Source organism: Papio anubis, chromosome 18, assembly GCF_008728515.1.
Source record: "Papio anubis isolate 15944 chromosome 18, Panubis1.0, whole genome shotgun sequence".
NCBI classification, from domain to species: Eukaryota; Metazoa; Chordata; class Mammalia; order Primates; family Cercopithecidae; genus Papio; species Papio anubis.
The window spans coordinates 20357506-20567536 of record NC_044993.1 but is presented as its reverse complement, the minus strand read 5'-3'; the positions used below and the strand labels follow the sequence as shown (position 1 = coordinate 20567536).

At 44.5% G+C, this 210031-nt stretch overlaps 7 protein-coding genes across 10 annotated transcripts; 3 read left to right on the top strand and 4 right to left on the bottom strand.

Annotated features, from left to right (window-relative positions):
- The first annotated feature begins 1368 nt into the window (after positions 1-1368).
- On the top strand, positions 1369-112740 carry SNTB2 (syntrophin beta 2). Of its 2 annotated transcripts, XM_021932105.2 has the most exons (9): positions 1369-2740; positions 62754-62967; positions 68777-68817; positions 71950-72008; positions 75577-75666; positions 81193-81335; positions 94200-94396; positions 109548-109732; positions 110795-112740. In XM_021932105.2, the coding sequence occupies exons 1-9, from the start codon at positions 2170-2172 to the stop codon at positions 110885-110887; spliced, it is 1593 nt and encodes a 530-aa protein (XP_021787797.1). In that variant the 5' UTR covers positions 1369-2169; the 3' UTR covers positions 110888-112740. The 2 variants fall into 2 exon arrangements, with proteins under 2 accessions (XP_021787797.1, XP_003917151.1); XM_003917102.5 differs by lacking the exons at positions 68777-68817; positions 71950-72008 and having other exon boundaries at positions 75456-75666.
- An 8768-nt stretch (positions 112741-121508) lies between these two features.
- VPS4A (vacuolar protein sorting 4 homolog A) lies at positions 121509-134778 on the top strand. The gene is made up of 11 exons (XM_003917100.3): positions 121509-121707; positions 126146-126257; positions 126361-126508; positions 128501-128562; positions 128668-128787; positions 129196-129352; positions 129945-130093; positions 130482-130563; positions 130846-131065; positions 132333-132473; positions 133953-134778. The coding sequence occupies exons 1-11, from the start codon at positions 121687-121689 to the stop codon at positions 134052-134054; spliced, it is 1314 nt and encodes a 437-aa protein (XP_003917149.1). The 5' UTR covers positions 121509-121686; the 3' UTR covers positions 134055-134778.
- Positions 134779-138271: 3493 nt separating this feature from the next.
- On the bottom strand, positions 138272-140422 carry PDF (peptide deformylase, mitochondrial). The gene is made up of 2 exons (XM_009196760.4): positions 139628-140422; positions 138272-138830 (listed from the first exon to the last, which is right to left on the bottom strand). The coding sequence occupies exons 1-2, from the start codon at positions 140199-140201 to the stop codon at positions 138673-138675; spliced, it is 732 nt and encodes a 243-aa protein (XP_009195024.1). The 5' UTR covers positions 140202-140422; the 3' UTR covers positions 138272-138672.
- Positions 138272-149301, bottom strand: COG8 (component of oligomeric golgi complex 8). The gene is made up of 6 exons (XM_003917101.4): positions 148792-149301; positions 146119-146326; positions 143837-144664; positions 142030-142198; positions 140448-140730; positions 138272-138830 (listed from the first exon to the last, which is right to left on the bottom strand). Exons 1-5 carry the CDS (start codon positions 149265-149267, stop codon positions 140474-140476), a joined length of 1938 nt encoding a protein of 645 aa, XP_003917150.2. The 5' UTR covers positions 149268-149301; the 3' UTR covers positions 138272-138830; positions 140448-140473.
- NIP7 (nucleolar pre-rRNA processing protein NIP7) lies at positions 149052-152796 on the top strand. The gene is made up of 5 exons (XM_003917103.5): positions 149052-149518; positions 149638-149724; positions 149826-149964; positions 150836-150976; positions 151191-152796. Exons 1-5 carry the CDS (start codon positions 149463-149465, stop codon positions 151308-151310), a joined length of 543 nt encoding a protein of 180 aa, XP_003917152.1. The 5' UTR covers positions 149052-149462; the 3' UTR covers positions 151311-152796.
- A 125-nt stretch (positions 152797-152921) lies between these two features.
- On the bottom strand, positions 152922-161766 carry TMED6 (transmembrane p24 trafficking protein 6). The gene is made up of 4 exons (XM_003917104.5): positions 160843-161766; positions 158205-158331; positions 156517-156665; positions 152922-153311 (listed from the first exon to the last, which is right to left on the bottom strand). Exons 1-4 carry the CDS (start codon positions 161053-161055, stop codon positions 153078-153080), a joined length of 723 nt encoding a protein of 240 aa, XP_003917153.3. The 5' UTR covers positions 161056-161766; the 3' UTR covers positions 152922-153077.
- Positions 161767-164781: 3015 nt separating this feature from the next.
- TERF2 (telomeric repeat binding factor 2) lies at positions 164782-197555 on the bottom strand. Of its 3 annotated transcripts, none has more exons than XM_031658139.1 (10): positions 197162-197555; positions 196959-197054; positions 196163-196293; positions 183658-183744; positions 181878-182024; positions 179651-179757; positions 177978-178370; positions 172569-172654; positions 166425-166468; positions 164782-165959 (listed from the first exon to the last, which is right to left on the bottom strand). In XM_031658139.1, exons 1-10 carry the CDS (start codon positions 197538-197540, stop codon positions 165801-165803), a joined length of 1629 nt encoding a protein of 542 aa, XP_031513999.1. In that variant the 5' UTR covers positions 197541-197555; the 3' UTR covers positions 164782-165800. The 3 variants fall into 3 exon arrangements, with proteins under 3 accessions (XP_031513999.1, XP_031514000.1, XP_031514001.1); XM_031658140.1 differs by having other exon boundaries at positions 166425-166465; XM_031658141.1 differs by lacking the exons at positions 181878-182024; positions 183658-183744 and having other exon boundaries at positions 165725-165959.
- Between the last annotated feature and the right edge of the window lie 12476 nt (positions 197556-210031).

The window sequence follows — 210031 nt, the reverse complement described above, 5'->3', positions numbered from 1 at the left end:
CCTTTCTCAGACTTTGAGACAGGGTCTCGCTTTGTTGCCCAGGCTGGAGTACACTGGCGTGATCTCAGCTCATGGCAACCTCCACCTCCTGGGTTCAAGCAATTCTCCTGCCTCCGCCTCCCGAGTAGATGGAATTATAAGGGCCCACAACCATATCCGGCTAATGTTTGTATTTTTAGTAGAGACGGGGGTTTCACCACATTGGCCAGCCTGGTCTTGAACTCCTGACCTCAAGTGATCTGACTGCCTCAGTCTCCCAAAGTGCTGGGATTACAGGCATGAGCCACTGCGTGCGGCCCCCTTCTCGGACTTTCTTTTTTTTCTGGAGATGGAATTTTGCTCTTGTTGCCCAGGCTGGAGTGCAGTGGCACAATCTTGGCTCACTGCAACCTCTGCCTTCCAGATTCAAGTGATTCTCCTGCCTCAGCCTCTTGAGTAGCTGGGACTACAGGTGCCTGCCACCACGCCCGGCTAATTTTTTGTATTTTTAGTAGAGACGGGGTTTCACCATGTTGGCCAGACTGGTCTAGAACTCTTGACCCCAGGTGATCCACTGCCTCGGCATCCCAAAGTGCTGGGATCACAGGTGTAAGCCACCGCACCCAGCCCAGACATTTTTTTGAGACTGAGTCTCGCTCTCTCGCCCAGGCTGGAGTGCAGTGGCACGATCTCGGCTCATTGCAAGGTCCACCTCCTGGGTTCACTCCTGGGTTCACGCCATTCTCCTGCCTCAACCTCCCTAGTAGCTGAGACGACCACGCCCGGCTATTTTTTTGTATTTTTAGTAAAGATGGTGTTTCACTGTGTCAGCCAGGATGGTCTCGATCTCCTGACCTCGTGATCCGCCCGCCTCGGCCTCCCAAAGTGCTGGGATTACAGGCGTGAGTCTTTTTTTGTTGTTGTTTTTTTTTGAGGCAGAGTTTTGTTCTTGTTGCCCAGGCTGGAGTGCAATGGCGCCATCTCAGCTCACTGCAACCTCCGCTCCTGGGTTCAAGCAATTCTCCTGCCTCAGCCTCCCGAGTAGCTGGGATTGTGCCACCATGCCCGGCTAATTTTTTGTATTTTTAGTAGAGATGGTGTTTCTCCATGTTGGTCAGGCTTGTCTCGAACTCATGACTTCATGACCTCAGGTGATCCACCCACCTCGGCCTCTCAAAGTGCTGGGATTAAAGGTTTGAGCCACCGCGCCCGGCCTTGAGCCACCGCGCCGGGCCCAGGTTTACACCACTGGTTCCCCTGCGTCTCAGGCCTTTGGGCTTGGATTGGAAGTGCACCACCAACTTTCCTGGGTCTCCAGTTTGCAGATGGCAGATCGTGGAACTTCTCAGCATCCATAATCTCGTGGCCAGTCCCTTATAAAAATAATAATAATAAATTTATGTATCTCTATATATCCTATTGATTGGTTTCTCTGAAGAACCATAAGACACCATCATTCTGCAAATATCCTTGAGGCCTGCCAATTGTGGCTTCAGAGTTTAAGAAAACATGGTTCCCTCTTGAATTACAGGCAAGTAAACGAGATTACAAAACATTGACAAAGGCTTGGATCATGCTGTTGGACCTTTGCTTGAGCCGTTCACCCTCCGTTGTCACCTCTGTGAAGCTGACCCCAGGCCTAACCAAATGTTCCTTTTATGCTGTTCTGGGGACGTTTTCTGCATGTCACTTAACCACATAGTATCACACCTAGTTGGTTGGTTCTGCATTTTCCTTCCCCACTAGACCGCAAACTCTCAGCTGTTGTTGGTACTACTGAGCTTATCTACAGGGCCTCAAAAGGAGCCGGAGTACAGGGCTAAGCGCTCAATATACAGGGTACGAACCAATCAATGCAAGAATGAACGTGCCACCGGGTCTTGCAGGCTTGCAAAGTGCTTCTCCAAGCTGATTTTACTTTCCGTGCCCGGGCAGCTCCCGTGAATTTCCGGGGGGAGCCGTGGGGAGCCAATGGAAGGAGAATGAGAAATGCAGTCCCACTGCACTCGGGCTGCCCACGTCCGGCGAGAGGCAAGGGATCAGACAACTTCTGCACCTCCCGGAAGCGGCTGCGCCGGCCCCGCCCCTCCGGAGGCAGGCGTGGCTTCATGAATAATAAATCATGCGGGGGAGGGGCCGGGCCCGCCCCTCCGGGCGGGAAGGGGGAAGCGCCGAGGCTGCCTGACTGGAATGAGGGTAGCTGCGGCGGCTGGAGCGGGGCCGGCCATGGCGGTGTGGACGCGGGCCACCAAAGCGGGGCTGGTGGAGCTGCTCCTGAGGGAGCGCTGGGTCCGAGTGGTGGCCGAGCTGAGCGGGGAGAGCCTGAGCCTGACGGGCGACGCCGCCGCGGCCGAGCTGGAGCCCGCTCTGGGACCCGCGGCAGCCGCCTTCAACGGCCTCCCGAACGGCGGCGGCGCGGGCGACTCGCTGCCCGGGAGCCCAAGCCGCGGCCTGGGGCCCCCAAGCCCGCCGGCGCCACTTCGGAGCCCCGCGGGTGAGGCGGGCGCGTCGCCTCCCGTGCGCCGGGTGCGGGTGGTGAAGCAGGAGGCGGGCGGCCTGGGCATCAGCATCAAGGGCGGCCGCGAGAACCGGATGCCGATCCTCATCTCCAAGATCTTCCCGGGGCTGGCCGCCGACCAGAGCCGGGCGCTGCGGCTGGGCGACGCCATCCTGTCGGTGAATGGCACCGACCTGCGCCAGGCCACCCACGACCAGGCCGTGCAGGCGTTGAAGCGCGCGGGCAAGGAGGTGCTGCTGGAGGGTGAGCGGGGCCGGCCGGGCGGGCGGGAGGGTGGGCGGGCCGCGGCGGCCTGGGCTCGCGGGAGCTCACTTTGTTCCTGCCCCGCCGGCGGGGCGAGCCGGTTCTCTCCCCCTCTCACCCCAAACCCGGGTTTCTGGAGCTTTCAGTGTGGAAAAACGGATGCTTCTTGCAGGAAAAGTTGGGCAGCCGCCGAAGTGTTACTTGCAGCCCCTAAGGAAGACTCGGCTGAGACTGAGTAAAAAGCAGCTGCCTATGAAGCCTCCTCTCGGCCCGATAAGCTGACACTAAGAACTTGAGGCAGAGCGAACGGCTCGAGTGGGTCTGTCTCCGTTTGCCCGCTGGGAAGTGCCGGGTTGGCGCTTAACTCACTCACCTCTGGCTCCTCGGGGCGGGTGGGTCTATTAAAAAAAAAAAAAAGTCCGTCCACACCGATGCCAGCTGTATGCTTGGGCAACCCACCAAAGAGCTGGTTAATTTATGGGAATTTAACCCATCATTGGCTCTCAACAATAACCAAAGGAGATCATAGCACTTCATTGAAGCCAGAAAGCTGAAACAGCAAGTCTGTGTGGTTAATGAACCTTGTTTAACAGTGGAGGCTCACGTGTTTGAACATTTACTGCCAACTAGAGTTTTGCCCCTTTTGCAAGTCTGCTGCCAGCTTCCTACCACTCACAGGCGCGCTATTAGGGTTTTTGTAAGAAATTTGAAATGGCAAATCACAAAATAGGTTTGAGTAACCAGGATTATTCTTTACAGTAAGTTATATGTATGTGATCTGTAAGTTGGATCTTTCGTGATGAATTTGAACTAGGGCAAAAATAAAATTCCTCTCCTCTAAGAACTCATGCATGTTGGAGGTGATATTGTAAATTATAAACGAAGAGTCAGTTGCTTTCTTCATAAATTTTTGAGCGGTCAGCTTTCTTTCGCTGGTGATTATTGCTAGCTGTGTTGAAAAGAATATAAAAGAAGATGCTGTCCCTACTTGGTCTCTAGTTGGAGAAATGATAGAAAAATGCAAAACAACTTATAGGGAGGAAAGGAATGACGCTGGCGATTACGTCGTGCAAACTATATTTAAATACCAAAGGAATGCAAAGTTAGAAAGTAGTGGAGATGGAATTAGCCAGGGAGGACTTTTTCCCGGAGCTGAATCTTGAGCCGGGTCTCCAAGGAAGTGATGGACATAGGCAGGCAGGGATGAGTCAGGAGGGTATTCCTGGCAGAGGAAGGACAGAAGGGAAGGGCTGGGGGCTGCTGGTGAAGAAGGACCAATCAAACCGAGGGGCCAGAAGTCCGACTTGGCACAATGGATTTTCACTTTCTTATAAATCAGCTTGTGAATATTTGGAAAAATACTGGTTTACCAGAAATGATTTCATGTACACCAGTTGTGAAATTCCAGTGTCCCACCTTTATAATGTCCTATTTATAAACCTTATTTATATTGCACGTCTAGGTGGGGCTAGACACTGCTCGGAAATTAGTGTTAATAGAAGGAGTAAAATTAAGATTGTGGTTTGGGTGTGTGTATAAAAAAATTGTTACTCTAAACGTGTACCTTGAAATTGGTCTAGCTAAGCATTTGGTTATAAATTCTTACATCCAGAATGTACTATTTATGTAGTCCTCACTTGTGATGGGCAGACAATTGAACCTTTTACACCATGTTTAAAAAAACAAACAAACAAACAAAAAACCACTTTTTGGCCAGGCATGGTGGCTCATGCCTATAATCCCAGCACTTTGGAGGCCAAGGTGGGTGGATCACCTGAGGTCAGGAGAACGTGGCGAAACCTCGTCTCTACTAAAAATACAAAAATTAGCCGGGTATGGTGGCAGATGTCTGTAATCCCAGTTACTAGGGAGGCTGAGGCAGGAGAATCGTTTGAACCTCGGAGGTGGAGATTGCAGTGAGCCAAGATGGCACCACTGCACTCCAGCCTGGATGCCTAGCCTGGATGACAGAGCAAGACTCCGTTTCAAAAACAAACAACCCACTTTTTGTGTAGGTATAGTTTGAACCTAGTATTCAGACTAGTAAAATGAAAACCTTGTAGCAAATGCTTCCCAGTCTTTATTGGACTAAAATAGGCCACGTGTGCTTTTAGAAAGATGGCAGCATAATAACATGTTTATTGAATGCCTTTTTGCCTAACACACAGGTTCTACTTTATTTTCCCACTTTGTATAAGACAAGCAGTTTTTGTTCTTATAAGTTGTGAGGAAGTCAATATAGTAGATTTATGACGTTGCATTTTGAAGCCACTGGGTGTAGAAATAAAATTACTCAAAATATGTAAAACCACTGAAAACAATGATTTAATTGAACCAGTCAAACATTATTTAAAATTGAGAGCTGGTGTCCCATCCAGGTAGACCACTTTTAGAAGATAGATTTTAAGTTTAGTCTTTAAAGTTTTCAAGCTGTACCATATTGTCCTTCCATTAGATGTCTCAAAACTTGAAAAACTGCCGTATCATCGCACAGGGATGCTTTTCTGTGGTGTGGGCAGGGAATTTCAGGCACTCTTGCCAACCCCACACCAGGGAAAGCTATAGTCTTTGGTTGCCTGTGGTTAGGGAATTGAATGAAAAGTTTCCTTTTTATCTCAGGGATTTGCAGGAATTATTTATTCATTCATCAGATATTTACTTAACACTTAACTCATGCCAGAGACACTTGAAGATACCTGATTCCTGCCCTCAGGAAGTGTAGAGTTGAGATGTGGGGAAAAGGAGGAGAAGTAAATAAGTACAGCAGAGGGCTAAAAGTGCTATTTTAATAGAAGTTTGGAGAGGGCACAACCCAAAGATAGAGGTCTATATAGGTCCATCATGGGAATCAGAGGTTGAGGATGCCCAGGTTGATGAAGCTTAAATTGAGCTTCCCCTTAAGAAGAGAGAGCTGCCACCAGTAAAGACACAGAAGTGCAAGACATTAAAAAGTTACTCTAGCCAGTAGGGTAGAGTAGAAGCAAGGATTTTGTGGTCAGATGTGGGTTTGTTTCTGGCTAGTGGTTTGTAACCCCTAGGCAAGTTACTTAATCTTGCTAAACCTTAGTTTCCTCATCTGTAAAGCCAGGATGATAATAACACCTCCCTCAAAGTTGTTAATTCATTTTGCAATTCATGTGTTGAGTACTTTTTAAGGGACCGGGAATACAGCAATGAACAACACAAGTCTGAATGAGGAAGGTAGGACCTGATCATGAAGGTATGCTACGAGTTAACAAAGACACTCTCGAAATAGCCAGGATGGCAAGTTGTTAAAATAAAACCCAGGGCTCCATTTTTACCTGAAGAAGAATACATCATAAGAATTATTTTAGGTGAATAGGTTAAGAATTAGTTTGTGCTGGTCCAAGTGCAGTGGTGTTTACAACTAATTGATCACAACTAGTTACAGATTATTTGTTCCTTCTCCACTCTCACTGCTTCACTTGACTAGCTTTAAAAAAAAAAAAAAAAAAAAGCCAAGTGTGGTAGCTAATGCCTGTAATCCAGCACTTTGGGAGACCAGAGCAGGAAGATCATTTGAGGCTAAGAGTTTGACACAAGCCGGGGCGGCATAACGAGACCCTGTCTGTACAAAAAATTGAAAAACAAACAAACAAACAAACAACTAGCTGGGTGTAGTGGCGCAATTGTAGTCCCAGCTACTTGAGAGTCTGAGGTGGGAGGATCGCATGACCCCAGAGGTTGAGGTTGCAGGGAGCCATGATTGCACCACTGCACTCCAGCCTGGGTGAACAGAAACGCTGCCAATAAATAAATGAATAAGTAAATGAAATATTTTGAGATGGAGTCTCGCTCTGTTGCTTAGCTGGAGTACAGTAGAACAGTGTTTTGCTGTTCTCAGCTGACTATTCGAGGATCCAATCAGTGTTCCTGGCTAGGTTAGTACACTGGTAACTAACTGGACAACAAATAATGCTGCTTGCTTGCATCTTCCACTAAATAGTATAATAATGCCTTACATTTTAATCAGGATTTTAAAATTATGCATTTTATTTATTTTGAGACAAGTCCTCTCTCTGTTGCCCAGACTGGAGTGTAGTGGTACGATCACAGTTCACTGCAGCCTCAACCTCTTGGGCTCAAGCAATCCTCCCACCTCAGCCTCCTAAGTAGTGGGACTACAGATGTGCACCGCAATGCTAGCTAATGTTTGTTTGTTTGTTTGTTTGTTTTTCTGCGGAAGTTGCAGATTGCACCACTGCGCTCTGGCTTAGGTGACAGAGCGAGACCCTGTCTTCAAAAAAAGGGAAAAGGAAAAACTACCCCATAGAAAATAGTTGCTAAAGTGTGTAAAACTCACTCTTCAAGAGTTCACTAAAGGGAATGATTAATTGGGTGATGAAAGAATTGAGTATGACTTCCTAGGGAAAGGAGATTTGATCTTAGGCTTGAAGGACAGGCTACTTCTCTGTAGACTGAAGTCAGTTCAAGTTGAGGGGATGGCCTGAGCAAAAGCCAAAATGAGCATGACATATGATACAAAGTGAGGGGAATGGCTAATTGGTATGGACTTGAGGGAAGAAAATAAAGTTGGATAGATAGATTGAAGCCAGATTATGCAAGTTATTGAAAGCCAACCAGAATAATTTAGACCATTATCATTCTGTCAACATTTATTTATTTATTTCATTTTATTTATTTATTTTTGAGATGAAGTCTTGCTCTGTCACCCAGGCTGGAGTGCAGTGGCCCAATCTCGGCTCACTGTATCCTCTGCCTTCCGGGTTCAAGTGCTTCTCCTGCCTCAGCCTCCCGAGTAGCTGGGATCACAGGCACCTGCCACCATGCCCAGTTAATTTTTGTATTTTTAGTAGAGATGGAGTTTCACCATCTTGGCCAGGCTGGTCTCGAACTCCTGACCTCGTGATCCACCCACCTTGGCCTCCCAAAGTGCTGGAATTACAGGCCTGAGTCACCACGCCCAGCCCCAACATTTATTAAGTACCTACTGCAAACAAAGTGTTGTGGTGGATGCTGGGAATTCCAAATTGGGAGTAATCCCTGCCCTTTTAGGCTAGTAAGGAAACAGTTATTGCAGGTTGTGATAGACGCTTTAATAGAGGTGAGAACACAGGGCGCTGGAGGTAGGAGTGCAAAGGAGACAGCATGTCAAAGGTAAGAAAGTGATAAGTAGATTTGTTGAGAGAAGTAAAGTGTGGTAAGGTACAGGAAGTGTGTGCTAGGAGAGCAGTCTGGAAAGGTGGGCAAAGGCCAGGTTATCGAGAGCCTTGTACGTAGTGCTAAGCAATTGTCTCTAAATGAGGTTTATATTTACTTTTTCAACTTGAAAAAAAGAAATTGAGCTTTATTAATATTTAATATATAGATAACACTGGTTCTCTTAGTCTTATAAGATGGTGCCATTACACACTCGATATACAAGCTGATGCCTTATGATTGTTAGAGTCTTCATAAGAGCAATTTCAGCAAAGTGACAGGAACAAGCTTCACAAAGCTGAGGAACTGACAGTGGTGTCCTTACTAGTTTGGCTACTGTTATCAGAATGCAACTTATTGCAGTTTACTTGAGCCTGGTTGAGTGGATTTATATTATCTGCTTTTAATTACATTAATCTTCACAAAATGAACAAGTGGCTTAGAGATTTGCACAAAGAAATAGTAGATTAGAGATAATTTTAACACTAAAAACAATAACAAAAAGGTAGAACCAACGTTTCTCCTCCTGGTGGGAGCTCTTTGTCACATTTCAAGGTAATTATATCTGTCAAGGAGTCAGCCTAAAAAATGAAATTGTCAAGAAGACTTTGAAGTATGGATATATATACACGTTATCGTCGATAATGAACTTCACCTTAAGAATGTTGTGTACTTTGAGTCATATAGTAGCTAATGATAGCATGACTTCATCTGGGTTATGTTTATATCTTTATTTTTCTGTATCTCAGTCTTTCTTGGTTTATATATTTTATTTATGGTTTATAGTATATATTCATTAATAAATGTTCATAGATTGAGGGCATATACTCAAATTTTTACTGATATACATGTGCTTTGAGAAAGTTTTAGGCCACAGGGTGCTGCCAAAGTGCTTTAAATGAGGGAAAATGTTTTAGAAAGTTGAGAGTGGCAGATGGAGTATAGGAGCTGTAGACACGAGGTAAGGGAAAGCAGTTAGGAGGCTATTGTGACACCATAAGGATAGCGAGACTGGATAGGACAGTATGTAGTGGAGAAATGGTGAGATGGAAACAACAGGCCTAAATGTTTAAGGTCTTAAGAGAAAGAACTGGAGGCTAACTCCTGGATATTTGGCTTCAGAAGCTAGATAACTGTGAAACTAAAATGAACAGAGGACAAACTAGTTTTCTGAGTGAAGATAAGTTTAGTTTGGGGCATGTTGAATTTGAATTACCTGTGTGACATCTTGGTGGAAAAGGTCAGTAGCTGGCTGGGCATTCAGGACTGTAATCAAGAGAAATGTCAACTGAGATCAAGATTTATGAGATGTCAGGATAGAAGTGATATTTGATGCGTGAGTGTGGATGAAGTCATTGAGAGAGTAGGCCAGGTGTGGTGGCTCACGCCTGTAATCCTAGCACTTTGGGAGGCTGAGGTGGGTGGATCACGAGGTCAGGAGATCGAGACCATCCTGGCTAACACGGTGAAATGCCGTCTCTACTAAAAATGCAAAAAAATTAGCTGGCGTGGTGGCGGGTGCCTGTAGTCCCAGCTACTCGGGAGGCTGAGGCAGGAGAATGGCGTGAACCCGGGAGGCAGAGATTGCAGTGAGCCGAGATTGCACCACTGCACTCCAGCCTGGGCAACAGAGCGAGACTCTGTCTCAAAAAAAAAAAAAAAAAAAAAAAAGAGTAGTGCAAATTGAGACGTAGAATCAGGATGGAATCCTGCAGAACCCCTACATTTAGAGCCAGGGCGAAGGAGGAAGAATCTGGAAAGGAATTGTCTGGGAGGTAAGAGAACAATCTGGAGAAAAGTGTGCAGTGGTGGTCAGACAGACAAGAATTTCGAGGAGGTGGAGGTGATTGGCATCTTCAGATATTACAGATGCCAAGAAAGTTGAGAGCTAAAAAGTCCATTGGGTTTGATCATTAGCGTGCAAGACCACTGGAGTTCTCATAAGAGCAGTTTCAGCAAAGTGACAGGAGCAGAAGGCAGTGAGTAGACTATGCTTTCTATTTATTCCTTTTTTTGAGATGGAGTCTCGCTCTGTTGCCCAGGCTGGAGTGCAGTGGTGTGATCTGGGCTCACTGCAAGTTCCGCCTCCCAGGTTCACGCCATTCTCCTGCCTCAGCCTCCCGAGTAGCTGGCACTACAGGCACCCGCCACCACGCCTGGCTAAGTTTTTGTATTTTTTAGTAGAGATGGGGTTTCACCGTGTTAGCCAGGATGGTCTCGATCTCCTGACGTCGTGATCCGCCCACCTTGGCCTCTCAAAGTGCTGGGATTACAGGCGTGAGCCACCACACCCGGCCTTGTTTTGTTTTAAATGGGAAAATAATTGGGACAGATTTGTATAGCAAGAGAAAAGGCCAACCAACAGAAAGAGTGAAAGGTTGAAGAGATAGAAGAGGTGGGAAATTGATGCAATTCATTTTTGATCCAGGAAGTGATATGATGGGAACAGAATTTTGGGTTGGCAGCAGTGGAAGCACTGGATGCAGTGCAAAGAGGAAAGGCCAAAGGTGGGAAAAACAGCAGCTGTTGTAGTGAAAAGTAATCCAAGCCAGAGGTGATCTCCTTTGGAGCTGGTTGTGGTAGTGGCAGTGGGAATAGAGAGGAGGATTCAATTCAAGAAATACTTTAAAGCAGTTGATGCTTGTCAGGGGACATTGTAGAGTCCACTAAGAAGTTTTTCTTACCGAGATAGTCTCCTTCCAACTGCCCGAGCACCCAAAAATTTGATACTTACAGAGACTCTCCTGCAGTGAGTTTTTGTTACTGGCACAGGTGTTTGATCCTTTAGAAACACTGGGGTGAAAAAATTGAGAGACACTGTTTCAAAGAAAGAAATGATAGGATACAGTGGTTGATTTGGATATAGTCAATTAGCCCTGAGATTTCTATCCAGGGGCAGTAGAAGAATGGTTATCAGTGGAAAAGTGGAATAATTTGGAGAGTGTTACCTTCATACTATTCAGCTTTGTTGTAAAGCACTTAAGCCATGTAACTCTGTCTGTTGTCTCTGGGGTTTGAGAAGAAACATTTTAGTTTATAAACAGTATACTATATCTGGTCACATGGAATGAGAGCATATTCTTCCTTTAAAGGGTCTTTTTTCTAGATTAGAGAAAAGAGCTTTTGAATTCCTTTGGAGAGATGATGGTATGGTCAGTTATGTTTAATATTTTGTGCCTGGAGAAATAAAATTGATTTGGTTACTTTATTTCAGTATCTTTCTGAGGAAAGTACACTGATTCCTTAATAAAATTTGTGTTTGATTTTAGTGTAAAAACAAAACTCATGAAATAATTTTATATATGAACAAAGTGCTAGTGATTATGGTATCATAGATTTGCCTTTCAAAATAATAAAAGAATTATAAAATTCAAACTTGGCTTTATTTCTGGCCCCCAAGACATTGCTAGAATGCTACAATTAGTTGAGAATATGTGAAATACAATTTTTTTTTCTTTGGTTTTTCTACAACATTTTTCTTTTTGCTGTCTTCTGACCCTCTTGCTTTAAAATGTGTAAATTATCTTGAATGTGTCATGGAAAGTAAACTTAATGAAATAGATGAGAAAGTTGAGCAGTGTATTTTTGAATTTAATCTCTCATGCATGTAAAATGTTACACCTAGGTAGCCGGGCGCGGTGGCTCACGCCTGTAATCCCAGCACTTTGGGAGGCCGAGGCGGGCGGATCACAAGGTCAGGAGATCGAGACCACAGTGAAACCCCGTCTCTACTAAAAATACAAAAAATTAGCCGGGCGCGGTGGTGGGCGCCTGTAGTCCCAGCTACTCAGGAGGCTGAGGCAGGAGAATGGCGTGAACCTGGGAGGCGGAGCTTGCAGTGAGCCGAGATCGCGCCACTGCACTCCAGCCTGGGCCACAGCGCGAGACTCCGTCTCAAAAAAAAAAAAAAAAAAATGTTACACCTAGGCATGTGTGGTGGGTCATTCCTTTAATCTCAGCACTCTGGAAGGCAGAGGTGGTAGGATCACTTGAGGCCAAGAGTTCGAGATCATCCTGGTCAGTCTAGTGAGACCCAACCTGTATTTTAAAAATGACTGGCCGGGCGCGGTGGCTCAAGCTGGCCGGGCGTGGTGGCTCAAGCCTGTAATCCCAGCACTTTGGGAGGCCGAGACGGGCGGATCACAAGGTCAGGAGATCGAGACCATCCTGGCGAACCCGGTGAAACCCCGTCTTTACTAAAAAATACAAAAAACTAGCCGGGCGAGGTGGCGGGCGCCTGTAGTCCCAGCTACTCGGGAGGCTGAGGCAGGAGAATGGCGTGAACCCGGGAGGCGGAGCTTGCAGTGAGCTGAGATCTGGCCACTGTACTCCAGCCCGGGTGACAGAGCGAGACCCCGTCTCAAAAAAAAAAAAATAAAATAAAAAAAATAAAAATAAAAATGAAAAAAAAAATTACACCTCACACTTAGAAAAATTGGAAGCTTTAATGTTCCATTGAAAGAGACTCAGATGGTATAGACTTTTTTTTTTTTTTTTTGAGACAGAGTCTCGCCCTGTTGCTTAGGACGTAGTGCAGAGGCACCATCTTGGCTCACTGCAACCTCTACCTCCTGGGTTCAAGAAATTCTCCTGTCTCAGCCTCCAAAGTGGCTGGGATTACTGGTATGTGCCACCATGCCTGGCTAATCTTTGTAGTTTTAGTAGAGACAGGGTTTCTCCATGTTGGCCAGGCTGGTCTCGAACTCTTGACCTCAGGTGATCTGCCTGCCTCAGCCTCCTAAAGTGCTGGGATTACAGGTGTGAGCCACCATGTCCAGCCTAAACTTACTTATTTATAATAAAATGAATTGATCAACTAACAAAAGTTTTAAAAAAGAAAGAAAATGCACGTGCCTTATTCAAGGCTCCTTGGGTTTCAAAACACAGAAACCTATTTAAACGAGTTCAAATAAAAGGATGGAGATATTATAAAGAACCAGACAGGTCTTAGGACTTCAGGAAGAGCTGGGCCTCAGATATCAGGAACCCAAGGCAGTGCTGAGGACAGTTGCTCTTACTCTCTCCCATTTCTTCTCATTGCAGAGCTTCTCTGTTTCTCTCAGGATGTCTTTTGCAACAGCTTTGTTCTAGTCCTTTTATGGTTTCAATTCTTACATTTAACTTCTTAATCTATGTAGAATTTATTTTGGCATATGGTATGCACTAGAGGTTTAACTTTATTTATTTTTCCAAATAGTTAACTGATTACCTCAGCATTATTTGTCAAATAATTCTCTTGCATGCTTAGTCTGATAGCTTGGTGGTGGCTGCCTAGAGTGCCATATGGGGAAAGATCCAAGGCCATATCTGGGTTCAGCAGGAACAAGTGCTATGCTTAATTAGTGATGTCTGCAGTGAGTGTGCCTGAGGATGGGGTGCAATTTGCATGCTATACATCTGCCCCTCTTGGGATGAGATGACCTGTCCTTTCCTCATTGATTTTAAATATACCTTTTTAAATAGCACTTTTTATATTCTTTGCTCTGATTCCGGAGTTTCTAGTATATTCCATTTTAGTGTTTTGTAACATACCACACTGTATTTTTTGTTTGTTTTTTGTTTTGTTTTTTTTTTTTGGAGACGGTGTCTCGCTCTGTTGCCCAGGTTGGAGTGCAGTGGCGTGATCCTGCTCACTGGTAAGCTCTGCCTCCTGCTCCATGCCATTCTCCTGCCTCAGCTCTCCTGCAAGCGCCTGCCACCACACCTGGTTGATTTTTTTGAGACGGAGTCTCGCTTCTGTCAGCCCCAGGCTGGAGTGCAGTGGCCGGATCTCTCAGCTCACTGCAAGCTCGCTCTCCCTCGGCTCCCACTTTCATTTCTCCTGCCTCAGCCTCCCGAGTAGCTGACTATGGCGCCTCACCTCGGGCCTGCTAGTTTTTGTATTTTAGTAGAGACGGGGTTTCACCGAGCAGCCAGATGTCTCGATCTCCTGACCTGTGATCCTCCAGCCTGCCTGGCCTCCCAGTGCTGGGATTACAGGCTGAGCCATCACCGCCTCTGGCTGATTTTTTTGTATTTTTAGTAGAGACGGGTTTCACCGCATAGCTAGGATGGTCTCTGGGATTCCTGACCTCGCGGATCCCTCCCACCCCGCCTCCCAAAGTGCTGGGACAGTGAGCCACCGTGTCTCGCCCCACATTGCATTTTGTGGTGTCATAACATTTAACATTCAGTAATTCCAAGTGGACTGTACCACGGCAGTACCTGAAAAGTAACATAATTGCTGATGGTATAGTATAGTTACTTATTTCTCTAGATAAATTTTGGAATGATTTTATCATTCTTAAATCCTCTGGATTAAGAATGATTAAAATTATATTAAATCCATAAATTAATTTGGAGAGAACTGATGTCTTTGTAATATCTGTTTCCCAGTCATTCCAGCCAAAAATACTGGGACTTACTCATCCATGTTCCAATCATGGCCAAGGGGAACCAGATGTTCTGATTGGCCAGGCCTATATCAGGTCACCTCAGACCTGTACCCAGGGAATGGGGCAATTTTCCTAGAACCACATGGACTGAAAGTGGCGGTTTCTCAAAGGAGAATTAAGGTGATGTTAACAGAAGAAGGGGGAATGGATGCTAGGCAGGCATAAATAGCAGACATTCATTACATTATTCTAAAACCATCAGAAGATGATAATATAGATTAAATGAGAAACCACCATATTAAGAGATTTAGAAACATTATAGACAGCTATAAAATGAAAGTCAGAATAATAAATTTGCTTAGATACAGGTGAACTTGTTGGAGCTTTTAAAAAATGCTTGACATGTCAAGTGAGTAAGAAATTATTTTCAGCACTTGTTTTATTGGTATTTTGAACATCACATTTCTATGAATTTCAAGCAACTTTGTAAGTGTGCATTAAGATCATATTTTTATAGGTAGAACAACAAAAGTATATAGAGCTCAACAAAAATATATAGAGCTCAGGGACAGCTTTTGAAGTCAGAGATGGAGAAAAATCTTTGTCTATCAAAATAGACAGATATAATTTATTTTTAGTTTTTAAAAAGTATTTGTTGTTGTTTTTTTTTTTTTTAGAGACAGAGTTTCACTCAGTTTCCCAGGTTGGAGTACAATGGCATGATTGTTGCTTACTGCAGCCCTGAACTCTTGGGCTCAGGTGATCCTCTTGCCTTAACCTCTGGAGTAGTTGGGATTACAGGCATGAACTACTGTTCCTGGCTTGCAATTTTTTTTTTTTTTTTTAGTAAGAATTATTTTGGTTGCAGAAACCCAAAACCAATGAATTTAAGCAGAAGTGGAATGTGTTGCCTTATGTAACTCCTGAGACTGGGGGTGGATCTAGGTTTAGGTTCAGTGGGATCCAAAGGCTCAAATTATCTTGGCTGCAACATCTCCGCTGTGGAGGGTCTAATTCTGTATAGTCAGCTAAGATGGTGCCTGGAGCTCTAGGAATATATTGCCTTAACTTAATAACTAACCCCTGTAAGAAAAACTGGAGTGTTCTTTTACCACTCACATTATCAGTTTGGAGATAGGAAGGACTCCAATAGTTCTGCTTTGCCAGTTCCTTGGACCTATCACTATTACCAAAATGATGGAGACTGCAGTCTAGACCTCTGTCACGTGCTCATCCCTTGTGTATTGAGGTTGGCAGCCTCACCAGACTATGAAATCTGGAGTGGGGTGGTTGCTAGGTTAACTTATGTTCACTATAACAGGCTGTAGAGCTTAAAATATTTTTGGCTGGGCATGTTGGCTCACACCTGTAATCCCAGCACTTTGGGAGGTCCAGGTGGAATCACTTGAGCCCAGTCGTTCAAGACTAGCCTGCACAACATGGCGAGACCCTGTCTCTACAAAACATGTAAAAAATTAGCCAGGTGTAGTGGCAAGTGCCTGTGGTCCCACCTACTTGGGAGGCTGAGGTGGGAGGATCACTTGAGCTCGGGAGATTGAGGCTTCAGTGAGCCGTGTTTGAGCCACTATACTCCAGCCGGGGCAATGGAGCAAGACCCTGTCTCAAAAAAAGAAAAAGTAGCTAAATTGTAAATTTTTAAAAACAAAAGGAATCGAAATTGATAATAATGACACTTACTGAGAGCTTACTCTGCTAAGCTCTTTATTATCACAACTTTTTTTTTTTTTTTTTGAGATGGAGTCTGGCTCTGTCACCCAGGCTGGAGTGCGGTGGCATGATCTCGGCTCACTGCAACCTCTGCCTCCTGGGTTCAAGCTATTCTCCTGCCTCAGCCTCATGAGTAGTTGAGATTACAGGCACATGCTACCATGCCTGGCTAATTTTTGTATTTTTAGTAGAGATGGGGGTCTTACCATATTGGTCAGGCTGGTCTCGAACTCCTGACCTTGTGATCTGCCCGCCTGGGCCTCCCAAAGTCCTGGGATTACAGGCGTGAGCCACTGCGCCCGGCCACAACTTATTCTTTTAACAGCCCTGTGAGTCAGGTGGCATCATCCCCATATGAAATATAAAGAAATTGAGTCCTGGAAGATTAAACAATCGTGCAAGGTTATAGAATTTGTAGGTGGATAGAGGCAAGATTACTCAGATTTATCAAACTACACAGCCTTTGATATTAAGTATTATAATAGACTGCCTCTCTGGTGGATCAGTTTGGGTTAAGAAGCTAGCAAGTCTAAAGACTAATAGGATTTATTGTTATGATTGGCTTAATTTTCAGGAAAATTGTGCTTTGGATTCTGTGTTGTTGCATCTATCTGGAGGTTATCCAGTTAATGTCTCTCAGTCTTTTCCTCATTTTTTTTTTTCATACTGGACCTAAAGCTGTATGTAATTAATCAACTCATATTGAATAACTACACTCTGTTAGACACTCTGAGAGAAATAGAATATATAAGCCCCAAAGATTTTACTTTTATGAAGTACCCAAAATGGGTTTATAAATACTAATAAACTACACATAAGTGAATTCAAAGTATTTCATACATTATAAGTGGTAGACAAATGCTGAGAGAACTTGGAATAAGTGAGCAAGTAGTAGGAATGTATTTTGGGTCAGATGAGAGAAGGGCGGGACATGGAATAGGTGTGGGAAGTGGGAAGGATGGAGGGCATGTTTAGAGGGGAAGGGCATGTCTAGAGAGCAAAGACTGGAACAAGTAGTGATGTTCAAACTTCAGCAAACAGATTTGATGAAATAGCCCATTTTCAAGGCTCTGTACCCCTTTTTAAAAATAATTTAGCCGGGCGCGGTGGCTCAAGCCTGTAATCCCAGCACTTTGGGAGGCCGAGACGGGCGGATCACGAGGTCAGGAGATCGAGACCATCCTGGCTAACACAGTGAAACCCCGTCTCTACTAAAAATACAAAAACTTAGGCGGGCGAGGTGGCGGGTGCCTGTAGTCCCAGCTACTCGGGAGGCTGAGGCAGGAGAATGGCGTAAACCCGGGAGGCGGAGCTTGCAGTGAGCTGAGATCCGGCCACTGCACTCCAGCCTGGGTGACAGAGCGAGACTCCGTCTCAAAAAAAAAAATAATAATAATAATTTAAATATTAGTAATAACAATATAACTGATTTCTGAAATATTCTTGTAATAATTGTATTCATTATCTGCAAACTGTTTTGTAATATAAAAATTATTTTTTCTTTTGTAATTATTCTAGCCAAACATTTTTTTGTTACTGCTTATACTTTTGATATATTACTATGTTATTTTACTTTTGGAAAACACAAATTTTAACAAAGTAGCATTCTCCAAAGTATATTCATCTTTACAAGTAAATGTTTGCCCAAATGAAACAAAATCTGTTTTACTTAACACTAAATGTCTTGGATTTGCCTCCTTATTTTGCTGTAATTGTTGGCCAGTAAAAGTATTTACATTGTTAGCTCTGTTTTCATTGCAATAAGGGATGGCAACATTTTAGAAAACCACTAGTAGTATATATAATGTTTTTGAGTACTATGGATGAATATTCTGTATTTTTCTCTTCAAAGATTATTAATTACATTTTAGGATAAAAATACATATTTTTTACAATGAACATAAAGTAAAAGTAATTGAAAAAAATTAAACTGGCTCTGGGCAAGTATCAACTCTGCTAAAAACAACAATAAAACACTAAAGTGAATTTCTGAAAACCATTCTTCACCAGAGATGTTTTAATATTAATCTGTGTTGTCCTTTACAGTGTAACAGTTGATTTTTTTTTTTTTTGGTAGTGGGACAGAGTCTCACTGTGTCGCCCAGGTTGGAGTGTAGTGGCAATCTCGGCTCACTGCAACCTCCACTTCCCGGGTTCAGGCAATTCTCCTGCCTCAGACTCCTGAGTAGCTGGGACTACAGTCCTACACCACCACGCCCAGCTAGTTTTTTGTATTTTAGGTAAGACAGAGTTTCGCCATGTTGTGCAGGCTGGTCTCGAACTCCTGAGCTCAGGCGATCCACCAGCCTCAGCCTCCCAAAGTGCTGGGATTACAGATGTGAGCCCTCATGCCTGGCCTATTTTTCACATGTGTATTTTTGACAAGAGAAATGTCTTCATTGCACGCTCTTCCTCTGCTTCTCTTTAAGGAGTTTGTGTGTGGTTGATAGGAAGATGTAGTTCGTTCTTATTCCTCTACCACTTACATGTTTCCTCCCATTATTCTCTTTATTTCTCATATACCCTCCTACTTCCTCTGTGCTCGGGTCTGAAAAGAAATCTTTGAGATTGTTAAGACATCTCCAAACATCTGGATTTAGTTTAAAGAATTACCTGATTTTTCATGGGCAAAAATACAGCAAAACATTTTGGATGGCTGTTAACTTTGTGTGACCTTGGCAAAAAATAATTTCAGCATTATAAGCAGTATGTTTCTTATCTATTAAAAATAAGATCCCTTCCAGCTCATATTTTACAATTCTAGATATGAGATAGAGAATGAAGAGTTAATATGAACTGACTGTACACAAATGCATGGATTGTCAGAGATTTAGACAACCTCTAAAGAGGGGGACATTTTTAACACAAATATTATACTATTATACTTATTTGTGTTGGCCATTGTTGTCAAGCACATTTGCTCACAGTGAGTTTAGGAATTTAGATATTAGGCGTATTTTGACAAAGTGGGGAATCCATTTCTTTTACCGAAATTTAATACTTATTTCTTAGCATCAGTGTGCTAGTATGAAATTATTTTTCGGCTGGGCGCGGTGGCTCACAGCACTTTGGGCCTGTAATCCCAGCACTTTGGGAGGCCAAGGTGGGCGGATCACGAGGTCAGGAGGTCGAGACCATCCTGGCTAACACAGTGAAACCCCGTCTCTACTAAAAAATACAAAAAAATTAGCCAGGCGGCCGGGCGCGGTGGCTCAAGCCTGTAATCCCAGCACTTTGGGAGGCCGAGGCGGGTGGATCACGAGGTCAGGAGATCGAGACTATCCTGGCTAACATGGTGAAACCCCGTCTCTACTAAAAATACAAAAAACTAGCCGGGCGTGGTGGCAGGCGCCTGTAGTCTCAGCTACTTGGGAGGCTGAGGCGGGAGAATGGCGTGAACCCGGGAGGCGGAGCTTGCAGTGAGGAGATCACGCCACTGCACTCCAGCCTGGGAGACACAGCGAGACTCTGTCTCAAAAAAAAAAAAAAAAAAAAAAAATTAGCCAGGCATGGTGGCGGGCACCTGTAGTCCCAGCTACTCGGGAGGCTGAAGCAGGAGAATGGTGTGAACCCGGAAGGCGGAGCTTACAGTGAGCCAAGATTGCACCACTGCACTCTAGCCTGGGCAACAGAGCGAGACTCCGTCTCAAAAAATATATATATATTTTTCTGTCAGGCATTCTGCTCCTCAAGACTGTACCATCCTTCCACTAGAAGGGTGGAATATACATCAGATTACACGTATGAAAAGATCATTAAAAATATAAATAACCTAAAAATGCTTTTGGAATATGCTTTATTTTTCAGGCCCATGGGTTGAAATGCAGGAAAAACAACACATTTGTGATACACCAAATTTAGGATATAACTGCTAAAGCAGGAGGAAGATAAATGGAGTCAAGGAGAGGTTCATGGGGATTTTTTGTTAGGAAGTAAAACTGAGAATGTTAACACTGATAAAATTGAGTATGTGAGTTTTCATTATATTGTACCCTTTTGTTTTGTTTATTTATTTTATTTTTGGTTTGTTTTTAAATAGAGACGGGGGTCTTGCTACAATGTCCAGGCTGGTCTTGAACTCCTAGGCTCAAGTCATCCTCCAGCCTTGGCCTCCCAAATTGCTGGGATTACAGGTACCAGCCACCGAGCCTGGCCCTGTGATCCATCTTGAAGTAATTTTTGTATATTGACTCTATTTTTGTTTCCTTTTACTTTACCCTCACCTGACTGATAAAGTTGAGAGATCTGCATTATTTTCTTGTGGGGTAATGGCAGAAGACTGCTCTGTAACTTTTACCAAACACTTCACCGAGTTGCTGCAGCCAATTCGTTTATGTGTCGCAGAAATCTCAGACAAATCGAGTCATTTCTCTGCTTTTTAAAATAATTACTCCTCATCACACTTTCAGGGCCTCCAGAGGTCTGGTTTGAAAGCAGAACATTCAGGAAAGCCATAGGAAAACAGCATCCTGGCCTAAAAGTTCCACCTGAAATAATAAATCTTACATGTGAACGGATGCTTATTTAATGGATTTTTGAGGCCTTCTTTACCTTTTATTTAAGCATCTTCTATATTGTTAGCATTTAAATAGTATTAATGTCACCGAACTAGGAGGACTCCTCATTAACACCAATAAATGGGAGAGAATGTACTAAGCCAAAAAGTTGCCGTCTTATAACTTGTAAAACTCTCTGAAATGTCCATCTGTATTTAAAGCAGCAGGCTAACTTATTTATGTGATGTTGATGTGGTGCTGAATAGTAAAAAAACAGCAAAATAGAAAGGATTAGGGAAATGGGGACATAAAATCCTTTAATACTGCTTAGTAAGGTATTTTATCCATTTGAAGAAATCTAAAATTCTTTCTGAAAGGGATGTATGTTTAAAATTGAGGGTAACTGTTGCTAAATCATTGGGTGTTAGCCAGGTTTGGATACAGTATATAGCTAAAAGGAATGTTAATTTTGTTATATTATACTTATTGTCAACAACACTTCTCAGAAAACAAAACAAAAAGCCCGGAGCAAACCAAAAAAACAAAAATATTTGAGGAATTATTCTCAGATTGTCAGAAAAAAGAGTTTGAATAGTTATTTTAGATTTCTTATTTGGAGGGTAATAATTTTGAGTTTGTTTAAAACATGAGAATTCAGGCTGGGCGCGGTGGCTCAAGCCTGTAATCCCAGCACTTTGGGAGGCCGAGACGGGCGGATCACGAGGTCAGAAGATCGAGACCATCCTGGCTAACACGGTGAAACCCCGTCTCTACTAAAAAATACAAAAAACTAGCCGGGCGCGGTGGTGGGCGCCTGTAGTCCCAACTACTCGGGAGGCTGAGGCAGGAGAATGGCGTGAACCCGGGAGGCGGAGCTTGCAGTGAGCTGAGATCCGGCCACTGCACTCCAGCCTGGGCAGCAGAGCGAGACTCCGTCTCAAAAAAAAAAAACAAAACAAAACAAAACAAAAAACATGAGAATTCAATAGTATTATTATTATTATTTTTTGAGTGTCTCTAAAATTGTTAATTCTCTTCTTCTTCCATGCTTCATACCTGGATGGAAAATTGCTTCAGGATATCAGTCTGCATGTCTAGAGAAACTAATGCTGCTTAGTTTAGAAGCAGTCCAGTGAAGCAACACAAGCGGATGGGGCTGTGACTCTTTCCCCTTGTTTACACCTGATGTTTAGGTCGTGTATCATTTCAGGTATTACCTGAGTGTCTGTGATGTTTAGCTATACCTTTTGTCCCCAGCCTTTCAGTGATCCCTTAAAATTTAACCATGATTGAGGCAAACTTCTTTGCAGTCACTTACTGTTTAATGAAGGGGCTGGAGTCTCTGGCACTGTCTCCTCTGTTTTCTGACTTGGAGGCTTTCTCATTGTTCATGTGCTTCCTAACTTTCATCTCAAGGCTTATAAAGAAAGCAAGGAGTAACTCCTCACATGTCCCTGGTTTGTAGGCATTACTTTGAACAAACATACATTTCTAGTTTATAATGGAAAACAGTATGGTAGTTACTATTCATACTAAATGTAAGCTGTGAACTTTATGAACCGTTAGAATTTTTTTTTTCTTTTTTGAGCCAGGGTTTCGCTGTTACCCAGGCTGGCATGCAGTGGCTTGAGCATCAGTCTCGCTCTGTCGCCCAGGCTGGAGTTTGTGGTGCGATCTCAGCTCATTGCAACCTCTGCCTCCCGGGTTCAAGCAATTCTTGTGCTTCAGCCCCCCAAGTAGCTGAGACTACAGGCATGTGCCACCACGCCTGGCTAATTTTTGTATTTTTAGTAGAGATGGGGTTTCGCCATGTTGGCCAGGCTGGTCTCGAACTCCTCGACTCAAGTGATCTGCCCACCTCAGCCTCCCAAAGTACTGGGATTACAGGTGTGACCCAACACGCCCAGCCACATCTGATAATTTTGCCATGTTTCCCAGGCTCATCTGGAACTCCTGCCCCTAATTGATCCTCCTACCTTGGCCTCCCAAAGTTCTAGGATTAAAGGTGTGAGCCACTGTGCACTGCCTATTTTTGGGCTTTTTTTTTTTTTTTTTTTTTTGAGACAGAGTCTTGCTCTTGTCACCCAGGCTGGAGCGCAGTGTCATGATCTCAGCTCACTGCAACCTCCACCTTCCAGGTTCAAGCCATTCTCCTGCCTCAGCCTCCTGAGTAGCTGAGATTACAGGTGCCCACCACCACACCTGGCTAATTTTTGTACTTTTAGTAGAGATGGGGTTTCGCCATGTTGGCCAGGCTGGTCTCGAACTCCTGACCTCAGGTGATCTGCCCGCCTTGGCCTCCCAAAGTGCTGGGATTACCTGAGTGAGCCACTGTGCCCAGTGTGTTTTTTGTTGTTGTTGTTTTGTTTTGTTTTTTTTAAGAGACAGGGTCTCACTCTGTCTCCTGGGCAGGAGTGCACTGGCATGATTATAGCTCGCTATAGCTAGCTTTGACCTCCTGGCCTTAAGCAATCCTCCTGCTTAGCCTCTTGAGTAGCTGGAACTAGTGGTACATGTCACCATGCCTGGCTAATTAAAAATTTTTTTTTGTAGAGACAGGATCTTGCTGTGTTGCCCAGGCTTGCCTTGAATTTCTGGCCTCAAGCGATCCTCCTACCTAAGTCTCCCAAAGTGCTGGGATTACAGACTGAGCCACTGTACTGTTCTGGAATTTTTATAGATAGTATTAACCTTTGGATTTTTGCCTTTCTTTTCCATTTAAAACAGTTTCCATAAACTCTCCCTTTCCCTTTTTTGTTACAGTGGGAATCCGTTGCTTATTAATAATAATAATAATTATTTTTTTTTTTTGAGACAGAGTTCCACTCTTGTTGCCCAGGCTGGAGTGCAATGGCGTGATCTCAGCTCACTGCAACCTCCGTCTCCCAGGTTCAAGCGATTCTCCTGCCTCAGCCTCCCAATTATTATTATTATTTTTGAGATGGAGTGTTGCTCTGTCACTCAGGCTGGAGTGTAGTGGCGTGATCCCGGCTTACTGCAACCTCCACCTCCCAGGTTCAAGCAATTCTCCTGCCTCAGCCTCCCAAGGAGCTGGGATTTCAGGCACGTGCCACCACGCCTGGCTAATTTTTATATTTTTAGTGGAGTCGGGGTTTCGCCATGTTGGCCAGGCTGATCTCGAGTGATCCACCTGCCTCAGCTTCCCAAAGTGCTGGGATTACAGGTGTGAGTCACTGTGCCTGGCCAGAATCTATTATTTATTGAGAACTTCCTCTTAATATTGTCTGATCAGCTAGAGACTGGTGAGTACTCTTCTTCTTCACTTGGAGTATGAGGAAGCAGAAGTGAACAGCATTGCTGCTCAGCTGCAGTTGCTTCCATAGGCTTGCTAGAAGTGCCAGAAATCTCCCATTGGGCACCAGAATCTTTGGGTTGTGTGCCATCAGGTCCTATTCCATATATGGAATATTATTGCTCCTCAAAAGAAAAGCATGTTGAGACAGTAGTTATTAAGAAGTCAGGCTTTGCCACAATCCTTTTTAAATGTAGTACCTCAGGCCTTTCTCAACATGAATTTTAAATTCTTTCAGAATCACAAATTTTTCACAAGGACAGATGATTCATTAGTTTTGCTCTGTGGAAAGAAAAGACCTCAAGTTAATTTCCACAACCTAAATGAATTGACTGTGGAATTTAAGCTCTGGGAAAACTAAAACATACTAAGAACATTCAGTTTTAAATGGAAGCAAGATATTTTCAGTTGATCTGCCAGTGTATGGAAATCTGCAGCATTGGCCCCTTCAGTAATCCATCCCAATTGCATAGTCTGTGGCCTACACGAGTATTTTTCCACTCTCCAGTTTACCACATCTTTCTTGGCATCAAATTACTTTTCTACTTAAATGAAATTGCTAGTTTAACCACTGGTGAATGCACTCATGGAAGTGAAAATGAAAACTATTTATTCAAGAGTTTCAGTGATGTTACTGCTGTGTGCATTACATACAACCATAGTATTTTTATACTGATGATCTTTGTTTCCCTAATGTTATATTTTAAGTTGGCTATGTATACAGAGTAGAACTCCTTAGCAAACGAGTCCTCATACACACGACCCAATTTAATTCCCTAGACTTTAAGGGAGGAAAGGTTGTGTACTCTCTGTACAGTTGCCCTTAATTTCATTCTGGGAAAGACTTTGTTAACAGATGTTAACAGAATTCTTTTTTTTTTTTTTTTTTTTTGAGACTTGCTCTGTCACCCAGGCTGGAGTGCCGTGGCGCGATCTCAGCTCACTGCAACCACCGCCTCCTGGGTTCAAGCAATTCTCCTGCCTCAGCCTTCCAAGTAGCTGGCACGCACCACTATGCCTGGCAAATTTTTGTATTTTTAGTAGAGATAGGGTTTCACCACGTTGGCCAGGCTAGTCTCAAACTCTTGACCTTGTGATTCGCCCACCTCAGCCTCCCAAAATGCTGGGATTACAGGTGTGAGCTACCTTGCCCAGCCCAACAGAATTCATATTTAACAGATACCTCTTGTGGCCCCTTGTAAGGCAAGAATAAAGGTCTTCAGTTTTAGCTTCTTTCCTTCCCTCTGTTGTCCATTGATCCTTGGATCTGTGTTCTGGCATCTTGTTTGGTGGATGTGACATAATGGCTTTTTCTTCTATTTGGGTGATATTTTCTTTCCCATTTCCTCTTTCCTACATTAGGCATTTCCAACCTGCTTCTTTCATATTTCATATTTCTCACATATGGCCCCCTAGTTATCCCAAAGAATTCTAAGTTTCTGGTAACTTTAGATGGATTTGAAAGAGGAAAAGGTGGGATAAATAACTTTTCCTCAAATAAAACATAAGTTTCTAATAATGCTTCTTAAAAATACTTAAATGCAACCAATGTATTATCAAAAATAACCCATTGTATGTTCATGAAATCCTTTCCATTGATGTCCTATACTCAGCTATGTGCTTGTTAGGAAGTGATGGGAATGTAGGAACTCTTTGCTCCCACTTTTGTTATTGTTGTTGTTGTTGTTGTTGTTTTGAGACGGAGTCTCGCTCTGTCGCCCAGGCTGGAGTGCAGTGGCGCAATCTTGGCTCACTGCAACTTCCGCCTCCCAGGTTCATGCCATTCTCCTGCCTCAGCCTCCCGAATAGCTGAGACTACAGGCACCTGCCACCACACCCGGCTAATTTTTTTGTATTTTTAGTAGAGATGGGGTTTCACCGTGTTAGCTAGGATGGTCTCGATCTCCTGACCTCATGATCCACCCGCCTCGGCCTCCCAAAGTGCTAGGATTACAGGTGTGAGCCACCGTGCCCAGCCTGTTGTTGTTGTTAAAGGCAAGGCCAGGCCTTGCTCTGTCACCCAGGCTGGAGTGCAGTGGTGCGATCATAGCTCACAGCATCCTGTAACTCTTGGGCTCAGGAGATCTTCCTGCCTTAACCTCCCAAGAAACGAGGATTACAGGTGCATGCCACCACTTGGCTAATTAAAAAAATTTTTTTAGTAGAGACAGGGTTCTCACTATGTTGCCCAGGGTGGTCTCAAACTCCTGGGCTCAAGTGAGCCTTCCACCTCAGCCTCCCAAGGAGCTGGAATTACAGGCGTGAGCCACTGTTCCCTGCCTGCTTCTACCTTTTAGCTTTTTGTTTAGCGATCATTACTCTTCTCTCCAGTAGATATACTATTTGATCAAGATGTGGGTAATTAGTCTCTAATTTCCCCACAAGAAAGTATCTTCTGGGCTGGGTGCGGTGGCTCACGCCTGTAATCCCAGCACTTTGGGAGGCGGAGGCAGGCAGATCATCTGAGGTCAGGAGTTCGAGACCAGCCTGACCAACATGGAGAAACCCCTTCTCTATTAAAAATACAAAATTTGGCCGGGCGCGGTGGCGCATGCCTGTAATCCCAGCTGCTCAGGAAGCTGAGGCAGGAGAATCGCTTGTACCTGGAAGGCGGAGGTTATAGTGAGCCAAGATCACTCCATCGCACTCTAGCCTGGGCAATAAGAGCAAAACTCCATCTCAGAAGAAAAAAAAAAAATCTTCTGTCTAAGCCTTTGTTAATAAGGAATTGGCTGCATTTTTATTTTTATTTACTTACTGTTTTTGAGACAGAGTTTTGCCCTTGTTGCCCAGGCTGGAGTGCAGTGGCGCAATCTTGGCTCACTGCAACCTCCACCTCCCAGGTTCAAGTGATTCTCCTGCCTCAGCCTCCCGAGTAGCTGAGACTACAGGTGCCCGCCCCCATGCCCAACTAATTTTTTGTATTTTTAGTAGAGATGGGGTTTCACCATGTTGGCCAGGCTGGGCTTGAACTCCTGATCTCAGGTGATCCACCCATCTTGGCCTCCCAAAGTGTTGGGATTACAGGCGTGAGCCACACAGCATCCAGCCTTGCATTTTTATTCTTTCAAAATATGAAAGGAATTCTTAGAGGCTTTAAAGTATAGATTTTCCTTTTATTTATTTACTTATTTAATTAATTAATTTATTTATTTTGAGAGACGGTGTCTTGCTCTGTCGTTCAGGCTGGAGTGCAGTGGCGCAATATCAGCTCACTGCAACTTCCACCTCACAGGTTCAAGTGATTCTCCTGCCTCAGCTTCCTGAGTAGCTTGGACTACAGGCGTGCGCCACCACACCCAGCTAATTTTTGTATTTTTTCAGTAGAGATGGGGTTTTACTATATGTTGGCCAGGCTGGTTTCAAACTCCTGACCTCAGGTGATCCGCCTGCCTTGGCCTTCCAAAGTGCTGGGATTACAGGCATGAGCCACCACGCCTGGTCAAAGTGTAGATTTTTCAAAATCAAAATTTGATTTCGTCTTACGTTTTATGTTGACCAATTATAAAGTAGATAAGAAAACAGCCATTGTTGAGATTCAGTTTGAATGTGTATTTTAAAAATAATTTTTGATATATTACATACCTTCAGAAAAGTGCACAAATCATAAAAATGTACAGCTGGATGAATTTTCACAGGCTGAGCATACTTTTGTTAGCAGTGCCCAGATGAGGAAACATTAAAACCTAAAATCCTACCCATGCACCTTTTCAGGCGCTTCACCTCCCATCCAAGGGTAGCCTCTAATACTGTAGCTTAGTTTTCCCTGTTTTTGAACTTCATGTAAAAATGAAAAAAATAGGCCAGATGGGCCAGATGTGGTAATCCCAGCACTTTGGGAGGCTGAAGCAGGCGGATCACCTGAGGTTAGGAGTTCGAGACCAGCCTGGCCAACATGGTGAAACCCATTCTCAACTAAAAATACAATAATTAGGCGTGGTGGCGCATGCCGGTAATCCCAGCTACTCAGGAGGCTGAGATGGGAGCACTGCTTGAACCCTGGAGGTAGAGGTTGCAGTGAGCCGAGATTGTGCCATTGCACTCCAGTCTGGGTGACACAGTGAGACTCCGTCTCATAAAAGATAAAAGAAGATGGGCACAGTGGCTCACGCGTGTAATCCCAGTACTTTGGGAGGCCGAGGTGGGCAGATCACCTTTTGTTTTTTGTATCAAAATATTTTGTTTTTTGTTTTTTGTTTCAAAATATTTGTTTTATTCTTCACTGGTTTTTTTTATTTTGTTTTGTTTTTTTGAGATGGAGTCTCGCTCTGTCGCCCAGGCTGGATTGCAGTGGCCTGATCTCAGCTCACTGCATGCTCTGCCTCCCAGGTTCAGGCCATTCTCCTCCCTCAGCCTCCTGAGTAGCCGGGACTACAAGTGCCTGCCACCACACCTGGCTAATTTTTTTGTATTTTTAGTAGAGACGGGGTTTCACTGTGTTAGCCAGTATGGTCTCGATCTCCTGACCTTGTGATCTGTCCACCTCAGCCTCCCAAAGTGCTGGGATTACAGGCGTGAGCCACTGCGCCTGGCCAAATTTTTGAATGTTTTAAATCAGCTTTTAGGTTCTCTTTCCCATGCTGTTTGGGAAGATATTATTGAAATTAGCCTGAACTATCATTGCTGTATTGCTCCTTCTACCAATTCCATTATTGTCTGTGTGTATACATGCCTTTTACTATAAGCTTGGTATGTTTAATTCTGTCCAGAAGTGTTATATCATTGCTTCTCTCTGTATTTTAAAAGGCTGACATCAGATTAAATTTGTTATCTTGAAATACTCTGCTTTATGGTAATCCAACCAGTATTTAATTCAGCAGACATTGAATGAATGTCCCCTACGTATTAGTGTTACAGAGGTGCTTGTTTGAAATCTGGCCATTGGTGGAAATATTTTAAACAGTTTTTGTAGCTTCACAGTAGCTTATATTTTAGTAGCTATATTTAAGATGTTTTTAGTCTATTTTAATGCATATGATTTTGCTCAAGATGTGTTTTTGTCGAATGACTTAGGAAATTTGCCCCTTAATTCTTCATGCTGAGTTTAAACATATATCTAATTTAGAAGGGGAGACATAGTACAAAGTTATCTTTTTCTTACATAACAGAATGAGTCCCCCACACCGAGATGCTTAAACTATGTAGATCTGGTAGTATATGCTCAAAGTTCCCATTCAAAATGCTAAAAGTTGAGCAAGATAGTGTGGACATGGCACAATCTTAGAAATCCCCATTCTTGTAATTTCTTCCTTTTGGTAAGTTTGACATTCTGATTTTTGTTATTTAATTTTTTATTTTTATTTTTTAGACAAAATTTTGCTTTTGTTGCCCAGGCTGGAGTGCAATGGCGCAATCTCGGCTCACTGCCACCTCTGCCTCCTGGGTTCAAGCAATTCTCCTGCCTCAGCCTCCCAAGTAGTTGGATTACAGGTGCACACCACCATGCCTGGCTAACTTCATATTTTTAGCAGAGAAGTGTAAAAACATGTATTATGGTTTTTTGTTTGGTTTGGTTTGGGTTTTGGTTTTTTGAGATGGAGTATCGCTCTGTTTCCCAGGCTGGCGTACAGTTGTGCAATCTTGGCTCACTGCAAACTGTGCCTCACATGTTCAAGTGATTCTCCTATCTCAGGCTCCCGAGTAGCTGGGATTACAGGCGCACGCCGCCATGCCCTGCTAATTTTTTGTGTTTTAGTAGAGACAGAGTTTCACCATGTTGCCCAGGCTGGTCTCGAACCCCTGATATCAGGCGATCCACCTGCCTCGGCCTCCCAAAGTGCTAGGATTACAGGCGTGAGCCACCGCATCCGACTGTATTATGTTTTTGGAGACAGGCTCTTGCTCTGTTGCCCGTGCTGGAGTGCAGTGGTGTGGTCATAACTCACTGCAGCTTGGAACTCCTGGGCTCTAGGGATCCTCCCACCTCAGCCTCCCAAGTAGCTGGAACTACAGGCATGTGCCACTATACCTGGCTAATTTTTAAGAAATATGTTTTGTAGGCCGGGCACAGCCCACCGTAATCCCAGCACTTTGGGAGACTGACATGGGCGGATCACCTGAGGTCAGGAGTTCCAGACTAGCCTGGCCAACATGGTGAAACCTCATCCCTACTAAAAATACAAAAATTAGTCGGGCGTGATGGTGTGCTTGTAATCCCAGCTCCTAGGGAGACTGAGGCAGGTGAATCGCTTGAACCTGGGAGGCGGAGGTTGCAGTGAGCCTAGATTGCACCACTGCACTCCACCCTGGGCCACAGAGTGAGGCTCCGTCTCAAAAAAATAAAAAAAAAGAAATATAAAAAATATAGAGACAGGTTCTTACTGTGTTGCCCAAGGTGGTTTTGAACTCCTGGCCTCAAGCATTCCTTCCACCTTGGCCTCCCAAAAGTGTCCAATTTCTGTTAATTAAAAAAAGTTAAATTTTAAAAATTCAATGGGCTAATTAAAAAAAAACCCAATAAATATAAAATTGCTTTAAAGCAATGAAAAAAATCTATTAATTGGACAAAGCTTAGGGTAATATTCTGGGACACTTTGGAGAGAAACAACTTCTATAATTTTAATTTCATCCCCAGTACTTTTGAGTGTATGTATTTAAGATGTAAATATCCTGACCATTTGTTAACCATTTCAGATGTAAATGGTTAACCATTTCAGATGTAAATATCCTAATACCATTTAATCATTCTTTAGTTACTCTTCAACATAAACTTGAATTTAAAAAAGGAAACAAAGCCAGGCTTGGTAGCATATACCTGTAGACCCAGCTACTTGGCTCAGGAGGCTGAGGTGGGAAGATCATTTGAACCCAGGAGTTTGAGGTTTGAATCCAGCTTGGGCAACGTAATGAGACCCCATCTCAAGGAAAATAAAAAAGAAAAAAAATAAGAAAAGAAAAGAAAAACAGGCAGAAGTGAAAAAGATTTCCTGTGCATCTTCTGTTGTTAGTTGGTTTGTTTGTTTGACGTGGATTTATAGATTAAGGCTAGGGCCAAATTTGGGATAACCTGAGCAGCTGTCTTTGGAATACACAGAAAATGCTTTTACTAGAGTATGTGTTATTACTTCAGGGTGGGACCCCCTTAGCAAACAACTTATACTAATGTTCTGGTCACAAGTTTGTGATGTGTTTGATACATGAGTGAGATACACATTGTGTCCTTAATCTTTAAGTTATTCAAAAATAGACATTTATTCATTATCCTCTGAAGTTTGCAATCTGTATTTTGGTGGTGATCTTAAGCTCTGCTCTGAGGGAAAAAGTCTTTTATAGTTTTTAGGGTACTTCTTTCCTTTATGTACTTATCTTGGTAGCTCTTTAAGGAGGAATAATCCATAACAACCAAGATTACCTTTCGTGATATCTTACAACCCTTAACTGACTATCAACAACCTTTCAACAGTGACTCCCTGATTATCTATCACCTTGAACCCTACATTGTAGCCTTTCCTAGCTACTTTCATTTCTCTGAATGTTTCTTTTTCCCCTTGCCTCTAAGTCTTTGCCTCTGTGCTGTAACACCAGCCAGGCAGGCTTATTTCTAGGTTATCTGCCTGGGACTCTCTTACTTGTCTTTTAATGATCGAGGTGTCCTATGTGAAACCTTTCCTGACTGACTCCACCCTACCGTCCCCACTTCAAAGTTGAGCACTCCTTCGTGTTATTTATTTATTTATTTATTTTTGAGACAGAGTCTTACTCTGTCGCCAGGCTGGAGTGCAGTGGTGTGATCTTGGCTCACTGCAGCCTCTGCCTCCCAGGTTCAAGTGATTCTCCTGCCTCAGCCTTCCAAGTAGCTGGGAGTATAGGCGCGTGCCACCACGCCCAGCTAATTTTTGTATTTTTAGTGGAGATGGGGTTTCACCATGCTGGCCAGACTGATCTGGAACTCCTGACCTGTGTTCCATCCGCCTTGGCATCCCAAAGTACTGGGATTACAGGCGTGAGCTACTGTGCCCAGCCTATAAATACTATTATTTTAGAGTTTTTTTTTTTTTTTTTTGGGACAGAGTCTCACTCTGTCGCCCATGCTGGAGTGCAGTGGCACGATCTCAACTCACTGCAACCTCTGCCCCCAGGTTCAAGTGATTCTCCTGCCTCAGCCTCCCAAGTAGCTGGGATTACAGGCGCCTGCCACTGCGCCTAGCTAATTTTTTTGTAGTTTTTAGTAGAAACGGAGTTTCACCATCTTGACCAAGCTGGTCTTGAACTCCTGACCGCGTGATCCACCTGCCTCAGCCTCCCAAAGTGCTGGGATTGTTAGTGAGATAATGTTTGTTGACCATTCTTCTGCTTCCAGGATTTCCACCAACAGAAAATAAAAACTTAATTAAATTAGAGCACTAGGGCGTTTTAAAGATTTGTGGATGTGTGTGTGCTACCAAAGCTATTACAGCTTGAATTTTCAGCTTTTTTCTGGCCTTTGTGATGTTAGTGTGACACGCTCATATATTTAAGAAGGTGCTGAGAGGAGTATGTTTCTTTAGAGTCCTGGCTTGCTTTATGAGCTTTATCTCATTAACCCTCACAGAAGTTCTATTGCATGCACAGATTCAAAAAGGCTCAGAGGTTTTTCTTTTGTTTTTGATACAGGGTCCTGATCTGTCGCCCAGGCAGGAGTGCAGTGGCGTGATCACAGCTCACTGCAGCCTCAAACTCTCAGGCTCAAGTGATCCTTGCGCCTCAGCCTCCTGAGTAGCTAGGACCACAGGTATGCACCACTGCGCCTGGCTAATTAAAAAGAAAAAAATTTGTAGAGATGAGGGTGAGGAGGTCTTACTATGTTACCCAGGCTGGTCCCGAACTTCTGGGCTCAAGCCATCCTCTGGCCTTGGCCTCACAAAGTGCGGGGATTACAGACAGGAGCCACTGCACCCAGCCCATTATGTATATAAGATAATACTTATTGGAAGGAGGTTCTAATTATTTTGTTAATTCATTCAATAAACACTTACTGAGCTCCTGCTCTTTACCATGTACCCTGTCAATTTCTGAAATCCATGAAAATGTTTGTCAAGTTCTGCTGAATTAGGTAATAATGGTAATACCTCAAATTTGTATGACTTTCACAGTTTTTAAAATTATTTTTCACAAGTTAATTCACTTAATCTTCATAATAATTCCCTAAGGATAGGTATTATGATTTTACATATAAAGAAATTAAAATCAGGCTGGGCATGGTGGCTCATGCCTATAATCCCAGTACTTTGGGAGGCCAAGGTGGGAGGATTGCATGAGATCAGGAGTTCAAGACAAGTCTGGGCAACATGATGAAATCCCACCTCTACAATTAAAAAAAAAAAAATTAGCTGAGCATGGTGTGCACCTATAGTTTCAGCTACTCAGGAGGCTGAGATGGGAGGATTGCTTACGCACCGGAAGTCACAGCTGCACTGAGCCGTGATTGCACCATTGTTCTACAGCCCCATGGGTGACAGAGCGAGACCCTGTCAAAAAAAAAAAAAAAAAAAAAAAGAAGTAATGGAATTAAACCACTTACATGGATTTAAGGTCTGAAGGGATGGACATATGGGAAGCACAATCTCTTCTAAAAAGTAATAACCTTTGGGAGGTTGAGGCGGGTGAATCACGAGGTCAGGAGATCAAGATCCTGGCTAACACAGTGAAACCCCGTCTCTATTAAAATACAAAAAAATTAGCCAGGCCTGGTGGTGGGCACCTATAGTCCCAGCTAGTTGGGAGGCTGAGGCAGGAGAATGGCGTGAACCCGGGAGGCGGAGCTTGCAGTGAGCCGAGATCGCGCCACTGCACTCCAGCCTGGGCGACAAAGCGAGACTCCGTCTCAACAACAACAACAAAAAAGTAATAACCTTCTTTTGAAAAATAGTATTCTTCTCTGGTGCCATTTATCTACTTTTAGTTTGACTGGGGCTGCTGTGCCACTTTTGTAACCATGCTCTTCCCCTATCATTGCTGCAAAGCTACGAGTGGGAAGGAGAGTGTGTCTCTGACTGTCCAGGCTCCTTGGTACTTCCAATGGCTCAAAAACCACCGTTTGCTTTCAGAGTAGGAAGCCTACTGACTTAAATATTGATCTCTGATTATTATTTTTTTAAAGTCTGGATATCTGACATAGAAAAAGTGAATTACTTCTGAGTGAAAGGACTGTGGCCTGAATTTTTACAATATGTTAATAGTAACGTAATAAAATGTAGCCTTCTGTTAGATTATTAGCCAAGGCCTATGTGTGGCCCTTCTTTTTCCTTTTTTCCCGTTTTTAAAACATGAATTAAAATGTTCACTCCCTGGGGAGGCCAAGGTGGGCAGATTGCTTGAGCCCAGGAATTTGAGACCAGCCTGGGCAACATGGTGAAACCCTGTCTCTAAAAAAAAACACAAAAAATACAAAAATTAGCTGAACATGGTGGTATGTACTTGTAATCCCAGGTACTTGGGAGGCTGAGGTGGGAGAATTGCTTGAACCCAGGACATGGAGGCTGCAGTGAGCCACGACTGAGCCACTGCACTCCAGCCTGGGTGATAGATCAAGACCCTGTCTCAAAAAAATAAAATTAAAAATTTTAAAATGCTCACTTACTCCCATAACTGGTGAGACTTTTGTGTTAATCTTAGATAAAAGCTGACTACTTCAGTTTTTAACTGTAAAGATCCAGTGAGCAAGCTTGAGTTCTGACTCATTTGTACTGGCTGCTGAATAATATACACAAATAGTGCTTTATGATTTTATGCTATCTTAAAAAAACAAATTGAAGGTTGGAGATAAATTCAGGAGCAGATGACAAGGGTTTTTAGCCATGGCTTTGCCGTAGACTGACTGTGACTTAGAAGAAGTTTTCTGATTTCTTTAGGCCTCAGATTTCTTAGGTTTCAGTTTAAACATCTTTATAAATAAGCATGTTGTAGGAGTCTCTCAACTTATCCTGGTTCAGAGAGCTGCCTGAAAAAAAATTTTTTTAAGGTAAAAATGAACATGTTGGACTGAATTATTACTAAGGTCTCCTGTAGCTCTGAAATTCTGTTTTCTATTGTCTTTGTGCACAGGACACTTTGTGTGTGGGGGGGCAGGTGGTAAACAATACACTTGGAATTAATAGTTATTTCATTAATCTTCTCTAAGTATGGTAATTTAACTAGGCTATATTTGGGTATAGCTCTATAATTCATGTATATGTATTATAGTGGTGAATCTTTCTTCTTTCCTAGAATAATCTCCAGGAGAGAGAGGAGGATTTAGCATGCATAAAGATAAATATAATCACAGGATAAGCATGCTTACTGATTATAGGAAGCTAATATTAACACATATTGGCTGTCAGTTGCAAGGGCAAACTTCCACATATCCAAAGCTGCTCTATAGTATTAATTTAATATTACTTGACGAGAATATTTGTCATGGAATTTTGGAATTAAATATAGATAGTTCTAAAATTACAATATTGTTTGATGTTTTCAAAGCGTTGATGGTTCAATTTTCTTTTCTTTTTTTTTGGGGGGGGGTGGATAGAGTTTTGCTCTTGTCACCCAGGCTGGAGTGCAGTGGTGCCATCTTGGCTCACTGCAACCTCCACCTCACAGTTCAAGCAATTCTCCTGCCTCAGCCTCCCAAGTAGCTGGGATTACAGGTGCCTGCCACCATGCCCATCTAATTTTTGTATTTTTAGTAGAGATGGGGTTTTGCTGTGTTGGCCTGTCTGGTTTTGAACTCTTGACCTCAGGTGATCAACCCACCACAGCCTCCCAAAGTACTGGGATTTTAGGCATGAGCCACTGTGCCCAGCCTGCTACAAATAATTTTTTTAAATCTCAAATCATAAGAGGTCTGAAGGTAGACTCTTAGGACTGGTGCAGCACTCTGTGATATCATCTTTGTTCTGTTATTCATAATAAGGTTGTTTATCTCATGGTTGCAACTCCAAATATCATATCCAAAGCTGCCTTGAGACATAAATTCAAAGCAGGAAGAAGGGGAAAGGGAAAGATACTGGTTGGGTCTGTTCTCTTTATCAAGAAAAGCTTTCCCAGATGCCCCTTACAGATTTTAGCTTACATCTTGTTGGCCGTAACTAGTTGAATGGTTACCAGTAACTGCAAGGGGCATTGGAGAAGTGAGTATTTAACTTTATGGTGAAGATAGATAGGAGAGAGAGGAGGATTGGGAGTGGGTATTGGATTAGCCATCCAAGTGTCTAATACAGACTTATTGAGTTTGCGGTACCTGTAAGACATCAGATCTGATTCAGGAACTTTTCATTATTTAGCCATAAATACCATATTATGAATCATGGAACTATAGTTGGTTGATATTAGCAAAGATTAAATAACCTGAGGAGAATTAGATCAGGACCATCAAAGGCCATCATGGAAGAGCTGGGGAATAGGGAGATGTTAATTTAATGGCTGGATTACTGGAGATGTCAACTCAAAGAATATTCTAGTATATCTCTGAAATTATGAGACAGTCCCTCCAAAGGCAGAACAAATAGTATTGCAGCATGTGATGATTTATGTTTAGCTGAGAATCTTAAGTGCATGTAATGGCAGTTAACAGTCATTACTACACATATGATCAGAATATAAACCTAGAGACTAAATGATTTGCTTAAGTCCATGTTGTGAGTCAGTAATAGTGCAAGAGGGGAAAAGAAAAGAACTCAGTTCTCTGAGGCAGTGAACGTGATTCTAGGATATTTAAAAAGCCCCTCTCATTTGGTTGTAAATTTCTTCAGTTATTTAGTAGTTTGCACCCAATAGTCATAGAAACCAGATTTTATTTTATTTATTTATTTATTTTTTGGAGATGGAGTCTCACTCTGTCACCAGGCTGGAGTGCAATGGTGCAATCTTGGCTCACTGCAACCTCCGACTCCCTGGTTTTAAGTGATTCTCCTCCCTCAGCCTGTCGAGTACCTGGGATTATAGACACGTGCCACCTGCCCAGCTAATTTTTGTATTTTTTGTAGAGATGGCGGTTTCACCACGTTGGCCAGGATGGTCTTGATCTCCTGACCTCATGATCTGCCTGCCTCGGCCTCCCAAAGTGCTGGGATTACAGGCATGAGCCACTGCGCCCAGCCCCAGATTTTGTATTTGTAAGCAAAGGTACCCATAACTTATTTAAGCTTCTTGATGATTTTGTGTAAGTATTTAGAAAATGTATGTTCCAATGCAAGAAGGTCAGATTTTTTAATGTCAGATTTATTGAGATATAATTTACATATAGTAACATCTACTCTTTAGGTGTACAGTTCCATTTTTTTTTTTTTGAGACGGGGTCTTACTCTGTCACTCAAGCTGGGGTACAGTGGCACAATCATAGGTCATTGCAGCCTTGAACTCCTGGGGCTCAAGCAATCCTCCTGCCTCAGCCTTCCTAGTAGCTGGGACTAGAGATGCATACCACTACATGCTTGGCTAATTTAAAAAAATTTTTTTTTAGAGACAAGGTCTCCCTGTATTGCCCACGCTAGTCTCAAACTCCTGACCTCAAGTGATCCACTTGCCTCAGCCTTCCAAAGCCCTAGGATTACAGGAATGAACCACTGTGCCCGGCCCAGTTCTATGGATTTTGATGGGTGTATATGATCTATAACTGTCACCACAATTAAGATACATAATATTTCTATCACCCCCAAAAGTTCCCCTGTTCCTCACTTGTAGTTAGTCCTTTTCTCCAACAAGAGCTAGTCTCTTGCAGCCACTACTTTGTTTTCTGTCTTTATAGTTTTGCCTTTTCCAGATTGTCATGTATGTGGACTCTCACAGTATATATAGCCTTTTGATTCTGGTAAGAAAGTCAGATTTGAAGAACGTTTACAAATACAATATAGTAACACTTATTGTGGCCATTTCATGCTTTTAAAAAATGAATACAAAGGTTTAAAACATTCGAAACTAAAAGTAAACTTTGTAGTAACAAATACTGATAGTTCACACTTATATACTCCATTGCATTTAGTGTTTACATGTCCCACTTCCTTCTAAACCTAAATTCCTGAACACCTAGCACATTGCTTCTACAATGTAATAAATGCTTTATACATGATTTTCTAGTGATGGATGATGTGTTTCTTTCGAAAAATTCTCTAAAATTTTTATCTCATTTTGAGTTTTATAGGTATTGTTTTCTCTGTTTTACTTATAAGAAACTAACAGAATGTCTGGAAATTTTCTACCAAAAATCTTGAAACTTCTGTATAAGAAATTTGTTGTGTGAGACAGGGCACGGTGGCTCACGCCTGTAATTCCAGCACTTTGGGAGGCTGACGTGGGCAGATCAGTTGAAGCCGGGAGTTTGAGACTAACTTGATCAACATGGCAAAATCCCCTCTCTCCTAAAAATACAAAAATTAGCCAAGCATGGTGGTGCATGCCTGTAATCCCAGCTCCTCGGGAGGCTGAGACATGAGAATTGCTTGAATCAAGAAGGTGGAGGTTGCAGTGAGCCCAGATTATGCCACTGTACTCCAGCCTGGGTGACAGAATAAGACTCTATCTCAAAAAAAAGAAATTTGTTATGTCAGTGTAGAACAATTCTCATTGCTAATAAGTGGTGTATCCAGGGCTTGAATTCAGATCTTGGTTTATACCTATAATACCTGACTCTACTAGAAGACTCATGGAACTCAGGTATGAGATGATAGATGTAAAACAAAGCAAAACAAAACCTACTGAAGCCTCTGGTGGCAAAATAGCACAAAGCTTGAGTCTTTGTTGACATTGCATACTCAACATTTAAACTCAAATGTTTAGGTATTATTTGCCATGAACAACATTGTTTTAAAACTTCCAAAAGTTCTTTTCCTAGATAGTCCAGAAAAGCAAACTGATTTTAAATCACAGTTATTTATGGCATCGTTTTATATTAATTATCTTATACTGCAAGTTCTTTGCAATAGTTGTTTTCTATTATTTCTGCTTTTCCTTGACATACATAAAAAATATCAACTGTAAATTTTTTAATGTTTATCTTTTAAATGATAAATATAGCTTTTACAAAGCACAATCAAGTAGTATTTAAAAGGCTGTCAGCCAGGTGTGGTGGCTTACACCTGTAATTCCACCATTTAGAGAGGCTGAGGTTGGTAGATCACCTGAGGTCAGGCATTCGAGACCAGCCTGGCCAACATGGTGAAACCCCATCTCTACTAAAAATACAAAGATTGGGTGGGCGTGGTGGTGTGCACCTGTAATCCCAGCTACTCAGGAAGCAGAGGTAGGAGAATCGCTTGAACCTGAGAGGTGGAGGTTGCAGTAAGCTGAGATCATGCCACTGCACTCCAGCTCGGGCCACAGAGTGAGACTCTGTCTCAAAAAAAAAAAAAAAAAATAAAAAAATTTTTATAGGATTTGTTTAAAAGCTTGTTAAAAAGCAAGATAAAAATTCTATGTGTGATTATAGCTATTAAATTACCTAGACAAAAAATACATAGACAAAAAGACTAGAAAGAAAGATACATTTTATTGGTAATAAAGGTGATTATTTTCTCTTTTCCAGATTTTCTGTGATTTGCTCTTTCTTTTCTGAGATGGAGTTTTCGCTCTTGTTGCCCAGGCTGGAGCGCAGTGGTGTGATCTCGGCTCACTGCAACCTCTGCGTCCCAGGTTCAAGCAAGACTCCTGCCTCAGCCTCCTGAGTAGCTGGGATTACTGGCACATGTCACCATGCCCAGCTAATTTTTCAAATTTTTAGTAGAGATGGGGTTTCACCATGTTGGCCAGGCTGGTCTCAAACTCCTGACCTCAGGTGATCCATCCGCCTCGGCCTCCTAAAGTGCTTGTGAGCCACTGGGCCCAGCTGTTTTGTTCTTATTACTTACAGTTCCTTTGTTTTGAGACAATTTTAGACTTAAAAGTTATAGAAATAATACAGAGTTTCCAGTTTCCCCTAATGTTAACATCTTGCATAACCATTATCAAATCTAAGAAGTTTTTTTGTTTTCTTCTTGATACAGAGTTTTTCTCTTGTTGCCCAGGCTGGAGTACAATCCTGTGATCTTGGCTCACTGCAACCTCTGCCTCCTGGGTTCAAACATTCCCCTGCCTCAGCCTCCCGAGTAGCTGAGATTACAGGCGCCCAAGCCACCATGCCTGGCTGAGTTTTGTATTTTTAGTGGAGTCAGGGTTTCGCTCTGTTGGCCAGGCTGGTCTCAAATTCCTGACTTCAGGTGATCAACCTACCTCAGCCTCTCAAAGCGCTGGGATTTCAGGTGTGAGCCACCACGCCCAGCCAACATTAGTATGATGTTGTTAAACTACAGTCTCTTTATGGTTTTCACCCATTTTTCACTAATATCCTTTTTCTCTTCCAGGATCCCACATTACACTTTGTTGTCACGTTTCCTTTGTTTCCTCCAATCTGTGACAGTTCTTCAGTCTTGTCTTTTCTTTCATGACCTTGACACTTTAGAAGAATACTGGTCAGTGGTTTTGTAGAATGTCCCTCAATTGGGTTTGTCTTTTGTTTCATCATGAATATATGGAGGTTACACATTCTTAGGAAGGATACTAGAGAAGTGATGTATCATTCTCAGTGTATCATATTGGGCAGGGGTGGGGTATGACATCAATATTTCTTAATCTAGTCATGTAAACCTTGATTATGATTACTGTCATGTTTCTCCACATAAAGTTACTATTTTTCCCTTGTAATTTTTTCTTTTTTTTGAGACAGTCTTGCCCTGTTGCCCAGACTGGAGTTGCCCAGGCTGGAGCGTGATCTTGGCTCACTGCCACCTCCGCCTTCCAGGTTCAAGTGATTCTCCTGCCTCAGCCTCCCTAGTAGCTGGAATTACAGGCTTGTGCCACCACCCCTAGATGAGTTTTTGTATCTCTAGTAAAGACGGGGTTTCACCATGTTGGCCAGGCTGGTCTCAAACTCCTGACCTCATGATCCGCCTGCCTTGGCCTCCCAAAGTGCTGGGATTACAGGCGTGAGCCACCATTTCCTTTGTAATTAATAAATATCTTGGAAAATATGTTGAGATTATGCAAACACACAGTTGTTCTTTAAACTTTTATCCAGTAATTTTAGCATAAATCAATGGATCTTGCCTGCAACAATTATTACTATCGTGTTTTAATGATGATTTTCTATTTATCTCATGCTTGCTACACTTACTAATGAGAATTCTTCTGTAAGAAAGAGCTGACCCTTCTCCTCCATTATGTATTTATTAAATTATTTACATTATTGTGGACTCATGGATATTTATTTTATTCTGTGAGTTATACTCCCGTATTACTGTTATTTATTTTGATGCTCAAATTATTCCAGCTTTTGTTTTTATTACTTTTTCATTAAGAAAATTAATAAAACAAATTATCAGTGGATACAGTTATAGTATGTAGGTTGACCAATGTCACACAATATTACTTAACATGCAGTAGTTGATGTCTATTAACTCTGACAGTTCTCAGTTTACTACAGTGGAATTCATTAGTATGTGTTATGTAAGAATGAAGAGGGAAAGAACATGAAGACATCTTTGTCTTTTCTCTTTTCCTGAACTCAGTTAATTCTGCCTATTTGGTCTGAAAAGCTCTAATAATAATGAAGGCCTGGTAGTTACTTTTAGCATTTCTTTTATATAAAAAAGAGAAAAGAAAATTACCAAGTGTTTAAAGACATGGAAACTTGGAGGACTTTCTTGTTCCTAAGTTGTGACTCTGACTGGATGTTCAGGATGGAGTGGTTGCTGACCCTTTGAACACAGCTATTGTGCTGGGTTAATATTATATTTCCGTCTATAGTTTATCATTCAGGGTGCTGATCTAAAACAAAGCATCCGGTTTATCCAGCTAGTCCAGAACACATCCACTTAGCAACAAAAGTACAGATAAGGATTTCCTTGCACTTGAACTGCTACGGTTTTTTTTTGTTGTTGTCTAGTGGGAATTTCGTTGTCTAGTGGAAGTTTTGTTGTCTAGTGGAAAAACATTAGTAAGTATTTTTATATAAGTATTTTCCAGTTATTTCATTTTATTTGCTGCTGTTACATCCAATTATGTGTAACATTGTATTTACACCTCTGTAGCATTTATCATGTTTGGCCTTATTATAATTTCTACTTTATTAGTTGGCCTATTTTAGGGGACATGTGTCTTTTCTTCCTCAACTAAACAACTTGAGGACAAAATTTGTGTGTCAGACATTTTAAAGATCCACGTGCTTTGCACATAGGAGACAGTTGTTGAAAAGGGGGGAACATTGTAGCTCTTTTTGGTTTTGGAGAGGGAGTCTCACTCTGTCACCCAGGCTGGAGTGCAGTGGTGTGATCTTGGCTCACTGCAGCCTCCACTTCCACCTCCTGGGTTCAAGTGATTCTCCTGCCTTGGCCTCCCGAGTAGCTGGGATTACAGGCGCCCACCTCCACACCTGGCTAATTTTTGTAGTTTTAGTGGAGATGGGGTTTCACCATGTTGGCTAGGCTGGTCTCAAACTCCTGACCTCAAGTGATCTGCTGGCCTCAGCCTCCCAAAGTGCTAGGATTAAAGACATGAGATGCCTGGCCTATGGTTCTTTTGTTTTTTGTTTTTTTGGGACAGAGTCTCACTCTGTCGCCCAGGCTGGAGTGCTATGGCGCGATCTCGGCTCACTGCAGCCTCCACTTCCTGAGTTCAAGCAATTCTCCCACCTCAGCCTCCCGAGTAGCTGGGAATACAGGCACCCGCCATCATGACCGGCTAATTTTTGTATTTTTGTAGAGATGGGGTTTCACTATGTTGACCAGACTCATCTTGAACTCCTTACCTCAGGTGATCTGTCTACCTCAGCCTCCCCAAGTGCTGGGTAACAGGTGTGAGCCACCACACCCACCCTATGGTTCTTAAGAGTAAAACAAAAACTTTGTTTCCTATCATTTGTGCTAGGGATAGATAAAAGCCTGTATGTTGTGTTTGTGAGGCAAGGACTGACTTTCTAATAAGAATATTTTAATCCATTATTGACTCCTTACGATAAGATTTCATTTATCTTTCTTGCTTTTTTCTGAGACAAGATCTCCCACTGTTGCGCTGGAGTGTGGTGGTGGGATTGTGACTCACTGCAGCCTTGACCTCTCAAGCTCAAGCAATCCTCCCACATCAGTGTCCTGAGTTGCTGGGGCTACAAGCATATGCCACCACACCAGGCTAATTTTTAAACTGTTTTGTAAAGACGGGGTCTTGTGATGTTGCCCAAGCTGGTCTTGAACTTCTGGGCTCAAGCAATCCTTCTGCCTTGGCCTCCCAAAATGTTGGGATTACACGTGTGAGCCATGGTGCCTGGCCCTAAGGTTATGTTTTTATGTAACTGCAGGAGCAAACTGCTCATTCAGAAGCCATTTGTTTAAACTTATAATTGTTTACTAAGGAGAATTTTGCTCTTAATGGCAGATTTGTTTTAATAAGAAATTTAGCTGAATTAACCCCTCAGCAGATAAGTTTATACATATAGAGTCTATGTGACAACCTTCAGTATATGGAGAGAGTGACCGTGTCCCAAATAGTCATAAGCACTTAGTGGGGCTGACCAAGGGCCTTTTATTCAAATGGTTGCAAGAATCCTTAATCTAGAGCAATTAGCAACAACATTTAACTGAATTGTGTTACTCATGCCAGAAATACTTCTGAGAATTTCACTAGGACAGACAAAATTAGGACTATAAAAGTATATCTATATTTGTGCAGAATCTCTCATAATTCATCTAATCAATATTGACTGTACATCTGTGCATTAGTGATTCCTGCTACGAACTGTTTCTCAATGCACTGCCAATTTTTGACCAATGTATAAAATTTATTTGTGCTACATCTCTGTATGCACATTGTTGCAGTGATGCCATATAGAGTGGGGTTCACCTTACTTTAAGAGGTTAGAAGCAACCATAATTAATTTCAAGCCACTGTCACAGAAATATTGGGTGTGGACTGGAAAAAGACATGAATTTTGCTTTATGAATGCGCAAAAGAATGTATTCGGGACCTAATAGCTCTACACAAACTGCAATACAGTTCTGAAGGGTGACTAAGAAAAAAGTTTAAAAACTATGAATAAACTCTGTAGAAGTGATGTATTGTAATTATTGTTGACTCTGTCTTGAGTTTTAATCCCTTCAGTGTCCCGTTGGTCAATTGGAAAAGACAGACAAAACAAAAACTGTGACATATGGCAGATGCCATGTCAGTGATATGTAGAGTGTTAGAGGAATATAGGTGAGGAAGGTTATATTTTGTTAAAATTGGTCTTTTCCTGAAGGGGAGACAAAGAATGGTTAGCTTGCTGTTTTTCTGGATTTTTTTTTTTTTCTAGATAAGTAAGATGAGGTTTCACTGTGTCACCCAGGCTGGAGTTCAGTGGCATGATCATAGCTCACTGTAGCTTCAAATTCCTGGGCTTGAGCAATTCTCCCCTCTCAGCCTCCTGAGTAGCTTGGACTACAGGTGTGCGCCCCTATGCTTGAGCTTTTCTGGAGATACCTTAATTACCACGTGCAGATATTCTTTAATGATATAGTACATAATAACCTCACTCTGTAGGTTATATTCAGTGCCTAATGTCTTTCAGACACTATTAAACAGTTTACTTTTATTAGTTAAGCTTCTTTAACGTCTCAGTTACTTGGTAAAATTAGTATTAGGGTTAGTATTAGAATTTCATAGATTATGACCGGGCGTGGTGGCTCATGCCTGTAATCCCAGCACTTTGGGAGGCTGACAAGTGTGGGTCACCTGAGGTCAGGAGTTCGAGACCAGCCTGGCCACCATGGTGAAACTCCATCTCTACTAAACATATAAAAATTAGCCAGGCATAGTGGTGCACACCTGTAATCTCAGCTACTTGGGAGGTTGAGGTGGGAGTATCGCTTGAACCTGGGAGGCAAAGGTTGCAGGGAGCTGAGATCACGCCACTGCACTCCAACCTGGGCAACACGGTGAGACTCCATCTCAAATAAAAAAAAAAAAAAAAAGAGAGAGAAAGAATTTCGTAGATTATAAACTGAATTTTTTTTTTTTTTTTGAGACAGAATCTTGCTCTGTCACCCAGGCTAGAGTGCAGCGGCTCAATCTTGGCCCACTGCAGGTGCTGCCTCCCAGGGTTCACACCATTCTCCTGCCTCAGCCTCCCAAGTAGCTGGGACTACAGTCGCCCGCCACCACGCCCAGCTAATTTTTTTGTATTTTTAGTAGAGACAGGGTTTCACCACGTTAGCCAGGATGGTCTCGATCTCCTGACCTCATGATCTGCCCGCCTCGGCCTCCTAAAAGTGCTGGGATTACAGGCGTGAGCCACCGTGCCCGGTCAATATAAACTGAGATTTTTAGTGAAATTATTTGTCCAAAATCTCAAAGTTTATAATTGGAAGAACTGTAATTAAAATCTGGATCTGTTCAGTTTCACATCTTTGACTCTGTCCACTATGCTATACTCTCTCTGAAGCATATTCTGTTAATTATGTACATACACACTAAGTATATGTATACATACACACTAACTAAGTATACACATACTAAGTACCTACAACCCTCAAACACAGGCCTATGTACCTTTTACACATTATCTCATTTAATCCCCCACAATAGCAGTTTAAGGGTGGTATGTTATGTTTTGCAAATGAGAAAACTGAGGCTCAGAGGTAATCTTCAAACCTCCCAACAGATAAACGGTAATATCAAGACTTGAGCTGAGGTTCATTTGAGTTTAAAGCTTGTTGCTGTGCATTAATGATTTTACAAAAAATATCCAGAGAGCATCAATTGTAGATTAATGCAAATTCATTGTAGGGTATAAGATATAGAAGTAAGACAATTCCATACTGATACCCCCTTATTTCTTCAGTATTTATTGAAGAGTGACTCCCCCAACATTGTTGTATTGTTTTGCTATTGAGTCTATTTCTGAAATTACTTTTCTGATAATTTTTTTCATTATTATTTGACGGCACTTTATTATTTATTTAGTGACAGGATCTCACTCTGTCATTCAAGCTGGAGTGCAGTGGCATGAACAAGACCCTGTAGCCTACTCCACCCAGGCTCAGGTGATCCTCCCACCTCAGCCTCCTGGGTAGCTGGAACTATAGGCACGTGCCACCACACCTGGCTTTTTTTTTTTTTTTTTTTTGTAGAGATAGGATTTTGCCATGTTGCCCAGGCTCGTCTTGAACTCCTGGGCTCAAGTGATCCACCCTCCTTGGCCTCCCAAAGTGCTGGGATTACAAGTGTGAGCCACTGTGTCCTGCCCAAATTTTTTTGTGTGTGTGTGTGACGGAGTCCCGCTTTGTCACCCAGGCTAGAGTGCAGTGGTGCAAATCTAGGCTCACTGCAAGGTCTGCCTCCTGGGTTCACGCCATTCTCCTCCCTCAACCTCCCGAGTAGCTGAGACTACAGGCACCCGCCACCACGCCCAGCTAATTTTTTGGAATTTTTTTAGTAGAGATGGGGATTCACCGTGTTAGCCAGGATGGTCTCGATCTCCTGACCCGTGATCCGCCCACCTCAGCCTCCCAAAGTGCTGGGATTACAGGTGTGAGCCACTGTGCCCAGCCGAATTTTTTTTTTTTTTTTTTTTAAGAGACATGGTCTTACTCTGTCACCCAGGCTGAAGTACAGTGGTGCAGTAATAGCTCACTTCAGGCTGGGCGCGGTGGCTCACACCTGTGATCCCAGCACTTTAGGAGGCCGAGGTGGGCGGATCACGAGGTCAAGAGATCGAGACCATCCTGGCCAATCAGCATGGTGAAACCCCGTCTCTGCTAAAAATACAAAAATTAGCTGGGCGTAGTGGTACACACCTGTAGTCTCAGCTACTTGGGAGAGTGAGGCAGGAGAATCACTTGAACTTGGGAGGCAGAGGTTGCAGTGAGCTAAGATCGTGCCACTGCACGCCAGCCCAGGTGACAGAGCAAAACCCTTCTCAAAAAAAAAAAATAATAATAATAGGTCACTTCAGCCTTTAACTCCTGGCTCAAGGGATTCTCCTGCCTAAGCCTCCCGAGTAGCTGGGACTACAGGCATGTGCTACCATGCCTGGCTAATTTTAAATTTTTTTGTAGATACATGACCCTACTATGTTGCTCAGACTGGTCTCGGACTCTTGGCCTCAAGCAGTCCTCCCTTCTTGGCCTCCCAAACTGCTGGGATTACAGGCCTGAGCCACTGCATCTGGCGTGATGGCATGTATTTAAAAGTTAACTTTATAATAATTTATTACAGAGCACATGTTTATTATAGAAAGTCCAAATATTATAGAAATGCTTAATTTCTAAAATGGAAGTTCCTGTAATTGCATTCACAAATATGACCACTGTTAGCAAATTGGCATATTGTCTTGAGCACTTTATTAACATACTGATCTGTATATACTTTTTTAAAATATATAAAACTTAGAACTTGCTTTAATCACTTACCAATAACTCTGATACCCTTAATTTTATAGTATATGTCTTTTTTTTTTTTGAGATGGAGTCTCACTTTGTCTCCCAGGCTGGAGTGCAATGGCGCGATCTCAGCTCACGGCAACCTCCGCCTCCTAGGTTCAAGTGAGTCTCCTGCCTCAGCCTTCTGAGTAGCTGGGATTACAAACAGCTACTACCAAGCCTGGCTAATTTTTTGTATTTTTAGTAGAGATGGGGTTTCACCATGTTGGCCAAGCTGGTCTCAAACTCCTGACCTTGTGATCTGCCCGCCTCAGCCTCCCAAAGTGCTGGGATTACAGGCATGAGCCACTGCGCCCGGCTGGGTTCAGGTTTTCAAAAAGTAGCCTCTACTTTAATATTTGAGCTGGAGACTAAGAGGAATATAAATTATTCCTAACCAACCTGTTTCTTATGCAAACTGCCTTTCTCATTGCCTCTGCCTTAGTGAAAATGAAATTAAATAAAGTCTTATCTTTTCTAATTCTATACAGGGTCTAAACTTTTTTACTGTCACTGTCAACAATCTTCTCATTTGCTCTGTGTTTTGAAGTAAGCAGAAGGATATAAAACAAGTTGTAACACTGTTTCACATAAAGCAGTGCTGCTTTTTAGGGGAGAGAAGTATAAAGAATAGAATTGACTTTTAAAAAGATGTGGCCCGCCAGAGGAGGTGGCTCACACCTGTAATCCCAGCACTTTGGGAGGCTGAGGCAGGCAGATCATTTGAGGTCGGGAGTTGGAGACCAGCTTGGCCAACATACAGAAACCCCGTCTCAACTAAAACATATAAAATTAGCTGGGCGTGGTGGCGCATGCCTGTAATCCCAGGTATTCAGGAGGCTGAGGCAGGAGAATTGCTTAAACCCAGGAGGCGGAGGTTGCAGTGAGCCGAGATAATGTCATTGCACTCCAGCCTGGGCAACAGGAGTGAAACTCCATCTCAAAACAAACAAACAAACAAGCAAACAAACAGACAAAACAGATGTGGCCTAGTAAATAAATATAAATCTTAACACTAAAAACCAAAAAAAATATGTAATTTGAAGTGATTGTTCAGATGCAGTGTCTCCCAGATTTTCAATTAATTATATAAAGAATTTTAAACAAACATACTTACCATATGGCAGTTTCCACAGGGAAATTTGCTGGTAGCTGTCTTCCTTACAAAAACATTTAAAAATGCAAACTGAAGATATTTAAAATTTTTTTTTTTTTTTTTTTGAGACAGAGTCTTACTGTGTCGCCCAGGCTGGAGTGCAGTGGCCGGATCTCAGCTCACTGCAAGCTCCGCCTCCCGGGTTTACGCCATTCTCCTGCCTCAGCCTCCCGAGTAGCTGGGACTACAGGCGCTCACCACCTCGCCCGGCTAGTTTTTTGTACTTTTTAGTAGAGACGGGGTTTCACCGTTGGCAAGGCTGGTCTCGAACTCCTGACCTCAGGTGATCTGTCTGCCTAGGTCTCCTAAAGTGCTGGAATTACAGGCACCAGCCACCCCACCCAGCTGAGTTGATGTTCTTATATTCCTAGTTTGTTGAATGCTTTTATCATGAATACTTTAAATGCATTATTTTCTTAAATTATATAGAAAATGAAGTGTGAAATTGCAAACCAAAGTTACAGTAATACTAGCTTTTGAACTAATAATATTTTTTTCAAAAAAAAATATATATATATATGTATTTTTTTTTTTTTTGAGACGGAGTCTCGCTCTGTCACCCAGGCTGGAGTGCAGTGGCCGGATCTCTGCTCACTGCAAGCTCCGCCTCCCGGGTTTACGCCATTCTCCTGCCTCAGCCTCCCGAGTAGCTGGGACTACAGACGCCCGCCACCTCGCCCGGCTAGTTTTTTTTTTTTTGTATTTTTTTAGTAGAGACGGGGTTTCACCTTGTTGGCCAGGATGGTCTCGATCTCCTGACCTCGTGATCCGCCCGTCTCGGCCTCCCAAAGTGCTGGGATTACAGGCTTGAGCCACCGCGCCCGGCCTAAAACATTTTTTATAAAAAATTGAGAAGCTTGCATATTCTTTTGTAGTTTGAGGAAACATTCCAAAGAAAAACACTTTTTAAATTCAGTTAAGAAATATTTACTTTATAAATGACCAAGAACGAGTTCACTATATTAGATCAGTAGTTAAAGAAGTTTACCAAGGAGAATTTATACAGTAGATAGTCAAAACCCCATATTATTTATCTTGCTTGTTATTCTACATTTGCATATATAAAAGCATGAATGCTAATACTTTTGTATAAAAGTAATAGATATTCAAATTAGACTTTGATGAGGCCTAAAAAATACTGGGGCTTTTTTTTTTTGCCAATTTGTATAAATTCATTCTAAAAGGTCTTTTTTCCTTTTTTTTTTTTTTTTTTTTTTTTTTTTGAGACGGAGTCTCACTCTGTCGCCAGGCTAGAGTGCAGTGGCGCAATCTTGGCTCATTGCAACCTATGCCTACTGGGTTCAAGTGATTCTCGTGCCTCAGCCTCCCGAGTAGCCACTACACCCAGCTAATGTTTGTATTTTTAGTAGAGACGGGGTTTCACCACGTTGGCCACGATGGTCTCGTTCTCTTGACCTCGTGATCCGCCTACCTCAGCCTCTCAAAATGCTGGGATTACAGGCGTGAGCCACCGCCCCCGGCCAAAAGGCCTTAATTTTTAAATCCTGAAATTTTAATTTCTGGGGACAAATTTCAGAGCTACCTTATTTCACTATAGCTCAGAGGTTTAAAATTATACTTGAATTTTTTTTGTTATCCCAGTAGTAATTTGAGATCTTCAGAAAAGGATATTTCTCCTACTTTTATTGATTTGGACCAGAGCTTAGATTGGAACAGAGAAGGAAAGATGGATAATGAACTGAACTGAAAATTCCAAGATCACCATAAACCTAAACCACATCTTATAAATCTGGGAGACACTGCTGCTTCTTAGGGCATTTTTGGTTTTCTTGTTGACAACTTTTCCCACCCTCATGCCTAGCAAGAGGAAAGGAACTAACTTCACAGAGTTAAATGACAAGGCAATAATGGAAAATTAAGTATGACTTTAGACATGCTGGTACATCAAGAACTCAAATTCTATTTGTGTGAGATACGAGGTTCTGGTGACTGTCCTGTAACTCTCCACTGTTATCACAAATCACCCCTCCCAGTTCTTCAGACAAAATAAAAGCATAAAGAGACATGGATTTCCTGCTTTTAAGTAGAAGAAAATAATAATATCCTGCGTTTGTTGAGACAGGAGATCAAGATTGGGTGGGCATATATACCATTTTTCACCTATTAAAATAGCAAGGGTTATTTTAAGTGGGATTACTTCATGTTGGCAAGTGTACTGACATGGACATGCTTATTTATTGCTGGTGGGGGTATAAAAATGGTACAGATTTTTGGAGGGAGCAATTTGGCAGTACTTACCATGATCCTTAAATATTACTTTGACCCACTAATTTCTCCACTGAAAAAGATGTTCAGTGTAGTGTTAACTAAGTTCCCTGGCCAGGCATGGTGCCTCAATACTTGTAATCCCTGCACTTTGGGAGGCTAAGGCAGGAGGATCACTTGAGGCCAGAAGTTCAAGACCAGCCTTGGCAACATAGCGAGACCCCACTGTTTCTGCAAAAAATAAAAAAACTTAGCCAGGGACAGTTGTGCATATCTGTAGTCCTAATTACTCAAGGGGCTGAGTCAAGAAGATCCCTTCAGCCTAGGAGTTTGAGGCTGCAGTGAGCTATGATTGTGCCACTACACTCTGACCTGGACAGCTTGTTTTTTTTTTTAAGACAGAGTCTCTCCCAGGCTGGAGTGTGTGGCACAATTTTGGCTCACTGCAGCCTCCGTCTCCTGGTTTCAAGCAATTCTCTTGCCTCAGCCTCCTGAGTAGCTGGGTTTACAGGCACACGCCACCATGCCTGGCTAATTTTTTTTTTCCCCAAAGTGGTAGGATTACAGCAGGAGCCACCATGCCCGGCCTTCAGCTTGGTTCTGATGAGTGGTTTGGAACATCCTAGCCAGTTTTAATTTTATGTAGAATAGATGAGTGGGTGTCTTCCCTTCTTGTTCACTTCCTGGGTCTAGAACTATCCTAAGCATAAATGTTAAGTGGTATCTCAAAACCCCTGTAATGTGTATCCATATTATAGAAACAATATTCAGTAACATCTTGTTCAAGCATTAGCCAGTGTGATTGCCTTTCAGAACACTGGGCTTTTCTCTGTAGTTTCTTTTCTTTTTTCTTTTTTTTTTTTTGAGACGGAGTCTCGCTCTGCCGCCCAGGCTGGAGTGCAGTGGCGGGATCTCAGCTCACTGCAAGCTCCGCCTCCCGGGTTCACGCCATTCTCCGGCCTCAGCCTCCCGAGTAGCTGGGACTACAGGCGCCCGCCACCTCGCCCGGCTAGTTTTTTGTATTTCTTAATAGAGACGGGGTTTCACTGTGTTAGCCAGGATGGTCTCGATCTCCTGACCTCGTGATCCGCCCGTCTCGGCCTCCCAAAGTGCTGGGATTACAGGCTTGAGCCACCGCGCCCGGCCTGTAGTTTCTATATAGGTGGAGAAAGGAGTTTTTTAGAGACTTTAATCACTGTAAATGTCCTTCAGAATACCTGTGAGAGTCCTAGAAATGAGACCAAAGTGGGGGAGGGGGGAACTAAAAGGAAGGGAAAGGAAGAAAGGCGGGAAGTGGGGAACAGAAAGAAAACAAACAAAACGAAAAACCCTGGCACCAATATGACAGCTTCAAACTGCTGTATCCCCAGGGCTAACAACATAGTACCAGGAATTTTTTTCTCTGCTTTCAGGCCTATAATGAGGAAATTTCTGTCTGACCAATATCAGGGGCACATCAGCTGCTGTACTAAGTTTCTTCACATATCCTGGAATTGTGGTGAGTTTGAACCCATTAGCTACCACTTCTACAACTGTTCTTGGAGTTGTGTGGATGCAGTCCAATTAGATATACAGAATTACTGGTTTATCTGTGCTAGATCTTAGTAAGCTCCCATTACTTTTGCATTAGGATTAATAGAGGTGGAATTTGAGATGTGCTTTGGGAATGGGTATGATTTGGACACATGGAAGTGAAGAAATGAGCGAATCAATATAAATAAGGATACAGGAAAAGTCAGAATATACCTTTCTGCAAGTAGTTTACTGGGTTGTGGTGGCCTGTGCTTCTGCTTGGAATCTTTTGGTGGGTTTTCTTGTGCAAGCATTTTAAGTAGTAAGATGTTTGAGGGGACAGAAGAGAAGAGATGGTTGGAAAGATGAATTTATACACGAGGCTTTGGACTACATTCTTTAGACAATAGGAAACCATAGAGACTCTGAAATCAGGAGTGGTCTGGTATGAGTTGGGTTCTAGGACAATCAACCTGGCAACCTTGTGTAAAGGAATGAGAGAAGGGAAGAGGGTCTGGGCGAGGAGATCAGTTAAGAGGCCAGTGCAGACACAAAGGGACAAGTATTGTATGAGTCCACCTATGTGAGGTACCTAGAGTGTCAAACTCATAAGGACAGAAAGTAGAATGGTGGTTGCCAGAGGAGAAGGGAACAGGGAGTAATTGTTTAGTGGGTATAGAGTTTTCGTTGGGGAAAATGAGAAAGTTCTGGAGATGGCTGGTGGTGGTGGTTTCACAACAATGTGAATACTTAATGCACTGAACTGTACATGTAAAAAAAAAATGGTTAAAATAGTAAACTTTATGTTGTGTATATTTTACAATTACCAAAAAAAAAAAAAAAAAAAAAAAAGCAACAGCACCATTACAGTGGCTGTTCTGGGTTAACCAAGGAATGTTGGCAGTGGAAACTGAGGGGAGTAGGTAGGCTAGAGAACAATTTCAGATGTGATTTGGCACCTGATTAGATGTAGTGGATAGGGATGCAAAGGTTTAGAGAAGCATTTTCCAAACCTTGATTGAGCATGAGAATTAACCACCTGGGCAACCCTTAATAAAATACAGAAGAGTGTGCTTCACACCAGACTAACTATAGTACTGGTTTAGATCCTGGGTAGCGAGAAAGATGATGCTAATCCTAATAACTACAAGAGTGAGCACAGGAGCAGGGGATAAAGGATGATGATTAGTTCTTGTTTGGATATGTTGAACCTGAAGGATGGGGCAGTACCCAGGTGGTGGGATTGGGGCCAACAGGAGATACTGGTTCTAGAGAGCTGTGTCAAACTAGAGATCCAGCAGAAAGCTGACAGGGATGAGAGGATAAAGTGAGAAGTGCTAACATCAGAGCCTTAGGGAACACCTAGATTATAGGGCTAGGAGGAGAAAAAAGGCACTTAAAAAATAAATGGCCAGAAAGAAGGAATACAAAACAGTTGGTACAGTGCATTGCCATACATATTGGAACGGTCGAGCATAAGGATTGAGAAAGGGCCTTTGGATTGGGTGAGAAAACATTAATGACCCTTTAGAATGCTGTTTTAATTCAGAAGAGATTAAGGAGTGAAAGGAGAGAATAGAAACAATAAGCAGAAATTGTTTTGTTTTGATTTTCAAGGAATGGTGAAGGGAGGGAAGAGCCAAGTCTGGATTCGTCAGGTCAAGGGAGTGCTTTTTCAGTTGGGGTAAACTTGGTACTTTTTTTTTTTTTTTTTTTCGTGGCAGAGTTTTGCTCTGACACCCAGGCTGGAGTGAAATGGCGTGATCTCAGCTCACTGCAACCTCCGCCTCCTGGGTTCAAGTGATTCTCCTGCCTCAGCCTCCCAAGTAGCTGGGATTAGAGGCGTGTGCCACCATGCCCGGCTAATTTTGTATTTTTTTAGTAGAGACGGAGTTTCTCCATGTGGTCAGGCTGGTCTTGCACTCCCGACCTCAGGTGATCCGCCCGCCTTGGCCTCTCAAAGTGCTGGGATTACCGGCGTAAGCCACCATGCCCGTTAAGCCAGTATTTCTATGGAGCACTTGTGTTTCGTGGATCTTCTGCCTACCTCCTACCTCCTTTTCTCTCTCGTCCTTTGATGGTGGAGTGTCTGCTTTCTCTTCCATACTTACTTCCTTGCTTGTGCTGAAAGTCTTCCATTGACCCTTCTAGGTCCGCTCCTTCTCTACATGCCATCTGTCCCAGGATACTGACCTGCATGGACAACATCAGCAGACTTCCTTGGCCTTTGGTTTTTGTTGGGTTTGGCCAATGTAGAGCCCCAGTAGGACATTGGAGGAAAGAAGGAGGAGGGTGAGATTGGAGCATTTATCCCCTTGGCACCCAATTTGAATCTGGCTGAATTGACTGAAAGTCCTGCTCCTCTCATGACTGTCTCTGTAGGGCTCTTTTCTTCTGGGTTTGATACCCACTTTCTTTCCTAGTTCCTTCAGGCCTAGGGGTGGAAACAGCCACTCTGTTAATAGCCCTGGGATACTACACTCTATTTTCCCATGTGGTTTCCCTGAACTCTGCCCATACCTTCATAAGTTGTCCCTCTATTAAATCCTTTACTATGGTTTCCTGCTGGGATCCTGACTGATACAGTGATCTTATCCAGTTTCATGGCATTAAATAGCAACCATATGCTCATAGTTCCCAAATTCATGTTTCTAGCCTACACCCATTTCCTGAACTGCAGGCTTATATATCTAGCCGCCTGTTAGACTTGATTGTGTAATGTATGTCTCAAGTTCCTGATCTTTCTTCTAAACCTGTCAAGGGGAACTCTATCCTTCTGGTTGTTCAGGACAAAAATCTTGACATTATCCTTGACTCTTCTTTTTGTCACCCCCTTATGTAATCTGATGTAGAATCTGGCCACTTCTCACCACCTCCACTACTATTCCCCTGGTCCAACTCCCATCATCTCTCATCCCTGATAACCCGCTAGCTGGTCTTCCTGCTTCTGCTTTGGCCTTCTTTCATTCTATTTTCAACATAGTGGTCACTTGCTCCTGAAAATCTCCCAATAGCTTCCCATTTCAGAATAAAAGCCAAAGTCCTTGCCATGACCTAAAAGGCCGTACATGGTCTGCTTCCCAGCCCCGTTGCCTTTGTGACCCTATTTTTTACTCTGTCCCCCTCACTTATCCAGCTCCAGTTACTCTGGGCCTCCTTACTGCTTTAACATTGTCTCCCTGGCTAAAATGCTTCTCCCAGATATTTACATGGCCAACTCCTCTATCTCCTAAAGTCTTTGTTCAAATATCTTCTTAATGGCTTACCCTAACTACCATATTTAAAATTACAAACTGACACCCCAGAGGCAGCATTTCTTTCCCTTGCTGTGTTTCCTTTTCCCATCACACTTAACATCTTCTAATATACTGTATAATTTACTTATTTTATTTTGTAATTATCATACTGTAAAATTGAATTTTTTCCCTTAAGGTATACAGTTCTATGAATTCGGACACATATATAAATTGTAACACCTACATAAATTCTTGTAACTGTCACCACAATCAGGATACAGGACCGTTCCATGGTTTCAAAAAACTCTGTTGTGCTACCCCTTTATAATCATATCCTTTCTTACCCCTAACCCTTAGAAACCACAGAATTTATTTTTTTATTCTTATTTATTTATTTATTTTTGGTCAAGACAGGGTCTTGCTCTGTCGCCCAGGCTGGAGTGCAGTGGCACATTCTCAGCTCACTGCAACCTCCGCCTCCCAGGTTCAAGCCTCCTGCCTCAGCCTCCTGAGTAGCTGGGGTTACAGGCGTGCGCCACTATGCCTGGTTAATTTTTGTATTTTTAGTAGAGGTGGGGTTTCACCATGTTGGCCAGGCTGGTCTTGAACTCCGAACCTCAAGTGATCTACTCACTTTAGCCTCTCAAAATGCTGGGATTACAGGCATGAGCCATGGTGCCTGGCCAGAAACCACTGAATTTTTCATCATATAGTTTTTTCTTTTCAATAATGGGATCATATAACTTTTGAGACTGGTGTAATGCCTTTCAGATTCATCCAAGTTACTGAGTTATAGTTCATTCCTTTTTATTTCTGAATAGTGTTCTATTCTATAGCTGTATCACAGTTTATCCATTCACCATTGAAGGAAATTTGGGTTGTTTCCAGTTGTGGTACTTACGAATAGAGCTGCTAAGAACATTAGTGTACAGGCTTTTGTGTGAATGTAAGTTTTTATTTCTCTAGAATTTCATTAAATTTTTAATTACATCTTTTTTGCATACTTTATTCACTGACTAATAATTCTACGTCCCTAAAACTATTCCTGGTATATAGTAGGATCTCAATAAATTAATGAATATGCTATGTTATTTTAGAATGAAGAGGGAGAGTGAAAGAGTCACTCTGAACTCATTTAAGGTTCATGTCACCAGACTCTAGACTGCAGTCTACTCAAACCCCAAATGGCCAGGAGACTTGAGCTGAAAGACACCTGCAAGTTGAGAATGTAAAAGACTTTTTACTCAAAGTAAAGCAATTCCTTCCTCATGTTTTTGGTGGTCATTTATCAGGCTCCTGACTTGAGAGAGGAGCTTGGGATGAGGTTGGAGAGAATCCTCCTGAGAAAATACTTTAGCAGTGACTGTCAGCATAACTCATTCCTGTGCAGAATACACAGCCAGATCTTCCACTCTGAGAATAATCCAGGAACAAACTTGCTTGCAAAAGCAGGGGAAATAATGTTGTGTGACTAACTTAGTTTCACTTAAACTGATAGTAAAGAACACCAGTTGGGACATGAAAAAGGTAAGAGTTAGAGATAAAGAGGAACATAACGATTATATGAGAAGTTGATGTTTATAAAATAGGTTGATCCATTTATCCAAATATGTGTGTTTGCAGCCATAGGCTGTGTCTGTGCTATTTTGTATCTTTTTGGATAAGGTTTTTTTTTTGTTTCATTTTGTTCGTTTTTTTTTTGAGACAGAGTTTTGCTCTTGTTGTCCAGGCTGGAGTGCAATGGCATGACCTTGGCTCACTGTAACCTCTGTCTCCTGGGTTCAAGCAGTTCTGCCTTAGCCTCCCAAGTAGCTGGGATTACAGGCACCCACCACCACACCCAGCTAATTTTGTATTTTTATTAAAGATGGGTTTTCGCCATGTTGGCCAGGCTGGTCTCGAACTCCTGACCTCAAGTGATCCACCCACCTCGGCCTCCCAAAGTGCTGGGATTACAGGTGTGAGCCACTGTGCCCAGCCTGGATAAGCTGCTTCTTCTTTTTTTTTTTTTTTGATGGAGTCTCACTTTGTAGCCCAGGCTGGAGTGCAGTGGCACAATCTCAGCTCACTGCAACCTCTGCCACCTGGGTTCAAGCAATTCTCCTGCCTCAGCCTCCCCAGTAGCTGGGATCACAGGTGCCTGTCACCGCACCCGGTGAATTTTTATGTTTTTAGTAGAGATGGGGTTTCACCATCTTGCCCAGGCTGGTCTTGAACTCCTGACCTCGTGATCCACCTACCTCAGCCTCCCAAAGTGCTGGGATTACAGGCGTGAGCCACCATGCTCAGCCCCGGCCTAGATAAGCTTTAAAAAGCCAGGGTGGGCATGGTGGCTTAGGCCTGTAATCCCAGCACTTTGGGAAAGGCCGAGGTGGGCGGATCACTTGAGTTCAGGAGTTGGCGAGCAGTCTGGCCAACATGGTGAAACCCCATCTCTACTTTAAAAAAAAAAAAGCCACTTAACAGGTGGGTTCAGTGGCTCATACCTATAATCTCAGCACTTTGGGAGGCCAAGGCGGGTGGATTGTTTGAGCTCACCAATTAAACACCAGCCTGGGCAACATGGCGAAATCCTGTCTCTACTAAAAATACAAAAATTAGCTGGGTATGGTGGTATGCGCCTGTAGTCCCAGCCACTCAGGAGGCTAGGAAGGGAGGATGGTTTGAGCCCAGGAGGAAGAGGTTGCAGTCAACTGAGATCATGCCACTGCACTTCAGCCTGGGTGATAGAGCCAGACCTTCTCTCAAAAAAAAAAAAAAAAAAAAAAAAGCCACTTAACTAGTGTTCAGTTTAAAATCAGATGCTGCCTCATGCCCCAAAAATGGAACTCTTCATAACCTTATTCATTAGAGCTTAAAATTCAGTAAGAATCAGCTGGATTCTGGATCCCATCCAGTGCATTATAGTATTTGAAGCCTCAACAAGATTTCAGTTTACCGGTCTTTCATGTTTAAAGTTTGAGCAAGAGGCTGGTTGGTGGCTCATGCTTGTAATCCCAACGCTTTGAGAGGCTCAGGTGGGAGGCTTGCTTAAAGCCAGGAGTTTGAGACCAGCCTGGGCAAAATAGCAAGACCTTGTCTCTACAAAAAATTTAAAAATTAGCCAGATGTGTTGGTGTGTGCCTGTAGTTGCATTTAATCAGGAGGCTGAGGCAGGATCACTCGAGGCCAAAAATTTGACATTACAGTGAGCTATGATTGTGCCACTGCACTCCAACATGAGGGACAGAGTGAGACCCTGTCTCAAAAATAAAATTAAGATAGAGTTTGAACAAGGTTACAAAATAAGTTTTCTTCATTTCTTAAATAACTTTTTAAAATAAATGCTATGGACTTAAACAAAAATTTTAAATACACACAATGACATAAAGAAAAAAATGCAATCCTACACCTGTATATAAGCACTATTGATATTTTGATTAAGATGTCTTCCAGACATCTTTACAAGTACATGTGTACAGTACATGTATGTGTTTTTGTCACTCTAAAGAAGAGAAGGGATCACAGTAATGCTTTTGGGGTGGGAGGAAGCCCCCTTCACATTCAGTAAAAGGGATACATGAGACCAGACGTGGTGACTCACGCCTGTAATCCCAGCACTTTGGGAGGCTGAGGTGGGCAGATCACGAGGTCAGGAGATTGAGACCATCCTGGCTAGCACAGTGAAGCCCCATCTCTACTAAAAATACAAAAAATTAGCCAGGCGTGGTGGCGGACGCCTGTAGTCCCAACTACTCGGGAGGCTGAGGCAGGAGAATGGCGTGAACTCAGGAGGCGGCGCTTGCACTGAGCCGAGATCACACCACTGCACTCCAGCCTGGGCAACAGAGTGAGACTCTGTCTAAAAAAAAAAAAAAAAGAGGGGGATACATGAATGGAAGAAAGAAAATTAGCTTCAGCATCTGAACACTCAAAACAGTTTGTAAACATCGGTGTTTGATTAAATATTTTGAGGATTATCTTCAACTATCAGGAAAAATGAAATGATTCTGAAATATGTTGTGGGTTCTGAGTTGAACTGAAAGCTCCATGTGGGGGTGTAAAGGCTCTGCTTATCTAGCCACATGTCCAGCTTAAGGCCTTAACATAGGACTTAACCTGGTTAAGTTAACCTGTTAACTTTTCGCCATTCCCAAACTTCAGGTACATTAGAAACAGATGTCCATCCACAGCTCTTCTGCCATTATGGATGGCTAATTAGATGGGGGTATGGAGTGCATTGCCATCACCTCAGATAAAATTCATTGCTCTGTTAATAAGGCAATACATAAATTGTATGCATATGTCTGTTTTTGTTTTAGGACGTGTATAGTAATCAGTTCAGTGATGCTACTGTGTGATTGAATGAACTTCTGAGTAGATCATTGAGGGTTCTTTTCTAACCACTATATTATTCAGTGATTCATTTAGAATGTCTTTAATTTCCTCCAGTTGGTAGCCCAGTAGTGTACTGCCTTAAATGTTCAAAAAGCATGCCTCTGCCATTTGCAGTACCTGGAAACCTTAGGAATTTCTGCCAAAGTTCTTCAAAGCATAAAGCTAAAAAGTATGTGTTGAAATGCCTGAGTCAGCTGCTCGAGGGATATACTGACTGCACTCCTGCTGATTTTTCTAGGGTAAAAAAATCTCCTTGGTGACCTGAGGCAGCTAGCTTTTACTCTACCCAGAAGCACATGTATTATAACTATGCACAAAAAGCACAGAGATATACTACATCTAAATGCTAGCATTGGAATTGTTATATTTTCTATTATTATACTTAATTTCAGTAAATCTTTGTGTGTGTGTGTGTGTGTTTTTGAGATGGAGTCTCTGTTGCCCAGGCCTGGAGTGCAGTGGTGCGTTCTCGGCTCACTGCAAGCTCTGCCTCCCGGGTTCACGCCATTCTCCTGCCTCAGCCTCTGGAGTAGCCGGGACTGCAGGTGTCCACCACTACACCTGGATAATTTTTTGTATTTTTTGTTTTTTTTTTAGTAGAAACAGGGTTTCACCATGTTGGCCAGGATGGTCTCAATCTCCTGACCTTGTGATCCGCCCGCCTCGGCCTCCCAAAGTGCTGGGATTACAGGCGTGAGCCACCGCGCCCGGCCTAGTAAATATTTTTAAATAATGTTTAAGAAAATAACTTTAACTCTTCTACTGATTCCCATTAACATTTTTAAACTCTTCTCTAACTTTCTAATTTAGGGAAGGAAAAAGAAAGGTAGCTACTGTATTTATTGAATGTTTAGTATGTGCCTGAAATTTTTATTTGCTTAGTGTTACTCTCATTTTGTAGATGAGGACCTCAGAACAGTTAAGGGTGGTCACATAGCTTTGAGTAGCAAGCACAGTTAGGTTTTGAACCAGGTCTTCTTGATTCCAAAGGCATCTCTATGACCACATCATGCTGTAGAATTAGCTATCAACTATTAGGCCAATAAAAGACTATCATCAACCTTATTAAATAAAGAAAACCAAGGCACAGCACAGTAAGCATAATATACTACCATATGTATGATCAGATATACATGCATGTGTATGTGTTTACTTTCATACATGCTTGGCATACCAGGCATCTCTTTGAATGGTTGCCTCCAGGAATGGAGACAGGGTAGCTAGAAATCTGGACTTTTATTATAAAACCTTTTATACCTCTTGAGTTTTGTTTTATGTGCATATTTTACCTATTCACAGGAGAAACTCTGTGTACCACTGTGCCCAGCCAGTTTGTCTAGTTTTTTTTTTTTTTTTTTTTTTTGAGACGGAGTCTCGCGCTGTGTCACCCAGGCTGGAGTGCAGTGGCGCGTTCTCGGCTCACTGCAAGCTCCGCCTCCCAGGTTCAGGCCATTCTCCTGCCTCAGCCTCCGAGTAGCTGGGACTACAGGCGCCCGCCACCACGCCCGGCTAGTTTTTTTGTATTTTTAGTAGAGACGGGGTTTCACCGTGTTAGCCAGGATGGTCTCGATCTCCTGACCTCGTGATCCGCCCGCCTCGGCCTCCCAAAGTGCTGGGATTACAGGCTTGAGCCACCGCGCCCGGCCTCAGTTTGTCTAGTTTTTGAAACAAGAACACCATGCCTCAAGTGATAGTAATTGTAGTCATGACTGAAGTAAAAGAAGAGTTTCATGAGTTTTACAATTGAACTTAAAAAAGCTTTCTATTTACTAAAAGCTTGATTTTCATTTGAGGCTACATTAATGGAAACAGAGTATTTTTTTTTTTTTTTTTTTTTTTTGAGACGGAGTCTCGCGCTGTGTCACCCAGGCTGGAGTGCAGTGGCGCGATCTCGGCTCACTGCAAGCTCCGCCTCCCAGGTTCAGGCCATTCTCCTGCCTCAGCCTCCGAGTAGCTGGGACTACAGGCGCCCGCCACCGCTAGCTATTTTTAGAGACGGGTTTCACCATGTTAGCCAGGATGGTCTCGATCTCCTGACCTCGTGATCCGCCCGCCTCGGCCTCCCAAAGTGCTGGGATTACAGGCTTGAGCCACCGCGCCCGGCCGGAAACAGAGTATTTTGAACAAGCAAGCGGGATCAGTTGAGTTGGCTTTGTGCTTATTAGATCATACCTTATCTTGAATATGCTTTATTTTTGCACTTTTAAGAACTGTAATGATTTTAAGAACTGTAATGACCTGTTTACATAGCTGTCTCCCCTGCAAGGCTGGGCATTCCTTGAGGGATAGAATCCATGGCTCATTTGCCCGCGTGTCCTTACTAGCTAGCCTAATTCCCAACACTTGATAGGTAGCTAATAAAAGTTGATTGAATTGAATGGAAATAGAAATACTTGGCTTATTATGGGGAGGAGAGAGAAGAGAAAAATCTGTCTTCAGATAATTATAGAGTTCTCATGTAAAAGAGAGATTAAGTTTGTTTTATATGACTTGAGAAGACAGGGAACCAATGGGTAGAAGTATGGAGAAGTTTCTAAAGGTTGAGTCATCTAAAGCCTAGATGGGTCTGACTTTGAATCTATCTCCAGCGGATTCATGGCTCTTTAACTTACTTTTTTTCCCCCACTTTTTCTTTGTTTGTTTGTTTTTGAGGCAGAGTCTTGCTCTGTCGCCCAGACTGGAGTACAATGGCACAATCTCGGCTCACTGCAACCACTGCCTCCTGGGTTCAAGTGATTCTTCTGCCTCAGCTTCCTGAGTAGTTGGGACTACAGGCGTGTGCCACCATGCCCACCTAATTTTTTGTATTTTTGGTAGAGATGGGGTTTCACCATGTTGACCAGGCTGGCCTCGAACTCCTGACCTCAAGTGATCCACCTGTCTTGGCCTCCCAAAGTGCTGGGATTACAGGTGTGAGCTACTGCGCCCAGCCATTTCCCCAACTTTGTTATAGATATAGCATGTATGTGAATACTTTAGTTATCATTTATTATAGGAAGCAAAATTACTAACCACCTTCTTTGATTTTTTTGTTCATAGTCAAGTTCATCCGAGAAGTAACACCATATATCAAGAAGCCATCATTAGTATCAGATCTGCCGTGGGAAGGTGCAGCCCCCCAGTCACCAAGCTTTAGTGGCAGTGAGGACTCTGGTTCGCCAAAACACCAAAACAGCACCAAAGACAGGAAGATCATCCCTCTCAAAATGTGCTTTGCTGCTAGAAACCTAAGCATGCCGGATCTGGAAAACAGGTGAGGTGTACCTAACAAGATCATCATACCTACAGCTTTACAAACTTAAGGACTTGTTGCAGTATTATATGACTCTGTTAACTTAATTATACAGAGGAAAACATCAGTCTAAGGTGAGAGATGCATTTTTGGGGTTCCACATTTTAAGTTATTCTACACATATACATGTATATGTGTAGAAAAAATTTTGGACAGGCACACAAGAAACAGTTAATGGCTTTACCCCTAAGGTGTCAAATAAGATTAAAGGAGAGAAAGAAAGAGGGGACATCTTCTCTTCCTTTTATATCTTTCCGTAATGTTGTTATTACTTTTTTCACTATGAATATGTATTACTTTATAATTGAAAGAATTCTTGTTAAAGAGAAATTTTTAAGTATCTCCTTAGATGGAAATTCCTTAGACTGTAGGTAGTATAGAGTTAGAGATCTGCATTATGGTTTTGGCTGAATCAACCAGCAGTGTGACTCTGGCAAGTTAGTTCCCCTTGACCTCAGTTTCCTCATTTGCAAAATGAGAAAATTAGATTGGATGATTTCTGATGTCCCTCCTAGTTCTATAATCATATGTGTTCTGTAACTTTGTCTTCATTAACTCCATGAAGTGGCACTGGTAGACCGAATGTTAAGTTAGAGATTAGGGGAAAAAATAAGATGAAAATAACTTGCCCAAAGACATAGTTAAGGACAGACTTTTTATAATGTGTTTTCACTATTATGGTCTCCTCTGATCTTAATGCACAGCCAGGTGCCTGATCAGGATGGAATGGAGCACAGAAGACACCAAGAAACTGAATTGCCTCCTTGGGTTTTTAAGGCCTCCTTGGGTATTTAAGGCTTCAAAGCTTCTGCTCTGTAGTATTTTACAAGGTTTGCTGGAATGAACTGAGCTCTGCAGTCGGATAGATCTTGGTTTGAATCCCAACTAGGTCACCTGCTCAAAGTAAGGTTCTGAGCAAGTCCCTTCACTTCTATACAACACCATATCATCATCTGTAAAAAAAGGATAATGATACTTAGTGTGCTGATTAAATGAGATGGTACCTGTAAAGGCCCTTACACAGAGCCAAGCACATACAGTAGGTTCTCAAGAAATAGTATTTTTAAAAAGTCTTAACTCTGCTGGGCACAATGGCTCACACCTGTAATCCCAGCACTTTGGGAGGCCAGGGTTAGAGAATTGCTTAAAGCTAGAATTTAAGACCAGCTTGGGCAACATAGTGAGACGCTGCCTCTACGGCATTTTTTTAAAAAATTAGCCAGACTTACTGGCGTGCACCTGTAGTCCTAGCTACTTGGGAGGCTAAGGTGGGAGGATCACTTGAAGCCAAGAGTTCAAGGCTACAGTGAGCTAGGATTGTGTCACTGCACTGTAGCCTGGGTGACAGAACAATATCCTGTCTCTTAAGAAAAGTCTTTTTTTAATTTTTATTTTTTTTTGAGACGGAGTCTCGCTCTGTCGCCCAGGCTGGAGTGCAGTGGCGCGATCTCAGCTCACTGCAAGCTCCGCCTTCTGGGTTTACACCATTCTCCTGCCTCAGCCTCCTGGGACTACAGGCGCCTGCTACCTCGCCCGGCTAGTTTTTTGTATTTTTTAGTAGAGACGGGGTTTCACCGTGTTAGCCAGGATGGTCTCGATCTTCTGACCTCGTGATCCGCCCGTCTGGGCCTCCCAAAGTGCTGGGATTACAGGCTTGAGCCACCGTGCCTGGCCTGAAAATTATATTCTGATATATTTAAATTTTTGGCTTTGTTTTAAAAGTGCAAGACATTGTAGAAATTACTTTGTGCTACGTGTAGGTTTATTCCTGGAAGGTTGTATGTATGTTGAATCATCTAAGTGCAACACAGCTTGATCTTTAAAGAAATTTTGTATTGTTTTCATAAAGTAAGAATTTAATTTGGGCTGGGAGAGGTGGCTCACGCCTGGAATCCCAGCACTTTGGGAGGCCGAGGCAGGTGGATCACTTGAGGTCAGGAGTTTAAGACCAGCCTGGCAAACGTGGTGAAACCCTGTCTCCACTAAAAATACAAAACTTAGCCAGGCGTGGTGGCAGGCACCTGTAATCCCAGCTACTTGGAAGGCCGAGGCAGAAGAATTGCTTGAACCTGGGAGGCAGAAGTTGCAGTGAGCCGAGATTGCACCACTGCACTCCAGCCTGGGTGGCAGAGCAAGACTCTGTCTCAAGAAAAAAAAAATAAATAAATAAATAAAATAAATGAGATACATTTGAGCCAGACATGGTGGCGGCTCACACTTATCTCAGTACTTTGGGAGGCTGAGGCAGGAGAATTGCTTGAGGCCAGGAGTTTAAGACTAGCTTGGGCAATATAACAAGACCCTATATCTACCAAAAAAAAAAAGAGAGAGAGAGAGAGAAAAGAGATACATTTATATAGAGCAGTTGGTCTGTTAATTATGGGCTTTTTTTTTTTTTAAGTTAGGGACCATAGAGAATTAAATAGAATAGAGAAACAATGTGATAAAGAAAAACAAATTACAACTACATTTGTCAACTAGCTGTCAGGCTGAGAAAAGTACAGAGTCAATTTTGTTATAAATCATTTCTTTTTTTTTTTTTTTTTTTTTTTTTTTTTTTTTTTTGAGACAGGCTTCACTCCCATCGCCCAGGCTGGAGTACAATGGCATGGTCTCAGCTCACTGCAACCTCTGCTTCCTGGGCTCAAGTAATTCCCCTGCCTCAGCCTCCCAAGTAGCTGGGACTACAGGTACATGCCACTATGCCCAGCTAATATTTGTATTTTTTGTAGAGAAAGGGTTTTGCTACATTGCCCAGAGTGGTCCCCAACTCCTAGATTCCAGCAATCCACTCACTTTGGTTTTCCAAAGTGCTGGGATTACAGGCATGAGCCACCACGCCCAGCAATAAATTATTTCTGAGAATAGGTACCTATAGTGCTGCTGATGTAGCTGGGTATTGAAGAAAAAGGCAAAACGTTATAAAATTTCTATAGAAACCCAGGGTTGTGGGAGTGGGCAAAGAAAGAAGGAAGAAGATGATATGACTTGGCTGTATTGCTAAACGTTGTGCTACTTCATCATTCACTAAGGATTGAAGTCCAGTAACCTTGGTCTTTGTTAAAACTTGGGGGCTGAATTCTCTGACATATTTATACGCTAAAGACATTTGGTGATGGTCACATGTGAAGTAGGTCTTCAGAACCAAATGGAGAGGGCAGTTTGGGGCTACCAGAGTTGTGCTATTATACCTTCCTTTTCAGTAAATGATCAGTCTACTTGACCATGGCGTACTATATAAGGAAAGGTCTTAGAAGATCCACGCTAGTTTTGAGATTCTCAGTCTTAATGCTTCAAAGCAACTTGTTCTAATTTTACTTAAGATATCAAAATTTGGCCGGGTGCAGTGGCTCCCACCTGTAATCCCAGCACTTTGAGAGGCCAAGGCAGGTGGATCACTTGACATCAGGAGTTTGAGACCGGCCTGGCCAACACAGTGAAACACCGTTTCTACTAAAAATACAAAAATTAGCCAGGTGTGGTGGTGCACGCCTGTAATCCCAGCTATTTGGGAGGCTGCGATAGGAGAATTGATTGAACTCGGGAGGCAGAGGTTACAGTGAGCCAAGATTATGGCACTCTGCAAGACTGTGTCTCAAAAAAAAAATTTAAAAAAAATAAAAAATTTTGCACATTATTTGCTTTTTGTAAAATATAAATTGGAAGAGATTCAAAGTTATTCCTATGATGATACCACTTATACTTGCATTTCCATGTGCTTTTTAGACATAAGAGCATTAGGATTACAAGGAGTTTGCAAAAAATATGCATAATTTCGGCTATACTTATGGGAATATGAACATCTGTGTGTCTTGGCAGAAAAAATGTACAGAACCATTAACTAATTAGACCTCAGTTATGAGAGAAGATAGAAGTTAGGAAGATAGGCTTTGTAATGTTGGTCAGGCTACTTGTTTTCCACAAGCCTTGCATTTCCCCTGTATAAAATAAGATCATAGGAGGATTAAATAAGACAGTAATTATAGAATCAGTAAGTTCTCAAGTTATTATTATAGGCATTGTTAGTGTCCTTGTGACCTTAAATAAGTTCCTTAATTTCTCTGGCCACCTGTTTTCTCTGTCTGTAGAATGGTCGTAATATCTGCTCAACTATATACTTTAGAATGAGAATAAATAATAATCTATAAAATAACTTGGGGCAGGGGGCTCGTGACTGTAATCTCAGCACTTTGGGAGACCAAGGCGGGCAGATCACTTGAGGCCAGGAGTTTGTGACCCTGTCTCTACTAAAAATAACAAAAAATTGCCCAGGCATGGTGGCACACACCTGTAATCCCAGCTACTCAAGATGCTGAGGCATAAGAATCACTTGAACCTGGGAGGCGGAGGTTGCAGTGAGCCGAGATTGTGCCACTGCACTCCAGCCTGGACACTCCAGGTGACAGAGTAAGATTCTGTCTCAAAAAGAAATAAAAATAAAAATAAAATAATAAAATAACTTGGAGCTCATTGGTCCTTAAATTTATCTCAGCTCTGTTAAAGGAAATATCCATTTGTTTATCTGTTTTTTATTGATGGTCACCTGAGCAATTTCCAGTATAGAGTTAGTATTAATAAAGTCACTGAATATTTTTGTACTTTCCTTTTTTTTCTTCTTCTTCTTCTTCTGGTTTAAAGGCCTCAGAAACTTTTTCATTTCTGTGGGGTAAATTTGTAGGAGTGGAATTGCTGGGTCAAAGGATAGGTGCATATTTAGCTTAAAAAAAAAAAAAAACTAGTCCAGGCGTGGTGGCTCATGCCTGTAATCCCAGCACTTTGGGAGGCTGAGGCAGGCAGATCACCTGAGGTCAGGAGTTCGAGACCAGCCTGACCAACATGGAGAAACCCCATCTCTACTAAAAATACAAAATTAGCTGGACGTGGTGGCTCATGCCTGTAATCCCAGCTACTCGGGAGGCTGAGGGAGGAGAATCGCTTGAACCCGGTAGGCGGAGGTTACGGTGAGCTGAGATCGCACCATTACTTACACTCCAGCCTGGGCAACAAGAGTGAAACTCCGTCTCAAAAACAACAATAACAACAGCAACAAACTGCCAGGCTGGGCACAGTGGCTCATGCCTGTAATCCCAGTACTTTGGGAGGTCGAGAGTGGTAGATCACCTGAGGTCAGGCGTTTGAGACCAGCCTGGCCAACATGGTGAAACCCCATCTCTACTAAAAATAAAAAAATAAAATAAGCTAAACTGCCAGACTTCCTTCCAAAGTAATTGTGCCATTTTGTGCCATTTTATGTTCCTGCCATTATATGAGAGTTTTCCTTGTTTCACATCCTCACCAAAATTGATGTTATCAGTCTTTTTAATATTTACCTTTCTGGTGGGTGCATAGTGGAATCTTTTTGTGGCTCATCCTTCATTCGTATCTAAAGCCTTCACTTTCTAAACCAAAAATGTGTTTGATATTAGAGGGAAATGCCTTTTTTTTCTGCTTTACTACTTTGATTTGGTTCCATAGAGCTGAGAAAAAGTAAAAAGTGCTAATGATCAGAATGAGTAAGTACAGGGGAAGAAGAATTTTACTCCCTTCCTCTACCTTGAGTTTTCAAGACCTCATTTGATGCATCTGGTAATTATAAGTATTTCATTTTGGAAAGCAAACACTTAATAAATAATGATGAAGTCCAAGGAGAGAACATGAGCCCCTTCCTTAGCAATCAGTATTGTAGGCAGTATGAAGTTTAGGAAGAACAAGGTGTTCTCAAATACTCCTTTTGGAAATGTAAATCCATGTTCTTTGCATTGGTTCACAGTGCCTCAGTCATCTTCACATTGACTATTTTCCACGTAAAAGGTAAATTTTGCCTTTATAATGTATAAAATTATATGATTATTACTAAGTTGAACACTTAAGTTATATTAAAGACTTTGCTAAACAGGAGAAGTAAGCTAGACTTACAGAATCCTGTGTACCTAAACATTGATTTGATTCATCTGATCAAAATCTTAATTGCATTTCTCAGAAAATCCTCAGTGGTTTGACAAGAGGCCAAAACTTCAGACATTATAGCTGTCTCCTCTTCTCCCTTGTGGACCCAAATGATTACTGGCAGACTGCCTCCATATTTTTATTAGCAAAGTTTTCATTGGAATTTTCTTTTAAATTAGCAGTAGCCTTTACAAATTACTTTGTCCCCTTTGTCAGTTTTAATGGTTTCTTCAAAGGTGGACTCTTTTGGATCCTAGACTCATCAGTCCTATTTTGGAACTTCTTTTCTGTTCTAATTTAATTTTCTATTTCACAATCCCTTTTCAAGAAAAATTGCAAAATTTTTCTTTTCATAAAAAACGGGTTAACTGACTGAGCACGGTGGCTCAAGCCTGTAATCCCAGCACTTTGGGAGGTCGAGGCGGGCGGATCACGAGGTCAGGAGATCGGGACCATCCTGACTAACACAGTGAAACCCCGTCTCTACTAAAAATACAAAAAATAAGCTGGGCATAGTGGTGGGCGCCTGTTGTCCCAGCTACTAGGGAGTCTGAGGCGGCAGAATGGCGTGAACCCGGGAGGCGGAGCTTGCAGTGAGCTGAGATGGTGCTATTGCACTCCAGCCTGGGCGACAGAGTAAGACTCCGTCTCAAAAAAAAAAAACAAAAAAACAAAAAAAACTGGTTAACTGTCAGTGGGAAATAACTTACTGTCTATTCTCATATTTTTTCAGCCCAGTGGTCCCGGTATCTGCTTGTGTTTAATCAGGCTTAGTTTTATTTTATAACAGATTTATTTTCCATTCTTCCAGTTTTTAATAACTAGGATCTGAGACATCAGGATTTTCAGAAGTTAGACTGTGTCAAAGGAGAAATGTCTGAGAGATTGTCCTAGGAACTGTATGATGTGTAAAGACTTTCAGAAGGTGAACATTCTGTGCCTCAAGAAGGATGAACTGATTCCTGTCTGTAGTGCTAAGTAGGTCAGTAGGAGGAGTGAAGGAAATTTCTGGTCAAGGTTTTGGGGCTGAACTTTTAGCATATGCTTAAAAGATGTTACACTGGTTACAGTGCCAAAGCAACTCGATGGAAATAAATAGTCCCTCTAGAAAATAGCCTGATATACGATCTGAAATAAGAACATCATTGCGTCCCCCACCCAGTTTCGTGGGATGAGGGTAATTCTGAATCTTTTGCTAGAATGAGGGTGGGGCAGTCACTGGCCACTGGGTGTGGGGAATGCTGACAGGCTTTCAACCATACCACGCAGAGTAGAGCTGCATGCTTTACTCCCACTTCCAGAGGTAACTGGTACCACCGCTTCCCCAGCCTCTTAGGGATTCTCCAACACGGATTGGCTGGGATTTCGCTCTTTCCAGTTTTCTTAAGTCAGCTAAGTCATTTAACTCCTCTGTTTACTAGCCTCCAAAATTTTGTTGTAGTGACTCCTCTCCTGTTCTCCTTGGATTTGTAAGATTATGCTTTTAAAAAAAATACCCCGGCCTGGCACGGTGGCTCACGCCAGTAATCTCAGCACTTTGGGAGGTCGAGGCAGGCGGATCACGAGGTCAGGGAGATCGAGACCATCCTGGCCAGCATGGTGAAACCCCGTCTCTACTAAATATTAGCGAGGCCTGCTGGCAGGCAACTCGGGAGCCTGAGGCAGAATGGCGTGAACCCGGGAGGCCTGCTGGCAGGCGACTCCAGCCTGGGTGAAAGAGCGAGGCTCCATCTCAAAAAAAAAATAAAAAAAATAAAAAACATGTGGGGGCCAGGCACAATGGTTCATGGCTATAATCCCAGCAGTTTGGGAGGCTGAGGCGTGTGGATCACCTGAGGTCAGGAATTTCAGACCAGCCTGACCAACATGGTGAATCCCCGTCTCTACTAAAGATACAAAAACTAGCCGGGCGTGGTGGCACATGCCTGTAATCCCAGCTGCTTGGGAGGCTGAGGCAGGAGAATCGCTTGAACCCAGGAGGTGGAGGTTGCAGTGAGCTGAGACTGCGCCATTGCACTCCAGCCCGGGCAACAAAAGGTAAAGTCTGTCTCAAAAAAAAAAAAAAAAAAAAATTGAGTGGGGGCCGGGCGCAGTGGCTCATGCCTGTAATCCCAGCACTTTGGGAGGCCGAGGCGGTCGGATCATGAGGTCAGGAGTTCAAGACCAGGCTGGCCAACATAGTGAAACCTCGTCTCTACTAAAAATACAAAAATTAGCTGGGCATGGTGGCGGGCGCCTGTAGTCCCAGCTACTGGAGAGGCTGAGGCAGGAGAATTGCTTGAAACCGGAAGGCGGAGGTTGCAGTGAGCTGAGATCAGCCACTGCCCTCCAGCCTGGGCGAAAGAGCGAAACTCCGTCTCAAAAAAAAAAAAAATTTTTTTTTTTGTAGAGATGGGGTCTCACTTTGTTGCCCAGGCTGGTCTCAAACTCCTGGCCTCAAGTGATTTCCCCGCCTCAGCCTCCCAAAGTGTTGGGATTACAGGCGTGAGTCACTGTACTTGACCTAATTTTTTTAAATTGTGGTAAAATACACATAACATAAAATTTCTTTTTTTTTTTTTTTGAGACGGAGTCTTGCTCTGTCACCCAGGCTGGAGTGCTGTGGCCGGATCTCAGCTCACTGCAAGCTCCGCCTCCCGGGTTCCCGCCATTCTCCTGCCTCAGCCTCCGGAGTAGCTGGGACTACAGGCGCCCGCCACCTCGCCCGGCTAGTTTTTTTGTATTTTTAAGTAGAGACGGGGTTTCACCGTGTTCGCCAGGATGGTCTCGATCTCCTGACCTCGTGATCCGCCCGTCTCGGCCTCCCAAAGTGCTGGGATTACAGGCTTGAGCCACCGCGCCCGGCCAACATAAAATTTCTTAATCATTTTTAAGTGTACAGGTCAGAAGTGTTAAGTATATTCATATTTTTGTACAACCAATGTCCAGAAATTTTTCTTCTTGCAAAACTAAAATTCTCTACTCATTAAAAACCTCCCCATTTCACCCTTCCTTCAGCTCCTGGCACCTACCATTCCACTTTCTGTGAGTTTGACTGCTGTAGATACTTCATAAAAGTGGGTTCATACATTATTTCTTTTTTCGTGACTGGCTTATTTTACTTAGTATAATATCCTTAATGATGTGTGTTGTAACATGTGTTAGGATTTCTTCCTTATTAAGGGGTGAATAATGCCATTATATGTATATACTACATTTTGTTTATCCATTCATCCATTGATGGACATTTGGGTTGCTTCCACCTTTTGGCTATTGTGAATGATGCTGCTATAAACATGGGTGTACAAATGTCTCATAAAATTATTTTTAAGTTGATTGTTTTGATCATGTTGCCCTCCTATTGAGAATCCTAAGTGATTCTATGTTATTAATAGTTACCAATTAAGGCCAGGCGCAGTGGCTCACGCCTGTAATCCCAGCACTTTGGGAGACCTAGGTGGGCGGATCACTTGAGGTCAGGAGTTCAAGACCAGCCTGGCCAACATGGTGAAACCCTGTCTCTACTAAAAATACAAAAATTAGCCAGGCTTGGTGGTGTGTGCCTGTAATCCCAGCTACTTGGGAGGCTGAAGCAGGAGAATTGCTTGAACCCGGGAGGCAGAGGTTTCAGTGAGCCGAGATTGTGCCACTGCACTTCAGCCTGGGCAAAGAGCAAGACTCCATCTCAAAAAAAAAAAAAAAGTTACCAATTAATATTCAGACTTAACCTGCTGTTCAAGACCCTCTAAATTCTGGAACCACGCTACCTCTTAATATACGTAGGTATATAATAGGAAATCAAATAAAGAGCTCATCAGAACTGTGTCTAAATAAAAAGCAAATAGCTTAAAACTTGATATCTAAAGGTTTTCCTCTGAGTAATATGAACTTTCAAATATAGACTTTTCTTAAGCCTTTTGGCTGTTCACAACTCTTATTTTATGTCTTCTATTTTCTAGAACTTTTGTCCTATTTTGCTGTTACCATAAAACTTTGACAGCATATAAAAGATGGATAGACTAGTAGGTAGGTCTGGAAGTAGCTAGATGATACACTTTTTTCATCACTGTATCTCCAATACCAGTGCCTAGCACAATATTTGGCATATAGTAGGTGCTCAATAAATGTTTATTTAAGAAAGTATAGACCAACCAGAATTCAAATGAAAATGAATATTTGTAATACAAAATATGACAACTTAAAGTATTTGGAATTATAAAGGGTTTAGAAACTGTGACAAAAGAGCTTCAAAGCAGAAATGCTAGTGTACTTGTAAATTGCTTATTTTTTTGACAAGTGGCATAGAATCTGATGATAGTGCCTTTAGGCAGCAAAAACTGTCTTCAGAAAATAATGTAAAGAAAACTCACTCCCTGGTCATTGGCGGTTTGTGAATTTGTAGCCTACCATGAAAAACACTCCTAATTGCTTTTTTTTTTTTTTCCATTTTAAAAGATATGTGTTCACAGCAGAGTATATATGTTATTTATTTATTTATTTGACTTTTAAAATTCATCTTTGCAAGAACTTCGATTAAAACACAAAACAATATTCAATAGATTGCTTTATAAAGAATTTGTTCAATGTATATTTAAAATATTTTAGCAGTTTTCTAAAGGTTACTTTTGAAATATAGATTGTTCTTGGTGAGCATTAACTAATACAGAACAGTCATAGTGTTGATCCCTTAACTATTTTTCTACCATAACTCACTGGATGAGTTATCACATAAAAGTACCCAAACACAGTTCTAAATTTTCATAAAGAGTAATAATCTGCTAATTTTCTTTTTTCTTTTTTTTTTTAAGAGGAAGTCTCACTTTGTCACCCAGGCTGGAGTGCAGTGGCGCGATCTTGGCTTACTGCAATCTCTGACTCCTGGGTTCAAGCGATTCTCCTGCCTCAGCCTCCTGAGTAGCTGACATTACAGGCATGTGCCACCATGCGTGGCTAATTTTTGTATATTTTAGTAGAGATGGGGTTTCACCATATTGGCCAGGCTGGTCTCAAACTCCTGACCTCAGGTGATCTGCCCATCTCAGCCTCCCAAAGTGCTGGGATTACAGGCGTGAGCCACCATGCCCGGCTGCTAATTTTCTATTTATTTCACATAATGTAAATTTCAGTTCATTATTTGGCAGTACACATTTTTAAGCTGGCACTACTTTATACCAGAATTTCCTAAATGTTTAAAAGAGTATCAGTTCCTTCTTTTCAATGTGCCTAATATGGTTCAGCAAGCATGCTTTTCATTTCTTAGACATAGAAATTAAGGCAAAGTTATCTACTGTAGACTACAGTAAGTTCCCTCAGCTTATTACTTTAACACTGAAACGACAGATCCAGCAGTTGGTGTTTCTTTAATTTTTTCTCAGGTTCAGTAACTAGCCCAAGTTGGTCTTTCTGATTTTTTAATATATTTTATTTATTTATTTATTTATTTGAGACAGAGTCTTGCTCTGTCACCCAGGCTGGATCTTGGCTCACTGCAACCTCCACCTCCCTAGTTCAAGCAGTTCCCCTGCCTCAGCGTCCCGAGTAGCTGGGATTACAGGCGCCTGCCCCCACGCCCGGCTAAATTTTTTGTATTTTTGGTAGAGTCGGGATGTCACTATGTTGGCCAGGCTGGCCTCAAACTCCTGATCTCAGACAGTCCACCTGCCTTGGCCTCCCAAAGTGCTGGGATTACAGGAGTGAGCCACCGCGCCCGGCCTCTGATTTTTATCTTTCCATATGTTGTTTTCTTTGGAATTGAGCTCTAGGGAATTAAGAGAAAGTATCTTTTTTTTTCTTTTTTTTTTTTTAGACGGAGTCTCGCTCTGTCACCCAGGCTGGAGTGCAGTGGTGTGATCTTGGCTCATTGCAACCTCCACCTCCCGGGTTCAAGCTATTCTCCTGCCTCAGCCTCCTGAGTAGCTGGGATTACAGGCACCCACTACCATGCCCAGCTAATTTTTTGTATTTTAGCAGAGATGGGGTTTCACTGTGTTGCCCAGGCTGGTCTCGAACTCCTGAGCTCAGGCAATCTGCCTGCCTTGGCCTCCCAAAGTGCTGGTATTACAGTCGTGAGCCACTGTGCCTGGCCGAGAAAGTATCTTTTTTTTGAGACAGAGTCTCGCTCTGTCGCCCAGGCTGGAGTGCAGTGGCCGGATCTCAGCTCACTGCAAGCTCCACCTCCCGGGTTCACGCCATTCTCCCGCCTCAGCCTTCCCGAGTAACTGGGACTACAGGCGCCCGCCACCTCGCCCGGCTAGTTTTTTGTATTTTTTAGTAGAGACAGGGTTTCACCATGTTAGCCAGGATGGTCTCGATCTCCTGACCTCGTGATCCACCCGTCTCGGCCTCCCAAAGTGCTGGGATTACAGGCTTGAGCCACCGCGCCCGGCCTGAAAGTATCTTTATTTGAGTATACAGATGTGTTTGAAAATGCTAAGTTAAAATAGATTTGCAGTTATGTATTTTAAACCTGGCAGGTTTGGTGACTTCTGTCCTAGCTCATTTTTTTTTTTTCTTTTTCCACACAGATTGATAGAGCTACATTCTCCTGATAGCAGGAACACGTTGATCCTACGCTGCAAAGATACAGCCACAGCACACTCCTGGTTCGTAGCTATCCACACCAACATAATGGCTCTCCTCCCACAGGTGTTGGCTGAACTCAACGCCATGCTTGGGGCAACCAGTACAGCAGGAGGCAGTAAAGAGGTCAAGCATATTGCCTGGCTGGCAGAACAGGTAGGCTGGGAGGCAGGTATCACATGGTTCCCATTCAGAGCCAGGATGGATCCTCATTTTAGATATCTGTAATACTTAACATGCAGTTAGGTCCTGGATATCTAACTTGCAGATCTTTTGTTTTTCGGTCTTTTGTTTCACCTCCCTTTTTCTCCTTCTACCTTTGGCTATTTGTTGCTGATTATCCACTCAACCAGAAGTAACTGACATAGTAATCACTATCATACTGTTACTAAAAAGAAGTGCTTATTACCATCTCTATCCTTAATGACAGAGGATAATTTTCATGATTTTAGATCAGGTTCAGCTAACTTTTTCTGTAAAGGGCAAGATAGCATCACAACTACTTGATTCTTCTGTTGTAGCAAGACAACTGTAATAGGCAATAGGAAAATGAATGGGTGTGACTGCGTTTCAGTAAAACTTTATTTACAAAAACAAGTAAACTGGTGGTTGGCTGGATCTGGCCCAGGGGTCATAGTTTCCCAACCCTTGTTCCTGACTAGAAGAGCTTCTAGGGGCAGCAGGCTGTAGTTGATTCCCCTGCTCTGGAAAAAGTATAAAATATACAAACGATTTTACAATTAGACAGAGGTACAATTGTCTTCCATAACTGAAAAGTGAAAAAAAAAGAAACAAGAAAGCCTGAGTAGATGTTGAGTGAAAGGAAAAGAAGAACTTGAAAGCCCAAGTTATTTTAGATCCCAGGTTTGACAAAAGGAGAGTAAAAGTTCTATGTGACATTATGTTACATCTTTTTTCTTCACCATCAGCTAGGCTAGAGGGGCTTGAAAAAAAAGGACTGGACTAGGGGGTTCAGAGATGAGTGTTTAAGTGCTAGCTCTGTTTTTCACTGCTTTTGAGTCTTTTTGAAACTTAGGTTTTGAATCCTAGTTGTGTGTGCAAAGGGCCAGGGAGTGGACTAAATAACTGGTTCCCAAATACAGCAGAATCAGCACAGGAAGGATTCTGTTCTTTCAGTTTTGATTTTTTTTTTTTTTTTTAAGTACAGTTTCCCACTGGTTCCCACCTTCCACCCCAACATAGTTCTAACTTTTTTTTTTTAAGTCCAGGTTGATTTTATTTATTTGAGGAGGATATTGTCCTCAAAGCAGTTCTGATGTGGTAGATCTGTGGTGGTGCCTGGTGATCTTGGTGGTACCAAGTAATTGTGGTAATTCAGGGGCCAAGTTTGGTCACCAGCAAGAGTAATTTTTTTATTTTATTTTTTGCCACTTCTCAACTTTTTATGAATATTTCAAATAAAATTATAATGAGAATGTAATATTAGTACAGTGATCATTTCTATAAAGCATAATTAGAATAACTAATAAATGAGTGAAAGTCATGGTATAAGTACTTATGACTTTGAAAATTTTAACATTTTAGTTGTGTTTATCATTGTTTCTATATTTTATATGCTAGTTGAAAACTTGAATTGAATGGTAATTGTTCTGTGCTTCTGGCATTGTTCAAAATCCTCATGATTTTAAAAAGGTAACACATTCACATGGTTGAAAAATCAAACAAAAAATTAATAGGTGAAAAGTCTTGCCCTCATTCCTGTTACCTATCCACCTGTTATGCCCTTTGCCCTGGGAAGGTAACAACTCTTATTCCTTTCTATTGAATCTTTTGAGAGTTTCTTTATGCAAATAAAAAGAAAATATGAGGCAGGATGTGGTAGCTCATACCTGTAAAACCAACACTTTGGGAGGCTGAGGTGGGAGGATCGCTTAAGACCAGGAGTTTGAGACCAACCAGGGCAATATGGCAAAACCCCATCTCTACAAAAAATTAACAACTAAAAAAAAATTAGCTGGGTCCTTTCACACATGCACTGTCCAGATCCTTTGGCTCCTATGTCCAGGTAGATCAGATAAGGATATCAACATTATCTGCATATATTCAGTTCTTAAGTTTCTGACAGTAAATAGTAAAACTTTGGTTAGTAAGGGATTTATCCAAAGGTTCACATCAGTTCCTAAGTTTAGATAGTGAGAGTTCAGAGGGTAGGGGATATTTCTCTTTTTGTTTTTTTGGAGATGGAGTCTTGCTCTGTCGCCCAGGCTGAAGTGCGGTGGCGCGATCTCGGCTCACTGCAAGCTCCGCCTCCTAGGTTATTGATACTAATTTTTATGTGACTGATTTTACCCTTTAACTGGTTATATTGGTTTTTGTTTTGTTTGTTTGTTTGTTTTGTTTAATTTCCATGTTCACAGTGGTTTTTTTTAATTGGCAAATAATTATGTATATTTATGGGATACAATATAATGTTTTGATACATGTATACATTGTGGAATGCTCAAATCAGGCTAATCAACATATCCATCACCTCAAATATTTATCGTTTCTTTGTGGTAAAAACATTTAAAATTTTTTCTTTTAACGTATTTTGAAATACGCAATTTATTTTTTTGAAATGAGGTCTTACTCTGTCGCCCAGGCTGGAGTGCAGTGGTGCGATCTTGGCTCACTGCAACCTCTGCCTCCCAAGTTCAAGCTATTCTCCTGCGTCAGCCTCCTGAGTAACTGGGATTACAGGCACATGCCACCACACCCAGCTAATTTTTGTATTTTTAGTAGAGATGGGATTTCACCATGATGGCCAGACTGGTGTCAAACTCCTGACTTCAGGTCATCCACCCGCCTCACCCTCCCAAAGTTCTGGGATTACAGGTGTGAGCTACTATGCCCGGTCAATATATTATTATTAACTATAGTCACCATACTATGCAAAAGATTATCAGAATTTATTCATCCTGTTTAATTGAAACTTTGTACCATTTGACCAACATCTTCACTTTCCCCATTTACGCCTCACTCCAGCCACTGGGAACCACCATTCCACTCTACTTTTTTTTTTTGAGGCAGGGTCTCATTCTTTCACGCGGGCTGAAGTGCAGTGGTGTAATCATGGCTCACTGCAGCCTCAACCTCCTGGGCCCAAGCAATCCTCCCACTTCAGTCTTCTGAGTAGCTAGGACTACAAGCACGTACCACCACACCAGGCTAATTTTAAAATTATTTTTTGTAGAGATAGGATCTCACTGTGTTGCCCAGGCTGGTCTCAAACTCCTAGGAGAAGAGAGTCCCAGTGATAGATATTATAGCACAGAACCAAACCACTCAGGCCACTTTCAGATTATAGATGTAAGGTTCTCATGTCCAGATTACCTTCAGAAGTCCTTAAGGAAAGCACGTGAAAAGGGCTCTGAAGGCAACACTTTCAGAGATAAGTGATTCGTCAATTTGAATTCTCCTTGAAGCTGTCAGTGGTGCTGAGCTGAAGGATCAGTGTTAAAATACAGTGTTGTTAAACAGTCCTTGCTCAGAGGTCTCCTGAGGAGGGAAAAGTTTTGATCATGACAGGGCTTTTCTTGAATATAGTCTTTGGCTTTTTGGCCTTGGATCCTTGACAGTATGGATAAATAGTAGTTGTTTTCCTGAAGTTTAAAACATTTTTAGAGATAACTGAGCATTATACAAGTAAATTCAATGCAACCTTCTAAGCTGAAACATAAATTTCTAAAATACAATGGGCCAGGCACGGTGGCTCATGCTTGTAATCCCAGCACTTTGGGAGGCTGAGGTAGGTGGATCACCTGAGGTCAGGAGTTCGAGACTAGTATGGCCAACATGGTGAAACCCTGGCTGTACTAAAAATACAAAAAATTAGGTGGGCGTGGTGGCGGGTGCCTGTAATCTCAGGTTAGTCAGGAGGCTGAGGCAGGAGAATTGCTTGAACCCGGGAGGTGGAGGTTGCAGTGAACCAAGATCTTGCCATTGCACTCCAGCCTGGGTGACAGAACAAGACTCTGTCTAAAAACATAATAATAATAATAATAATAATAATAATAAATAAAATACAATGGAGAACTCTTGGAACATAGTTTAAGTGTTTTCTTAAGCTGTTAAGTTCTGGGCTAATAATAATTTTTTAAAAATACAACACAGTGAGGCTGGGCACATTGGCTTACGCCTGTAATCCTAGCACTCTAGGAGGCCGAGGCAGGCAGATTGCCTGAGCCCAGGAGTTCGAGGCCAGCCTGGGCAATACAGTGAAACCCCATCTCTTCTAAAATACAAAAAAATTAGCTGGGCGTGGCAGCATGCACCTGTAGTCCCAGCTACTCAGGAGGCTGAGGCAGGAGAATTGCTTGAACCCAGGAGGCAGAGGTTGCGGTAAGCCGAGATTGCACCACTGCACTCCAACCTGGGCAACAGAGTGATACTGCGTCTCAAAAAACAAAACAAAACAAACACACACACACAGTGGGTCTGGCGCTGTGGCTCACTCCAGTCATCCCAGCACTTCGGGAGGCTGAGGCGGGCAGATGACCTGAAATCAGGAGTTCGAGACCAGCCTGACCAACATGGAGAAACCTTGTTTCTACTAAAAATACAAGGTTAGCTGGGTGTGGTGGCATATGCCTATAATCCCAGCCACTCAGTAGGCTGAAGCAGGAGAATCACTTGAACCCAGGAGGCTGAGACTGCAGTAAGCTGAGATTGTACCATTGCACTCCGGCCTGGGCAACAAGAGCGAAACTCCGTCTCAGAAAGAAAAAAAAAAAAACGACATAGTGAATCATGATCTGCGTTTTAAAAAAATACAATAGACGGGCCGGGCAAGGTGTCCCATACCTGTAATCCCAGCACTTTGGGAGGCCAAGGCGGGTGGATCATGAGATCAGGAGATCAAGACCACCCTGGCCAACATGGTGAAACCCATCTCTACTAAAAATACAAAAATTAGCTGGGTGTGGTGGCACACACCTGTAGTCCTAACTACTCAGGAGGCTGAGGCAGGAGGTAAAGGTTGCAGTGAGCCGCGATTGTGCCACTGCACTCCAGCCTGGCGACAGACCGAGACTGTCTCAAAAAAAAAAAAAAAAAAAAAAAAAATAGACATTAACAGATTACATTGCACAAAATAAGAGAGTTATGTTATTTGGAAAATATTTTATTCAACTATCTATGTATGCGTATATTGGGTTGCAATGTAAACTATATTTCTTATTGTAAGTCTTGATCAAAAACTTTGATGTTTACATTATACAGACTTACTTGGTAGTAGGAGTTTCTGTCCTATGTTTAGAAGATATTACACATCAGACATTGAAACTTATAATTTTGAACATATTACTATATATTTAATTAGAATTGACAATATTGGCCAGATGTGTGGCTCATGCCTGTAATCCCAGCTCTTTGGGAAGCTGAGTGAGACCCTATCTCAATAAAAGAAAAAACAGAATTGGCAATGTTCAGTTATTATGGAATGGGGAAAAACTGTGTTGTATCACTAGATAATGTTTATAACTCTAATACACACACCACTTCACACCTCCCAGTGGAGAGTCCCTACCAGTGTAAACTTGGTGAGATGTTTCCTGTATGTCAAGTCCATCAGGTTGGGAAAACAACATGGAGACCCATTGTGTTAGGCCATCACTGAAGGAACTTTTACAAAGACATATCATTATAGTTAGCCCTGATTTCTGAATTTTTCCATTGTAACAGGCAAAACTAGATGGTGGAAGACAGCAATGGAGACCTGTCCTCATGGCTGTGACTGAGAAGGATTTGCTGCTCTATGACTGTATGCCATGGACAAGAGATGCCTGGGCATCACCATGCCACAGCTACCCACTTGTTGCCACAAGGTAAGTAAGACTAAAGATAAGGAAATAAAATATTTATCCTACTCTAAATCTACAAAGGAATTTTAAAGTGAATTCTGTTATCTTAGGTGCCTAAAAGAGCATTTAAGTAGCGGATGCAGACAAAAATTTTTTGTTTTACAACCTTATTGATCATTTTGCAGCTGCTAGCTCAGAATAAATTGTTTTTTTCGTGAGCATTTTTGTGTGTACCTTTTAAGTTGTCAAAGAAACTTCCTAACTGTTCCCTTTTAAGACTTGCTTAGTCATGAAGATTATAGGGTTTTTTTTTTCTTTATTTTATTGACTGTGACTAGAAAACCACTGAAAATTGTGGCAGCCTTTTGACTGAGTGATGAAATCATTTAAACCAGAATGTGGTACTGTGGATAAACCACACAACTCAGCCAAAATATTGTTCAACTTCTCTTTCTAATGTAAGAACACATCATTTTGATTCTATGAAATAACCATTGATTTGACCTGAAGCCACAGGGTGTTTCTAGCATTCCACATATGGAGGGCTGAAAGGGAAAAGAATAGAGAAATTTAGACTTGGGAGCCAAGATATCTTAAGGGATCATAACTGAGAAACTAGAAAACATACCCAAATTCAAATTTTTTTGGACTTATAAAATAATCAGGTGTTGATATAACTCAAAAACTACACATTAAAGAAGAGTGTCATGGGAAAGTATTTGGTAGTCAAAAGAGCTAAATGATGAAACTATCTGGAATATCCCAGTGGGAATAGTGGGGTTTTCCTGCTTTGAGGAGACAAAGATTCATGTAAGGCAGAGTATTCTTTGCATTACAGGAAAAGTTTCACTTTAAAAGATTTCCTTAACTTACCACATATATTATTCTTCCCTTACATATATTATTCTTTTTATTAAAAAAAATCGTTTTCACATAGGCTTCCAGTAGTATCTCCGTAATTTAGAGCTGGAGCTCCTAGATCACAAAATGAAATAAAGGATTTGCTGAGCCTCAGTATTAGGGAGGTATGCCCTCATTAATTCCTTCAGGACAGAATAGTCCTGCAGAAAGACTGAATTTAATTATCAGTTTCTCTTTTAAAAAAATAAAATAAAATATACAGTATTGTTTATTGTAAATTTCTTAATATTTGGTTTTTTTAATCCCCACTAAATTATAACCTCCTTGAAGTCAAGAACTCTGATTTAGTCATCTCAGCACTTCCCACAATGCTTTGCATGTAGGAGGCTATCAATAAATCTTAGTTGAATTAAATTCTTTACTTAAGTTATAGTTTCTCTGTCATGATTACATTAGGAACTTGATGGTAATCCTATAAAAATATGTGACCATGTCTTAGTAATTATAATTAGAGCAAATAAATTTATATTTTCCAAAGATTTAGAGTTTAGGAATATGGCTCTGGAGATCTCTTAAGTTTAAATTTTGTAGAATCAGCTTACACTTTGGTTCTGATCATAGAATGCAAGGAAGGTAGCTTTATTCTTTTTTAAATGTGTGCACCTGGAAGCATGAAGCAGAAATTTATCACATTCCATAGATGAGCTTTTATTTAATACTGGAAATTATAATGCCATAAGCAAATAATTTCTTGGCTATCAAGTAGATTAGGCATGGACCACCAAAGCACTTTGGTACTAAAGAATGAGATGGGGTGGTGTGTGTACTATCACTGGTATTAATTTGCAAGTAGGGAAAAGATATAGACAAGATTTAAGAGCTAAAATTATAAAACTCGTAGAATAAAATATAGTAAATCTTCATGACTTTGGGTTAGGCAGAGTCTTCTCAGATATGATACCAAAAGCACAGTTAACAAGAGAAAAAATAGATAAATTTGACTTTAAGAAACTTAAAAGCTCTTGTGCTTCAAATGTCACCATCAAGAAAGTGAAAAAATAACTCACAGAATGGGAGAAAATATTTCAAAATCATATTTCTGACGAGACTTGTGTCTAGAATATATAAAGAATTCTTGTCCAGGCATGGTGGCTCACATCTGTAATCCTAGCACTTTGGGAGACTGAGGCAGGCCTATCATCTGAGGTCAGGAGTTCAAGACCAGCCTGACCAACATGGTGAAACCCCATCTCTACTAAAAATATAAAAATTAGCCAGTGTGGTGTTGCATACTTGTAATCCCAGCTACTCAGGAGGCTGAGGCAGGAGGATCGCCTGGATATGGGAGGCAGAGGTTGCTGTGAGCTGAGATTGCACCACTGCACTCCAGCTTAGGTGACAGAGTGAGACTCTTGTCTCAAGAAAAAAAAGAATTATCCAAGTCAGTAATGAAAAGATAAATTACACAATTAAGAAACAGGGCTGGGCGCAGTGTCTTATGCCTGAATCTCAGCACTTTGGGAGGCCAAGGTGGGTGGATCACCTGAGGTCAGGAGTTAAAAGACCAGCCTGACAAACATGGTGAAACCCCATCCCTACTAAAAATACAAAAATTAGCCAGGCATGGTGGCGTGGACTGTAATCCCAGCTACTTGGGAGGCTGAGGCAGGAGAATTGCTTGAACCCAGAGGTGGAGGTTGCAGTGAACTGAAATCTCACCACTGCACTCCAGCCTGGGTGACAGCGAGACTCCCTCTCAAAAAAGAAAAAAGAAAAAAGAAAAAAGAAATGGGAAAGTGATATGAATAGATATTTGTCCAAAGAAGATATACAAATGGCCAATAAGAACATGAAAAGATGTTCAGCATCCTTAACCATCAGGGAAATGCAAATCAAAACCACAGTGAGATATCATTTCCCACCCACTGGGATGGCTATAATTAAAAAGACAGATAAAATAAAAAGTGTGAACAACGATGTGGAGAAAATGGAATCTTTATACACTGCTGGTGAGAATGTAAAATGTATACTTGCTGTGCAAGGCAGTCTGGCAGTTTCTCAAAAGCTAAACGTAGAGTTACGCTGTGACCCATAATTCCATTCCTAAGTTATGCCCAAGAGTAATGAAAACTTATGTCCACATGAAAACTTACATATGACCATTCATAACAGCATTATTCACAATAGCCTAAGAGTGGAAACAACCTAAGTGTCCCTCAACTGATGAATGGATAAATAAAATGTGACATATCCACACAGTGGAATACTATTTTGCAGTTAAAAACAATAATGTTCTGATACACACTACAATGTAAATGAATCTTGAAAACATTATGCTAAGTGAAAGAAGCCAGACACGAACAACCACATACTGTATTGTTGCATTTATATGAAAAGTTCAGGATAGGCAAACCCAGGATAGACAGAAGGTAGATTAACCGTTGACAGGGGGAGGTAGCTAATGGGTACAGGATTTCTTTTTGAGATGATGACAATTTGCTAACATTGAATGTGGTGATGGTTCCTAAATTCTGAATATACGAAAGACCGTTGTACTTCAAGAGATAAATTGTATGGTATGTGAATTATATTTTAATAATTCAGTTATTTCAATAAAATAATTAAACCCAACAAGATTGAAAAGAGAGACTGTTTCATAATAAACTGAATGTTATACTAAGTGGTAGCATGCTACTGAACCTTTCTGTGACACATATTTTTCATTTGTTAAGTGTACCCTAATGAGGTAGGGTGGGTGTGAGTATTAAATGAGTTAATACTAATAAACTGCCTAGAATGGTGCCTGACACATTGTAACTGCTCAGTGTTAGCTGCTTTAATTATAATATTTATTATTAAATGAAAATTATGCCCAAGAAGAATTCTTTGTAAAAAGCATAATAATTAGGCCAGGTGCGGTGGCTCATGCCTATAATCCCAGCACTTTGGGAGGCTGAGGCAGGCAGATCATGAGGTCAGGAGTTCGAAACCAGTCTGACCAACCTGGAGAAACCTTGTCTCTACTAAAAATACAAAAATTAGCCCAGCGTGGTGGCACACGCCTGTAACCCCAGCTACTTGGGAAGCTAAGGCAGAAGAATCACTTGAACCCTGGAGGCAGAGGTTGCATTGAGCTGAGGTCATGCCACTGCACTCCAGCCTGGGCAACAGAGTGAGACTCCATCTCAAAAAAAAAAAAAAGTATAATAATTAGTTTAATTTGGTCATTGTTAAAGGAGGAGCTCTGGCCAGGCGCAGTGGCTCACGCCTGTAATCCCAACACTTTGGGAGGCCGAGGCGGGCGGATCACGAGGTCAGGAGATCGAGACCATCCTGGCTAACACAGTGAAACCCCGTCTCTACTAAAACTGCAAAAAATTAGCTGGGTGTGGTGGCGGGCGCCTGTAGTCCCAGCTACTAGGGAGGCTGAGGCAGGAGAATGGCATGAACCTGGGAGGCAGAGCTTGCAGTGAGCCGAGATCGCGCCACTGCACTCCCGCCTGGGCGACAGAGTGAGACTCCGTCTCAAAAAAAAAAAAAAAAAAAAAAAGGAAAAAAGAAGAGCTCTTAGCTGGGTGCCATGGCACATGCCTGTAATCCCAGCTTCTTGGGAGGCTGGAAGGGTCACTTGAGCCCAGTAGTTCAAGACCAGCCTGGGCAACATAGTGAGACCTCTCATCTCTAAAAAATTAAAAGAAAGGAAAAGGAGCAGTTTTTTTATCTGCCACCAATTTTTACAGATAGTCAAAGTTTCATATTAAAGGTGAGGAATTCAAACATGCTCATTCATGCAAATTGAACTCACCATTAATTAAATGGGTGGGTCATATAGAGCTTCCTAGACTGCCTTCCTTTCTCTATTCCTTTCCTTATTCTTCCCCTTCCCCTTCCCTGCCTTCCCTTTCCTTTCCTTTTCCTTTCTTTTCTCCTCTCTCTTCCTCTCTCCCTCCTTCCTTCTCTTTTTTTCTTTCTGATGAACTCTCACTCTATTGTCCAGTCTAGAGTGTGCAGTGGCAGGATCATAGCTCACTGTAACCTCAAACTCCTGGGCTCAAGCCATCCTCCCACCTCAGCTTCCCAAGTAGCTAGGACTATAGGCATAAGCCACTATGCCAGGCTAATTTTTTTAGCCTGTGTTGCTGTGTTGCCCAGTCTGGTCTCAAACTCCTGGGCTCAAACAATTCTCATGCCCCCGCCTCCCAAAGTTCTGGGATTACAGGTGTGAGCCACCATACCAATTCATGTTGTTTCTTAATAAGTTTAATTAATTCATGTTGTTTCTTAATAAGTTTAATTAATGTAACAACAGGGCTTCTTTACTCCTTGTTCAGGAAGTACTGGTGGATTAGAATAAACAAGACAGATGAAAGGTTTAGTTTTTCCATGTGGCCATGTTGGCAAGGTAGAATTGGTTGAAGTCACTGCACAATAGAATTAAGTGGGGCTTAATCATCCTCTACCAACCAGAGAGGGGTAAAGGGTAACCCTGAGAGAGACCAGAAGATGAAACCAGACCAGGAGGTATCCTGCAGAGGGAGGCAAGGCCAGAAAGTGTTTTTAATGTAGGGGAAAGAGAACATTTGAGATTTAAACGAATAATGAGAAAGGGCTGAATGTTTAATTTCCCTAATTCTATTGTTAATACTTTGGACCATGTTCTTACATGTGTATGAGACAGAATAAAAAAGGATTACATAAACACACAGGTAAGGAAAAGAAATTAAGGATCTTTATTATGTTAAACAAAGTAGATAACCCTGAAAAATTAAGAGTTGATTGTACTTCAAAATCAAATAACATCCTTAGAGTAACGTAAATTAACCATGAGCTGCCATTTATATTTTTGCACATTTACAGATTCTTCGAAACCAAAGCTCTGTATGTGCATGGATTTTAATAGCTGGTAGTTCAGGCCAATGAGGAATAAGTGAAGGCATGAAAGTGATAAATGAAGAGGCTTTTTATTTTACACATTTCTTGAGATTAAAGCCAGATACACGACACAGGTAGAAAGACACTGGTTTTATAGGAGCTCTGGATTTTTCAGGATATGGATTTTGTTGTCTTTTCCTATAAGCTTTCTTTGGAAGAGAAAAAATATCTCAAAAAAAAGTGTGGTGACTTTAGAATGTGGAATATTGAGTAGTGCTGTGCTTATGGGACTTGTGGGGCAAAAGCTGCCAAAATGCCTTTGCATGAACTCATCTGGCCTCTCCACAAAAGGGGGGCCTTTTAGCAGTGTTCCCAACCAACCGCTGCTCAGCAAGAGTCCAGCATCTGGTTTGAATTAGATTCCCTTTGCCAAATATTTCATAATGAAATCTGTAGGAAAAAATTCTCTTAGACTTTATATTTTTTAATGTCTGTTTTGGGATTAGCATTGAAACTGAATATGATAAAGTATCTATTGCTTTCCCCAACACTTTGTCTTACTTGGATCATATGTAGAGTAATTTTGAAATTTATTTAACTCTTTCTAAGGTAGCTGATGTTTAATTGGCATGTTGGTTTTTTGGGAATCAGCTCAGTAAAGCAGTTCTCAAAGTATACTTCGTGGACCTCTGCAAGATTCCCTTTACAGAGGCCTTGTGAGTTCAAAGCTGTTTTCATAGTAATACTAAAATGTCATTTGCTTTTTTTTCATGTTGTTGGCATTTGCACTGAGGGTGGGTAAAATTGCTGGCACCTTAGCATGAATCAAGGCAGTTGGCACCAAACTGTATTGGGAGTCATTGTATCTGTCCCCACGTGGACTTGCAGAGGGAAAAAAATGCCAGTTTAACTTCAAAATGTCTCTACTGAAATAGTAAAAAATATTAATTTTATTTAATCTTGACCCTTGAGTATTCATCTTTGTAACATTCTTTTTTTTTTTTTTTTTTGAGACGGAGTCTCGCTCTGTCGCCCAGGCTGGAGTGCAGTGGCCGGATCTCAGCTCACTGCAAGCTCCGCCTCCCGGGTTCACGCCATTCTCCGGCCTCAGCCTCCCGAGTAGCTGGGACTACAGGCGCCCGCCACCTCGCCCGGCTAGTTTTTTGTATTTCTTAATAGAGACGGGGTTTCACCGTGTTAGCCAGGATGGTCTTGATCTCCTGACCTCGTGATCTGCCCGTCTCGGCGTCCCAAAGTGCTGGGATTACAGGCTTGAGCCACCGCGCCCGGCCCATCTTTGTAACATTCTGTGTGATGAAATGGGAAGTACTCATGGAGCACTTCTGCTACATACTGAAGAATGACTGTTGTCTCAAGGAAAAGCACATGTGTGATTGAATTCTCAGCTGAACTCCATGCTTTTTCATGGAAACATCATTTTTTCTTGAAAGAATGACCGATTGACAAACACGTTTAGTCAGACTTGGGTATTTGTCAGATCACCAAAATGAGTCTGTAACTTAAGGAAAACACTGACAGTATTAGTTGCCAATGATAAAATTGTAGCTTTCAAGCAAAAATTAGAATGCTGGAAAACTCATATCTGCTACTGTGAGCTTGTAGTGGTAATATCAAATGAGATTTTTTTTCATCTTTTATAATGAACCATTTTTAACATGGAAAATCTGTGTAACTCAGTGAACAAATACTTTTCCAAATGAATAATAAATGATGTTGCAAAATTATGCACGCATAAAAAAGATCCATTGAAATTTCAAGGGAAACCAGTTGATTTTTAATGTAAACATGATACAGAAACTGTTGATAAGGTTTCAGATTCCACGTTGCAATTAATCTTTATGAAACCACTTGCTGAGTTTTGGTTCTGTGGACAGAAGGCTATCCACATCATCTGAATGGGCTATTAAAATACTCTTCCCTTTTCCAACTACATATCTAGGTGAGGCTATGACTGCATACTACAATAGAATGCTGAAGCAGATGTTAAAATTCAGCTATTTTTAAGCTAGATATTAAAGAGATTTTATTTATTTCTCTTTGATGTACATTCCTCACCAAATTTTTAAAAATCCTTTATAGAAAACATTGTCAGGTGAGTGAATCCTTATAAATGAGGTAGTATTTTGTTCTGTTACACAGATCTACTTAATACTTCTTTAAAATAGGCAAAATATAAAAAGTGAGGCCAGGAGTGGTAGCTTATGCCTGTAATTCCTGTACTTTGGGAGGCCGAGGCAGGTGGATCGCTTGAGCCCAGGAGTTCAAGATCAGCCTAGGCTACATAATGAGACCTTGTCTCTACACAAAATACAAAAATGAGCCAGGCACGGCGGCACATGCCTATTGTCCCAACTACTTGGGAGGCTGAGGTGGGAGGATTGCTTGAGCCCAGGAGTTCAAGATCAGCCAGGGCAACATAATGAGACCACATCTCTACACAGAATGTAAAAACGAGCTGCGCGTGGTGGCGCACGCCTATAGTCCCAGCTACTCAGGAAGCTGAGATGGGAGGATTGTTTGAGCCGGGTAGATGGAGGTTGCAGTGAGCCAACACCGTGCCACTGTACTCCAGCCTGGGGGACAGAGTGAGACCCTGTCTCAGAATGAAAATTTAAAAAAAAGAAAATATAAAAAGTGAATAGATTAAACTGTGAAGCAAAATACTGAATAGTTTCATGACCTTAAGGAAAATTATTTTTCTTATGATTTTCCTATATGTATACTTCACCATTTTTTGTAGGGTTTTTGTTTTGTTTTGTTTTTTGTTTTTTTTTGTTTTTTTGAGACGGAGTCTTGCTCTGTTGCCCAGGCTGGAGGTCAGTGGTGCAATCTCTAATCACTGCAACCTCCGCCTCCTGGGTTCAAGTGATTCTCCTGCCTTGGCCTCCCGAGTATCTGGGATTACAGGCACACACCACCATGCCCAGCTAATTTTTGTATTTTTAGTGGAGACAGGGTTTCATCGTGTTGGCCAGGCTGGTCTTGAACTCCTGACTTTGTGATCTGCTTGCCTCGGCCTCCCAGAGTGCTGGGATTACAGGCATGAGCCACCACACCCAGCCAATATTCCAAGCTGATGTATTTCCTTCTCTAGAGTCATTTTCCAAGAAGCCTCATCTTTTTGAGGGAGGGGGTGATTTCAATCTGGGCACTAAGGACACTCGTTGCTGTTGGGTTGGTTATTGTTTATTGATGGACAGAGGTGGGAAATGGTGTGTGTGTGTGTGTGTGTGTGTGTGTGAAAAAAACTCAATGTGAATGACAGAGCCTTTAGCAGAGAAATTTTTATTTTAAAAAACTCACAAAATTTGCCATCTAGTTACTTTTAAGTGTACAGTAGATTAGTATTTACTATATGCACGTTGTTGTGTAGCAGATCTCTAGAACTTTATCTTGCAAAACAGAAACTTTATTGAACAACAATTCTCCATTTCCATCTCTCCCTCAACCCCTGATAACTACATCCTTCTGTTGTTATGAGTAATACCTTGGATACCTCATATAAGTAGACTTCATGTAGTATTTGTCTAAATGTTGTAGATTATGACAGTATTTCCTTTTTTAGACTGAATAGTATGTTCCATTGTATATTTATAACAAATTGTCTTTATCCTTTCTTTTGTCAGTGGACATTTAAGTTGCTTCCATCTCTTGGCTATTGTGGATAATGCTGTAGTGAACATAGATGTGCAGATATCTTCAAGATCTTGTTTTGAGATCTTTCGGATATATACCAAGAAGTGGGTCCTTTGCCTTTTTTTTTTTTTGAGATGGGGTCTCACTCTGTCGCCCAGGCTGGAGTGCAGTGGCACGATCTTGGCTCACTGCACACTCCATCTCCTGGGTTCATGCCATTTTCCTGCCTCAGCCTCCTGAGTAGCTGGGACTACAGTCTCCTGCCACCATACCCAGCTAATTTTTTGTACTTTTTTTAGTAGAGATGGGGATTCATCATGTTGGCCAGGATGGTCTCGATCTCCTGACCCGTGATCCGTCCACTTCGGCCTCCCAAAGTGCTGGGATTACAGGCCTGAGCCACCGCACCCGGCCGTCCTTTGCCCATTTTTTAACTGGGTTGTTTACTTATCGTTCAGTTGCAAGAGTTCCTTATATATTTTGGATACCAGTCCTCTATCAGATACGTGTTTTGCAAGAATTTTTTTGTCTGCGGCTTGTCTTTTCATTCTCTTAACAATATTTTTTGCAGATCAGAAATTTTTAATTTTAATGAAGTCCAACTTACCGAATTTTTTTCTTTAGGGATTGTGCTTTTGATATTACATCCTTTTAGATCATCTAGCATTTCTCCTACGTGATAGAAATTTTTTTTTTTTTTGAGACGAAGTTTCGCTCTTGTTGCCCAGGCTGGAGTACAGTGGTGCAATCTCGGCTCGCTGCAACCTCCGCCTCCCCAGTTCAAGCGATTCTCCTGCCTCAGCTTCCTGAGTAGCTGGGATTACAGGCGCCTACCACCAGACCCGGCTAATTTTTGTAGAAATTTTAGTATTGTGTTTTACACTTAGGTCAAAGATCCATTTTGAGTTAATTTTTGTGAAAAGTATGTAAGGTCCGCTTTTTTTTTTTTTTTCTGCATATGAATGAATGTCTACTTATTTCTAGCATCATTTGTTGAAAAGACAGATCATTCTTGGCTGGGCGCAGTGGCTCACGCCTCTATTCCCAGCACTTGGGGAGGCTGAGGCGGGCAGATCACCTGAGGTTGAGGCCAGCCTGGCCAACATGGTAAAACACTGTCTCTACTAAAAATACAAAAATTAGCTGGGCATTGTGGTGGGAACCTGTAATTCCAGCTATTCGAGAGACTAAGGCAGGAGAATCGTTTGAACCCAGGAGGCAGAAGTTGCAGTGAGCTGAAATCGCGCCATTGCGCTCCAGCCTGGACGACAAGAGCAAGACTCCATCTTAAGAAAAAAAAAAAAAAAGAAAGAAAAGACCATTCTTTCTCCATTGAATCACCTTTCTCTCTCTTTTTTTTTTGAGAGGGAGTCTCGCTCTGTCACCCAGGCTGGAGTGCAGTGGTGTGATCTCGGCTCACTGCAACTTCCGCCTCCTGGGTTCAAGCGATTCTCCTGCCTCAGCCTCCCGAGTAACTGAGATTACAGGTGCCCACCACCATGCCTGGCTAATTTTTGTATTTTAGTAGAGATGGGGTTTCACCATGTGGGCCAGGCTGGACTTAAACTCCTAACCTCAAGTGATCCGCTCGCCTCAGCCTCCCAAAGTGCTGGGATTGGCCAGGCACGGTGGCTCATGCCTGTAATTCCAGCACTCAGGGAGGCAAAGGGAGGCAGATCACCTGAGGTCAGGAGGTCAAGACCAGCCTGGCTAACATGGTGAAACCTCGTCTCTACTAAAAATCCAAAAAAAAAAAAAAAAAAAAAAAGTGCTGGGATTACAGACATGAGCCACCACGCCCGGCCTGAAAAACCTTTGTTCTTTGTCAAAGATCAGTTGACTGTATTTGTGTGGGTTTATTTCTGGGCTATCTATTCTGTTCCATTGATCAATTTGTTTGTTCTTTTGCCAATTCCACACTGTTTTGATTACTGTAGTTTTATAGTAAGTCAAAGTTGAGTGGTGCCAGTATACAGATGTATTTTCAACTTTTGTTCTTCTTTCGTATTATGTTGACTATCTGAGTCTTTTGAGTTTCCATACAAACTTTGGAATCAGTTTATCAGTATCTACAAAATAACTTGCTGGGATTTTAATGGAATGGCATTGAATCTGTAGATCACCTAAAGGAAAATTGACATCTTAATATGGGGTCTTTCTACCCATGAACATAAAATATCTCTTGGTTTATTTAGATCATCTTTGCTTTCTTTCGGGAAAGTTTTGAAGTTGTTCTCGTAGAGATTCTATACATATTTTGTTGGATTTATGCTTAAGCATTTCATTTTATGGTAACTGACATAAATGGTATGTTTTTAATTTCAGATTTCAATTGTTCAAAGCAACTGACTTTTGTATATTAATCTTATATCCTGCAACATTGCTATAATTGCTTATTAGTTTTAGGAGTTGCGTACAGGGTCTCACTCTGTTACCAAAGCTGGAGTACAGTGGCATAATCATGGCTCACGGCAGCTTCAACCTCCTGGGCTCAAGCAACTTCTACCTCAGCCTCCCAAGTAGCTGGGACCACAGGTGCACACCACCATGCTGAGCTTTTTTTTTTTTTTCTTTTTTTTTTTTTTGCAAAGACAGGGTGTCTCTATTTTGCCCAGGTTGTTCTCAAAATCCTGGGCTCAAGTGATCCTTCTGCCTCAGCCTCTGAAAGTGCTGGGATTACAGGTGTGAGTCACTGCATGCATCCGTATGTTTTATTTCTTTTGTCTATTTTGGCGGATTTTTAAAATGTAGACAGTCATGTCATTTGCGAACAAAGACCGTTTTATTTGTTTTGGAATCTTTTTTCACGTAACATTGCTTCATAGGTCAAGGAATTCTAGAGTCAAATGCAAAAGCAGCATGAATTTTTAGATAAAACTCAACTTTATGTTCACTGTGCATCTTTACTAGCTGCATCTCCCCAGAAGAGGTATTCACTGCCTTCTGCCATTGGAAGTCCTTTGGTGATTGGACAAGAGATTGTTGTTTAAAAATAATATATTTTTAAAGCTCTTTGGCTGAAATGTTTGAAATGCAGTTAGCTATCCATTTTTTCTTATGGAAGCATATTTTTCCTCTTAAGTTATTACTGTTAATTTACTTATTTCCTAATCAAATTCATATCTTTTTGATACACATAACCCCTTGGGAGCATAGAGGAGCTCATGGAAAATTAGGGCACAGTTCTTCCAGCCCAGTATCTTGGCCAGGCCCAGTGGCTCACACCTGTAATCCCAGCACTTTGGGAGGCCGAGGCAGGAGGATTATTTGAGCCCAGGAGTTCAAGACTGGTATCTTGTCTGACTGTGACACCAGGGGTCATTTTATGGGAAAACAGAATGGTCTGTATTTCACAGATTATAATCTTGCTTTGAAATGTCTATATCCAAAAACTGCTGATTGCTTTTATAAGTTTCTGCTTATCAATGAGCACAAATTCCTGACATTTTTATCTGATAATGTAGTTACTTTTGATTTCTGCTCTGTTTGTGGTCCTAGGTTGGTTCATTCTGGCTCTGGATGTCGATCCCCCTCCCTTGGATCTGACCTTACATTTGCTACCAGGACAGGCTCTCGACAGGGCATTGAGATGCATCTCTTCAGGGTGGAGACACATCGGGATCTGTCATCCTGGACCAGGATACTTGTTCAGGGTTGCCATGCTGCTGCTGAGCTGATCAAGGAAGTCTCTCTAGGTAGAGATGCTGACTTTTTATTTCTAGTAGTAATTAAATGGAACTGTTATACAGTCATGTGCTGCATAATGACATTTCAGTCAGTGATGGATTGCATATATGACAGCAGTTTCCTCAGATTTTAATACCATATTTTTACTATACCTTTTCTAAGTGTACATATGTTAAGACACACAAATGCAGCCTGGGCAACATGGTGAAACCCTGTCTTTACTAAAAAAAAAAAAAAATAGGCCAGGCGCAGTGGCTCACGCCTATAATCCCAGCACTTTGGGAGGCCGAGGGGGATGGATTGCCTGAGCTCAGGAGTTTGTGACCAGCCTGGGCAACACAGTGAAACCCCGTAAATACAAAAAATTAGCCGGGCATGGCAGCATGCGCCTGTAGTCCCAGCTGTTCAGGAGGCTGAGGCAGGAGAATTGCTTGAACTCGGGAGGTGGAGGTTGCAGTGAGCCGAGATCATGCCACTGTACTCCAGCCTGGGCGACAGAGTAAGACTCCGTCTCAAGAACAAACAAACAAGCAAACAAACAAACAGAAACAAACCTGAGGGTGGTGGTGTGCACCTGTAGTTCCAGCTACTTGGGAGACTGAGTGAGTTGAGATCATACCACTGCACTCCAGCCTGGGCAACCAGAGTGAGACCCTGTCTCAAAAAAAAAAAAAAAAAAAAAAGATACACAAATGCTTACCATTGTGTTACAGTTGCTTACAGTATTCAGTACAGTAATATACTATATAAGTGTGTAGCCTAAGAGCAATAGGCAATACCATAGAGCCTAGGTGTATAGTGGGGTGTGCCATCTAGGCTTATGTAAGTACACTCTGTGATGTTCATACAATCACGAAATCATCTTATGATGCATTACGCATTTCTCAGAACATATTCTTGTCATTAGGTGATGCATGACTGTACCATAATTTGTTTTAAAGTAAAACTATTATCATTTGTGCCAGACTTAAAAATGTGCTAAAATATGGCAGCTAAAAGTGATAATGATAGAAAGAAATCTGGTTTCTCTATTTTACTAGCAAAGTTTTTTTAAGCCTGGTATATGACTCAAAGCACATTTATAATACTGTATGTACACCATGGCGTTTTTATAGTTCATCTCTTTTTTTTTTTTTTTTAGAGTGGAGATCTCTATCACCCAGGCTGGAGTCCAGTGGCATGATCCATCATAGCTCACTGCAGCAGCTTTGAGCTTCTGGGGATCAAGGGATCCTCCAGTTCCAGCCTCTGGAGTAGCTGCCCAGCATTTATTTATTTATTTATTTATTTATTGAGACAGGGTCTAGCTCTGTCACCCGAGCTGGAGTACAGTGACATGATCAGAGTTCACTGCAGCCTTGAACTTTCCTGTGTTTAAGCAATCCTCCCTCAAGCCTCCCAAGTAGCTGGGACTACAGGTGCCCACCACAGGACTCAGCTAATTAAAAAAAGAAAAAAATTTTTGCTTTGTTGCCCAGGCTGGTCTCAAACTCTCTTGGCCTCAAGAGGTCCTCCTGCCTCAGTTTCCCAAAGTGCTGGAATTCCAGGCGGTGGCACCTGGCCTTTTCAGTTTATTTATTTTTTTGAGATGGAGTCTCGCTCTGTCGCCCAGGCTGGAGTGCAGTGGCATGATCTCGGCTTACTGCAACCTCCGCCTCCCAGGTACAAGCTATTCTCAGGCCTCAGCCTTCCGAGTATCTGGGATTACAGGCACCTGCCATCATGCCCAGCTAAGTTTTATATTTTTAGTAGAGACAGAGTTTCACCATATTAGCCAGGCTGGTCTTGAACTTCTGACCTCAGGTAATCTGCCCACCTTGGCCTCCCAAAGTGCTGGGATTACAGGCGTGAGCCACCATGCCCAGCCTTCAGTTTATTTATTTTTTTTAGAGATGAGGTCTTACTCTGTTGTCCTGGCTGGTCTCAACTCCTGGCCTCAAGCTATTCTCTGGTCTTAGCCTCCTGAGTAAGTGGGATTATAGGCACAAGCCACTGTGCCAGGCCAGTTCTCATTTAATCTGCATTTAATAGTGTAAGGACTAGCCAGGCAAGGTGGCTCACACCTGTAATCCCAGCTACTTGGGAGGCTGAGGCAGGAGGATTGCTTGAGGCCAGGAGTTTTAAGACCAGCCTGAGCAATATATTGAGGACCCTATCTCTATAATGAAAAATGAAACTGGGTACAGTGGCTCACGCCTGTAATCCCAGCACTTTGGAAGGCTGAGGCTGGCGCATTGTTTGAGCCCAGGAGTTTGAGACCAGCCTGGGTAACATGGTGAAACCTCATACCTACTGAAAATACAAAAATTTAGCCAGGAGTGGTGACACACATCTGTAGTCCCAGCTACTCAGGAGGCTGAGGTAGGAGGATCACCTGAGCCCAAGAAGTCAAGGGAGCAGTGAGCTGTGATAGCACCATGGCACTCCAGCCTGGGTGATGGGAGCCAGAACCTGTCTGAAAATAAATTAATGAATTTAATTATATGAAAAAAAAATAGATAGTGGCACACACTGTAGTCTCAGCTGCTTGGGTGGCTAAGGTGGGAAGACTGCTTGAGCCCATTTCAGGGCTGTATTGCACAGTGATCAAGCCTGTGAATAGCCACTATACTCCAGTTGGGCAGAATAGTGAGACCTTGTCTCTTAAAAGAAAAAATAACGTAAGGACTCATTTACCAAGTACTAGATACATGGACTCTCGAGTTAAGAAGATTGAAATCTAAGTTGTGGATGGGCGCCCTTAAAATATGAGTATCTAGCAAGCTTATGGCTGTGGAAAAGGATTTGAAATAGGAGTTCCTTTACAAAAGTTTGAAAATGTGTGCCCAACACTTACTCAAATAAGTATCTAAAGGAAATAAGGTTGGTGGTTTCTTTCCATTGTGGAAGCGCCCTCTTGTGGTTAGTTGTGATGAATTTGGAATATTGTTTTATATCTATTTATATATATGTATACATATAGATATTTGCAAATGTTTTTCTTTTCTTTTTTTTAATTGTTTTTGGCTTTGGACAAAATAAAAACCTTTAAAAATACAGGCTAGGCCCGGATGCGGTGGCTCACGCCTGTAATCCCAGCACTTTGGGAGGCCAAGGTGGGCAGATCACTTGAGGTCAGGAGTTCCAAACCAGCCTGTCTAACATCGTGAAACCCCATATCTACTAAAAATACAAAAGTTAGCCAGAAGTGGTGGCAGGCACCTATAATCCTAGCTACTCAGGAGGCTGAGGCATGAGAGTTGCTTGAACCCAGGAGGTGGAAGTTGCAACAAGCCAAGATCGCGCCACTGCACTCCAAGCTGGGAGACAGAGCGAGACTGTTTCCAAAAGTAGAAACGCTGCAAATGGTGGCTTATGCCTATAGTCCCAGCACTTTGGGAGACCGAGGCAGGCAGATCACTTGAGGCCAGGAGATCGAGACCAGCCTGGCCGTCATAGTGAAACCCCGTCTCTACTAAAAATACAAAAATTAGCTGGGCATAGTGGCACGTGCCTGAAGTCCCAGCTACTTGGGAGGCTGAGGCACGAGAATTGCTTGAACCTGGGAGGTGGAGTCTGTAGTGCACTATGATCACACCACTGCATTCCAGCCTGGGCAACAGTGGGAAACTCTGTCTCAAAAAAAAAAAAAAAAAACTCTGTATTGGGCCAAGCATGATAGTTCACGCTTGTAATTCCAGCGCTTTGGGAGGCTGAGGTGGGTGGATCACTTGAGCTCAGGAGTTCAAGACCAGCCTGGGCAACATGGTGAAACCTCATCTCTATTGAAAAAAAAAGAGTAAATGAGGTTTAAAAAAATATATACAGTATTGGAGGTGGGGCATGGTGGCTTATACCATAATCACACTGGGATGCTCTGTGTTCCTGTGGGCACTCGAGAGGTCAGGCCAGCACACTCGTGCCCTTTGCTACCATCTGAGGTCACTGTATTGTCCTTAAGAATTCAAGGGGATATGCTCCCCAAAATGAAGAGTGCAACTTGGATTTTCAGCATTTTTTAGTTCATGTTGTTTCTTTGGTGTCTAGCAGCTACATTTCATTTTGCAGGATAAAGCTTCCCAGGCTCATAGTTGTTGAAATATGATGGCTAGAGGAAAGGATGAGTGAGGGCCAGCTGCTTCCTTATGTTTTTAAATAGACAAAAGAAACATATTTTTTGGTAATTTTAAACTTTTTTGTTCTTATTCATAGCTGTATTTTTTTTTAATGAACTTCCCTTTAAAGCCATACAGCTGTATTTTAATATTACCTTGGTAACTATTAGGATTGCTATTATTCAAAAGACAAAAAATAACAGATGCTGATGAGGATGCAGAGAAAAGTGAACTCTTTTTTTTTTTTTTTTTCTTTTTTTGAGACAGAGTCTTGCTCTGTCGCCCAGGCTGGAGTGCGGTGGCGCGATCTTGGCTCACTGCAAGCTCTGCCTCCCAGGTTCATGCCATTCTCCTGCCTCAGCCTCCCGAGTAGCTGGGACTACAGGCGCCCGCCACCATGCCTGGCTAATTTTTTGTATTTTTAGTAGAGACGGGGTTTCACCGTGTTAGCCAGGATGGTCTCGATCTCCTGACCTCGTGATCCGCCCACCTCAGCCTCCCAAGGTGCTGGGATTACAGGTGTGAGCCACCGCACCCAGCCGAAAAGTGAACTCATACACTGTTGGTGGGAATGTAAATCAGTATAGCCATTATGGAAAACAGTATGAATATTTCTCAAAAAGCTAAAAATAGAACTACCATATGATCTAGCAATCCTACTACTATTTTTTTTTTTTTTTTTTTTTTTTTTTGAGACGGAGTCTCGCGCTGTGTCACCCAGGCTGGAGTGCAGTGGCACGATCTCGGCTCACTGCAAGCTCCGCCTCCCAGGTTCAGGCCATTCTCCTGCCTCAGCCTCCGAGTAGCTGGGACTACAGGCGCCCGCCACCACGCCCGGCTAGTTTTTTGTATTTTTAGTAGAGACGGGGTTTCACCATGTTAGCCAGGATGGTCTCGATCTCCTGACGTCGTGATCCGCCCGCCTCGGCCTCCCAAAGTGCTGGGATTACAGGCTTGAGCCACCGCGCCCGGCCAATCCTACTACTATTTATCCAAAAGAAGAGAAATTAGCATATCAGAAAGATACCTGCACCTCCATGTTTATTGCAGCACTATTCACAATAACAAAGATACAGAATCAACCTAAGTGTCCATCAGCGGACAAATGGATTAAGAAAATACAGTATATATACACAATGGGATACTATTTGGCTATAAAAAATAATGCAATCATGTCATTTGTAGCAACATGGATGGAATTGGAGGTCATTATGTTAAGTGAAATAAGGCAGGCATAGAAAGACAACTATGGCATGTTCTCACTTACATGGGAGCTAAAATAGTGGCCAGGCGTGGTAGCTCATGCCTATAATCCCAGCACTTTGGGAGGCCGAGGCAGGTGGATCACCTGAGGTCGGCAGTTTGAGACTGGCCTGACCAACATGGAGAAACCCCATCACTACTAAAAATACAAAATTAGCCAGGCGTGGTGATGCATGCCTGTAATCCCTGCTACTTGGGAGGCTGAGGCAAGAGAATTGCTTGAACCTGGGAGGCGGAGGTTGCGGTGAGCCAAGATCTCACCATTGTACTCCAGCCTGGGCAATAGGAGCTAAACTCCATCTCAAAAATAAAAATAAAAATAAAAAAGGTGATCTCATGGATGTAGAGAGAGTACAAGATAAATACCAGAGGTTGGGATGGGTGTGTTGTGAGGGGCTGTGAAGAAGGGTTGGTTAATGGGTATAAACATACAATTAGAAAGAAGGAATAAGTTCTAATGTTCAAGAGCAGAGTGTGGTGACTATAGTTAACAATAATGTTAACTTTGTATAATTCAAATAGAAGAAAGGACTTAAAATATTCCCAACACATAGAATTGTTAAATATTCAATGTGATGGATACCCTAAATCCTTTGACTTGATCATTACACATTTTACACATGTAACAAAATATCAGGTAACAAAATATTGCATGTGCACCTAAGATACATACAAATATTACATATTAATATTAAAAAGATTACACTGTGGTTCGCACCTATAATCCCAGCACTCTGGGAGGCTGAGGCAGGTGGATCACTTGAGCTCAGCCTGGGCAACATGGTCAAACCCTGTCTTTACAAAAAATTAAAAAATTACCCAGGCCTGGTGGTGTGTGCCTGTGGTCCCAGCTACTCAGGAGGCTGAGGTGGGAGGATCACTTGAGCCCGAGAGGTCAAGGATTCAGTGAGCTGTGATTATATCACTGCACTCCAGCCTGGGCAACAGAACAAGACCCTGTCTCAAAAAAAAAAAAAAAAAAAAAAAAAAAAAAAAAAAATTGCTGGGAGATTCAGAACTGTCTGTTAAAACTATAGTTGGCAAAAAGAAATCAGTTAAGCTATTCCTTGTCTCTATGTTTTGGTTATAGTTTACCCATCTAGAAAATTTCAGTGAATACCTACAAAATGTGACGAGTAAATGCAATGCATAATCTTTCTAATGTTCATTTGGTTTTTAAACCTTGATTAGACTATAGTTACTGTAGAACTGTAACTCTACTGTAATCAGTGATCCCTCTGGTACAGAAGGACTTTCTCCTGCTTGCAAATATGAACTTCAAGATGAGTAGGCATAGAATGCAGCTCTCTTCCTCAAGTACATAAAGCCATTTTCCATTTGTCACAGGATTTGAAACTATTTTAAAAATTGTATACTTTTAAAGGCTTATTTTCATCATACCAATTATTTAAGCCATTAAAGTTTTTAAGTCATACAAGAACTTTATGAAGGTACTTTATATGTCTGTAGTTTTGATGATATGAAGACTAAGAAGCTGTAAATATAGGTAGGAATTACATTAATAAAAATGAAGAAAATCTGGGAGAAGAGAAGAAAAACAGGCATTTAAAATGATTTATATTGTTAAAATATATGAGGAAACAGTTTTCTGTGACCATATTGTTCACCATTTCTTAGAAATTATCTTGAGTCCTTTTTACTCATCTACTTGGCAAGTATTTTCCAGTGTATACTCTGTGCTTTTACTAGCTATAATAAAATAAGGTAAGTATAGCCCTGGTTTTTCAAGTAGGAAGGACAGAAACCAAAAAAATAATAGGTGTGTATCAGGATTGTCATAAGGCATAATGAAATACAGGCATCATCTAACCTTCACACACAACTCTCTGGGGCAGACGTTGTCACCTGCATTTTCAAGATATGGGAACTGGTGTTAGTATGGTTAGGACTTGAATTGGGGCCTTTTTGGGCTCCAAAACTAGAGCCTTAAGCCCTGAAATTTCTCTAAATGATTCATTCTTATGACCAGGTTAAACTTCTGAAGGACATACAATATCAGTCTAATTTGTTAAGTTAATAAATATTTACTGAGTGTTTTAGTATTTATGAAGTGCTGTGCTTTGTAATAAAAGAAAAATAAGGCCGGGTACGGTGGCTCATGCCTGTAATCCCAGCACTTTGGGAGGCCGAGGCGGGTGGATCACAAGGTCAGGAGATCAAGACCATTCTGGCTAACATGGTGAAACCCCGTCTCTACTGAAAATGCAAAAAAATTAGCCGAGCATGGCGGCGGGCACCTGTAGTCCCAGCTACTTGGGAGGCTGAGGCAGAAGAATGGTGTGAACCCAGGAGGCGGAGCTTGCAGTGAGCCGAGATCGCGCCACTGCACTCCAGCCTGGGCGACTGAGCGAGACTCCGTCTCAAAAAAAAAAGAAAAATAAGTAAGACATACTTCATGCCTTTGACCAAATAGCAATAAGAGAAGAACACAGTGTCATGTTCTTTTCTGTGACCCTGGGCATAATGAGCCTGTTGCTTATACCTGATGGGCTGGCTTTTCCTATGTGCAGTCACTGGGAAGGATGCCCCAGCCTTTCTCTGAGACAGTCCTGGGCAGTCAGGCCAGATCTAACCTGAAAGACCTACTCCCTTCTGAGTTGCTCTGAGTAACACACACAGTCCTATGGCTGCTAGAGAGATGGACCAGGGGACCTGCTGGAAACACTAGATAGAGCCCCCCAGAGCCCCAGAAACAGGACCTGTAGCATAGAACTCTGCCATTAGGTTCTTTGTCCCTCATGACACACTGATAACCACCAGCAGTTCTCATTTTAAAAAACACATAGTTGGCCCAGCACTGTGGCTTATGCCTGTAATCTCAGCACTTTGGGAGGCCAAGGCAGGAGGATTATTTGACACCAGAGTTCAAAACTAGCCTGAGTAGCACAGGAAGACCCCATCTCTATTAAAAAAAAAAAAAAAAATGAGCCGGGCATGGTGGCATGCATCTGTAGTCCTAGCTGTTTGGGAGACTGAGGCAAGATAATCACTCGAGCCCAGGAGTTTGAGGCTGCAGTGAACTGTGATCACACCACTGCACTCCAGCTTAGGCAACAGAATGAGACCCTGTCTCTAAAAAAAATAAAAATAAAAAATAAAATAAGCCTGGGCAACAGAGTTAGACCACGTCTCTAAAAAATTTTGAAAGCCAGGCATAGTGACACATGCCTATAGTCCCAGCTACTCAGGTGGCTGAAGTGGGAGGATTGCTTAAGCCCTGCAGTTCCAGGCTGTAGCACTGCACTCCAGCCTAGGCAACAGAGTGAGACCCTGTCTCAAAAATAAATAAATAGGCCGGGCACGGTGGCTTACACCTGTAATCCTAGCACTTTGGGAGGCCAAGGCAGGTGGATCATGAGGTCAGGAGATTGAGACCATCCTGACTAACACAGTGTAACCTCGTTTCTACTAAAAATACAAAAAATTAGCCGGGCGTGGTGGCGGGCGCCTGTGTGGTGGCAGGCACCTTTAGACCCAGCTACTCAGGAGGCTGAGGCAAGGAGGATAGTGTGAACCCAGGAGGCAGTGCTTGCAGTGAGCCAAGATCATGCTGTTGCACTCCAGCCTGGGCAACAGAGCGAGACTCTGTCTCAAAAAAATAAATATAAATAAATAGACACAAAGTGGATAACATATACACTGGTTGTACTATCTACACAAAGTGGATAAATACAACACTGGTTGTATTTACCAGTGTTCACCTTTTTTTTTAGATGGAGTTTCGCTCTTGTTCCCAGGCTGGAGTGCAATGGCGTGATCTCGGCTCACTGCAACCTCTACCTCCCGGGTTCAAGCAATTCTCCTGCCTCAGCCTCCTGAGTAGCTGGGATTACAGGTGCCCACTACCGTGCCCAGCTAATTTTTTTTTTTTTTTTTGCATTTTTAGTAGAGATGGGGTTTCACCCTGTTGGCCAGGCTGGTCATGAACGCCTGCCCTCAGGTGATCCGCCACCTCAGCCTCCCAAAGTGCTGGGATTACAGGCGTGAGCCACTGTGCCCGGCCCAGTGTTGACCTCATTATAACACCAGTTTTTTGATTTATTTATTGAGCAAGTTTTCCTCCTAGCTTTATTACTATCAGGGAGCTTCTTAGAAAGCCATCTCTAATGTATGTTTTACACTTAATAACATCCCCGTGGTGTGGTGTGAAAAAGCTAATGCCCCACCCCACAACCCCCAACTTAGGAATCTGAGAAGTAGTAGCCAGAGCAGTAAAAGGAAAACCAGAATTGGTGGGGATGGTAAGGGCTGTGGAAACCAAAGGAAGAGTATTTCAAGGGAGGAAAAGTCAGTAGGAGTAAATGTATCAGTTGGAATGGTTTATGCTAAAAATAATAGGACGTGGCCACTAAAACTAGAATAAATATTAAATATCTTGCATAAAAGAGAGAGAGCAAGAGTGAAAGAGAGAGGGGCCTTCTCTTCCTAGTCATAGTATCTTTTCAGTCTGATTGAGTCAGTTTGGCTCATATGTCCAGTCTGAACCAGAACAATCGCCAGGGGAAACCCATGCTCTGATTGGCCCAGAAGTTGTCTATCCATAAGTTGGGGGTACCCTTCCCTGAAACACATTAGGACCCAGTAAAAACCTGAATAAAATTGGAGTTTGCCTATAAAGAAGAATAGAGAAATGGAAGCTGATAGACAGCCAACAATTAGTACTACAAGTGCCAAGTAGGATGAGGCTGAAAAAGCAGGTTGGATTTAGCAATATGGAGATAATTGATGCCCCTTGGGGAGAGATGCAAAACGATGTGATGGCAGTGGCAGATTGCAGAGGGCTGAGGACTGGACATGAGGTGAATCACGAGCAAACTGAGTAGATAGCTCTGTCAAGAAGTTTTGATATGAAGAGGGTGGGTGGTCCTTGGAGGTAAGGTACAGAGTTGAGTAGTGGCATTTCTTTTAATAATGAGAGAGGCTTGAGCATTTAAAAGTGAATGGGAGGGATCTGATTCAGAGGGACGTGTTGAAAACACAAGAGGTAGAAGGAGTAATCAGTCTTGTACAGTTTCTAGGAAGGTGGAGGTAGATGCAATCCAAGGCATAGGTGAGGGGATTGGCCTTAGCCTGGAAGAGGGGCAGATGGAAGAGAGGAAACAATGGAGGGAGATGTAGAGCCTATCTTGGCTGTTGAAGTGGGCAGTGCCTTTTACTGCTCAGTAATTTGGGCCATAGACATCCCTGGCTTTTTCTCCATCCTTAAATCCAACTGCAGTTATAGACCACTTTTATGTTGTGGGAATTTTTATTTTATTTATTTATTTATTTATTTAATTTTTTTTAGAGACACAGTCTCATTCTGTTGCCCAGGCTAGAGTGCAGTGGCACGAACATGGCTCACTGCATCCTGGACCTCCCAGGCTGAAGTGATCCTCCCACCACAGCCTCCCAAGTAACTGGGACTACAGGTGTATGCCACCATGCTTGGCTAATTTTTGTAATTTTGGTAGGGACAGAATCTCACTATGTTGCCTAGGCTTATCTCAATGTTCTGGCCTCAAGCAGTCCTCTACCTCAGCTTCCCAGAGCGCTGGAATTGCAGGCATGAGCCACTGTGCCCAGCCAGTTGTTTGAATTTTTAAAGTTATATCATGCTTGTGTCATCAGGAAAAAAAAAATTGTTTTTTGACTAAAGAGCCATCAGTTAGTCCCATACAGTGAAACTCTTATCACTATAAAGAATGTTACAGGCTGGGCATGGTGGCTAACGCCTGTAATCCCAGCATTTTGGGAGGCCAAGGCGGGTGAATCACCTATGGTCAGGAGTTCGAGACCATCCTGGCCAACATGGCAAAACCCCATCTCTACTGGAAAAAAAAAAAGGGCGTTGTGATGCGCCCCTGCAGTCCCAGCTACTAGGGAGGCTGAGGCAGGAGAATCATTTGAACCCGGGAGGCGGAGGTTGCAGTGAGCCGAGATCATGCCACTGCACTCCAGCCTGGGCGACAGAGCGAGACTCCATCTAAAATAAAATAAAAGCACCCACCGCAGAGCCCTGTGCTTATGTACCTTCCTCTCTTGATACCTGAAGAACTGTAGTTTTTGATTTTTTTTTTTTTTTTGTGAGACGGAGTCTGCTCTGTCACCCAGGCTGGAGTGCTGGGGTACAGTGGTATGATCTTGGCTCACTGCAGCTTCCGCCTCCCAAGTTCAAGCAATTCTCCTGCCTCAGCCTCCCAAGTAGCTGGGATTACAGGCACACGCCGCCACACCTGGCTAATTTCTTTTGTATTTTAGCAGAGATGGGGTTTCACCATGTTGCCCAGGCTGGTCTCGAACTCCTGAGCTCAGGCAGTCCGCCTGCCTCTGCCTCCCAAAGTACTAACATTACAGGTGTGAGCCACCGTGCCCAGCCAAAACTGTAGTTTTTTATCTCTTTAACTTTAGTACTTACTATTGTGCTGCTATTGTGTGTCTTTTTCTATTTCTGGAAACAACCCTGTTAAACAAAATCAACATGCTGAATTTTTTACTGACTTATCTATAAATTGGAGTGGATAGTGGATATGTAGCCATCCAAAAGTGAACCAAGACATAATGAGCCACCTGCAACAGCTCAACTAATAAGCCCCAGAAGCTATCCCATCAGAAAGGGCCACTCTTCTTACTAAATGGGGAATTTATACTAAAAAAAAAGAAAAAAAAAAGAGCCACTTCACACACACACACACACACACACACACACACACACACACACACACACAGCTGTTAAATCAGAGTGAAAGGCTTATTTCCCTTATCTCCCTTTGGTTCATTACTCCTAAAAGGGTAAGGGGTGTCAGGCACTTAATCATCATTGCCATCATTGCCTGTATGATCTACTAAACATTTAGGGAAAACCTGTTTAATTAATTCTATTTGGCACAGCATTTACATGATCAGGTCACAGTCTCATTCAGAAGAATCTGGTATTAATTATAAATTTTAACCTATGGCTGGGCGTGGTGGCTCACACCTGTAATCCCAGCACTTTGGGAAGCCGAGGCGGGCGGATCACCTGAGGTCAAGAGTTAAAGACCAGCCTGACCAACATGGAGAAACCCTGTCTCTGCTTAAAATACATAAATCAGCCAGGCGTAGTGGCACACGCCTGTAATCCCAGCTACTCGGGAGACTGAGGCAGGAGAATCGCTTGAGCCCGGGAGACGGAGGTTGCAGTGAGCCGAGATCGTGCCACTGCACTCCAGCCTGGCCAACAGAGAGACTCTGTCTCAAAAATAAATAAATAAATAAATAAAAAATAAAGCAATCTCAGAGGCCAAGCACTTTGGGAGCCCAAGGTGGGCGGATCACTTCAGGTCAGGAGTTTGAGACCAGCCTGGCCAACACGGTGAAATCGCTGTCTACTAAAAATACAATAATTACCCAGGCGTGGTAGTGAACACCTGTAATCCCAGCTACTCGGGAGGCTGAGGCATAAGAATCGTTTGAACCCAGGAGGTGGAGGTTGCAAGGAGCCGAGGTTGCGCCATTGCACTCCAGCCTGGATGACAGAGTGAGACTCTTATCTCAAAAAAAACACAAACAAAAAAACCCTCTCAGGCCAGGCACAGTGGCTCACACCTGTAATCCCAGCACTTTGGGAGACTGAGGCAGGTGGATTGCCTGAGCTCAGGAGTTCGAGACCAGCCTGGGCAACATGGCAAAACCCTGTCTCAACTAAAAAATACAAAGAATTAGCTGGGTGTGGTGGTGCCCGCCTGTAATCCCAGCTACTCAGGAGGCTAAGGCACTGAAATTGCTTGAACCTGGGAGGCAGAGGTTGCAGTCAGCTGAGATTGTGCCAGTGCACTCCAGTCTGGGTGACACAGCAAGATTCTGTCTAAAAAAAAAAAGGGGGGGGGGGGGGCCGGGCACAGTGTCTCACACCTGTAATCCCAGCACTTTGGGAGGCTGAGGTGGGTGGATCACAAGGTCAGGAGTTCGAGACCAGCCTGACCAACATGGTGAAACCCCATCTCTACTTAAAATACATAAATTAGCCAGGTGTGGTGGCACACTCCTGTAATCCCAGCTACTCAGGAGGTTGAGGCAGGAGAATCGCTTCAACCTGGGAGGCAGAGGTTGCAGTGAGCCAAGATCATGTCACTGCACTCCAGCCTGGGCTACAGAGCGAGACTGTCTCAAAAAAAAAAAAAAAAAAAAAAAACGTGCGATGGCTTATGCCTATAATCCCCACACTTTGGGAGACCGAGGTGGGTGGATCACTTGCAGTCAGGAGTTCAAGACCAACCTGTCCAACATGGTGAAACCCTGTCTCTACTAAAAATGCAAAAAAATTAGCCGGGCGTGGTGGTGTGCGTCTGTAATCCCAGCTACTCAGCAGGCTGAGGCAGAAGAATTGCTTGAGCCCAGGAAACTGAGGCTGCAATGAGCCAAGATCACGCCACTGCACCCCAGCCTGGGTAACAAAAGGAGATTCCATCTCAAAACAAAACAAAAAAAAGGACTTCTAAATCTCTCTTTTTAAAATTGTTTAGACATTGCTCTGTCACCCCGGCTAAAGTGCAGTGGCGTGATCATAGCTCACTGCAACCTTGAACTCCTGGATGCAAGTGATCCTCCCACCCAAGCCTCCCGAGTAGCTGGGACTATAGGTACACACCACCATGCCCTGATACATTTTTTATTTTTAGTAGAAATGAGATCTTGTCATGTTACCCAGGCTGGTCTCTAGCGCACCTGTCCTCAAGTGATCCTCCTGCCTCAGCCTCCCAGAGTGCTGGGATTATAGGCATGAGCCTCCACACCTGGGGTATTTGCCGGTCTTGATGACCAAAATTGTTTGTATCCTGTCAATTCAGAGGTATCCTTTGAATTGTATCTTTGATAGCATTGAATGTGTGACTTTTGCTGAGTATAGCCTTTAACTTGGATGAACGTAATCTTTATCTTCATCCCAAATGCCAACCAAACCATGTCACAGCTCCTGAAAGGCCTCTCTGCCTTTGGTCCTTTGGTTGTTCCTTCTCGCCCAGTTCAGTCCTTCTGCCTGTTCCTCCCTGCCTGTCCAGTTTTACCTTTTTTTTTTGAGACAGAGTCTTGCTATTGTCACCCAGGCTGGAGTGCAGTGATGTGATTTTGTCTCACTGCAACCTCTGCCTCCTGGGTGCAAGAAGTTATCCTGCCTCACCCTCCTGAGTAGCTGGGATTACAGGCATGTGCCACCACGCCTGGCTAATTTTTGTATTTTTAGTAGAGACGGGATTTTGCCTTGTTGGCCAGGCTGGTCTCGAACTCCTGACCTCAAGTGATCCACCCACCTCGACCTCCCAAAGTGCTGGGATTACAGCTGTGAGCCACCGTACCCGGCCAGTTTTACCAGTTCTTTAGGGCCTATCTGAAGGCCCAGCTCCTCCAGGAAACCTTTTCTTGACTTTGGCCTCATTCAGTTTGGTGTTTGCTCATGTTCTGTACATTCTGCCTTACACAGCTGGGGATTTCCTGTTTATGCTAATGCGTTTACAAAGTCCTTGAGAGCAGGGACTGTGCCTCTCTTGCTTCTCCAGTGCCCTGCACAGCCTACACACACTTGCCACTATGAGTGTTCAGTGGGTACTCATGGAATTAAACTGAATCAGATGTCAAGGAGTGTTATGGTCATTTCTGCCTCATGTCAGTCACCAAAACCAAACACACTTTAGAAGGTTCCATATAGGTTCGGTATCACACATTCTCAAGAAAATATTTTTCCTATTTTGAAGTCAGAAGAATCCCGTTTCACTTGATAACTGGCATAACAACTTTACAACTAATGTTTTTTGCTTTTCTCCAACAGGCTGCATGTTAAATGGCCAAGAGGTGAGGCTTACTATTCACTATGAAAATGGGTTCACCATCTCCAGGGAAAACGGAGGCTCCAGCAGCATATTATACCGCTACCCCTTTGAAAGGCTGAAGATGTCTGCGGATGATGGCATCCGAAATCTATACTTGGATTTTGGTGGTCCCGAGGGAGAACTGGTAGGAGTGTTTCTGAAACACATTTTTGTCTAATAGATGTTCTCTTTCCTTCTCATTACTTCTTACCCCTTATATACAAAATCATGGACTGACATTCCATTTAGAACCATGAAATTTTTAATTAAAAATTTTTTTTTTTTAAAGATGGGGTCTGTGTCGCCCAGGCTGGAGTGTAGTGGTGCAATCATAGCTCCCTGCAGCCTATACCTCCTGGGCTGAAGTGATCCTCCTGCCTCAGCCTCCTGAGTAACTGGAACTGGACTATAGGCGTGTGCCACCATGCCTGGCCAATTTTTGTATTTTTTGTAGAGATGAGGTCTTGCTTTGCTGCCCAGGATGGTCTTGAACTCCTGTCTTCAAGTGATCTTCCCATCTTGGCCTCCCGAGGTGTTGGGATTACAGATGTGAGCCACTGTATCTGCTGTTCTCAGTTTTCCAGATGACATTGGATGTTGGTTTTTGTTATCATTTTTCTTTTTTATTTTTTTTTGAGACGGAGTCTCGCTTTGTCACCCAGGCTGGAGTGCAGTGGCACCATCTCAGCTCACTGCAACCTCTGTCTCCCTGGTTCAAGTGATTCTCCTGCCTCAGCCTCCTGAGCAGCTGAGATTACATGCATGTGCCACCACACCTGGCTAATTTTTCTTTTTTTTTTTAGTAGAGATAGGGTTTCACCATGTTAGCCAGGATGGTCTCGATCTCCTGACCTCATGATCCGCCTGCCTTGGCCTCCCAAAGTGCTGAGATTACGGGCGTGAGCCACCGTGCCTGGCCTTAGATTTTAAATCCTCTACTATTTAGTTCTTCCTACCAGGCATGGTGGAACCCAGTACACCACCAGTTGTCTCCTAATTGGGGATGTGAAACCTCACACCAGTATTATGACATGGAATAACCTTACTCCATAGTGCACTTTTGCCTGTGGCTTTAAGTTCCCAAGAGTTTCCATAGCTCTGGCATATTCTTTACCTACCTTAAAAGTAAATTTATTTTGCATCTTCATGTATTCAGTTGTCTGTATATGGCAGTGAGGTAGTGATACTTAGTGTCCTTTCTCCACAGACCATGGACCTGCACTCTTGTCCGAAGCCGATTGTATTTGTGTTGCACACATTCTTATCGGCCAAAGTCACTCGTATGGGACTGCTTGTATGAGCAACAAAAAATCAGAAAAGAGCCTTGACTGTCACAAGAAATATTTCCACCTCAAAAAAAAAAAAAAAAAAAAAAGCACAAAAAGAAAACTCTTTGCTCTCTCCTTCAGCACAGTGCCTTCCCAAGGACCTGCAAATCACTGCTGAACCATAACCGTGTTTAAAGAAGAGCCTGCCTTTCACAGTCTACCTTGGCCAGATATTCTAGGACTCTAAAAGGCTCCAAAATGAAGCTGTTGATTTATTTTCGTCTCATAATATGGTTTATGAGTAATTAGGTTTGTTTCTCCTGCTAAAAAGAATGGCTCATTGTTTTCCTTTTTAGACATAATCAAATACCCAAGCATTGTTTTCTTTTTCTTCTCCCTGTAGGATTTGTGTTATGCTTAGCCTTGATCTCTTGTTCAGAACAATTGTCCCTTCCCGGGTGCTAGCTTGCAGCAGCCTGTTGCTTCGTGAGCATTCCAGATAGGTTGTATGTCTTAGAATTTACTGTCCTCAGTAGCTCCTTCCACCATAGGAAGTCCTTGAGTTGTATCACCAAAGGGTTGTTCCATTTGCCCTGGCTCTCTCTCTATCTCAGCCTGGCCATCACTTCCCACCTTATCCCAAGCTTTGCCACTCTTAAGTGCTGTCTCTAGGACTTAGGACTTGCAAATTTGATTTGCCTTGCCTTCCACTTCCTTTCTAGTGGTGACTGAGTTGAAAAGCAAGTTGGAAGCCACTCTGCTTTGAAAGAAAAGTTTTGCTTGGTTTAGGTTTTTCCATTTTATTTTTGGTGGTAGCCAGGGGATATTGTGAGATTTATTTTAAATGAAAATCCTCTTCCTAGGTTAAGCCATTTTTTTAATTGCTTACCAAATGTGCCTTTGGTTAGGGTTAGTGGAGCTTTATTAGTCACTATTTGAATAACTGGAAATCACTGCCATTTCAAGGAGATCACCTATCCTAGTTTTGAGGAATAGTCTTTGAGGTGGGTTTCCTTAATGGCATCTCTTCTAGTAGGCAGATCTCTTTGAGCAAGATAAATCCTGAAGAGCCAGCCTGCTTGCGGAGTAGACTTGGTGGGTGAAGCCAGCTCTTCCGCACAAGCTTCATGTCGAGTTGTTTTGGGGCTACCCAAAAACAACGGGATGCAGCATCCCGGCCGTGGCCTGGCCCTTTGTGGCAGCAGTGGCATGGACAAGGAACTGCTAATTGAAGACTTAGTGTTGGCTTCACAGCACACCCTACAGGGGGCAGGGTGATGAGACTGTGGAACAGCTGCCTGCTTTTGGTTAAGCATTGCCAGATGTCATCATTAGGACACAGTAGCAGCAAGAATACTGATGTTGTAGTGTTAGAAAATCACACTCAGCTTGTTTTTCCTAATTTTGAAGGAGGTATATATCTGCAAACATTTAAAATGGTATAATATCAATATAAAACGTCAAAATTAGCATAGTCCCTGGATCTCAAAGAATAGGTAATATTGACTTGGATGTTCTTTATGCTCTCTGAAGAAAGGTCTAGGGAAAGTTCTTGTTTGCTTGATCGATCAAGAGTGCCATAGAAGAATGTGAGGGCTGTGGTGGGTGGAGGAGGATGTCACTTCAGATGGGGCAGGCACAGGGGGAGAAAAGAAGAGAAAAATACACCTGTGTGTGCAAAATGAGCTATTTGGTTTCAGTGCAGCCTGACCGGTGGGAGGACCCACGAGCAGAGCGAGTTCTAGGTCAACATTGTAACTCCATTGTCCTCCTTCACCTGGAAGTCAGCCCCACTTCCTCATTACAGTGAAACCAACAGTATGCAGAGGTTGGGAAGACATGCCTGTCTTCCCCCAGCTTCATGTAATTGTCAAAGTTCCAAAAATGAATTATCTGAACGGCTTAAAACTGGAAATTAAAATCTAGACAAGAATATGTCTTTCAAAAGCTCTTTATATTTTGAAAATTCATAAACCTAAGATTGGCTCCATCTCAGATAAATTTTCTTTTTTCTTTTTTTTTTTTTTTTTGAGATGGAGTCTCATTCTGTCTCCCAGGCTGGAGTGCAGTGGCATGATCTCAGCTCACTGCAACCTCTACCTCCTAGGTTCAAGTGATTCTCCTGAGTAGCTGGGATTATAGCCGCCCACCACCACACCCGGCTAATTTTTGTATTTTTAGTAGAGGCAGGGTTTTACCATGTTGGCTAGGCTGGTCTTGAACTCCCAACCTCAAGTGATCCGCCTGCCTTGGCCTCCCAAAGTGCTGGGACTATAGGTGTGAGCCACCGTACCTGGCCCACAATAAATTTTCATTTCAGGGAAGGAAAAAAATCTCTTGAAGGTCCAGAAATGATTTCTGGAATCAGAATTTCAATATGTAATACCCTCAGGTAGGCAATCTTAAATCCTCTATGCAGTGAGAGCATTATTAATATGAGATGTTGAATGATGCCTTTACAGACTTCAGCAGCAAAGCCATTTGCTGTGTTAATGTGAAAGGCTGTGTTAATGTGAAAGGCTAAGCCACTGAGATTTGCAGGGGAGCTTCTGAGCCACCCTGCTGATTGGTTATATGAAGATGTAAAATAGGTGGAATTAAAGTGTGAGCAGGAAAGGCAAGGCATGTGCATTTTCACTCATTTTGGTCAAGGTTAAACTGACATGTATAGCACTGAGGTCTGTAGGGTTCTTAATAATATCTTTTGAGTCTTGGTGTGAAATGAAAGAATGGGAGGTTTCCTTTGTCCATTAGCAGCCCCAAGAACCAGAGCCCTTTTGCTGCTTGTCTTACATACTTAAGAGCTCTCCAATCATGATGACCAAGGTTGTTCTTCAATCAAATGTGTTTGTGGGATTTTCTTTTTTTTTTTTTTTTTTTTTTTGAGACGGAGTCTCGCTCTGTCGCCCGGGCTGGAGTGCAGTGGCCGGATCTCAGCTCACTGCAAGCTCCGCCTCCCGGGTTCACGCCATTCTCCGGCCTCAGCCTCCTGAGTAGCTGGGACTACAGACGCCCGCCACCTCGCCCGGCTAGTTTTTTGTATTTCTTAATAGAGACGGGGTTTCACCATGTTAGCCAGGATGGTCTCGATCTCCTGACCTCGTGATCCGCCCGTCTCGGCCTCCCAAAGTGCTGGGATTACAGGCTTGAGCCACCGCGCCCGGCCGTTTGTGGGATTTTCAATCCACAAATGAAGTGCTCTCTAATGAATGGGACACCATGATAAATATGTATTTATATTTAGATGCCAAAGTATGGCAAATTATTTCCAAATGATAACTAAAAATGGGCATTTTCAATATTCTACCTTTTTTATAGAACCAGCTCACTTTTCATTTCTTTTTCATTTTGAATTAAGAAAATTGTTGAGGATGTGGTAGGTTCCAGTGTGTGGAATGGAAAGGAAACTGCAGAATAGTGTCCGCTCCCCATTCAGAGGGACTACTTCCTGTGCCCCCAGACCCGAGGCTTCGACAGCTTCTCCACATTCCACACAGATGCCTAGGAGCAGCCAGCTGCTATATGAAAAGGCTCCCACCTTTTCTTCTAAAACTTCTCTCCTTTCTCTCCATAAAAAGAAAAGGAAAGGAATAAAAGAAAAACATTCAGTTTTTCTTTTTCTGAAAAAGGTAAGTCCTTTCCTGAAGTCATCAAATGAAACATTATCTGGAAATTAGTATCTAATGTCTTATATGAAGAAATACTTAAATGTATGTTCATATAGTATTTATTAGATAGTTGTAACTGTAAACTCACCTTCCTAGTAGATAAGAGTTTCAGGTTAAATACTGGAACATATATAGGCAATGAAAAATACTACTTTAAATGTCATTCACCTATTTTAAACCCATTTTAGCACAATGTAGGCGAAAGAAGGTCTGATAGAGCCTGTTTTTATGTTCTCTACTCTCACAAACTTTGTTACTGAAAATTATTGCATGGCAGGAGAGATTGGATTATTTATTTCTTATATTTTTATAAGAAAAAAAATCTTTCTAAACAACAAATACCTAACATTATTACTGATTGTTTTCCTAATTTATCCTCCTAAGTTGAATGGTAACAAAGCTTTTCCAGCTGAATGAATGCACTTAGCTGATAAAACAGAATTTGTTCTTTTTTTATCCTTCTTCTTTTTTGTGTGAGACAGGTTCTCACTCTGTCACCCAGGCTGGAGTGCAGTGGTATGATCATAGCTGACTGCAGCCTCAACCTTCTGGGCTCAAATGATCCTTTCGCCTCAGCCTCCTGAGTAGCTGGGACCACAGGTGTGTGCCACCACACCTGGCTAATTTTTATGGTTTTTTTTGTTTTATTTGTTTTGGTTTTTGTAGAGACAGGTTTTCGCCATGTTGCCCAGGCTGATTTTGAACACTTGTGCTCAAGCAATCCTCCTGCCTCGGCCTCCCAAAGTGCTGGGATTACAGATGTGAGCCACTGCACCTGGCCCCAGAAATTACACATAAAAAAAAATTTAAGCTGTGTGGAATCTGGACAAGGCTATGTTTCTCCTAGAAACAGGTTTTGCTGTAAGTGGTTTTGATGGACAAAAGTATGAGAAAAGGTTATAATAGATTTTTTTTTAATTGTGTGAGAAACTCCAGGTCTTCTTGCTTAACTTATATGCATGTGGATATATTTGTTTTCAAAGCCGTGGAAGAATCTCTGTTCATATATTTTAATGCAAATTACCTTGTATGCTGCTATGCAAATTCTATTAAAAGCCCTACCTGCTTAAGAGTTAAACATTTTTGAAACTTTCAGGGAAGACCTGTAGACTCAAGCACTTTCTCTGCTCTTTTGTATCTTATCTTGGACACTTATGCTGAATTATGTTATTATTTTCACTGGTTATAAGCTATTCCTTGTACATAATATTTAAACTATCCAAATATCCAGCATACATTTCCACGTGGCTGCCAGAGGCTGTTGATGCCATGAATGAAATGGCTGGTTAGAAAAGCCAAAGGTCGTCTTCTTTCAATCCCTAATGAATAAGTAAAATGCCAGATCTCTTTGGTCTCAAAGCAAATTGCTCTGATCGGATCAAATATCTATGTAATGAAAAGAGACTTATTTAAATTTGGGATTCTGCTTAAACTTTAAGTTGAATTTGACTGTAGTCATATTCATTCTTTTTGTATATCTCTGTCAGGTATGACATTAAGTACCAGGTGGTATTATACTCTACTTTGAGTTTGGAAATCACTTTCAGTTAAATTTCCGTTGTTATTTTGGCTTTTTTCTTTTTTTTTCTTTTTTTCTTTTTTTAACACCACTGCGGATGAAAGTAGAGCAGTCTGCCGTCTCCTACTGCTCTTTCTCCTACTGCTCTTTCTCTGTGCCCTTATTTTAATTGCTTGGTAATCTAAAATTATTCTGACTTTCCACATACTGTCTTTAAAAACCTATTGTAGCAATCTGCCCCCCTCCACCCTTTAAGCTAAATCTTTCACTGTGCTGGATACATAGACACTCAATAAATGTGTGATGATAGTTCTAAAATAATTCTATATATCAGGGTTATGTATTTTTGAGCAATATAATTATTCCTATGCTGTGATGTTAAATAGAATTTATTTTACACTAGTAATAGACTGCTTAAGTGGCTGAGTTGAAACCCTTTCTCTAAAAAAACAAAAACATCTGGCAGATGAGTGACACAAATTCATTCTCTTAAAGGATAGAATTTCAAGTTAAGGGTAAGGTACAATAAATAGGCACATATAGCACATCTGGGTTTTTTTTTTTTTTTTTTTGTCTGTCTTTGACTAGCTAAACTGCCAGCTAGAAGAATGGTTGTTACGTAGTAACTCAGAAGAATCTTTTAATAAGTTTCCTCTTTTGTTTCAAAACATAAACTTGAGCTTTATTTTATTTCTTGCCACCTCTATTCTTTCTTCCCACATTGGGCAACTGAACTGAAGCTTATTCTAGTTTTAGAAGAGGATCCACATTTAATGTGTAATGCATAAATATGCCTTTTGCAAATTATTGCTTGTTCTCCAGTGAACATTTGATCATATTCAACAGAAATCCACCATATAAGCCATAATCCTTGAATTGCCCCTTTTAAAATAGATTGGTTAAAACCAAAAACCTATAACAAAGAAATAATACTTCATTGTATTGTAGGTTTGGGAATCCTGGTTAGATTTATAATTTCTGGCCGGGTGCGGTGGCTCATGCCTATAATCCCAGTACTTTGGGAGCCCAAGGGCGGTGGATCACCTGAGGTCAGGAGTTTGAGACCAGCCTGGCCAACATAGTGAAACCCCATCACTACTAAAAATACAAAAAGTTAGCTGGGCGAGGTGACGCGTGCCTGTAGTCCTAGCTACTCGGGAGGCTGAGGTGGGACAATTGCTTGAACCCGGGAGGCAGAAGTTGCAGTGAGCTGAGATCGTGTCATTGCACTCCAGCCTGGGCAACAGAGCAAGACTTCATCTCCAAAAAAAGAAAAAGATTTATAATTTCTGAGTCCTCTAAGTACCTTTCTCAGTTTTGCAATAATCTTACATCCATGCTATTGACACTGATTTTGAAACTGGGAAGCTAATTAATGACATATTAATTCATGTGTTCTTTTAACTAATAAACAGGTATTAATGTATAGTTCTACATCAGGCATTCTGAAGGGTCCAAAAGAAAGTTCTGCCCTCAAGTAGCACATAATCCATTATTTCTCAGTCACACCATGCCATCTGTTTATCATTCAGCAGTTAAGTAATTCATCACTTCATATTTTTACCAAAGTATATTACAAGTCTGTTAATCTGGATCTGGCAAACTGGAAAATGTTTGAAGGGATACTCAGGCTTTGATCCATGCCAACATGAAAGGACTCCAAGCACATTTAAGTGGGCTGGTCTTTTCATCATGCATGATTTTTTTTTAATGCAAAATCAGACTTTAGTTTGGGAAAGAGAACAGTATACAGTATCCTTTGTAAGATAAATCACAACAACAAAAATTTTATTGCCCGAAGTAGATAAATGAGAAAGTCTTTTAAAAAAAAAATGCTGCTTTAACTATAACAGCAAAACTAAATGCATATTTTATCAACCCCTTATTTCTAAATGTTGCTGTATTCATTTCCACACTTAAACTATTTAAGCATTTCATTTGCTGAAAGTCCTTATATATATGGTAGACGGAGTATTTCTCCATTAATGATAGATCAAAATGAAGATATTTTTAAAAATAACAAAATCAGGCCAAGGCAGGAGGATCACTTTAGCCCAGGAGGTCCAGACCAGCCTGGGCAACACAGCGGGACCCCCGACTCCGTCTAAAAAATTAAAAAAAAAAAAATTGTTTAACATTTAAAAAATAAATACAAATTAACAACATTTCACTTGTTCCAGGACACGCTGGCATTCGGACTCAGTGAAAAGGGCACTTAAAGAAAATAAGACTGACTGAATGAATGTTTTCCATAATTTTCACACAATAACAGTCCCTTTCTATCCGGCTTGCCTTCCGTTTATCTCTAGCGTTAGCCTTTCAGGCAACATCCTTAGTCATGCCCAGAAAGTACCTGAGCCATCAGTGATTGGAATGGCATAGGGAACCGAATTACATGGGTGCCCTCCCCTTGGTTTTCAAGTATCCTGGAGTTGTGCACAAAAATTAGGCCATGCCTTCAGTGTCTTGTTCTTTACTTTAAACCTACCCTTTGACAATCAGGTGCTAATGATTGTATGTTATTAAAACCAGCACATAGGTATTGTAAATGCGTGTTCCTCCTAGGTTGGAAGAAATGCTTTTCATTCTCTCTGGGTCCTGTTAAAGCGGGTGTCAGTTGTGTCTTTTCACCTTGATTTGTGAATTAATAGAATTGGGGGGAGAGGAAATGATGATGTAAATTACGTTTCAGGTTTGGCACAGTCATCATTCTCGATGATATTCTCACTTTGTAGCAAATCTGTCCTTATCGTAAGAACAGGTTTGAGAATTTTCCCTCCACTATACGACTCCAGTATTATATTTACAATCCATTGGAGGAGTGCAGCATTATAAGATCTTGGTGCCCAAAAAAAATCTGTGTCCTTTTTGGTACCAAACCTGAGGTCTTTTGGAAGATAATGTAGAAAACCACTACCTATTGAAGGCCTGTTTTGGCTATTCTGCAAACTCTGATGAAACCTGCTTATGTGGATTCTTTCCCACACTGCTTTCATGTTTAAGTATAAAGACTTAGAAAACTAGAATAATGCTTTTACAAATAATTAAAAAGTATGTGATGTTCTGGGTTTTTTCCTTCTTTTTAGAACCCTGTATTTAAACAAGACTTCTTTTTAAGTCTTGTTTGAAATTTAAGTCTCAGATCTTCTGGATACCAAATCAAAAACCCAAGGCATAAAACAGGGCAGTATTTGTGTTCCTAATTTGAAAAAGCTTTATGTATACTCTATAAATATAGATGCATAAACACTTCCCCTTGAGTAGCACATCAACATACAGCATTGTACATTACAATGAAAATATGTAACTTAAGGGTATTATATATATAAATATATACCTTTGTAACCTTTATACTGTAAATAAAAAAGTTGCTTTAGTCACGTGTTTTTGTTTTTGTTTTCCGATTTTTAAAATGCTGAAATAGTTTTGAACCTACAGGAAAGTTAAGAAACAGTACAAATCTCCTTCACCTAAATCTCCCAGTTGTTAACATTTTGCCATATTTATTCCATTACTTTGTATTTTTCTGATATGATTCTCTAGTGAGGAGCTCTAAAACATAAGGACAGTCCCTGCATTGCCACCATACAGCCCTCCTAATCAGGAAGTCAACATAGGCACACCACCACTCATTCCATGGACCCCATTCAAATGATGCCAGCCATCCCGGCCATGTCCTGTTTTCCTCTCTGGCCGGGATCCTGGCCAGTACCACTTTCTTGCCTTTTGTCGTCGCGTCTCAATTCTTCAGTCTGGAATGCTCCTCAGCCTCACTCTAAGTCGCATGTGCCTGAGTCTCAGCACAGGTCTTTCATTCTGCAGCACAGCTCTCCAGCTGGCTCTGCTCGTTGTCGCCTCACAAGCAGGCTGTGTCATACGCTCTTGGCAGAGATGCCATGATGCCATGCTGTCTTCAGGGCATCATGTCGGGAGACACACGGGGGCCACGCATCCCACCACCAGGGGTGTTCCCTTCGGTCGCCTAGTCAAGCTAGTGTCCTCATTGTTTTCTCCTTTGTATTTATGTATTTAGAAACGGAGTTCCGCTCTTGTCGCCCAGGCTGGAGTGCAACGGCACGGTCTTGGCTCACTGCAACCTCCGCCTCCCAGGTTCAAGTGATCCTCCTGCCTTAGCCTCCCCAGTTGCTGGGACTACAGACGTCCACCACCATGCCTGGCTAATTTTTTTATATTTTTAGTAGAGACGGGGTTTCAGCATCTTGGCCAGGCTGGTCTTGAACTCCTGACATCGTGATCTACCCGCCTCGGCCTCCCAAAGTGCTAGGATTACAGGCATGAGTCACTGCGCCCGGCCTATTTTGTTTTTTAATTTAGCGACGAGGTCTTACTATGTTGCCCAAGCTGGTCTTGATCCTCGGCTCAAGCAGTCCTCCTGCCTTGGCCTCCCAAAGTGCTGGAATTACAGGCGTGAGCCACCATACCCAGCCCTAGAACTGTTTTGATCATTGTATCCCCAGAAACTAGTACACAACGCTGTACACAGTAGGTGTGCATGCATGTAATCCCAGCTACTACTCGGGAGGCTGAAGCAGGAGAATCTCTTGAGCCCGGGAGGCGGAGGTTGCCATGAGCCGAGATCATGCCACTGCACTCCAGCCTAGGCGACAGAGCAAGACTCCATATCAATCAAAGCAAAACATAACTGGCTTTAGACAGCGGCATCCCACCAGGGATTGAGCCCCATTGTGGGGCACACTGTTTACATTAGCCAGCTCATTTATTCCCCACAAAAGCCAGACAAGGGAGGGGCTAATTATAATCGTGCAGTATTAAACATGGAGAAATCAAAGCTCTGATAAATTCGTTTTATTGTGAGGATAAAACCGCCCGATGGGCCGGGCGCGGTGGCTCAAGCCTGTAATCCCAGCACTTTGGGAGGCCGAGACGGGCGGATCACGAGGTCAGGAGATCGAGACCATCCTGGCGAACACGGTGAAACCCCGTCCCTACTAAAAAATACAAAAACTAGCCAGGCGAGGTGGCGGGCGCCTGTAGTCCCAGCTACTTGGGAGGCTGAGGCAGGAGAATGGCGTGAACCCGGGAGGCGGAGCTTGTAGTGAGCTGAGATCTGGCCACTGCACTCCAGCCTGGGCGACAGAGCGAAACTCCGTCTCAAAAAAAAAAAAAAAAAAAAAAAAAAAAACCGCCCGATGGGCGTTGTCATTCCAAGAGAGGTCAGGATTTCCGGATTCTATCCCGCTCCGCCCCTGGTGCCGCCCTGAGAACGTACGTCCTGCCAGGCCCCGCCCCGGCCTTGTCCCACCCACCCCGTTCCCGCCCCCTGTCCGCCTCGCCCTAGTCCCACCTCCTCCCCGCCCGCCCTCGCCCCCAGTCCGCCCCGCCTCTCGAACCGCCCCCTGCCCTCGCCGCGGCAGGGAGTCGTGCCTGCAGTGCGGGCCGTGGCCGCTAGGGGGCAGCCGCTCAGCTCGGGCCCGACCGCTCTGGGCCGCGCTCCTCGCTCGCCCTCGGACTCGGCTCCCGCTGCGAGCGGCCGCCCTGCCCGCGCACCGCGCTCAGCGCCCACCGCCGGGCTCTCCGCGCCGGACTCAGTACCTCGGCTCCCCGGGGCCGGACCGAGGCCGCAAGCAGCGCCGCGGGGTGTGGGGCGGACCCAGGAGATGAAATGACAACGTCAACCCTCCAGGTACCTGGTGCGGCCCGGCCCGACTGCGGAGGCCGAAGGCGGCGGGGCCTGCGGGCCGCAGAGCCGGGCGGCGGGCGGGTGGTCAGGTGGGCGCCTCCCAGCCTCGGCCTCGCGACCCCGCCCTGGCCGTCCCCTCGCCGCTTCCGCCCGTGTCTGTTTCCACGCACTCGGAGCCGGGGTGGCGTCTCTACCCTCAGGCCCTCCGGCCCTGCCTGGCTGGCCCAGCCCCAGGGCGGCTTCGTGTAGCCGGCGCCCCGGTACCGCCGTGGGGAGCAGCCTCACCCAGGCCGCACAGGCACCGTCGGGAAGCTCGGCCCGGGGTTCGGCTGGGCTCTAAGACAGCGTTGCTCGCTCCCTCCTCTCCTGTCCCGGGTCCTGGAAGCCCCTCGGCCCCACTTCGAACAAGCCCTGGCCCCTTCCCCAATCTTCGACTGCCTCTTCTCGTCCATCGACCCTTCATTCATTCCCTAGATCCTGCAGGGTGGTGCTGGGATGTCGCCACCTGGGTGAACGACTGACCCACCCTCTAGGTGCTGTCAGTTCTGCGGGGCCAGAAGATAGCAACATGCTCAGGCCTCAGCCCGGGGTTTGAATCTCAGCTGTGCCACTCACCAGCAAGTGACCTTGGGCTAGGTTTTTTTTGTTGTTTTTAAATCTTTGGCTCTCGAGTTTCCTGGTCTGTAAAATGGGGTAATGCCCTCTAGGTTGTTGTGATGATGGCTTTAAATTGAATAATTACGGTAAAGCATTCCTGACGTGTGTCTGGCACATAGTAGGTGTCCATTAAGTAACAACTGACAAAGTGCCTGGGAGACTTCGTGGAAGAAGGGACATCAGAGTTCCAGTAGCATTCAGAGACCTGAAGGTGGAGGAGGGCGGAAGTAGGAGCAGACATGGAATGAGTTGGGGTACCAGGTTAGGAATTAGATGGAGTCGGTAGCCAGACCCCACCATTCACCAGCAGAAGCCACAGATCCCGTATGCCCAGGCAGGTTTTTTATGGCCTGTGAACAAAGAATGGTTTTCAGTTTTAAACACAGCTTTATTTATTTATTTTCTTAATGTATTTTTTTGAGACGGAGTCTCATTCTGTCTCCCAGACTGGAGTGCAGTGGTGTGATCTCGGCTCACTGCAGCCTCCAACTCTCAGGTTCAAGCGATTCTCCTGCCTCAGCCTCCTGAGTAGCTGGGATTACAGGCACCCACAACCACACCTGGCTAATTTTTGTATTTTTAGTAGAGACGGGGTTTCACCGTGTTGGCCAGGCTGGTCTCGAACTCCTGACCTCCCGACCTCAGGTGATCTGCCCACTTCGGCCTCCGAGAGTGCTGGGATTACAGGTGTGAGCCACTGGGCCTGGCCTGAACACAGCTTTATTATGGTATAACTTGTGTGCTTACCGTGTAACTCACCTATGTTTTCATTAATTTTTTTTTGAGACAGTGTCATTCTGTTGCCCAAGCTGGAGTGCAGTGGTTCAATCTCAACTCATTGCAGCTTCTGCCTCAACCTCCTGAGTAGCTGGGATTACAAGGCACCCACCATCACGCCCAGCTAATATTTTTTTTTTTATTTTTAGTAGAGACGGGGTTTCACCATGTTGGCCAGGCTGGTTTCGAACTCCTGACTTCAAGTGTGATCTGCCCACCTCGGCCTCCCAAAATGCTGGGGTTATAGATGTGAGCCACTGTGCCCAGTGCAACTCACCCATTTAAAGTGTATAATTCAGTGCTTTTAGTATATTCATGGTTGTGTGACCATCACCACAATCTCTTGAGAACATTTTCATCACCTCCAAAAGAAACCCCTCCCCCCCAACCCCTCTCTCTCCCAGCCCTGGGCAACCACTAATCTACCTTTTTTCTCTGTGGGTTTGCCTATTCTGGGCACTTTATGTAAATAGAGTCATACAATAGGTGGTCCTTTGTGGCTAGTTTCCTTCATTATGACTTAACATAATGTCATAGGTTTTACATTTTTTAAATGACTTGAAAAAAAGTATTTCATGACACATGAAAATCCTATGAAATTCACATTTCAGGGTCTATAAATAAAGTTTTATTGGAACATATCCCTGTTCGTTTACTGATATACTGTCTACAGCCACTTTTGTGCCACCAAGGTAGAGTTGTTGCAACAGAGATTGGCTGGCAAATCCTAAATTATTTACCATCTGGTCCTTTACAGTACGCATTTGCCAGCCCCCGTTAGCACCTTTTTGTCCTCATCTTTTGCCATATGTGTTACTAGAGATGCGGCGGGGCTGGCAGTTTGTCACCTTACCCTCCTGTTCTGTAAAACTGTTTCTCTCCATTGAAACTCGGACCCCCTGTGTTTGAAAAACTGTATGTGATTGCCAGAAAAGTCCAGTGTACTCTTTTTTCTTTTTTTTTTTTTTTTTTGAGATGGACTCTCACTCTGGCGCTATCTCAGCTCTCTGCAGCCTCCACCCCCTGGGTTCAAGCAATTCTCCTGCTTCAGCCTCCCAAGTAGCTGGGACTACAGGCATACATCACCATGCCTGGCTAACTTTTTGTATGTTTAGTAGAGATGGTGCGTCACTGTGTTAGCCAGGATGGTCTCGATCTCCTGACCTCCGGTGATCCGCTTGCCTTGGCATCCCAAAGTGCTGGGATTACAGGCATGAGCCACCGTGCCCAGCCCCAGCGCACTCTTAGGTGCGTTACTAGAGTTTCCAGAAGGAGGGAGGGGATGGGTCAGTGCTGCTCCTTGTAGGACAAAGAACACCTTCAGTATTGTTCTAAGGACAGACCCAAGCAGGATATTACGGAGAGTGAAAAAGTCCGAGGTGCTGGGGGTGTTTGTTCTGCAGAAGAGAAGCCACCAGGGAGAGGAGCACTGCCTTCTTGTCTCATCTGAAGGAACATCACGCAGAAGAGGACAGTCAAGGGCAGCCTGTGCCTAAGCTCATTTCCAAGAAGGTTTGGGGCTCCCAGCCATTCATTGTAGGTAGTAGAGGGAGCAGAGGCTTGAAAATAATGGCCAGCACTCACCCCTCTTCTCATCTCTTCAATCCGCTGAGTTCATTTCACGTCAGCCCGGCCCAGCCTCCCCCAGCCTGTCTGTTTTGTCAAGCTGTCTGTGTGTGTTTCTTTCGGAGACTTCTTCCTTGCAGATGAGAGAGGGCTGAACAAATGCCCCGGCCCTGCCAAGAGCCGGTCAGGAGGTTTATTGTTTGCTGTGCCTGGAACCGTGGGTCTGCGGTGGGATTGTCTGCCTGGTAACTGGTGCTGGATCTGAGGAGGAGAATTCTGGTCATGCTTCCTGCAGGCGTTGGTGAAGCTTCAGTTTTTAAAACCAGGCTTTAAAACCATGTAGGTGCTTTATTGGCCGGTCGCGATGGCTCATGCCTGTGATCCCAGCACTTTGGAAGCCGAGGCAGGTGGGTCACTTGAGGTCAGGAGTTCGAGACCAGCCTGGCCAACATGGTGAAACTCTGTCTTTACTAAAAATACAAAAATTAGCCGGGTGTGGTAGTGGGCACCTGTAATCCCAGCTACTGGGGAGGCTGAGGCAGGAGAATCGCTTGAACCTGAGAGGTGGAGGTTGCAGTGAGCCGAGATTGCGCCATTGCACTCCGGCCTGGACGACAGAGTGAGACTCTGTCTTAAAAAAAAATAAAAATAAAAATAATAAAACCACAGAGGTGCTTTCAGTTCAGCCTAGGGCACTGGCCTACAGGATTTATGAGATTCCCAAAGACACTCACAGAGCTCTTACAAGGTTCCGGAGGGACACAGTTCCCTTCTGTTGGCAGCAGGGAGCAAGCAAGTACTTTTCTTACTGGAGCTACTGGTGTGTGGAGCCTTGTGTGTAAGAGCCCCTTCCTGGGGTGTCACTCTAGACAGCGAAGGAAACCGTCTTCTCTCTGCAGCCTGGAGAAGCAAGCTGCGTGGAGCCAGTAGGAGGCGGAGAGAGGCCTTTCAGTGTATCCCGTGGAAACTCGCAGTCGGGCAGGACTTTCCTTCTGGCTGGCTCTTCTCTGGCCCTGAGGCCGGGTGCAGTTTCTGGCCGCCTTGCTAAGCAAACCAGCAGTCTCTTGCTCCTGCGTGTCTCTTCTGCCAGGCTCTCAGCTCGGGTCTGTTTCTCTTTCCCGTGAGGCAGCAGAATAGAAGGTCCCGTGAGCTCGCCCCTTGAGCCCTGACCTGAGATATTAGGTCAGGTTTCCACTTGCTGAAATCCAGAGCGTGGCTTTTAACCGTCTGAGCTTATTGTGAAGACGGCTGGCCGGCTTTTAAAGCCTCCTTTGAAGGCCTTTCTAGCCGATGTTGAAAAAGTAGGCCAATGAAACGGCCCACAAGCAATAAATCCAGAGGCCCAGCGGCATCCCTCGTCACATCCCATCCTCATGCCTGTGACCCCAGCGACTTTCTGTGTCTCCGAGGAAGCGCTGAGCAGTTTGCTTTGCCTTTCCAGAAAGCCATTGATCTGGTGACGAAAGCCACAGAAGAGGACAAAGCCAAGAACTACGAGGAGGCGCTGCGGCTGTACCAGCATGCGGTGGAGTACTTCCTCCACGCCATCAAGTGTGAGTCGCGCGGGGTCCTCAGGCTGCCGCGCTCCAGAGGGGAGGGGATGGGAGGGGGTGATGCAGGAGCCTCACAGGGGCCCCTCCGTGTTCCCTTTCACAGATGAGGCCCACAGCGACAAGGCCAAGGAGAGCATTCGAGCCAAGTGCGTGCAGTACCTAGACCGGGCTGAGAAGCTGAAGGATTATTTACGAAGCAAAGAGAAACACGGCAAGAAACCAGTCAAAGAGAACCAGAGTGAGGGCAAGGGGTGAGTGTCTGCAGCGTCTGCCCAGGCACCTGCTGCCTCCTCATGGCTCCCCGTCATTCCTAGCGCTCATGCTGCCTTGGACTTCCCTGTGGAAATGGTCCTCATAGTGCAGGGATGACAGTGCCAGCAGCTGCTTTCGGGGAGCATGGCCCAGAGCACTTCCGTGTTCGTCGTCTCATTGGGTCTGACCCACATGTCATGGGGACAAGGGGAGCTTGGTGCAGATGGTAGAGCCTCTCAGGACGGTACCCCAGCTCTGTCACCTCCCAGCCTAGTGCCAGGACCCCGTGTGCCTGCCATCTCCACATCTTCGAACAGGGAAGGTCGTGGAACTCCCCTCCCAGCGTTGCCGTAGGGAGCAGTGAGATGATGTGGGCACTGCCCTTGGAGCTTGGCACACGAGAGCATGCAATGAGTGCCAGCTGCTGTGACTGTCAAAGAGTCACCTGCCTCCGACAAGTGGGGCGGCCGGCTCAGGTTAGGAGCCCTGCCGAGGTCTCACAGGCTGGAGCCTGGACCCCCAGTGCAGGGCGGGTGGCCCTGATAACCCCAGCCAGGGTCCTCTCCACAGCCTCTCACCTCAGGTCCGGGGTTCGCCCACCACGGTGATCCCAGTCATCTGAACACAAATGCTAGTGGTATCTCGGAGGCGTGGGAGGGGAAGTGAGGGGGTCCCCCAGGCAGGAGAGGGGCGGGTGGTGTCAGCTGTCTCACCAGAGGCGAGGCCTCCTCCTGGATGGAGGGTCCGCACCGCGTTCCCATCCCCAGAGGGAGAGGCCTGGCGAGGCCTGGCGAGGGGTGGAGGCCAGGGATCTCCAAGGAGGATTAAAGTTCTGAGGATTACAAATTCCATACAGAGAGGAAGGAGCCCTGGGGTGACAGCAGTGGCTGCGCTGTCCCCAGGAGTTCCCTTTCGATTTCAGTTTTGCTTTCTCCTCTGTCGTTCGGCAGTGGCTGCTTTGGAGTCGGGGCACGTGCTGTCCCGGAGTCTCTAGAAAAAGCTTCTGGTGCGGGCTGCGGTGGCTCACGCCTGTGACTCCAGCACTTTGGGAGGCTGAGGCGGGCAGATCACTTGAGGTCAGGATTTCAAAACCAACCTGGCCAATGTGGTGAAACTTGTCTCTACTAAAAATACAAAAAAATTAGCCAGGCATTGTGGCATGTGCCTGTAATCCCAGCTACTTGGGAGGCTGAGGCCAGAGAATTACTTGAACCCGGGAGGCGGAGGTTGCAGTGAGCTGAGATCGAGGTTGTGCCATTGCACTCCAGCCTGGGCAACAAAGCAAGACTCCATCTCAAAAAAGAGAAAAAAAAAAAAAAAAGCTTCTGGCAGCTACGTTGCTTGACTGGCTGCTTTTGTTTTTTCCCTCAGGGCTTCTCTCTGTCTCCCAGGCTGGAGTGCAGTGCTGCGATCTTGGTTAACTGCAACCTCTGCCTCCCAAGTAGCTGGCAGCATAGGTGCGTGCCACCACGCCCAGCTAATTTTGTTTTTTGTAGAGACAGGATCTCGCTGTTTCCCAGGCTGGTCTCAAAACTCCTGGGCTCAAGCGATCCTCCTACCTCAGCCTCCCAGAGTGCTGGGATTACAGGGGTGAGCCACCCCACCCAGCCTGGGCTATGTGAGCCACTGCAGGTGGCCTCCCAGAGTGTGAGATGTGAGCCACCGCGCCTGGCCTGGGCTGCTCTTTAAGTCCAGCTGAAGCACATTCCCTTTACGGCCTTCAGGAGAGGGCCGACATCCCAATTCCCATCCCCTCCACGAAGAAACAGGGTGGGTTATAGGGGTGCTTGCTGGGGGGTTCCTGAAGTGAGCTGCTGAGAGCATCGGCCCAGATGTCCCCGAAGTACTTGCTTGCGGGTCACACGGCACTGTGAAGCCAGGAGGTCTTCGTTCCTTAACCAGCGTGCAGGCAGCGGAGCCTGGACTTGCTGGGAGCACCTCTGCGTTCCAGGCTGAAGGGCCGGCTTGTGACTTTCCGTCTCCTTTCCCAGCAGTGACAGTGACAGTGAAGGGGATAATCCGGAGAAGAAGAAACTGCAGGAACAGCTGATGGGTAAGTGGCTCGCAGCCCGGTGGCAGCGGCAGGGGACGTGCGTGGGTCCGCAGCTGGGCTGGCTCGTGTCCCTTGACCGGGCCTGGGTCGGTCTCCCTCTTGCAGGTGCCGTTGTGATGGAGAAGCCCAACATACGGTGGAACGACGTGGCCGGGCTGGAGGGGGCCAAGGAGGCCCTCAAAGAAGCTGTCATTTTGCCAATCAAATTCCCACACTTGTTCACAGGTGAGAGTTGAGCCATTTCAAGCCCCAATGTAAAAATTCCAGGCTTCCGCAGGGCTGGCACTCCGAGGCACCCGGGAGTCATTGTTGACTCAGCTCCCACGTTCCACAGAGGGCCAGGCCTGGCTGCTCGCTGGTGTCCACAACACTGCTGTGGCTGGAGCTTGAGATGACGATCACCTCACAGGGTGGGCAGGATCAGGAAGCAGTGACAGATGGTGTCACTGTGCAAGGTCATGGGGTCACAGCACAGGGCACAGCAGGGAAGGTAGCTCCCATCACTCGTTTGCCCCTGAAGTCCGTCGTTTCACAGAATGCCGTCTCGTACTCTGTGTGTGGGACTCGAAACCCTCTGCTTTTCCTATTCCTTTCCCGTCAGGAGGCCTCACTTCTGTGGAATCTCTGTTGCAGGCAAGCGCACCCCCTGGCGGGGGATTCTGCTGTTCGGACCCCCTGGCACGGGGAAATCCTACTTGGCCAAAGCCGTGGCAACAGAGGCCAACAACTCCACCTTCTTCTCTGTGTCGTCCTCAGACCTGATGTCCAAGTGGCTGGGGGAGAGTGAAAAGTAAGTCGGCCACCAGGCTGTGCTCTGCTGGCAGCCCCGGCCCTGCTAGTGACCCAGCGGCCCACCCCGTGGAGTCACCTCTGGGAGGAGTGGTTTGCTTTTCAGGGAGGGTACCCAAGAGCAGTGCGTCGCTAGCTTATTGGCTGGGACACTGTCCCAACAAAGACAGGTGAAGGTGGAAGGGACCCAGGAGAGGTGAAGTGCTCTAGAAGGGAAGGGAAAGGAAGTGAGGATAGTTTTGGGGTCTGGGTTGCAGTCCCTGTTGGGGCAGTGTGTGGGGGACATTGTTCCCCACACTGACTCCTGTTTTGCATGCGATGAGACGGGCGTGGAAGGAGGGAACTGACGTGTCCCAAGTGCAGAGCCAGTGCATGGGGCTCCTGGGATGGAGGCTCTGTTCGGGGCTCACGCCAGGGTGTGCTCCTCTTGGTGTGGTGCGGCCCGAGGGCTCCTCACCACCACGTTTTCTGCAATCCCGGCATGACCGTGGCCTGCGCCTCCCTGTGGGAAGGGTGAGAAGAGGGAAGTGCCGGGAGCCCAGGCGGGCGTGGATGTGAGCGTCTTGTCCTCACCCCCTTTCTCACCTTCACAGGCTGGTCAAGAACCTGTTTGAGCTGGCCAGGCAGCACAAGCCCTCCATCATTTTCATCGACGAGGTGGATTCCCTCTGCGGATCCCGAAATGAAAATGAGAGCGAGGCCGCCCGGAGGATCAAAACGGAGTTCTTGGTCCAGATGCAGGGTGTGTGCCGGGCCCAGGGCCCCCTTGGTTCTTGTTGCACCTAAAGCCGACCCTGGGCTTTATTCTGAGCTGCGGCTGGATTTGGTTGTCCTCAGCCACGGAGAGGCTCCAGCCCCACAGACCGTGGATGGACTTCCATTCCCAGGAGGCGCCTGAGGCCTCTGCTGTGCCGGCCACTCCACCCCTCCCATGGCAGGCAGTGCCACAGGTCTCACATGGCACAGCCAGACTAAGATGTGGTTTAATCTCACTTGGGACCCTGCCAGGGGTGGGTGGCTCAGGGATGGCTTCAACTGCTGACACGCAAAGCCCCCGGAGTCTGTCCCCAGGTTTCAACTGACCCGTGCAGCTGTCCAGAGTCTGCGTGTTTGTCTCCTTTTCTCCACAGGGGTGGGGAATAACAATGATGGGACTCTGGTTCTTGGAGCCACGAACATACCATGGGTGTTGGATTCGGCCATCAGGAGGAGGTGAGTCTTCCCCAGGAGAAGCCAGAGCTGGAGGCTTCCTCCCACCACGGTCATGGTCTGCCTGCTGCTGGCAGCCAGGGTGCAGCCCTGGCCCCTTTTCCCTGGAGTCTTCCCACCTGCCTGCCAAGCAGAGCCCTTTGTGAGGCTGGCTTTTTGAGGATGTGCTGCCAGCATCACCGGCCCATGAAGTGTGTACGTTTTACTCAAATCTTTGCACCTCCCCTTCAGTGAATAGCATTCCATCATCCGCTCTCAATGCCTGCCGTGTGCTGGGCTCTCTAGGTTTGAAAAGCGAATTTACATCCCCTTGCCGGAGGAAGCTGCCCGTGCCCAGATGTTCCGGTTGCATCTGGGGAGCACTCCCCACAACCTCACGGATGCAAACATCCACGAGCTGGCCCGGAAGACCGAAGGCTACTCGGGTGCGGACATCAGCATCATCGTGCGGGACTCCCTCATGCAGCCCGTGAGGAAGGTGCAGTCGGCCACACACTTCAAAAAGGTGAGTGCCCGTGGCCACTGCTGAGAAAATGTCATAGCAAGAGCAAGAGCAGGATGTTCATTTTTTTCCCCTAGCTCCTGGTCCTGCTCTCTGGCTGCTCAGGTGATAACAGTCTGAGGCTTCCTGGAGAACGGAGGGCCAGTGCCATGGGGGCTGCACCCACTCTCCCCTCCCTGCAGCTCTTCTGCAGTGTGGCCATCCCAGGGTGTGTGAAAGCAGAGGACAGGGCCACTTTACCGTCTTGACCCTGCTGTGGCCTCCTCTGTCAGCACTGTGTGCTGTTGTGCGGGGTGGACACCAAGTCAGTGTTTGGAAAGTGCTGGATATGAAATAACCAGGAAGACCCGTCCATTCATTCAGCACATCTCTGCTGAGTGTTTGCTGTGGGTCCTCCCGTGTGCCCGGCACTGTCCTAAGTGCTGGGAGGATATGAGCGACCAACAGACAAACCCTGGACCCTCGTTCTTGGCGGGGAGACAGCACAGTCAGTCAGTGAATTTCTCAGAGGGGGATGGGGATGGAGCAGGATTAGGAGAGAGGTGTCTTGGGCATGGAGGGAAGGGCAGATGGCACTGGGGTGATGCCTGAGACAGGAGGTGAAGGGGTGAGGGAATGAGCCTTGTGGACACAGGGGGAATGTTTTGCCAAGGCAGCAGACTTCAGTTGGAAAACCACTTTGTATTAGTCCATTTTCATCCTGCTGATAAAGACATACCCGAGACTGGGAAGAAAGAGAGGTTTAATTGGATTTACAGTTCCACATGGCTGGGGAAGCCTCAGAACCATGGTGGCGGCAAGAGAAAATGAAGCAGCAAAAGTGGAAACCCCTGATAAACCCATCAGATCTCACGAGACTTATTCACTATCACTAGAATAGCACAGGAAAGACCAGCCCGCATGATTCAGTTACCTCCCCCTGGGTCCCTCCCACAACATGTGGGAATTCTGGGAGATACAGTTCAAGTTGAGATGTGGGTGGGAGCACAGCTAAACCATATCACACTTTTAAGTCACTGTGTTCGTGGTGAGACGTGACAGGGTTAATGAGGAAGACATCAAGGCACTGGGGCTACAGATCGCTGGAATCGCACACATATCATGAGTTGCTCGGACCACCCAGCCCAGTTTCTGAAGGAGCCCATCTTCCTCAGATGCTAGGGGCCCAGAGCATTCTCTTTGGGACCTCCTTAGAGACCGGAGGGGTCCAGCCCCTCTCATTGACACTGAGGGGCAGCTGCTCCAGCCAGTCAGATCCATTTGGTTTCAGGTCTGTGGCCCCTCCCGCACCAACCCCAGCGTGATGATCGATGACCTCCTAACCCCATGCTCACCAGGGGACCCAGGAGCCATGGAGATGACTTGGATGGATGTCCCTGGGGACAAACTCTTAGAGCCTGTGGTTTGCATGGTAAGTGACTGATGGAGGAGGGAAGAGGGCTGCACAGAGCCCAGAAAACTGGGGGCTTGGGTCCAGAATAAAAACAGCCTTCTCCAGGCCGGGTGTGGTGGCTCGTGCCTGTAATCCCAGCACTTTGGGAGGCCAAGGTGGGCGGATCACCTTGGGAGTTTGAGATCAGCCTGGCCAATATGGAGAAACCCCGTGTCTCTACTGAAAATACGAAAATTAGCCAGGCGTGCTGGTGTGCACTTGTAGTCCCAGCTATTCGGGAGGCTGAGGCAGAAGAATCACTTGAAGTCGGGAGGCAGAGGTTGCCGAGATTGCACTGCTGCACTCCAGCCTGGGTGACAGATCGAGACTCCGTCTCAAAAATAAAAAACAGTCTTCTCCTTCTATGTCCTGGGCTGTTGAGAATGGCCTTTGTAGCTCAGGGAAGCTGGCGTGCCAGCCGTTACACTCAGTGGGGGCCCAGGATGCTGGTGGCAGCATTAGCATTTTGTACATATAAAGGCTGGGTGCAGTGGTGCAATGATGGTTCACTGCAGCCTTGACCTCACCAGCTCACACAATCTTCTCACCTCAGCCTCCTGAGTAGCAGCAACAGGCACACACCACCATGCCCAGCTAATTTCCCCTTTTTTTTTTTTTTTTTAGAAACGGCCCCGCTGTGTTGCCTAGGCCAGTCTCAAACTGCTGGGCTTAAGTGATCCTCAACTTGGCCTCCCAAAGTGCTGGGATTACAAGCATGAGCCACCACACCTAGCCTGCATTTTTGTTCTTTAGCAAGTAAAGTCAGGTCCAGATAATATGACATCAATCCATGGGTTTTGCCTGTGTGGTGCAGTGAGGCAGTCAATGCAGTTGCAAAGGCAGCCCCTCACCCGCGTAACCTGGTCCTCTCATTATGACCTGTGCCGTCCTGGCAAGTGTCTGCCCTTGTGGCTGATGTAAGGGGTGTGCAGTTAAGAAAGCTCCTGGGGGTGCAGTGGCTCATGCCTGTAATCCCAGCACTCTGGGAGGCCAAGGCAGGCAGATCACCTGAGGTCAGGAGTTCAGCCTGACCAACATAGTGAAACCCCATCTCTACTAAAAATACAAAAATCAGCCATGTGTGGTGGCATGCACCTGTAGCCCAGCTACTCGGGAGGCTGAGGCAGGAGAATCACTTGAACCCAGGAGGTGGAGGTTACAGTGAGCCGAGATTGTGCCACTGCACTCTAGCCTGGTCAACAGTGAGACTCCGTTTCCAAAAAAAAGTTCCTAAGGGCAGTTATGAGATGATGGAGCTTAGATGCTGACCAGGAGGAGGCCCATCTGAGCTGCCTCAGGAGGGAACAGGGTCCCTGCCATAGGCAGATTCAAGCAGGTCTCTGGGGTGGCCTTGAAGGCAGGCCTCTTCCCACCCTCGACTGCGCCTGTTGCGTGCTGAGGGGAGGTTGGGGACCTGGAGCCTGGTTCCTGCTCAAGCACATGCTCTTGCCTTCACAGTCGGACATGCTGCGGTCTCTGGCCACCACCCGGCCCACGGTGAATGCAGACGACCTCCTGAAAGTGAAGAAATTCTCAGAGGACTTTGGGCAGGAGAGTTAAAAGCTGCTTCACTTGGGCGATGGTGAAGGTGGGAGGTTGATGGGGGCAAATGCAGGCACTCCCTGTGTCAGCAGCCAGACAGGGCTCCAGGGCTTGTCCCAAAGTCACTACAGAGTCCCCTCTGCTGTCTGGCCGCCTGCCAGGGAGCCAGAAGGAAGAGCCTCGCAGCCACAGACACTCCACCGCCCCGGGGCACATGGTGGACACTGGCTCTTCCTACTTCCTCCTCTCCTGGATGCTCACCAGCTCCTTCTGCCCCCCCCCTTTTTTTCCATCTTTTGTTCCCCTAAATTAATGCTGCTTGGATTTTCGTCTTGTTTATAAATAAAAATAAAATCACCTGGAAGTGTCAAGGAGTGGGGGGCGGGGGGAGCAGCCATGCTGCGAGGTCACCCAGAACTCCAGACAGTTGGCTAGCTCCACTGCCCATTCCTTTTACGCCCAAGTTTTGCTCCTTGAGAGCAGATTGGCTGATGCCCCTGCAACCCCAGCCCAAGCTCTGCCTCAAAGACTGAGTGACATAAGCCATTCCCACCCTCCTAGGTTCACATCCAGGGCTGTGTCTTCCTTGGGGGAGGAGACGGTGTCGTTCAGATCAGGGGAAGGCAGTCAGGCGGGTGTTCACTGCCTTTTCTTCCTGAGCGTGAGAACACTGAACCCAGCCACTGCCCCTGGGTCCCTGTCCTGGAAATAGTCTAATAAATCTTTTTCCCTTCTTGAGCCACCCGAGTGATCTCATCTTTGACTCTTGCCTGGGACTCTGAAGGACCACCCTTACCTCCAATTAAAAGACCCTCTGGTTTTCTCTCTGCTCTCTCTTCTAAAGCAGAGCAGGAAACAGGAACGCTGCAGTTCTCAGGCCTGTTCTCCAGTCAGGTGTGCAAGGCCGCCTCCCCTTAAGGCCTCAGAAGTTTGGCTGGGGGTGTTTGGGATCCAGACAGTTCTCGCCGTTGTTCGGCCTGCAGATCAGAGACTGCAAAGTGAGAGCCCTGCGTGCCAGACCCGTCCTACAGCTGTGTTTGGTCTGCTGCTAACATTTAAAAATTGAAAGTTGACATAAAAATTCAAAATTCTGACTTCTAGAAGATCAAATTAGGCTATGTTGGGCCTGCATCCTCATGGGGCAGCCTGTCCGTGGCCACTGAGTAGAGGCTGCTCTGTGCAGAAAGGGGCCCCATCCCCACTCATCTGTGTTGCCTGCCCAGATAGCCCCTGTGGCCATTTCAGTTTGTGACCCCCAACAGACACCAAGGGCCCAGAGCTGGCAGCCCTGGACATGTGTCCAGCAGGCAGTGAAGCTGCAGAGGCTGTCCCACGTTTACCCCATGCTTATGAACAGACCTAAGTCAAAGCACATTCACACAGAAAGACCTGGCCTAGTAAATGAAGCTTGTAGCCTGGGAAAAGGGCTTTGTTCCAAGCCTCCCTCGCCAAAACCCAGTACCTCTCTACCTTTCAAACCTGGCTGGGCCAGAACTGATTACATGACCAGCTCTTGGCTCACACTGGCCTTGCATTGGGCCGTTTCTTTGCTCTGGTTCGAAGCCTCTGCAAAAGTGAGCTAACTTTGGACCAGTAGCTCCAAGACTTGGCTCCAGTGCTGGCGGGTTACCCCTCAAGCACAGCAGCTGGGATCTTCGTGGCTTGGGGGCACTCGTTTAAGTTCTTGGTTATGTACCCCAAGCCCCCAGGAAATGAACCGTGTCTACAGAGCTTCACTTTAGTGAGCTTACAAGTTTTTAAATTTTTAACTTCTAGTTACATTTACTTGAATCAGAACTTTTGTTTCCTCATTCCTACTGCTTAAACACCTTAACAAATACTAGGGGTTAAGAAAGGTTAGTGCGGCCATGGTCCATCCCTGTGCTCTAGTTAGAGCTTCGTGAAGACACCTGTCTTTCCACTTCTCTCTCCATGACCAGCAACAGGAACCACTGGTGCTGAACCTTGGACAGTGGCCTCAGACTCGCTGCCAGCACACAACCTGCCATCATCGATGTTAAACATGCTGACACGTGCAGAGGAGTTTCCTCCCTGAAATGCTCTGAAATTCACTTCTCTACCTGGGGATTCTGTTCTAAACCTTCTGCCTACACTGGCTTTCACTGTGGAAGGTGATTTCTAAAACTTTGATTAGCTCATAATATTGACGTGTACATGTGTTTTTTGTGTTTCCTGCTTGAAGTAGAAGAGATTTTACTGGAAATGCAATAAAATTTGCATTTTATTGCTACCAATGCCCACCACAAAGGCGTTAACCTCAGACTATAAGCATCAAAATGTCACCATAGCCCCCTGCAAGAGCTTCTGAACATTATGCAAATGAAAGGAGGCTCACTGAATTCTAATTTTCCTAAAGACCCATGTTTTCAGTAGCAATGAGCTTTCTACCAATCTCCCCAGTGGCCGCATCTCTGACCTTGCACCAGTACCTGGTTGGGATTCCCTTTTTTTTTTTTTTTTTTGAGACGGAGTCTCTGTTGCCAGGCTGGAGTACAGTGGCAAGATCTCAGCCCACTGCAACCTCTGCCTCACAGGTTCGAGCGATTCTCCTGCCTCAGCCTCCGAAGTAGCTGGAATTACAGGCGCCCACCACCACGCCCAGCTAGTTTCTGTATTTTTAGTAAAAACAAGGTTTTGCCATGTTGGTCAGGCTGGTCTTGAACTCCTGACCTCAGGTGATCTGCCCGCCTTGGCCTCCCAAAGTACTGGGATTACCGGCATGAGCCACCAAGCCCGGCCGGGATTCCTTTTCAAAGTCAGGCTGCACCTAGAGCCAGTTTGCTTCTGCTTGGCCTCATGGGGCCTCAAAGAAAGCCATAGGGGAGAACGGGTCTTTCCTGGGTTCATTTAACTGCCATTTACAACACATTTTCTCTAAAAAGCTTACTGGACTTCCTATTACTTGTACAGTTTGATTTTGAGGACTCTGTTTAACAAGAATACCTACTTTACAAAACTCAGCATAAAAATGAGGTGAAACGGGGCCGGGCGCGGTGGCTCAAGCCTGTAATCCCAGCACTTTGGGAGGCCGAGACGGGCGGATCACGAGGTCAGGAGATCAAGACCATCCTGGCTAACCCGCTGAAACCCCATCTCTACTAAAAAATACAAAAAACTAGCCGGGCGAGGTGGCGGGCGCCTGTAGTCCCAGCTACTCGGGAGGCTGAGGCAGGAGAATGGCGTGAACCCGGGAGGCGGAGCTTGCAGTGAGCTGAGATCCGGCCACTGCACTCCAGCCTGGGCGACATAGCGAGACTCCGTCTCAAAAAAAAATAAGAGGTGAAACAATTTAACTAAAACTGGAGTTTGGCTGGGTACTGTGGCTCACAACTGTGATCCCACACTTTGGGAGGCCAAGGCAGAAAGATTGCCTGAGACCAGGAATTTGAGACCAGCCTGGGCAACACAGTGAGACCCCCGTCTCTATGTTTAAAAAAAAAAAAATCAAAGAATAAATAAAACTGGAGTTCCTTCACCTCTTGACAAAGCTGACACTTTTTTTTTTTTTTTTTTTTTTTTTTTAAGACAGAGAAGAAAAGAAAACTCTACAGTCAGAATCATCCTTTGAGTCTTGTTCTGTCGCCCAGGCTGGAGTGCAGTGGCATGATCCTGGCTCACTGCTACCTCCGCCTCCTGGGTTCAAGCAATTCTCTGCCTTGGCTTCACGAGTAGCTGGGATTACAGGCGCTTGCCACCACGCCTAATTTCTGTATTTTTAGTAGAGACAGGGTTTCACCATCTTGGCCAGGCTGTTCTTGAACTCCTGACCTCGTGATTCACCCGCCCCGCCCTCCCAAAGTGCTGGGATTACAGGCGTGAGCCACCCCGCCTGGCAGACACTTAAATCTACACACTGGTTGGTGTGATGTTAATTCATTTTTACAAAAAAAGTGTATAACCAGGAAGTACTAGTCCTGCTTTCTGTGTCTGTCCCAATTTTTAAAAGAAGCTCACTGCACTTCTCAATTGTCACCCCTGCCCCTAGCCCTGATCCATGGCCTCTAACCTAAGAATGAGCCAAGAACCAGCTGCTCTAGAGATGTCAGCAGCAAAATCCTGCCCAAGGCTGTTAAAATGTGTGGGCACTCATTTACACCCGTGCTGTCATTAAACACTTCCTTGAGCAGGGACGATTCTGTCCTGTTTCATTTCCACAAGCAAACTGGCGTCCAAGGCCACAAGCCCTCTGTAAAAATAAGAACTCGGCACAAATGGCCAGTCACACGCTTACCTGCATTTTTAAAAACAGCTTTCAGATATTTAGGGGCTACATTATTACCAAACCTTGGCTTTGGGAGATTATACAGGTCCGAGGAACTCGTGTCTACTGCAGACGAATGCAGTTACCCCACCTTCCTCCATACAGAATTGTCAGGAAACGTCCACTCCTTTGGGGGTGATTTTTCTCCTCAAGTTGTAAACAACATTCCGTTCATAGCTGATTTCAGGGCAAACATTTCTGACATCTTCCTCCAGCTCAGTCTGCCATGCCTTGGCAGTCCAGTTTCCTGTCATATGCAAGCCATCCAAGTTGATGCGAAGTAAGATGTGCCCAGCTCAAAGTGGAAGTGTGTGCGTCTTGGTATCCGGAATCCTCAGCCCCAGTACCAAAGCTTTAGTCATTCACCTCCATCCAACAGACGTTTGTGAATGTCCTGCTGTCCATTTTGTCAATAAACAGGCAGCCCTGCAGGTGGTCCATCTCGTGCTGGATGATGCGGGCTGCCCACCCGCTCGCCTGCCACGCCACCTGTTCTCCATTGGGGTCCAGCCCTGCAAAGCAAGTTACAGCCCTGGTGAGCGGGAACAGCTGAACTGCATCATCCCCAACCTCCTCACCTCTGCACCTGGCTGTTCCCAGTGACAAGAGGCAACAGCAGACGGCAAATGTAGACAGCAGCTCCTCTCCTAACTGGAAAACGTGCCTCACATCGGCCCATTACCAAGTGTTCAACCTGGTTCCCAACTCTGGTAATTAGGTTATGGAGCTCACTGTAGAGCTGAGATGAGAAATCATCTTCCTACGGTGCGACCCTTCCGAACACTCCTCCCGTTTCTGAGGTATCCGTGGGCTCTCAACTCCTAACAGACGTTCTGCAGCTTAAGACCCCACTGTTTTTCTGACCCTCTTCAACCGACGAGCTTGCTCTGCAGGAACAATCACCCCGACCCCAGCAGAGCCCGCATTCCGCGAGACACCCTGTGGTACCACGCGGGGAATGGCTTAGCCCCCCGGGCTGGGCCAGGCTGGGGGGCCAATCCCCACTTCTCCAACTCCACCGTGGCGGATCTAACTAGCGCCGAAGAGAGTGTTTGCTTCAGAAAGCAAGGGAGCAGAAAGACGCCAGGCTGTCAGGAATTAGGAGACCCCTCCTCGCCCCTGCGTCCTATCTGAGCGGGCTCTGCCCCACAAGAGCTTCTATCCGTCCTGAGACCTGTACGCTCCCGCATCCCACTTCGTTCCTGCGGGAGGTACGGCAGATGAACCGCGACCACTTCCGCGCTCTCGCCAGAGTTGGGGGGAAAAGACTCGCGCGCTGCTCCAGCCGCCCCGGCCCCGCCGCCCGCACCTGAGATCTGCACCGCCTGGAAGCGGGGCACGCAGGCCAGGAAGCCGGCGACGCTCTCGCAGCCCTCGGGGAAGGTGACCAGACGGCTGTCCAGCACCCGCAGGCTGGGGTTCACGAACACGCGCAGGGGGAAGGGCTCCATCTGTCGAAGCGCGCGCTGGCGCGGCGGGCACTCGCGACACAGCGCCTCGGGCAGCTCCAACGCCAGCACCTGCAGCGGCACCCCCAGCTGCGGCGCGCTTAGGCCCACGCAGCGCCGCCGCCGCATCACCTGGACCAGCCGCTGCGTCAGCCGCTGCAGCTCGGGCCCACCCAGCTGCGCCCGCTCTACCGGGGCCGCCACGCCGCGCAGCACCGGGTCCCCGACCTGGCACACGTGCGGGAACGGCGGTTCGGGAGGACCCAGTACCAGGCGCCTCAGGTGGCGCCAATAGGAGCGCCGGAGCGCAGGGCACTCGACGCCATCCGGGGCGGCCGTGGAGCTGCAGGCCCGGGTACCGACGGCTGCCGCCCCTGCCCACGGCACTGCCGCCCAGAGCGGCCGCAAGATCAGCGCGCCCCACAGCCGGGCCATGGCGGCCCCTGCAGCACAAACCCGGCCCGCCCCTTCCGGCCGCAGCACAGGGCACGCCGGGAAGCGCCGTCAGCCAGCGCACAGCAAGGAAGCGGCTGGATCCCCCACTTCCTGCCCAGACAGGGAGTGGGCACCGCCCCCTTCCGCTCTTCTGCTGGCAGCGTCTTCCTCCCTCCCGAGCCCGCCCTGGGCCTTCCAGGGCGACGCAACCTTGTCCCCCAGCCCCGCGCCGGGTACCGCACGCACCGCGTTCTGGAGGCTGGGGACGCCGGCTAGGGCCCCACGCTGGGCGGTTCCGCGTCCACCTCCGCTCGCCCTCCCTCCGAGCAGGCTGGGCCCGCGGGATCCAGGCGTGGCTCCTCGGAGGGAGGCTCTGGTGCTGGAGCTGTGAGCTCAGGCCCCAGCGCCTGGTCATCCAGGGTGAAGAGCGTCTCTCTCTTTGGCAGGATAAAGGCGAGGGGCTCTTGAATGGCGCCGATGTTCACATGCCCGAGGTTTCCATACTTGGAGAGCTGAGTGGGAGGAATGCCTGCCCCAGACGTGGGGAAAGCAAAATGGAAAAAAGTTATTAATAAAATTCAATATAGAAGTTTAAAGAGAAAAAACAGAAGCAATTACTATTTTTTTTTTGAGACAGCCTCGCTCCGTCGCCCAGGCTGGAGTGCAGTGGCATGATCGCTGCTCACTGCAACCTCTGCCTCCCAGGTTCAAGCAGGTCTCATGCCTCAGCCTCCGTGGTAGCTGGGATCACGGGCGCCCGCCACCAAGCCAGGCTAATTTTTGTATTTTTAGTAGAGACGGGGTTTTACTATGTTGGCCAGGCTGGTCTCAAACTCCCGACCTCAGGTGATCCATCCGCCTCGGCCTCCCAAAGTGCTGGGATTACAGGCATGAACCACTGCGCCCAGTCATCAATTACTGTATTTCAATACAGCAAAAACCACCTTTGTCATAGGGAACAGGAAGCTATACTGTGAAGCAGAAGGTAATGGAGCAGCACTGTTGGGCGCCTGCAGCAGGAATCCAGACCTCAGGGAGCCCCAGGGGAAAAGCGGAGGGCAGCCAGGCTTTGCAAGTGTGATGCACTGACCCATTGCCCTTTGGGAAGCTGCGCCTCAACCAAGCCCTTCTCCCATCACAAGGGGACAAGGACGTGAAAGTGAATTGGAAAAAAGACTTTAGGACGGGCGCGATGGCTCACACCTGTAATCCCAGCACTTAGGGAGGCAGAGGCAGGCAGATCACAAGTCAAGAGATCGAGACCATCCTGGCCAACGTGGTGAAACCTCGTCTCTACTAAAATACAAAAATTAGCTGGGCGTGGTGGTGCAAGCCTGTAGTCTCAGCTACTCGGGAGGCTGAGGCAGGAGAATTGCTTGAACCCGGGAGGTGGAAGTTGCAGTGAGCCAAGACTGTGCCACTGCACTCTAGCCTGGCAACAGAGCGAGACTCCACCTCAAAAAAAAAAAAAAAAAAAAAAGACTTTAAAAACCCTTTCTCTAGACATTTCACATAAATGGAATCATACGTATGTGGTTCTTTTGTGACAGGCTTCTTCCACTTAGCCAGATACAGCCATATAATGTATGATTCCATTTTTATGAAATGTCCACAAAAAGCAAATCTATGGCAACAGAAAGTAGGTTGCCAGGGGCTAAGGATGCTGTCGAGGAATGACTACAAATGTGCATGAAGGATCTTTTTGGAGTGATGGAAATATTCTAAAATTGGATTCATATTTACTAAACACTGACTTACACAAATGGGTGAATTATTTAGTATGTGAATTACACATCAGTAAGGCAGTTTACAAAATATTCTTTCTTACCTAAAGTCTGTGCTATCTGAGCTGGTGGAAAAAGGACTTGGAGACAGCGATTTAAATACGGAACAAGGTCTTCCAGAAAGACAGTGCAGAACTGGACGAAGAGCTCTTGCTCCCCTCTGCTGAAGGCAGTCTCTTCAGCGCGATGGAAGGCCAGGATTATTTTAGTTACCTAAGAGACAAGGGCACCATCAATCACTGGGACAGCCTATCACCACTGAGACAGCAGTGCGTGAAACTAGGCAAAAAAAAGGTATACCCCCCCTCAAGTTTTCTTGAACAAACTAATTTAACAGTACATTATTTTACTGTCTCATTTAAACTCAAAATTATGGTCATTCTCCACAATTGTGTCACTTTATTAATGTGAAGTTCAGACCCAACTTGTTACATTATGGGTGTAGTTTCCAGTTCTAGTGGAGGAGTGTCATAAAACTATAGAGAATACATGTTTTTTGTTTTTTGTTTTTTGTTTTTCAGAGACACAATTTTGCTCTGTCACCTATGCTGGAGTGCAGTGGCACCATCATAGCTCACTGTAGCTTCAAACTCCTGGGCTCAAGGAATACTCCCACCGTAGCCTCCCAAGTAGCTGGGGCTACAGGCATGCACCATCACGCCTGGCTAAGTTTTAAAATTTTTTGTAGAGACAGGGTCTTGTTTTGTTGCCCAGGCTGGTCTAGAGCTCCTGGCTTCAAGAGATCATCCTGCTTCAGCCTCCCAAAGTGTTGGCATTTCAGGTGTGAGCCACTGCGCTTGGCCCAATACGTGGTTCTTAACTTCCATAGAGGACCAACCAGAACTGTGCTGGATCCAGGAAAATGAAGCAAAACTATATGAGGTTTCCACTAAGGCCCCTGAGGTTCCAGAAAGCTAGAACCACTGGAAAACTAGAAGAAAACAGCTAGGAAAGAGAGGTTTCAAAACCAACAGAGCAGCCTAGCTGACACTACAGACGTGGCATAGCGACAGGGTAAGAACACAGACTCTGGTGCTGGACTTCCTGGGTTCAAGTGACTCACACCTGTAATCTCACACTTTGAGGGGCTGAAGCAGGAGGATCACTTGAGTCCAGGAGTTTGAGACCAGCCTAGGCAACATAGGGAGACACTCTCTCTCCATAAAATAAAACACATAAAAAAAAAAAATATGCTAAAGGTGAAGGGTTTTGCAGATGTAATTAAAGTCCCTAATCGTCTGACTTAATCAAATGAATCTTTTGAAAGGAGGTACCTAAAAGAAGAGACTCAAGCAAGAGAGAAGCTCTCCTGCTGGCTTTGAGGAAGCAAACAGCCATGTTGTCAGTTGCCTATGGAGTAGACAGCCTCTAGGAGCTAAAGCTTCAGTTCTGCAATTGCAAGGAACTGACCCCTGCCAACTTGAATGAGTCTGAAATGGAGCCCCAACTTCCAGATGAGACCATAGGCCAGCCAACACCTTGATGGCAACCCTGTAAGACCCTGAGCAGAGAGGACCCAGTTGTGCTGAGACTGGACTCCTGACCCACCAAAACTGGGAAGTAATAAATGTGTTGCTGGAAGCTAAGTTTCTAGGAATTTGTTACACAGCACTAGAAAGCTAATACGTGCATTACTGAATTGTTACTATAGGCAAGTCACTTCATGGACTGTCCTAGGTCCCATGAAGGGCAACTGGCCAGAGCTTTTCAACCAGGAGAACCTCCAACACCACACTAAACCTCTCCATGTCAGCAGACACCACTGTCAAATAGACGGGTTTATTACAAAAATCTGGCCACCCGTTACCAGAGAAGGCCCAGAGTAGCCGAAAACCAACAGAATGTGCTCACCTTGGCAAGGGCATCTTCCAAGGCCCCAGTCACATCCTGCGCCAGGGCCACAGGGCAGCAGAGGCGCAGATCATTGAAGGCGACCAGAATATTGTTGAGGAAGCAGGCAAGGGGTGGGAAATCTAGGAGCACCATGGGTGGCTGCAGCGTCCCTGGCTGGGTGGCTGGCACAACAGTAGGCATGTTACTGGTGCCCAGGATGGCTGGAGCTGAGATGAGTGTGTAGGAGTTCATTTCTTCCTGGAATTTCTCCACTGTTTCCTGAATTGCTTTCTGGAAAGTGCTGATGGCCACCCGCTGGAAAACAGGAGCCAACTGACCGCGGAAATCAGCTCCCACCCGGCTGAAGGACAGCCCAAAGTACATGCACTGGCCCAGCAGAGAGTCCAGGCGGCCCCCTATGCCCCGGTAAAGGTCGGTCTCCAGCACCTGCAGGAACTGTGAGACTTTCTGTAGCACCCAGCCATGGAAGATGGCACTCTCATTCACGGTGTGCTCACCCACGGCAGGGGGCAGCAGTGGGTCCTCATCTGAGAAGATGGCACGGTACTGGGTGATGATATCAAAGAGATGGACACGGCAGGCCTCGATGGTTTTTGTGATATGGAAATAGGGATCATCATTAGGAATGGCAGTCAGGATGGACCGGAGCCAAGCATCTCGGGCCTGAAGAAACTTCACCCTCAACTCAGCCTCAGTGAAGACATCCATGCGCCGCAGGTAGCCAATGACACGGAGGCAGGCGGGGAGCTGGATGTTGGTCCTCAGTTGCTGGATCAGCTGGCTCAGCATCAGCTGCATGGACTGGCGCACTTCGTTCACGATGCCCTGACAATACATAGAGTCACACTGTGCTGGGAAGGATGCTCTCTAGAACCCACTCCCCTAACCCTGAAGACTGCAGACCAACATTCCCATGGCTTTCCTGAAATATGAAGTAATTTCCTAAAGCTGATGCCTGTAGGTTCACCAACAAAGATCAGGTTAACTCTCTTGCTTAAAAAGCTTAAAACTTGGTCAGGTGCAGTGGCTCACACCTGTAATTCCAGCACCGTGAGCAGGCGGATCACTTGAGGTCAGGAGTTTGAGACCAGTCTGGCCAACATGGTGAAACCCCGTCTCTACTAAAAATACAAAAAGTAAGGCCGGGCGCGGTGGCTCAAGCCTGTAATCCCAGCACTTTGGGAGGCCGAGGCGGGCGGATCACGAGGTCAGGAGATTGAGACCATCCTGGCTAACATGGTGAAACCCCATCTCTACTAAAAAAATACAAAAAAACTAGCTGGGCGAGGTGGCGGGCGCCTGTAGTCCCAGCTACTCAGGAGGCTGAGGCAGGAGAATGGCGTAAACCGGGGAGGGGGAGCTTCCAGTGAGCCGAGATCCGGCCACTGCACTCCAGCCTGGGTGACACAGTGAGACTCCGTCTCAAAAAATTAAAAAAAAAATAAAATAAAAATACAAAAAGTAGGTGGGTGTGGTGGCGCAGGCCTGTAATCCCAGTTACTCGGGAGGCAGAGGCAGGAGAATCACCTGAACCTGGGAGATAAATGTTGGTTGCAGCGAGCCGAGGTCACGCCACTGCACTCCAGCCTGGGCGACAGAGCAACTCTGTCTCAAAAAAAAAAAAAAAGCTTAAAACCCTCCAGTGACTTCCCACTGCAATCGAGAAAATTCCAACCACTCATTGGGACTTATACTGGTGGCCTTACCTGGTTCTCCATCTTCACCTGCTTCCTTATGCTCTCCCACTGCTACAATCCATTAACTCTGGCTGCCTCTGTATCCCTTAAATACCTCAATTTCTGCCCACTTCAGCCCTCTCCACTTGTTCTTCACACTTTCTGGTTCGCTCTCTCCTCAGATCTTTGTGGGCTGGCTCCTTCTTCTCACTTAGGTCTCAGCTTAAGTGTTACCTCCCCAGAAGAGTCTGTCTTGATCACCCTACCTAAAGAAACCTACCCTAGACTCCCTCTACCCCATTCCCCATTTTGTTTTTTTAATCAGACACCACTATCTGAAATGATATCATTTATTTCTTTGTCAATTATCAGACTTCCCATTAGCACGTAAGCTGCATGAGAGCCAGGACCACTTTATTCACAATGTATCCCCAGCATATAGAGCAGTGCTTGGCACGTGATTAATATGTATTTTGAATAAATGAATGTTTTCAGAAACTGATATGAAACATGCAAGGGTTTCTACCTAAAGCTTCAGTCCTGACCACAGAATAAATGATTACAAGAACATTACTTTGAGTCCTCTCTGGGTAAGTTGGCTACCTGGATGACAGGGATGGAAGAGTATTTCCTCTCCAGTCGGCGTACATAGGCTGCAAGCTCCAGGGCCTCTTCATAATAACTGTTCCGGACACAGGTGTCCATGAGCTGAGGAATCTCCAGTATTTCCAAAATTTCTGTGTGCCGGTTTAGGGTCAGACTATTCATCCGACGGTTGGAGCTGATCTCCTCGGCTTCCTTCACAAAGTTCCTAGTAATAATCAGGAGAATGTTGGTCCTTCACTGCTCTGTACCCAAACCTTAGCTACAGTTACCAAGCACCTGCTATGAACATTGGGCTGGATGATCTATCTGATTTATTCCTCACACCCCACCTATAAGGTAAGCATTATTACAATTGAGGAAATTTTTAATCCCAGAGAGGTTAAGCAACTTGTCCAAAAACATACAATTAATAAATCTAACAGACAGAAATCCAGATATGCCACTGGCTGGCTGTGGCAAGGTACTTGGCCTCTCTGAACCTATTTCCTCATTGGTAAAACAGTATATAGGGCCGGGCGCGGTGGCTCATGCCTGTAATCCCAGCACTTTGGGAGGCCGAGACAGGCGGATCACTTGAGGCCAGGGGTTCAAGTGAAACCCCATCTCTACTAAAAATACAAAAAATTAGCCAGGTGTGGTGGCGCGTGCCTGTAGTCCCAGCTACTCGGGAAGCTGAGTAGGAGAATCACTTGAACCCAGGAGGTGGAGGTTGCAGTGAACAGAGATGGCGCCACTGTACTCCAGCCTGGCCAACAGAGCAAGACTCCATCTCGGGGAAAAAAAAAAAAAAGTACATAGGACCCTCCTCACAAGGATGTAAGAAATGAGATGATGCGTGGGAAGCATTTAACACGGAACTTGAAACAGAGCAAATGCATCAGAGTAAAAATAGTAAAAGACACAGAGTTAAATATTTAACAATAGCTATCATTATTTTCATAATGAAGCACTAACTAGCCTAGAATCCACAACCTTTCCCCATATTCCCTCAGGTCTTCATCTTCTCCTGTGCTAATGTTCAACCATAGCTCCTGCCACAGTCTACTTTCAACACTTCTCTATATTTGCAGAGACCTGCTTTATCAAGTCCCTTGTCTACTCTGGAGCATGGAAGGGTACAAAAGCTGCTGTCAGATATCCAAAGGCTCAAAAGAAAAATTAAACTTTAATCATGAAAGGCTGGAAGGCAGAACTAAGGATAATGGACTGAGGATCTATGGAGACAGAATATGACTCACAAAGGACTTTTTTTTTTTTTTGAGACGGAGTCTTGCTCTGTCACCAGGCTGCAGTGCTCTGGCATGCACCATCTTGGCTCACTGCAACCTCCGCCTCCCAGGTTCAAGTAATTCTCCTGCCTCAGCCTCCCAAGTAGCTGGGATTACAAGTGCTCGCCACCACACCCAGCTAATTGTTGTATTTTTAGTAGAGATGGGGTTTCAGCATGTTGGCCAGGATGGCCTCGATCTCTTGACCTCGTGATCCGCCTGCCTTGGCCTCTCAAAGTGCTGGAATTACAGGCATGAGCCAACGCACCCGGGCTTTTTTTCTTTTTTTAAGACAGAGTTTCACTCTGTCACCCAGTCTGGAATGCAGTGGCACAATCACAGCCCACTGCAGCCTCGACCTCCCAAACTGGAGTGCGGTGGCACAATCGGGCCCAACTGACCCTCCCACCTCAACCTCCTGTATAGCTGGGACTACAGGCGCACGCCACCACGCCCAGCTAATTTTTTGTTTTGTAGAGACAGGGTTTTGCTATGTTGGTCAGGCTGCTCTTGAACTCCTGGGCTCAAGTCTCAGGCTCCCAAAGTGCTGGGATTACAGGCTGAGCCACCGCATCCAGACGTCCAAAAGGAGAGGCGTTTTGATATCTGATGCCCTCAAATGGGAGGATTTCCTTGTCGGCTTCCCGTCAATGGAAGTTTTGAAGCAGATGACCTCTGGTCCAAGCTTTCGTATAAAATAAGTATACAAATATACACATATATTCAGCTCACACCTATAATGTTAACTATGTCAGACCCGATAATAAGAGCTTTGCATGAATCCTTTTTCTTTAGTGCCCACAACAGCCCTTCGAGGGAGGGATATGCTCCTGGGTCATCAGTTCTGAATTCGCAACCTCCTAGCTGTGTCCTTAGACATCACTAATCTCTGTCTTGACTTGCTCATATGTAAAATGGAAATAACAGGGCTGGGTGCGGCGGCTCACGCCTGTAATCCCAGCGCTTTGGGAGGCCGAGGCGGGCAGATCACGAGGTCAAAAGATGGAGACCATCCTGGCCAACATGCTGAAACCCCGTCTCTACTAAAAATACAAAAAAAATTAGCTGGGCGTGGTGGCGCACCCCTGTGGTCCCTGCTACTCAGGAGGCTGAGGCAGGAGAATCGCTTGAACCCGGGAGGCGGAAGTAGGTTGCAGCGAGCCGAGATCTCGCCACTGCACTCCAACCTGGCGACAGGGCGAGACTCCGTCTCAAAAAAGAAAAAAAAAGGGGGGGATAACAGTACCTACCTCGAAGGCTGTTGTGAGGTTTAAATGGATTAATAAGGCGCTCAGCAGAGAGCCTGGAACGTGGTAAACGCTTTATAAGTGTTAGTTATTTCTACCATCGTAAACGTCAGCTTTTACAGTTAAAAACCCCTTTAGCGCCAGGCGCGTCGCACCTGCAGCTCTGCTGGAAGCTGGGCAAGCGGTCGAGCAGGCGGCCGAGCGATGCCTCCACGTCGCCAAAGAGGCGGTGGATGCGCTCGGTGCACTCGGCGCCGCGGATGAAGGTCTTGTAGTTGGCGAAGGCCAAGTCGCGTGTCTGCTGCAGCAGCTGCGCCCGCTCCTCCGCCAGGCGCTCGGGCTCGCGCCGCAGCCGCTCCAGCCCCGAGCCGCTCAACTCCCGGAGGTAGCGGCCCACATCGGGCCGCTCGCGCCACTGGGCCTCGGGGAAGCGGTCCCGGAACAGCGACGCCAGGAGCCCTTCATCCTCCACCTCGCCGAGAGCCGCTGCCGTGGCCCTGGCCGTGGCCGAGGCCGTGGCTGACGATGGGGCAGTCGCCGCGGTAGCCATCTTCCCCGCAACAACGTCACTTCCCCTCCGGACCACCGGGGGCGCTGACTCCGAATTTAGGACAGGAAGAAACAGGACCATTTCCGGTCTCTATCTTTTCTCATCCAGTCGGCTTGCTTTCCCCGGCGGTCGTCCAGACTATTGGGCGCTAGCGAGAGGAACTATTGGTACAGGGCTAGAGAGGAAGGCTTTGGGGTTGCCGGGGAGCAGCAAGCGGCCGACTTCCGTTTCCGCTTACGGAGGCACGAGGATCCGGTGTTCCAACCCACGGAGAAAATGCGGCCTTTGACTGAAGAAGAGACCCGTGTCATGTTTGAGAAGATCGCGAAATAGTAGGAGCGCGCGGGGCGGAGGCGGGAGTGTGTGGGTGTGGTGGCTAGGGGTGGAGTGGGGGCGCGGTGCCTAGACCGGTGCGTTCGGGCGCGGTCTCCAGTTCTCTTTTTGCCCTCAGTATCGGGGAGAATCTTCAGCTGCTGGTGGACCGGCCCGATGGCACCTACTGTTTCCGTCTGCACAACGACCGGGTGTACTATGTGAGGTGAGGCGGGGCCGGGCAGGCAGCATGGACCCAGGGGAGGGGAGACCTGGGTCCCACCAGCCTTCTTCATCCGCAGCGGTGCTCCCCCTTTACCCTTTTAGTGAGAAGATTATGAAGCTGGCCGCTAATATCTCCGGGGACAAGCTGGTGTCGCTGGGGACCTGCTTTGGAAAATTCACTAAAACCCACAAGTTTCGGTTGCACGTCACAGCCCTGGATTACCTTGCACCTTATGCCAAGGTTTGTGGGGTGGTTTCCAATTCTGCCACGGGCGATAAAGTCAAGGATTAGGCAGATTGTCCGGCAGCTTTTCTCCCACAGAGTTCCTGATAGTGTGCTTGGAGGAGTGTCAGCACATGGAGATGTGCAGAGGTCTTGCACCTTCGGCATGGTCAGGGCTTTGGGATAGGAGTGCTGTGGGGCTGTGTAGTGTTAGTTTTCTCCAGCAAAGTAGAAAAGCCTAGGCAGACCCAGCTAGAGATCAGAAAGCAAGTTAGTGGCAGCAGTGAAGACACCGGGGTCCAGAAAAAGAGCTGTTAACCTGGCCATGGAAGATGATCCCTGTAGAGTTGAGAAAATAACTTTTTGCATTTCTTTTTTTAAATTCCTTTTTCTTTCTTGCTCTTTTTTTTTTCCTTTTCATTTCTCTCTCTCTTTTTCTTCCTGACAGTTTCACTCTGTCGCCCAGGCTAGAGTGCAGTGGTGCGATCTCACTGCAGCCTCTGCCTTCCAGGTTCCAGCGATTCTTGTGCCTCAGCCTTCTGAGTAGCTGGGGTTACAGGTGTGTGCCACCATACCTGGCTGACTTTTTTGTGTGTTTTTAGTAGACACAGTGTTTCGCCGTGTTGGCCAGGCCAGTCTCGAACTCCTGGCCTCAAGTGATCCACCTGCCTCGGCTTCCCAAAGTGCTGGGATTACAAACGTGAGCCACTGCGCTGGGCAACTTTCTGCATTTCTGTTCAGGAGATGGACAGTTTGAGGAAAACATGAGTCTCTTTCTGTTTCCCCTAAAATTGTTCCAGAAAATTATTCACAGATCCAGCAGCTAGTTTGTCTGCATGGATAGAAATAGTAACGTTTTTGTGTCTCTTGGATTTTAATTCTCTTACAGTATAAAGTGTGGATAAAGCCTGGTGCAGAGCAGTCGTTTCTGTATGGGAACCATGTGTTGAAATCTGGTCTGGGTCGAATCACTGAAAATACTTCTCAGTACCAGGGCGTGGTGGTGTACTCCATGGCAGACATCCCTTTGGTGAGTAGAGATGGCAGCTATTACAGAACTCAAGTACTCTTTTATTCAAGAAGGATATGTTTTCAATCTGGGTGATTGAGAGAATAAATTCGCAGCACCTTTTGAATCCCAGAAAGACCAGAACTGTATTTTTTCCGTCTTTGTTATTTCCAGCCCTCAATATGGGTATATTGAATGACTTCAGTGAGTTAATGTCTCTTCTTTTGAATCCCAGGGTTTTGGGGTGGCAGCAAAATCTACACAAGACTGCAGAAAAGTAGACCCCATGGCGATTGTGGTATTTCATCAGGCAGACGTTGGGGAATATGTGCGGCATGAAGAGACGTTGACTTAAAACGAAGTCATTGCAAGGACAGGCGGCTGTATGGAAGAGCCGAGCTTTGTTTCCTGTGTTTGTGTGGACTCCATCATCATGTTGAATTTTGTCAACACTCTGACCTCTTCAGGGACTTCTTATTTACTGTACTCTCTATCATTGACAAATGCAGGCTGGATTCTTATTATATACAGAGAGAGCTCAAAAATGGGGTTTCAGATCTTTGTGTTTGTGATGAAATAGAATACTCTGTTTCATATTTGAATCAGAGGGCTTCTTGTTCTGAGAAATAGGTTCAAAATCATTGGAACTAGGAACAAGAATAGCTTATTGTTATCTGTGATAACACTTTGTTTTCTAAACTCATGATAAGAACACAGGGATTGTCTTTTTTATTAATATGCAAGATAGATATTTCCATAACAGAATAATAAACCACATGTGGGGTTTTAAAAATGAAATTTGTCTAAAATAATAAGAGCAATTCAGCTGTTTTTCTATACGGTAATTGGTGTGTGGTATGGAAGAAAAATGTATTCAAACCCCACTACTGCCACCTACCAGCTGTATGGCCTTAAATGAGTCATTCAGCTTTAATAAGATTCGTTTTCTTCTGTTTAAAAAGATACAAAACTTAAAAAATAGCTTTGGCCATCTACCTGAGAATTAGAAATTCTGATTTTTGGAATTAGAAATCATGATTGTAGGCTGGGCACAGTGGCTCACGCCTGTAATCCCAGCACTTTGGGAGGCCAAGGCGGATGGATCACTTGAGGTCAGGAGTTTGAGACCAGCCTGGCCAACATGGTGAAACCCCATCTCTACTAAATATAAAAAAATTAGCCAGGTGTGGTGGCACATGGCTGTGGTCCTAGCTACTTGGGAGGCTGAGGCAGGAGAATGGCTTGAACCGGGGAAGCAGAGGTTGCAGTGAGCCGAGATGGTGCCATCGCATTCCAGCCTGGGTGACGGAGTGAGACTCCGTCTGATTGTAAAGCATCTAGTACGGTGTACAGTGCCTGGGAAATGATAGGTGTGGAATAAATGGTAAGAATTATTTTTATATTTTTTATATTATGTATTCCTGTTATTAAGTGTAGAGTTTTATGAGTATAATTTGATTATATTACCTTCTTTTTTACAAGCTGTTTTCTCAGTATTTTTCTTGGATGGGATGATCCTAAGCTGGAATTTTTTTTCATCACTATGATTTTATAAAACATAATTTTTTCTATGAACCTTTACTTACTTGACTGGATTGAACTAAAAGCACTGATCAAAGACCGCGACATAAAAATTCAGTCCCTTTGTCCTCCCCGTGCCTCCCAAAGTTATTTTAAGATCGTTAGAATATTTCTTTAGTAACATTTTATAGACAAAAAATGTAAAGACTTCCTGTATTGCAAAACCAAACTATTTCTTTAATGAATATACTGCTTATTTTAAGTTCCAAAGGTGAAGTCTTTAAGAATAAAACATTACCGACTCCTGCTTTTATATGTAAGCAAACTTGATTGTGGCCTTTTTCAACTCGTCTTCCTTCTAAGATTTTCTGTTAGCCTCTAAGTAGACTCAGTGAAGGCTAAGGGACTGCTATATGATGAACAGTATTTTGATGCATACATTTAATACTTCTTCAGAACTTTTTCATTATTATTTTATTGCCATTTTGCTTTTTTAGATATGTACAGCAGACTAAAACCTTAATGAGATAGATTGATTTTTGTCCCATAACATTACAAAGCTGATTTCGACTAAGCCCCAGGGTGCTATAGTCACCTTAGCTTAGCATCTTGGCTTTTTTGTGTCTGTAGTTGTTGGAACATTGAAGAGACGCTTCAAGAAATACAGTTGCAAGATTCCAGAAAGAATAATAACGAGGCTCTGGGCTGTCGACCACCAGTTCACGTAGTTATAGTTTGAATGGGTAAGGAAAAAGTCAGCCATGTTCCTCATCCGGGCAAAGTTGTAGTATCGCCACATGTGAAAGATATTGTTCTGCACCTTTTGTGTGCTGTCCTATGAGAGAAAATTTTAAAACGGATTCTTCCAAACCCCCATCTAGCCTCACCTGGGTGCTCACCAGCACTAACCTACCTGGAAGTCAAATAATTTACCCATACAATTTTAAGATGTACAATACTATTATAGTTGTTGATAAATGTTGTGTGTGCTATGTATGAAATATGATCTGGACTTGAGTTTGCAATTTTTGTTTTTGTTTCTCGAGACAGGGTCTCACTTGTTTGCCCAGGCGGGAGTACAGTGGCGCAGTCACAGCTCACTGCAGCCTCAACCTTCTGTGCTGAAGCGATCTTCCCACCTCGGCCTCCCTAGTAGCTGGGACTACAGGCACGTGCCACCACATCTGACTAATTTTAGTATTTTTTTGTTTTGTTTTGTAGAGACAGGGTTTTGCCATGTTGCCCAGGCTCATCTCGAACTCCTGGGCTCAAGAGATCCACCCACACTGGCCTCCCAAAGTGCTGGGGTTACAGACATGAGCCACTGCCCCGGCCTTCTTTTGTTTTATTTTTAAATAATGGAAAACTTCAGTTCTCAAACTAGAGAGCTCTTCCAGAGGACCTCTAGATCTAGATGTACTCAGCATGTTGTTACCATTCCAGGTGATGTTTTATATTCTCTGTATATGGTAGAAGACAAGAGCCTGTGGACTTTAAGGCCAGATGGTAAATATTTTTGGCTTTGCAGGCCCTTGTGACTGCTGAACTCTGCACACTGTAGTACAAAAGCAGCCACAGACAATATGTAATTGTCAAATGAGCATGGCTGTGTTTCAAGAAAACTTCCATTTACAAAAACAGGCAGTGAGTTTTTGTGCATTTAGGAGAGACTAAGAAAGTGAAAAGTGGGCCATGCGCAGTGGCTCACGCCTGTAATCCCAACACTTTGGGAGGCCGAGGTGGGCGCGTTACCTGAGGTCAGGCGTTTGAGATCAGCCTGGCCAACATGGTGAAACCCCGTCTCTACTAAAAATACAAAAATTAGCCGGGTGTGGTGGCACATGCCTGTAATTCCAGCTACTCCGGAGGCTGAGGCAGGAGAATTGTTTGAGCTCGGGAGGCAGAGGTTGCAGTGAGCCGAGATCGTGCCACTGTACTCCAGCCTGGGCGGCAGAGCGAGACTCTGTCTCAAAAAAATAAAAAAGAAAAAAAAGAAAAGAAAGTGAAGAATAGCTGGGCGCAGTGGCTCATTCCTGTAATCTTAGCACTTTGGGAGGCCAAGTTGGGCAATCACCTGAAGTCAGGAGTTCAAGACCAGCCTGGCCAACATGGTGAGACCCCAATCTCCACTAAAAATTCAAAAATTAGCCAGGTGTGGTGGCACCCGCCTGTAATCCCAACTACTTGGGAGACTGAGGCATGAGAATCACTTGAACCCGGGAGATGGAGTTTGCAGTGAGCCAAAATTGTGCCACTGCACTCCAGCCTGGGTGACAAAGCAAGACTGTGTCTCAATAAATAAATACATAAATAAATAAAAATACAAAAATTAGCTGGGCATTGTGGCACACACCTGTAGTCCCAGCTACTCAGGAGGTCAAGGCAGGAGAATCACTTGAACCTGGGAGGCGGAGGTTGCAGAGCCAAGATCACGCCACTGCACTCCAGCCTGGGCGACAGAGCGAGACTCCGTCTCAAAAAAGAAAAAAGAAAGTGAAAAGACATTGCCAGAATGGGAGAAAATATCTGCAACTCACGTATCTTAGAAGGGATTTGTATCCAGAATATATAAATAAAATTCAACAATAAAAAGACAATTCAGGCAGGGCGCAGTGGCTCACGCCTGTATTCCCAGCACTTTGGGAGGCTGAGCTGGGCGGATCACAAGGTCAAGAGTTCAAGACCAGCCTGACCAACATGGTGAAACCCCGTCTCTACTAAAAATACAAAAATTAGCTGGGCGTGGTGGCACGCGGCTGTAATGCCACCTACTCAGGAGGTTGAGGCAGGAGAATCACTTGAACCCTGGAGGCAGAGGTTGCAGCAAGCTGAGATTGCACCATTGCACTCCAGCCTAGACAAGAGCGAAACTCCGTCTCAAAAAATGACAATAAATATAAGCCAGTCACAAAACCCCATGTACTGTGTGATTCCATTTAAATAAAGCGTATAGAGGCCAGCCGCAGTGGCTCAAATTGTTGATTAATCTCGACACAGTAGCTCAAAATACTGAGTAATCTCAGCACTTTGGCAAGCTGAGGTGGGAGGATTGCTTGAGCGCAGGAGATTGAGGCTGCAGTGAGCTGTGATCAAGCCACTGCACACTGCAGCCTGGACAACAAGAGTAAGACCCTGTCTCAGAAATTAAGTACAGAGTAGGTAAATCTATAGAGACAGTAGAACAGTGATAGGCAGGCCTGGGGTAATAGAACGGAGAATGACTAATGGGTAGTGGGATTTTTGGGGGTGGGTGGGTGATAAACTTCTGGATTAGATGCTAATAGTTGCACAGCCTTGGGAATATACTAAAAAACCACGGACATACACTTTAAGATGGTGTATAAATTATATCTCAATTTAAAGAAAAACAGGCAATGGGCCAGATTTGGCCTGTGAGCCATACATAGTTTGCCAACCCTTGGTATAAAATGAAGGTGGAATTTCAAAAGCTTCAAGTCATAATTTATTTTATTTTGAGACAGACTCGTTCTATCTGAGGCTGGAATGCAGTGGCGCGATCTCGGCTCACTGCAACCTCTGCCTTCCGGAGTTTAAGCGATTCTCCCGCCTCAACCTTCCGAGTAGCTGGGATTACGGGTGCCCACCACCATGCCCCGCTAATTTTTGTATTTTTAGTAGAGACAGGCTCTATCCGAGGCTGGAGTGCAGTGGCGCGATCCCGGCTCACTGCAACTTCTGCCTTCTGGGGTTTAAGCGATTCTCCAGCCTCAACCTTCCGAGTAGCTGGGATTACGGGTGCCCACCACCATGCCCGGCTAATTTTTGTATTTTTAGTAGAGACGGGGTTTCACCATGTTGGCCAGGCTGGTTTCAAACTCCTGACCTCAAGTGATCCACCCACCTTGGCCTCCCAAAGTGCTGGGAGTATAGGCGTGAGCCATCACGCCCCGTCAAGTCATAGTTTATTAAGAGATTCACATCCCCTTGCCTGTTTGGTTTCTACCTAAATGAAGTCATCTTCCCTCTGAAGTTAAAATCAGTTTCCACAGATGTTTCTCTTCCACAAAACACTTCCTTACCTCTATTGCATCCAGAGTATCGTTCAGTTGTTTTCTTTCCTTCTGTTTGTGATCAGTCTCAGGCCCCTCATAGAAGACTCCAAAGTTGAGGTACACTTGCACAGAGCCGAAGTGATTATGCTGATTATTTAGACAAAGCTGATAAAAACCTGTAGGAATTCTTAGATCATTACCAAGTCTTTGGTCTCCTCCCCTTTGTTAAGGATTCTCTGGAGGTATCTGTCCTCTAGTTTTGGAATTCTACAGCAACTTCTTTTTACTTAGAAAGTACAAAGATGCCGTTTTTGACACGGAAGACATGGACCTTATGTTAAACTCGTACTAAATATTACTTATTGTATGGCCAAATTTTAGTAACTAGTCCTTTCCATACTGGATAGTGGCAAACAACATTTTCTCTTTGCCAACATGTAATTCCCACATCTTGTATTAAGGAACTCCTGCTCAACAGATTGAGTTAAGAGCATGGGTGTTTGCCTGGTCCTTTTATACCATTAGAGCTAGGGACACCATCTTGAAATTAGGAAAGAAAAAAAAAATTGGATGCATAGTGCATGAAAGCAGCTCTCCTGGAGTGATTGCCTCTAAGACATCTGTGCATTGACTCATGGTGTGGGATATCTGTTGGGGCTGGTGTTGCTTCCCTTTGTGTGTGCGGGGGGTGGAGAGGACCGGTGGAAGATGCGGTGGGGTGGGATTAGAAAGGTGTGGCAGTGTTTGAAAGTCAGAATGATTGGAAGGCACTACTGGCATGTAGGGGCCAAAGATGTTCAAGATCTTTTTTTTTTTTTTTTTGAAACAAGAGTCTCTCTCTGTCGCCCAGGCTGGAGTGCAATGGCATGCTCTTGAGCCACTGCAGCCTCTGCCTCCCCAGTTCAAGCGATTCTCTTGCCTCAGCCTCCTGGGTAGCTGGGATTACAGGTGGCCTGCCACCACGCTCAGCTAATTTTTGTATTTTTAGTAGAGATGGGGTTTCACCATATTGAGCAGGCTGGTCGCGAACTGCTGACCTCAGGTGATCCGCCCACCTTGGCCTCCCAAAGTGCTGGGATTACAGGTATGAGCCACCACGCCCAGCCTGTTCAAGATCTTTTAACACTGATACATATCCTGTGCTTTATAGTGAAGGACTGTCTGATGCCCCTGTTGAGAAAATGTCTTTTTTAGTGCAGCTGGCTAGTGAAGAGGGCAGTTAAGACACTGGTGCTGTCCAAAGTGGGACAGGCTTGACCTGGCTGGAGGAGTGCTTTGTTGTGGAGTGTGGATATCTCACATGGATATCATGCATTTTCTTTTGTTCTGAGTCTGCTTTTAGTAACTGACTCAAATATTCTGATGACTGGAAAGAAATACTTCCCTGTAATACATTTGTTAATTGGAATTTGTATTATAAATGGGTCTCTGTTTTTTGGTCACTTTCCCAGAATCTGATCGACTGGAGATAACGAGATAAAATTGAGCTGCTGAACCCTAGAGTTAGAATGCTCACCTGGAGTGTTGTCCCCAAATTGTCAGTGGACTGCCACTTGGCATCCTTGGAGGTCAGCAGTCTCCAGGAACACTGGTTTTTGGTGTTAAAGGCTGAATTTTTTTCCTACTGTTTAAACATCTTTGTATACTTCCTCATTATTTCTCTAATTTCATAGAACCCTATGATTATTATAATAGCCATGGTAATGAAAACAGACCTGTCTCTTGGGTAGAGAAGTTAATCTGGCCCCGAACATCCTGGGAGGTGTCTATGAGAAATCCCTGTGGGGTATGTGCCGTGGCAGCAACATGCCGGTCATGTGACATCCCCACCGTCCGCTGAACCTGCCAAGACACATTAAGTAGGCAGCAGAACCCCTGCTACATCATGAGGAAGCCAGCTGAGTGGTAAGACTGACATCCCACAGTCATCAGCACAGTGGTCTCTGTCTGGGGTGGGACTGCCCAACCTGCTGCTGGGGTTTGGAACTGATTAGAGGATTCTGAGGTGTCACAGTGATGGTGTTAAGGGGAGGAGGCACAGCATAGCTGAACGTCTGCAATGTAGGAAACAGTACAGCAGGACAAAGAACTGCCCAGAATGCCAACAGCACCCGTGTGAAGAAGACATGTCTTGCTCGGACCACACAGTTGGTGTGGATCGGTTAAAATGTATGATTCTGGGCCGAGCGCAGTGGCTCATGCCTATAATCCCAGCACTTTGGGAGGCCGCAGATGGGCTGGATCACGCAGGTCAGAGATCGAGACCATCCTGGCTAACACGGTGAAACCCTCGCCTCTAATAGAAAAATACAAAAAACTAGCCGGGCATGGTGGCGTGGCTTCAGTCCCAGCTACTCGGGAGGCTGAGGCAGGAGAATGGCGTGAACTCGGGAGGTGGAGCTGCGTGAGCTGAGATCCCGCCACTGCACTCCAGCCTGGCGACAGAGCTGGCATTCCGCCTCAAAAAAAAAAAAAAAAATGTATGATTCTGGGCCGAGCGCAGTGGCTCATGCCTATAATCCCAGCACTTTGGGAGGCCGAGGCAGGCAGATCACAAGGTCAGGAGTTTGAGACCAGCCTGGCTAACATGGTGAAACCCTGTCTTTACTTTAAAAATACAAAAATTAAGCCGGGCGCGGTGGCTCAAGCCTGTAATCCCAGCACTTTGGGAGGCCGAGACGGGCGGATCACGAGGTCAGGAGATCGAGACCATCCTGGCTAACACGGTGAAACCTCATCTCTATTAAGAAATACAAAAAACTAGCCGGGCGAGGTGGCGGGCGCCTGTAGTCCCAGCTACTCGGGAGGCTGAGGCCGGAGAATGGCGTGAACCCGGGAGGCAGAGCTTGCAGTGAGCTGAGATCCGGCCACTGCACTCCAGCCTGGGCGACAGAGCGAGACTCCGTCTCAAAAAAAAAAAAAAAAAAAATACAAAAATTAGTCAGGCATGGTGGCGTGCGCCTGTAATCCCAGCTACTTTGAAGGCTGAGGCAGGGGAATTGCTTGAACCTGGGAGGCGGGAGTTGCGGTGAGTGGAGATCATGCCACTGTACTCCAGCCTGAGCAACAGAGCAAGACTCTGTCTTTAAAAAAAAAGTGTATGATTCTGGCTGTAGAATTTCCTTTTTTCTTTTTTCGAGACAGAGTCTTGCCCTGTCACCCAGGCTAGAGTGCAGTGGCGCCATCTCGGCTCACCGCAACCCCCATCTCCCGAGTGCAAGTGATGCTCCCGCCTCAGCCACCCAAGTAGCTGGGATTACAGGCACATGCCACCAAGCCCAGCTAATTTTTGTATTTTTAGTAGAGATGGGGTTTTACCATATTGGCCAGGGTGGTCTCAAACTCCTGACCTCAGGTGGTCCGCCTGCCTCAGCTTCCCAAAGTGCTGGGATGACAGGTGTGAGCCACCGCACCCAGCCGGGCTGTAGAGTTCTTGAATGAACTTGCTTGGTGGTTGAGCTCCCCGATGATGTCCCAGATTTGGGCATTTGCTGCTTGGCAGTGCACACCTACAGCAAGCACTCCATGGACACTCACTCCCAAGCTAGATCTTGATTAGCCACAGTGAGCTTAGTAGTGGCTGCTGTTCTGATAGAAATTCAAAGGTAAGAAAAGTCTCTGATAAGTTTATTTAAAATAAATGTTACAGTGGAATGGAGTAAGATCAACAAAGTCTATTACTGTGTAAACAAAAATTAGAAAGTTAACAGATTCCTAAGATAAAGCACAAACGAAATGAACAGCCTCTAACTTTCATATTGAGTTCACCATCCTGGGACAGCATGGTATAAGACCACAGTATGGATAAAAGTACTTGACCTTTGAATAGGTAACTTGAAAACACTTACCGTCCTAAAAAAAAAAAAAGGATTAACTGGCTGAATACAGAAAACTTGAGCTAGTGAATCTCTGATTTGCCAGAATTGCTCCTAAAGGCAGCAGAGCCTTCACTCCCCCACCCCCATAAACTGAAGCAGCTTTCTTTGAAATCTCTGGATCAGTCTCCAAAGCACTATTATCCATTTTGTTTTAATATATTAAAAGTGTATTCTCTCTCCTGTCATCCCCAAATCCGAGTACATGTAATGGTTACCTCTTCAGGGAGAGGCACCCCGTCTGCCCCATGGCTTTGAGCATGGCCCCTGATGTGAGAACCAAACCATATGTTTTAGCTCCTGTTGATGATGATTCACCCAGCTGGAGTCTCCCTCTAACTGCAGGTCCATTTCATTAACAGGTGGGGAATCACAGCATAATAAAGACAACCAGACCTTGTTTTGACCTAAAACCTGACCCACTTTATGAGTAAAGGAGGAAAAAAAAAGCCCCCAGTATGGCCAGTCACCCACATACCTCGTAACTGAAATAGAAGTATCCAGTCTGGTGGGCAAATTGCCAAAAGCATTCCGTGCCTCCTGGAGGGATCATGATGGCAAAGTCATGTCGATCAGCTCCATGGAAGAGTGGCTGGTCCCCAGAGCCACTTAGAGGTTCTATCTTCTGGCTCCTGGCAGACGTCACTAGATTCAGAACGACCAGCCCAGCCCCAAAGAGCAAGGGGGACATGCTGCTTTCTGGAGCCTCCTCTGCAGGTGAACTGCTTGCAGCCCAGGGGAATCAAGTCGTTCAGACAACCGCTGGGCTAATGATTAACTCCACAAGTCACATTTAGGCCCATTTCAGGGCCACACATAGATATTCATAATAGAATTGCCATGATACTCCTATGTTTGGCTCGCAGGAGGAAGTTTTGCTTTCACCTCAAAAACTCAGTGGCTTACCAAACCTACTTCATGGGTGCTACATAGGTCTACCACCTCAGAAGAGGTCTCTCCACCCCTCCTTAGGGCTGTCATTTTTTAGTTCCTGCTTCTTGGGGATATAATACTGGGTAAGTTTACAACTATCTGAATACACTGACAAAAAGTTGATTGGGGAGACTCTTCTCTTACATCAAATTGCTCCTATAAATACATGGGGCAACACTTCTCTCTGCCCAGTGCTGCAGCTCAGAGCAAATCACAGCATATGTGTGCAAAGATGTAAGTGGATGAATACAGTGCCAGGATGGTGCTCAGACCCCTCCACTGACAGTGCTCATCCTGATGCCTTCCACCTAACAGTCACCTAAAGCTATCCAAACCCACCGAAAGATGATTGTATTATCCAAAGCCTCAATCTTTCCTTTTTTTTTTCCTGAGACAGAGTGTAGCTTTGTCACCCAGGCTGGAGTGCAGTGGCATGATCTCTACTCGCTACAACCTCCACCTCCCAGGTTCAAGCAATTCTCCTGCCTCAGCCTCCGGAGTAGCTGGAATTACAGGTGCCTGCCACCATGCCTGGCTAATTTTTGAATTTTTAGTAGAGACGGGGTTTTTTCACGTTGGCCAGGCTGGTCTCGAACTCCCAAGTAATCTGCCCACCTCGGCCTCCCAGAGTGCTGGGATTACAGGCATGAGCCACCACGCCCGGCCTTGATCTTTCTTTTATTCAGGTCTTCTTCAGCACCTATGGGGGGAAAAAGCTATCCAGAACCCACTTAAAGACAATTGTATTATTCACATCCTTAATCTTTATTATTTTATTCATGATTTCAACACCCACCTCCTTTATGGCAGGCACTGAGCTAAGATTTACCTGCATCTTATTTTATTCTCACAATAGTCCTGTAAGGGAGGTATTGTGAGCTCTGGCATTAGAGATGAGGACACAGACATTCAGAGATTCCAGTGATGGCTCACCGTCCCACAAGCACACCTGGCAGAGCTGGGTCCCCGGTGGGGGCTCATGCTCTTAACCACCAAGCAGGACAGTGTTTCTCATTCTCAAGCTGTCAGTCTCTGAGTTCTGACACTGCCTAAACAGCTTTTAGTCATAATCTATATTTTTTGCTTCCTTGAGATGGCATCACTCTGTCTTCCAGGCTGGAGTGTAGTGGCACAGACACTGCAGCCTCACCCTCTTGAGCTCAAACGATCCTCCCACCTCAGCCTCCTGAGTAGCTGGACCCACAGGAGTGCACCACCACACCTGGCTGATTTTTGTATTGTTTGTAGAGACAAGGTTTTGCCATGTTGCCTAGGTTGGTCTCAAACTCCTGGGCTCAAGTGATCCCCATGCCTTGGCCTCCCGAAGTGCTAGGATTACAGGTGTGAGCCACTGCGCCTAGCCTTGGTCATAATCTTGAAAAACAAAAAACAAACAGCATCAACACCTTCCAGCAATTATTTGCATTGACTCAAAGTGTCACAAGCTAATTAAGCAGAAAACATCCCAGCACTCTGGGAGCACAGTGGCTCTGTGGCAGTCTTGCCCAAGTGACAGGTAGAAGAGTCTGGGAACTTCTATCAGCACACGTGGCACAGGCACCCCCCACCCGAGTCGCACCACCATCACAGTCCTAGCACTGGTCATGTCATAAGCAGTGACTTGGTTTCGGCGAAACAATCGTCAGTTCATAGTAAGTTTCATAGTTCTACAGAAGCTGTAAGCATAGTTTTATCTTTGTACACATTTCAGTAACTATAATAAAAACAACACTGAATTATGTGAAAAAATATTAACGAACATAGGCATTCTCAAGTTTAAGAAACACTGATACCGGGCACAGTGGCTCTCGCCTGTAATCCCAGCACTCTGGGAGGCTGAGGCGGGCAGATCACGAGGTCAGGAGATCGAGACCATCCTGGCTAACACGGTGAAACCCCGTCTCCAATAAAAATAGAAAAAATTAGCCGGGCTTGGTGGCGGGCGCCTGTAGTCCCAGCTACTTGGGAGGCTGAGCCAGGAGAATGGTGTGAACCTGGGAGGCAGAGCTTGCAGTGAGCCAAGATCGCGCCACTGCACTCCAGCCTAGGTGACAGAGTGAGACTCCATTTCAAAAAAAATAAAAAATAAAATGAAATAAAGAAACACTGATTAGGATCTTTTGTTTCCCTAAATGCATCAGTTTCACTCTTCTACCTGGAGAGCACCATTGAATCACATGAGAGTTAAGGGGAGAAAAGCTTCTGGATTCTAATCCGGTTCAGAGGGAGACCAAACCAGCGGCAGGCAGAAGGCAGCTGGCCCAAAAGGAACTCAAGTTCTCAACTTCTCCCTGTGGTTTCAGTTGGGGTTGGTTGATAGAAGAACAATAGGTACTAAACCCCAAAATGCAGTTAATACGTAATGAAGCTGTATGAAGATTCCCACTTATAACTAATGGATGAAATTTTTTTTTAATTTTTTTTGAGATGGAGTCTCACTCTATCGTCCAGGCTGGAGTGCAGTGGTGCAATTTTGGCTCACAGCAACCTCCACCTCCCGAATTCAAGCGATTTTCCTGCCTCAGCCTCCCAGGTAGCTGGGACTACAGGCGCCTGCCACCATGCCCGGCTAATTTTTGTATTTTTTACATTTTTAAATTTAAATTTTTTTTTTTTGAGGAGTTTCACTCTTTTTGCTCAGGCTGGAGTGCAATGGCATCATCTCGACTCATCACAACCTCCGCCTCCCAGGTTTAAGCAATTCTCCTGCCTCAGCCTCCCGAGAGGCTGGGATTACAGGCGCCCGCCACCATGGCTGGCTAAGTTTTTGTATTTTTAGTAGAGATAGGGTTTCACCATGTTGGCCAGGCTGGTCTTGAATTCCTGACGTCAGGTGATCCTACCCTTCTTAGCCTCCCAAAATGCTGGGATTACAGGGGTGAGCCACGGCTCCCAGCCAGTTTTGTTTTGTTTTGAGATAGAGTCTCACTCTGTTGCCCAGGCTGGAGTACAGTGGCAAGATCTTGGCTCATTGCAAACTCCATCTCCCGAATTCAAGCGATTCTCCTGCCTCAGCCTCCTGAATAGCTGGGATTACAGGAGCCCACCACCACACCCAGCTAATTTTTGTATTTTTAGTACAGATAGGGTTTCACTGTGTTGGCCAGGCTGGTCTCGAACTTCTGACCTCAAGTGATCCTCCTGCCTCCACCTCCCAGAGTGCTGGGATTACAGGCATTAGCCACCATGCCTGGCCTAATAGATGAATTTTAAAACTTTGGCATTTCTTTTTAAACTTTGCCTTTCACTCACTCAGAAGTGAGAAAGGGGGAATTCTTTTGTCCCCAGAAATGATGTATGAGGAAACTGACAGGTTAAGAGGAAACTTCCACATCATCTGTTTGACATAGCTTCCAAGGATTAAAACATTCAACACAGTCTGACATCAGCTTCTTAATCAAAATAGTTCAGCAAAGTTTGTTCAACATTTTGCTACCTCCCTCTGTGAATACATGCTGTGCTGCAATTAAACAGCTACTTACAGTTGAGAGAAGCAAGACTTTAATGAAGAATGCTACAAGTATGGACAATAATTAGTTCTCATCTTTTAAAAAAAGATTACAGAAAACACTTTACTGAAATTTTTTGCTAAAAAGACAGTCTTTAAGGGTGTCCGGGAGAGACAGCAAGCACAACACAGTACAAAAGGAGAAGGGAATGTTGAATTCCAGTGCAAGACACGAACACAGCACAATTAGGGAATTAGAAGGAAGCAACCATTTCACAAAGAATGAAATTAGGCATTTATATTCAATCAGGATTTTTTTTTTTTAAGCTTTAAAAGTCCAGCATAAGGAAGGGAATTGGGAAAAGAGGCAGGGGACAGGGGGCAGGGGGTGGGGGAACTAAGCTTATCTACAATCACCATTTTACCAAAAAACACACTGGTTCAACCACATAAGAAGTGGAGGATAAACCTGCCTACATAGCCCAGCAGACGTTGAGAGCAAATGCCAAGGCAGACAGGTCTAGGGTTGATGTCACAACTGGCTAAAGAGTTTTTAAAGGGAATCTTATTCCACAAGGACTGGTCTCTCATCAACCTGGGTTCATAACAGACTAAGTTCCTTTGCATTTGCCATCAGAAGGCCAGAACTAGACGTGGAAAAAATTTACTCCAAATAATACTCACATTGCTGGTTTTAACAGGTCATGGAGTCACAAGTGGCTCCTAATAGACTTCACCATTTCCTAGGAGAAGGTTCTACAGATTACCAGGGATTTAAATTTAAGCAAACCACTAAAGAAGGGAAACACTAATGATATTCTGGCACTGCACAAGCTCTGTGCCTGTCATCTCTGCCAAGGACATGGGTGGACTTGGCTCTGCTTCTTAGCTCCATGATCTCCAACAGTGATGAAGTGGAACTGGGACCTCCCCCACATCGAAGGAGGTTGCCCAAAATTCTCATCCCAGCCCAGCTTCTGAAAGAAACAGCAGACTATCAGGGGCTATTATTAGGAACCATGCTCCTGTGAATTCTGTGGAAATGAAAGCCTGTTTCAGTTCATGCCAAGTCTTTTCATGGTCCGCCAGCGATCCTTAATCATCACAGCTGTTCGGTTAACAAATGGGTAATTTTTAGAAATGGCAGCCCAGTTTCCTTCCCCATATTTCTGCACTCCAGCCTTGACCCACTCGCTTTCTTCTACAGTCCACTTCTGCAAAAGAAAACCAAAAGATTTATCACCACCTTTCCTCTCCACTTACTTACATTTTCTCCAGTGTAGTGATAAGGTAAACTCAAGAATCCCAGGAGAATCATCTGAACCTGAAAGCACGGCTTATGTTTTTAAAACATGGAATGGACAGGATACGAGCACTGTGGATCTGGACATTGAGGAATTCTCGATGTCCTGCCATTTGATCCTCAAGTAACAATCATTTCTGCATTCCAAACTGCAAACATATCTACATCATTCATGATCCGGAAAATGTGTCCTCTGTCCTTCTAGGCTTTTCTTCCAGAAGATGACTATTACTTTAACTTAGTTTGGATTATCTGAAAAATCTCAAAAAAAGGTTTTTACTGGGTACATAAGCAGTCTATGCCTATGAGACATGGGGCTTATTTTACCTCTGCTCTACCCACATAACCAGTATCAGAAAAGAGAATTTTAAATTACCTGCTTTTTTGTTATATTGGTTGTACTGTCTTCATCTGGTGCTGCTGGAAAACATTAAAAGTAGACTCATTTCAGAGTTCACCTTTCTCTGCACAAACCACAAGAAAAAGACACAGAATGTCCCCAAAGGGAAACCTTTCAAATTTCACAAGCATTGAGAAGAGAAAATATATCACTAAAGGATAATTTACTTTTCTCCTTTGTTTGCAAACACCAGTCACTTCAGCCTATGAGAACCTGTACAATGCAAGTGCTTTACAAACAGGCATCCATAAATGCTGGCTAGTGATGGGTTTCAAGCTCTTCAGTAAAATCAACATTGTTTTCTTTTTTTGTTTGTTTGTTTGTTTTGAGACAGAGTCTCGCTCTGTCTCCCAAGCTGTAGTGCAGTGGCACGATCTTGGCTCACTGCAAGCTCCGCTCTCCAGGTTCATGCCATTCTCCTGACTCAGCCTCCCAAGTAGCTGGGACTACAGGCACCCGCTACCACATCTGGCTAATTTTTTGTATTTTTAGTAAAGATGGGGTTTCACCGTGTTAGCCAGGATGGTGTCGATCTCCTGACCTCGTGATCCACCCGCCTCGGCCTCCCAAAGTGCTGAGATTACAGATGTGAGCCACCACGCCTGGCCCCAACATCGTTTTCTAAAATTACTGAGAGAACATCATATTTCAAACCCTTATGTATATGTATGTCTACATATACATATAGGTATTAGTGTGTGTATGTATATATACAGTCGTATGTTGCTTAACAATGGGGATATGTTCTGAGAAATGAATCATTAGGTGATTTCATCCTTGTGTGACTTACACAAACCTAGATGGTAGAGCCTAGGCTCTAGCCTGCAACTTCTTACCTACCCTAACTCATGCCCCCTTGTCTAACAACATGGCTTTCTCAACTTTTAAAGGATTGGAGTCATCCACTGGACTTAGAAACCAAAAACATTGGTGCAACTCCAAATAAAAGTAACAAACATGTATTCTTCCACTGCTATAACAGTCCTAATCCCCTTAATCTTACCGATTACTATTACCTTAGCCAACCTCTGCAAAAAAGGAATATGCCTAGGATATATGGTGTAGCCTATTGTTCCTACCCTACAAACCTGTACAGCATGTGACATGCAACTGTGACACAATGGTAAATATTGTGTATCTAACATATCTAACATATCTAAACATAGACAAGGTAATGCATTGCACTACAATGTTACAATGCCTATGACATCTACAATGTCACTAGGTGATACGAATTTTTGAGCTCTATTATATACAACCTAATGGGACCACTGTCACCATCTATGCAGTCCATCGTTAACCAAAACTTCGTTATGTGGCACATGACTATAGGTGTGTTTATATGTATAATTTCTGCATTATAACCCCCTGCTAACCATTGCTTTGAAATCACATGGTTTTGGCCGGGTGCGGTGGCTCATGCATGTAATTCCAGCACTTTGGGAGGCCAAGGCGGGTGGATCATTTGAGGTCAGGAGTTTGAGACCAGTCTGGCCAACATGGTGAAACCCCTTCTCTACTAAAAATACAAAAATTAGCTGGGCATGGTGGCACATGCCTATAGTCCCAGCTACTTGGGAGGCTGAGGCAGGAGAATTGCTTGAACCCAGGAGGCGGAGGTTGTGGCGAGGCAAGATTGCGCCATTGCACTCCAGCCTGGGTGACAGAGTGAGACTCTGTCTCAAAAAAAAAAAAAAAAAAGAAATTATATGGTTTTGCTGTTTTATACTAAATTTTTTTTTTTTTTCATTTTTTAATCTTCCTCTATCATTCCCAATTTTTTTTTTTTTTTTTGCCCAGGCTGGAGTGCAATGGTGCAATCTCAGCTCGCTGCAACCTCCGCCCCCCAAGTTCAAGAAATTCTCCTGCCTCAGCCTCCGGAGTAGCTCGGACTACAGGTGCTCGCCACCAGGCCTGGCTAATTTTTGGATTTTTAGTAGAGACAGGGTTTCGCCATATTGGCCATGCTGGTCTCAAACTCCTGACTTTGTGATCTGCCTGCCTCAGCCTCCAAAAGTGCCGGGATTACAGGCGTGAGCCACCGCTCCTGGCCTAACTTTTTTTTGTTTGTATTTTTTGTAGAGACATGGTTTTGCCATCTTGCCCAGGCTGGTCTCCAACCCCTGAGTTCAAGGAATCTACCCGCCTCAGCCTCCCAAAGTGCTGGGATTACAGGCATGAGCCACTACGCCCAGCCTAGAATTTTCAAGTTCTTGTTCATTTTATAGAAGTACATTTTGGGTCTGGGAAGTGGTTCACGCTTGTAATCCCAGCACTTTGGGAGGCTGAGGCGGGTGGATCACTTGAGGTCAGGAGTTCAAGACCAGCCTGGCCAACTTGGTGAAACCCATCTCAACTAAAAATATAAAAATTAGCTGGGCGTGGTGGCACATGCCTATAATCCCAGCCACTGGGGAGGCTGAGGCAGAAGAATCACTTGAACCTGGGAGGCAGAGATTGCAGTGAGCCGAGATCGCACCTGTAGTCCCAGCTACCTGGGAGGCTGAGACAAGAGAATCACTGGAACCCAGGAGGTGAGGCTGCAGTGAGCCAAGATTGCACCACTGTACTCCAGCCTGGGTGACAGAGGGAGACTCTGTCTTAAAAAATAAAAATAAAAATAAAATATATAAATAAATAAAAGACCAGAGGGCTATGGGAGATGGTATACAAGTATAAAAGACATGCCATTTCAAGCCAATGGGAATAAGTTAAAAAGTTGTAAGGGCCAGGCGCAGTGGCTCACACCTGTAATCCCAGCACACTGGGAGGCTGAGGCAGGTGGATCATCAGGTCAGGAGATAGAGACCATCCTGGGCAACATGGTGAAACTCTGTCTCTACTAAAAATACAAAACTCAGCTGGGCATGGTGGTATGTGCCTGTAATCCCAGCTACTGGGGAGGCTAAGGCAGGAGAATCACCTGAACCTAGGAGGCGGAGGTTGCAGTGAGCTGAGACCACGTCACTGCACTCCAGTCTGGGCGACAGAGCAAGACTCCGTCTCAAAAACAGAAAAAAAAAAAGAAAAGGCAACATTACATAAACACGAAACCTGCTAGAATGTCTGCCTCAGCAGATGCCAATGTCCTAAGCAGTATCTCCTAAACAAGGGAAGTTGCTCTGGAAAAGGGACACTGACGTGAACAGATTACTTTTATTTTTTTATTTTTATTTATTTTTTTTGAGACAGAGTTTCGCTTTTGTCGCTCAGGCTGGAGTGCAATGGCACAATCTCGGCTCACTGCAATCTCCACCTCCCAGGTTCAAGCGATTCTCCTGCCTCAGCCTCCTGAGTAGCTGGGATTACAGGTGTGCACCACCACACCCGGCTGATTTTTGTATTTTTTTTAGTAGAGATGGGGTTTCACCATGTTGGTCAGGCTGATCTCGACTAACTTCAGGTGATCTACCCTCCTTAGCCTCTCAAAGTGCTGGGATTACAGGCGTGAGCCACTGCACCTGGCCAGGAACAGATTACTTTTAAATTATGAACTACTTCATATTACAGTGAAAGCAGGTTTCTAAAGCTAACGAATCTGAACTGCATTAGAAATTGCTGTTTTCTAGAACTTTTTTTTTTTTTTTTTTTTTTTTTTGAGACAGAGTCTCGCTCTTGTTTACCAGGCTGGAGTGCAGTGGTGGGATCTCGGCTCACTGCCACGTCCACCTCCCAGGTTCAAGTGATTCTCCTGCCTCAGCCTCCCAAGTAGTTGGGATTACAGGTGTGCACCACCGTGCCCAGCTAATTTTGCATTTTTAGTAGTAGACGAGGTTTCTCCATGTTGGTCAGGCTGGTCTCGAACTCCTGACCTCAGGTAATTTGCCCACCTCAGCCTCCCAAAGTGCTGGGATTACAGGTGTGAGCCACTGTGCCTGGCTTCTAGAACTTTTATATCCTGTTGTTTTTAAATATCTAATGTCATTTTTTCTTGTTTTTCTGTTCCTTCCCCCACTTTCCACATGATCTTATCTTACCAACTACATTTTTGCCAGTGAAGGTAATTTTCAAGGACAAAACCTCTGGGACTGGCAAAGGATTATTGTTGCTATGTTACAAAAGTCTTCATAACCCCCTAAATTAAGGTTTAGCACTTAGATATTTCCATTAGAATACAAAATGTGGTGGGAAGAGATTCTAACACAAAGGCTATGAAGTTATTAATTATGGAAGTTTCTCTCTCTCTCTCTTTCATTCTTTTTTGGGACAAGGTCTCACTCGGTTCTCAGTCTGGAGTGCAATGGTATGATCACTGCCCACTGCAGCCTCAACCTCTGGGGCTCAGTCTCTCAAGCAGCTGGAACTACAGGTGTGTGACACCATGCTTGGCTAATTTTTGTTTTTATTTTTGTTGCTAGGGGTTCTTATTATATTGCCCAGACTGGTCTCTAATTCTTAGGTTCAAGCAATCCTCCCACCTCAGTCTCTCCAAGTGCTGGGGATTATATGCGTGAGCCACCATGCCTAGCCAGAAAAGTTTCTTATCATAGAAAAAAAAAACTGGGCTGGGCACAGTGGTTTATGCCTACAGTCCCAGCACTTTGGGAGGCTGAGGCAAGCAGATCACTCAAGGTCAGGAGTTTGAGAGCATCCTGACCAACATGGTAAAAACCCCATTACTAAAAATACAAAAATTAGCCGGGTGTGGTGCCACACACCTGCAATCCCAGCTACTCAGGAGGCTGAGGCAGGAGAATCGCTTGAATCTGGAAAGCGGAGGTTGCAATGAGCAACCTGCACTCCAGCCTGGGCAACACAGTGAGACTCCATCTCAAAACAAAAAAGAAAAGAAAAAGAAAAAAAATTTGGCAAGGCATGGTGGCTCACAAGTATAGTCCCAGCACTTTGGGAGGCTGAGGTGGACAGATTGCTTGAGCCCAGGAGTTCAAGATCATACTGGCCAACATGGTGAAACCCTGTCTCTACTAAAAATACAAAAAAACAGGCCGGGCGCGGTGGCTCAAGCCTGTAATCCCAGCACTTTGGGAGGCCGAGGCGGGTGGATCACGAGGTCATGAGATTGAGACTATCCTGGCCAACATGGTGAAACCCCGTCTCTACTAAAAAATACAAAAAACTAGCCGGGCGTGGTGGCGGGCGCCTGTAGTCCCAGCTTCTCGGGAGGCTGAGGCGGGAGAATGGCGTGAACCCGGGAGGCGGAGCTTGCAGTGAGCCGAGATCATGCTGCAGCACTCCAGCCTGGGCGAAAGAGCAAGACTCCGTCTCAAAAAAAAAAAAAAAAACACAACAATACAAAAAAACATTAGCTGGGCGTGATGGCAAGGGCCTGTAGTCCCTGCTACTCTGGAAGCTATGGTGGGAGAATTGCTTTAGCCCAGGATGTCAAGGCTACAGTGAGCCAAGATCACACCACTGCATTCCAGCTTGGATGACAGAGTGAGACCCTGTCTCAAAAAAAAAAAAAAAAAAAAAAACCAAAAAAAGGATTTATATAAACTGTTAAGATATTTTTTTTTTCTTAAACAAGAAATGCAAGGAATGACCCCCTACTACCACATCTAATTGAAGTATTTTAGGAAGAACATCAACTATAATTAAATATCATAGGCATTATTAAAACAAAACCAAGCACTTTCTTTAAACATAAGGTGTTACTCTGACAGTCTCCATTATTTAATGGGAGAGGACATGAGACTGACTCCTTGACCAGGGCACAGTGACTCACATCTGTAAACCCAGCACTCTGGGAGGCTGAGGTGGGAGGATTGCTTGAGCCCAAGAGTTTGAGACCAGCCTGAGCAACAAAGTGAGACCCCATCTCTACAAAAAGTGAAAAAAACAGCCAGGTGTGGTGGTGCACACCTGTAGTCCCAGCTACTTGGGAGGCTGAGGCAGGAGGATCACTTGAGCCCAGGAGGTTGAAGCTCAGTGAGCCATGTTCACACCACTGCACTCCAGCCTGGATGACAGAGCAAGACCCTGTCTGAAAAAGGAAAAAATAAAATAAAATGGATTCTTCATGAATTAAAATGAGATTGGGAACTTACTGAACTTTTTCTAGTTTGGAGACAAGCAGCTTCTGGAATATTAACATGACAGTAACATGCATCTGTACTTCAGCAAGCATCAAGAAGAGGCCAAGGAGAATCTCCTGCTTACCCTGAACTTGAAACAGTTCATCCTCTTCCACCCAAGTCTCTTTTTCTTCAACCCCATTAGAGTTGTTCCACTTGCCTTTGGGTACTCTGAGGGGAGATCAAGGAGAGCACAAGGTGTGAAACAAATTCATCCTGGACTGTCCCAGATTCTGGCCTTGGCTCACTCTTGGCCCTGTATTCCTTCCTGTCCCATTGTGACCACAATTGAGGTTCGCCTGCATGCACCTCCCAAAGCCACTGTCCTTTCTCCTGGCTGGCCAGGCATCTCCGCGTAACACCCCCCAGGCTGTCGGACACCCCTCAAATTCAGCACTGATTCATCAAGTACATCACTACCCCTCTACAAATCTGTCCATTTTCCTGGTTTTTGGCTTGTTTGGTTTTGATTCTATTAAAGGTCTCAGTATTTTCTGATTGGGAACCTGCAAACCTCCCTCTCTTCCTTGGACATGCCTTCTTCCTATATCTGGACTGATTTTTCCGTTTCCACTCCCCCTTGTTCAGGCTCACAGTGCCTTTCATCAGTATTCCACTAGCCTCTTAACTGGAGTTTCTGCCGCTAGCCTCTTCCCCTTCCAAAGCCAAAGATGATTTTAAGACAATCATCCTAAAATTACCACATGCCTCCTCTACTCCCTAATGGCTTCTCTCTGCCTGAACAATGGCGTCTATCTGCCTGTATGGGGTAGTCCAGACCATCCAGTCTGGCCCGTCAGTTTCTAACCAACCACCCCATGATGACCACACCTGGGCAAACAGCACAGCCACACTGTTCTGCTCTTTCTCCTCCCATAAGCTCTGTATTTTCCTGCCTCTCCATAGTCCCTGTGCTTGGGAGTCCATTCCCTGCTAAGTGACATCCCACCCATCTTTCAAGGCCATGGTTCTCAATGAAGCCTTCTCTAACTACCAACCCCAACACACACAGAAAGCCTTTCCCCTCTGGCCTGCAGTGCTGTTTCTACCATATCAACTGTCACTTTGCAGTGTGCCCCTAACCAGGACCACCTTGAAGGTGGGGGCCACATCTTCCTTTGTCCATCCCAAACACATAGCACACTCAGCACAGTAACACAGATCCCAATGTGAGCTGGAGATATATTAGCTGAACTAACATTGGGATTGTCAGAGAGCCACAAGGGAATTATACCATCAAAGATTAGAGTAAGAAGCAAACAAGAATGCTCCCTGTGAACATGAAACAATTTAAGTGCTTGGGTGTGGCTAAAAAAAAGTACAAAAGCTGAAAATAACCCCAAACCCAAATTATTCAATGGAAATTATAGTCCATTTCTTCTAATCAACTTTGCATTTACCTGATTAATAACTGCCCTGGGAACAGAGCAAAGCACAAATCTGACCTCAGAATTATAACATCTTTTACAAACATGGAAAGTGTCTGAATTCAGTGTCTCGAAGAATTTATATAAATCAAATGACCCGCAAAAGTTAACCAAGAGTAGAGACAAATTTCTGTATCCTTCGCCCGCCATGAAGAAAAAACTTATTTTTAATGCCATTTGGGTATTCTGCAAATGAATAATAAAAGCAAATTGATGAGTAAGTACATAGGCTTGAAAAAATTCCTTGAGTTCCATAAGTTTTCTATGAAATTGCTAAGTGGCTGAGACAAATGGTAGACCTTTCTCATTTTTACATTGAATCTTATCCCCAAATGTTACTTGAGAATAATTTGCTTGAGACAAAGTGAAAACATTTTATAGGAGGTTTTTCCTTCTCAGGATATTCTTGTGTTAATGACTATTTATAAATAAAAATCAGATGGGGTTACAGTTTGTTTTCTATCTGCTTATCCCAGTGCTGGAATAAAACCAGTTGGAACCTCAGTCCCCGGCTGGTCCATCACATTTCCTGAGTGGCTGTCCTCCCTCCCTGCAGTCTTCACAGGTCACCTTCTCCCTGTCCTCTGTTGAACTCTCAGCACTATTACCTGTACAAATATATGCTTTGGTGGTGATTTTGCAAGACCTCTGACTTTCAGGTGATGTGTTCACTGCCTCTCCTAACTTCCCATGTGGACGGGCCTGAGATCTGGCTGCTCCTCCTAACTGTCATGGGCTGAGTGGTCCTGGCCAAGTCAGGTCACTTCCTCGTCCTTGTGCTCCTGACTGGCAGTTTGAACGTGACGAGCAATGGTGTAGCGTGGGTTGGCAAGCTACAGTCTGTGGCTGCTGGCTTGTGTACCATGAAGCTCGGGCTAAGAATGGCTAGCCCATTGTTTTAAGGGTTGTTAACAAAAAAACAAAAAAAAAGACAGTCGGGGCAGTGGCTCACGTCTGTAATCCCAGCAGTTTGAGAGGCCCAGGCAGGTGGATCGCTTAAGTCCAGGAGTTCGAGATCAGCCTAGTTAACATGGTCAAACCCCATCTGTACAAAATACACAAAAATTAGCTGGGTGCGGTGGCACGCACCTGTGGTCCCAGTTACTGGGATAGGGGTGGGGATGGTGGCTGGGGCAGGAGAATCGCTTGAATCTGGGAGGCAGAGGTTGCAGTGAGCCAAGATTGTGTCACTGCACTCCAGCCTGGGTGACAGAGCAAGACCCTGTCTCAAGAAAAAAAGAAAAAGAAAAAACAAGAAAATAATATGGAGCAGACAGACAACACATGTGGCCCAAAATGCCTAAAAATATTACCCTCTGCTGGCTTTTTACAGATGTTTTGGGTTCACTCCTTAAAATGCAAGAAGAAAAAATCCTTATTTTATTTGGTGAATAAGTACCTAGTAAGCACGTGCTATGTGCAAGGTGCTGTGGGAGATACAACATAGGGGCATGGTGGCCCTGTCCTCCAGGTGACACCGCCAACCCTGCCTTCCCTCCTGATCCCACTGCCTCTCCCTGTTCCCTGGCAGCAGTCTCCAATCTCCAGCCTCCCTCCTTCCCTCCTTTCCCTGAGTGGGGTCTCATCAGGCCTTCCAATTTGTTGTATTAGAATTATCTGGGGCATAGTTTAAAAAGCAGATTAAAGAGTATTCTCCTGTCTCTCCTAATTCAGTAGCCAGGAGCCTGGAAATATGTATTTTTTTTAGCATTCCACAGGTCATTGTGTCATGAAGCCTGGCTTGAGAGCCTGTCTGACACACCAGACAAAAGAAATCCCAGGCCTGGCCCATCCAGCATGCAGACTCTCTTCCCTTCACTCTTTCCTGTGCACCGTATTCTCCTACCATAGGCTCCATGACACTCTGAGGGGCACGCCAGGCTTTCTCATGCCTGTATGTAAGGAGTTCCCACTGCCTAGAGTCCTTCAGCCCCCAACACGCTCAATGACCTTCTGCTCATTCTTCCCAGGCCAGCTCAATGTTTGTTCCTCTAAAAGATCTGAGCCACCTAAAACCTTGCTGAGTAGGCTCAGCTTTTCTTCCCATAAGCAGCCAGGGTACCTCACACATACTTCTTTAGAGCAGGGACACTGACTCTTTTTTTCTGTAAAGGGCCAGATAGTATTTTCACTTTGCAAGCCTTACTGTCTCTGCTGTGATTACACAACAAACTACCACTAAACAGAAAGCAGCCCTAGATAATACATTGATGATGGGTGTGACCATGTTCCAATAAAACTTTATTTACAAAAACAGGCAGCAGGCAGATTTGGGCCCAGGGCCACAGCTTGCCAACCCCCGCTGCTTTAGGGGACTCATTAGACTTCATATCCTTGACATATGAGAGAGGATGTATGTCTCAAACCTTCACGAATCCTCCCATTTACAAAATTACTGTAATCCCGCACTCTCCCGTTTCCTCATCTGTTCCCGGGAGCAATACCTATACTGCACAGGATTGCTGTGAGGAGCCAATGACATCCTGTATCAAATGAGAATAACGTGCGTGGAGCTGCATCCGCTGCCCAGCAGCTATGCCCATTTGCCAGCCGGTGACTCACTTCCAAATACTAGTAGTGGTGACATAGTGCAAATCTGTACCTGAGGATAAATCACTTATCAGATGCCACAGCCTTTTGGGGCACCGAGTACAATGCATGCCAGAGCACAGGTCCCCAAATACTACAACATAGAGCAGTGGCAGAGGTGGCCTTGGGAGATCCATGAGGTGGATCACTTACAGCAGGGAAGCGCTGACCAGGGAGGAGTCTATGGAGGATGGAGAAGTTGTTTTTGTTGTTTTCTTTTTTTTTGAGATGGAGTCACACTTTGTTGCCCAGCCTGGAGTGCAGTGGTGCAATCTGGGCTGACTGTGCAGCCTCCGCCTCCCGGGTTCCAGTAATCCTCCTGCCTCAGCCTCCCAAGTAGCTGGGACTACAGGCGCCCACCACCACACCTGGCTAATTTTTGTATTTTTAGTAGAGATGGAGTTTCACCACATTGGCCAGGCTGGTCTCGAACTCCTGACCTCAGGTGATCCGCCTGCCTCAGCCTCCCAAAGTGCTGGGATTACAGCCGTGAGCCACCACACCCAGCCTGAGGAAGGAGAATTTTAAGAGAGGCAACTTGTTGGTATACAGGCCATGGGCTTTTCTGTCAAGATTGACTTGGATTAAAACTCCCAAAGCCCATCTTTGCCACTTTTAGCTGTGTGACCTCAGGTGAGCTAAGAACTTTTCTGAGCCCTTCTCCTCTGTGTAACGGGGTTAATATATCACATCACAGAGTGAGGATTGTAGCGACTCAGTAAGATGACACATGAAAGTGCTCTGCCCCCAGAAAGCACTTCATCAACAATGGCTTCTCTTCCCTTTAAAGGACAAATGGCATTTGGACAAGCAATGATGGAGGTATGACGGTTCACTGTGGGGAATGAGAGGAAGCAAAAGTACAGTGGTAGAAACAAATAACGTGTTCCAGAGAACAAGCAGGCCAGTCTGCCTGGAGGCAGGATCCGCCACAGGACACAAAGGGAAGCAAAACTCAAAGCCAGGATGAGAATCACCATGGGGAGCAAAATTAAAGTATTCTAGCCACTGCCCCACAGTACCTAGCAGGATATGGGAGATTAGTAAGTATTTACTGAACTTGCCAAGTCTCAAATGCTCAGAAGGGTGCAAAATTATACATATTCATCAGTCTCTTTTTAAGGGTCAAAGTATAATGTGGCCCAATGCAAACAAATTTCTTTTAACACATAAGACTAATGTTTAGAAGTCAAGACACTCAGATGTTTGCTAAAAATGAAAGCGGCGATGAGTAGGAGGCTCTGAAACTTTTCCATCCCCACTCATGCCCTAGTGCAAGGCTTGGAAGCCCACATGTGGGGCTTCAGAACCGGCAGGGATGGCTACGTCGTCACTGCCCGCTCCTGTGTCACATTCTAGCAGTCTGAGCAAGCCTTGGTGGTAACTTAGCTGAAAGTTACTTCATTCACGGAAGTAATACCAGGCCCAACCAGGACCACCAACCAGCCCCAAAATTTCTACAAAGAAGGTCTTCATACTTGGGATTCTTCTCTCCAGGGAGGGGTTGGTTGAGAACGGTGGGCTTGGATGGTGGCGCTGGAGCGGTCTCCTGGGAGGAGTTGAGGCCTGCGCTGGGCTCAGTACTCTGGCTGTCCTCCTCCAAGACCAATCTGCTTATTGTCATGCGCTTGTTCTTGGGCTGCAGTTCCGAGCCACCCTCACCCTCAGCTGGGGCTGAACTTTCATTATCATCTTTTCTGGGTCTCTTGTTTTTGAGGGCTGGTGATGCTGGGGAAGCTTGAGTAGGAAGAACCAGATCCTTCTGGTCCAGTTTTGCAAAGGCTGCCTCAGAATCCGGTGCACCAGACAGAGTCTTGAAAGCTGCTTTCAGAGTCATCATTCCAATGGTGGTTGGAGGATTCCGTAGCTGCCTGCAAATAAAGCATAGGCACAAAGATCTTTTTCACCACTGTTGATGCTCGTCCAAACGGCCACAACTTTTTTGAAGTTTGAAGCTTCAAATAAGATAGAGGACTCCTCCAGTTGAGGAGGCTTTAAATGTAATATGTAAGTTGTATTATGAATTTAAAACTCCAAGTTAGAGAACCTTTATTTTACTTCTCATTTTATTTTTAGAGATAGAGTCTGGGTCTGTCCTAGACAGTAGACAGGACAGAGAGATAGGATACAGTGGCACAAACACAGCTCGCTGTATCCTAGAACTCCTAGGCTCAAGCGATCTGCCCACCTCGGCCTCCCAAAGTGCTGGGATTACAGGCCTGATCCACCACACCTGGCCTACAACACATTTATGAACAGGATCTTGAGAATTCTCACAGTAAAAGACATGCCACACAGTCTTGAAACAATGAGAAACTGCCTTTTAAAAACAAAGTTCATCTATCATTTGGAACAGTTAGTATGCTTCAGGGAAAAACTGTTAGGAGGGGCAAACTGGCAGCCTGCGGGCCAAATCCAGCTGCCAGTCTGCCTTGTTGTCTAACCCACATGAAAAAAAATTTTTTTAAGTAGATCAACTGTCAACATCCAAAAATTGGGAAATCTCACGGAAAACCCTGGACATCTTATATCTGAGCACCTGAAGCCTGAGCATTCTTGGATACTCCCACAGAGCAACAACCACAAGAAGCGGAAAAGCAAATGCCCTGGTTCCTGGCCCCACGCTCTCAGCCTAGGTCCACTTTGTTCCTTTAGGTTTCCTACCAGGCCCTGAAAGGGCATCTAAGCTTGTAACCCCTGCTTTAGGAACTGGTTTTGGGATTCAACTCACAGATCTGAACAGTGCTTCCTGAATGTATGAAGAGATTAGGTGTCCACAAGGAAGTACTGAGTCAATATGGGCGAGGCAGGGAGAGAAATGGTGAAAGAGCCTTTGAGGAATGGCCAATCAGGAAGTTGTCAGGGACCCCAGGCGTCCTGTCTCCTCATCTTCCCAGGGTGTGCTGTCTCCCACAGTGCCCTGTACGAGTAACCTCGTAACATGTCAGCAGGTCAGATCGCCGAGAGGAACTGATCCTGCTCTAAGGAGGAGACTGCTTCCAACAACCACCCCAGTGTTTTACCCAGGATCACAAGAGAGCACCTTCTTCCAACAACCACCCCAGTGTTTCACCCAGGATCACAAGAGAGCAACTTCTTCCAACAACCACCCCAGTGTTTCACCCAGGATCACAAGAGAGCATCTTCTTACCTTGTGGGTTCTCTGGGTGGCTTTTCCACAGGCCCTGGTGCTGGCTGTTTATCTTCCTTCCCTGGACTTGAGGCAGCGGACTCAGATTTCAAAGCCTTTTTGGCCATCTGGGAAAGGAAGGATGTCATCAGGAAGAAGAGGCCACAGAATTGCATTAATTCTCTGCTTCTTTCACCAAGAATATACTCAATATGCAAACAAGTTCACTTACAAATCCAATCTAGGTATAAAACGAAGGACATAAAATGGGAGAGAACTTATAAGACTTATAAATCAAGCTTTTTTTATTCAAACTTAAGATAACTAATAAATTTTTTTTGAGAGGGAGTCTTGCTCTGTTGCCCAGGCTGCAGTACAGTGGTGCGATCTCTGCTCACTGCAACCTCCACCTCCTGGGTTCAAGCGATTCTCCCATCTCAGCCTCCCAAGTAGCTGGGATTATAGGTGCCCACCACCATGTCCGGTTAATTTCTGTATTTTAGTAGAGACGGGGTTTCATCATGTTGGCCAGGCTGGCCTCGAACTCCTGACCTCAAGTGATCTGCCTGCCTCGGCCTCCCAAAGTGCTGGGATTACAGGCATGAGCCACCATGCCTGGCAATACATGCTTACACTAATATATTCCAGTTTGTGTATAGAATTTTTTATAACTGTTTCTACAAATGTGTTGTCTTATTAACAACTGTTTGAGAATCCTTATCTATATAACACAAAGAGCTCTGAGTAGGCTAACCTTGCTCTAACTCCATCTGTTCATCTGTCTCCCTTGGCTTAAGTTTTAGACATTTCCAATCAGTCCAGTGTCATTCAGTTTCAGTTGTTTATCTGTAGTATGTGGTGTCCTAAAAGCTAAGAGTTCTGTCCACACAGACAGCAGCAGGATATTTTCCAGCTACCTGGAATGGAAAGGAAAGGACCCTAGGCCAGGCTGAACTATCTTGACACCTGCTCCCTGAATACCCCAAACTACCTGCTTATAAATAATCTGAGATTTGCCAAATGACTGCTAAGATCATGAACACTACCCTAATATGGGCCTGGCAGATCTGTTATGAAACAGAATATTTTCCACATTCTCAAAGTCCTGGTTTCTTTTGCCCAGGCTGAAGTGCAGTGGCACGACCACGCCTCACCGGCAGCCTCAAGTGATCTTCCCACTTCAGCCTCCCAAGTAGCTGGGATTACAGGTGCCCACCACCACACCTGGCTAATTTTTCTATTTTTTGTAGAGACGGGGTTTCACCATGTTGCCCAGGTTGGTCTTGAACTCCTGAGCTCAAGCAACCTGCCCGCCCTGGCCTCCCAAAGTGCTGGGATTACAGGTGTGAACCACTGCACTCAGCCAAAGTCCTGGTTTCAAAAACAAAACAAAACCACTCTCACTCAGTGTTCCTTCATCACAGCCTCCCATCTGTGACAGCCTGGGTCTAGTTCTTCCCTATGCTGTCCTGAGCCTCACTGCTTCCATTCTTTTATCTCTTTGATCCAATTAAAGAATGTTTTCATTTGGCTTCTTTTGACCTTATACTTTCAGTGACACCTTTCTCTACACCATACCTTCTTCCTGTTAGCAACTCCATCGTACCATATCTACCAAACCACTCTTCCTCCAAACTTAGTTCACAAGTCATTGCCTTTGGGAACCACCATCGATTGTAAGCGAATGTTCTACTTCAGCCATGGCAGATTAATCATGTATAAAGGAGATAAAAACGACAGATGAGGGAGACCAGGTGTGTTCCATTTGCCTCTGCCAGTATCTGTGCTTTTGTATTTTTATTTATTCATTTTTTGAGACGGAATCTCACTCTGTTGCCCAGGCTGGAGTGCAATGGTGCAATCTTGGCTCACTGCAATCTCCATCTCTTGGGTTCAAGCGATTCTCCTGCCTCAGCTTTCAAAGTAGCTGGGATTACAGGTGCCTGCTACCACGCCCAGCTAATTTTTATATTTTTAGTAGAGATGGGGTTTCACCATGTTGTTCAGGTTGTTCTCGAACTCCTGACCTCAGGTGATCCACCCACCTGGGCCTCCCAAAGTGCTGGGATTACAGGCGTAAGCCATTGCGCCAGGCCTGCTTTTGCATTTTTAAGGCATTTAATTAAGAAAGCTAGTGCACACAATTCAATGTCTTTTCCACACATCAACTCTTTTCACTTCAGATATTCTGATTCCCTGCACATCCTCAAGGGCACACCATGGTTATGGGAGAAGGGCCAAGGCACACCGTGAGGAGGTAGGGCTCAGCGTCATCCAGGTGGCTCTCCAGGAAGCGCAGCATCTTCTGCTGGAAGGTCTCGTAGGAAAAGTTCTGGATGACAGGATGGGCCAAGTTCTTTTCTCGAATAATATTCAGGAGATCATTTCTCAGCTTCTACACAATGGACCGATATTTGCAACATGAGAAAGTAGAACTCCAGTAAAAATTCAATGATGATGAAGTGAGACAGACACTATGAGAACTTCTGCAATGCCGTCAATGCAAATCACTGGCACACATACAGGAAGGGAAGCCCAACACAAAGGATTGGTCAATAAATCAGGTTCAGCCAGAGCAGGTTACTATGCAGCTATAAAAAACAGATGAAGAAGTTCCTTATGTGCTAACACAGAATTATTCCAAGATATAATATTAAGTGAAAAAAGCAATTTAGAAAAGTGTTCACATTAGTGTGTAGGATATGCTATCACGTGTATGAGAATGGGGAAAATGGATATACGTGGATGTCTGTATACACACACACACACACACAATTTGTTTGCACATGCATAGAGGATCTTTGAAAGGATAAAAGAAAAAAAAAAAAAAAGAAACTGGTTGCCTGTGAAGGGAAGAAGATGGCCGAGGGTCAGAGATGAGAGAATTTTCACCAAACTCTTTTGTTATACCTTTTGAATTCTGTATTATGTACATGTATTACCTTTTCAAATAATGAAATTTAAATTTATATAGAGGCCAGGTGCAGTGGCTTACGCCTGTAATCCCAGCACTTTGGGAGGTCGAGACAGGCGGATCATTTGAGGTCAGGAGTTTGAGACCAGCCTGGCCAACATGCTAAAATCCCGTCTCTACTAAAAACACAAAAAAATTAGCCCAGCATGAAGGCACACGCCTGTAATCCCAGCTACTCCAGAGGCTGAGGCAAGAGAACTGCTTGAACCTGGGAGGTGGAAGTTGCAGTGAGCCAAGATTGAGCCACTGTACTCCAGCCTGGGCAACAGAGCAAGACTCCATCAAAAAAAAAAAAAAAAGTATATAGAAGAAATGGTTGGGCATGATGATTCATGTAATCCCAGCACTTTGGGAGGCCGAGATGGCAGGATCACTTGAGCTCAGGAGACCCAGACCAGCCTGGGCAACATAAAGAGACACAGTTGTCTCTACAAAAAATTTTAAAAATTAGCTACGTGTGGTGGTATGCAGCTGTGAACCCAGCTACTGGGGAGGATGAGGTGGAAGAACTGCTTGAGCTCAGGAAGTTGAGGCTGCAGTGAACTATAATTGCACCACTGCACCCCAGCCTGAGCAACAGAGCGAGACTCTGCCTCAAAAAAAAATTTTTTTTTAAATGAATAAAAAGGAAGAAGAAAAAATAAAAGCAGGGGACCAACAGAACTGTTGACACCAGGAAACAGGTGCTATGTCCTCACCAGAGAAGCTTCCTCACATCTGCAGGATCAACATTTAATGTAAATAAAGTTAGAAGCATTACAACATTTGTCAGCTCCATACCTGGTACTGATCATTTAAATCAATGGTCTGTTATGAACCAGACAGAAATGAGGCAAGTGAAGAATTTATGTAAATTTCTCTAATGAAAACTAAATTTTGATAAGTCAATCTTACAGTGAGTTATCTTGGATATAAAAGATAACTCGCTGCAGGTGTTACATGTTGAAAGGAGAATATTTAGGTAATATTCCTGACCAAGAACCCTTTCCTTGTTTTCCCACAAAAAGCAATGAGATGGATGTAAGTCACAGGAGCAAAAATGTATCAAATTTACCTGAGTTGTGGGGTCCTTGGACATATGTTTTTTCAAAATTTTTGAAGCCTTTTCAAATTCTTTGTTTTTGATACAAATAATGACAGCCTAAAAAGGAGGGGGAAAAACCTTTTTTTACTTTTGTAATGACAGGTATAATCAGAATATCAAACATCAAAATAACTTTCTCTCACATTGTATCAAATTCCTGTACTTAAAAACTAACAATTATTAAGCCAGGCACGGTGGCCCACACCTGTAATCCCAGCACTTTGGGAGGCCAAGGCGGGTGGATCATCTGAGGTCGGGAGTTCGAGACTAGCCTGACCAACATGGAGAAACCCCAACTCTACTGAAAATACAAAATTTTCTGGGTGTGGAGGCGCATGCCTGTAATCCCAGCTACTTGGGAGGCTGAAGCAGAATTGTTTGAACCCGGGATGTGGAGGTTACAGTAAGCCGAGATCACGCCACTGCACTCCAGCATGGGCAACAAGAGCGAAACTCCGTCCCAAAAAAAACCAAAAAACTACCTAACAATTATTGTTCAAGTGTTGTGAACCACTGGAAGCTGTCTCTTTCTGCTTGTAAGGTAGTCGCTTTTCAACAATACAATGGCTTTTGTTACATGGCTGATAGAGCAAAATCTGATCCCCTGGATTACAGACCATTTAACCAATTTCAATAGGGCCTCCTGAGGAAAGACGCAATCAATGGACAGGAGTCATTCTAGGTCCCAGTAATTTCAGGTCCCCGGAACAATTGATTCTGTTCTTTTTGGATGCAAAAGCTTTAAAGCAAGGGGGGGATGAGGGAGGGAGGATATAGTGTAGGGGGAAAAAAAGGGATTTGCTGACCACAGAGTTCTGCTAGTTTCATTCTGGAAAGGCCTGAGGCCAGTTCTGTAGGAGAATGAAAGGACAACCCCTTACTACCATAAACCCCAGCCGGCAACTTCAATTAAAGCACCTAGGGAACTACTGAAGCCAACAAACCCAGGTCATTCACAAGCAGCAAATAAAAAGGGCAAAGTTCCAGGTAAGATAAGGTGTCATCAGTCACAGAGAGAAAGAAGAGTCCTTCCATAAAGAAACCTCAAGAGAATATACAAAGGAAAAAAAACAGTGACTGAACACTTACAAGGAAGTTGTAATACACAGGAACATTTTTAAAACTTAGAAGAGCCAAGAAAAAATTGGGAGTATCTGAAGTTATATGATAGAATAAAGCAGCTACCTCAAATCCTGTCTGAGAGAGATACAGACTCTTTAAAAAGACCACCATACAAAAAAAGGCAAGCCGGCTGGGTGTGGTAGCTTACAACTGTACAACTGTACAACTGTATTCCCACACTTTGGTAGGCCAAGGTGGGAGGATCACTTGAGCTCAGAAGTTTGAGACCAGCCTGGGGAACACAGGGAGACCCTGTCTCTCCCCCCAAAAAAAACCACCTAGCCAGGCATCTTGGTGTGTGCCTGTGGTCCCAGCTACTCAGGAGGCTGAGGTAGGAGCATCACTTGGGTCTGGGAGATTGGGGCTGCAGTGAGCCGAGATCGCACCACTGCACTCCAGCCTGGGCAACAGAGAGAGACTCCATCTCAAAAAACAACAACAACAAAAAACCCATAAGTATGTAGGACTTTTTTTTAAAGGATGTAGCCTTGAGCTTGGCTCCTTTCACGCTGTATAATGCCTTTAAGGTCCATTCATGTTGGTGCACTGTCAATAGTTCACTTTTTCTTGTTGTTGAGCAGTATTCCATTCCATGAATGTACTATAGTTTATACATTAATCCACTGAAGGACACTTGAGATGTCTGCAATTTATGGTTATTATAAATAGAGATGCTAAAACATTCAAGTACAGGTTTTGATATGAATAGAACTTCTCATTTTTCTAAGGTAAACACCCAAGAATAGGATTGCATGGCCTTATGGAAAATATGTTAATGAGAAATGGCCAAACTACTTTCTGGAGTAGCTGTATCATTTCGCATTCCCATCAGCAATGTATGAGAGTTCCAGTTGCTCCACATCCTCACTAGTGCTTTTTAAAACATAGGCTGAGTGTGGTGGCTCAGGCCTATGATCTCAGCACTTCAAAAGGCCAAGGTAGGAGGATCATTTGAGCCCAAGAGTTCAAGTCCAGCGTGGGCAACATAGTGAGATCCCATCTCTATTTAAAAAACAAACAAAAAGTGTACATACTTATGTACAACATGATGTTTTGAAATATGGAACTAGCACTTTTTAGAGTTAGTATTTTTTTATTGATTTTTCTTGAGATAGGGTCTATATCACCCAGGCTGAACTCAAACTCTTGGCCTCAAGCAATCCTCCCACCTCAGGTACCCAAGTAGCAGGGATTACAGGCATGTGACACCAGGTCCCACTATCGGTATTTTTTAAAGTTCAGCCATTCTAATCGGTATTTGAATCTACTGTGGTTTTAATTTGTATTTCCTTAATGAGTAAATAATGTTGAACATCTTTTCATGTAACTTTTTTTTTTGCCATCTGTATTCTTTTTGGTGAGCCTTTTGCCCATTTAAAACTAGGGTTGTATAGGCTCCTTTCTTCTGAGAGCTCTTTGTACATTCTGGATACCAGTTCTTTGTCAGGCGTAATTTGTAAATATTTTCTGCCAACCTATAGGTTGCTTTTCCATTCTCTTAGCAGTGTTTTTCTCAGAGCAAAAGTTTAAAATTTTGATTAAGTCCTATATATCAATTTTTCTTCTTAGGAGTGTTTTTAAATTCTTATCTAAGATTTTTTTGTCTAACTCCAGGACATAAAGATTCCTTCATGTTTCCTCTAAGCTTTATGGTTTCACATTTTACATTTAGATTATAATTTTGAGTTAATTTTTGTACAAGATCTGAGCTTACTGTCAAAGTTCATTTCTGCATATGGACATTCAATTGTTTCAACAACATTTGTTGAAAAGACTATCCTTTTCCCATTGAATAGTTTTCACATCTTTGTCAAAAATCAATTAGTCATATTTGTGTGGGTCTGTTTTTACATGCTCTCTTCTGTTCCACTAATCTCTATAGTCCTAAGTACTGTAACTTTCTCATAATTCTTAAAATTGGGTAGTATGAGTTCAACTTTTCAATATAACACTTTTTGGTTATTTTAATTCCTTTGCCTTTCCATACAAATTTTAGAATCAGTCATTCTGTATCTATAGAAAATCATGCTGAGGTCAGACAGGGTGGCTCAAATCTGTAATCCCAGCACTTTGGAAGGTTGAGGTGGGAACATCACTTGAGCCCAGGTGTTCAAGACCAGACTGCGCAACATGGGAACATAGGGAGACTCCATCTTTACCAAAAACAAAAAAAATTAGCCAGGCAAAGTGGCACATGCCTGTGGTCCCAGTTACTCTAGAGGATAAAGTGGGAAGAGCACCTGAGCCCAGGAGGTGGAGGCTGCAGTGAGCCATGATCATGCCACTACCTTCCAGCCCTGATGACAGAGCGAGACCTTGTCTCATTTAAAAAAAAAAACACACACACACACAAAGAAAAGAAAGAAAATCCTGGCCGGGTGCAGTGGCTCACATGTGTAATCCCAGCAAGCACTTTAGGAGGCCGAGGTGGGCAGATCATGAGGTCAGGAGATCAAGACCATTCTAGCTAACACGGTGAAATCCTGTCTCTACTAAAAATACAAAAAAAAAAAAAAAAAAATTAGCTGGGCATGGTGGCAAGCGCCTGTAGTCCCAGCTACTCAGGTGGCTGAGGCAGAAGAATGGCGTGAACCCAGGAGGTGGAGCTTACAGTGAGCTGAGATCGCGCCACTGCACTCCAGCCTGGGCAACAGTGCAAGGCTCCGTCTCAAAAAGAAAATCCTGCTAGGCCGGGTGTGACGGCTCATGCCTGTAATCCCAGCACTTTGGGAGGCCGAGGCGGGCGGATCGCCTGAGGTTGGGAGTTTGAGACCAGCCTGGCCAACATGGTGAAACCCCATCTCTACTAAAAACACACAAAAATTAGCCAGGTGTCAAGGGACGCACCTGTAAACCCAGCTCCTCAGGAGGCTGAAGCATGAGAATCGCTTGAACCTAGGAGATGGAGGTTGCTGTGAGCTGAGATTGTGCCACTGCACTCCAACGTAGGCAACAGAGTAAGACTCCATCTCAAAAAACAAAAGAAAATCCTGCTGAGATTGTGACTAGAATTGTATTAACTCCATAGATCAATGGGAGATAAGCGACATCTTAATTCATGTCTTCCAATCCATGAACATGGTCTGTCTTTCCATTCGGTCTTAATTTCTTTTTTTTTTCTTTTTTGAGATGAAGTCTTGCTCTGTCACCACACTGGAGTGCACTGGCGCAATCTCAGCTCACTGCAACCTCCACCTCCCGGGTTTAAGCGATTCTCCCACCTCAGCTTTCCAAGTAGCTGGGACTACAGGCGCACACCACCACACCCAGCTAATTTTTGTATTTTTAGTAGAGATGGGGTTTCATCGTGTTGGCCAGGATGGTCTCAATCTCTTGACCTCATGATCTGCCCACCTCAGCCTCCCAAAGTGCTGGGATTACAGGTGTGAGCCACCATGCCTGGCCTTACTTTCATCAGCATTTTACATTTTTCCACATACAGTTCCTTCACATTTTGCTAGACTTACATGTATTTATTTTTCTTTCTGTTTTGGAGCCATTGTAAATGGCATTGTTTTGGTAATTTCATTTTGAATTGTTCACTGCTAGTATATGGAAATATGACTGACTTTTCCTTTTTTACTTTAAAATGCTGTTTTCATGTGATGTATGACTGATTTTTGGGTTGATCTTGCTAAACTTACAGGATTTTTTTTTTTTTTTTTACTTCATGGGATTTCTACATAGTCCTGCCATCTGCAAAAAGAAATAATTTTATTATTTCCTCTCCATCCTGTATGCTTTTTCATCCTTGCCTTATTGCACTGGTTAGGTCTTTCAGTATGATGTTGAATACAAGTGGTGAGCACTCCAATTTTTACCATTAAGAACATTAGCTGTGGGCTTTTTGTAGACACCTTTTATCAGGTTGAGGAAGTTCCCTTCATTCCTAGTTTGCTAAGTGTTTTTATCATGAACTAATGTTGAATTTTGTCAATTTCAGCATCAATTTACATGATCATACAGTTTTTCTCTTAATATGGTGGACTACACTGATTGATTTTCAAATATAGTGAAGCAGCCTTGCATTCCTGGACTTTGGTTTTCCCCACTCTGTCACACTCTAACTGCATCTGCATCCAGGGCCAAGCAGCAGGACAGACAGTGGAAGAAGGCTATGGAATTTGTTCCATGTTCTGGGGATCACAGCCCCTTTGGTGAGAAAAAGAGTTCTTCGCCGGACGCGGTGGCTCAAGCCTGTAATCCCAGCACTTTGGGAGGCTGAGACGGGCGGATCACGGGATCAGGAGATCGAGACCATCCTGGCTAACACGGTGAAACCCCGTCTCTACTAAAAAAACACAAAAAACTAGCCGGGCGAGGTGGCGGGCGCCTGTAGTCCCAGCTACTCGGGAGACTGAGGCAGGAGAATGGCGTGAACCCGGGAGGTGGAGCTTGCAGTGAGCTGAGATCTGGCCACTGCACTCCAGCCTGGGCGACAGAGCGAGACTCCATCTCAAAAAAAAAAAAAAAAAAAGAGAAAAAGAGTTCTTCTCCTTCAGTTTTAGGTGCCTTCACTGTTGCCACTGTCATTGCTAGGCAGCTGCTGCCACCAGGATAGTACTGCCTGGGGGCCAGGGCAAGAAAGAAGGGAAAAAAGAGAAAAAATTGGGATTTCATTCACCATCTCTGACCCTTAAGAGATCCCTCCTTGCCCCTCAGACCACAAAGAGAAAGCTTCTCTTGGTGCTCTTTCCATTCACATCTGGAGTGCATTTCCAGGTTTCAGACTGCCTTTGAGTCTGGGCTGGGTGATACCAGAGAAGGAAAAAATGGTAAACTATTCATCACTGGTTTGGTGGAACTTCAAATTCTGGTCTCCTTCCCCATATGCCTATTTCCAGATAGAATCCTCAGATAGCTACTCCATGCATTCTGTCCAAGACTTATAATTACATTAAGAGGGAGAGATAGAAGAGAGTATGTTTACTCTATGTTCCCCAGAATTGGAACACATATCCTTCTATATTTAATGTGTGAAACAAGAAAGGAAATATGAATGCTTTCAAATTGAAATGTAGAAGTCTGCTTCAAAGGTTGTGCTATGAGCTTATCTTTTAAAACTATGTATTAGTTTCCTGTGGGGGAAAAAATTTAAAAAGATGAATCACTGCTTTTTCACCTGGCAGTTCTCAGAAATAAGTATAGCTTCAGGCCGGGCGCGGTAGCTCACGCCTGTAATCCCAGCCGAGGCGGGGGGATCACGAGGTCAGGACATCGAGACCATCCTGGTTAACACGGTGAAACCCCGTCTGTACTAAAAATACAAAAAAATTAGCCGGGTGTGGTGGCGGGCGCCTGTAGTCCCAGCAACTTGGGAGGCTGAGGCAGGAGAATGGTGTGAACCCGGGAGACAGAGCTTGCAGTGAGCCAAGATTACACCACTGCACTCCAGTCTGGGCAAAAGAGCGAGACTCTGTCTCAAAAAAAAGAAAAAAAAAATAAGTATAGCTTCTTCTCTTACGTATTTGTTAAGGTTTTTAGGGTATAAGCAAGATCAGCGGTCTCTGGGTAAGTTAAATAAAAGATTTTCAAAATAAGTGAGGTAGGTTTATGTTGGGAAGAAATGCCAGAAAGCACATACATTAACAGAGGAAGAGAAGAAGACCAAAACTCACAGAACTGAAGAATAAAGAAAAGATGCAAAAAGAAGCAAGGCTGTTTTGGGAAGTAGCAATGTTTAAAAAGCCTCAACAAATATTTTTGTTTCAAAAATTAAAGTTCTAAAAGAGTGTATCTGATCTACAAGCAACCCAAATGGGGTAAGGCCCCCAAAGAACATCAAGCTGCTGTTGCCAAAGGTGCAGGAGAGAATACTGCACAGTAAAAAGCAACAAGCGAATGCTTCACGGACATGCTACATGTGTTGCTATCCCTTGTTCTCCAAAGAAACCTAACTGATCAATCTCTCCTTTAGTTATGAAGAGAAAACAAATATAGTCTTGATATAATTAACAGCTTGCAAAAGCAGGTCTCAAATTTTTGGTCTCAGGATTCTTTTATATTCCTCTTAAAATGTTAATGCAGACCTTCAAAGAGCTTTCTGTTTATGTAGGTTATATTAGTTGATATTCACTGTATTAGAAACATAAAACAGAAAATTTAAAATATTTATTAATTCATTAAAAAATAACAATAAACTCATTACAGGGTAACATAAATAACACTTCATGAAAAATTATGGCATTTACTAAGATAAAAGTTTAATGAGAAGAGTAGCATTGTTTTTCATTTTGAAAATCTCTTTAATATCTGGTTTAATATAGAAGATAGCTAGATTCTCTTAACTGCTTCTGTACTCAATCTGTTGGGATGTGTTGTTTCGGTAGAGGGTTTTTTTTTTTTTTTGAGACAAAGTTTTGCTCTGTCGCCCAGGCTGGAGTGCAGTGGTGTGATCTCAGCTCAATGCAGCCTCCCCACCTCCTGGGTTCAAGCGATTTTCATGCCTCAGCCTCCCGAGTGGCTGGGATTACAGACTCGTGCCACCACACCTGGCTAATTTTTGCATTTTTAGTAGTGACAGGGTTCACCATATTGGCCAGTCTGGTCTCAAACTTCTGACCTCAAGTAAACTACCCATCTTAGCCTCCCAAACTGCTGAGATTACAGGCGTGAGCCACCATGCCCCACCCGTGGGCATTTAAAAAAATCTGGTTTTATACACATACGAAGTTGAAAATGGAGGAGTACTTTAATAGCTTTTTCAGAAAACTGTGGCTACTCTTGTTTGATTCTACACAAAACCATAGTAAGTAAACTTTTCTTAATCTGTCACATTAAAATTCATCAGTCAGCCGGGCGTGGTGGCTCACTCCTGTAATCCCAGCACTTTGGGAGGTCAAGGTGGGTAGATCATGAGGTCAGGAGTTCAAGACCAGCCTGGCCAAGATGGTGACACCCCATCTCTACTAAAAATACAAAACTTAGCCAGGTGTGGTGGTGGGCACCTGTAATCATAGCTACTCAGGAGGCTGAGGTGGAGAACTGCTTGAACCCAGGAGGTGGAGCTTGCAGTGAGCTGAGATCGTGCCACTGTACTCCAGCCTGGGTGACAGAGAGAGACGCCGTCTCAAAACAAAAAAAATAAAAAATAAAAAATAAATCCATCAGTTATCTTGTAGTTTAAATAGATCTTTCATCTATGAATGATTTTGTAATAGCATGCATTGGTCATCTGGAAAATACTGGTTCACTGAGTTACGAAGATCTTCAAATGTTGGCACATTCATTAAATCTTTTTTGTTTTCTGAGATGAAGTTTTACTGTCGCCCAGGCTGGAGTGCAGTGACATGATCTCAGCTCATGGCAACCTGCCACTCCCGGGTTCAAGCAATTCTCCTGCCTCAGTCTCCCGAGTAGCTGGGATTACAGGTGCCTATCACCATGCCTGGCTAATTTTTTTTTGTATTTTTAGTAGAAATGAGGTTTCACCATGTTGGCCAGTCTGGTCTCGAACTCCTGACCTCAGGTGATCTACCCACCTTGGCCTCCCAAAGTGCTGGGATTACAGGCGTGAGCCACCGTGCCCAGCCTAAAAATATTTTTTAAATGTCAGTTGTTAATATTACCAATCTTCAGAAAAGACTAAGTATTGGGAAGCTATCAAGCACACGAATACAAGTTTTCCAAAATTCTATTTTTCACTTGAAAGCTTAAACTTTATCATTGGCAACAAATACTGTCACTTGTTTTATGTGACAGGTTTGCTTTACTCATTCTCAAGAAAATGACTGCCAAATACCCAAGTGTGAACAACTGTAATTTGTCAGTTGTTCTTTCAGGTAAAATAGTATTCCACAAAAAAAGCAGCTAGCTCAGCATGCAACTCTAATAATGACACAAGTACTTTTCCTGGTAACCATCATGTTTTGGTATGTGGCAGAAACATTTTACGCATACTTCCTTTTTTTTTTTTTTTTTTTGACAGGGTCTTCAGTCTGTTGTCCAGGCTCGAGTACAGTGGTGTGGTATCAGCTTACTGCAACCTCCACCTCCCGGGCTCAGGCGATCCTTCTGCCTCAGCTTCCCAAGTAGCTGGCACCACAGGTGCACACCACCACACCTGGCTAATTTTTTGTATTTTTGTAGAGACAGGGTTTCACTATGTTACCCAGGCTGGTCTGGAACTCCTAGGCTCAAGCGATCCGCTCACATCAGCCTCCCAAAGTGCTGGGATTACAGGTATAAGCTACTGCACCTGGCCCATACTTTCTACTTCATCACACAAAATACTGAAAAGATGTTTACTCATGCCTCCAGAGTTAATAAAATTAATCCAGTTTTTGCTGCTTTACCAAAGACATTTTTTCTTTTTTAAAAAAATTTTTTAATGGGAGTTCTGGGCTTTTAAACAACTGTGACTAACACTCCGTGTTTTGTTTTTTTTTGTTTTTTTTTTTTTTTTTCAGACAGAGTCTCACTCTGTTGCCCAGGCTGGAGTGCAATGGTGTGATCTCGGATCACTGCAAGCTCCGCCTCCCAGGTTCACGCCATTCTCCTGCCTCAGCCTCCAGAATAGCTGGGACTACAGGTGCCCGCCACCACATCTCTTTTTAGTAGAGATGGGGGTTTCACCACGTTAGCCAGGATGGTCTTGATCTCCTGACCTCGTGATCCACCCGCCTCAGCCTCCCAAAGCACTGGGATTACAGGCATGAGCCACTGTGCCCAGCCAACTGTGACTAACATTCCTAATTAAAATCGGTAGTTTTTAAAAAATTGTGGCAGTGAAGAATACAAGGACTACTAGTACAATTACTATCATCTTGATCATGCTAAGGAATCACCCATTTTACTCATCCTTGCTTTTTGCACCATCGATGCAAATGCCAATGCACTGAAAAAGTCAAATAATGTTGTGGTTCTGTTTATGAAAACAGTTTTGAACTCATGGCCTCTCTGAAAGGGTCCTGGGGACCTCCAGAGATCCCTAGACCATGCACTGAGAATTCTAACTTAACAAATAACTTACTTGATAAATTTTGCGAAAGATTCAATATACTTTTAAACAAATTGTTTTGGCACTTTACAAAGCTTAAATGCATCAACAAGGCTAACTGAACCTAGGCGTCTGTGGAATTTTCCCAAGGATGACCATTAACAGGTTCTGTGACGCTAAATGAGAAACTTTTACAAAGTAAATTGAAGAGGTGGATAAAATAATATCATTTAACAACTAGGAGATCAAGGTAATTGTGTTTGCCAACCTCAAAGGCAGCCCCCAATGTGCCTCACCTCTTGCGGAGTCCCATTCACACACACTATCAGAGTGAGTCTAGTCTGTATGACCAAGAGCATATAGCAGAAGAGATAATGTGTCACTTCCAAGATTAGACTATACAAGAATGAGGCTTCACCCTTGGGGTCTTGCTCTCTTGCATGATTTGCTCTAGGAAAAAAAAGCTGCCATTTTGCAAGCAGCCCCATCTGTGGAGAGGCCAGGAGCTGAAGTGTCTAGCCAACAGCCAGTAAGAAAGTCAGTCTTGTTAACAACTGTGTGAGTATGGAAGCAGTTGAGTCTTGAAATAACTGCAAACCTAGCTGACAGCTTGACTGTAACCTCATGAGAAACCCTGAGCCAGAACCACTCAGTTAAACCACTAACAGACTCCTGATCCTCAGAAATTGAAAGATAATATTAACTGTTTTGAGCTGCTTAGTCTTGGAGTAATTTGTTACGCTGCAGTAACAATAAGCATCCGGTGGAGATTGGAAAAGCAGAACAGTCAACATAAGAAAATGGTTGACTACTTTAAGAGAGCTTAGATTTTTCTAATAGATTTTTCCTAATAAACCACCCAAATAAGGAGATCTATGAGCGTAAATAATAATAATAATAAATATGCAGCTGAAAGATGAAAGCCCACAAAGACTCTTCCAGAAGAGAGGCCAGATGGCAAATCTACAGCCTTTGAGTCTAAAGGAGTTGCTACAGGTTGAGCATCCTAAATCTGAAAATCCAAAATCTGCAATGCTCCAATGAGCATTTCCTTTGAGCACCATGTTGGCACTCAAAAAGTTTCAGATTTGAGGGCATTTGGATTTCAGATTTTTGGATTTGGGATGCTCAACCTAAATTTAATGCAAATATTCAAAAATCTGAAAAAAATCTGAAATCCAAAACGCTTCTGGTCCCAAGCATTTTGGATGAGGGATACTCAATCTGTACTTAATAGAAGTTAAATGAATTACTCTGAACAGGTACCCATTCAAAAGATCCTTAACCATTCTGAAAGCAGGCATGAATTTCTCCTCCCTTGATAATGTCTTTTCTGGCATATGCTCCCCAAACCCAAACCTGAATTTCCTATACCAAAAATGTATTCTTGGAATTATTCTTCTTTGGAAATGACTAATATCTAAGCATTTTTTACAAGACCAAAAGTAGTATCTGCCCAAGGTCCTTAATTGAATAAACAAACTATGTGCACCTCATGCACACTAGTTGTTTTTCAATAGGATACCCAAGTACTTTGTACATAGCCAAGAGACAGAAGGTCTTCCTTGCTAAGCAAGGTTTTCTCTTCCTACCCCACCCCCATCTTTGGGATTCCATCCTTTTAGGGGTGCTCTTTTCTTAACCATTTCCCTATTTTCTACCACCAGGGCAATGCTTAGCTGATGTTTTCCATCTTCACCTGCGCATCTGCTTCCACACCCCCCAGCCTTGGTTTTGGGTGAAGAAAAATCTTTTTCTGACTGGTTCCCACAGCCACTTCTATGTTTTAAATTAAAATAAGTTCTACCGTTTGAAGCTACCTGAGCCACAACACAGTGACAATCCCAAATTCCTAGACACTCCATTAGCTTTTTTCTTGAATTCAAGAACACTGCCTTTGCCAACCTTCTATCATTCTTCTACCATTACTATTTTGCTAGCTGGCTCATTATCTCAGCACCTCTGATTCTAATCTTTCTGTTCAAAAGGGAAATTCTCTAAGCCCCTTTCTGCAGACAGAAAGAACTCAAAGTCAGTACCACATTTTCCAAGGCCCCGCTTATCTCCTTGGTTTATTATAAACAAGGGTGACCAAACCCTAGGCCAGAGTTACTTAAGGCTCTTGCAGAGTGCTCCCGAATGGTGCAATAACCTCCAAAATGTCAGTGCTTCAATGCCAAAGCCACAAGGAAGACCACCCAAATCACAAAAGCTGAGCACCTGCCATTACTTCCCACGCCTGGGTGGGAAAGGGGACACCTGAAGAGATAACGTCTGTGTGTGTGTGCTTTCTTGCTTGCTCAATCTCTCCCCATTCCTGTTTTCCTCTACCCCACACAGGAAAGAGTAAGTGCTGTATCCTCAAAGACCCCTGATTTTTGGTCAAACAAAAAAGAAATAAAAATAGAGCCTTACAGCCTCCTTGACCAGTTTTCTACTGGATTCGACCACTGCTTCTGTCAGTGTAAATTCCGTTTTAATCATCTCCAGCACATTGATAGCTGATTCCAGTGGTGTGAGCTCAGCCTCCATATCAAAGGAACAGTCTAGGACAAAGCACAGTTTCCATTTTAAGCTCTTTTCTAAGAGCAAAAAAGTTATGTCCAAAAATTATATATACTTATGGAAATGGAGCATGCAAATATGGTAAGATTTGCATTTAATTTTTTGACACATTTGCTACAGGTTGACATACACGATAAGGGTCCAAATTCAAATCAATGAATTTAACGTGACCATTTTTTAACACCTGTCAAGACAGGCAAAAAAATTACTTTTAAATACATGCATTTACCTCTCAAATTCAGAATACACCCATCCTCCTCAGATACGAGTGGCAAGAAACTGACAACAGTTAAATAGCTTTCAAGTTAAATTCAGAGGGGAAAAATGTACTTCTACTCTGAAAAACACTCTACCATGGGGGAAAAAAGATGTCCACATGAACATAACTCACTTTAGATATGAGCAAAGTTGGGGTGAGCAATTAACAGGTGGGAGAAGATTTAAACAAAAAAAAACACAGAAAAACAGCCAAGACAACCTTAACCGGAGAAAACTAGAGCCAGAAAACAGACCCATCGTAGAATGGAAAAGACCACTCTGATGGAAACTATCGCACTTTAACCTGGAATCCTTCAGTTCCAGATACAAGTTTGAAAACAAAACCCTACGCAAGTAAGCCCAGAGAAGAACACAAAAATAGCCATACCTAAATTTTCCCCTTCTTCAATGCGCGACAGACACTGCATAACCCGCAGCAATCGGGACACGGTGTGCTCCTTCCCCAAGGGCCTGACGAGCAAAGCTGGGAAAGAAGACATCGTTGGCTGGGCGACCCCCAGTCCCGACCCCCGGGGCCCCCCGACCCCCTTCCCCGGCGCTCCAACCCCCTTCTCCCGGCCCGGCCCTCACCCTGCATGATGTCCCGGATCTGTCTGAAGTCCCCGTACCGGCTACCCCGAAAGGCCCGCAGCGCCTCGTGGAAGTAGAACTTGAGCACCCAGCGATTGACTGCCTCTTCCAGCCGTGCCTCCCCCGCGCCGCGCTCCGCCGGGCCCCCCAGCCCCGGCTCGTGGCGCCCCCGCCGGGCCCGCCCGCTACTGCGGGACGCCCGCCTGCCAGCTGCCCGCCCGCTGCCGTCGCTGCTCCCGCCTCCTCCCGCCATCGCGTCCGATCGCCGCGCGCCCTCCCCGCCCTCCCGGCCGGGCCGCTTCCTCGGCTGTGACGCCGCCGGGTCACGCACGACGCCCGGGCCGGAAGCGGGGCCCGCCGTCCCGGCTCCTGCGGCCATGATAGGAACAGCGTTCCGAGCCGCCCGCGGGCTTCTGGGAGGGAAAGGACCGGAGGGCCCGGCCCCCTTCTCAGACGCCGTAGTTCTCCATGTGCCGGCCGCAATGCCTCCTGGAGCTTGAAGTCCACGCCGCCCAGGCCGGTGAACCCGGCGGGGTTTGCAGTCAACTTGGCTCCGAATTTACAGAAAACAGCTACTATGCTAGGGACGCGGAACAGAGTATTAGAGATTGAAAAACAGGCCGGGCTCGGTGGCTCACTCCTGTAATCTCAGCACTTTGGGAGGCTGAAGCGGGTAGATCACCTGAGGTCGGGAGTTCGAGACCAACCTGACCAACATGGAGAAACCCCATCTCTACTAAAAATACAAAATTAGCCGGCGTCGTGGCGCATGCCTGTAATCCCAGCTACTCGGGGAGGCTGAGGCAGGAGAATCGCTTGAACCCAGGAGGCGGAGGTTGCGGTGAGCCGAGATCGCGCCATTGCACTCCAACCTGGGCAACAAGAGCGAAACTCCGTCTCAAAAAAAAGAAAAGAAAAAAAAATATGTGCAACTTATTAAACACTTTGAAAATTGTGGAAAAGAGCATACACAGAGGAAAGTCTTTAAACAAATTTGCATTTTAACAAATACTATAATTATAGAGCAAAGACCAGAGTGATACCAAGAAACAGAATGCACCTGGCAACCCAGAAACCTCTAGACATATACTCTTTCTAATCACAAAAATAACACATTTTGTTGTAGAACAATTAGAAAAATAAGCAAAAGGACCACCCATAGTCCCATAGAGGGTCTGAGTCACTTTCAGATATGTCTGATACTCTTGGAATTCACCAACCAGCACTTGACCAAATGGAGAACCTCCAGCTCAGACTTTAGTTCAGGATGGTGGTTGTGGGTGCCTCTTCCTGAGAGGCCCAGTAACTGGTCTAGCTTCAAAGATTGTCCTACCAGCCTCACTAGTCTGGAACCAGCAAAGATCCAGTTTGGGGCCACTCAAAGACAACTCAGAAGGGCAGGTGGCATGTCCTTCAGGATGTGAATCCCATGCTGAACCTTTGAATTAATTATATCAGGACTGTAATATGTATAGTATCCTGGAAAGCCAGAAGTTCCATGTGGTACACATTCCAGGATGAGGGAAGAGGCCTCTAGGTCTGACTGATCTTTGGTGATCATGGCTGCTTTTCCATTCCAGCCTGCTTGCCTTAACCAGGAGCCAAATCACCCGCCTTTATTTTAATTTTTTTGAGACAGTGTCACTCTGTAATGCAGGTTGGAGTGCAGTGGCACAATCATGCTCACTGCAGCCTTGAACTCCTGGGCTCAAGTGATCCTCCTGCCTTAGCCTCCCAAGTAGCTAAGACTACCAGCATGTGCCACCATGCCTGGGTAATTTGAAATTTTTTTTGTAGAGTTAGGGGTCTTACCATGTTGCCCAGGCTGGTCTCAAACTCCTGGCCTCAAGCACTCCTCCCACCTTGGTCTCCTAAAGTGCTGGGGACTTCAGGGTTGAGCTACTGTGCCTGGTGCCAAATCACTTGCCTTTCAATTCTAACTTTTGTGTTTTCTTTCTGAGACAGTCTTGTTCTGTTGCCCAGGCTGGAGTGCAGTGGCACGATCATGGCTCACTGCAACCTCTGCCTCCCAGATTCAAGTGATTCTCCTGCCTCAGCCTCCCGAGTAGCTGGGATTACAGATGTGTGCCACCACGCCTGGCTAATTTTTGTATTTTTAGTAGAAACGGGGTTTCGGCCGGGCGCGGTGGCTCAAGCCTGTAATCCCAGCACTTTGGGAGGCCGAGACGGGTGGATCGCGAGGTCAGGAGATCGAGACCATCTTGGCTAACACGGTGAAACCCCATCTCTACTAAAAAATACAAAAAACTAGCTGGGCGAGGTGGCGGGCGCCTGTAGTCCCAGCTACTCGGGAGGCTGAGGCAGGAAAATGGCGTAAACCCCGGAGGCGGAGCTTGCAGTGAGCTGAGATCTGGCCACTGCACTCCAGCCTGGGCGACAGAGCGAGACTCCGTCTCAAAAAAAAAAGAAACGGGGTTTCACCACGTTGGCTAGGCTGGTCTCGAACTCCTGGCTTCAAGTGATCTGCCCACTTCGGCCTCCCAAAGTGCTGAGATTACAGGCGTGAGCCACTGCACCCAGCCAATTCTAACTCTTCTACTTGCTAGCTGCGTAACCTTGAACAAATCCCTTAACTGTCTCTGTGCCTCTGTTTCCTCATCTGTCAAGCACAAATAATGAAGGTACCTCTTGGGAATTATATGAAAAGTCAACGAATTGCTATTTCTAATGCCTTTAGTGAAGGGCTCAGCTTGTGGTAAGGGCTCAGTAAGTGTAAGCTGTTTTTTGTTTGTTTGTTTGTGTTTGTTTTTTTGAGTCGGAGTTTTGCTCCTGTCGCCCAGGCTGGAGTGCAATGGTGCGATCTCGGCTCACTGTAACCTGTCTCCCGGGTTCAATTGATTCTCCTGCCGCAGCCTCCCGAGTAGCTGGGATTACAGGAAAGCAGGAAGCACTTACGGCTTTCAAAGAAGTTCCCTTAAAGAGACAGTTGGGTATTTGTGGTAGATAAAAAAGAGAATGATTTTGGGATAACCAGAGGATGATGGGACTTTGAAAAATGAGGAGAAAATCCATCAAGCAGGACACTTATGATTTGTGCACTTTATGTAAGTCATACCTTAATTTTGAAAAAATAAAAGAAAAATAACGGTTTTTTTTTTTTTTTTTTTTTTTTGATAGAGGGGAGGAGGAGACTTTCTAGGCAGGTCCTGGATGAGTTAATAAAAACAGCTTACACCAGCCGGGCGCTGTGGCTGACACCTGTAATCCCAGCACTTTGGGAGGCCAAGGCGGGTGGATAACCTGAGGTCAGGAGTTGGAGACCCACCTGGCCAACATGGTAAAACCCTGTCTCTACTAAAAATACAAAAATTAGCTAGGTGTGGTAGCGGAAGCCTGTAATCCCAGCTACTCAGGAGGCTGAGGCAGAAGAATTGCTTGATCCTGGGAGGCGGAGGTTGCAGTGAGCCAAGATCGCACCACTGCACTCCAGCCTGGGCAACAAAGCCAGACTCTGTCTCAAAAATAAAGATGAAATAAGGTCTGTAAATAACGTCTGACAATGCTGGGTGCAGTGGCTCACGACTTTAATCCCAGCACTTTGGGAAGCTGAGTTATGAGAATCACTTGAAACTGGGAGGCAGAGGTTGCAGTGAGCTGAGATGGTGCCACTGCACTCCAGCTTGGATACAGTGAGACTCTGTCTCAAAATAATAATAATAACAATTGGCCAGGCACGGTGGGTCACGCCTGTAATCCCAGCATTTTGGGAGGCTGTGGTGGACGGATCACCTGAGTTCAGGATTCAAGACCAGCCTGGCCAACATGGTAAACCCCATAACTACTAAAAATACAAAATTAACCGGGCATGGTAGCGGGCAACTGTAATCCCGGCTACTTGGTAGGCTGAGGCAGGAGAATCGCTTGAACCCAGGAGGTGGAGGTTGCAATGAGCCAAGAACGTGCCATTGCACTCCATCATGGGCGAAAAGAGTAGAACTCCGTCTCAAGAAAAAAAAAAAAATTGCCTGACACATGCCAATCAAACTAGCAAGGTTTTTTTTTTGTGACAGGGTCTTGCTCTGTTACCCAGGCTAGAGTGCAGTGGTGTGATCATGTCTCACTGCAGCCTTGACCTTCGACCTCCTGGGCTCCAGCGATCCTCCTTCCTCAGCCTCCTGAGTAGCTGGGACTATAGGTACATGCCACCATACCTGGCTAATGATTATTATTATTATTATTATTATTATTTTGTAGAGACAGGGTTTTGCCATGTTGGCCAGGTTGGTCTGAAACTCCTGGGCTCAGGCGATCTTCCCATCTAGGCCTCCCAAAGTGCTGAGATTACAGGTCTGAGCCACCAAGCTCGGCCTGGCAAGGTTTTTTTTTTTTTCTCTTTTTTCTTTGTTTCTGTTTTTGTTTTTGAGACGGAGTTTCGCTCTTGTTGCCCAGGCTGGAGTGCAATGGTGTGATCTCGGCTCAACGCAACCTCCACCTCCTGGGTTCAAGCAATTCTCCTGCCTCAGCCTCTTGAGTAGCTGGGATTACAGGCATGCACCACCACACTCAGCTAATTTTATATTTTTAGTAGGTATGGGTTTTAACCATATCGGTGAGCCTGGTCTCGAACTCCTGACCTCAGGTGATCCGCCTGCCTCGGCCTCCCAAAGTGCTGGGATTATAGGTGTGAGTCACTGCACCTGGCCACTAGCAAGGTTTTTGGTTTTTTTGTTTGTTTGTTTTGTTTTTTTGAGACAGAGTCTCAAACAGGCGTCCAGCATCACGCCCAGCTAATTTTTTATATTTTTAATAGAGATGGGATTTTACCATGTTGGTCAGGCTAGTTTCGAACTCCTGACCTCAGTCAATCTGCCCACTTTGGCCTCCCAGAGTGCTGGGATTACAGGCGTGAGCCACCGTGCCCAGCCTCCACTAGCACAGTTTTAAAAGTTAATTATACGCCAGGCGTGTGAACCCGGGAGGCAGAGCTTGACTTGAGCCGAGACTGTGCCACTGCACTCCAGCCTGGGCAACAAAGTGGGACGCCATCTCAAAAAAAAAAAAAAGTTAATAATCCCGATTGTCAGGGAAGGTACTGTGAAGCAGGCCCTTTCAGCCAGCATTGGTGGGAGTGTTAAATCAGTACAACCTTTCTAAAGAGCAATCCAGAAAAAAATCAGCAACAGCCATAAGAATTCCATTGTTAAGAAAGTCGTCGTGCAGGAATAATCACAAATAAGTAACAAGTTGTAAGTACAAGGATTTTTATCACATAATTACTTATAAAGTAGAAAAAACTAGAACTGAAAAGATCTGATGATAGTTTTATTATCTGATAAATTTATTATCAGATCTGATAATAAAATTATTAAGTAAATCATGGTTTGTTCATATTAAGAAATTTTATTCTGTTATGAAGATTTTTTGAGAAGGCGTGGTGCCTCATGCCTGTAATGGGCTTACACTTTGGGAGGCCAAGACGGGTGGATCACCGGAGGTCAGGAGTTCGAGATCAGCCTGGCTAATGTGGGGAAACCCCATCTCTACTAAAAATATAAAAATTAGCTGGGAGTTGTGGTGCACGCCTGTAATCCCAGCTACTCAGGAGGCTGAGACACGAGAATAGCTTGAACCTGGGATGTGAAGGCTGCAGTGAACCAAGATCGTGCCACTGCACTCCAGCCTGGGCAACAGAGGGAGACTCTGTCTCAAAAATAAAAATAGCCGAGCGCAGTGGCTCAAGCCTGTAATCCCAGCACTTTGGGAGGCCGAGACGGGCGGATCACAAGGTCAGGAGATAGAGACCATCCTGGCTAACCTGGTGAAACCCCGTCTCTACTAAAAAATACAAAAAACTAGCCGGGCGAGGTGGCGGGTGCCTGTAGTCCCAGTTACTCAGGAAGCTGAGGCAGGAGAATGGTGTGAACCCGGGAGGTGGAGCTTGCAGTGAGCTGAGATCCGGCCACTGCACTCCAGCTTGAGTGACATAGCGAGACTCCGTCTCAAAAAAAAATAAAATAAATAAAAATAAAAAAATAATAAAAATAAAATAAAGATTTTCTCCTCTCAGTAAGAATAAATACATAACTATGTACCCAAAGATTATTCCATGCTTAAGATATAATGAAAGCATAAAAAAGATATAAAAGATATAAGAGGAGAAAAAAGATAGAAACATAATGGTGTAACCACAAATTTATGGGAATAACGATTATATAAAATTATATATTACATAAAATATATTTTTTGCCAGGTGTGGTGTCTCACACCTAGAATCCCAGCACTTTGGAAGGCCAAAGCAGGAGGATTCCTTGAGGCCAGGAGTTCAAGACAACATAGCAAGACCCTGTCTCTACAAACAATTTAAAAATTGCCGGACACGGTGGCTCACGCCTGTAATCCCAGCACTTTGGGAGGCCGAGGCAGGCGGATCACAAGGTCAGGAGATTGAGACCACGGTGAAACCCCATCTCTACTAAAAATACAAAAAATTGGGCGGGCGCAGTGGCGGGCGCCTGTAGTTCCCGCTACTCAGGAGGCTGAGGCAGGAGAATGGTGTGAACCCGGGAGGCGGAGCTTGCAGTGAGCCGAGATCACACCACTGCACTCCAGCCTGGGCAACAGAGCGAGACTCCGTCTCAAAAAAAAAAAAAAAAAATTAAATAAAAAATTATCTAGGCATAGTGGTGGCCTGCAGTCCTAGCTACTTGAGAGGCTGGTCGGAAAATCTTCATAACAGAATAAAATTCCTTAAGATGAACAAACCATGATTTACTTAATAATTTTATTATCAGACCTTTTCAGTTCTGATAAGCAGGAGGATTGCTTGAGCCCAGGATTTTGAGGTTACAGTGAGCTATGATTATGCCACTGCACTCCAGTCTGGGTGACAGAGCAAAACCCTACCTTAAACACACACACACACACACACACACACACACACGCGCGCGCGCATGCAGGGGCGGGAGTTGTGGACACAGAGAGAGAGAGGCAGAGAGCGAGTGAGAGCGAGAACATTTATTACATATCACTTACTGTGTGCTGCGGTGCCTTACATCCTTTATTTCATTTAGTCTGCACCAAAATCCTACAAAGAGGTAATTCTGTGCCAGCTTTTGTTTTGTCTCCCTCTATTGCCCAGGCTGGAGTTCAGTGGCATGATCTTGATTCACTGTAGCCTCCGCCTCCCAGGTTCAAGCAAGTCTCCTGCCTCAGCACCCCCCAACCCCAGTAATTGGGACCCCAGGTGTGTGCCACTGCACCTGGCTAATTTTTGTATATTTTGTAGAGATGAGGTTTCGTCATGTTAACCAGGCTGGTCTTGAACTCCTGGAATTAAATGGTCCACCTGGCTAGGCCTCTCAAAGTGTTGGGATTATAGGCGTGAGCCACCGCACCCGGCCATTGTGCCAGTTTTAGAGAAGAAAAAACTAAGGCTTTAGAAAGTTAAGTGACTCACCCAACGTGCCTGAATCAGATTTAAAATCCAGATCTGTTTGATATTAACCAAGACAGAATGACAGAGATTAGGTTAGTTTTGTCTGTTTTTGAACTTCACAGAAACAGAATCATACACTAGGTACTCTTTGTGTCTGGCTTCTTTTGCATAACTATTTTTGAGATTCATCCATGTTGTTCCTTTTTATAGCTGAGTAGTGTTCCATTGTATAAAAAATCCACAGTTTAGGCCAGGGGTGGTGGCTCACGCCTGTAATCCCAGCACTTTGTGAGGCCAAGGCCAGCGGATCACCTGAAGTCAGGAGTTTGAGACCAACCTGGCTAACATGGTGAAACCCTGTTTCTACTAAAAATAAAAATAAAAAATTAGCCGGGTGCGGTAGTGCGTACCTGTAATCCCACGTACTCGGGAGGCTGAGGCAGAAGGATCGCTTGAACCTGGGAGGTGGAGGTTGCAGTGAGCCAAGATCGTGCCATTGCACTCCAGCTTGGGCAACAAGAGTGAAACTCTATCTCAAAAAAAAAAAAAAAAAAAAAAAGCCACAATTGATTTACCCATTCTCCTGTTGATAGACATTTGGGTTGTTGCAGCCTCAACCTCCCGGGCTCAAGGGATCCTCCTGTCTCAACCTCCTGAAGTGCTGGGATTATGGGCATGAGCCACTGCACCTGGCTGAATCTATCATTTTCTTTCATTGTGAGTGCTGTTAGTTGCTTGTTTAACAAATTCTTTCTTATTCAGAAGTCATGAAGATATTAGCTTATGTTGTCTTCTAAGAAGTTGTAGATTTTTGCCTTTCACGTATTAGTCTTTTATCCACCTGAATTTGATGTTTGCAAATTATATGAAGCAGAGTCCAATTTCATTTTTTTCCTATATAGGTATCCAGCTATCCTAGCACCATTTATGAAAAATAACTCTTTTCCCTACTCTCTGTAGGGCTACCTTTGTTATAAATTAAGTAACTGTATATGTGTAGACCTGTTTCTAGGGACATAGAGTTTTTCAAAATTATTTGATGGAATATGCAAGCAAAAAAATGTGAAGACCACTCTACTAAACAAATTGTGTGGCTTTTATCTGGTTATTTAACTTGTCTGAGTTTCCTGCACTGTTGGTTGGGAGCATCAGATGGAATCATGCAGTAAAGCAGCTAGGAGACATTTTACATAGTAAGCCCTGGGAGCAGAGGTAGTATTTTTTTTTCTTTTGTTGTTATATTTCCAGTGCCATGCAGTGCATGGAAACAACACCCACTTGGGACAGGAGCTGCCTTGGAAAGAGCCCAGAGGATGTGACATTTGGGTGGGTCATGAATGATGGTGAAATCTGTCATCTCTTTTTATGAGTGTCATCTGTTGACTGTCGATGGCGCATTTTGCATGTGGGTTTTATCTGCATATTTTAACTGGTTTAGTAGGGCCCAGAGGGAGAGGTCTGTGCCCTGTCCCACACACCAGCTTTCAGGGAACCCCTGGTAGAAGTCACCCAAGAAGATCCAGCAGGGGTGCCAGCTTCGTTTGTACTAGACATGGATACATGTCACTGAGAGCAGGGCTGGGCCTTTTAAAAATTCTGGGCACTGGAGTGCTGCAGGATTCCTGAGTTTCACCCACACACTGCTCCCTTCCCAACCCCCAGCCAGGGGCCAGCAGGTACAGCAACTCACTCACTCACCCCAGCATCGCCACCCATGGGAGTGGAGAAATCCACACCACACCCCCAGTTCTGTCTTGCCTCTGGGAGAGGCAGCACAGGGTCTTGCACTCAGCAGGCAGTCAGTCGGTCAGCATGGAATGAATAACATGTGAGTAACCCTATTAAGATGAGGCTATATGAGCACATTCCCATCTGCTACTGCATGGCAAGAAATGGGTAGATTATGCGGCCCTTCCCAGTCCTGAGGGAGCGTCGTTATATATACAGATTCCCCAGCGATGGGAAATTTGTGTATTTCTGATTCTTCTCCTAACTGCTGAATTAGGAATCTATTCTGATTCCTCCCCTACCTGCTGAATTAGCATGGAGTGGGATGTGCAGAAAGGAGCTATTTTAAATTACACTCTCTGGGAGATTCTGGTTTTGATGCCCTGTCAGGTAGGGAAATGATCAAATTACTATATTCCTCATCAAAAGTAACAATTTGGCAGTATCTATTAAAACTTAAAATTCACATGCATTTTGAACCTATGCTTTCTCCTAGCTCCATCCTATGCCAACAATATAGGCACAAAGATATTCAGGGCAGCAATTTTTTTCTTTTGCTTAGGTTTGAGATTCCAACAATGCAGCATTTTTGAAATGGACAAATATTTGAGAGTTGGCAAATATCTATTCATTCATTAGACACATTCTGTTGACATATTCCCACTACCAGGAACAGCAAAAACCAAGTACCTATAATAAAGTCCCTATTCTTACAGAGATGTACTTTTTCATCCATCAAAAGAGAACTGAATAAATAATGTATGATACACCCAAGCAATGGAATATTATGCCTCCATCAAAAGGAATGAGGTTTGTTACTAAATACTGCTTTGAAAAGATGTAAAAGACAATTTTTTAAACTTAGGAATCTTTTGAATGTATTACCTATTCCAAATGAAGAAAATAAAATAAAGAAAAAAGAGAAAGGCTAGTATTGGCTGGGTGCACTGGCTCACGCCTGTAATCCCAGCACTTTGGGAGGAGGAGGCAGGCAGATCATTGGAGGCCAGGAGTTCGAGACCAGCCTGGCTAACATGGTGAAACCCTGTCTCTACTAAAATTACAGAAATTAGCTAGGTGTGGTGGCACACACCTGTAATTCCAGCTACTCAGGAGGCAGAGGCAGGAGAATCGCTTGAACCCAGGAGAAGGTTACAGTGAGCAGATATTGCGCCACTGCATTCCAGCCTGGACGACAGAGCAAGACTGTCTCAAAAAAAAAAAAAGAAAGAAAGAAAGAAAGAAAAGCAAGTTTCAAAACAGGGTATATAGTATTATCCTACTCATGGACAAAAATTATATACATATGCATATAGATATACGTTCATAGAAAAATTGTGAAAGAATGTTAACAAATTACTAGCAATATAACTAGAAAATGGAACTAGGAAGGGAAGATTTTGCTTTTCTCTTTATACCTTTCAGGCTGGTTCAAAATTTTATTTTATTTTATTTTTATGTATTTTTTGTAGAGAGGAGGTCTTGCTATATTGCCCTGGCTGGTTTCAAACTCATGGCCTCAATTGATCCTCCCACCTCAGCCCTCCCAAAGTGTTGGGATTACAGGAGTGAGCCACTACACCTGGCCTAAAAATTCCACATAATTTTTTTTTTTAAGAGAGAGTCTTGCTCTGTCGCCCAGGCTGAAGTGCAGTGGTGTGATCTCGGCTCATTGCAAGCTCTGCCTCCAGGGTTCACGCCATTCTCCTGCCTCAACCTCCCGAGTAGCTGGGACTACAGGACTCCCGCCACCGCACCCTGCTAATTTTTGGTATTTTTAGCAGAGACAGGGTTTCACCGTGTTAGCCAGGATGGTCTCCATCTCCTGACCTCGTGATCCGCCTGCCTCGGCCTCCCAAAGTGCTGGGATTACAGGCGTGAGCCACCGCGCCTGGCCAATTCCATATAATCTTGAGAGCCCATGAAATCTTAAACTTCCAGCAGGGGGCAGCAACGATTCTCAAATATCTCTGACGTCAGCACAAAGCTGAGGATTAATGTCCACAGGTTTCCATTTCCAGGCCCAAATACTGTCCTTGCATCACCAGATCATAAAGGAAACAAAACACAATAACCACAGAAGGCTTAAAATGCCGCAGGAATTGTTGTGTAACAAAACATTTCTGTATGGTTCTTTGTTAACACATCTGTGAGTTAAACTGCCTTTTCTCTCTCTGGAGCTCATAGTTTTCTCATCCATTAAATTGAGGGGGTTTGATGAGATCATTTTAAAATTTCTCTTTCCATCTCTGGAATGCTAAGGCTTTATGACTTAAAATCCAGCATCAGGAAGAAACAAGCCCCAGCACCCTCTGAAATTAACAGGCTTATCAAATAATCTGCTTTAAAACCCTCAGCTGGTCAGTGAATTATTGCTGGTTTATCTTTGGTGTAGATCAAAGAATACTTTTTTTCAAGGGGGAGGATGTTGGTATTTACTTAACTCACTGATGGAGAAAAAGAACTCTCCCACTCTATAAATGTTTAGCATGTGTATAAAGGTCGCGGGTCTGGTGTTCAGAAATTACATACAGGCTTACGAAAGAATCTTCACTGACTTGGCCAAATTAAACAACAGGCAGTTGTAGAGAAATAAACACAAGTTAACATTTAACCACAACAAGTCTCTGTTCTTGCTGCTCAGTCTTTCTCACTAGGAGGGGCCTTGAGAAGGTCAGAGAGCTCTGGCTACTCTAGTGAGAGCACTCTTCTGAGAATGCACTAATCTATTACTTTTATAATATATATATAAGCTGGGCATGGTGGCTCATGCATGTAATCCCAGCACTTCGGGATTCCTCATCTGTAAAATGGGGATACCAAAAACCTCTAAGACTGTTAATTGCTGTGAGGGTTAAATGATATCATGCATTATCAAATTGCCTAGCATGGGACCTGGCAACTGGAAAGACTTGTTAAAATTTGAGTTAATACCATCCTGGCTAACATGGTGAAACCCCGTCTCTACTAAAAATACAAAAAACTAGCCAGGCGTGGTGGCGGGCGCCTGTAGTCCCAGCTACTCGGAGGCTGAGGCAGGAGAATGGCGTAAACCCGGGAGGCGGAGCTTGCAGTGAGCCGAGATCGCGCCACTGCACTCCAGCCTGGGTGACACAGCGAGACTCCGTCTCAAAAAAAAAAAAAAAAAAAAATTTGAGTTAATAATATTGTTTAATAAAGCTTAAGCAAAATAAGAATTATACATACAGCCACATTTCTGGGGTGTAGACACCCCTTCTCAAATTATTCAGAATATCCCAGCACCAAAAGATTCATTTCCTATATTTTTATAAGAAATATATTCTTGGCCGGGCGCGGTGGCTCAAGCCTGTAATCCCAGCACTTTGGGAGGCCGAGGCGGGCGGATCACGAGGTCAGGAGATCGAGACCATCCTGGCTAACATGGTGAAACCCCGTCTCTACCAAAAATACACACAAAAAAATTAGCCAGGTGTGGTGTTGCATGCCTGTAGTCCCAGCTACTGGGGAGGCTGACATGGGAGGATCCCTTGAGCTCAGGAGTTCAAGCTGCAGTGAGCTATGATTGCACTGCTGCATTCTAGCCTGGGTGACACAGTGAGAGCAGGCTCCCCGAAAAAAAAGAAATTGATTTTTAAAATAAATAAATAGGCTGGGCACGGTGGCTTACGCCTGTAATCCCAGCACTTTGGGAGGCTGAGGTGGGCGGATCACGAGGTCAGGAGATCGAGACCATCCTGGCTAACATGGTGAAACCCCGTCTCTAC

Excerpts from the sequence above, each read along its gene's own strand:
- COG8 (XM_003917101.4), bottom strand. The coding sequence starts at position 149,267 with ATGGTCCTGTTTCTTCCTGTCCTAAATTCGGAGTCAGCGCCCCCGGTG. Across the intron at positions 144,665-146,118 it reads CTTCCATCCCTGTCATCCAG|GGCATCGTGAACGAAGTGCG; the intron begins GTAGCCAACTTA and ends ATGTATTGTCAG. Across the intron at positions 140,731-142,029 it reads TCAGATAGCACAGACTTTAG|GCATTCCTCCCACTCAGCTC; the intron begins GTAAGAAAGAAT and ends CGTCTGGGGCAG.
- TERF2 (XM_031658139.1), bottom strand. The coding sequence starts at position 197,540 with ATGGCCGCAGGAGCCGGGACGGCGGGCCCCGCTTCCGGCCCGGGCGTC. Across the intron at positions 178,371-179,650 it reads CCACCCAGAGAACCCACAAG|GCAGCTACGGAATCCTCCAA; the intron begins GTAAGAAGATGC and ends CTTTATTTGCAG. Across the intron at positions 172,655-177,977 it reads CCTGGAGAGAAGAATCCCAA|AGTACCCAAAGGCAAGTGGA; the intron begins GTATGAAGACCT and ends ATCTCCCCTCAG.
- PDF (XM_009196760.4), bottom strand. The coding sequence starts at position 140,201 with ATGGCCCGGCTGTGGGGCGCGCTGATCTTGCGGCCGCTCTGGGCGGCA. Across the intron at positions 138,831-139,627 it reads CCAGGCGGTGCAGATCTCAG|GGCTGGACCCCAATGGAGAA; the intron begins GTGCGGGCGGCG and ends CTTGCTTTGCAG.
- NIP7 (XM_003917103.5), top strand. The coding sequence starts at position 149,463 with ATGCGGCCTTTGACTGAAGAAGAGACCCGTGTCATGTTTGAGAAGATC. Across the intron at positions 149,519-149,637 it reads TTTGAGAAGATCGCGAAATA|TATCGGGGAGAATCTTCAGC; the intron begins GTAGGAGCGCGC and ends TTTTGCCCTCAG. Across the intron at positions 149,965-150,835 it reads ACCTTGCACCTTATGCCAAG|TATAAAGTGTGGATAAAGCC; the intron begins GTTTGTGGGGTG and ends ATTCTCTTACAG.
- VPS4A (XM_003917100.3), top strand. The coding sequence starts at position 121,687 with ATGACAACGTCAACCCTCCAG. Across the intron at positions 128,563-128,667 it reads ACTGCAGGAACAGCTGATGG|GTGCCGTTGTGATGGAGAAG; the intron begins GTAAGTGGCTCG and ends TCCCTCTTGCAG. Across the intron at positions 130,094-130,481 it reads GTTCTTGGTCCAGATGCAGG|GGGTGGGGAATAACAATGAT; the intron begins GTGTGTGCCGGG and ends TTTTCTCCACAG.
- SNTB2 (XM_003917102.5), top strand. The coding sequence starts at position 2,170 with ATGAGGGTAGCTGCGGCGGCTGGAGCGGGGCCGGCCATGGCGGTGTGG. Across the intron at positions 81,336-94,199 it reads TACCCACTTGTTGCCACAAG|GTTGGTTCATTCTGGCTCTG; the intron begins GTAAGTAAGACT and ends TTGTGGTCCTAG. Across the intron at positions 94,397-109,547 it reads GATCAAGGAAGTCTCTCTAG|GCTGCATGTTAAATGGCCAA; the intron begins GTAGAGATGCTG and ends TTTCTCCAACAG.
- TMED6 (XM_003917104.5), bottom strand. The coding sequence starts at position 161,055 with ATGTCCCCCTTGCTCTTTGGGGCTGGGCTGGTCGTTCTGAATCTAGTG. Across the intron at positions 158,332-160,842 it reads ACTTCTATTTCAGTTACGAG|GTTCAGCGGACGGTGGGGAT; the intron begins GTATGTGGGTGA and ends GTGTCTTGGCAG. Across the intron at positions 156,666-158,204 it reads CTTCTCTACCCAAGAGACAG|GTTTTTATCAGCTTTGTCTA; the intron begins GTCTGTTTTCAT and ends GAATTCCTACAG.